Source organism: Haliotis rubra, unplaced genomic scaffold (assembly GCF_003918875.1).
Source record: "Haliotis rubra isolate DU_JTF1 unplaced genomic scaffold, ASM391887v1 Scf392, whole genome shotgun sequence".
Lineage (NCBI taxonomy): Eukaryota > Metazoa > Mollusca > Gastropoda > Lepetellida > Haliotidae > Haliotis > Haliotis rubra.
This window is the reverse complement of record NW_025767071.1, coordinates 61,058-327,281: the sequence shown is the minus strand read 5'-3', so window position 1 is coordinate 327,281 and position 266,224 is coordinate 61,058. Positions and strand designations below refer to the sequence as shown.

General features: G+C 41.4%; 3 protein-coding genes across 4 annotated transcripts; 1 reads left to right on the top strand and 2 right to left on the bottom strand.

The window, feature by feature from the left end:
• Window positions 1-37,525: 37,525 nt before the first annotated feature.
• On the bottom strand, window positions 37,526-78,959 carry LOC124286826 (60S ribosomal protein L35a-like). Its single transcript, XM_046723266.1, is given in 6 exon segments — window positions 37,526-37,589; window positions 42,731-42,826; window positions 42,828-42,882; window positions 68,249-68,401; window positions 70,336-70,395; window positions 78,873-78,959. Coding segments are annotated over 5 exon segments (378 nt in total). The 5' UTR covers window positions 70,386-70,395; window positions 78,873-78,959; the 3' UTR covers window positions 37,526-37,565.
• On the bottom strand, window positions 51,457-52,614 carry LOC124286825. The gene has a single exon (XM_046723265.1). It carries the CDS (start codon window positions 52,102-52,104, stop codon window positions 51,532-51,534), a length of 573 nt encoding a protein of 190 aa, XP_046579221.1. The 5' UTR covers window positions 52,105-52,614; the 3' UTR covers window positions 51,457-51,531.
• Window positions 78,960-79,079: 120 nt separating the features above from the next.
• Window positions 79,080-208,711, top strand: LOC124286823 (dynein regulatory complex protein 9-like). 2 transcript variants are annotated; one of them, XM_046723262.1, is made up of 10 exons: window positions 79,080-79,225; window positions 98,395-98,535; window positions 127,621-127,865; window positions 132,972-133,100; window positions 144,173-144,416; window positions 178,366-178,440; window positions 178,651-178,692; window positions 189,581-189,712; window positions 198,503-198,604; window positions 208,412-208,711. In XM_046723262.1, exons 2-10 carry the CDS (start codon window positions 98,395-98,397, stop codon window positions 208,523-208,525), a joined length of 1,224 nt encoding a protein of 407 aa, XP_046579218.1. In that variant the 5' UTR covers window positions 79,080-79,225; the 3' UTR covers window positions 208,526-208,711. The 2 variants fall into 2 exon arrangements, with proteins under 2 accessions (XP_046579218.1, XP_046579219.1); XM_046723263.1 differs by lacking the exon at window positions 178,651-178,692.
• The last annotated feature ends 57,513 nt before the right edge of the window (window positions 208,712-266,224 follow it).

The following is a 266,224-nucleotide window of genomic DNA, read 5'->3' as shown; positions in this document are numbered from 1 at the left end:
TAGAACCTGTTATCGCACTATCCAAGTATTACTTTCTCAATTACTTTCCAACCACCAGAGAAATACAAATTCCAGGTGTGATTTTGCCCAATTTCGCTGGTGGTGACAAAGTCACCAAGGTTTCGTTGGAGTATTTAAATGAGCAGCTGTCGATGTCGTTAACACTGCAGCACAGCCACCCAATCATGATCAATTACAAGTTTAGGGTATGCTGCGTCGATGGATTGATTCCACACCTCGAGAATATCATCACATTGTTCGAGCGGGGAGAAAAAAAGAAGTGAAATAACGCATAACTTTTTAAGGGTGTCCGCTAAATTTGTAACACCTGATCAAAAACGGATTCAGATCAAAATCTTCCTTAGTGTTAAAATCAACATGCTCAGTGTTAAACGTCCTGTCGATGCACATATAATTTATGATTATCTTATAGGACTGTTTGACACGTACTGGGACGACCTCACCGTCAAACCTCCTCCACCCGATTTGCTAACATCTGCTTGAATTTTGCTAGAATTTTGCTGAGCTAGCTCACTGTATAAGCCACCGGTTGGTCTGTTTTCAATGAAAGTTTGGCATGTTTTGTTTTGGTTAACGATTTTCTCACGCATTCTCGCTTGATTTTGGTAGGAATCCCATCGTTTTCTCATAGTCATTCCTCGAAAGAATCCCTATCCTTGCAGTGAAATAAGGCGACCAATCGCGTCTGTTCTCTGAGGTCTTTTAGGACCGAGTTAAACATTTGCGTCAGGACCCAAACACTATGTTTCATGTTACGACACGAGAAGGCTAAAAAAGGTAACATGTCTCTCTTTTTGATGATGTCATTATTAGCACTGCAATCGTCTAGGATAAACAGCGTCAATTCTCCTTTAAACTTGTTGTGAAAGGCTTTTAACCAGTCCTGCAAACACATTCCAGGATCGATTTTGTGTACCTCAGAGTCGTTCATCACCCAGGATCTTTCTGTGTACGTTTAAATGACGCGTAACGTAGGGCAAAGAATCACGATATGACCCAAAACGTCCCGATAATAACCTTCCAGCATATAAACGTTTTTTCCGCAACCCGTTGGGGGAGCTCAATATATGGCTTGCACGAATCTTCTGTCTTGCACATTGAGTTGCGCATCCATAATCATGTACAGATATAAGTTTAATTTACTGGCGGTTTGAGCCTTCTTTGATTTGAATCGTGATTACCTCGCTCCCGTTTTCTATACATGGACCGCTGCAGTCCATGATCATTGTCCATGGATCGCAACTACAGCATGTATTTACTCGCCAAACAATCCTTGATCTTTGACAACCACGTTGATTTCTGGTAGACACATAATTGCCAGTAATTTTTGTATATCATCCCGTTGTTGGTAGGCCCTCATACATTGGCTAAAGAGTTGAGTGGGCGCCCTCGATGATCACTTCCACTTTGGTAATCTCGGGGTTGCAATATGTTTTGTTTTCTCTTTGAAACAGTATTAATTCTTCCACCGTAAGGATCAAAATCCCCTTCATTGTTCGAACCGGCACGTTCACACTGATATTCCACAACATATTGCTTTTATTCCTGAAGATTTTTCGATGGCACAGAACTCAATTGTACAAGATGGATATCTTTCCCAAATACTGGTTGCGAATTGGTCTGGCCAGTTCTGTAACCGTGACCATGTCGAAAACTCCAACGAAATGTTGTCGATGGTATGTATAGCTACCTATTTCTGCTATAAATGCCTTTGCTAAATTCGTTCAAGGTGAGTTCATATTCCAGCCTATTGCCCAGCGTGGCCTGGTAAAACAGCATATATCCTTCTAGTAGTTCGAGGTCGAGCGGAATGCAAAATCGGATCCCGAATGCATTGGCTATAACCTTATGACCCTTCTTCATAGTGGTGAGTTCATCCTGTGTAAAAGCATAGCGCACATGCAACCTAGTTGATGCACAAGCTTTCACTGGACAAATGCCTTGATATTCCGTGTTTTTCTGTTCGCTCGTGGTTCTTCAGAGGTCCATATAACTGAAAAACACATTGCTGTCGTTGATGCTCAGCAATTCGTTCCCACAGATTTTAATCATGGTTTACTTGATGATGGCTCGACCGATGTTCGTCACGAGTTCCCTTTTATCATCCTCTGAATCCAAACTGATCTGGAAAGCCAGGCGAACAGTCCTGGGTAATATGACGCCGTATCGCTGAAAAATCATGTAACTTGCAAGACGAAAGATCGTCCTGATTAGAAGCAGGTTCCACCAACAGAGAAGCGCTTCGATCCCAAATCAGTCGAGTGCGGGAAAACATAGACAGAGTTTTAAACGAAGACACCATGTTGGCCGAAATGCTTAAAACCTTATTCAGAGAACAGGGGATAACCATTGCCAGTACTTTAACCGTGCTGGGGTTTATTATATTGAATTTAGACGTTTCTCTGACCGGTGGTGGCGGTGGTACCACTACAAGCCCAACACCCAGCGACAGGAAAGGTGTGAAAGAATGGATAAAAAACATTTAAAATCTCTAGGGGAAGCCCTCGCAAAACTGACCGGAAAAGGTCTGAAAGCCCTTCCAGGTGTCCTCAGTAGCATTGTTTCCTCATTCTTAGGATTCTCATCGAAAACGGTCAAGTAGTTGTGTCAAAACTTGTGGGCGTTTGTGGTCACCGTGGCAGGTCTATTGTACGTCGCCGCTAAGGAATGTTTAACCAAATAAGACACAAACCGACTGCGATCCCACTGACCAAGAGCGCTGTTTTACGATCTATATGTTGCAGATTTTTTACCACCATGCGTGCCAATGGGTTGAACGCTTGGCTCCGGTGGTAATGTGGTTTTCACTATTCCCATTTCACCGGTATGTGATGCGACGTGACTCACGTTAATATCGGGATTAACTCCTAGTATCTGATTGTCGGCCGCAATGATGATTTTGTTATTGTACCCCACCACTTTATTCCTCATTCTGAGCCATGTACAACCCTACGTCGAAAACATAATTGACTTTAGAACGGGCATTTTGCAACGTTTCTTGATAATGCTTGATGGCAGTTGGTAAATCCACCAGAGATGCTATGGAATTCTCAACGTTTGACACAAATAATCATAAATTCCCCACAAATATGTTCGTACACACGGCGATCTTACGGGTTATCGATCATACTTCACGCCGCATCTTGTGGTAGAGCTGCACCTATTTCCTTCAAAATTCGTCTCATCTGATAATAAACATGAAACAGTGTGACCGCTTTAGTAAGTTTGTCCATTCCATAGTCGAGTGTCACGCCCAATCCCGTCGTCAAACACCATAGGGTAAAATTGAGTTGGTTTTGCCAAAACTGCATCGAGTTATTTTCCACCACCTTAGCACTATGGACGGTCACGATATATTTTTAAAAAATATTGATAAAAAAGACTCGTTTCGTCCACATCCACCACAATTTCCATATTCGTTAACACATCACTCATACTGAATTTATATTGTTGTGGCTTGTATGTCTTTAACATGTTCGTTACGCTCCCAGGAATCAAGAATAATTGTGAATCCGTTCAACTGCTTCACGTGATCGATAATACGTCGGGGAAACTCGAAGTCGCTCTCTGCAATATCACATATTACCCACAATGGACGAATATCAATTGTGATAAAAACAACAAGAGGCTATTCATCGTTGGAAACCGCCACACTATATCCGACAGTTATTATAACGTTTTTTGTATGCTGAACGAGGAATTATTTACACCCATTGGAGCCAGTCTCAAACTAATCGAATCAAATGCACATCAAAGGAGTTGTATCTGTTTAGTACTAAGATTGGTTAAGTCCACAAAGGGGTCTGAAACAGCCGACTCGAATGTTTTAACTGCCAAATAACATTGCTGATAAAATGGAGATATCGTCCCTGAGTGAGGGATACGTAACGACAGAAAAGCAGGACAATTGTGACGCAAGGACATACCTAACCAATACTTTGCAAAATAGGTCCATTTTGCTGAACTACCCGTCAAGAGCTTTTGCATATGTTTTAACAGTAAAGCCTGTAATTTTGACTTGATATGAATTACACCAAGGCCACCATCCAAAACAGATTTATATAAAATGGAGCGCAGAATTGGTTCAGCTGTGGACTTCCAAATGAATCGAAATGTCTATCTTTGAAAAAGATTGGCGTAATGATTTGAAACTGGGGCTACTGCTCCGCAGTACCACAGTTTAGCTAGGCCTAAATTGTTGCACAGTATTGTTTTGCCAAATATAGATAAAAATCGCCCACTGCACATTTTCCATACAGTACGAAATTCTGAAACTAGTGGATGAAACTGATCATCCTCATTGACCCCATTGCCTATGATAATTCCAACAATTTTTGACTGTTCAATCTAGGAAATACCGAAAGGATGGTCCGACCTTGTTTTCCATTTACCAAGAAACATTCCTTTTATTTTAGCCATATTTAATTTAGAGCCAGACGCTTTGCCAAATATCCCATATAGATTCAAAACCCTAGCCCATCATCAGCATATGCAGATATTTTTGCTGAATCATCAGTACCTGGTAGTTGCACTTCTATTGACTGATTTTGACGAATGTTATGTAACAGAACCCACATCCTTGCTTGACAGACCACGTGACCGGAAAAGACCGAGAAATGTGTTGGTTACCTATAATTGCACTGGATAAGTCAGTGTACAGAATTTTGACCCACTTTTTAAAATCTGGACCAAACCCAAACACGTCCAATACTTTAAACAAAAACTCGTGGGAGACTCTATCAAAAGCCTTTTCTTGATTCCAAACTAATGAAAGCACAAGGGAAATTATTCTGCTCCACATAATCCAACACATTACGTAGTAAATGGCAATTATCTTGAATAGATCGACCAGGGACGGCACATGTTTGGTCTTAATGAACAACATCACCAATAACTTTGCCTAAACGTGTGCATAAAACCTTTGAAATAATTTTGACATCAACATTTAATAATGAAATTGGGCGCCAGTTATAAACATTATTAAAATTATTTGCATCTTTGCATAATTATGAGAGTAATGAAAGAAGCTATTGAAGAGCTAGGTAAACGCCCTTCAGTGAAACACAAATGTACAAGACGAAGAAGCACATCACCAAGAACATTAAACAGAAACAAATAAAACTCCTTGGTAAGCCTGTCCGAACCTGGTGACTTGCTACTGCCCAAGAGCATTTAGAATTTCTGTCTTTGTTATTTCACCTTCCTGTAAACTAGAACGTTCCAAATGCAATTTAGGTAGATCAGTAAGGAAGTCTTTACATATTTCCTCATCACCTGATTTCCATCCCCCCAATTCTATCTAATTTAGTATTTCATACACAATTAAAATCCCCTCCTAATATTATTAATCTATTTGTACCAAGAACTTTGAAATATTTTGAAAAAATTCCACCCCTTTCTGAAGAATTATTGGGAGCATATACATTTATTATTCTAAATCTAGATCCATTAATACTTCCATCTATAACTACATACCTCCCATCCACATCTAACTTATATTGATCTAAAGAAAAATTAACTGTACATTTGATGATTAAACCCACCCCTCTACTATACTAAGCAGCAAAAGAATAGTCAGTTTGGAATTCGCATAAACGTATAACTGTAAACTCATTTAATGTTTTGATTGTATAGTTTTGACAACATCTCCAACTTTACCTGAGCAAAGACATTCCTTCCCAAACTCAGAATTGAACCCAGGAAATGGTCTCAAAAACGCAACCTGACCTCGGAGACGGTACAGTGTTTTTCATGCAACTCATGGTGCACGTGCTGTTCACAAGGACCAGCCCTATAAAATGTACCCCAAACCGTATTGAAACATTCACATTACAACGTCAGCAGGATGCCGCGACTCACAACAGTCCAGGGGAACCAGGCGTTAGGAAGACTTGAAGCTGGCCGCACTGCACAAGCCGTTGCCAATCACTGCCAGGTCAACGTTCAGACCATCTACAGGCTGCATCAACGTTTCCGGGCCACCAACACCACAAATGATCGTCCCCGTACTGGCAGAACAAGGGTTACCACAAGACGACAAGACCGCCATGTTGTGCAACAACATGTAGAATCCCCAGCAGGCACATCAACGTTGTTTCAACGTTGAGAATAGGTTGGTCCTCAACGTTGAAATTAGATTGAAAATAGGTTGTATATGAAAGTTTTTTAGACGTAGATGTCTGACGTGGAATCAACGTTGAAGTTTGACCTATTATCAACGTTGAAAAAAGGTTGTATATGAAAGTTTTTTAGACGTAGATATCCGACGTGGAATCAACGTTGAAGTTTGACATATTATTAACGTTGAAAAAAGGTTGTATATGAAAGTTTTTTAGACGTAGATATCCGACGTGGAATCAACGTTGAAGTCTGACATATTATTAACGTTGAAAATGGGTTGTTCCGTTGTTGTATATGAAAGTTTTTTAGACGTAGATATTCGACGTGGAATCAACGTTGAATGTTGACATATTATTAACGTGTTGTGTCTGGGAGGTAATACGCTTTCCTGTAAATAGACTCGCACTTCATCTTTAAACTACACTAAAGTAGCACCAAACTCATGCATCCAGCTAAAATACCCAAAAAGCTACCTGCAATAAACAGTGTTCAAACATAAAATTGCAGTAAAAATATTTACCTGATAAAACACTTGGTAAAAATTCCACATTCAATATAATGTTCATTTAAATTTTATGTCAGTTGGACGTATAATTCCAGTAAGAAGAAAAGAGTATTCCAAATTAAGAAAAACTATTTACTGTTGTATTGTTATCTTGAAAAGGTGGAAATTGTCCCGAGAAGACATTTTGTCTGAATTTCAGCTATTAGACAGACCCCTGAATAAACACAATGCAATTACTTTCACCATGAAAGGGATCCAAGATGAACAGGAACTATACCTGAAGACAGCACATAAAACCAGTCACTTTTTATGAAATCTTTATGAACACAAACGCACACAGAGAAACGTGGTTTAAAGCATAATGTAAAACATCACACATGACATAGTCTGTAGGTGATCTCTGTTGTGATAATAACACAATATCATCTGCATATAGCATTAAACTGACATACAGCTTCTCTTCTTTCTGCCACTCCCTGCCTGGCGGTCAGGTGGATACTTCAGAAACGTTCCTAACTTTTTCTTGAAATTTGCTTCGGATGCATTCCCATCTCATTCCCATGAGATAGGACACATTCTGAAATTTTATATTTAAATACATGAATAATTTTATATGGAAGATATATTGTCTTAAATGATTCAAGTATTTGTTTAATCAATCACTTGAAAGGTTCATTTCACTGCTGTAACTTGCCATGTGAACATATGAACAGCATCAATACAAAATGTGACGAAAAATGTAAACAATTTATATTTTCAACTAAAGGAATGGAAGTTTTCTTAAACATTTTCAAAGAAAATCCTCAATTGCAAGTTGATTATTCAATTAGACTATGAATTAGGATGAATTAGACGATGCTTTACTGTCATATATTATTTGCTATGGTCATGATGCAAATGCTGCATTTGGTAATTAAATTACCAGAGATGATTGAATACAACCTTGTATTCTTAAAAGAAAACTTGCCGTTCTGCCCATCAACATTCATTCTTGACATCAAATTGTTTGACATTGTCCTGCAAAACAGTGGAAGATTGTTGTTATTCTGTCAGATTTAGTTTTCTTTAGAGATTCTCGGAAACGATTATTTCAAATTAAATAGGAGTTGTACTGATGTAGCAATTTTGCTAACAGGAGTCATAAATTGTAACAAAAGCCATTTTACATTAAATGATAAGAAAACAAAATGGGTGGTGGTTCACAGGTCAAAGAACAAGTCTATTGTGGGAGCTCTTCCAACACCATTTATTCCCAAACACAAGGAAGTATGGATCATGGAGTGATGAAAACAATAATGAGCTCTCATAAGTATACAATATATTCCCTATTATCTACTCTGAACTCTGTCTCTCTTTGTCATTTGTACACTCATAAAACTCAGATAAATAACTTCTTCATAATTCAGAAATGTTTACACTTAATCTCTTATAGGAACGCTTAGAAAATCTCTCATATAATGAATTATGTGGGCCTATAATATCTGCGACGTCATAACTATGCTTCTCTGAATCATGAACAATAAAATAATGAGATTAAACAGTTAAACTCTACACTGCCAGAAATAATCTATCATACCCTGAATAATAAGACACTGAATAACATCTCTTACAACTCCAATCTACACTCAAAAAGACTTAAATGTAGTCGTAAACAAACATCGCTGGCACACGCAAATTCTTGGAAACAGTGTATCTCTGACTCTCAATTCCAAGAAATGGAAGTCCTACCCTATTTGACCAAAGGGGTGACAGGTGGGCAAAACATATTGAAATGTAGGTCATACACTGAAAATAACTCTGATTTAAAACACTACAAATATACACCTTCTCTCTAATATACTCGATAGATGATCTTGACAAGGGAACATGTACATAAAATGCTGATATCTAACAATACCTGTACTTTAAATAATGGACTCTTCCAAATCTCAGCATGTTTCACTGCATTAAATGCAAAATAATGAAAAACCTACACTTTGACAATAATGAAGAAACATCATATTCAAATTCTACAGCTGACCAAATACCTGAAGAGTGTGTCTCCCAGCAATAAACATCTATATATCTCTATAAATTTATGACTTCTGTCCTCTCGCGTGCTTTCTCGCATCCAGCGAAAAACAATATGGCGACAAGCAAGGGAGTGCTCATTAAACTAAACATCTCCGGGAGAAATCATTGTCAAATTATTCTCTTACATGATCAACCTTTGTGGTGGATATACTGGAAAAAAGTGAAATGTTTAAAACTTGTTACCTTAGCATTGCTCCTTTTATGTGATCCACAAAATTGATGCCACCCAGTCTTCGAAGATGAGATTTCTGCAAATTCCATTAAAATTATATCTTATTTCATAATTAAATGTTCCTTACTAAATTTCTTCTTTTGTATGTAACATTTTAACCTTTAAGAGACATGAATCATCACATCCCTTCCAAACAAGTGTAAGAATGAAAGTCTGTGAGTGCAGTTTTGTTAATTGTCCCATCAAAGAATCATTAGTGAAGTTACACATTTTGTAAATAAATAAAAGTTCAAATAAATTATATGCAATTTCATCCTTAACAAAGACTTGCACAAGACATTTTGATGTGAATTTTCGTTGCATGATCTGAGAAAGATTTCCTTTCGCCATTCTCCACCCCCCACCCCCATCCCCCAAAATAATATGAATATGTCGACAGGGTTCAGAGCGTGCTCAATGCATAATTTACGGATAGACTTATTCAAACGAACAAATGTTCATAATAATGTGATGCAATATAAAATGTTGATAACTTCTAATCGACTTTGTATAGCTGCTCTTAGGGACCGTTCATAATGTATGCCTTGGGCGTGATGATGATTTTTATGAAGAAGCATGTACAATGTGAATGACCCTCCCCTCCCACCGTAAAGTGTATGTACGAAATAAGTGACGCCCCACCCTGCATGTCATGTACAATATCTATGACGCCCTCTCCCCTTCCCATAATTTCTGGGGCGGTGGGGTAGCCTAGTGGTTAAAGCGTTCGCTCGTCACGCCGAAGACCCGGGTTCGATTCCCCACATGGGCACAATGTGTTAAGCCCATTTCTGGTGTCCCCCGCCGTGATATTGCTGGAATATTGCTAAAAGCGGCGTAAAACTAAACTCAGTCAGTCAGTCCCATAATTTCTAAGCATCATATTAAACATAGTGCGTGTGTACAAAAATGCTGACCCCCCTGAGCTCCCCTGAACAAAATGGGTGACACCCCACCCCACCCCACCCCTTACAATCATCACCCCCACCCGCAGCCATATAATTATGAATGGTCCCTTATATTGATGTACTTCATTGATTATTTGAAAATGTATATTTGCAAAATTCAAATCAGGTGATGGGTACGAAAGGAAATCTTATTCGATTATATAATAAAATGCCAAATATATGCATGCAAATATATTGAAAAATAACAAAACAAGTTCATGGAAAACACGGGCTTCCACTAAATTTTGAGAAACATGTACGTGACATACCGGTACCCTTGTGAGATAAAACATGAGCCCTAATTCGGAGTTTCTTGCTACATTGACCTGCTAGATTTAAACAACATTCCTACGTTTTCATTCTTCATGAAGGACATACTTACCAAATAAACAACAGCATGACATGAAGATGTTGGAAATAGAACGATATTGCGTTGAACTTCGCCAAAGTAAACTGACAACGATCAGCTGCCTTTGCGCGCGCGATAATTGTGCGCATGTCCGGATATGGCCAAACGAGGCAATCTGGCATGTGTTTGAAAGCAAATTGTCGGGAATTATACAATTTTGACAGTTTTGCGGGAAAATATCAAATGTAATGCAATTCGGATAACTGATGACTTTATACCTAAAATCATTGATGTTTTCATTTTCAATTGCGATTTACGTAATATTTCCGTCCGTTGATCGATGCACAATCAATCAATATATAAGATTATATGTGTCACTAGCTCGATCTTGATCTTTTATGAAATTAATGTTCCGAAATGATAGTTGCTAAGTTGGATACCTATTACCAATATGAATTATGTATCAAATTTGCCAAGGAAACAATTAGTTGACATTTTGTTGGTTCCTTACGTTGAAACAACGTTGACAACTAAACGAATCTCGACTAACTTTCTTTGGTCGCATGATAAACGTTGAATCAACGTTTATAAAAGGTTGATCAAGCAAACAACCAAAATTCAACGTTGATTCAACGTTGTGTGCCCGCTGGGTCCCTTCATGCCGGTATCCGAAACAGCACGCCAGACAGTGGGAACACACGGAAAACCAATCAGTACTGATACAGTACGCCGACATCTTAACAGGGGGAACCTCCATTGCCGTAGACCGTACCGTGGACCTATCCTCACCCCTCGTCATCGTCGTAAACGTCTACAGTTTGCCCTACAACACCCAAACTGGCGATACAGGCAATGGAGAACTGTTCTGTCCACAGATGAGAGTCGGCACTGCGTATCAACTGCAGATGGCAGAACAAGAATATGGCGACGACGTGGCCACCGTTACTCAGACCAATGTGTTATGGAAAGAGACTCATGGGGAGGTGCAAGCATCATGGTATGGAGAGGAATAGGCCTGAACCAGAGAGTGGGTCCTGTGGTGTTCCAGAACCTTGGTCCAGGCAGAGGAGGTGGCATCACAGGAGGGCGCTACATCGACCAAGCTGTCAGACCCCACGTCATACCACATTTTGCACGTCACCGGAACAACAGTTTCAAGTATAACGCCCAGGTCCATACTGCCAGAGCTACACCGGACTTCCTACAGCAGAACGGTGTCAACATTATGCAGTGGCCAGCCTTAAGTCCTGATTAAAAAGCCAATTGAACATCTTTGGGATGAAATTCAGAGGAGACTGAATAATGTCATACAAAGGCCGAACACAGCCGATTTATTGCGACAGGCTTTTCTCAGAGTGTGGTTCCAGGTGCCAATGGCCTTCATCAATCAATTGGTGCACTTCATGCATAGATGCTGTGCTGCAGTTATTGTCGCTCGTGGTGGTCACACTAGATACTGAAGTCAAGAGTCCGAATGGACTGCAAACGTTCATGGTATGTCTTTAAATTGTTCATTGATGTGTCAAGATATTGTACACAAAAACATTTTATGATCCGCTTATTACCATTTCGTATGTCCATTTCTGTAATGATTTGATTACAGTGCCTATCTAATTTTGAATTCGTACTGACGTTGTTTTTGCTGCTGAGTATATCATTCTCACAAAAGACAATAAGCACTTCCCATTAAGTTTTAAATCAAAGCGCTGAACAATACTTATGTTACACCCATGGGTCTCTTGAATAAAAAGAAAGTCATTACCAGTATTAAACCTGTGAGACAGTGTTAATTTTATCAGTATTACCTAAAAGTCCATTGCAGTTTATAGATGCAAAGTTAAAACATGGCGATTGTGTTTGTGACTATAAACTAAAGGCAAATACATATTTATACAGACATAAATACAAATCAGACTCCCTACAGAGGGAAAATTTGTTGTTTTCGCTATTCTATTATTCATAGTTCGTGGGCAGTTCCGAGTCGTTTTGGTGTAGTTGCTTGAAGCACTCGTAGTGGTTGGTTTGTTTTATTAAGGGCGACGTGGGCCAATAAGAGGCATATTTGCGCCCAACACATTGACTTGATTTAATAAACAATCATACATAATTTCATTGCCAAAAGGAATCGTTTAGCTAAGATAAAAGAAACGACAACACTATTAATTTGGATAGATGTATACATATATGGAATAACCTCTGCTTCGTGTTACGGATTAAAAACCTTAAGTAATCACTTCCATTTCTGAAACATGAAATACTCATTCAATAAAAAAGCAGTAGGTTCAGATGACAGAGTGTTAAAATGATTTAAAACCACAGAACTAAATCTGTCTAAGCCATTCGAGAGCCTGTCTAGATTACATCATATTTTCCAGATGACGAGACAAAATCTAAAACTGCCCGTTGCACAGACCCATACATGATATTGGGGCCCAAAACTGTTTCTAATGAGAATACATCATCAACCTCAAGTACAGCGCTTCTGAGATTTTGTCTTATGTTGTTATGCCCAGGGCATGTAATTAGATAATGTTCGATGTTTTCAGGCGTCTCCAAATTGCAATGGCCACATTTAGAAGAGACCGTCTTATCTATAATACTCCTGTAGGCATTTAGCCCACAGTGTCCAAGTCTTAGACGTGAAAGAATAACCTCATCACGCCTTTTACGACGACGAATTTTATGACCAGATTTTAGTGATGGTCTAAGTTTGTACATATGTCGGCCGGTAGTACCTGTATCCCACAACTGTTGCCAACTCCTTGTAACAGATTTCGATAAAACATTTTCATAATCTTTAGGGATTGGTTGAAATTTAAATAAATCAACTTCAGGAAACTGTAACCCGGATTTGGCCAAATTATCTGCAATCTCATTCCCATGTATTCCAACATGTGCTGGGACCCACACAATGTCGCATGCAACGTACTTCATGTTTAAAGATGTATCCAACTTTAATATCTCATGAACAATGTCATCTCTAGATCCATTTGCACCAGCTTCTATAGCTTTGATTGCTGCCATGGAATCTGTAAAGATAATTGCTTCATGGTCACGTTCATCAACCCATCTCAATGCTTGCAAAATGGACAAAAGTTCAGCTGCAAAAACAGAAAGATAATCAGGGAATCTGAACACCTTAGCGATCGATAAATTGGGCATCCAAAAAGCCCCAGCAGTACGATTATTGGATGGTTCTTACGATGCATCAGTGTATATATGTGTGAAATTAGAATAATTTTCAGACAGAAAGTCTTGAGGTATCACTTTTATTATGTTTTGGTCCATTCTCTTATTCACGATTAAATTGAGTTCAGAATTCAATCCAGGCTTCAGCAGAAGCCACGGAGGTGTGACAGGCGGAGCAGAAGGATCAACTGGGTTACAGTTGTAAATACCATGTTGATCAGCTAATCACTGAATATTCAAGCCAAAGGGTAATTTGCCATGAGTCCAGTCACACATGACATATTCCACACAGTCATTAACAATCTCAGTGACTGCATGGTGTTTGTTCTTGGTTTTCATTTTCAAGAAATATTTCAAAGATACCTGTTGTCTTCGAAGGTGAAGGGGCATTTCTGAACACTCAACTTGAAGAGCTGAGGTTGGAGTTGTACAATATGCACCAGTGCATATTCTCAAAGCTTTAGACTGAATTCTATCAAGCTTATTAAGATGACATTTAGCCGCCGACATATACACCTGACAACCATAGTCAAGTCTGGACAAGATAAGGGCCTTGTACAGCAATAACATAGTTGACTTATCAGCGCCCCACTTTGTTTTTGAAATACACTTTAATAGATTGATGATCTTGTTACATGTGTTATACAAATGGAAGCACTCGTAATTTATGTGCCAGGGATTACTTCCCCTGGCTTCAATTTCTTAATGACGCTTCTTGGTGAGGTTCGCTGCTGTTCAGCAAGTAAGCAGCTTCCCCCACCGCAGAACACGAAACATGGGTGCTTGCTAGAGGGGTGCTGTGGTGAAGATGCTCTTTTACTTCTCTTGGGAGTGGCACTGCACTCCCTTCTTATGGAATGTGGAACCATGGTTTTAGGAGGAGGTAAAGATGGTTCCATTACCTCAGCCACAGCAATATCACCTTCCTGAGAAAATGATTCCCGGGCCTCTTGTTCAACTTGATCAGCCCATCCCAATCCTACAGGATAATCGTTCTGTTCACTCTCTTTCCCGCTCTCGTCCTCCTCTCTTACCTCCCCTTCTTTCTGACCTCGGTCTTCCCTAGCTACTGTGATAAGTGTACTGTCCTCACTGTAACTTTCCTGCTCACATTTCTCCTCACTGACTACCTGAGCAAAGGAACTAGCAGGTATGCCAGCATTTCTGCTGCCTGCTCTCTTGTTGGGACACCTACTCCTCAGATGACCAATCAAATTAGAGTTGAACCATATATACTAGGCACATAAAGAAACTGTGCATACAAAAATTTAAAATCTAAATTTATCAAACCTGTGTAGACACATAAGGATTTAAACTCAGAGATTAGTGACATGTATCCAACATGCATGCACGTGCCACGTTCCGTGACGTCAGTGGGTTCGTCCTTGAGACGAGCAATACGTTGTTGCACGTGCATTCCGGGAAAGAGAAACAGAGCAAATGAATGCCACACAATACTGTCACTTCGGAAAGCTCAACCCCTGCCCTTGCGATCGTTCAAAAAATTAAACGGCTATTGAAACGCATAGCATGCCAAGGCTCACGTCTGCACAACGTCATGAGGCCATTGGGATGGTCCGTGGGGGAATGTCTCAACGACAAGTGGTTGCACATTTCCACTGCCACCGGAACACCATTTCTGCACTGGCGAGACGCTACCAGAACACAAATGACGTCATCGATCGGCCACGTTCTGGACGTCCACGTGTAACAACGCCAAGACAGGACATATGGATAAGGGTGACGCATTTTCGCCACAGGTTTCAGACTGCAGTGATGACTGCCCGAACCATCCCAGGACTTCGCCGTATCAACCCCAACACAGTTCAACAACGTTTATGTCATCACGGGATCAGACCACGCCGTCCCGCCATACGGCCTATCCTGACACAACGTCTTCGACAAGCTCGCCGAATGTGGTGCCGAAATCATGTCCGCAGACCCTTGTTTTGGTGGAGAAATGTTGTTTTTACAGATGAGTCGAGGTTTAACATTTCCCATAGTGATGGACGTCAACGTGCCTATAGACGCGTGGGAGAACGTTATGCACAGGCCTGTGTCTTGGAGAGGAATCGCTTTGGTGGTGGTTCCGTGATGATTTGGGGTGGAATAACAGCACGCCAAAGAACTCCTTTGGTGATTGTTCAGGGCAGCGTAACTGGTGTGGGCTACAGGGATCAGATTCTTCGACCTGTGGCAATTCCTTTTTTGCAACGTCATGGCCCTGGGTTAACATTCCAACAGGACAATGCCCGCCCTCACACGGCAAGGGTTGCTATGGATTTCTTGCAACACCACAACGTTGACTTACTGCCTTGGCCTGCAAATTCACCGGATCTCTCCCCGATAGAGCATGTTTGGGACGAGATGGATCGACGTCTACGCCGTCTTCCTCATCCGCCAGATAACGTCCTTGCCCTTGCAACAGAACTTGAGAGAATCTGGCGTGACATCCCACAAGCCTCCCTTGCACGTTTGATAGGCTCTATGCGTCGTCGATGCACTGCTGTTCTCAATGCCGATGGTGGACATACCCGTTATTGAGCTTGTGACATGGTTGTTTGACCCCTGTCCCGCTTTCGGACTCGTGACGTCATTGTGGTTGCCTTTTCAGTTGAAATTCTCCCGACTTGTTATGGTCTCATGATCCCTCCATTAAAGTTTATATGTACCTTTGACATTGTTATCGTACTTATCAACTGGGATAATATTTTGACAATGCACAGTTTCTTTATGTGGCTAGTATAGGTAGTCTGCCTGCTGTTGATATCAGCATTGCCATCTTTTTACCCATCTTCACAATGTATGGTTATTAAGTTGTAGCTGTGCATAGCGCACACCAGGCTCAATCTTATAGTTGTCTAAAATTTCTGTGTGCCTTCTTACATCTAGCACTTTTCCATAGTCTAAGAAGTGTACTAAATGTTGATTTGAGATTGTTCCATGAAGCCAATTGACCTTGAGTTCAATTATTTGTCGTCCGTATGGTGGTATACATATTTCTCTCCATGGACACATACACCCTTTCTGTGGGGCGGCGGGTAGTCTAGTGGTTAAAGCGTTGGCTCGTCACGCCGAAGAACCGGGTTCGAATCCCCACATGGGTACAATGAGTGAAGCCCATTTCTGGTGTCCCCGCCGTGGTGGAATATTGCTAAAATCAGTGTAAAACCATACTCACTCACTCATTTGAAAAAAGAAAATGTCAGAGCACAAAATTCAAAAGCACCAAATTTGTTATTCACACATTCTCGATAATGTCAAGGGTATACGTTCCGATCACTCTCCACTATACCCTGGATACATCCACGGCTTGGCCCAATGATTTTATTACCTCCCTTGGCTGGCGTTTTATCCAATCAGGTGTCAACGCTGGGAAGTTGAGCGGACCAATTACAAATCACTTTCGCTTCTTAAATTATCTAACCGTTTAAACTTGGCAACACAGTTGATGCAGAGGTACACAGAAAGAGGTAGAAGGAGTTCTTTTATATATTTTTTGAAAGTTTCAGATCAATTTTTCGGTATTACTTCCTCAAAAATCTGAGTGGCACTGCGAACAAACCTTCGCGACTGCGACCGCTGTCTTCGTTGACACTGGCAAGCTCAGATGTAAAGGCGGCTTAGCTGATTGGCTACTGTGAGAATGCGGAGGTAATCAAATCATTGGGCCAAGCGGTGGATGCATCCAGGGTATAGTGGAGAGTGATCGTAACGTATACCCTGGAGATTATCGAGGATATTATTCACATTACACAGTTTATGAAAATTTATGAAACAGATCAACTTGCCTCAGGTAAATAACAATCAGATGCCCTCTGACGCGGAAAAACAGATCTTTCAGATTTGTTGCATCATAATGTGAATCCCTTGCAGTCGAAAAGCCCATACATTCAAGCAGAATATGCTTGATGGTGAACACCTCATCGCAAGAGACACACATGGGAGGTCCATCCCCATCCGCAGATATAGTTTGGCATGAAAGGCATGTGGACCCGGTTTTTGTAAATATCTCTTCATCCAATGACCCAATCGATCTCAAACTGTGCAAGTGGATGTTTTGTCAGACAACCTAATCACATTGTAAATCACCGATTTTATGCATTTGTATTCAAGAATCTGTCTATGTAACTGTCAACAAAATAAACAGCAGAACGCAGACTGCTTGCAGAGGGAGGGAGCCAATGACCTGTAACAGCGGCAGTGTTGGGTCATAAAGGTCAACGTTCGTCAATGTAGGTCAGCTATGCACGTGACAGGTATGAAGAGGTGTCACAGGTCGTGAATAGTGTAAGGTGGGTGCCAACTGTTAACCATCATACGGAGTTTGTTTCTCTGAGTTGTTCAACATTAACCACAAAACCCATTAGTGAGAATTATTCTGTAGGTTAAAATCTTAAAATTTGTAATGTTAATGTCATATTTTGTTTATGCAGTACCTAAGTGGAAATGCATTTAAAGAACACAGAAAGTATATTTACACTAAATCATTAATCGGACCACCTATGGTTAGAACTCTACAACTGTTAAAGCCCCGTTCCCTCGGACACAAGCACACACAATCATGCACACTCATTGAAGAAAAGATAGAATGAAGACAAAAGTGTTATGTTTTGATGTCGTTCTTATTCCAAATTAAGCAATGCATTTCTAATAGCTTTGAGCATATAGATAGTTAATATTTATATTTTCATGATAATTTAATGTGAAATGAGTGTTTCATGTTACACTATAAGTCGTTGGAATTAGTCAGTGCTGTCATTGTTAAAAGAAGTTATATTACTTGGGGCATATCTGGCTGGATACTCTTATTATCTGTAAATATAATAACAGAATTAAACTTCATCAAGTTCACTCCTACCACAGAGGAGTCATCAGTGTCCAGACGAATGACAACTGGATTAACTGTTTGCTCCTTCAAGCCATCTTTGAGCCAGTACTCTTTCTCCACCTTCTTGACATGTTCAACACATGCATGACAGCGTGCAATGTCAATGTCACATATAGCAGTGTTGACAATGTGCTTGACATCATTCAACTTGAATGATTGATTTTTCTGGGCCACTGTACTTTTAAGGTCTCCCAAGATAAGTTCGATTGGGTTGAGATCACAGTGGTACGGTGGTAATCTCAAGACCTTATGGCCGTGTTGGCGTAGCATGTTGTCAATGTTGTTTAATGCAGCGTTGTTCAAGGGAAGGTTCGTTGGCCTCCGCATATAGACTGTCTACCGGAGAGGTCCTAAAAGCTCCCAGGCAGAGCCTCTGGCCTTGGTGGTGGATAGAATCTAATTTTTCTAAATTGCTTTTGCAGGCTCCACCATAGATAATGGAGCCGTAATCTAGTTTAGAGCGAACCAATGATCTGTACAAGTGAAGGAGGGTATTCTGATCCCCTCCCCACTCTGTATTTGAAACGATTTGAGCAAGTCAAGAGCCTTCAAGCACTTTGTTTTCAAATATTTTATGTGTGGCAAAAATGTCAAGTGACGGTCGAATCATTCTCTTGCCACAGAGATTACTTATCATATCTTCCTACGAACCTCTGTTCTAATACGGCCAAATTTCAAGGTTATCGTAAAATCCCCTAGCGGCAAAAAATAGCTACACAAATTATCTCCCTTCTTTCTATCCAATCAGAACACGTGTTACATCGACTTAGATCGAACTGGACTAATGCAAGTAAATATGGGGCCACAAATATCCCTCCTCTGCCGGGGACATATGTTAATGTGACACACAAGACATTTGATAGCTAGCTTGTCCGTTGTCAACGAGGGCGATGGAGACGCCATTGATCCGCCATTACACGACTGAGTTCTGTCTAGAAGAAACGTTTGCGCATCGCGCAGGTGAAGAGGTTCTAGTTTTCCCGAAGCACACGGAAATTACCGAGGCCTTGCGATTGATCACATTTGAAACAACGTCGCTGATTGCACAACTAAATCTGATTGCAACAAATCACGAATCCTGAACACTCGCACCATGAAAGGGCTGTATTAGAACAGAGGTTCGTAGGAAGATATGACAAGTAACCTCTGTGGGAAGAGAATGCGGTCGAATATGAGTCCCAGGAATTTGGCCTCTTCTACTATGTTGATGGGAGTACCATCAAAAGATAGGTCCGGATCCTTGTGTGGTTTGTGTTTACAACAAACGTGAATACAATTTGTTTTGGATTTTGAAAACTTACAACCATTTTCATTGGCCCATTTTTGAATTTTGTTAAGGCAGAGTTACCTTTCTATTGCATGCATGTTCTTACCACGACATTTAATATTGAAATCATCCACAAAAAGGGACCCAGCAACACAACTATTAAAAACGTTAGCGAGGCTGTTAATGTTGATGCTAAAAACGGTGACAGACAGGATGCAGCCTTGAGTGGGTGAGTGAGTTTAGTTTTACGCCGCACTCAGCAATATGCTAGCTATATGGCGGCGGTCTGTAAATAATCGAGTCTGGAACAGACAATCCAGTGATCAACAGCATGAGCAGCGATCTGCGCAATGGGGAACCGATGACATGTGCCAACCAAGTCAGCGAGCCTGACCACCAGATCCCGTTAGTCGACTTTTACGACAAGCATAGTCGCCCTTTATGATAAGAATGGTTTGCTGATGACCTATTCTACCCCGGATCTTCACGGGTCTGCTGCCTTGAGGGACCCCTGATCTTGGTTGAAATATTCAGACAATATGGAACCCACCCGTACTTGAAATTATCTGTTGTTTAAAAACTGAGATATGTACCGAGGTAATCTTCCCCTCAATCCAAATTCATGCAAATATTTGCAGTTGAAAAAGATAGATACAGTATGTTGTTTGTTGACAATGGAATTTTTAATAAATGATCCCAGACGCACCAGACGGTCAACGGTTCTTTCGGAAACCACATTGGAGATCACTAAGGAGTTTATTGGTCTGCAAATACAAGATTACTCGATTGTTGACCATGCGCTCCATGGTTTTACAAACACAGCTAGTTAGTAATATAGGACGGTAGTTTGAGGGATCAGCATGGTCCCAGCCAAGCTTTGGTATAGGGATGATAATAGCATTGTGCCACGGAGGAGGAAAGTTTACGGTTGTCCAAATGTCATCAAATATATTGAGTAGGGTTTCCAAACTTGAATCAGGGAGGTGTTCCATAAGCTGATAATGAATATCATCAGCTCCTGTCGCAGTGTCGTGGGCCTGCCCCAGGGCAGTACGTAATTCATGGAGACAGAAAGTTTCCTTGTAATCCTCTCCATTATTTGAGTTAAAATTGACTGATTTCTTTTCTCAAAGTTTTGCCAAGTTTGTTTGCAATTTCAAATTTATTTGTTAATAGTGTAACCGGGAGCTACTCTCTCCAGTTTAATTTAATAATAATAATAATTTTTTTATTGTTATTTAATGTTATATAATTTAATGTGTGTGAATGCAGTAATATGTATGAATTTATAAATTGTGTGTTAACTGAGTATTTAACTGTAAAGCAAAGTTGTACGTGAGAACCGGGAGCGCAGATAGTAACGGATTACAGATATTAATTGGATGTCCAAGGCTGGGTGACATCGGCCAGTATAACAAGTTGTAATTCAGTTTTGGGGCCACGGTCAGAGGGAGAATACAACTCGGACCATGTCACAGTGGACAAGGGGTGATGTAGCAGGGGATTAATAGAGCTAAGTGATAGTGGCAACACTGTACAAGCCTTGTTCCCTGTCACTATTACAGGGGCTTATAGTCTATCAAAGTTTAATAATTAGGTATAGCATATGACATCTAAAAGACAGTCCAGCAAAACAGTCATGTTCTGGGCTTCTGATTTGATGGATTATGGACTTTGATGTAGGAAAGGTTGGGGATAAAACTAAGGGGAAAAGTTAGGTTCGGGGAGACGGTTTGCGGGACTAACGATAAGTGGTCAGAGGTCGCTGCGCTCCCTGACATTCAGGATTACTTACAGCACGCTTGCTAAGTACCTGAATTGTTAAGTCTATAACCGTTGATACTAAATAAAAATACACTAGACGATCCACGAAGTTTTGACTTTGATTGTTCCTGCTTGTCGTCCACCTGCGAGAAGTCCCAAATTAAAGAACCAGGTTACAATAGTGAGTCACCATCTTTGAGAGGGCGAACACCAGATTTTGATCCTTTGCCCTTAATCTTTTGAATCATGTTGCACACCTTGCACATTGGTGTGCGGGAGTTGATTTTGGACACATATTTCCTCCATGACCGGCCTTTAGTTTGCTTAAAGGTACGTCTTGCCCTGGCATTTGTCATTTTAACGGCATTTAGGTAATGCACAGGAGGATATTTTTCCGCCTTCTTCCTATTTTTTTCTAGCTTGTATTAGAGGCAAGAATCATGGATCGGTCTCCATATTAGGGAACCCGAATTGGCGACATGAGTCACCCCTCCCCCATCGGTCAACGACATGAGTCACCCCTCCCCCATCGGTCAAGAATCCGATGGGGGGAGACATAACCCTGGCGAAAGACACAAACTGACCACAGGGACCTACGCCAAACATGGAATCGGGGGAAAGCCGGATACGGGCAAGGAATGTCAGCTATGTCAATTAATGGATGGTATAAATGATTGTGAACCAGCAGTGCTGGGCAGTTCGGACTGAAACTCAGAGTTCAGAGCCACCCCTTGTAACTAGACCAGAATAAATCGTGTGGACCCCAAGACGGACTTGTGTGCTGATTAGAGTCATATCCCCCAGAGAATCAACCTACTGAGGCGGATATATTGGTGGAGCCAAGATCCCAGTGCCTCTCAAGCTACAAGAACTGAGGTTAGTTTGACTATTTTTCTACATTCACTTCGTCCAGCAACGATTCTATTCTGGCTCTGTGTAAAAACTCTCAAACACCTAATAACTGGTATCAACTCTATAACCACAATCTTGTCAGTGCTTGCAAAACCAAGGGCTGTTGACTCACTTAACGTGAGATCTTTCTAATGAACGTTCAGCTGAGCAATAGCACCATCAGGACACTGAGCTCATCATCTCTAAACAGTGTATTTCAGCAGTGTCAAAATTCATTGTTACAAGCTGTGCCTGCCATTCAACATATCGACGGCCAAGATCTAGGTTCCCTGCTCCCAGCCAACGGGAACCATTGCTCCTAACGACGTCAGGAACCATCACAACCTTGACGACACCCACCTAGATCCCACAGTTCCAGCCTCTTGTTACCAACACCAGTGTCCCTACACCAACAGTGCAAGACCACCCAAGCCTGCTACAGGACATAGTGCCAAGTGCCAATTGTGAAAGGACTGTGCTACACCACTCTCCACGTTGGTGAGCATCTGTTTTTTGTTATTGGTGATTTTGTGCATGGTAAATTGTTTCCTACTGTTGTCACATTTCTCCCACCATCCATTACAAAATGTCTTTCTATAAACTAAAGCCTTTAAATGCTGAAGATCGCCTACCACTGCTTAGTCCGGAAATAGTATATCAGAGTACTCCCGCTACCAATCCCCACCAGCCTATCACTCCTATAAATCGTTCGTCCCTCTCCCGCGACCCCTTCTCACCTAATTGGGTCACATTCGATGAAACTGGGCCGGACACACCTTTATCATCCCAGGCCATTAGGAAACCTCCCCAGGCCTCACCGCTAGTTACAGATTCCTTAGTACCAATTTTCACCCCCTCTCTCCTCGAACCCCCTCCTCGCCCATTCCCCGGTACTCCTCCCGTCCAGAAGTCCCAGTCCGATGCCTTGGCGACCGTATCAAGGGCAATTAATTGTTCCCGCCTTCCCCTGCCGATGTACGATGGGAAAGATCCCATAGCAGCAACTGCTTGGATTCGCCGCTATGAGAAATTTGCATCTGCCCAAAACTATTGTGACGATGACCACCGTGACATCTTCCCACTGTATTTAATGGGCATGGCAGCAGAATGGTACGAAGGTACCAAGAATACTGCATTAATGTCATGGTCGGAGCTACGAGCGGCCTTCCTGCGTCGTTATTCCCCGTCCTCCATTAGCCTCCTTACCCGACAAAATGCCCTTTTAGACCGTAAACAGAGGGTGGGCGAACAATTCTCGACTTTTCTCCAATCTATTCGACATGAAGCGGAGTTGTTACACAGAAATGATGACCCGTACATAATGGATCTCATAATCCGTAATGCCTTGCCCCATATCCGCCAGTTCATTCTTACACATCCCCATACTTCATAAGACCAAGTGATAGAGAGCGCTGAGATCTCAGATGCGACATCTGGGTTGTCTGACGCCAAATCTTATCAGCTAATGTCAGCAATTACTGAACTTACCGTAAAGGTTAATGCTCTCCAATCCCCCCACATGAATGCCGTGACCTCTGACCACGAGTCTGTACCATATGACCCACACTTGTACCAAATACAGTACACAACCGGTCATTCAAAGGGTTATGGTAGGTATGCCGACCAAAATATCCAGTGTCAAAATTCATTTCGGCCACGCCCAATACTCCATAACAAGGAACGTCCTTCACTCCCAGGCCCTGATACCGAGCCTCCATTTCCCAAACAGTTCCGGTGTAGAGCTTGCGGATACTTCCACACATCTCCCCAAGAATGTAGGGCCCAATATCTCCGTTGTTACAAATGCAACAAGCAAGGCCATCTTATCCGTATGTGCCCTAGTCAGACACAATATAGACAATGATGCCAGATGAATGCTGTGCCTGAGACACAGCAGAAACCTCCTACTCCTCTTATATCCAAAACTCTAAATAACATTAATCCAGCACACAGCACAGTGGCAGTTACCATCAGTAACACCCCATTTAAGGCCCTTGTAGATACTGGTGCAACCGCAAGTTGTATTGGCCTTTGGGGTCTGATAAATTCCCCCTTACGCCCAGTGGTTCTGCCCAATTAGCTGGTCCAGATGGTAGAACGCTTAATGTGCCTGGGTCAGCAGATTTAGTCGTGCACATTGCCAATCTTAAACTATCCCATAAGTTCTATGTAGTGGAAGATCTACAACAGGACATCTTGCTTGGCCTTGACTTCCTCAAACAACATTCAGCTTCAGTTGACTATTTCAATAACAAACTTTGTCTTTACCACGGTTTAGCCGAAGCCCCATTCCTTAGCCCGCCAGCAGATCATATCTTAGCCAGATGCCCCACACATGTCTGTATTCCTCCTCGATCAGAGCTGTATTTGCAATTAGACATCCCAATTAACACCCCGACAGGCTCCCCATGTATGCTGCAGCCACTCTGTACTTTGACCCAAACTCATCAGGTCATAGGTATACATTGTGTAGTGAGATGTGTCGACTCTCAGGTCCCTTATAGGTTACTCAACCCAACCAACTCTACAATTACCTTGCCAGCAAACGCACCTGTTGCTATGTTTGAGTCACTTGAGCCGAACTTTGACTTGGGTCCACTTAGAGATACCTCATCTGAACAGTTAAAGACAATCAATCGTGTATCTTTGACTGACACCCAAACTTCTACTGACTTGACGCAGCAAGCATTGGAACTAGACATTGACCTTTCCTCAGCTGATTTATCTTCCGAACAGAAACAGACTTTGTTAGCCTTCATTGGCCGACACCGTGACTGTTTTGCTAAGGACATCAGTGAACTAGGCAGGACTCACATGTTCTCTCATTCTATCGACACTGGGGATAGCCATCCTGTTCGTCAACGCCCCTACCCAGTACATCCCAAACATAGACAGGCAATGGACACACACATGAAGAACATGTTAGACAATGACATAATTGAGCCTTCCTTTTCCCAATGGTCTGCCCCTGTCCTATTAGTTAAAAAGAAATCTGGCGAGACACGCTTTTGCATCGACTTCCGAGAATTGAACAAATTATCTCGGGTGCAGCACTATCCTATAGGGAATATTGATGAATCATTAATGTCACTGGGAAATAGTCATCCTCAGATTTTCTCATCACTTGACATGATGAGCGGGTATCATCAGATTCCCATGTCCCCGGACAGCCGGGAGAAAAACTGCCTTTATTGCCCCTGGTCATGGACAGTTCCATTTCAAAGTCATGCCCTTTGGACTGGTCAATGCACCTACTTGTTTTTCCTTCATTATGTCCTCCATATTCTCAGGAATGTCCTACAAATATGTCTTAACATATTTGGACGACCTGTTGATTCACAGTGCGTCCTTTGATGAACACCTTCAACATCTAGAAGCAGTGTTCAACAAATTTCGGGAGGCTGGGCTAAAACTCAACCCATCAAAATGCCGATTTGCCGTGAAAGAGATCCCTTATCTCGGCCATGTTATCTCCAAACAGGGAGTTTCTACTGACCCCATGAAGGTGGAGAGTGTCAAAACTTACCCTCGCCCTACAAACGTTAATGAACTACGAGCATTCCTTGGCCTTACGTCATATTATCGTAAATTCATTAAAGGTTATGCTACGATAGCTACTCCCCCTCACGCCTTACTGCACAAAAATGTCCCTTTCACATGGACCGGCACGTCTGAAAAAGCATCCCTGGAGTTAAAACAAAGCCTTATCTCTTCCCCAGTACTGGTGTACCCTGACTTCAATAAGCCCTTCATCCTAGCATGCGATGCCTGTGACAGCAGCATAGGCTGGGTACTATCCCAGATTGACGATAACCAACAGGAACACCCTGTAGCTTTTGGTGGCAAAAGCCTCAATAAAGCACAGAAACTGTACCCAGTCACTCAAAAGGAGTGCTTGGCTATTGTCGAGGGGATTAAACATTTCAAATCCTATTTGGCATACAACAAATTCACAGTCATTACTGACAATTCGGCTTTACAATTCCTGAAGTCAATCAAGGATGCAACAGGAAAGTTAGGTCGCTGGTCTCTCCTGCTGAGCCAGTATGATTTTGACATTCGTTATGTCCCCGGCCCTCAACATGGCAATGCTGATGGCATGAGTAGACAGTCCTATGCGGCTGCAGTCCCCTATGATGATGAAAGCAATCTGGGGATACATACCATTAACACGCCGGATGCTGATCCAATGACTGATGAGGAAACGCCAGTCGACCCCCACCAAACCCCTTTCGATTATTGCAAAGCAGTCGGCATCGGGAGAACAACTAGCTGAATGACAACAGCTAGATGAAGCATTTGCAGACATCATCAGTTATCTCACTGATAAGGTACTCCCGGATGATGACAAAGCAGCCCGCCGTGTGGTACTACAAGCCCCTGATTACGTCATGGACGAGGGTTTACTGATCCACCATTACACTCCACAGGACCAGCTTGCTCTCTACCTATTTCTCTCCATGAAGTACTCCTTTTGCCGTTTCAAACCTGCACAACCTATTGCCTCAAACAGCTTACTTCCTGGAGCAGAGGCAGCCTTACGAGCCTCAAACCACTTGTCTGAACCTTGTTTCAGATTTTCTTCATCATCTTCATCATCAGGTAGAAATGCATACGATCTGCAGTATTTGAGAGGCATTAAGTGTTGACATGGCCATATATATTGGTTAAAAGACGATCCAATTTCCATGATCCTTTCCCTCAAGTCATCATTCCTCTTGTTGAGGTCTCGCAGTTATAATAATAGCGCCGTCAACATGCTGATTGCATATGCAAACCGTGACTTGGTGTAGTCTTCCTCTCCTTGCTTCTTTAATTTCTCAAGGGAATACATTTTCCTTTTGATAACACCATCAAGCTCCATCTTCTTCTTGGAAAGAATTGTTGAGGCATTTTTAAGGTTTGTGGAAAAATCTTCTGGTTGGGCTAGCTTGGTCAAACAAAGAAGGTCAGCCTTGTGATTTTCTTGCAATTTTTCTACTGACTCTCCATTTGGTTCATGTCCAAGCAAATTGACATCACCTTTGTCATTTTTTAATCCAGGGGCCAGTTTTTTACCATCAAATGCCAGACAAACACTTGTCTGATGATGTTTTTCTTTGACTCTTTCTACAATTTCACTGCTGATACCTGGTGCAATTTGTCTTGGCCAGTTTCCTCCATATGGATCAAATGATTTCAGCACTTCTTCTGATGGAATGGCAAGAATCATATCAGATTCTTTCCCTGAAAGATGTCCAGGTTTGGATTGTCCTGACAAAATGCTCCCTGTCATCTTCCATCCCGAAAGTGCTTTAATTGGCGCACCCCCGAATTTGTCAATGAAGGACTTCCAAAACAATTTACTCTTCTCAGAAAATCTCACTTCTGTAAGAGACTGTGATGAAATGGCATTGATGGTGTCCAAAAATAAATCAAAAGTTAAACTTTCCAAATCAAATTTGTCATTGCAGATAATTACCATTAACTTCAACACTATGTCAGCTTTTCCATTTTCAGCCAGTTTTTGGGAACAACTTTTTAGAAGCTTTCTTACTGATTCTTCCTCATTTTCCCCTTGGTCATTTACATCATTGACAGTACCACATTTGGGACACACATAGCCTTGTTCCAAGTCACCATGAGAGTGAATAGAAATGTCTGACACAAAACTAATTTCAAGTGTAGATTTTCTGCACCCAGCACACAATGACACCCCATCATGCGTTCTGTCACAAACCAGAGAAGTATCAATGGAAACACTTGTGCCTTCTTCACATTCTCTTGTATTATTCACTGGGGAAGCTGTTGGAAATAAGACTCTTCCTCCTATCCTTCTGGGTGTACTGTGCACAGGACGAACTCTTTTCTTATCCAAACTGGACTGTACTGGTGGAGCTTTCCTCTTTGAGCCAGGGGTTGATTTCATTATCTAGAATAAATACACAAAACATTAACAATTTCTGTGTCAGTATGAAAATACACATCATCATTTTTACTAATTGCTTCAACGTGGTCACTAAATTTAGTTTCATAACAATATCATGCCCATATCACTTTATATTGGTAATTTTACCATTCACTTATTTTAACTGCTTAGATAATTATTTTACTAAGTAAAGTAATTAACAACAGCTCCATAGACTTGCCTTTGAAATGGCTTAGTCTCTATTCGCCCACATCCCTAATTGCCCACATCCCAATTGGCCCACAAAAACATCAGAGGTTAATTAGGGTCAGACAATGCACCCCTACTCTCATAATGGGGTGTCCTGACAAGGGGGGGATTAGTCTAAAATCACATACATCTCTGAGTTACTTGACAAAGTGCTCTTGTTTCAGTGTTGTGGTAGTTATACAGGATGGAGAAGGAAACTTAGAGAAGATTTAAAGTATATTTCAATTTTGTCTAAATAAAGTAGAGAGTATTATTAATTAATGTATCTACTAATCGGAAATAACTTCTCCCTTTCAATTTAGTAACTCACTGCAACCCTATAAGTATGGTAGTTTGCAAAGTATGGGCAGTCGCAATGGCTAACCTACAGAAAGCAGAGTTCACGCTTGTCGCAGAGAGGAGGAAAACAGGTTCTACACGGAGGTCAGCAAGCATCGACTGCACGTTGACAGACAGGTAGCCACTCACTGGAAGTGTATCATCGACAAGTGCAAGGGTAGATGCAGCACCATTGGGGATCACATCACTTCAGTATCAGAACACAACCATCCCTCCACTAGTGAATGAAGAAGAGAGTCGACTTCTCACCAGACTTAGACAACGCTGCTCAAGAAGAGATCAAGCCTGTCCAGCAAATCTACAAAGAAGAGACCCAGAACCTAGACGAAGAAGCTGCTGCTACTGTTGCTTCCTTCTACAGTATCAAGTCTGGACTCTACCGGCCAGCGTGCTGCTGTTCTTCCACCAGTCCCACGCACTGCGTGTTGATGTAGACCTCACAGGTACCTTTTAAGTATTAACTTATCTACTGATATTTGCATAATGCTCAATTGATTTCTTGACAGTGTACTTCATTCATTCATTCATTCATCAAAAACAACGCCTAACACACTTTGCTTGTTTTAAGGTTCCTGGACTGAGACAACAGACGGACAACAGTTCCTGGTTGTAGACAGCGAAGATGAAGACAGGATCCTGATCTTCAGTACCGCGAGAGATGCTGGACATCCTCGCCAATGCAGAAACCATCTACATGGACGGAACATTTTTGTGTGTCCCAGCCTGTGGCAACAAGTCTACATTGTGCACTGCCTTGTGGATGGACAGATGTTCCCAGTCGCCTTCTCCTGCTGCCAAGCAAGTCTTCAGTCATAGGTATGACACAAGTTGATCATTATGTAATCCCTAACCAATATGTTGTTTTAAAACTGTGGGCGAGATGGGATGTGGGCGAATAGAGAACAAGCTTTGAAATACACTCTCAATGTGTGAAGTCAAACCCCAAATATTGTGAAATGTATGTGAAAATACATCTTTCTTAATTCAAAACTTAACCAAAACCGAGTGTTAGGCCTAATCAAAGTCACTCCCAAATAAAAACTGCCTACGAAATCTTGTGGAGACTTTGCCAGCAGCCATCATGTTCAGTTGAGGCGATACTGAGCCAGCGAGATAACGAACATAATAGGAAACACACTATAGTCAAAATAAGTACCGAAAGCGGGCCTACACTTCACTAAAAGTTGCAAATGATGTATTTTCTAGACTCTAAGTTCGTAGACTGGACACTACAACCCCAAAAAGCCCAATGACTATATCATAAAATAGAAAACTGTCTACTTTCTCAGTGACAACACAGGTCAAACGACCCGCCGAATTCAACAATGTCACCGCCTGCATACTTTCACGAACCATATTCTAATAATCTGTCGACTAACATGACACGTAGTCGCGAGTCAAACAAATATGGATAGTCATAGAATTAACAAGTCAACATGAGTTGCTAAAATAACATTTTGTTTATGAGTTATACAAGAAAAAACTTACCTTGACAGCATTAGCGATGTGGCGTGTTTTGCTTCCGCTTGGGTTACTGCGCATGCGCAGTCGGCGTGATGCACTTCGAGTCTTTCGGAACGCGTCCTCGATTCTTTAAAGTTGCAGATCGTCGTATTTTTATGCAGTTTCTATGCTTTCTATTCCGCATCGCTATGTTTGTATGCACATTCGCGTCTTAATGTGTACATTTCTATGCTTTTCCTCGCAATTCGGTTTTTTCTTTGGTAGGCCTGATGTACAGCTTTGTAAAGATGTGGGTTGGTTCATGTACTGACTGCCAAGCGGCAAAACGGTATCTCCATTACCGCCCGGCACCACTGAGTCCACTGCCCTTTGTTGACGTTTTTGACCGCCGGTCAATTGACCTCATTGGCAAACTCACCAAAACCGGGGAGGGGTATCAGTACGTACTAGTATGTGTTGATTCAGCATCACGCTGGTGCGAGGCATTCCCGCTCAAATCAAAAGTTAGCAAGGAAGTTGCATCTGTGCTATTCGACAACATCATTTGCAGATACTCATGTCCTCGAGCGATCCTCACGGACAGAGGCAAAGAGATGACATCTCACCTGATGACAGAACTATGTCATATACTGGGAGTGAAACGCCTCAAAACTTCTCCATTTCATGCTCAGTGTAACGCTGCAGTAGAACGCATGAACGCTGTGATCTCACAGTCAATCAGAGCATATTGTGAGGACGCTAAGGAGGCATGGCCCTACATTCTCCCTAGCATAATGGCTGGCTATCGGTTAAGTCCCGCCTTTAATTCTACTGGGTATTCCCCTTATTTCATGTTGTTCGGGCGAGAGCCTCGCATGCCCATAGACAACATCCTACAACCAATCCCGGAAAAACTCCCTCGTCAAACTCGGACGGACCTTAGGGAACTACTGGACAATCTGGAAATGGCTCGAAACATTGCCAAACAGAATGTCCAGGCAGCCCAAGATTCTTACAAAGCAAGGTATGACAAAAAGGCCCAAACTCCCACCTTCACTGTGGGTCAGAAAGTATGGTTAAAGAAAGGAAACCTTAAGGCCCACCTCAGTCGCAAATTACAACGACAATGGGATGGACCGTGCTATATTGTATTTGCCTATGAAACGCCCAACTACCTGCTGAGGCAATGCCTAACAAACAAACCCCTCAAAGCACCGATTCATGCAAATCGCTTAAGGCCATACGTGGGTGAGGACAGCCGCCCCCACTTGATCTAGCAACCCAAACTGACCCCCACGGAGACAACGACGCTGATTTACATCACGACAGTGCCTCCACCAATGTCCCAACCAGTTCCCAACAAAGCCACACAAACCTAGACAAGCCAAATCCCATTCCCCAAAATAGCAGTTGGGACCCCGAGGATGATATTCCACCGGCTGTCCTACAGAGGAGATGGAATACCCCAAACCAAATCTCACCCGTCAGTGACTCTGTGGACCAGACACCCTTTATTGAACAAGTGTTGTCGTCGAAACGCATAGGCGGCATTCAACACTTCAAGGTACAATATGTGGGCTACCCCACCCCACAGTGGGTCTCCCAGCCACAAATACCCACATTTATTGTTGAGGACTACTGTGCAAGATGCACACTGAAGAGCAAACAAAAACAACAACAACAGAAAGCTAACAAGAATTCCCCAGTTACAAAATAATGTGACCCAGTCCCACAAATCAGAAATCAACATGTGCTCTCTATACATTGTTCGTCGGTATCAGTACATCACACACCACATGATTGTCCTTCCTTACAACACAAACAATGCGTGATCAACAAACGGATAGTTCTCCATATCACACCCTCGAGGTACCCACATTGATAACCCATTAGAAGTGGGTTACTACTTATGATGCATCACGCATATAATAGGATACATGCAATAGTTCGGTCATCACCTGTGTAGATGCCTTGTTTGTTTGGGTGTTGTTTTGGTTTTTTTAAATTATTTTTGTTTACTCATGTATGAAAGACTTGAAGAATGGAAGGGCTGTGCAGTGCTGATATTTGGTGTCAACTGTGGAGAAACAGGTACAGGACAACCCTCAGACGAAAGAGCCATCACGCTATTGTCTGTGGGCCCTGGAGTGACACCAGGTGTTTGTGAGTAGTAGTGAAATGATGTAGAGTGAGGTGTCAACTGTGCAGAAACAGGTACAGGACAACCCGCAGACAAAAGAGCCATCACGCCATTGTCTGTGGGCCCTGGAGAGACACCAGGTGTTTGTCGTTACGCGACAGGGCAGCTGATGGATTCCACCGTCTACCCGTCTCTTGATCACGGACGGGTCCACAGGCGTGCTCGATACCCATGGGACGGGGGGATAGAGCAATCATTCCCCCTCCCACAAGTCCCGGTAGTAGTTAAAGGGCCAGCCGACCCGAGGGAACTGTTGAAGTAATTGTGAGAAGACGTCTTGGGGCTATGTAGGTATAATTATGTGGAGAACGTGTGTATCAGCACAGCCGAAAGATGTGTGAATGTTCCATGGTTCATTAAGAATTTATTTATTGAATTTTTTTTTTTCTAATGAATTTCACCATAATGTCATAATAAAATAATTACTGGAATGGATGGAGAGTAGTTTACCAGTGGGTTACCAAATGACCTTTATCTTTACACAGGATGATGACCGACATACTTTCCTGTGCCTGGTTGCCGTTGGTCATTTTGACCAGTTCAGTCCACGGACAGGATCTTGACCGTCTACACTACGGGGTACTATTCTCCGAGAGAGGGAAACTCACAACGTATGACGAGTCATGGACACACACATTCGCCTTACACCTACCACAGCCGTACTTGAAAGGCATGTCTTACCATATACCTGCCTGCACGAACCACCGTAACGCTACATGTAGAAACACGCACTTTCATCTTAGCACTATACTCAGCTTGGTTAGTTCTATCCACAAACGCGCCAATGCTGACCTAGTAAACACCATTAAACTGATCAAGGATCTTATCCCGGACACTCCCGAGATCAAATCCAGATCACGTAAAACACGTAGTCTCTTGCCTTGGCTGGGACAATTAGCCAAGGGGGCTTTTGGACTTGCCACAGAACGCGATCTCAAAATAGTTATTGCTGAAAACATACACGCACGTGACATAGGGTTCAATGTTTCTCAACACCAAATGGCCTCATACATGACAAAAACAAACCAACGTTTTGACAACATCATCAAGCTTATTAAAAGTAACCAGAAAGAAATAGTTCAAACAGGTATAGTTACTCTTCAAGAGGTCAAGTGGTATGAAAGATTTTTCACATTTTTACTAATAGTGGGCCGAGAAAACCAGCTAGCGTCAATAGTTCATTCTCATTCTCAGTCTCTGCTGGCAGGTATTCTCCAACTGTTAAGGGGTCGCTTGTCCCCTAATATCGTACCTTTACACACCTTATCCACAACTATTTCCTCCATTCAAGAAAAATTGGCCCAAAACTACCCTGCATTCAAACTCCGATACACCGACGCCACCATGTATTACACTGACGTCGACGTCAACTTGGCCCGCCATAACGACATGATATTTGTGACCTTACTAGTGCCTATAGTGTCTGACAGTACTGTACTGTGCGTTTACAGGACATCGACGTTCTCACTTCCGACTCACGTGGCATCCCCTCACGCAACTATAGTCCGTAATGTGGCTCCATACATTGCCATCTCCAGGGAAAGTGAGAAGTATGTAGAACTTCAGGTTGAACAATACGAAGCGTGTAGTGGACAGTCACACATTCACTGTGATATACTGCCACCAGAATCCTCGTTCGCTTCAACGAGTTGTACACTCGCCCTATTCCTTATCGACATCGATTTGGTACATAGGTTATGTGACTGTCATTTTTTACCAAATGGCACTAAACCAGACATTTTGAACTTAGGTCGGGTAAAGTCGTTTTACAAAACGTACCTGATATCAAGTATATAAATGTGGAGGAGAGGTTAAGACCCACAAAGGGATGTAGTTTGTGTCAAAGAAGGATTAACCGATACTCGCCCTATACATGTATTGTTCATGCTCACTACACGCAAGCAGGTGTGCTATCTTGGGTGAAAAGACTATTCCCCACGTCTTAATGACTGCAGTAGCCATAATAATGTCACCCAAATTGAATATCCAGTAAACATTGGGCTTGTTACGCCATTTCTTCGATACAGATCAAATCCAAAAAATCGTTATGTTAGAAGTTGTGTCCATCCCAGTAGAAAGTAGATCATTGTTAGCTCAGGAACCGGTTTAAAAACATGTTTGGCAAATGGCAACAAGCAAAGGCAGACCAAATTATCTATACTGATCCTTCCGACCCACTATTTCTAAATTCCTTGAGCGGAGAGTCCGATACATTTAGTTGGACCAACCCTTTCACGTATCTCAATATGGCAATGTGGGGAATATTGATTCTATTTGGATTTATACTATTTACTATGAATCGAAGAATTGGTCACCTGAGGGTCCAACTATTAGCCCGAGGTATCACTGCGGTCACAGTATCAACCACGTCAGATATACTCGTCTGGACTCCCTCCACCCCTGCCAGCCCCACCCCCTCCATACTTGACCGTATTCAACCTTATCTCAAATTAGAAATTGTTTTCCTCATATTGATGTTCCTTGTTGTCCTATCGCTGAGTTTGTATGTGTATAAACTTAAAACAAAGGTTGCGTCCATACTATATATATCAGCTTTTCTTCAGGCACGGAGTCCGTTTGTGTGAAAGTGGCTGAGATTAATGCACCACCCCTTGCTCTGTCCCTCTCACACCAGGACTATTCGCCTTCATCTGTGGTCATTAATGACTCTTACAGGTTGTTCGCTGATCAACTCACGATTACTTGGCCAGGGAACAACTTATCAGTCGTTAATTGTGTCTCAACAACGCGTCTATCTCTCCCTCCCCATCTCACCATAGCGAAACTAGCAGCCAGGAAACTAAACGAATAATTAAGTCCAATTATATAACTAACTTGTACTTAGTCCATTACTCCGTCAGTGCACTCGACAGGACTACCCAACCAGACCCACCACCAAGTTATCCATATCGACTGTACCCTTCTATCGACTCTTAACGGTTGTCACTACACACTATAGCAGTGGTATGCGTGGATGGCACTAACAAGTACGGGAAATACTGCTCATAATCGTTGAGAGTGTTCATTGATATATTGTAACGTTGCCACACTTTCTGTATCGTATCAACGAAGCCAATGGCTACATCCAGGTGTTTGTTGTTGGTTTGGGGTTGTTTTTGTTTTTTTTGTCCATTCTCATTTATAATAAGGTAGTCAACATCATGTTGACAATATTGTCCATTATAAATTAGTCATTTGTACTTTGTGTACTGTCAGTATGTACTTTTGTACTACAATCCTGTATATGTCTGTATTTATATGTACATGTATATAAAATGGTCCTCACGCGAATTATTGTAACTTGCCATGAATTTAAGTCAAGTACTCTATGTCCATCTATAAATGACAAATTGAAATACCAACATATTTGTAGACAATATTATACATAGCTGACAGGCCTGCCATATCACACCTGCTTTCCCATCCGGACGCGTGGACGCGTCCTTAAATATTGGGGGGGGATATCAGAGGCAAGAATCATGGATCGGTCTCCATATTAGGGAACCCGAATTGGCGACATGAGTCACCCCTCCCCCATCAGTCAACGACATGAGTCACCCCTCCCCCATCGGTCAAGAATCCGATGGGGGGAGACATAACCCTGGCGAAAGACACAAACTGACCACAGGGACCTACACCAAACATGGAATCGGGGAAAGCCGGATACAGGCAAGGAATGTCAGCTATGTCAATTAATGGATGGTATAAATGATTGTGAACCAGAGAATCAACCTACTGATGCTGATACCTGTTTGCAGTTTGTATCAAACCATGGTTTTGCGTATGTGCGGGTTTCCAGAGGACTTAGGAATGGTTTTGTCTCCAATGGCATTTAGGATGTCTGAAAATAGTTCCATGGGATCAGGAACATTCCTGAAATTTTCAGGTTTAAGTTAGTAATATACACAATGGAGATTCTGCATCAGGTCCGCTTATGGCGTTATTTATGGCTAATTAAGTTTCCAGCGGGCCCCCTTACAAACGGTGGTTGTTGCGGGGACATCAAATGATGTCCCGGGATGAAAGAGAATTTTTTTAATTACTAATCCACACTTAAATTTTCTATTTAGAAAGATGATATTAATAGAGGCATAATGAAAAATGAATCAACAAGAGAAAACAAAACAGTCTGCTTTGGCCCTTGAGTGGTTGAGACAGTGAAGGAATAGCTGAAGATCATATCGGCCGAAAATATATCAGTCATAGCAGGAAAAACGATAGACAATATAGGTTGGTTATTTGTCAGGGGCGGCAGATGTCAGATAATATGGTTTTATTAATTAGTTTACCTTAATTTGTTGAATAAGTATGTTATAAGAGCAGTTTATTCAACATGTTTGTTCATGGGGGTGTTCTATATGAGTAGTGATAACTTATGCATAATCCTTTTCATAAGGAAAGGGTTTGTTGCCAACAGGATGGCACAAATCAAAGTTGACAGACATGTTCAACAAATGGCTTTGGCATATCAGGTTCATGCACAACTTATTTGATAGAGCATACACAAAACAGGACATTAGATTATGTTCTATCTTTAGAATAAATGCAGGGACCAGGTTATGGTGTAACAGTCTTTTTGAGGCATCATAACATTGCTGTACTGCCATGGATGTTTGTTTCCCTAGATTTCTTGCCCACCAGACCATGTCTGTGTTAAGACAGAAAGAAGTCTATGGACAGGATACAACTGGTAATTCTAGTCCAGCTGGGGCAATCCTTGGCTTATATTACGAACATCATCCCCCATGTTGTACCAGATCATCTTGTGTTTTTCAACGCACTGCCACTGCTTGCCATATCAGTGGACACAGTGATCACACTACCCCAGTTACAGTGTGTCACTATATCTCCTGTCACCAGAGATGGGTTTTCTCAATGAACTTCTTGCCATGAACAATGACTGGTGGAATAAAAGGGGTCAATAAAAGTGGCTAAAAGAAATGAGACAGTATGGTTTTCAGACTTCACATGATCAACCAGAATGAAATTGGTGTCATAAAAAGATCATTCATGACAAATTTCAGCTTGTGCTGGCCTTCAGGTGTTTAAGATGATCAAGAGACTCGCCTGAGGCATGACAGGAGCTGCACATTCCTTCAGAATAATTAAGAAAATATAAAAAATTACACTTCACACTGAAAACAAAAAGACAACCTGCTTCATGTTCGACGTTTTTTAATGCCTTCATTTACATTTTCTCATATTCTGGAAGGGTACAGCATCTGAAACAAATAAAGTGAACATTTGAAAAAGACAACAGGTTGACATTAACAACCCATCCACACCCACCCACAACCACTTGATGAGATAGCTCCCCTGATCAAGGAATGATTTCATTCACAACATTTTATTTGCTCAGACCATCAATGGTGGTACATCATAAAACATATTTTTTCATTTTATTACAATAAAATTGTAAGATGCCTTGTGTTTTGTTGCAGTGTTATTCATTATGGAACAGAATTGAATTTGTGTAACATCGTTCTGGTTAAGATTCAGTGTGCTAGTTACAATATTTAGATTCAGACAAGGCATGTCTAAAAATGTGAATGGAATCCAGATTATTCCTGTCCAGTATGACCTGGAGAGCTGGAGAAACTTCAGGAAGGTATTTATAGTGTAGAAGGAAAGCTAACTATTGCCTACACCATCGCACATACCAAGAAAACCAGCAAATGTGGGAAGATAACTTTTCACCCTCGGCTCTTGGCCTATTTGGAAGCTTGACAACTGTTGTGCACTCAACATACATACATGAATGTTTAACGATCATTTATAAGATGAATGATTAAAGGGATAAATGTATTTTTACCTCTATTGGTTTTAAAACGCGGTAATAAATATCTCCTTCCAGAAGGAGTGAGTGAGTCTAGTTTTACGCCTCACTCAGCAATATTCCAGCTATATGGCGGCGGTCTGTATATTACCGAGTCTGGACCAGACAATCCAGTGATCAACAGCATGAGCATCGATCCGCGCAATTGGGAACTGATGACATGTGTCAACCAAGTCAGCGAGCCTGACCACCAGATCCCGTTAGTCGCCTTTTACGACAAGCATAGTCGCCTTTTGTGGCAAGCATGGGTTGCTGAAGACCTATTCTACCCCGGATCTTCACGGTTCCCTTCCAGAAGGAAGCATGACAAATTCACTGGATCAGACAAAATTTTCAAAGCTTATTTCAAAACTCTTTATTCACAAAGATATGACAGATTGTTAATCACCTGCTGTTTTACCCGCTATTTAAACAACTTCTTCCAAACATATCTCTAATAAGCTACTATTAACACCTGTTTGAGCTATGCCTTGACAACATTGGTTCTTTAGCAGTATTTCTAAATTTGAGATTCAGTCTTTACACTGCATTATCTATTCACAAAAGCTAAAATCACATTTTACCAAATATAAATATTTAGTTATGCACATTCCTTTGATTATTTGTTTGCTCCAGGGATTTTTTTAAGAAGTCAGATCGTCTAAGAAAGTTATACTTGTATCTGTTTCTTTTACCATATATGACTGGAGACGTGCCAAAATTTGAGGACCAGAAAAAGAATTCTGTCGAGAGGGGTAGGCCTATGTAAAATGTCAAAATCAGAGTGGTAAAACAGTAAAATTTAAACTTTGTATTTGAGTGCATAGAATACAGATATTAGCACAGGGATTTACATGACGCGAATTCCTGCGTCCTATACGCATCAAAATTTATTAGCACATCCACAGGGACACAGAAAAAGTCAAAAATCTACTGGTAAAATTTCAATCAAGTAACAATAAGTTATCAAAGAGTTTGCTAATAGCCGGGTTATGATATCATTTGCAATTCAACAAGAAGACAAAGTCATCAATATCCCTCGCAATGGCAAAATACTCTTCAGGATTATGTCTACGAGTTAAGATTATGTCAAATATTTAGGTGTGTATATAGAAAAGTGTCAGGAGAGTATTGAAAGGTTCTGCTCCAGAAAGGAGCACCATCACCAATTTCAGTCTATGTCAAACTTGTTGCCATGGAAATGCCAAAAACATTTTATTCAGAAATCCAAAACTACCAAAAGGCACCAGTACACCACCAGATCTATGTATGTGCCAAGTTTGGTGAAGAAACATTGAACGGTTTTAGAGTTCTGCTCCGGAAAGACAAATGTGCACGGACGGACGGATGCATGCACGCACGCACGGACGGAGTCCATTTTAATACGTCCCGCAAAACGCGTTGCGGGGGATAATTACTGTCACAATTAATGTGATGATCATGATACAGGATACAATAAAAGTATTAGTAATGAAAATGAAGTGTCTGGGACCCTCATTTGTTGTCCAGGACCCCTGAAAATTAAGAGTATGAGTCCCAGGGACCCTCAAAAACAGGACTCCAGGTAAATCCCTGTTAGCAGTAAAATTATGACAGAAAGATAATATATTTAAGTAATACAATACACAGTCTATAAAAGTGTAAACTAAATGCAAAGTCTGATTTAATTAGTACATGTATAGCGTGTTAATGAAAAAAAAAACGATACAAAGGTAAACTAAAATAACTCAGGTTCTCCATTATAGCGGCCATCAAAAGTTGAGTTGAGGTGACAAAACAGAGATGTAATTTCACTCACATAGGATAGCACGGGAAAAAAAAAATGAAAATAGTAATTTAGATGTAATTTTGGCCACTTTAATACATAATTTTGTTGCTTTTATCTTACTTTTCAAGTCATTAATTTTTTGGTTTGAAACATCTTTATTTTGCGAACTGACAATTTCGAAATGGACCCATTGACAAATTATGTGTTAGAAAATAACAGTAACATCACAGAATTTAAATCCGTCGATAAAATTTGATGAATTGAAATGTATTACATGTTTTCTGTCATCATGAAAAGTGATAAATTTATTAAATGAATCATATGAACAGAAGGTTCCTAAAATATATACATAATTTTGATTTGACTATGGCCTGGCTGGTTATTCAGTGTCAGGGGACACATGTCATGGTTAGTCATCCAGGCAGCGGTATTAAATGGGCAGGGCTTCAGATAATTTTTCAACAGGAGTACGTACTCCTTATTTGTTCAATATGGGAGTACTGGAAAATCTTAAGTGTACATTTAGAGTACTGAATGGAATTTAATGGAGTTTCTTTCATATATGCACCACAACATTGCTAGTCTTGTGTAAACAGGTCAATGAACAATAAAATAATATCTTTTCAGATAAATACGTCTGTAAATGATTCTAAGACCGTACCACCATTGCTGTGGTGCGTACAATGCTGTCCGGTAATTCCGCGCACCTAAGCACATCGATTGCAACACGGCAACTAACGCCTTTTTTGTGGTTTGCGTGACTAAACATGCTGGTATGCATCATATTTACCTAGAAACATAAGTTTTATTGACGACAAAAAGATTCTAACGTTGCATAATGCCCAACTCTTTCAACACCAGTCAACCAGAGGCATTTACTGCCATGACACCGAGTTCCCAGAGACTCTGAGGTCATAGATGAAGCCTATGTTTATGAAGGAAATTATAAGCTTGTAAAACGTTATTGCTACTACATCCCATACACCATTTAAAAGATCTAATCCTACTGTTGATAAATATGAAGTTTATTTTTATAATGTCATTCAAATAATACAACTACAACTTAAATAAAATTAATTTTGAATGAAAATGCAAGCTTACATTTATAACGTCCAGATAAACCACGAAAGAAGCAAAACCTATGGCGATTTGTTTCCATTTGTGACATGTCATAACATGCCCGTGCCTTTTTCTTTTATATTTTCATTTTTACGTCATCAGAAAATTATTATAAAAAGATTTCTTAAATAATATGTATGGTCGCCCTATTTCCCGATATCTGTGGCTTTCCGCCGGGTAACATGACATAACAACGGAAAATACCTCCGTTTTCGAAGCGTCGTATGAAGAACATGGGAGGCGAATCGTTTGATGTCGGGTATCGTTCGAAAGCTCTGAACATCAACAACATCACTGAACCCTTGCCAAGAGTATTTTCACTGTTGTAAGAAGCGATTTTATTGGATAAAAATTGGTTTCTAATGACGCTTTTTCGCTTCAGTCTGCTATAAGGGTCGTGATTGGTCAAAATCAGACACGTGACCTAAGGCAGCCAATCATATTACGGCAATGGATATCGTCCTCATAAACGAAAACTTTAGATTTAGATGAAAGTTTTGGGTAAAATAATGCTATTTTGAACATATTAAGCAAGAAATCGCTACCTATACGTAAATTATGTAACTTATTGGACGTATCGTGCTAGGTTATGACCTGTGACAAAAATGCTTCATGTATATATTTTCGCATTAAACATCGTGTCCGAGCGTGAAGATTGAGGCAGCGAGAGCCGAGATGTCACTTGTCAGTGACTTGACTTACATTACATGATCGCACAAAAAGATGGAAATAATAATTTTATATGTACGTTTGACAACTTTTATGAATGTTATTGTTGATTTTATTCATTAGTTAATTCAATTTATTTAATGAATTCCTCGAAACATCGTTACTTTGCTCTTTGACAATGTTATTGTGGACCCGCTGCCGAAGCATGTGTCCGAGAATCGTTGTTTTCAAAAACTTTGCGAAAAATAGTTTATAATTTTAATTTGGCTGATAATATATGATAAATTGAAATTTAATAAGTGTTTTCAGACATTGTGAAATGTGATAGATTTAATATATGAATCACAAGTCAGGTAGGTTCCTAAAATTATGTCTCATTTTGACGTGACTACTGCCTGGCCGATTAATCGGCCTCCGGTGTCTGGGGACTCATAACGTTGTGGCCGCTTAAGCGGCCTGCGGTGTTGAATGGGTTAAGGTTGACCTTACCAGCATTCTGACAACATCGCATGCTGTCCGGTGATTCTGCGCAGTAACTGATGCGCATAACATCCAGTTGGAGATCCGAAGTATGGAAGCGTATTAGGGCCAGATTATTTTCAAAAATCACTTCATCAATGTAAGGAAGAGTGTTTCATATTAAATCCAAATATGAATAATGAAGAAAATCGTTTAAAAGTCTGAAGAAAACGAATTTTCATAAAACTGTCAATTTATCTGTCAATTACTTACCTTTAGTGATTAAAAGCCAGTCCCTTATAGAAATGTCCCGATTTCAAGCGTAAATGTGGTAGCAGACAATGTTTACCTTTGATATGGAAGTACGCTATTGCAGCTACGCAGAATTACCGGACGTGCGGAATTACCAGACTCGCTTGTATCTGCTACGCTTTCTAAATTATTTCCTACCATATCGTGCATATTTTTATCTGTACATGCGCCGATACGGCCCTTATCTGGTGCCCTGATGGGTTAACATGTGTTACACATACCACTCTTACTCTTTTGCCCATGGCTTTTGAGGGCAAATTCTTCCTGAACTGTGCACGAACAGCACCACTGTTTCCATGGGACCGAGTAATTTTCCCCCCAGATGACACGAATCTTGTTAGGTCTTGTTGGCTGAGCAGGACAGGCAGTTTTGCTGTAAACAAATAAAACAACCAAGATAAATGTTGGCGCTTTGGTTAATTTCCGTTTGTTCTGAACTGTTGAACATGTCAAACATGTGACATCTCACTCATCCTGCTCATTAGTGTTGGGAATCTACCTCTAAAACCATAATCGATGTCTTCTGTCGATCAATTATCGATAAATTATCAACTACAAGTATGGATTTATGTACACAAGACCAGCTGGATGAGACAACTGCTACAAGATTGCTTGTAATTAAGATCTGTCATATGACACGAGATCGTAACCCATTCTTCTTAGAAATGGATTAAACACTTTGACCAAAGGATATTGAAAATCAATGAGTGAGTGAGTTTTGGTTTTACGCCGCTTTTAGCATTATTCCAGCAACATCACGGCAGGGGACACCAGAAATGGGCTTAACACATTGTACCCATGTGGGGAATCGAACCCGGGTCTTTGGCGTGACGAGCGAACACCTTAACCACTAGGCTACCCCACCGCCCCTTGAAAATCAAACAAACCTGTACAGGTTTATGATTCTTTGAAGAAAGTCCTCCTTGGGGTACATATAAGCATTAAAATGTCCATTATGAAATCCTACAATAGTTGTAACAATATTTTAATAAAAAATATTTACAAAACAAAAAACTCGTTTTTCTCTTGTGAGACCACCCCTACAGGGCCCCCCACAGCCAAGAGCAGGTAACTATCGTCATCAACCTCGTACCTCACTTTTCATGCTGAAAGTGATCAGACAGAATGTCGTAAGGCGGGTGGCCGTACCCCAAGAAGGACTTCCTTCAAAGAATCAGAAACCTCTACAGGTTTGTTCGATTCTTTTTCAGAAGTCCTCCTTGGGGTACATATAAGCATAAGACAGAATCCCTTAGATATTGAGTCGGGAGTGGCATTCTGTCTGACAAAACTAAACCCATTCTCCAATGGAATCCCCCACCGATCTGAGATAGCAAAACACACTTACCGAGCCACCTGACCGCCGATGTCATTCAGGCTGGGGGTGTGGTTTAGGACAGGGAGTAGAAATGCCAGGCTCATACGCTGACTGGCTTTGAAGCATATCAATCAACCCCACCTCCCAACCAACAATTTGGAAGAGTATGGGGGGACTCGACAACAATTCCCAGTAAAATACACCCAGCCAGCGAAGCGTGATGGGAAAGAAATTACGAGTGAAGCGGGTACAACACCGTAAAAGCCAATTTGAAGTGCGGGAAAAATACCACCACCAAATACCATAACCGATAAAAGGAGGAATGACTTAACCCAACACCAGGAAGTGCAGAATGATGTAATCTCAAGAGCTCAAACGGCTAGAGAGTTACAACTCCGCCAACTGTGTGGAGAACAGTCTGGCCAAACTGAGCACACGGACGTGAGCGTTTTTCCAGCTGATAGGTATCCAGTGTTCACGAATGGTGTTTCAAAGTAACAGGACATTGGGTCCTGTAAGTTTAAGATGTCTGTCTGACCCATTGAAAATTCACAGGCCCCATGGAATAAAATTAAACACACATTTCAGATTTAACATTTCTTATAATTGGCATTGAAATTATTAACAAACATAAGAAAAAATAAGATAAAATAAACAGCAAACAAGTGTCACATGTCACATATAACAACTTCAGTCAAAGTCATTGTGAAATATACAGTCGGACACTGGGGCAGGTGGGTTGTAGACTTCTATCGAACCGTTGGCGAATCTGCCGGATATGTCAGAGGGTCAGACACTATTCGCGAACACTGGGTATCAATGAACGCGCTCTGATGGCTCTAAACAGCCTCTTAGCAGATCTCCACAATGGGCAGTGCCGCGGCATACGCCTTTGAGCCTGCAAACCTAGGGCTACAAGAGTCTGGCAACCTAATGCTGACCCTATCCCTATTCCAACTTAACATGTGGAGAGAGAGCCGACAAATCGATAAAGAGGACTGGACCATCCAGGACTCAAGAACGAGTGACAAGTCCCACGGGGGACTCACTTCGAGAATCCCTCTGCCGACATACCAGCGCGCACAACAGGCCCATCTGCCCCCACACTGAACTGGGAGGGAGAGGGAAAGAAAAACACCAGAAATGGGTTTCACGCATGGTACCCATGTGGGGAATAGAACCCAGGTCTTAAGCGTGACAAGCTGTAACCACTAGGCTATCCCACAGTCCCTAGGAGAGCATATGGCAAACTGGTCTCACCAGAGCAGAGACTGCCACGCCTCCTGCAGGAGAGACGGAGACATCATACTGCCCTGCCTCAGGTCATCACCGTCTGCTTGTCTATCTATAGACGAACCACACGGCTTCAAACCTGGTCCACAAAGTGGTCGAATACCAGCCTGGCTGCTCTCAATTTCAGCACATTGATGTGCAGGCTCCCCTCGTTCTCTGGCCGAATGCCTAAGACCCAGCTTGTGAGGGAGGCATCCGTTTGACTCTAGATCGATGGGGGAACCCCCTGGGTAGATTCCTAGCGTCTGTCCACTTTAAGTGAGTAACTAACCACTCTGAATGTGGAAATTGCTCTCGCAAATCTCTGAGTGAGACCATAGCTGTGCTTATGCCTGCTGTAAACGTCGCATCCTCAGACGAGCACGTCAGATAATGACCAATGTCGCCATGTTGCCTACCAACTGGAGCCATGTCCATGTCAAGGCCATGGGGAACTCAGATTGCAAAGCAACCCTCCTGAACTGTGGTAAGGCTGTTTGAATACGGGGATACCACGCTACGGCGTGTCTCGAATTTCTCTCCCAGAAAACCAATCTGTGTAGACATCAGTTCTGATTTCTTGAGATTGATTATCCAAACCCGCTTGGTGAGAATACTTACCATTGAAAGTATTGTGTGGCAAGCCCTCTGAGTAGCCAGTCATCTAGATACAGTGACAACACTGTGCCCGGGCAAACTGCGTTGTAATCACATGAGTTTGGTGAACACGCTTGGTGATGCCAAAGGGCAGCACACAAACATGTTCACACTTCCCGTCGAAGGTGAGGTGAGCTGAAATTGGGTTTACCGTCGTGCTTGAGAATATTTCGCTCATATGATGACGTGCATGCGTGTGTATGTGTATGTGTATGTGTGTGAAGCTGGTTGTATAGTGCTAGCCCACTGAGATACCATGCCGCAGTGAAGCATGAATACCCCACTCAGACACATTATACTGACTCCGAGCCGACCAGTCCTTGTTGTACCCATTAATGCCGAGCGCCAGGCAGGGACCAACAAGTACCATATTTTAACGTCTTTTGGTATGACGTGGTCGGGGATCGAACCCGCGACCTTCCGCTCTCTGGGCGGACGCTCTAACCACTACACCGCGGAGGTGGTTTCCCGTCAAAGAGAAAAAACCTGACGTATTTCCTGACCTCGGAGTGTCTGTTTCGTAACCAGCAAAGACTGAGCATAAGGCAGTCGGAGTCAGACCTGATAGCATTATGAGCCAGATACGAGTGGACATCCGTCAGTTGCCACACAGGTCGGGCGTATGACGTGTCATCTGGTGGGCAGTGACATGAGTGCCTGTTGCGTAACCAGCGAAAACTGAGCAACAGGCATGCAGCGAGAGTCGGCGCTCATCCTTGCCTAGCTGAAACTAAAGTACTGTCGGAAATGCTAGAAAAATGCTTTTTAGCCTTAATACTTTGATAAAGGTGATAAATGTACTATGTTGTCAATATATCAACTCGCCTATAGTGTACCTAATTTTTATTTCAATCGATTTAACATTCCCATGCATTTAAAGGGCAGTTTACAGGAGAGAATGTGGTACCAAAACAACAACTTAAGATTTTTTCAGAGTTCAACAACAGATATCTGAAATAGTCTTTACATTTATGCTAATAATACAGGCGGTGTAAAAATATGAATTAACATCTTTCTTTAACAAATAAATGTTGAATGTTTGTGTTACTTTACTTAATTATCGTTTCTTTATTGAAGAAATATTAATATAAATGTTAAGTCTTGATAAAAAAGTTTCCCGTCATGCATGCACATCTTTATTACAGCGTCCACTATGGCCAACTATTTGCAGTCAATTGTTGCAAAGGTTTATAAGTTTTTTGTGCTTGAAAAAGACAGAGGTAAACCTTTCATTAGTTTAGAAAGGGTTTATTACAGAACTTGTAGAGCTGTTGGTATGTCTTACCCACAAGTTTACAATAATTATAAACAAACCAGACAAGACAGGGACCGTCTCAAAAGCAAAACCGGAACGTAAAACCATCCTTGACAACTTTGACAAGGGAGTACTTAGACGGGCGGTCTACAAACTTTATGAGAAGAATATATCTATTCTAAAAAAGCTACACCAGTGACTTCGTTAAATCTTTGGCCAATGTTCAAAACTAGAATAAATTGACCGAATTACATCCATATTTTTGCAATGAAATATACTGTTGACATGCAAAACATTTATTAAAACGTTGCACATTTCTACAATCAATCGATTAGATAACACAAGTGATAAGAATCTTTCCAATGTACAGTGATTCGTACGTTTCTTTCAAAACAAACACACATACACAAATGATCCCTTACATAACCAATATGTATACTATACGTACACATATTCAACATTTCGAAGAAAACATCTATTGAGATGACCTCTTCCCCGAGCGTGTGCTCAGGTGTCAATTTCACCTGTCGATACCGTGCATGCTGATGACGTAACGCAGACAGTTAATGTTTGTATCAAATAAGGTCCCACTACCCGTCATTTTTCTAAGTTTTTGGTATTTTCATCAGTAAAAACACATTTTAGGGCATGTCTCAAAATGTATTCCCTCGGTCTACATTAGGTAGATGTTTCTTAAAGTGATATTTGTTATTTATGTAACTGTAATACCTCTGAATTTTAAATATTAGTCAAAAAGCATTTTTCTAGCGTTTACGACAGTACTTTAGGAAGAGCCCCGACCATATAGAAGCAGTCAATTACCGGTGTTTGTGTGGTGTGTGTGTGTGTGTGTGTTTCTATTTTTGTGGTTCCGTACAACCCCTCCTCCCCCATCAAGTACCAGCGATTGAGCTCTGGGAGGTCAAATCGTGTCCGAATACTTTAAGACAAGAGGGAAAACCATCTCACCCAAGCGAATGTTAGATGTGGAGCTGGGTGTCAGCCACCTTACTCCGGAGCAAACGCTTCACCATGAAGACGGAACTCCGCGGGGTCGGGGCTGACAGAAGGGACGACCACCTGAGGCAGAACGGTGGCGACCTAATGCGCACGTGCTTCAGGGACGAAACGAGCAGAAACCCAGACAGGGCACCAGGCGAACTTTGGTCAAGACCTGAGGCTCCGGAAACCTGTGCCGGCCTGAAGCAGAGGCCAGGCCGACATGAGGTCCCCCAGTCAATCCATCACCGGAGCCCAAGCTCAGATCAGAGTGCCCAGGGGAAGGAGCGATCCCCGAGCCTTGGCTCGGACCGCATCCAACCCCCACAGATGCGTCCGATCCACCCTTGGTGCTGAGCTCCTGGTGGACCCCAGACATCGCACTGTCTATCAAGGATTTCACAGATGACATCTGTTGCTGCAACAAATTTGACAAAGGATCAAAGGTTAATACAGGTGCATCGACATGATGGAGGTGCAGGGGAGGCTGAGACCGGAGCAGACTCAACCACCTAAGACAACTAACTCCCTGCCTCTTTGGAGGCACAGGTGGAAAAAGAAAAACTCCTCTTACGTTAGGAAGATTTCTTAGACGGGCTTCAACCTACACCTGCAGCAAGTTGGCAAAAAACACCAATATGTATGCCTGTTTATTTGCGCCTTTGGTGTAAAAGCTAGATGGATAGTGCACCCCTGATCAGGATGCGCTTCCTCTGCAAAACAACTCAAACACACCAGCACAGGGGGTATTTGACTGTACATGAAAACCGGATGTTGCACCTTTGCAACAACCCATTTTCCACTGTACAGTTATTACGGGACAACCCAGGCTTCACGTTCACGGTTAGTTTAAGGTATTCCCCACCTTTAACAAATGAAACATTTTAAATGTGAGAATATAACATCTTTCTCCACATACTGGGAATCAGATAATAATGAGAACGTTTCTATTCTTGTCATCAATGTCTATTTCAAGCGGCACCCATACCGAAGCTAACATAGTGATCGCGACAAAAAGCTTGTTTTACTCCTGATATTACCCAAGTGATGACCACAAGGTGCTTGTGTTCACTTTTATAAGAAACTAAGTCTTATTCAAAGTTCTGTGTGAAGTTTTAATGCTTATTTCTTTACATTTAGCAAGAAACATGGCAAAATATGGACTGTACGCTCTGATGGTTGTTGCACCAATACTGTACTAGGAGTTGCAGGAAATAAATGTGACAATATATGGGGAGTTGGTATGATAATGACGCATGTATTTTAACAAATTCCTGTTACAATGGGTTTTCTTGAATTTTCAGGCTAAATGCATACATTTCTCCTATTACTGATGGCGACTTTCCATTGCTATGATTGTACTCCTGTTTCAGACTTTGAGACTATATTATTTGTCATTCCTTTGACACTCATCCAACAAATATGTCAAAGGTCCGACAACGAATTGTGGATTGTAGCACTGGTAAAATCAAACTTCAGTCCAAAAACTTTCAAAACATTGTGCCAGCTGATCTGATGAAAAATAACCAGACATGTATTCTGATCGCGAGTTGCTCTCAGTAAAAAAAAAATCGAGATATTAATCCACCCAGTGGAAGTACCATGTACTTCACACGAAACGTTGTCTGACGAATCTGTCAGTTATTAATCAAACAACGTTTCAGTTATTACTAACACTGATGGTACACATAAGATTGAATATGATGATGACTGATAAAAGAAATCAACAAATTATTACCAAGCATTATTCAAACTATGTGGGAGAATGGACATACTGAATCATGGATCCTGTTTGATAGACTTCTTAGTGAGAAAAACAAATGCCTAAGGATAACATAACTTATCTGTTATTTGAAGATGTTGTTGAATTTTTTTTACCACAGAGATACGCTACAAGGACGAAGTCAAACAAGTCTGGAAGATGGGCCAAAAGTTGTTTCACGGGAAATTTCTTCGTTTCAAGGGTGGACTCAAACTCACTGAATTTAATTGTTATGAGAAACCTTCGAGTGTATTCATGTGAAACTATTCTTCATTGTCTAATATTCAATGTGTGATTGTGACATCAAGAATCATTTCAACGAATATTGTTTTAAAAATTCTAAAATATATGAATGATGAATGGGCGAACAGCGGATAGAACCTGTGAAATTCTCCAAAACATACGCGAATACCTGCGCTCAAAATTTATATTCTGGTTTATCGAAGTATAAACCTGCATGGAGGTCAAATTCGAGAAAATTGCGTCATTTTCAATATTTTGGTATATTGAAACATGATCATAGGTTTTTGTTTAGAAGATAGCCTGTAAAAATATTCTGTCTGTTCACACACTGCCCGAACTTCGGTCAGTTTTCCCTTTGTCATTGGTACGTATATGGGTCATTTTCAAAATTGGTAGGATTTTAAATTCATTATAACAGTAAAATCAAACTCCTGAAAATTGATTTAGTTTTACTTCAAATGAAATCTCAAATACTTAATTATTCAATAACACAAACATGCAGGCTCAAATTTACTAATTGGCCTTTTAATTGATACATAAGTAATTAATAGGGTGAGGGAAAGTCCTGACCTTTACCATTTCTTAATCAGAATAAGGATTTTGAAATATAATTCATAAAAATCTTTTAAAGATGGCATACACAGCTTTTACACCGACTTAATCAAACTTGAAGGTAAAAACTATTATCATAAATCTTGAAAGAGTTATTTTGTATCTTTCATTTATTTACCACAAAATAATTGCATTTTTCTAAAACATTATTATGCATATAGCTTTCAACAGGTAAAACTGTCTAAAATAAACATCAGCTACTAAGCCCAGGACATCTTTTGATGACACCAGCATAAAGAGGAGTGTTTCATGTATTATCATGAATTAATTAGTCAGTGTTGCATCCAGGAATTTGAGATTAAGGGGGACATCCCCCTTAACTGTTACAAAAGAGGGGGACCTCACACCAAACAGGGGGATCACATATTGACTACAGATAGGTATTTACTATAATGCTGATGCTGTCACAACAATGCTTAACTATTCAGAGTTTTCTTACCTAGCATTTTGGCTCAAAACTTGCGAAATATTTGTCGCTCTTTCTTGGCTTTCCATACTGCAATAGCCGCATCAAAGGGGAATTCCTTTGAGCTGGGCCCCTCAATTTGGATTGTCATTAATTGATTCACTTTGTCTGGATCAAGTCTGTTTCTACTGCTAGTGTGAATAATGTTCTGGCAACTAAAGCCCCTCTCACAGTCCGCAGTCTGAAGAGGAATGTGTAAGCCAAGTTTAGCAAGTTTCACAAGATTGGGGAACTGATGTCCATGGTATGACTTAATAAGCTTCCACAATGTATTCAGATGGTCCCTGGGATATATTTGCTCAAGAACAAGAGGTTTCACTAACGACCATTCTGCCCTTGTGTCATCAGTATTAATCAGTGCCTTGCTGACATTACTAGCTCCTGTTTGGTCCTGGCCATAATGTTCAATCAGAACATCCAATTCTTCATTTCCAAATGTCAGTAATTCTCCCTTGATAAGAATGATAATGGTCTCAGACCTAGGGCTTGAAATGAAGTGGCAACCTTGAGTTCCTTCTTAGGAAATCTTCTGTCGAGTTGGTCCTTGGGAGATTTAAGGAAGGAAGTTCTTGTGCTTCCAAACGATTTTTGTGCTTCTCTGATGTTTTCTTCATTTGACACAGTGACTTTTACTCCTTGAACTGTGACCTGTTTCATTTTGACATCCTTCTTCATGTGAGATGTGTGAAGTAACTGCTGATAGTAGCTCTTACTACTCAATGCCTGGTCTACTGCAGAAAAGATACCATCAATAGCTGGCCTAACAGATGATATATCAAGGTCTTGCTTCTGCATTGTCATGCTAAGGGCAGCTAAAGAGGGGATGATGTCCATCATCAGATACATGCAGCATACAAACTTGTAATCTGTTATGTTCTCAAATAAACCTTTTGTTCTGCTGCTGTCTGCCTTGTGTGACTGGAAATACTTGCACAGTGCTTTCCATGATCTGCAAATAGCATTTAGTGAGTTGTAGAAGCTCATCCATCTTATTTCATGTACCTCTCTCATCTTAACCTCAGGTGATTCAAGAATGCGTTGAATTTCTTTCAGTTCTTCTGTTCTGGCTGTAGATTTCGAGAAATAATAGTAAAGGTCTGTCAACACCTTTTGAAAAGTATCTTTAATATATACCACACTATCTGCAGCTTTAGAAGTGGCTTAGTTCAATCTGTGAGCCATGCAGTGTACAGACACACAATGTGGAGCCTCCTTCTTGATCCTTGTAGCAACCCCTTTCTCTTTTCCAGTCATTAAACTTGCTCCATCTGATCCAAATCCAATCACTTTCTTCCACTCTACACCCCGTCCAGTTAGAAATTCACCTAATCTTTTAAACAACACTTCCCCGGTCACACTCACATCAGAAAGTTTCACATTTCCAATAAAGTGTGTACTGCACTGCAAACTGTCAGACACTGTCTTACAATATACCACAAGTTTCTTTTGAACAGAAATGTCTGTGCTCTCATCTATCATAATGGAAATGAACTCACTTTCTGTAATTTCTTCATCAATTCTCTTCTGCACACACTTGAATAAATTCATCAGCTGCTGCATGTGAGGAATATGTAGCATTTTCACCAACTCTCAAGTCACTCAAATCAACACCATTTTCCTCCTGTAATTGCAATAAACCAGGATAGTTCATTATTGCAATGTTTTGTGTAGCAATGTAATAAGCTGTCCTCATTGCGATCACTAATGACTTTTCTTTGGCAATTATTTTTCTGTGGGCGTGTTTTTTCAGCCTGAATAAAATTCTGTCTACACAAACTGTCTTGTACTGCTTCTAAATGTTGCTTAGATTCTGCGTGCCTTGTAAGTGTACTGGTTCTGAAATTTGTACATCCCTCTCTGCTTGTAAATGGATTTTTTTTACCACTGTGCATGCATGACGTACATATCATGCCACCTTTGCTGTCTGTGTCCAACCACGTATACTTATTCTTCCACGAATCTTGAAATGTTGCATCAATTTTGCGTTTCTTCACTGCAGAAATTTCAATTTCTGTGCACTTTTCAAGTTCAGTATCATGCAAAGTTGCCTCTTCTGTAGTAATCGTATCACCAGTGACACGTTCCCCATCGGTTTCATTCCTACTAGGTCCCACAGCATCATCACCGCTAACAGACTTGGCTCTATTTCGTTGAACTTCTGACTGACTGACTGACTGACTGAGTTTGGTTTTACGCCGCTTTTAGCAATATTCCAGCAACATCACGGCGGGGGACACCAGAAATGGGCTTCACACATTGTGCCCATGTGGGGATTCGAACCCGGGTCTTCGGCGTGACGAGCCAACGCTTTAACCATTAGGCTACCCCACCGCCCCCGTTGAACTTCTGAGCCAATATTAACACGTTTCGTTGTTCGTTTTTCTAAGACACTAAAGAAGTCACAAAGTATTTTGGTTTTCCTACCGTCAGTCATGTTTGCGAACTTTTTCAACATAAACACGAGTTGCTTATCATAAATTCCAGACAGTATTCTTGAACATGACAGCTTCGAGTGTCAGCCAATCAAATTGGCCGTATTAGCTTACAGTGATTAACAAGCGATGCCATTGGATGAAACAATACATTTTTTTAACCCGGAAGAAACAGTTTCAGATTGCAAAGCAGATGTAATAGTTGACACGGCACCGGTTTATAAATTACGTTTTAACTCCTGACAGCGAATATCTTTACAGCATAAACGTGAGCCTCGTTGATGCTTACTATCCACAATTACGATAGGTTATTTTAACATCGCGAGGCTGTCAGACTTTCTAGATACCAGTGATTTTCGAGATGAATTCTGATGCAGTGATCGGAAAATTATAGTAGCTGAAACTGTTATTTTATCAAGAGAAATATATTCTAGCATTGTGCATTGCAGCTTTTGCTCTGTCAATGTAAAATATTCATAATCATAACTAAGGTTATATGTGACAGCACTTGGGTGTAATGTTCGCGCTGCTATCCCGTTCTGACGTATACCCTTGGTGTGCCAGGTTATTTTTAGTTTGACACGAGGTCGTGGTATTTTCGACCAATCATCAAGCGAAAGAAATTACGAACGTTGCCGAGCTGCTTAATATGCAGCACCGGATTGGCTGAAGTAAACCTACGGACTATACCGTACATTAATGTATGCAAAACCGAAAATAGATATGGGTCAAGAAACCGCTTTGGGTATTTGACATGAAAAGAGAGAGAATAATGAAACTGGTTTGGTTTAACAAATGGAAGAATTATCAACATGATTCGCGGTCTTGTATATATGTACCAAAGACACTTTTGATTTGCGATGTGTAAATACGTCCTCGAGACCCAGACATGTTACCCAGGTGCTCGAGTTGACAATATGATAGGTACGTGGCCATTTATATTACGCGACAGGTCGCGCATCTGTTTTCATTTTTTGCGGGAGATGTACGTTATTGGGGGGAATCACGCAGTCGCTCGGCCTGGATGCAACACTGTAACAGCAGTCAATTAACACCAGTAACGGTTAGGACAATAGTGGTAACAGTTTGACAGGAATGTTACGGGCTGGACATAAACCTTAAAAATTTAATTCAACATAGAAACAGGTAACATGAAAGGAAAAAATGATATCATTTACTTCAATTGCTAACCCTATTTTGGACTGACTGAGTTTGGTTTTACGCCGCTTTTAGCAATATTCCAGCAACATCACGGCGGGGGACACCAGAAATGGGCTTCACACATTGTGCCCATGTGGGGATTCGAACCCGGGTCTTCGGCGTGACGAGCCAACGCTTTAACCATTAGGCTACCCCACCGCCCCCGTTGAACTTCTGAGCCAATATTAACACGTTTCGTTGTTCGTTTTTCTAAGACACTAAAGAAGTCACAAAGTATTTTGGTTTTCCTACCGTCAGTCATGTTTGCGAACTTTTTTCAACATAAACACGAAGTTGCTTATCATAAATTCCAGACAGTATTCTTGAACATGACAGCTTGGAGTGTGTCAGCCAATCAAATTGGCCGTATTAGCTTACAGTGATTAACAAGCGATGCCATTGGATGAAACAATACATTTTTTAACCCGAAGAAACAGTTTCAGATTGCAAAGCAGATGTAATAGTTGACACGGCACCGGTTTATAAATTACGCTTTAACTCCTGACAGCTTAATATCTTTACAGCATAAACGTGAGCCTCGTTGATGCTTACTATCCACAATTACGATAGGTTATTTTAACATCGCGAGGCTGTCAGACTTTCTAGATACCAGTGATTTTCGAGATGAATTCTGATGCAGTGATCGGAAAATTATAGTAGCTGAAACTGTTATTTTATCAGGAGAAATATATTCTAGCATTGTGCATTGCAGCTTTTGCTCTGTCAATGTAAAATATTCATAATCATAACTAAGGTTATATGTGACAGCACTTGGGTGTAATGTTCGCGCTGCTATCCCGTTCTGACGTATACCCTTGGTGTGCCAGGTTATTTTTAGTTTGACACGAGGTCGTGGTATTTTCGACCAATCATCAAGCGAAAGAAATTACGAACGTTGCCGAGCTGCTTAATATGCAGCACCGGATTGGCTGAAGTAAACCTACGGACTATACCGTACATTAATGTATGCAAAACCGAAAATAGATATGGGTCAAGAAACCGCTTTGGGTATTTGACATGAAAAGAGAGAGAATAATGAAACTGGTTTGGTTTAACAAATGGAAGAATTATCAACATGATTCGCGGTCTTGTATATATGTACCAAAGACACTTTTGATTTGCGATGTGTAAATACGTCCTCGAGACCCAGACATGTTACCCATGTGCGCGAGTTGACAATATGATAGGTACGTGGCCATTTATATTGCGCGACAGGTCGCGCATCTGTTTTCATTTTTTGCGGGAGATGTACGTTATTGGGGGGAATCACGCAGTCGTGCGGCCTGGATGCAACACTGTAACAGCAGTCAATTAACACCAGTAACGGTTAGGACAATAGTGGTAACAGTTTGACAGGAATGGTAACGGGCTGGACATAAACCTTAAAAATTTAATTCAACATAGAAACAGGTAACATGAAAGGAAAAAATGATATCATTTACTTCAATTGCTAACCCTATTTTGGACTGACTGAGTTTGGTTTTACGCCCCTTTTAGCAATATTCCAGCAACATCACGGCGGGGGACACCAGAAATGGGCTTCACACATTGTGCCCATGTGGGGATTCGAACCCGGGTCTTCGGCATGACGAGCCAACGCTTTAACCATTAGGCTACCCCCCCGCCCCCCTATTTTGGAGAGACAGTGAAATGTGTATTAGAAATTGTAACTTGTAACAAATGTGACATGTTTTCTTCCATGCTGTGGTAAAGTTTGGACATTTGTTATATCAATATGAAACTTGTGAATGAATTTAGGCTTTTGAATAAAAACAAATGGTAGCTTCTTAAGAAAAGAAAAACACACCTGTCTAGGTTGAAAATCACTTATAATCTAAAGAAGAGTGCATTTGTGGAACGAAAATTGAATGAATAGTAACGGTTGTGACATTATTGGTAACGGTCAGGACATCAGTGTAACAAACAAATGTTATCCCTCTAAAAAGTTGCAAAAGATTAAATTCTGAAAGATACTGCAACAACTATGATACTGTACACATGGTCATGCTACACAGGCCACTGCATAGATATCATTTTGCTGTTGATATTATGGTGCAATATTAGTCTCCACGAAATATACTTCTTTCATTCACTCGGATACCTTTAGTTTTTGTTAATCGTGAGATGGTAACACATATTTATCAAATACAAAGGTTTGGCCAACATATTAGCACCTAGCAAATATTCAAAGTAAATGGTAGCCTTACATATCTCACAGTTAAAGTTCAAACAGTTTACACCCAAAAAATCTTTAAAGGTTGGAATACTGAAAGTTGTTTACCATTACTACATTTTGTCCAAACTGTTACCATAGATGTCCTAACCGTTACCTTTAATTTATAAAGACTATAGATCTTATAGAAATTAGAAACTTAACATATTAAATTCGTTTTGGTTTTTTATTATTTAAAGCAGATAGATAAGTAAACAGAAAATTATTATCACACCATGGAACATATTCTTTAAAATAGAAATTCATTAAAGATATGTCCAGACCGTTACTATTATTTGTCCAAACCGTTATTAGAGACTGTTTTTTATGCTACTACATCAAAACTCCTTTGAACAGTAAAATTCCATGCTTAAACTTATCTTAACCCTAAAAGTAATTATAAATTTGTTATATTTCAAATATTAATGAACAACTTTTTGAAATACAAATCATTTTGTCCAGACTGTTACAAAGACTGTCCAAACAGTTACTTTGCAGAATGGTAACGGTTTGGATAGTAACGGTCAAGACAATTTGTAAGTAAATCTAAAATAAAAAAAATGAATGATCCCTAAAAGATTTCAAAGGACATGCCTTCCACCTTTTCCATTTCTGGGCAACATATCCATTGAAATTTAAAAAAACAAAGATATATTTGACACAAAATACATTGGTAATGGTCTGGACAATTAAGGTTGACACATAACATTTATACTTATTTGATGGTATCAATTTTCTGCAAAATGTGTTGAATTTCATTATTTCATCTGCTGTCACATGCACAGGGGCTAGCTCAAGCAGACACAGGAAGTTGAATTACAATCCAGCTCCAGGGGGAAGTTATTGCAGGAATTTCATACACTGGTAACAGTCAGGACACAAAATCACAGGACAAGCATGTTACAATTTGTAGAAAAAACCTTTTTTAAGTTAAAACAAAATTAAATGCAGTTTGAGTATGCTTGATCAATCCTAATTGGCATAATATGAATTAGTTTGTTTATTTGCATTTATATTTACATTATTTGTGAACATTGATATTAGGACCGTCACCTCCGGACAGAGCAAATCTGCCAATTTTAACCCTAAAATGTGCCTAAATATAAATTTCAAAATGACAAGACTAATGATATACAACATTTACTGACTAGTAAACATCTAAATATGTTTTCTAGCACAAAAGAATCCTTTTAAGTTAACAGAGGTTTTTTTTATTTGGAACGGACAGAAAATCCTACCAATTTTGAAAATGACCCATATAACAGTAAAACAGCTTATATACCGGTAGGCATATCCACTGCAGCGACATGAACATAAAGCAGTTTACTTAAGCTATCACAGATACATGATATGTATATGCACAGGTGTTCATTGTGCATGTTGTTCTCATGATAATCTAGCGAGGATCGCCATTTAAAGCTTTTATTACATGTATGGTACCTCTACATTCTACTATCATGGTAGCATCTTGTGTTCATTAATGAAATCCTGACAGATATCACATTCCCTGGTGTCATCCTTAAATTACCCGAACAGGTCTTGCGATCATGCGCAAGATCTGTATTTGACAAGTACGCTTTCTTACAACTTGGACACTTCTCTGGTACATGATGTTGATTTAAAATTACACGAGATTTGTAACTCCACAGTTTATTGAATTTCTTATTACATACAACAAATTCAAATCTCCATATGTTCTCGTGGATGCTCTCAGAAGTGAAATTTCAAACCATACTTAGGTTTGAAGCTCCGCCCGCATCCATCGCATAGGAGCGTCGTAGTTTCATTTTTAATAGGGATACTTGTGACGAATCTAACGAAAGGCAAGACTCGTCTAGAAGCTCAACATCCATTTCTGAAAAGAATTTAAGCCTTGCAGTACACAATACCCTTTAATGCAAACGGGTATTTAGCATTTGGACAAGACATACTTCACACATAAACGTGCATGTTAACTTGAGTATAGCACGATTTATTTTCCTAAAAGATTGTTCAAAACATAACGTATGGCGTACATGTGATGTAATTAGTCAAAAAGTTGTCGGATGACTGAATCTTAACCATGTGCATAGCTATGACTTCAAATTTGCCTGCAAAAGTTCACAAATATCCACCCGGAACTCATAAAATGAAAATTATTTATGATACACCAAATAAACATGCAAGTCTTTGAGAAATGACCTTTTACGAATACCTATCACAGGACTCAGTCACTCTGTAAAGGCGCAACTACCTGTACAGTCACAGTATGTGACAGTAGCAGCGACCCTTTAGTGTACAGTGTAGTTTAAGTCTAAACAAGGGCTTGAAACATTCACAACACATGCATTGGGCATTTATATACAATGGAAACCGCCTAAGTAAAGACCGCTTGACTAAACAGACCTGATAAGTAAACACTTTTCTTTGGTCCCAGCAAATTTCTTCATTAATTATCACTATTAGAGTCCAGTTAACTAAACTCGGATAAGTAAACAATACCGCTTAACTAAACGTCTTCTCATGGTCCCTGGAAGTAAATTACTTAACAAAAGAGACTGGATAACTAAATTAGCGATCACCACATAATCTGACATGAGGGGCACGTGTCAGTCTCCAGTTAAACAAAAATTCTACTTACAGCTCGCTGGCGTCAAGCAGTTGACAGTACACTGACAACTGGAGGCCAGCCCTGATAAGTTGTTCATTGTTACATATGTATACATATACATGGATAAGGTTGCCATTTGCAGGTTTTTTATAAGTTTGGATAAGTAAAATACCTGATAAGTAAACAATTTTGGCGAGTCCCTTGAAATTTTACTTATCAGGTTTCCACTGTATAATAAAATCTGCATTATGCCTGCATAGAAAAGGTCTAATTGTATGATATAAACCATCTATATCACTGTGATTGACAGATTTCGATATTTTTTTCGTAAGGCACGATATCATGATCTGAAAGGCGACAGTAAATCATCCCAATAAAGAGGATGAATGAATTTCACATCATAAATATAGTAGTAAAGGGTACAAGAAAGCTTCATCTGTCGACACAAACTTTAAGCCCTTTCTATTCAAAATATTGTCTGTAATTACCGTGAACGTGAAGCCTGGGTTGTCCCGTAAAAACTGTACAATGGAAAATGGGTTGTTGCAGAGGTGCAACATCCTGTTTTCATGTACAGTCGAATACCCCGCGACCAGGTGGCAGTAACAAACATTACAAATAATGCAGTGTTGGAGCAGCAACAAACAGAACCATGCCATTTTACCAGCAGGTAGCTGTTGACATGGAATGCATATATACACAAGCAAACAGCAAAAAATACAGCGCACGGGCAATATTAAAGGCTAATAGCCAAAGCAATTTAATCCGGTAAACACGCTAACATGTAAAGAAGAATAAGAGCTACGCTATATAGCCTGCATATAGAGAATGAGAAAACCAAAGGTGATACAAAACGACCACAATTACGAACTCACTCAAGACAAAGACAAGACCAAGACAAGACAAGACAAAAACGAATTTGTTGTTTTGTGAATATTTTTTATTAAAATATTGTTACAACTGTCGTAGTATTTTAAAATACATTTTAATGCTTATATGTACCCCAAGGAGGATTTCTTCTGAAAAAGAATCTTGGTGCATTTGACAACAAAACCGAATTTAGTTCATACTATTTACAGTTAAACGATACGGACGTCAATTATTTGTGTGTGTGAAAATTGAGAAAGTTGAACTCAAGATCTACATGTAGACTTCGATGCAAAAATCAGAATAGAACAGTTATAGATCTAAGAGTAGATGTGACAAGTTTCAATAAAGCTATCCATTTCCCACCTTGTTCGTGAATTCAATAAGAATTAAGCCTTTCGCAAATACAAACAAAATTCTGAAAGCGAACACATTTCAGGGAAAGCAGGCATTTTGTTGACAGTCTGCCCAGCCAATCAACCGCTTGTTACGATCATGTGATATATTTCTCAGGAGTATATGTTGTTTTTTAAAGCCACTTTTTCATAACATACTACATTTACGAAACCTTCATCAATGCATGCATATTTGAACATGTAACTAAAAATGGGTCTAAATAATATATGCATCCACGCTAAAACTGTTATTACACTGCAAGCCACTACCTGCACAAGATGAAAACGACTGCTCCCCCAACAAGCTATAAATAGACTTGACTTCCTGGTATTACGGACACGATGACAAGCCTACTAGGAGGTATTTACCAATCTTGCGTGTACACACCAATCGTTTATGTTATTCTTGAAGATAGTGTACAGTGGAATTTTTTTAAATTGATAATCGGAATTTGATTGTCAAACGATCAATAAACTGATTATTTGATCGATTGGTGCACCACTACTGCTCATAGTTTTAACTTTGGAAACAATTACTTTCCGGGTAATATTTCATAATAGGGAATCAAACGTTAACCATAATTGTTTTAAATGAAACAAAACGAGTTAATATCAGTGTTACAAACTAATTTTTCTTGGTAGCTTAAAAGTAAGCGTGAAAGCATTATTGTTTTCGATCCAATCATGCAAGGGTAAACCCCTCAAATAATGATGTAATTTATGCTTATTCAAACCGGTTCTCATCTTGTCCAAATGCAAAAGATGTGCATAATGAACAGTGCACAAATATGTAAAAAGATTCGCAAATTCCTCCTCATGCCATATTTGATACTGAAATCTGCAAACTTAGAATAAAAACATGTAATTTTTGAGTAAAATTGATATTTTATACTTATCCTGACTCATGCTCTTTGCTTGTCCCCTTCCTCTTGCGAACATAGTGGAACACTTGTATCTCCTTAATTGAAGCTCCCTTCAATGTAAAATCACTAATTGGTACTCACCCAAGAGTTACCTCCCCTGTCGTAGCTGCTGAACAGGTGTCGCCACCCTCTGGCCTCATGCTTCACTCTCTCCTGATTTTGCGAGCCCAACACTTGAATTTACAGGGAAATCCAAAGTGTTATGTGGGGAGGATGGAGGGAGTTACTCATGAGTCAGGATAAGTATAAAATATCAATTTTACTCAAAAATTACATATTTTTCCTTATCCTGACTCATGCTCTTTTGCTTGTAGAATCCACCGGAGAGGTGGTGGGTAAAACAGAATACTTTGGATTATAATTAGTGATTTAAATAAGTGATATTGTAATAACCCCTTCGGGAACTTCATAAGGCATTGAGACTTAGGATATTTCCTTTATAATAAGCCATAGATATATATTACTATAAGTGGGGTATTACATTACTAATATACTGATATACCAATATATATATAAAATGCTACTCTAATAGAGAAGCTGTACACTGAATATAAACTCAGTATGAGCTTAAGGTTGAATAACCTAAGCTAAATATATACATAGCCCTAGAACTCCGTGGAGTTATAGCTAATTAATATATGCATAATATACATAATAATCTCGTGGGGGTGAATATTAACGCCTACGAGGGACTGTCAGTTGCTGAGCGAGGACCAAAGGACCGAAATGGTGAATGCCAGAGACGTCCTCGGTGGTGATATCTCTCAGATAGTGATTAGCAAACACCATGTTAGATTTCCAGAAGCATCCTTCCATAATTGTATTTAATGAACAGTTACCGTGAAGGGCTGAGGGTGGAGGCCAATGCCCTGATTTCATGTGGATTTGATGCTGTTGAGGGTCCAGTCCTGCTGCCTTATAGGCTGCCAGAGAATGACAGTTCTTATCCATATAGATATGGTGGTACGAGACTTCTGTCTGATTTGTAGGCTTATAACGGATGAACAATCTTCTGAGCGATCTTCGCCTTGTTTTGGAAATCGACGTGAAATAGATTATGAGAGCTCGTACTGGGCATAGAGATAAGTCCAATGTATCTTGAGATCCGAGAATCGAGGATAGCGCAGGGACGGAAATAACCTGTCTGGTTGACCTGGTAGTTGATTTTGGCGATGAAATCCCATCTTAATCCCAGGTGCGCTGTGTTTTGATTGTCATCAAACTGTATCCTCTCATAATCTAGAGCGTGAATTTCAGATATTCTGGCTGCCGTGGGCTAGCTTATAACAGGAAAACTGTTTTCTGTGAGAGAAATTCAAAAGTTGTCGATTCCAATGGTTCATAATCCTCACTTGTGAGGTGTTGTAACACTACATTCAGATCCCAAGCTGGGCGTGGAACTTCCGCTTTGGTCCTCCAATCGAAAGCACGTAGTAAGGCCAGTAACTCTGGTGTTTTTGTCAATTTAACACCCGCTCTCATAGAAATCACAGAACTAAGCTGCAAGATATGTTGACAATGTCGAGCCTTTTAAATGTTTGTTTTGCCGTAAGTAACACAAATAGTCTGCCACTTGAGGATGCGTGAGCATCTCTTGCTGTAAAACCCTTGTTTGCTGCATAATTTTCAAACTTTGCCACTTGTCATCGCATTGCCACGCTGCTGAGTATCGTAAGGCGCGTGACCGCTTTTCCCCTGGTAGAATATCCTCTCTTGTTTAAACACATTTTAATACAGTCCATAATGCGAAGTTTGAATACTTCTGGGTTTCTGTGCACCTGTTTGGTGTGTGGATGTATTAACAGGTTTGAGCTTTGGGTAGCTCTAGTGCCGGGTTGACCGATTTCTTGTATTAGAGCTGAAAACACGCTCTGGCCGGCCAGTAGGGCTGACCAAAATGAGTTGTAGGCTCTGTGTTTGGCTGATTTTCTGTAATACTTGAGGTATTATTGCTGGGGCGGAAACGCTGCACGCATTGAGGCCTTCCCATGATATGCTTAGAGCCCCGCTGCCCATGCTTGTGGGTCTGGCACTGGTGACACGTAATGTCGGTAGTTGATTGTTGAACCTTGTGGCTTAATAGATCTACTAGCGGCGCCCTATTTGCTTGATTATCTGTGCAAATATCTCTGTATTGAGCATCCATTCTGTCGGGCGACGGTAGATGTGGCCGAGAGAGTGCGCCTGCTAGTATATTCCTGGCTCCGGAATGTGGCATGCTTTGACATGTAGATTTAGATCTTGGATTAATTCAACAGTTGAAAGGTTAAAGTCAAAAGGTTCGGGCGATCTCGCTGAGCCTTGCCTGTTCACATAAAACGCCACTGTCGAAGTTGTCGGTATGTATCATCAGGTGCGCATTCTGTAGAATGTTGCTCCAATGTCTTATGGCGCTGATTACAGCTTTCATCTCTAATGCTTATGTGGAGTTTGCTTTCTAGCTGATTCCATAACCCTGATGCCGTCCGTTGGTGAGATGAGCTCCCCAACCTTGGAGCCACGCTGCCTACATATAGATGGGTTTTGAATTCCTGCTCTGCTAAACAAATCCCTTCGCAGACATTCGATTTCTTTGTCCACCATAGTAGATGAGGTCTGAGATGTTCCGTAGACTGAATGGTTGTAGGTCGCCGAGATGTGTGTTGATGAAGACCTGTAAGGGACGAACTGTAATCTGCCTATGACTGTCAAGTCTTGGGCTGATGTTAGAAGACCTAGTAAGCTCTGCCATTGTCGGCGTGGTAGCGGAGAGAGTAGAGCTGGTGGAATGATCTGTTGGATCTTGAGCCAACGGTCTTCTGGTACCACTATACGGGTTGAGATTGGTGATAAATCGAATGCCTAGGAATTGCAGATCTTGGCGATGGTACTAGGTCCGACTTGTGTAAGTTTACTAACCATCCCAGCTGTGTTAGTAGCTTTATGATGTAGTTTAACTGTAGTTTGAGATGCTGTGGATCTTGATCTACTTGTATCCCGTCAGTCGAGGAAGAACGCGACTGGCGTAGCCCTTTGACGATGTAGATAGGTGACAATCGGTTTCGCTATCCCTCGCGGAATAACCATGGGGCTGATGCTATTCAATGGGAGTACTTTCCACTGGTAATGTAACCCGCCTAGCGTAAACCGTAGGTATTTCCTGGATTCGGGATGTATAGGGATGTGCAGATAAGCATCTTGTAGATCTATACTGCCCATGTAGTCCATGGGGTGAATCATGTGCCGTAACTGCGGTAGATGTATCATGCTGAACCTGGGTGGTCTGCTTAGATAAGTCTTGTTGAAGAAGCTCATGTTGTAAATGAGTCTGTATTTCTCCTTGGAGTTTTTCTTGGGTACTAGGAAAACTGGGGAGTAGAAACCTGGTTCGATGTTTCCTTGCTCTATTACTTCTATGGCCTGCTTGGTTAGGAGTAATGTAACAGCCTCTTTAACTTTAGTAGTTGCTGTGCCTGTACCTCGAACTTGTGAGGGTTGACTGTTAGTGGAGGCTTGGCCTGTAGTGGGATACTGAAACTGCTGAAAGAATGTTGGAGACATAGGTGTCTTGAAGTATTCCCCAGTTTTCCCAGTGTAGTTGGAGACGCCCACCCACTTGTGACGGTTGTACTGGAACGGCTGGGGTGGAAGACTCCAGTCGCTCCAAACCTGTCTTTCAGCGCTTATAGTTGCGGAACCTCTGGGTGTCCTGCCTCTTCCTGACCCTCCTCTATAGTTGCCATATGGGCTTAATTTAAAAGAATCTCTTCCCCTGAACTGGCAATCTTCCTGTCTCTTGCTCTTTGTAGGCCCGTGAATTTAGATCTCCCTGAGTATCTTTGTGAAGTCTGTCGAATGACACTGGCTAGCGGTCCATCGATTTAATCATCAGGACTTCTCTGGAATCCTTGGTGACTTCCTTGGAGACTCTGTCTATTCCTCCGCCAAAGATGGATGGGGAAGACCACGGGCTGTATATAGTGGAGCTGTAAAGTTCTCACCCCAGTTGCAGGAAGCTAGGAGGCCTTGACGACGAGCTAAGGTCAGTGCTGCTGAGACAGACGGAGATGATCTGTTAAGAACTGCTGGTCCTTCTTTGCATCAGTAGGGCCGAAAAAATCATTCTATCATCTTCAGAGGTCGTGTTCAAATCTGGTGATAAGTGTCTCATTTATTGTTCTAGATCTATTTAGACCAAAGAACATACCTCGGCCATGGTTTCTATCTGAACCAATTTTCGATCATCAATCTTGTAGTACTTGTTCTTGGCATCGGAGATCAGCTTGTAGTTCTCATCGATGTCTTGGCGCTTTGAAGAAGGGGTCCATATTATGCGGAGAACTTCTTGGCGCGGAAATTTGGCAGATGTGGCGCCTGAACCTTCGTGGCTTTGTTAAATGCTGTATCTAGGTTCTGTGGCACCACCGCTAATCGGGTCGATTGGGGTAGTGTAATAGCATCTGCATCGCCTTCTTTCATCAGATAAGTCTGCTCTCGAATTGCCACTCTTGGAAGGTGATGAGAGATCTAGATTATTGACCATCCAATATCTTATCTCTGCATCTGAGAAAATAATTCCTCCATCATCTTCCATTCCATCATCATAAATGAGAGGTTGTTGCTCTTCTGATGTAGGGCTGTGTGGCTCTATCTCTATATCGCTTGACGCTTGTGGAGATCTAGTTGTAGGCTTATGTGCAGACCTGTGAGGTGATCGACGCGGTGATGTAATGCGGAGATCGGGCGCAGGATCGGGCGAGGCGATCGCCTTGGTGATCTACATCGATAGGTTGATCTTCTTGGCGCACCTATGAGGGGACTGATGGTAGCTTCGCCGGCTCTTGTGTAGTCCCTCGATGTCCTTTTAGATGATGACGATCTGGGTTCAGGTGTCCTTCGCGAACGCTTCGCTTCTTCGCTCAAGGCCCGGTCCTGGGGAACGGTGATATGACCTTCGCGAAGGCTTCCGCGGTGGTCTGATGATCAGATTCCGTGATCTGAGTATGACGCCGGCGAAGGTGATGATCTTTCCCGCTTCGCCGGCCTTCGGGCTGTACATCTGGGTCCTTCGTCGAGGTGGTCTGTGACTTCCTTCGCTGGGCTGCATCGCCGCGGGCTGCTACGCTGACAGGGGGTGCCTCTGGGGTGCTGTTCACGCTGGAGCCTTCGCCGGGCTCGACCCTGGGATGGCTGCTTCTCCAGTCTGTAGTGGCCTTCCATCATGATCATGATCTGCTTCATAAGATCGCCTGGGATGATCTGCGACGAGTAGATGGTGCCCTCTCTGCGGTGCTAGCGGTGGGGCCCTCAGCCATCTCGCCTGACATCAGTGTAGAGGCATCAGGCTGCATGGTGATCTCTGCTGAAGTCACTGTCGCTGTCACTGGTCGCTTCTTGTATGCATGTCGGGTCGGGTATGATGATAGGCTGGTCATCGTAGAGGCCCAATTCTGCTGCTGGAACGATCTCGGCTGAGAAAGTTCTCGATGACTTCGTGATTTCCCTTTGAGGATGACGCTGCCCTGGGGTACGAAGTCTGCGCTGAGAAGACGCTGAGGCCCTCTTGGACTTTGTCTGCATGGCGACGGGATGTCTGGGGAGGCCGGTCGCTTCTTAGAGGTGACGGACTGCATCCCACGCCCCTCTTCCGATGGGGTCTCAAGCAGAACACCAGACGGGAGGGGATCGCCGACAGCAGCTGACTGGATGGGCAATCCGGCATCGGCCATGTCTACACCTAGTTTGCGCGGACCTATCTGCAACACGCCTCAAGACGCAAAGATGGTATTTATTAAAGGCAGAATTGGTTAAATTAATGCAGTAACTGCAACGTGAATCAAACGCATTGACAAGGCGTAGTACAACTAGGGCATACTACATGCGATCCGCAGAGCGAAAAACGTAATCTACAAATAGTACAGTTTTTCATCAACGTAAAACTAGCTGAACAATCACTTAACTCACGGAATAAACAGTAGAAATAATGATTAATTATCAATGCAAATAACTGAAGGATACTAGCTATACCTTTATAGTAAACTATAATAGGTAACTAACTAAGAAAACCAAAGGATATAGTGTGTAAGGAGACACAGGCGCTCTCACATCCTGCTCACTGGGCTAAGAAGGAGAGAGTGAAGCATGAGGCCAGAGGGTGGCGACACCTGTTCCCGCTACTACGGCAGGGGAGGTAACTCTTGGGTGAGTACCAATTAGTGATTTTACATTGAAGGGAGCTTCAATTAAGGAGATACAAGTGTTCCACTATGTTCGCAAGAGGAAGGGGACAAGCAAAAGAGCATGAGTCAGGATAAGCAAGTCTGGACAAATCAATCCAGTGATCAACAGCATGAGCATCGATCTGCGCAATGAACACTTTCTGTCATTTCTGTGAAAAAACAATCACTTTGCAAAATCGTCAAAATCTCAATCTTTCCCTCTCAAGTATACAATAATGAACAATTTTCCCTGAAGGGATTGAGTGCAATGTAATAAGAGATTATGGCAACCTCTGCACAAGCCCAATGCTTATTGATTAGGTATTTCTTATAACTTACTTCCTTGCACGGTACACATAGGCACATCTCTTGCCAAGGTAGAATTCAGTTTCTTCTTTGGTGGTGACACCATCAATTCTCAAGAGCGATGTATTTTCATGTTGGTTCCTCAAACCTCTTTTGTAACCAGTAAATACTGCCTTGCAATAGAGTCTGAAAATGACAATATCTGTACTGAGAATAATTTATGTAGCATGAAGTCAACACCGTTTCAACAACTCATTGTTCCAAGTCACTGGAGCTCACTTGGTACTTTAGGTACACATTAATTGCATGAAGTCTTCAATTCAATAAAGTACTTTCTTCATGTATATTGTATTAATTGTTTTCAGTATATTGAACAAAAAATCATAAAATGTCAGTATTAATTAATGTAACATGTAATATTTCATTATGAGAATGAACAGTTTTTCTTCACAAACAATGTATTTCTATGGAAGAAGATAATGAAAAGGTCTGAGATATCTTCCAGATTCCAATTATCAGTGTGCATAACTCTGGTATGTCCTTCAAAGCAATTGTTTGGGAAATGGCTGTCCACTGCCAAAGGAGTGCTAGTCCAACTCTAGAAGGGTTATCAAACATCCTAAAAAGAGCGATTATCATCAACAAGCACTTTTGCCTTGGCATTTACCACAGCAACACTGGAATCTGTTCAATATCTTTGAAAGTTGGAAGCAGCTTTGTGTACCAAGAATTGAGGCAGTTTCCACTATAACAGATACGAAGGAAAAGGGCTATGTGACCGTTGGTATTGGAAGTTATAAAAGTATGTGGAGGGGACAACACATTCCCATGCTCCCAAGTTACAAATAAATAATTTTGTCTCATCACATACACACCATGTTGCCTGATCAACTCTATGGCTCCATACCTTTTGCAGGCATCATGTTAAGCCCAAACAGATGATTTGTGTATTGTGTCATAACTATTGAGGAATGGAAATTGTCCTTATTGAGCTTTTTTGTAGTCAAGACATGATCTTACATAAAAAAACATGCAGCTTTACCAACGTACTATGCATGCACACCACTGATGTTAGCCAAAACATACAACTTTATAAAAATTACCAGAGGTGCTTAACATTTTTCCAGGTGTATATTTGACAAAAATCAATGATTACTATCAGATTCGACAAACTTAGAAGTATCAGGAATAAGTTTGATGGGTCCAGTGGATCATTTCTACCCCAGATCTTCATGGGTCTGTTTATATGAAGCAAATGGATGCTAGACAAGCAAGTCCATGAAATGATCTCAAAGACTTTTAGTCAAGAGAGCTAAACATGTATTGTTTAATAAGCTGTGATAATAAGAGCTATTCTCTCAGACTAAAACTGACCTTAACACCAGTGAACCATATACAGGATGACATCCTGTACAATCTATTATGGTCAAAGTCCACACCATCACTGAGTCAACACAGTCAGGCTTTGCTATGGTCCATGTAGACAGTGCTCAAGAGCACATCACGACTAACAAACGACTATCAAAATCAAGAAGGTATCTTGATTTGTCATTGAAATATTAGTTATTCTACTGATGCAAATGCCCCAGATGCTATGCTGCTGTTCCATTCTGTTCTTTGAGTTAGGCAGTCATGTTAATGCCATTCATTGGCAAAGATTTGTATTCCTGAAGCTGTGGATGTTAAAATTTATGATGGTGTGAATGTATCCCTATAACAGTCTAATCAGATGAGTTATAATCTTGAAATTCCACTGACCTAATCATATCTATTGAATAATTGACCTGTTTTGTCTTGCTTATCTTGTCAAAATGACATCATGATCTGTCACGAAACTCCTCATGAACCTCTTTTCAGGAATTCTGCAAGCACGTAATTGTGTCTGATACACTTGGGTACATGAAACCAAGAAGTATTCTTTGAGAATTTTATTGAAAGTCACCACTATGTTTACACTCTCCAAGAAATGATCATGTCACACCCTTTATGTTTCTTCCACAAGAATACAATTCATGAAAGGTATCTTCCACAAGAGTAGTGACAACATGACCATGCCAAAAAACTACTATTGTGGAAGGACCTGATCCATGAAACACTGGTACAACATTCAATGAACTCACCTGCCTGCCTTCTTGTGTGGGGCAGAAGTCTTGGACGCAGTATCAGCCATAATGTACAGCCTGTGAAAACAAAAAGCAAAATCATGTGAATGCTTTCCCATGACACATTTTGACTGTTCAACATGTTATTTTGGGACACTAGAATTTAATACTCAATTTCAAGTACTTGAGAAAGAGAATAAGATCCTTCACTGCCATTGTGAAAGAACACAAATTATTTTATACCAAAATGTATTTCCAGTGTGATACCCATAACCTTTAACTTATAAACAATATGCCTCCTTTACCAAATAAAAGTACCCTGCCTTTAGGTGATCAGGAACCTTATGCATTTCCAGGAACCTTATGCATTTATGCCATTACTTGAAACTGAATTATAAGCTCTACTTGCTACAATACAATGGATACCTGCAATTCCATGCTTATAACCTCAGTCTAATTTCTTGTATGAGGTTAAAATCAACCAATGGCACTGAGAACTACTGACAAGTATAGCTGATGTACTTCCCTACTATATTTACACTAAACCATCACTTTTGGCATTGGAGAGATATTTCAAACACAGCACAGTTCAGAGTTCCATGTCTCTAGCTGTCGCCATGAGCTTTCACAAACATATCCCCTAAAGAAAAGGCACAGGTTCAGTATTTACAGCTCCTTTAAGAATAACCATTACATTGGCCACAACATTCGATGTAGTTGGCCTAATACCAAATAATTAAATTGTCCCACCCTAGGGATGTGGAAAAAGCTAGATTACCACAAACAAACATGTTTGTTATACACTGCATCAGTGAAAGTCAATCAAGATGAAAGACTGTTATTACCTCAAAATTTTTGGTCTATTTATAAAATGTATTTTATTTAATTTTTGAAGGTTATAACAATCTAAATAAGAGTCATCAGAAGATGACATATCCCTCCGGCCCCCACATTTTTGAAAGAACAAATCATCTGACAGTTACTTATAGTAGTGGTGGGAATCGGTTGAATTTTCATAATTGATTATCGGTTGCAATCGGACTGTTCCATCCGATCAATGATTGATTGTACAATCGGTTACACTGATTAAGAATTAAATATTTTGTACAACTTGTGCAATTCACAGGTAACCATTTGAACTCTTTTACAATACTGCAATACTGTATATTTGTCATTTTTTGCATCATGTTATAATAGTGAGCATCAAAATGAAATATGTCAGCTTTTGTGGTTTGTTTCTGTGAAAAACGTGACTTGAGGGTGCATCTACAAGAACTTAAAAACTCCTGAATATAATATTTTTCATAAGTTTTAATTGCACAAAATCACAAGCAACTAAAGTCTACATTGATCAACAAAAACATGTGTACAAAAATATATATATTGACAGACTACCAAGATATAGAAAAGATGACTGTTCAGTTCACTCAGATTTTACATAATCACAACAAATCCTCAAAATTTTTTCCAAAATTTGACCCACTTTTTACACTAATGTACCATATTTTACCGTGGATAAGCCGAATTTTTAGGACCAAAAATGGCAGTCTGCAGAAGGGGGTCGGCTTATCTATGGGTTACACTTTTTTCAGAGGATAAGAAAATGACATCGTATCCCTTTACATGAACAGACAGACAAGAGAAGACAACTTTGTCAGTGAAGATATCAAACTTGCAATTAAGTGAGTGAGTGAGTTTAGTTTTACGCCGCACCCAGCAATATTCCAGCTATATGGCGGCAGTCTGTAAATAATTCGAGTCTGGACCAGACAATCCAGTGCATGAGCATGATCTGTGCAATTGTGAACCGATGATGTGTCAACCAAACCAGCAGGCCTGACCAATCGATCCCGTTAGTCGCCTCTTACGACATGCATGGGTTACTGAAGGTACATTCTAACCCGGACCTTCACGGGTCATTTGCAATTAAATATCACTAGACAAGATTTACCTTTTCAGTTCTACTCTGTTTTGCTAGGCATTGTACTATATGCTTGAATAAAGATTACCAGTGTATTTGTCTTGTATGTAAAGCCCGAAATAGCAATCAGCCGTGCACGCTTCCCAGTGATCTAGTTAAAAGATACCCAATAATATAACGGGATGAATTCTGCCACAGTGATCGGTAAAACAAAATATCTAAAACACTATTATATTACCAAAAGAAATATATCCTAGCATTGTGTAATATTTATAACAGGTTTTGCTTAATAAATGTAAAATATGTATAAACAAGAAGACAAAGTCATCAATATCCCCCGCAATGGCAAAATACTCTTCATGATTATGTCTACGAGTTATGATTATGTCAAATATTTAGGTGTGTATATAGAAAAGTGGAAGGAGAGTATTGAAAGGTTTTTAAAGTTCTGCTCCAGAAAGCAGCACTATCACCAAATTTCAGGCTAAGTCAAACTTGTTGCCATGGAAATGCCAAAAATATTTTATTCAGAATTCCAAAACTACCAAAAGGCACTAGTACACCACCAGATCTATCTATGTGCCAAGTTTGGTGAAGAAATAGTAAACAGTTTTAGATTTCAGCTCCGGAAAAAGAGCACTACCACAATTTCAGGCTAAGTCAAACTTGTTGCCATAGAAACGCCAAAAATATTTAATTCAGAATTCCAAAACTACCAAAAGGCACCAGTACACCACCAGATCCATGTATGTGCCAAGTTTGGTTAAGAAATATTGAACGCTTTTAGAGTTCTGCTCCGGAAAAGACAAATGTGCACGGACGGACGCACGGACGGAGTCCATTTTATATCCCCCAAACGCGTTGCGGGGGATAACAATACTGAAGTTATACGGACCCTCACAAACATGGTAAGCAAAAGTTGTACACGCATGGAATTAGGTGAAATACATATGCCAGATTGTTGTGATTGCCAGTTACAATAAATATGACATTTAGCAAAACAAAATATGTATGTGTATCCATTTTCTGTGAACTACACTTCATTTCGAGACGCGAGTAGACGCAATATGATTTTGGTTTCTGTGAATAATGTGGATAGAAGTTATAATTATCAGTAACTGCCAGTTGTCTTGTGGTCTGAGCTGGGTATTCATTAGTTTTTCTAAGAATTATTAGCGACAATCGATTTTGAAATTTTGCAATCGATTGTCGCATCAGAACACCACTAACTTAAAGTCCAGCTTGATTTTTTTTAGACTAAGTCCAAATCGTTTCATGGAAACTGGGAAAATATCAATGCCAAAAATATGTAAATAGCAAAAGGCACCACTTTAGGTTCTTTTTGATATGTCTACCAAAATTCTGCAGAAAAATATTGAACGGCTTTTGAGTTATGCTCCGGAAACGAAGCCCACCACTCCCTTTAAGTCTAAGTCCAAAATGTTTCCATAGAAACCGAGAAAAATAAAAATGACAAAAATCTGCCAAATAGCAAAAGGTACCACTTTGGGATCTGCCTCACATATCTGCCAAGTTTTGCTGAAAGATATTAAGAAGTTTTCGCGTTGTGCTCCGGAAACAAAACCTACCCCTTCCTTTTGAGACTAAGTCTGAATTGTTTCCATGGAAACAGAGAAAATAATAAATCACAAAAATCTGCAAATAGCAAAAGGCACCACTTGAGGATCTGTTTGATATATCTACCAAGTTTAGTTGAAATAGATTGAACGGTTCTTGAGTTATACTCCGGAAACGAAGCCCACCCTCCCTTTTGGAATTAAGTCCGAATCATTTCCATGGAAACCAAGAAAATAATAAATCACAAATATCTGCAAATAGCAAAAGGCACCACTTCAAGATCTGACTCACATATCTGCCAAGTTTTGCTGAAAGATATTGAGAAGTTTTCGAGTTGTGATCCGCAAACGAAGCCCAACCCTCACTTTTGGGACTAAGTCCGAATAGTTTCCATGGAAACCGGGAAAAATAAAAATGCCAAAAATCTGTAAATAGCAAAAGGCACAACTTTAGGATCTGTTTGATATATCTACCAAGTTTTGTTGAAAAATATTAAACGGTTCTTGAGTTATGCTCCGGAAACGAAGCCCACCCCTCACTTTTGGGACTAAGTCCAAATCATTTCCATGGAAACCAAGAAAAATAAAAATGCCAAAAATCTGTAAATAGCAAAAGGCACAACTTTAGGATCTGTTTGATATATCTACCAAGTTTTGTTGAAAAATATTGAACGGTTCTTGAGTTATGCTCTGGAAACGAAGCCCACCCCTAACTTTTGGGACTAAGTCCGAATCATTTCCATGGAAACCAAGAAAAATAAAAATGCCAAAAATCTGTAAATAGCAAAAGGCACAACTTTAGGATCTGTTTGATATATCTACCAAGATTTGTTGAAAAATATTGAACGGTTCTTGAGTTATGCTCCGGAAACGAAGCCCACCCTTCTTTAAGACTAAGTCCAAAACGTTTCCATGGAAACCGAGAAAAATAAAAATGACAATAATCTGTAAACTGCAAAAAGCACCACCTTAGGTTATGTTTGACATATCTACCAACTTTTGTTGAAAAATATCGAACGGTCTTTGAGTTATGCTCTGGAAACTAAATGATTACGGACGGACGAGGCGACGACTATATCCCACCACATTACATGCCGGTGGGATAATAAAAGCACCATACTCTGGTAAATTATAATGCTTGTTTTTCATTATATAACGCTTGTCATCCATTTTCCTATGGATTCACTCATTAAAGATCACATATACTCTGGGGGGTACAAATACATAAATCATTTATTGGCATCGTTATAAATGAAACCCCATCATTAAAAATACTCATTTTGACATTGAATTTACTTAAATCAACCTTTATGACAAGAGTGCACAATTCTCTCCCGTGAACGAAATTTCAATCAATCAGAGGGCGCGTCTCCTGACGTAAAGTGAGGTATGCATAGGAGGGGCACAGGAATTTCCGGGGGTAAATTATCTTGTTTACAAGTAAGTCTAAACCTGAAATCGTGACGATTGTTGTGAAAAATGAAAGCTTTATGTTTTCACAATCTACTGTCATTTAATCTTGTCACCTGCTTTGCCTAGCTTCCGAGTTACAACTTGTGTTCATAGTCGATTCTGCCAAAATTGCTTGTCATAATGGTTACCAGTTGACGAGGTCTGGCTTTTGTTCCCCAATTTACTCGGGTGTTAAACCATTTATGTCAAGTGATTTAAATATGGTTCATTCAGTGGATTGGCATTTCAGTACAAAGACTGATATGTCCGGAAGTAATTCAGACTGCGACAATCTTTCCATTCAATCTTCAGAGATGCCAACCCTATTTTGGGCCTAAGTGTAATATTGAAGGTCAACAAGAAGACAAAGTCATCAATATCCCCCGCAATGGCAAAATACTCTTCATGAATTATGTCAAATATTTAGGTGTGTATATAGAAAAGTGGAAGGAGAGTATTGAAAGGTTTTTGCTCCAGAAAGGAGCACTATCACCAATTTCAGTCTATGTCAAACGTGTTGCCATGGAAACGCCAAAAATATTTTATTCAGAATTCCAAAACTACCAAAAGGCACCAGTACACCACCAGACCAATCTATGTGCCAAGTTTGGTAAAGAAATAGAGAACGGTTTTAGAGTTCAGCTCCGGAAAAGTGTACTAACACCAATTTCAGGCTAAGTCAAACTTGTTGCCATGGAAACGCCAAAAATATTTTATTCAGAATTCCAAAACTACCAAAAGGCACCAGTACACCACCAGATCTATCTATGTGCCAAGTTTGGTTAAGAAATAGTGAACAGTTATAAAGTTCAGCTCAGGAAAAGTGTACTACCACCAATTTCAGGCTAAGTCAAAACTTGTTGCCACGGAAATGCCAAAAATATTTTATTCAGAATTCCAAAACTACCAAAAGGTACCAGTACACCACCAGATCTATCTATGTGCCAAGTTTGGTAAAGAAATAGTGAATGGTTTTAGAGTTCTGCTCCGGAAAAGAGCATAACCACAATTTCAGTTAAGTCAAACTTGTTGCCATGGAAATGCCAAAAATATTTTATTCAGAATTCCAAAACTGCCAAAAGGCACCAGTACACCACCAGACCAATCTATGTGCCAAGTTTGGTGAAGAAATAGTGAACGGTTTTAGAGTTCTGCTCCGGAAAAGACAAATGTGCACGGACGGACGGAGTCCATTTTAATACCCCCCTGCAAAACGCGTTGCGGGGGGATAAAAAAACAAGTTTATTTAGAATACAGCACCACAAATTTTAACAAGAGTCATCAGAAGATAACATATCCCCCCGGCCCCCACATCTTTGAAAGAACAAATCATCTGACAGTTACATAAAAGTCCAGCTTGATTTTAGACTAAGTGCAAATCGTTCCATGGAAATCATGAAAAAAATAAATGACAAAAATCTGCAAACAGCAAAAGACACCACTTCAAGATCTGATTCACATATCTGCCAAGTTTTGCTGAAAGATATTAAGAAGTTTTCCAGTAGTTGTATACCGCGGATACGCAATTTTTTGCAAGCACCAGTTTGAAATATTTTTCTTTTTTCACTAATATGCTCATATTTATTTGTATTACGGGGTGCTGACGTGTTATGTTTTGTGTATCATTGTATTTTGTATTTTTTAAATTTAGTAAGAATATGTTACACCGGTCAATATTATATATATTCGATTATTCGCAATTTTGGTCAATGTAATTATTTAAATTCTGTAAATATATTTTATATTTCGGTTTCTAAGTAACTCTTAAGTCTAAATGATTTACCAATGTGAACTGACATACATATATATATTTTTTTCATTCAGTAATTTGCACCATTACATAGAAACGTTTTTTTATTAGTACTTTATTTTTCGAAGTGGTAAAAATGCATTATACTGGACACGTCAGTCATGTTTGTGCCGGTTTGGTCAATGCATTCTATTTATTAAGATTATTTCAAGGGGTTAGGTACGTTAGGGTTAGGGACCTAATCCAATATAGTAGGTACATGTCTGGTGTAATATGCGAGTACCATTTGTTGTTTTTCCTTTTGCATTTTAATACTGCCGGTTCGGTCAATGCATTCTATTGATTAGGATTATTTCAAGGGGTTAGGGTTAGGGTTAGGGCTGAGGGTTTAGGGTTAGGGACCTAATCCAATATAGTTGGTCCGGTGTAATACGTGAGTACCATTTGTTGGTTTTCCTTTTTGCATTTTAATACTATTTTTTCACATAAAAACGGGAAACCAAAAACGTCGCAAATACACTATGAAATGGTTTAATGTAGAATTTTAGGCTGATGGAAATTGGCCTGAAATTTGCACTCAAGCCTCTTTCAACGCAACATAAATTTTGTTCAGTAATGCCCACCCTCGTGCCGTCACTACACATGCTCATGTCCCCCTCGTTCCTTAGTGCGATTCACATTATCCTTACAGTGTTCCCTACATCACTTTACTGTCACAAAATCACTGATTTATATAAAAGCGTGTCATTCATGCATGCACCGTGAAATCTACGTCTGACGCCCTGACGTTAACAACCCTTTTCAGTTTGAGGCATATCGGCTCATTCCACGCCACACGTTATTTTGCAGATTACAGAATGGGACGAGTGTGCCAAATGGCATCGGATCCATTCGGCACATTGTCCGTAGATTAAAATCATGAGACACCAAGTCTACCCATAACCTTCGTAATTGTCCATGACCTATTCGACTCTTTCAGTTCATTTCCGCGACGTCACAGGAATGACTCGATAAATTTGTACATTGTGTAACAGTGTGGACGTAGCTCAGTCGGCTAGCTGTTGAGCTAACAATCCGGTCGTGGGTTCGCATCAGACGGGTTCTCACTAACTGGTTGCTTGTCTTAATGACACGTGACCTACGGCAGAGATCGTCCTCGCGAGAAGTTGTGGTGTGGTTCCAACTAATTTTTAATAATGGTAGGGGAATGTCACATGACAAAACATTCAATTCCTAAAATAACATGAACTATTCACGATTTAGGCCACAAGTTCACCAGCGGGCAACATTCTACAAATAGTCCTGTTTTCGATCAAGTGATGACCAGGCTCATTTGTTTGCCATTTAAATATAGTTGGATCTAGAGCTGCAAGGAGAACATGGTTTACGAGATTCTCCTATTTCTCAGACCTTTTTACGACAACATGTGTGATGTCTCAAGTGACCTGTGACCTACGATACATAAGCTGTGTCACTGAAGTTTCTCAACCATCGACCATCCATGCATTTTGTGACTCGGAAATCCGAACCATAAGAAATTTAGTTGTGGGATGCAAAACATTGACGTCATACTACACTTGAAATATGACAAACAAAGAAGTTGTGGGATTCCATGAGATATAGTAGTCGGGGTATTTTTCGAACTCCAATGGACTCCCGATCAGAAATATCTTCCATTTCTCTTTTACCATCTGACAATCCATCAATGATCGTTTCACGCATGAGGCATCAGCTCAAGAAGGTACCGTAATGAATAAATACATGTTTCCAAGGAAACGTCCGTTTCAACATAAACTACGATGAAATTGACTAAAACAGAATTTATTGACATTATATTCGACTCTCAAATACTCACCTCACACACACACACCGAGAAACAGCGGAAAAGGAAGTGGGAGACGGTTCGGGCCAAATTAAATATGTTATATCAGAAAATAATAAATTAAGCTTTTCTTTTTAACATACAATATTCTGATACACATTATCCACTTTAAAACAACTCTGCTTGAAATAATTGTTTCGCATTTTAAATATCCAAACAAGGGTTCGACTGCGATACTACAGTGGAAACACTTCCTGTTATTCGTTGGCAACGGTAAACATTCTGCAATATAACACGAGGCAGTTCATGTAAATGAATTGATCCCTCGTGTGACATGAACTGAGGCAGTAACACTGGAGCAGACTGAGGACTCAACATAGTTCAAGGTAATATATCTTCTCTTTAAAGTATATTTTAGATTGATGGTACACGATGATTTGCTGTTGTTGTATAAATTGTTCATCACTCATTAATACCCTTGCGATATATAACTTCGATCACATAAGCAATAAGCTAACATTCGCGGAAATCTAACTGATAAATACCATTCACGGGTATCTTACCTTCATATAGGTTTATTCAAGGTTTCAATGTCCAAAATTGATAGTAATTCATTGTGCGAATATCGCACGGCGTGCCCGCCATTGTCGATGTCAAAACAGTGTTGCTGGAAGTGATGTCACATAACTTCGATCATCTGATTTGCTGGGCTGCAGCGGATAAGAAAGTATGGAAGGCTCTTGTCGTCAGAATTATCAATCACAACGTCCACAGTTATTTCAAGTTAATTAAAATTGTGAAATAACAAGTTTTCCAACAGAACGGCAAATAAGTGATGAAAAGTCACAAATTTACATACATGTTTGAACACTGAGAAAATAGTCACTCATCGATCTCGTCGTGACAGGGGCACCAAAATTCTGAGTGTCACCCCAGAGAACGAATTGGGGTACAGTAACGAAGATGTACCCAGTGTTGACACGCAGGGTGACATCAGTAGATTTCAGAGCAGACTTCTTAGCACTGGTTTTAGTTTTGGAAATGCTGACCCTCTTCTTTGGTGCTGGCTTATCAGTTTTGTGGGAAATGATCTTTTCCAAAACGCTGTCTTCTGTAATCGCCTTTCCCCCGACCACTGCGCTCAGAACTTTTCTTTTTTTAGTTGGCAAAGATTTCTTTGAGAGAACATTTTCATTGTCTTTGAAGAATTCCTCTGCATTTGTCTCATCTCGTTACCTAGATCCCTGCTTGTTGATTCCACTGACTTCATTGGGAGACATCCCAGAATCACTAACTGGCGATTTATAAACAGTAGACGGCACAAAGTTGATCGTAGCTGTTGCCGATTTGTCAAAGGAATATATACCACACTTCCTAAATGAAGACTGCAAATTTGCTGGTGTTAGTGCGAGATTATATGCTCTACAACCCAGTTCACACACAGATGCATGGTCCCGCATATGTTTGTTATTAATCTTGGCAAAGGGTCCAAAGCAGCCAACATCCATAGGTTGTAATACATGGGATGTATGTGCCAGCAATACAAACAGGATTATGTGATTATCACGTGCCCAGTTGATCAGAGGAAGAGATACGTGTGACTTATGGCCATCATATAGTACAAGTAGTGGATAATCTGCAGAGGCGCGACAGCATGTTTCAAGAAATGGTCCTGTAGGTACTGCTGGAAAATCTCGCTGTTTGACCAACCAGAATCACTAACAGTGCCGGTTGATCCAGGTGTACATCCTGTCATCAGTTCATCGCGCATCCGTTGCCCTTTGAAGACAAAGTATGGTGGAATGGATTGTCCAGAAGCACTCCCTCAACCAATAACGGTTGTTGTACTTGATCGAGAGGATACAACTGCAACTGGTGTAGACTGGCTGGATGAAATGACTGATGGAGGAGAGTGGTTCTCGACAAGACCTTTCTCGTCAACATTGTAGACACGATGAGGGCTGTTCTTCAAGTTATATTTATTCATAATGTGTCCAAGCTCATCGAAGTAATATGTTACAGTTTCTTCAGATTCTGCTTTCGCCCGCTGTAGTTCTAGTGAACGTGGTTTCTTCACACGTAGGTCAGGCCATCTCTTCATGAAACTGTAAAACCACTGAAGTGATAGAGGCTTGTCGTCATTTGACTTCTTTCCCAGATGAATGGCAAGATCTGTAGCTAGAGTGGTAACTTCAGCTCGAGTGTACCCATATCCTAAGTTGGCCATAGCATCAATATGTGACACCAATCCCTTTTCTTCTTCCATAGACAAAAGTGGGTCCCGTCCAACTGTACAACAGTCAATCGAAATCTTGCCACTTATACGATCATGGAGTGTTGCAAAGGGAACGGAGAATGTACCGGCAGCTTTCCTGATAGCCATGCTATCCAAAATGACAGTGTAGGCCATATCAAGTGCTTCAGACAAATATTGCCTATATTGACTTCTCCCAGTCTTTTCTCCATCAAGCAGAACCTATAAAATAAAATTATACCAACCTGCATTCCTTTATTACTCTCATGAAACGTACGAAATTTATGTAAAAAGAGGATAAGAGATGGCCCTTCTGGGCTTCCATAGTTTTAAAATTCGGCAAGAGCTGCCGGACCCAGGTCACGTGACTTTTATAGTGACAAGGTAAACAAAGCAGACGATGGGTCTCACGAAGATATACTTCATGTCATTACGTAATTATTTGCATTTTATATGGGTCTAAAAAGTTACATTAGTGATCTATGATTGGTTATGTATAACTTGTAGTATATTTGCAATAACTTATGTTGGTTAACTTGACACGAAGCATATTTCGGTCCAGGTAAAAACAATCGGTGTCGGCAGAAGATCAAAGCGCCAGGTAATGTCATATCTCGTCTGGTACCGCGAGAATACCGTGCACCTAAGCACATCGATCGCAACACGGCAACTAAGGTCTCTAATTTTTTGTGGTTTACCTGACTTAACATGCTGGTATACATCATATTTACCTAGAAATATAAGTTTTATTGACTATGAGATTCTAATGTTGCATTATGCCATACTGTTGACCTTACCGGCGTTCTGACGACATCGCTTGCTGTCCGGTAATGCTGCGCAGTAACTGATGCGCATAACATCCAGTTGGAGATCCGAAGTATGGAAGCGTGTTAGGGCCAGATTATTTTCAAAAATCACTTCATCAATGTAAGGAAGAGTGTTTCATATTAAATCCAATTATGAATAATGAAGAAAAAGGTTTAAAAGTCTGAAGAAAACGAATTTTCATAAAACTGTCAATTTATCTGTCAATTACTGTTATTTACTTACCTTTAGTGATTAAAAGCCAGTCCCTTATAGAAATGTCCCGATTTCAAGCGTAAATATGGTAGCAGACAATGTTTACCTCGATACGGAAGTACACTATTACAGCTGCGCAGAATTACCAGACGCACGGAATTAGCGGACTCGCTTGTATAGTTGACTGATGTTTAATCATCATTTCTGTCTCAAATAATGTGACACACAATCGCAACTCGTTCAGTTTGATCGTGGCTATCCCGATTGCCTCATTTTACCCGAAAATTGAAGCAGCATTGTATCATCACTGTATTGCTATTTTCTTACTATGGCACGCGGTACAAGTAAATGACACTGTCAAACGTTTACTTAGACAAGTAACGAATCTAAATAGTTTTAATGTTAAAAATAATTCAGGAATTTCATTAAGATTAGTTATATCATCATGTTATTAACCAAAACATCTGAAACTTCTATTCATTTGGATACAAGGTAACAATAACATAACAAAATACTTTTTTGCCACCTTAAAACATGACATACAATTTGCTGCCATGTGCAAGGTGAAGTTGCATAAAACGTCACTTTCTGTTATAGTTTTAGGACGGAAATTATGCAAATGACCTTATTGTTGTTGCAGGATTACTCTTGACGAAGAAGTTTTGATTCTTGCAAGATGCAATGGCGGTAGGGGTCATACTAGCTTCAAAATATTCCAGAAGTTACTGCAAAGCTGAATGCTTCAATATTTCTAAGATTAGACATGATATTCCAATGAAATAAATGACTTTTTCAAGAGTGATGAATATTTTTTTAACGTAATTTGCATATGTAAACAGTTTTCAAGTGCCATGATAATAGAGAGCCTGCAATAATAAAGAGTTCCAGTGTGTATGTATGTATCCCCCGATGATGTCACAATGTACGCCCAAGGAGAAGGAATATAACTCAGCTACACTTTTACTGATCCAATGAAAGCCAGCTCACATGGCTGGAAATCTTTGTGGATAAGAACACTATATTTTTGTACTATTTGGTTCCACCTGAGGAACCAAACTATTTCAACACAGCAATCAACATTGAAACCGTATAATTTTTAGTATCATCACAAGTCATAAGAAATAATGAAATAGTCTTTCATTAAAAAAGAAGTGATAGCAAAAGGATCGCCCGAGCCAAAGGATCAATCACCCTGACATATGTTGCATCCTTATAAAAGAGCACTAGCCTTAACATCAAGTGAAATTATGAAAACTCTTGCATTATTTGATCAGAGGTTTGATTTCTTCCACCATGTTAGTTCCCGATTTTGAAAGTAACCGTCAATGAATATGTCAGCCACCAGAAATAGTTACGCCAGCCCCAGCTTTCACCAAGTTTGAGGACTATTTTGGATTCTATGCCAAACAACAAACTGATAAGACTAAAATAAAACTGTTCAAAAAGTGATTTAGATATGCATCACGCCATATGTAAACTAGATACGCTTATAGAGGTACGGTAAATTTTGCGAATTTCATAAAGATGTGTTTAGTCTCGCACCCGGATTCCTTATTCTCGCTGTTCAGCAATTTGTCCCGACATACAGCGGCTATCGCCTTTGGTGTACTTGATTAATACTGTTAAAGATAATTCCACTTTATCTCCCTTTCCAGTATGAACAATCTTTAAGAAATACAGTTTGCTCCACCCCCATGTATGGTGTAATAAAGTACAGTTTTGCCCTGAACTATTATAGTTAAAGTTTGGGGATGCTCTACATGGGGGGAAGAGTGAATTGTATTTTTTTTCTAAGATGCCAAATTTAATACTTACTGACAATTAATCTAAGGCACAAAACAAATAGAAAAACAACAGTGTCGGTGACCTAAGTTAGCAATCCTTCTTCAGGGCTAACTGACATGTTGTTCTACTGACGTGTCTGCCCCCTACATTAAGACTGATGTTACCAAGAAACAAGTGACAAACAGTTTGAAGACGGTTTGCGTTCAGGTTAAATATCTTCACTTCATTATTTAAATTAAATCTGAGATTATCATATACCATATGAGGCCAGATGGCTTTGTCAGCGAACATTGTTGTTTCGCTGTGTAATTGTGATTCGAGTTGAGACATCTTTATCCGTTGAAAAAAGTTAAACATTCTTTTTCCAACATTGATGTAATCCGAGTGCAGTATACGTAACTGCAAACCAAGAAACAGGGTGCTACGGAGTAGGTGTACTGTAGGAGACTGTGCTATGACAACTGACCTGCATCGTTGCATCTGTTACCATGGGTACGAGGGGCAGACGAGAATGACATAGTGACATCAATACAGTGTAACATAATGCAAAAAGTGTACTTTAATGTGGATAAAGTATTGTTGGCGCCTTTGATCTTTTAGCAAAGCATCTTAGAATCACTAATGAATAGTTATAATCCACTTTAAATTAAAGTTTAAATGTGGCAATATGATATATAAACAATGATTATTGATCAAACAAAATTATAACATTATCAATAAAATAATAGGCAAACATTGTAGTATTTAAAAACACTACTATTCAGCTCTTATCAGAACATCATAACTGATTAATTATTAAGCAACTAAACATCATTGTCAACATACAAATTCACTGGAACACAATTGGTACTGATCATGTTATCTGACTCGCAGGTGGTTATGATACACTTCAAGATCAAGTTTTATTCATGTCAACAGCTTGAAGAATCAGTGCTTGAGTGTCAGGAATTTCAGAGCTGTTTGCTGCTGGTTTTTCACAATCCTGTTTTGGCATGTAATTCAGGTCTGTCTACTGACACATCTTGTTTTTCTGATGCTGTCAGCACCAAGCCAGGCATGCTTGGATGGTTACATCGAAATAGAACTGAACTTGAATTGAAGCATGGTACTTTTTTCTTTTGTATGTACATTACATAAGAGAAAGATATAAATAATATTTAGAATTTCTAAACAATATATGCTGTAATAAGATTGCCATTATTTTAGTGTCAAATAATCAAAAATAAGTTTAAAATCAAAATTAAATATCACCTGTCATTAGTGAAAATTTATAGATGTCAAGAAATCTTGGTGAGGAACTTTCACAAAGGAATGATCAGTAGTTCCAAGTCATGAATGCTCAATTTCTCAAATTACCTCCAGCCTCTCACCCCTCCCCCCACACAAACACACATTATATCACCTTTAACCCCTGGGTGCCACAGGGACATATATGTCCTTCCCCTTCAACCCTCAATTTGAAGTCCAATAAAAATGAAAATATCCTCGCACACAAATACACTTCACAGTTTCGAATTCTGCGGGAAATTCCCTGTTACTTGATTCAATCCACTATTATTTTAGACAAAGCTCAAGTGCTGAAAATGACCTTTCAAAATAGGCTTCATCGAAAATGTCGCCATTTTTGACACAGTAAAGCGTTATTTGTTGTATGTTTTGAAATATGAAAATCGGATAATTACTGGGAGTATTGTGTTTCAAAAATACAGTTTTACATGAAATCGCTAATGATAATTCTGAAACGTTGCCGATAAAACTAGAATCGGTTGGGATGTTTTCGAAAATACACTTACATGAACGCCGTAGAGCTCTTTCCGCCATATTGGATAGTATTTACAAAATCACGTTTCGCGAAGGCCGGTATTGAGACGCCTATCACATCGCTCGAAAGACTGCTCTTGTTTGAAATGTAAGCAAAGAGAAATTCCGATTTTACACTGCTTAGCATCTTCTGAAATTTTCCAACATTCAAACGTCTATTCATTGCTTGCAATGGCTCAATACCTTTGGAATATGCATGGAAAGAGTATCACAGCAAGAAATAGGAAATTATAAATAGATTCAATGCAATGATTTGATAATTCATAAGAAATTGTCAAAGTTTCCGTGTAGCGTGATGCCATGACTGACGCAAAATCATGCAGAACGACAGCTGTAATTATTGGCATTTTTTTACTTCTTCTCTTACTTACAGTGAAAATGAAAAACCATAACAATACACAGATAGTCAGAATCATTCTGATTACTTACATGTCATATTTATGTACAAACGATCCCTGAATCAATCAATCAACTCTTCGTCCTCGCAAAATCCTGTGTATCCTTGTCAGCAAAGCCGCCATTTTGTAAGAAATAGGTCATCGGTAGTGATGTCATACATCAACATTGTTGTACATATTATGCAACTTCTTTGAGGTGAAGGTCGGTTGAACAAGAGTAAACACAATCGCCCAATCCTTCCGATTACGCTGTCAGTACAGTGATAAATCTACAAATTCAACTGCCTGAGTCCCGGGACTCACTGAGCTGAATAACTATGAGTCCCTCAGAACTTTTATGAGTCCTTAACAAAAATTAATGCCACAAATATTATTCAAACTGGTTTATTGTTACTATAGGTTGCACAGGTGAGTCTGACCGGTCTGGGATATTTCACAGAACAGAGCTGGTAGTACCTAAATCGTAACAAATGGAGACTCTTCCATTTTAACTTGTAGTTCATACCCTATCACATCAGACACAGATGTTAACAGATCACTGGCAGTGGTTGGAGAATCATAGTTGAGTTTACCTTCCTTGAGAATTTCAATGTCTTCGTTTTCAAATTCATATAAAAAGTCAACAAAACGTTTAAACTTGTCAGTGGGATGTTTTCACAAGCTAACCAATGAACAGATTTCATCAAGGCGACAGCTGCTTTGTCTTGTTTTTCATACATACGTGCAGTTGCAACCTGGAAATCATCACAAAGTTTTGGAGCCTGAACGGACAGTTTATTATCCCTATGATGAGATGTCTGGTCGAAGTTATATTTTAAAAATTTCTGCATTTAGCATCTTGTGTCATACCATTTTCAGTACATAGTTTACAAAATATTAAATCACCTTCCCTGTCATAAGTCAGCCATAACCGATGAGTATTCAGCTAACCTGACTGAAATGCCCTAACTTTGTGTTTTCTGTCTGTCAGTATCTATCAGGCGGCATGTCGACTGCTATATTATAAAAATAACAGCAGGGCTCTACATGACCTTTGACAAGCAAATGTTTTCTTTTACTAGAAAAAAAAGAAAGTTACTAGCCAGACCCATGTTATTTCACTGTAATATTTTGTGAATAAAGTTCTACAATTCCAACCAAAGTTTTGTTTTATTTCTTCACTCTGTTCAGTGATTCAAAAACAAATTACATCAAAAGAAATATGCCAACTGGAAGCCACTTTAACAAGTATGAACACAAATAGTAACTGTCTTATTTTAACTATTAACATTGAACGAATTATATCATAAATGTCATCATATTTATAAATGAAATGATTCATTTATATGATTTCTTTTCCAGGACTTGAGATTCAGAAACTTAAACAGCAGAATGACATTCTATTTCAGCAGAACTTTAACCCTGTCAAATGTCACTTTCACTTTCAAATTACATGCAGATAGATTTAACAGTTGTTCAGCTACTGACTAAAGCTTCCTGCTTTTCTCTAACTGGTACTGAGAGCTCAGATTTTGTCTTCACACTGTGGATTCAGAGTCACAATGTTCATTGACCAATCAGTTTGTCTTGAAAAACCTCATTTGCATATCGCTTACCTCCCTTAGCGTGTTTGTGTCTACAGAGTGTAAAAACTAGGTTAGTAGTTTTGCACATGCTTGAGCAATGAATGTTGGGATCTCATTTGCATACCGCTTACCTCCCTTGGCGTGACCTAGATGTCTATTTTTGGAAACGCGGAAATGAACTTAATATCATGACGAATGAAAGCTGCGATCGTTTTAAAAATACTGTGTACTTATTAGCTCACGTCAATTATTTGAGAATGGAAGTTAATCTACGAAGATTTAGCCATGTATACTTTGATATTGCCTCTCCACAAAAATATAATAATTTTGCGTTTAGTTCAGATACTTTTTCATGAAACTGACTTCAGTATCTACATTTAACCTTGTTCAATATCATATCATACGTTCATATAGGGTTTACGGTGTTTTATTCTTTTGAAAGTTTTTGATTGTTTGAATAATATTTACATAAGAAATTGACACATTTAGTGCAGTTCACCATATTCTAAACCTTTACACAAGTGTTAGAAGATCAAACGTAACCATAACTGCAACTACTTAAGTTCCTATGATGTACACTATTCAATGCATTTGGACTAATATTGCAGTTTCATATGAACAGGTTAATGAACGGCGATTTAATTCAACCATATAAGTAAAACTGATAATATTTAATGAAAATGATTTATATATGTTATGAAATGTATATGCACACATACAAATAAGGAATGGCCTTGTTCATTGCATATTTTTGTGTCGTTTTATAGACAAAGCAAGGATGAATAATGATTGGCCAGGTGTGCGTTTGTCGGAAACGTTTCATGATTCACTATATTTGTTTTCGATAATATAATCAATTCATATTCGATTAAAAAATATTGAGATGACAGGATATCAAACTCTAACTATATTTATACGAAAATTGTTTAAAAATATGTAAACCATGTCATGTCTTAATTTGGACAAATCTTACATCCATATTCTAATATATAGATTTTTCCATATCCTGATTCATGCTTAATTGCTTGTCTCCTTCTTCTGGCGAACTGTAGTGGAACACTTGAATCCCCCTTTTGAAGTTCCCTTAAAAAAAGCGTACGTAAAATCACTCACCCCAATAGTCTCCCTTTACCTTCTCTTTTGGCGCCAAAAGTTGGTTACATGATAAGCCATGCTTGTCACTCTCTCCTTCTTCGCCCTAGTGGACGGTTGTGAGAGTGCCTGGGTCCCCTATACAGCATCCTTTGAATTTTAGGCTTTTATACTAAATTAAGCTGTATAAGGGCTTTAGCAAGGATTTACCAGCAATATGGTTTGAATTTTTTTCTTAATTTGTCCATTTTTCACGTTGCTGACAACATGTTTCAACTTTTTTACATTTCATGAAGACTTGCATTTTTTGCAGGTTTCGATTGTCAGCTGCTGATCCGCATTCTTTATGTCCTAACTGCACTCCTATATGTTCTTCCAGCTTTCGCTCTAAATTTTGTCAGCATTTATCTCCAATTGAATTTGGTAATTATTTATATTCTGTTCATAGACGTGCCAAGGACAGGTTGAGACGACAATTGCAAGTCATGTCTCAACAGGGTGAATGCGTAAATTACCGTGGGTTGTTGTCTGCCAAGGTACATCGTTCCATTGAGCTGCCGGTGGCGTCTTCAGAGCTGAGGAATGGGAATTCCCGGCCCCAGGAAGAGATCGTCATCGGTTCAACAACCCTCGTCGCAGTCTAAGAAGACTAGGACATCGTCTGCTGTTAAGACTAAGCCGTCTTCAGACAAGTCTGCAGTCAAGTCGTCCATGGGGGCAACGAAGAAGTCAAGGTCCTTCGCCGCAGATATCAACCCATCGGGTGGAAGCAGACGTTTACGATGAGCCGCGATCCTCATTCCTGAACGCAGTCAGACTTCTTATCCACGCAGACTGCAGATACCAGAGAGGACAGGCAGTCCTTAGATGACACCTCAGCACTGTCAGATGCGGTGTCATCGGTACAACAACACCAGTTATCAGTGCAGACCTTCAACCCAGGCATCTTTATGCAGCAGTTTACCCAGCAGATGATGGACCTGATGGAACGGAGGTTCGCACAGGAGAAGGCTGCAGAGTAGCAGACGACGAATCTGCAAGGAGGACGAGCAATGTCTTCACTTCATCGGGATGAGGGAAGCAACCTGTGTGAAGGAAGCGTTCGTGAAGGGAACGTTCATGAAGGAGGCAGCACTCGTGACGGCACTCGCGACGGCACTCGCGAAGGCATTCGCGGAGGAACCACTCGTGAAGACACTCATGGAGACAACAGTCGAGAAGACAGCATCCGCGAAGGCATTCGCGAAGGAAGAAACAATTATGAAGAGGCTCCTGCAATAGAAGAGGAGCATTCGCGAAGGCATCGCAGATCATCCTCATCCTCAGACTCAGACAATCATCGGAGACCTGCGCGAACGTCCAATAGAAGAGAGTATACACCTTCGCGAAGGCATAAAGCTCAGGATTCAAGGGAGGATCTTTACAGGGACAGATCACCTTCGCGCAGGTCTTCAGGAAGGTCTTCATGGTCGTCACCACGCAGATACAGATCACCTAATGCATCTCCAGGAAGGCACTGGTGCCTTCGCGCAGGCTTACACATAGATCTCCACCTAGAGATCAGGACCAACGGCAACGATCTTCAGAACAAGACACATCTAAACCTGAAGATGATGGGGGAATTATTTTCTCCGATACAAAGATTAAATCCTGCATGGCTAATGGTTTAGAGCTTGCATCACCAACTAAAGAGAATAATGAAGCATACACATACATGATGTCTAACGACGATTTTGATATGCTGACTCTTCCACCCATAGACCCTGTGTTGGATGTCCCAGACAAACTCAGCTCAGCCTTCAGGAAGGCAACGAAGTATCAAAGTCAAAGTATGCCACCTTTTAATGCCAAGAAATTTTCACTACAGCACATGGAACCATTCATGAAGGCCCCAGAAGTAGATGAAAACTATAAACTCATCAATGACGCCTGCATCAGGACTTATAAAGTGGAGGACAAGAAGCTAGCGCAACTAGACACAACCACTAGATGTACTTTCTTTGGATTAGCCAGATCAAGAGCCATCAACAAAACCCTGATTGCGAAGTTTGCACACTCAACATCTGAAGAAGATCGGATGATCTACTCAGCCTTACTGACCGAAAGGAAAGACCAACAGTTCATGTCAGAACATTTAGCATCTACATCGGCGGGATTAATGCTACTAAGAAGACAAGATCTACTATCATCTTGTAAATTGAGTGAGAAGTTCACCAAACCGTTATTCAGAGCTCCATTGGCAGCAACGAATATCTTCGCAGGGGAGATTGAGGACGTGGCAAAAGAAGTTATGAAGGAGTCCAGAGAAGTCATGATGATCAAGTCCATCGATACACTGGCCAGCGTTATCAGACAGATATTGCAGCGCTACTCTGGCAAATCTAAGTTTGCATGAATTCAGAGAGCTAGAGACAAGAAATATGGCACTTCCAAAGGATATAAGGATTCTTTTCGTTGCTCCACCGGAGCTCCCAGAGGTAACCCCGGAAGAGGCAGAGGATTCAGAGGTGCCAGGAACTTTAGACGTTGATGGACAGGGTCGGAACGACTGGAGTCTTCCACCCCCCCAAGCCGTTCCCATACAACCCTCACCAGTGGGTGGACGCCTACAACATTACTGGAAGAATTGGGGAATTCTGCAAGACGAGTATGTATCCCAGATACTACACAGAGGATACAAGATAGAACTACAAGCAGTTCCACCTTTAACAAGCACTCCTCAGATGTACAACTATGCTGCCGATCAGAAGGAGAAATTACTCGATGCTATTACAACTCTACTCGACAAGAAGGCAGTCGAAGAAATAAAAATCGTCACAGCTGGTTTTTACTCCCAAATTTTTCTAGTTCCAAAGAAAAATTCCAAGGAAAAGTTCTGACTGATTTACAACATGAAGAAATTAAACCAGGATTATCTAAGAAGGCCCGCAAGATTCAAAATGGTACATCTTCCACAACTCACATCCCAATACATCAGGACTCAAGGAGATACCTCCGATTCCTATTCAACGGACGTCACTACCATTGGAAGGTACTACCGTTTGGAATATGGTCGCCCTCCCCTGGTTGTTTACTCGAGTGACAAAGCCCATCATCAGTTACCTACATCATCAAGGTCTACGCAGTGCGTTTTACCTAGACGACGGGATTCAAGCTTATCAAGATCCCAATCAACTCAGACAGCAACTGACATTTACAATCAGGCTACTCATTCAACTAGGATGGTTAGTAAATCATCTCAAATCGGAATTGGAACCTACACAGGATCTACAATGCCTAGGAATACGAATCGTCACTTCAACGAATCGATTATTAGTTCCGGAGGAACGTTGGACCAAGATACAACTGATGACATCACAAGCACTACTCTCTCCATTACCACTACAAGAGTGGCAGAGTCTACTCGGTCTCCTCACGTCAGCGCAAGACATGACACGCAGAGGCAGATTACTTTTGCGCCCACTACAAGTGTTTGTGAACGATCATCTAGACCCTCTGGATCCTTTCATCCTACCGAACGAACTGGAACCATACCTATTATGGTGGGCACGGAAGTCGAATGTCTGCGCAGGAACCTACTTATCAGAGCTGGAATCCAACACCCATCTCTACGCAGATGCGTCCCTTCAAGGATGGGGAGCTCACTTAAACAACAAATTGGCATCGGGGAAGTGGTCGAATCAGGAACAAAAACTACACATCAACATGCTAGAGTTGAAAGCAGTTATAAACGCCTTACTACACTGGTCCAGCATACTAAGGAACGCTCAACTGATGATCCACACGGACAACTCCACAGTGGCGTTTTACATGAACAAACAAGGGTCAACAAGATCAAGGAGCATGTTGGACCTCAGCTTTCAACTATTCAGCATAGTAGACAACCTGAACATCGACATAAAAGCATCACACATTCCCGGAGCCAGAAATGTGATAGCAGACGCCCTATCCCGTCCAATGAATCCATCACCGACGGAGTGGATGTTACATCCAGAGGCGTTCAGGGACATCATTCGGACAGTAGGATCCCCACTGGTAGATTTGTTCGCAACCAAGTTCAACAAACAACTACCAACTTTCATCTCTCCGGTTCCAGAACCTCAAGCATGAGCAACAGATGCTCTAAGCATATCTTGGGAAGGACTAAACGCGTTCCCTCCACCAGCGTTAATACCGAAGGTATTACAGAAAATCAAGGTGACAAACAAGTTACAACTGATTTTGGTCGCGCGTTATTGGCCATTGAGAGAGTGGTTCCCCAACCTCATACAAGATCTAGGAAAAAGTGGCTTCCAAAGTGGCCAAATCTACTGATTCATCCACAAACCAAGCAAGCACACAGAAACCCAACAATGTTTCAGCTACACGTATGGAGCGTATCACGACTTGCTTGAAGAAAAGAGGATATTCCACCAGAGCGGCCAAAGCAGTAACTTTAGCCCTACGTAGATCAACCCGTAACTTGTATGATGACAAGTGGCAAAGTTTTGAGAAATATGCACGGAATAAAGGCTTCACTGCGATGGAAGCAACACATCCTCAAGTGGCGGAATACCTTTGTCATCTCAGACAGACAAAACGATTAAAGGGATCTACACTCTCTTCATACTTAGCGGCCTTGAGCACAGTTATCACGATGAAAACGGGTATAAAACTGACCAAAGTACCAGAGATACTGGCACTACTACGCTCCTTCAAGTTGGAAGACCAACAAAGGAAATTCTAGGCGCCCGCTTGGGATCTCAATGTGGTTTTGCAGCATCTTACCGGCGAAGATTATGAACCACTAGAAAGAACATCATATAAGAAATTAACTCATAAAAACACTGTTTCTCGTAGCCCTAGCAACAGCGGCAAGGATGTCAGAAATTCATGCTCTAGACTTCGAAAGAACAAGATTTGACACGCATCGTGACACAGTACATCTGGGATTAAGATGGGATTTTATAGCAAAGAATCAACTGCCCGGTCAACCAGACAGACAATTCCATATCCCAGCACTTTCGTCAATATTAGGACTATAGGATACTCAAGATCTATCCTTATGTCCAGTCAGAGCTTTGAAAATATACCTACAAAGGTCGAAATTGAGGAGATGAAAATTCAAGCACCTTTTCATCCCTCTATCTACGGAGACACCTACAGAAGTCTCACGTACGACTATATCAATATGGATGAGAGCCGTCATATTGAAAGCCTTTAAAGCAGCAGGACTTGATCCTCCACGAGCATCCAATCCTCATGAAGTCAGAGCACTGGCATCAACACTATAGTTTGGCATGAAATGCATGTGGACCCGTTTTTTTTTAAATATCTCTTCATCCAATGACCCAATCGATCTCAAACTGTGCAAGTGGATGTTTTGTCAGACTACCTAATCACATTGTAAATCACCGATTTTATGCATTTGTATTCAAGAATCTGTCTATGTATCTGTCAACAAAATAAACAGCAGAACGCAGACTGCTTGCAGAGGGAGGGAGCCAATGACCTGTAACAGCGGCAGTGTTGGGTCATAAAGGTCAACGTTCGTCAATGTAGGTCAGCTATGCACGTGACAGGTATGAAGAGGTGTCACAGGTCGTGAATAGGGTAAGGTGGGTGCCAACTGTTAACCATCATACGGAGTTTGTTTCTCTGAGTTGTTCAACATTAACCACAAAACCCATTAGTGAGAATTATTCTGTAGGTTAAAATCTTAAAATTTGTAATGTTAATGTCATATTTTGTTTATGCAGTACCTAAGTGGAAATGCATTTAAAGAACACAGAAAGTATATTTACACTAAATCATTAATCGGACCACCTATGGTTAGAACTCAACAACTCTTAAAGCCCCGTTCCCTCGGACACAAGCACACACAATCATGCACACTTATTGAAGAAAAGATAGAATGAAGACAAAAGTGTTATGTTTTGATGTCGTTCATATTCCAAATTAAGCAATGCATTTCTAATAGCTTTGAGCATATAGATAGTTAATATTTATATTTTCATGATAATTTTATGTGAAATGAGTGTTTCATGTTACACTATAAGTCGTTGGAATTAGTCAGTGTTGTCATTGTTAAAAGAGGTTATATTGCTTTGAGCATATCTGGCTGGATACTCTTATTATCTGTAAATATAATAACAGAATTAAACTTCATCAAGTTCACTCCATTCTTCCACAGAGGAGTCATCAGTGTCCAGACGAATGACAACTGGATTAACTGTTTGCTCCTTCAAGCCATCTTTGAGCCAGTACTCTTTCTCCACCTTCTTGACATGTTCAACTCATGCATGCCAGCGTGCAATGTCAATGTCACATAGCAGTGTTGACAATGTGCTTGACATCATTCAACTTGAATGATTGATTTTTCTGGGCCACTGTACTTTTAAGGTCTCCCCAGATAAGTTCGATTGGGTTGAGATCACAGTGGTACGGTGGTAATCTCAAGACCTTATGGCCGTGTTGGCGTAGCATGTTGTCAATGTTATATGTGGGTGGAGGTTTGTTAGGTCTAATCAAGGAGTACAACTGTGGTTTAGTGGCCTTAATTGAAAATTGTATATTGTTATTTGTTAGCCATTAGTGCATATCTGACTTCTTTGTATTGGAAGTTGGGCACCTATTGTTTGGATCTCGAACACTGTGATAGGGAGCATTGTCCATGACAACAAGACTTTTGTAAGGCAGAGCTGGCAACAATTGTTCCTCAACATATTGTGTGAAAACTGTGCTCTTTGACCGAAATACCAAATCACACCCAGGTAGGAATCCATAGTGGGAACCAGCACGAAGAACGATTAAACATTCACCTTTGCCTGTTGGTATTTTCTTACCATCACTGGGATCAGTGGGTAGCCACTGTCTGGCAGCAGTATGGTTTGCATTGACCCAGGTCTCATCCAGATATATGGGTTCGAACCCATCCTCTCTTGCCTGCTTAATTTCTCTCAGATAGTTACACCTTATTTTCACAATATCAGATCTCTCACACATTACAAGTTTCTGGTTTGCTATCCAAATTTGAGCAGTAGTTTGCTTAGCATAAACCTAGAAACATTAATGTAGTGATCCTCTGCAAGGATGTGTTTTAACGTTCTTGTGGACAGGTGTTCATTTCTAGCAAATAGCCGGCGAATGACATCTCTGATGGCCCTGATGTCAAAAGAATCTAACTTTGGATGCCTCCCTTTTTGTACAAAGTTTTGTTTATTGGTTGTTGGTTTAGTTTTCACAATTTTTAGCACGATGTTCTTTTTCATGCCAAGAGAAAAAGTTGTACGTTTCATGTAATCCGACACTTTATAAATCGGTTTGCTACGTTTGCTCTCTTTTTAAAAAAAATTCAACACATTTCTAATCAAACGTTTAGCATCATCTGAATAAGCTTTCATGATGACAGCTAGAAGTAGTCAATGTGAATGATCCAAACGGTCTATCACTGTGCAGTGCACAGGTAACTATCATGAACTGCACATGCATTTACCTTTATGACCCAACACTGCCGCTGTTACAGGTCATTGGCTCCCTCCCTCTGCAAGCAGTCTGCGTTCTGCTGTTTATTTTGTTGACAGATACATAGACAGATTCTTGAATACAAATGCATAAAATCGGTGATTTACAATGTGATTAGGTAGTCTGACAAAACATCCACTTGCACAGTTTGAGATCGATTGGGTCATTGGATGAAGAGATATTTAAAAAAAAACGGGTCCACATGCATTTCATGCCAAACTATAGCTCTGCATGGAAACTGCTCCATCTCGACAATAATGGAGGGCTGCCTTTGGAGATCGGAGACGGTGTTTGCCAACCACTACCTCAGAGACATGGCTACAGAGGACGTCTCCGGCATCCACCAGTTTGGGCCCCTTGTTGTAGCACAACAATTGACGGTACTTCAAAGGCGCTGACATAAATCTCACCCTTTTGTCACGTGACTTGTAAAAGCCAACACTCAACAGAGTTAGGGTTTTAAAGTCCATGCGCACGTCTAGCACAGGCTAGCATGAGTGATAGACCCTGTACTTGTAAGGACTTACTTGTACATGAAGTAGGGTCGCTTCTCCACTTGATGCAAGCATCAAGAGATGGAGTTGCATAAATCCATACTGAATGTCAGGAGAAGATATTCCAGGATAAATCTGACAAGTTGTGGTCACCCCACTCATCAGAGGAAGCTGGAAGAAAGGACAAATGCCATTAGAAGTTCCCAAGGGGGGTATAAGGACGTAAATCAGCAGAGAATCCAGAGTGGCTTGACCCACCACCGGTTCCGTCGGATTCTACAAGCAATTAAGCATGAGTCAGGATAAGGAAAAATATGTAATTTTCTGAATATATAATTGATATTTTATACTTATCCTGACTCATGAGGTCAGCCCTCCCAACCTCCCCTCATGGCACTCTGGTTTTCCCTGCAAATCCAAGTGTCGGGCTCGAATATACAGAGAGAGTGACAAGCATGGCTGATCATGTGACCAACTTTTGGTGCCAAAAGAGAAGGTAAAGGGAGACTATTGGGGTGAGTGATTTTACGCCCGCTTTTTTGAAGGGAGCTTCAAAAGGGGGATTCAAGTGTTCCACTATAGTTCGCCAGAAGAAGGAGACAAGCAATTAAGCATGAGTCAGGATAAGTATAAAATATCAATTTCATGCAAAATGCATCGAACAAGCAATGGCGTCAACTAAAATGTTGTGTTATTTTCAGCAATTTCAGATATGGCTACTACTCTGGTAATAACAATGCAAAATTAGTCAAAATACATCCACACAAACAGGAGAATATCGGAATCTAAGAAATAACTTATATATCAGATAGGGCCATCCAAATCACTATTTTGTGCTTTCACATGTTGTATCTGCTCACATTGGGGAACTTTGAATTAGAATAGTGTGGTTCACTGTGAACAAAAAATAACGAAAATATAGTGTCCGTATCTACAACAAATTCTCTCCATGTGATCTGAATTACATTGACCTAGTGTTAAGCATAATGGAGTTATGCCTCCTTATCATTATACGTATATGACCTCTCTGTCGTTGTTTGGGGTCATACAAGAAAATCCATTTTTGACATTTATTGCGAGTCATTTTTAATGTTGAGCGTATAACATTATGGGTAAACACATAAACACAATTCATATACACTTATGTCGTTCAGATATCAGGCTGTATTTTCTTCGCTCACACTTTCCGTAAAGATGCCAAATTTAAAGATTCGTAGCACAGTGCTTTTATAAGTGCACGATAAAAAGCGGAGAAATTTACTGTTTTTTAACGCATAACAACAAATTGAACAAAATTTAGCAAGGTCTATTTCTCAAACCACCGCGGTAGTTGCACTTATATTTATACCAACGGATAGGAAATTTAATATTCTACATTTCTGTGTAATTTTATAGCCGTACATAGATCCAGGACCATGTGAGCGCAATTCTTGCACAACGTTCACTTTTCAAACTGTATGAAAATGTGCGCCTGACAAAAAACTCGTCATCCAGGGGTTTAAATGTATATTTATACCTATTTCTGATAGTTCTTTTATTTCTGATAATCAATACATGTAATTTGAATATATATTGCATGTCACTTGTTCAAACTATGACCTAATGATTTTTGCATTTGTTTAGATGAATGGAACAGCTTCTCCAATGTTGGGTGGAGTGAGTGCTATTCATGTTGCCACTGTATTAGAGGACTGTGTGGATCAGCTTGCTGTCCTTGGACGTATTATGCCAGCATCTTATGAACTCAGACCTGATGTTAATGAAGTGAGTACAAATAAAGGTGAAGGATTATGATAATAGTAGGGTATTGTGTAAATTATTCAGCACAAGAATTTCTACTGCCATTAAGATGATCGTTTGTGAAAACCATCCTCGAAACAGTGTCATGAATGTACAGACATGAGCATTTATCAAGCACAACACACCATTTTTTATATGATCAGTTTGAAAACACGACATGTTGTCGTAGATGGTTTTTAAACCAAATTCTAGATTTAGAATGGTAACTGTAACATATTTCACTCCTTTTTAAACAGAACCAAAACTGAAATTGAAATTTGGTGACAATTTACTTGCAGTTTGAGAGGAATACACAAATCATGAATATCAGCAATGCTGGAAGGTATTGTCACCATAACTATGCCAGCAATCTGATTGTCACACAGTTCACAAATAACGATTGTTGTGATTTTATGACCCACCACACACTGGTGACCACATTGGTGCCTGGTCTCCACCTCATACTTGCAATCAAGTGTTGAATTCTCAGCATTGGAATGTTCTGCCATTCCTCATGGTGTGCCAGGTCAATTCCTGCAGATTTTGAACAGTATAATCTCAGGCTCCAACTTGACCAATATAGTAATGACTGTCAGCAATTTACCAGCTCATGGCTAGACAAATGCACGTCCCTGACTTCCGGGGTCCCCATTGTTACCTCCTCTCTTGCTTGTGGAAGTTGCTCCAACAGGGACAGGATGGTTTGCCAGTGGAGTAGCTCACTATTCTCACCAATGTTGACTACTGCCAAAGGATGTAGAGTATTTATATGCATGGTTTTTACTTCCTCTAGCATCTCATCATGCGACTTTACACAACGTACACACACTGTTCTTTTTCCGCTTGGTGGATCCCCTCCGGGCGACTGGACTGGTTCGGACAGTTTTGTCCTCGTAATTGAGCCCAGATTCGTCATAGTCGGGAATAAAGTGTTTCTCTTCTATGACAGCTAAAAGATACAAATATAAATCACTTCCACCACTTAAACCTAATTTACATACATATTAATTATAAGCCATATTAACTCACGTGATCAAAATTATGCCCATGACATACACACTTACCACCAGAATTATATACAATTTGAAAAGATACTCATCTCTGGATTATTAGATAGTCCTTCATCCAGAACGGTCTTTTACGAACTCTCTTCTCATGCCCAACGGTTGCTGAACCCTCCCCATTTTTCGTAATAGTCCCGTCAACAGATACATCACTCTACTCTGTCTCGGTATCCGGCTGACCATTTGCTTCCCCTACCTGGTTAGTTGTTACTCTTTGATCCAATGCATGACGTAACCTTTTAAGCCACACAGGAACTGTGCGATCATGACACATCTTCATCCAGTCATGATGCAGGACAAATGTCTTCTTCCGACCCCCGAGTCGGTAAAGTGCAGGAGAAAGGCAGTCAGTGACCAAATAAGGACCTTTCCATGGAGACTTTAGTTTCTCAATGATTCCAACTTTAGTAGATGAATCCAGCACGTAGGCAAGATCTCCTGTCTTGAAAGATCGTTGATTTAGTTTGATGTCATAAGCTCTCTTCTGACGATGTTGGACACTTCCTATTTTCTTTTTTGCTAGTTGGTGCACTTCCCTGAGAGTTTTGTCCAGATGGCAGATATAAGAGTTCTGATCCTGGTCCTGTTTGTTCACCTCCATCAAGCCAAACATGATGTCAAAAGGAAGCAAAATTTCCCTTCCAAGCATAAGCTTATTTGGGGTGAATCCAAGTTTGTCGACTCTTGGTTGCTCGCACAGCTTCTGCCTCCCAGTTGTGCTGCTTACCATCAGTGAAGCATCTAATTTTCTGTAGAATGATTCTATTATAGCGTTCGACTTGTCCGTTTGAGCTTGGGTGGTAGGGAGTCGTTCTGTTTTTTGTTATTTCCAACAGTGCACATACAGCTGCAAACAGGTTACCATCAAAATTTCTTCCTTGCTCCGTGTGTATCAGTAGATGGGCAACCAAAGTGGGATATAAAACCATCCACAGCAGTCCTTGCAATGGTTTCAGCACTCTGAACAAGGAGAGGGATACGATCTAACCACTTAGTAAATATATCAATGATCATCAGAATATACTTGTTTCCTGCTGTTGTTTCTGGCAACGGACCAATTATATCAATGTGAACATGCTCCATCAGTGTGCCCACATGATACTGACCCAGAGATGCTTTATCCTTTACATTAACCCCCTTATTTTGATTACAGGTAGGACAAGACACGACATACTGATCACACTCTGAAGACATACCTGGCCAGTAAAATCTTTGTTTTAAACCTAGCACTGTTTTTTCAACCTCAGGTGTCCTGCCTATTTTTTATCATGACATTGCTATAGAACATCCAAAACTAATGCCCTCGAAAACCACCAGCAACCACTGAGTTGAAGTAAGTTTTTCTCACTTATCCCAGAGAACCCCACTAGCTAGCAATAACCACGGGTAGGGAACCTTGTTACAGTGAGAGTGGAGTCTTTGTGATTTTTGTGATGGAAACTTTGCGATATGTGACAGAGTCTTTGGACTGAGATGAGTTTTGACGAGACAAAATTGTAATTATAGCTTTACTTTCTGGTATTTTAGGTTATAATTTTCCATATTACCACATAATGTTATCTAACACAATTGTAATTCATTGGGGCAAGTCAAGATTTTGCATAGATAATGACAATGAAGGAATTTTCCGTTACACCAATTTCGTAATCACGAAGTTTCTGTGATATTAAACAGTGTAACCTGAAGAAGTTGTGCATGAAATGTAACAAACTTCACCTCACCATACTACATGATGCAAACGATCACATCAAAGAGAGTTTCCAGCATACCAAAGTCAAGCAACTTTTTGTGGATCAGCCAACCAATCCAGCAAGCATCATACTGAAAATAGTACCAGTCATTCTGCATGGTCCTACCTGCAGTTTTCAGACTTATGCTATTCTCGATGATGAGTCCATGAGAACAATGATTATTTTGTCTACAGCAAATCAGCTTGAGTTATTGAGGACACCAGCCAGCATTCTTCTGTCTACAATCTGGCGTGGAAATTTTGACTGCCATGTTCATTCTGTGAGTTTTGACATTTCCCTACTTGATCAGCCAAATGAGAGATTCACAATCCGAGATGCGTTTACTTCTGACCATATTGCCCTGTCTGAATACTCCTATGATGTTGATTCCCTTCAAATAGAGTACCCTCATCTCCAAGGTTCAGCCCTTCCCGACATACACAATGTATGTCCAACCATTCTAATTGGCTCTGATAATGCCAACCTCATTCTTCCAGTTGAGCTGGTCAAGTTTGGCCCTCCAGGCACACCGGTCGCAGTGCGTACCAAGTTTGGATTGGCAGTACAGGGACCCACTCAGTTGCCAGTCAGTAACGCCCATACTACTTGTTTTCTCACAAGCCTGCCCAGGGACAGTGAGAAATTGATGCATCATGTTGAGAACCTGTGGAAAATGGACACATAACCCTATTCAAGCAAGCAGGTCATTAGGTCAAAGGGGAACAAACAGGCCTCGTCTATCCTGGATAGTGAAACTGTCAGACGGAACAACGCTGCTACCCTTCATGAAGGCAAAGACGTTGTGATATCAAGCCTGAAACGAACAGAAAAAACACCATTTGAGCAAACCAGAATTGTCCACAATTCACAACAATGAGATCCAGAAACTTGTCAATATCAACTATGTCAGAGCGATCAGCAAGGATGAAGCAAATAAATTTAAGGAATCATGGTTCATTCCACATCACATTGTGGAACATAATGGGAAATATCGTCTCGTTTTCAATTGTTCTTATGAGTACAAGGGAGAAAATCTTAACAAGCAAATGATACCAGGCCCCACACTTGGATCTTCTCTACTGGGTGTGTTGTTGAGATTCCGAAGAAACAAGGTTGCTATCTCAGGTGACATAAAAGCTATGTTTCACCAAGTTCCACTCCTGCCTAAAGTCCAGCCATTACTGAGATTCATTTGGCGACACATGAATACTGACATTGAACCTACCATATACCAGTGGCAAGTTTTGCCATTCGGTACCACTTGCAGTCCGTGTTGTGCAACATACGCACTGCTGAAGCACGCCATCACTGCACAAGAACAATTCCCAGAAGTCACCAGGTGTGTGAAGGAAGCCTTTTATGTCGACAACTGTCTTGACAGTTTAACAGATCCAGTGAAAGCAAAAGAACCCAAGTGTTAGCTGACCTGCCTGGCGAGGCGAAATCAACCTCTTTCGAACTCTGGTCGACCCTGAATCAGGATGATGCAGATGAAGCTGCTCTTGGCCTCAGTTGGAAGTGTGACTGATTCACTGTCCTACAAATATCAATCTGTCTCCTATGACACACTGAACATGAAGGCTGTATATCAAGTACTTGCCACCTAATATGATCCCATTGGATACCTGACACCATTCACTGCCCGTGCCAAGGTATTGATCCAAGACATGTGGAAATCCAAGAGAACCTGCGTAGATGAGATCAGCAATGGAGAACTTCGAGAAAAATTCACACAATGGGAATCGGAGCTTAGCAGAATCTCTGAAGTTCACATGCCACGCTGCTATGTACCTCCTGCTTTTGATACCACTGAAACCCACCAACAGCTACATGTCTTCTGCAATGCGTCAGAACGAGTTTATGGCTAGGTAGCTTACCTCAAAACTGTGAACAAAAATGATGATGCCTGCCTGAGCTTTGTAGCTGCACGGAGCCGTGTTGCTCCTATGAAGCAGATCTCAATGCCAAGACTGGAGCTGTGTGCAGTTCTGACCGGAGCCCAACTTGCTGATACCTTAAGCAAGAACCTGAGCCTACCTATCAGTGATATCTACCTCTGGAATGATTCTACAACAGTTCTCAAATGGTTACAGTCTGACTCCTGCCACTATAAGGTGTACGTTGGTACTCGTGTCACCGAGATCCAGTCATTGACTCCAGTTGACAATTGGTCCTATCACAAGAGGAAAATTCCTACATGAACTGTGCGTTGATTCCAGATGGAGAAGTGGTCCGTTTTTCCTCCTTCGTCCCTTTACCGCCTCCGTGGTGTAGTGGTTTGAGCGTCCGCCCGGAGAGCAGAAGGTTGCGGGTTCAATCCCCGAACGGCGTCATACCAAATGACGTTAAAATATGGTACTTGTTGGTCCCTGCCTGGTGCTCGGCCTTAATGGGTACAACAAGGACTGGTCGGCTCGGAGTCAGTATAATGTGTCTGAGTGGGCTATTCATGCTTCACTGCGGCATGGTATCAGTGGGCTAGCACTATACAACCAGCTTAAGTCTGGGCTAGTACAAGCAGCCGCACATACACATACACACACATGCACGTCGTCATATGAACGCAATATTCTCAAGCACAACGTTAAACCAAATTTCACCTCACCTCACCTCTCACCTTGGTCCCTCTGATCAGTGGCCCTCATATCCTCCTACGTCAAGTGATAAAATTACCATGAAGTCTGAAACAGAACTGAGAAAGACAGTTGTGTGTCAAGTAAGAGTTGTGAACCTACCAGGCATTTCAAAGCACTCTACACTTGAGTCATTAGTCCAAGCAACTGCACATTGCCTTGATGGGGCGGCTGTTGATACCACACAAGTCACAGTAGACTGTATGAAACTTGCCGAAACTGTGCTATTACATAAGGTAGAGGAAGAGAGTTTTCCACAGGAACTAGTAGCACTGAGGTCAGGAAAGTCTATTCTCTCAACAAGGAGGTTGATAGAATTAGCACCAGAGTATGATACGGAGAATGATATCATCAGAGTAGGGGGGCAGACTGAGGCTAGCAGAAGAAATACAGGAAAATGCCAAGCATCCAGTTGTGTTAGACCCAGATATCACAATCACAAAGCTTATAATCAAGGACTTTAATGATAGACTTCACCATTATGGGCCTGAAAGACTACTTGCAGAACTACGCAGAAAGGTGAGGATCCTTCGAGGTCGAGAAGCAGTCTGGAAGCACCAAAGGAAGTGCATGGAATGCCAGAAGCTACGAGCAAGCCCAAAGTTGCCCAAGATGGCAGATTTGCCAATAGCGAGATTTCGCCTATGTAAGCCAGCCTTTTTCTCTCCACTGGAGTTGACTGCTTTGGGCCTATGAGGATAAAACTGTGTCGTCAACAGGATAAAAGATGGGGAGTAATCTTTAAATGTATGGCAGTGATGGCAGTGAGAAGATTCATCGCACATCATGGTAAAGCATATGAGCTACTCTCAGACTGTGGCACAAACTTTAAAGGTGGAGAGAGCGAACTTCACAATGCATTCACTGCAATGAATCCTGAGATTACCAGCCAGCTGTCCTCACAGAGAATCCAATTTCGGTACAACCTGCCATATCCTCCACATTTCGGGGGCGTGTGGGAGCGGGAGATTAGGTCAGTGAAACAGGGACTGTATGCCACATTAGGGGAGCAAACTGTCACAGAAACCTGTGCTTAGAACAGTCCTTGCAGAAATCCTGAACTCAAAACCTCTAGGCTACGTGTCGAGTGATATAGCTGATGTTGACCCTGTCACCCCCAGTTCACTCTCGCTTGGAAGATGTGATGCGTCCCTCCCTCAGGTAGTTTATCCTGAAGATGAATTGCTTGGGAAGAAGCGCTGGAGGCATAGTCAGGTACTTGCAGATCAGTTCTGGAAGACGTTCATACGTAGATATCTGCCATCACTACAGTCTCGTGGTAAATGATAGAAAGATCAGGACAATGTGAAAGAGGGTGATGTAGTTATGATCATTGGCCCCCAGCAGATACGTGCCAAGTGGTTAGTAGGACGAGTCACTGACGCGTTCTGTGGTTCAGACAGGAGAGTGCGCTCTGCCAGCATCAGAGTAGGGAAACAAGGCTATCTGAGACCAGTATCCAGATTGGTAAAGCTGCCAGATCAGGACAATGAGTGACCGAAATGCTGAAAGACTATCAGTGTTGAGATGACTTCGTAATAATGTCAAGATGACATACGTGACTAAAGAGTTTTCTTTTTTTTTTCAAGAATCAGCTCAGATACTAAAAGTTGAAATTTTCAGTTGTCTTTTGATTCAAAATGAAAGACTTGTAGTTTGATATTAAGAATTTCTTCGTCTATTATTTCAAATTTTGTGACAAAATTTGGGAGCAGCTATTAAAGAGAAGTAATTTGTGGATCCAATTCCGCTCCATGATACCCTTTCATAATCCACCCAGTAACTGTAGGGAATATTACCCTTGAATCCGACTTTTGTATCTGATGCCATGTGAGCTGTACAACATGTGCTCTTGAGTGAGGGTGTGTGTGACACCTTGATGCCATGAAGCTGTATTTGATAACCTGAACCTATGAATTAAACTCATGAAACCAGAACCAGCATTTACTATAATTCACTCCAACTGTCTATTGTACCTATCCTTGGCCTTAATTTCACTTTTGTTGAAAGTAATCTCTTTCTGCATAGGGTCAACCACATTGTTTAATTGCTCCAACTGCTGTATCACATGTGCTAATTCATTGTCCTGACATTGTGTTTCCACACACTGCTCCGAGTTTGGCATTACAAAAGAAATGAGATTTTGTTCTATCAAAGAGTCCCAAATAGAAGTAGGTATGTCATGGATTTGTCTAGCCATATCTACAGTAAGAAATCCCCCACACAATTCACTCTCATGGACAATAGCCCTCTCCCGACCTGAACCAATACTTTTCAGAAGTTGTAGCTGCCCAACATCGGCAGTATTTACATTCAGAGGCATAGCCGTGGTTGAAAACCCTACCAACGAATCCTAGAAACTAAAAAAATAGTATTAACCAGAGCAAAAAATATCCTGCTTATTTCCCTAAACTAAGTACCTTCTTTATCAACTACAATATTTCTAAGGCTAATAATCTGAACAAGTTTCATAAATTGAAAAGAACACAAAGAAAAGGCTAGTAGTCTTATTGGGTAAACTACAGTATGATACGCACATGCGTTTCATGACTCGCGGCATCCTCACAGCAATTTCTAAACCACATAGCTAGTCAAATTGCGACAAAAATATGCGAGGGAAGTATTAACTTTACTCACTGAGTTCAATGGGATTCATGCGGGCAAATGGGGTCAAGCAGTGTCATCCATATTTGATGACTGGCATACAAATGGTATTCATATAAATGCTAAAAAAACATTCCCAATAGTAAAGATTAAAGAGTGGTCTACTCTCAATATTTTATGTGTTAGTGTATTCTTATGTAAATGATCAAATCATTGCATCAACAAAAAAATGTAAGTGTGTCCCCTTGCCTACCATCATAGCATGAAATATATATGATGAGCCCGTCTGTCAGCAAATGATATATATACAACTGTATACCTAGAATTCCATGATATAGTATGTGATGTTCAATTAGCGTAGGCATTTGATCAAACTTCCATAAAACAAGCATAATAAATAGTAATAACACCACGACCACCAACACCACCAATACCACCAACACCGACAATAATGATAATTCCAATAATGATGATAATAATAGGCCCATATACAGGCTTAGAAGAATTCCAGCTATGAAACCTGATCTTGTCCTTTTTGATAAAGCCAATGAATTTATTTATATCATTGAATTTTCTGTCCCTTTTGACAGCAATGTGATTGGCAAGATTCAGGAAAAGCATACTTAATATGTGGACCTGGCCTTTGAAATGTCTTGCTTGCATCCCAAGTACACTGTCGTCAGGCTCCCCATTGTTCTTGGTGCCCTTGGTTTGGTACCTTCTGATCTCTTGGCACACATAAGGAGAGTGTCCAGATTCTCCACCAGAAGCACAGCCTTTCTGATACTCTGGGTAATTTGGAGCACTGTTTAACATATATGCGAGTATGATACATTGGTTTTGAGGTAGCCATGAGAAAGAGCTGTGAAAATTGGTCTGACGGATCCTAAAAGTTTGCATGTTTCTACTCTGTCCCAGTTTGAACTTGGCCTGTCAAATGAGAATGGTTAAGGATGTAATGTATGTTACTATTATAATATCAAAGTAAACAAAATATATCCAAATTCAACTAGCATGATAATTATATATATACTACCCAACAAAAGTTTAGACTCACTAGTGTAAATGTTGCAACTTACTTCAGTCAACTGTTCTAAACTGGATTTTGCAAAATATTCATTCAGTTTAAAAGGTACTGTTTACACATGAACTAATGTATTGTAAAACAAATTCGTAACATTGAAAAGATTATTGTCATGAGTTCAGTAAATGATGAAAATCAGTGAAAATTGGCGAATTCTTAACAAAACTTCACACTAAAACGCAGCTGTTCACATGAATGATATTTACACGTGCTTTTTGGCGAATTGATGTATGACCCTCGTTCAATTCATCTACATAAGGTTTGCAGTTGGTTCTCCCAAGTTAGTTGAGAAATTCATCTTCGATATAACCATATATATATGCATAACATATAGTGAGTGCTTTAGGTGAGTCTAAAGTTTTGATGGGTAGTATACATTAATGGTCTTATCACGATATCAACATTTTGTGTTCAATCCATAACAAGTTTGGACAGATATGGGGAAATTGTTTACAGAAAGAAATGTACAGTGAAACCTGTCTAAACCGGCACCCTACAGACCGAAATGAAATGCCAGTTTAGACAGGGTGTCAGATTAGACAGTGACTATCATTTTCCAACATGGCTGCCATTTACACACATCAATCTCTTTATCTCTATAATAGGTAATCCTGCAAGCGATTCACCGCACAATCACTACTTCCTGATTATCTAGCATGCCAAGAGGATTAATTAGTGTATTGGAAATACCCATGTCGGTTTAGATAGTGTTAATTACAGTTAAAATTGCTTGTTGGGACCGGAAAGTCGTGCTGGAATACTGAATAGAGAGGTGCCGGATTAGACAATGTTTTAATTATCATATTATCATTGTAAAATGGCGGGACCAAAATTTTATGCCGTTTTACATAGTGTGCCAGATTAGACAGGTGCTGGTGTTGGCAGGTTTTACTGTATGTTACTGAAATGTATGATACCAGTACATTTGGAATTTTTATTCCAATGTTATCCAGGTCAGTACGACTTTTGCATACGTCACTATTTTGACCCACCACGTGCCATAGAGTCCTGAGGCAGCAGAACTATGAATGAAAATCTTCAGTATCTCTCAAAACATGATCAAATAACGAGTGAAACTTGTACCAATATGTTCCTTTGTCTCATAGAATGTAAGGGAAACATAGAAACCTTTTTGTTTATATAATCCATTCCCCTGGGGGCCAATTTACTTCTGTATCTTGGTTGTGGCTGATTGTGAATTATGGTTGACAAACTATGCATGTAAACTGATAGAGAAATGTACGTTACACCTGGTAACGTACATTTCACCATTTAAAGAATACACCTTTTTATTATCTTTAATGTTATTAAATGCTTTTGACTTTTAACTGGTATGCCGAATGGATTAAGCAGATCTGTCCATGCATTTATCATTTTATGTCTTGAAATGAAATGAAAACAATTTTACTAAAAGCCATTGATTTTTAGGCTATTTGAATGTTGTAAATCACTTACCATAGCTACTGATACTTGCATAATCATGCCATGTTGTTGGTGTGACTGTTTGTATGTTGCATATAAACGTAACTCTAGATACCTAGAGCGTATCTGGGGTAAAACATGAGAATACGTGAGATGGTAACGTACATTTCAAATGTGCTTCAAGTAGATGGAGATGATAATGAAGTGGAAATATCCTTCTTGGGAAAAGTGAGTGGGTGAGTGAGTTGGGTTTTACCCAGCTTTTTGCAATATTCCAGCAATAGCACAGCAGGGGACATCAGAAATAGGCTTGGCACATTGTACCCATATGGGGAATTGAACCTGGGTCTTCAGACAGACAGACAATACTTTATTACCTTAAAAGGAATTCGTTTTGGTTCACAGAGCTTGACAAAAATGAATAACAACATAAAATATCACATTACTAAAAACATAAAAAGAGATAAATATGTGCTTAAATAGAAATAAATGAATAAGATGAAAACTGGACATTCAACATTTGTTTAAAATTGCAATACTTTGATGTTTGAGCTCGTTTAGTCTTGGTGATTGGCACTGTCTGGTGGCGGCCGAAAAGGTAAAAGCTTATTCACTAGATTTAAAAAATGTGTTGTGTCATTAATGATTTTTTCAGTCGTTGAAAGTACTTGCCGCTCATAGAGAAGTGAAAGATTATCGAAAGTGACCCCGGCTATATTTACTAGCTGTATTTACAATTTTGTTAAGTTTTGATTTGTTTTTGACTAAAAGAGACTCGAACCAGCACTGAGAAGAAAAGGTGAGTATACTCTGAATAAAAGTGGTATAAAACAACATCATAACAGATTGGGAAACGTTAAAAGATCGCAGTTTGCACATTAGATGGAGGCGTTGTTGACATTTACTATACAGGGCATCTGTGTTGGTGTTCTACGTTAACCTGCTATCAATAAAAGTTCCATGGTACTTGTACTCAGTGACTGTCTCAATTGGTTCATCATTAATGGACAAAGATGGTACTGTTCAGTGTTGGGGAGTTAGTTGTGAAATCAATGCAGAGTTCTTTTGTCTTTTTCACATTTAAAATATAATGATTCTCAGTACACCATGATGTTAAATTCTTTACATTATCTCTGTATCGTTGTTCTGATTCATAATCATACATCTGACCAACAATGGCTGCATCATCAGCAAACTTCACATTTATACAGTTATTTTCTACGCTAGTGCAGTCATTGGTGTATAGAGTGAACAAAACTGGTGACATAACACAACCTTGCGTCGCTCCTGTATATATTACCTTCATGTCCGATACACTGTCGTTAACTTTCACACACTGAAATCTTGCATGGAAGAAAACTCTGATCCATCGAATCAGTTGTGAATTCACTCCCATAGTTTGCAGCTTTCTTACCATGATGTGACAAGCGAATACTTTATCCTCTAGGCTACCCCACCGCCCCTTTTTGGAGAGGAAAATGCAGATTTTTGAGTGGTCAAAACGTGATGATGTCACATGGATTCTGATGTCTTATGCAGGATAGGTGAACCTGTTCCTGTAGTCAAATTTCAAAGAATGCTGAAATTGGATGCCGTTGAAAAGTGTTAGATTTGTTTGTAGTTAAATATTTCAAATAATTGAAAGTGTGTTTGCTTGTTTCTCAGTCAAACCTTACTGTTGGTATGGAGTATAACAATTCATAAAGCCATAATCAGATTTTAAAATGTGCAGTACGAATTAGAGTCACGGCAGGATGATGTAGTATCAAACATGGATGTAAGAGATGTATGTTATGAATTTACCGATTTGAAAATATTATTTAGGTTGCTAGAAACAATTTATGTAGATTTTACGTCATCTTAATTTGTTCTGTCTGTTGAAGTGAAATAGGTAGTATTTGTCTGAGAATTCATAATGTCAAAACTTTGACACAAAGGCAGAAATGTTTGTTACATTTCATGTGTATGTTAATGGAACCCATTTAAGAAACGAACACATCTGAATACTTCATTTTGAAATAATTGCAAAGATTATAGTTTAAGTTTCGACTTCTAAAAATGTTCTTGTCTCCAAATATTTGTATTTAATGAATATCACACAAACCAAATGATGTAGTTTGAAATTACATGGACATGGTTCTGGGCTGAAAAGATATTTGACCTTTGAAGATCTTGACTGGAACTCTTCTTTGATATTCATGACAGTTATTTGGGTTTTTTTATCACCAGAATATTCTCCACTATGGCAAGGAAGAAGAAAAGATATCTTTAATACCTCTGTTTAAAACTAATCAGTGTATTGGAGAATCACTTTCACCATAACATACATTACTTAGCTACATTTTTGAAACTCGAAGCATTACTTTAAGTCGCAAATTAGTTTGTTTAAAACAAAGATTACTTGACAACTTTTGTTGTATTTTATGTACCTAATACTCCACTCTGAAATAAACTTTTAGTTAATGTGTATACATTAACTTTATTTTTCAAGGTTTGATATGGTCAAATGAGCCCATTTATTGAGAATGAGTGTTTAGGACTGCTTGGGAAAAGACGAGATACTATCCCCTCTTTGAGCAGAACTCTTGATTATCCAAACAGGCAACTATGTCCCATAACAGCTATGAGATATGACTATAATAGACTGACACCGATTTAATATGTTTCAGCTATTGTATTCTCAAACTTGGCCTGAAACTTTTAAGGCTAGTTAGCCCATGTTTGAGACTTACGAAAGCGCTAACCCATACTTAAGACGACCCCCTTCTACAGACTGCGTTTTGGTCCTCAAAATTCGGCTTATAGACGGTAATATGCGGTATTTCACACACAGGTCCAAGGCCAGGTATAAAGGTCCTTGGTACAATGCAAATAATAGCAAACATATAAAAATATCCAAGATTAATGCAGTTGGGCCTTCATGGTATGAAGGTTCATGCTCCTATCGCAAGAAAAAAAATGGTGATTTCCAAAAATTTCCAATTTGGAAATATCGTATTTCCAACAATTTCCAAAACTGGAAATATCATATTTCCAAGGCATGGAATCTTTTGGAAATTTAGGAAGGATTTTACTACCACTTCTTTCAATTTCTCCTCAACCCAAGGATCCCCATGAGTGTATAGACTATTTCACGCATCTTTTGTTCTGTTCGAGTTCTTATTGTTGATATACATAATGCATCTTGCATGTGACATATTTATTTATGAGAACTGCAGGAATAGGACGTGTTTTGATATTATCCATTTGTGCTTTATATTAATGCAATTGCATCTGACGCGTGAAGAGATACATTTTTGAAAGTTGGGATCATGTTTAAAGTAAGTGTTTTCTATTCGCCATCCTATGCGATCGTCTGGGAACCAATTCTATATAATAGTATAACTTCACTCATCTGCATCCCTCTTGTTCTAAGTGTCAAAAATTGATATTGACTGTCATATTTGCCCCCTGGTATGGCTAGCATTTTCTAAAATACTATTTTAAGTGTATGTTTTACTGTTATCCCACACAGCCTTCACTAGTACTAGTAGTAGAGGGAATGATTTTGGTTCAGTTATTACATGGCTGTTCTCCATACATCTCCATAGTCCCCATACATCTCCATGTATCTAGAACAGCAATAATTAACAATGTTGTTTTACTGTAAGGTATATTAGGTGCCATGTTATGGCAAGTCTTCACTTTATCGCAGGATGGCAAATGCTTTGGTGAACGTTCAGTTTGTTCCAAATGGTCGAGGTGGTAGAAGTTTAGTGTATCAGGGATATAAGTTTCGGAATTATGACTAGCAAGCGTGATACAACACATTGGAGATGCTGCTATCCTTCTTGTTGAGCAACAATTAACACCAGAGACGACTTGGTCTTCCTTCCTGCTTGAAGATGGTCTTTTTCTCTCTGTAGTCTATCATTAAGTTCCCTGTATTTTCGTTTTCTGGGTCATTTTTGTATGCTGAACATAAAAATACAAATGATAGTCCACTTGTGTCTTTCTTGGCTTGGTCATCTCCTCAGTCAGCCCCCATCATTGTCTTGCTAATTAACATGGTCTGGTGATCCTTTAATCCCTAAATAAACAACTTGCCCGACTGGCAAAAGAGGAACACCCCGCAAAAACACCCCAAATGAATTCCTTCTTTAATAAATTATATTGTAACTAATTAATTTGGTCATTTACAATAAAAGGTGACTAAATGTTTAATACATTATTCACTTTAGATCATGTTGAATAATTTCTAGAGAAATCAGCACACAAGTTCATATCACAGATGATTCCAGAGACAAATAGTTTATGAGATTCTAGTTTATGAAAAGCATTAAAGGGCCACTGATCCAGAGTGATTAATGTTTCTCGCCAACAGTCTAATTACGAAACCTAGCTGCAAACTGGTCAGCCCCTGCTCCCTCGACCGTGACGGGCGCGGGGACTGGGCTACTGTCCACCTTGGCATGATGTCTTCAAACTAATCAGTGGGACATTAGGAAGGGTGGATGCCCATCAGATGCCGTTATTTGAAACTATCCCCAGTAGTTCTTGTCTGATTGTAATAAAATATCCCAGCAGTGCAGGTTTTTTCAGATTTTCAAATATTTGGATGTGACTGATCCAATTTGATCCTATTTCTGTGTTTTTTACCTCAATATTTAATCATGTAAAAATATGTTGTCTATTATGTATGCTATGATATCAAAAACACACATTTGATATATATGAATCCATAAACTAAACAACCTCACTTTGCCATTGCAAAATAAATCTGAAATTTTACTTAGGTACATAGGTATATACAGTTTTTAACTAAGTACACAGCAAATGTTTATATATATATTTCTTATGCAACAATGAAGTTCTGTTCGTAACCTCAAAACAGTGTCGGCCCATAATTTTTTTCATTTTTTTTTTCAGGCAATCAAACTTGCATACAATACAGCGATTACTACTCTCTTGCTGTAACCCTTGTTTGGTGGTAAACCTACACATATGTTATTTGTCATCATTCACTTGATGGTCAGTTAATGAATATATAAAAGGTATAATTAGTGATAACACCACTCAGATTACCTGACAAAGGTTCCCATTTGGCATTTCTTGTGTCTGGAGTAAATATATATCATTATAAATTGAGGTCTGATGTGGCAAATGTATCACATCTTATGTAATATACGCATGGAAGTGCAGTAAGAGGAATTATCAGCTGAGTTACAAAACAAACATCGATCAAAGGATTAACCGATAACACGCTGATTGATTAATTGCTTTTATCCTGCACAGAGGATTTGTCAAAAGGTAGTGTTTATGTATGTCGTTAAGTGCCTGTGTGAAAACAACGTCCTTCCTTCAAAGCATTAACCGCCAATACATTGATTGATTGCTCATTATTGGCTAACTAAATTATTTTTTTAAAGAATGGCGGACATCATGCAATTAGTTGCCAGGTGTGCTACAGTACAACCAGAAATTATTGAGAATTTAAAGATTGTAAATTCTTATTTTTTTCACTCATTACTCACATATTAAATGTGATTTGAGCAGAACATAACTCCAGATTCAAAGACAGGTGAATCGTTAGTATTTTGTCAAGTCATCATGGGCAGCAATGCAGGCTTCAATGCGGCTGGGCATCCTACTGATCAAAGAAGTTAGAGAGTCGTGGTCCATGCTGTCCCAAAATCGGACCACCTCTTCTTTCATTTCAGCAATATTTGTCAGATATTTCTTATTGACACTTTCCTTCATAAGTCCCCAAACATTTTCTATTGGATTTAGGTCAGGGCTATAGCTTGGCCAATCTAATAATGTCATATTTTGGGTCCGAAACCAGGCCTGTGAATGCTTTGAATGATGTTTTGGGTCGTTGTCCTGCTGGAAAGTAAAAAAAATGTCCATGGAACACGTGAGCAGATGGAAGTAAATGTCCCACAAGACTATCTGTGTACTGCTCACTGTTGGTTTAAACATATTTTATTCTATTCAAGAAGAATGAAAAGGATTGGCAAACAAGCCTAAATGGCTTATATTTAATGCCGCTCCATAATACATGTGAAGGTTCACATTTGTGCCATAATGTTGTACATATTTATAGTGGTTATATCAAGTTATCTCTGAATAATAACAATCATGGATATCAACAATTTATCTTGGTTTTGTTTTGTGGCCAGTTGATACAAATAAAAAAATAAGAGAAGCTACAAAACTTTATGAATCAAAACGTTTTGATGTAATAATGAATTGATGGACTGACCGTAGAATATCCATATTCGTCTGATAAGATACTGAGTTATTGCCATTTAGCACATCCCGCAGGGAGAAACCTTTCACATAGAAATACGATTCGTATCGAATGGTATTATATTTAGGACACATGAAAATAGTGGAATACATCCTCATAATCTTGTGAGCAGGAACAAGAAGCAGGGATGATACGTTCTACGTCTCGCCAAAGTTATTGATTAATCTACTAATCTACTAATCTCTAACAAAGTGCTAGAGTTTTGGGTGACCTTCGTAGGGTCAGTAATAAGTTGAAATAGGTCATACATGATTTGAAAATTATGTATCTTATTATTACTTGGGGTGTTGGCATGGCAGATTTAAGAAGATCGTTGAAAAGGCCCTCCAAATGATAGTTGAGATATATTTCACATAATATGTTTCATCTTGTGATGATTAATTGTGGCAACACCAAATATATTATGTCATGAAAATGTCAAATATCAGTTTAGGCTTATTTCATTTCTTTACCCCTTCAACTTTTCGTATCAACCTTATGCCTGTTAAAACATTAACTGGCCTTTGTTCGAGATCACCAGGTCTTGGGGGTAATCACCCTATGTTTTTACAATTCTGCTTCATGGGAACTAACCGTAGTAGAATACATTCTCCAATTAACACCTGTCACAAGGGAGAGGCCATTTGAGTTTGTGCTAAATAACGGTGTTATGCAATTGGCATATTCACGAAAATCTCATGAACTTGTCAATAGAAAATTGGTTGTGTTGTCCAAACATGTGCGGATTGAAGCAAATACTCAAATGAATTCCCTTTTTACTGAATCATAAGTGTATCTAGATTAATTTGATCATTTACAAGAAGTACGTTACAGATCATTATAGATCAAGAGAAATCAGCCCACAAGCTCACAGATAATTCCAGAGACAAATATACATTTTAAAGATTCCAGTTTAGACAAGACATTAATTTCATAATAAGCCAGCCAATAGACTTTATGTTAATATCCCAGTAACAGTTATTTTGAAGGGTCAAGTCTAGATGATTGTGATTATCTATGTCTTGAATTATCACACCGCTCATTGTAAGGTCAGGTTGGATGCTTCTGTTAAGTTTTCTACTAAACCGTAAAATAGGTTTGTCGCTGTGGTGACAATTATATACGTTTGAAAATGTTAAAACCTGCAATGAGAACACAACGCCACGCCAATAGCAACTGCATGCTTGTTTGATAGGTATTCTTGTCGATGCATAGAGAAGGGTTCCCATATTCATTCTTGTATCATTATCGAGATAAAGGGTAGGTTAGACATTTGGGTCAAGGTAAAAATCGTTTGATGTTTTGACAACGGTGTTGTTTTAAGGGATTCTACAAGATGAAAAAACGTGTTCACTCAAGGAAAGAAATAAGACATGTACAGTGAAGCCTCGTTAATCCGGACGGTTGCGTTTCTCAGCAAATTCGTCCGGATTGCGAATAGTCCGGACTACTGAATCAAGACCCAGGTTGCTTCCCTTACTATTACAAAAACGACACGAATCTGGATAAAACAAATAAGCATTTAATCTAAAGCTTATTGAATTCATCACATCAATAATTTTACCGAGTGACATCCGCATGTTGATCCGACGTGTCTAATCACGTCCTTCCTCAGCACAGGTGAGGTAATGTCTAACAAGCGATCTATTGTAGTATGCCTTGAATGTCCGAATTATTCCTGCTTCCATCGGTTGAATATGATATGCGGTATTTGGTCACATTTCGCAAAGTTAGCGAAGCACACTTGTGACTTGTTGCGTCACAGCGTTGTCATAAAGCAAAATCACTTTAAGTCCACGTGACCGCATCTGTCTGTCAAAGTACATTAACCAATCACAAAACAGCTCACTTATCATCCACGCCTTTGTATTGTGGTGTCAATCAAAGTGTAAATGTACAGCATCTTCAGTCGGGAGCTTTTACAGTCTTATTAAAACAACAACCCAGTTGGCCAGATTATTAAGTAAACATCGCCGGGAGGTGTTGTTACGGTTCGTGAACACGACTTACAGCGTCCGGACTGTGAAGCAATTTACTGTTTATTTTACTGATTGGTGACAGCTACTTACCGTCCGGTTCCGGAAACCGAATTTCCGGATTATCGAGGCAAATTATCTAGGCATAGATTGGTAACAAGCTAAAATCGTCCGGGAGACGAGACATCCGGATTATCGGAGTCCGGACTAACGGGGCTTCACTGTATACCAGACTACCAGTATGAGATTGAATCCATGTTAGTGAGTTCACACAGTCACTTTGATTTATAAATTAGTTCACTCAATTCATAAGTTGTGAGTTATTCATTTTCTTGCAGAAACTTGCTATAAGAATTTTGGAAATGACAGTTTTTTCACCATTATTTCCACAAATTCAGTTATGGTAAATGCACAGTTAGACTAGAAGTTTCTTCCTACTTTTCGTGGTTGAAGATATCTATGTGTAAATGGTTACCGGTATATGTTCATTCTGAACAAGAGAGAAGGAGAGAATCTATCTCATGGAGATGCAGTCAGAAAGACTGCAGAGCAACAGTCTCAACATTGAACATTGACATAATGTCTAAAATCCTGGAGACCACAACCACGGACCAGTACACAACGAAGTCAAGGAAAATCAAATCTCAAATAGATTGTAACAAAAATAACGAATATTTAAAAAAGAACGGTAAGAAGTATTCCTAACGTTATGTTAAAGGTCACATGCAACATAAAACACAACTTTGCAGATTCTGATACCTTTCGGTATGGACTTACCGAAACAAATCATCAAAAATGCTAATTCAACATATAAAGTATAAAAAAACCGTGATGAAAAAACCGCGCGAAATCGGAGTTCAAATGATTCCCTAATTTTCCCCAAGCGCTTTGGGGAAAAGTGGTTTCAACAGCTGGGCTGCGCTCATAGCTCATGCCCAGTGAAACAGGTTCGCGGAGCGGGTTGTCCAGTGAATACTCGGTGAAGGCTTTGGTGTGAGCTAAATTTTTTTAATGTTTTGTTGATATTTCACAGGCGCGAGCTTTTTATGTTATACCAGTAGATTACTGATTTAACTGTTTATATAATTTCATTTGTCTATTTCACCACACGTTCTTCTTACCGAGTCACTTTCTCAGTTCGATACTGAGCGATGTCATTATTTAGCGTTGACAGAATATCTAACTGTGACACAGATATGTCGTTGTCACAGACAAAACTCATGGGTAACAGCCTGATATTGTTGCTATAACTTTAGTCTGTTTTAATTTTAATATTTGCATTTTGTTTTTATTTATATGTTATCGCATTCAACAGAATCATTTTTTTTGCCGTGAAGTGTTATGAGACAGACAACATACACTAGGTCGCACTCAGGGTGTGTGTGTGTGTTGTGTGTGTGTGAAATATGATACTCGTTGGCAATCTATAAAATGTCTAGATATTACAATCATGTTATAAATTCACTAAGTATATGCATTCTATTAAGTTTCAAAATGCATACAAATATGATAGTAAAACTAATTAGGATTATAAGACAAAATATGAAGACGCACGTTGACTAGTATCTACATACTGGTGAGTGGACGTGAACCACGTGAATGTAGCAAGAAATTTATTGTGCAGTATTTCTTTCTCGGAAGCGAGGTTGTGGTGGAAGTGACAATAATATTGTAAGTAGTGTTATATTGACCCCCACCTCGCTTCCGAGGAAGAAATCGTTATGTTACAAGTTGTGTCATGCCAAATCCTGTTGGCCATGATTCAAATACATATTTAACTACGAGTAGAAAGTAGTTTTGATTTTCTAACTTGATGAAAACAAACCATAATCTCATTAATTCTTCAACAGACTTTAGCCCGTGATGTTACGATTATTAAAAATGGCAGCGCCCTGTCGCGAACATCCGCCAGTCTGAGAATAAATGCTATTTAGGTTTGTTTTCACCGAGTTACAAAATCAAAACTACCTTTCTACTGGTAGTAAAATATGTATTTGATTGATGTCCAATAGGATTTTGCATGACTTATCTTATAGCATAACAATTTCTCTCGTGGAAGCGAGGTGGGGGTCAATATAACATTACTTACTATATTATTGTCACTTCCTCCACAACCTCGCTTCCGAGAAAGAAATCGTTATGCTTCAAGTTGTGCCATGGAAAATCTTTTTGGTCATCAATCATATATATATTGTACTACAACTAGTAAGTAGTTTTGATTCTTTAACTTCCGCAAAGCGATCTGAACACATTTAAGATATCGTTCCAAGCTTCCACAACGCTCGCTTAGCACTCACAAACATAACCCATTTAGCTCAAACTACGGGGTCCGGTGGAAATTAGTGCATTGTGACACCATCACTCGACCCCCTAGGAGGGCAACGCAATGATTCGTTTTGCTTTGAGTAAGTTTCGTTGTTCAGACCATCCTTTAATGTTGGAATATGGGCGAAAAGTAAATATAAAACAACATGAGCGATCCTGCCCTCTGTGTTGGCATTACACGTTGGCAATCTATAAAATGTCTAGATATTACAATCATGTTATAAATTCACTAAGTATATGCATTCTATTAAGTTTCAAAATGCATACAAATATGATAGGAAAACTAATTAGGATTATAAGACAAAATATATATACGTACATTGACTTCGTTTTTTCAGTCCTAACATTTTTTACCACTGGCAGATGGTTAAACTTAAAATGTTTTCATTTGTTATCAAAATAATGCCATTTAATTCAGATTGACTAGTAGTGAACCCAAGCTCACTACTCTCCCCAAGACTCCCCATGTACTTAGTTAGCCTTACTTTCAAGACAATGCTATTATATCAGGCTTCTCACCAAATTCAAGGTCAAATTATTTCTCAAATCAAATTCTACATTCATTTACATTAACATTTTTATGAAGTCAACATTACTATGAAATGAAAATGTTACATCAAAATCAGCATTTTTATCCAAGTGAATATTTTTTTAAGAAAAAAGAAACCAAATTATTCATCAAAGTCTACATAATTTTACAACAAAATCAACATAAGATTATCGAGTAAAAAGATTTCATCTTTGGTGATCAGTCTATACTTATACTATCAATTGCGGATGAGGGTGGCGCAGCAGAGGTAACGAACCAGTCATGAATACTGGGATATCATCCGGGTACTCACTGGAGAAAAACAATAACAAAAGCAACAACCAGTCCACGGACATTGCTCTGGATCAGTGGCCCTTTAAATTCCAAAATAAGCAAGCCAATCTGATCTCTAATGCTCATGAATTATTACCACTTATATGACAATAGTTTGAGAAGGTGTCGGCTCAGGAAGCCGACCTTTAGATTTTCATAAGGCTCAGGACGTCGACAAGCGGTACGCCTTGAAGTTTGGGTGTTATTTTAGCACATGGCTAATCTCATGTGACCTGTTATTCCAAGGCTGGTGGTTGATGGAAGTGAACACATAGCACACGGAAGCCGAACGCGTCAAAACATGATCAAATCATTCACAATGATGAACATATTTAACTACATGGGGATATATTATGAGAAGCAAGAAAGTGTACATTCGATTTCGAAATGGCTAATGCTCAACTTGAACATAAGTTTATTCCCACATCTCGTTGGTGCAATATGCCGGAGGCCAAAGACAACCCACGAAGAAGAAATACAGAGAAATACGTCGTCTCCAAGAACTGAGACACCAGTTTCAAAGTGGAAAATTATCTGTTAGACAGTTTCCTGATTCAGCGTCTCTTCTTATACATCTTTAATAAATTTATAATGTACTTGTATGAATGTGTATGTATATTTAAAATTTTGTAATATTTTGTAATATTTCGTAATATTATGTAATATGACGGTAGTGTCCCATTTTTGACAGCGTCTTGGTCACTGATCCATTATGGTGTGAAGTTTCGCTGTCAAAACTGGGATAACTAGCTGTACCATTTAAGGGTAATTATGTGAATGCAATCAACTGAGAGAAGTACAGAACAAGTAACATTCCTGAACTCTGATACCGCTTGGGGTGATTGGTGGGCAGAAACAGATGAAGAGACGTTGTGTTGAAAATGCTTCAGCAACTTTGTACCAACTTGGTGTGGAATACATGACATGGCGTTATGGCGTCATATCTTTCTGCCTGTGGCAGTGTGCTGGCTGACAAAGCTGCTCAGTGATTGACTTTGAAGTGATTGACTTTCAAGAATAGACTGTTTTAGTTTTAGTCTTTTTTTGTTTTAGTCTTATCAAAAACAATGATTGACTATCCGAAGCTTCTGTTACAGTAGCTCCCACAATCACTGGCTAATCAGTGATTAATTAACGTGTATGAGCCGTGGACTCAAAATTGGGACGACCGGTAAGCTCACTGTCAAAATTGGGACAACTTGCAAGATTAATTACAGAAGTGTGAAATTTCACTGTCAAATTTGGGACTGTCAGAATCAGGCATTAACTAATATAACTAGTTGTAATTACTGTAAAATGTAGCATGTTGTAACATGGTTAAATAAAATATGTCTATGTAGTCTCCCGTTACCACTCGTGGCTTACGCCTTTTATATATTTTATGTGTTTTATGTTTTAATGTACATATGCTAAGTGAACTGAGACTGAAAAAAACACACTATAGGCATATATTTGGCTCCGTTTCTCATTAGGTGTGCTCTCATCAGCATAATCCGGATTATCCTCTTATAACAACTCGCGAAGGAACTTATATTTGTTTAGAAAATGTTAAAACCTGCATTGAGAACACAACGCCAATCGTAATCCAATGCTTGTTTGATCAGCATTCTTGATTTACTCCCACTTTGCCAGTAGTTAATCAGACTACAGTTAACGAATATCAGATTATAATTAACACCCTAATTAGCAAGGTCATGTCTGGCTGGTTATTGCCAGTTTCTGATGTGTCCTCTCACCAAGCCAGATTCTGTCAAACAGGTCTCTCACATAGCCAGAGTGGGATCTGGCTGACCAGGGTTAGTATTTTGATAAAGCATGTCCAGATGAGCCCTATAGTCTGTATCACTAAAATGATCAATTAGTGAGATTCATGAATTTTGTATTGAGACACATTTGGATGGTATTATTTGAATTTCTTTACATTTTTCATATTACGTGTTCTCAGTTTGTAAGATGAGTTAAATTTATATTAAAGTGAGATACATTGATAGGGTATTATTTGAATTTCTTTACATTTTACAGAGCATGTAAATAAAAATATGCTTGGTGCAAAAGATGTAGTGTATTAAGAAAATTATGAGAATTGGTGGCTGAAAATGTTAACAAATGATTCTTCTTTGGCTGTAATATTACACACATGGACACCACATATATCGAGTGCAAGTATCCACTTCTGAATACCAGCCTAATCATTGAGTGCTAGTAACCACTTCTAAATCCTAGCCTATTCACAAAGTCAACAATCGGTTCTAAAGTCATGTTTTTTTGCTGCTTGTTAAGAACCAGTTCTTAAGTCAAGCCTATTTATGTATGTAAGCATCCACTTTTTAACAGTGATAAACAGTGCCAATACCACTAAACACGTGTACGAGAAGGTAACATTTTAACTGTTACACTTACAAATTCCATTCACATATGTATTGCTGTATGGACCAATTGTCTAGTGACACTGGGCGGTAGGACAGCCTAGTGGACACGAAATTGTGCAGAACTGTGGATTGAGAAATAGCTAAATTTTACATTGTCGTATTAGACTGGGATGCAGCAACTTGGACACTGCATTATCTAATCTTTGAAGGACTGTTGTAATATGTATTAGTTTGGGGAACGACATTAATATAGGGCAAACACTGTTTGTCAATCCCACTGTACACTACTAGTGGTACAAGAATAAATATTGTTTAAACTATACACACACTTGCATACATCTTCAATCGTGTGGCATTGTAGATATACACTATAGCCCTAGAACAAAGGCTCACGCTTCAGTGGCTAATGCTAATTACCTGGCTCGCATCTTTCACCTATCCACAGTGCAATGTTGTCTTAAAGATCACATATACTCTAGGGGGGTACAAATACATAAATCACTAACTGGCATTGCTATAAATGAAACTACTCACTTCGATCTTTAATCAACTTAAATCAACCTTTTTGACAACAGTGCACAATTTTCACCCATGAACGAAATTTCAACCAATCAGAGAGGGGCGTCTCTGTGACGTCATATGAGGAATAGATATGAGGGCCGATGCAGAATTCATCTACATTTCAGGGGGGTAAATTATCTTGTTTACAGGTTTGTATAAACCTGAAATCGTGACAACTGTTGTGGAAAATGAAAGCTATATGTTCTCACAATCTACTGTCATATAAGTTTGTCTCCTGCTTTGCCTAGTTTCCGAGTTACAACTTGTTTTCATAGATGATTCTGTCAAAATCGCTTGGTGTCGTTATGTCTTATTTGTATAATGACTGATCCAAATTGATCCCATTTCTGTGTTTTTTCACCTCGATATTTAATCGTGTCATGTACAAATATGACATCTATTATGTATGATATTAAAAATTGACATTTGATTTATTTGAATCGGTAAACTAAACAACCCTGTTTTGCCTTTGCTAGAAAAATCTGAAATTTCACTTAGGTAAATAGGTACATACAGTTTTAGCACACAGCAAATGCTTATATGTATTTCTTATGCAGCAATGAAGTTCTGTTTGTGTTTTCAAAACAGTGTCGGCCCATAAGTTTTCACATGCAATACAGCAATTAATACTCCCTCGTTGTAACCCGTGTTAGGTGGTATAAACCTTCACATGTTATTTGTCATCATTCACTTGATGGTCAGTTAATGAATTTATAACAGGTATAATTAGTGGTAACACCACTTAGATTACCCGACAAAGGTTCCCATTTGGCATTTTTTGCGTCTGGAGTAAATATTCAACATTATAAACATCGATCAAGGATTAACCGATATCATGCTGATTGATTAATTACTTTTATCTTACACAGCGGATTTGTCAAAAGGTAGTGTTTATGTATGTAGGTTTACTATTCTATACTGAATACACTCTGTCGTGTCTGTGTCTGCGTAAAAACAACGTCCTTCTTTCAAAGCATTAACCGCCAATACATTGATTGATTGCTCATTATTGGCTAACTAAATTCCCGTTTTAAGAATGGCGGACATTATGCAATCAGTTGCCAGGTGTGCTATCTTGGGTGACCAATGAGACTATACACCAATGTGACATACCTGAAACGATATATCAGTTTTTTTTATACTAGATTGTTAAAAGACACATTACTTGGAACAACTGCAGATGAATGGCATATCACTCGTTTTTGTGGATATTGATGGATACATTCCTCGAACAAGGTAATAGCCTGACATTGTTCCTATAAAATCAATCTGTTTTAATTTTAATATTTGCATTTTGTTTTTATTCATTTGTCGTAGCATGCAACAGAATCGTTGTTTTAAGCCAGTGAAGTGTAATGAGACATACACTAGAGTGTGTGCGAATTATGATTCACATTGGCAAACTATAAAATGTCTAGATATTACAGTCCTTTTATAAATGCACTATAAGTATCAGCAGATCGTCTGCTTTTTATTTAGTTTCAAAATGCATACAAGTATGATAATAAACTAATTAGGATTATAAGACCAAATATAAAGCCGTACATTGACTAGTATCTACATACTGATGAGTGCACGTTAACCATGTGAATGTAGCAAGAAATTTGTCGCGCAGTATTGTCACTTCGACCCCCCACCTCTCTTCCTTGGAAGAAATCGTTATGTTATAAGTTGTGTCATGCAAAATGCTTTTGGTTACGATTCAAATACATATTTAACTACGAGTGGAAAGTAGTTTTGATTTTCTAACTTGATGAAAACAAACCATAATCTCATAAAACCTCAACAGCAAAATCAGACAGCAAATCAGCCCTCTCCAAACACCAACAGAAATTCCCTACCCATCAAATCCAGTTTGACAAATTTGAAATCCTATCAACCAAGAATCAGGACTTCACAAAAGAAAACTCTTGGAAGCCATCGAAATCCGTCGCCACAAACCTTTGATCAACAGAGACCAAGGATACTACATACCATCGACCTATGAAGAACTAATCAAACTATAGACTCTATAAGCATCCAATCAGCTTGTTATTACAACTTAATCCCCCTTGTTTATTGGCTTCGTTCCCAGCTTCATATGTTGTTCTTAGTCTCCTACTGGCCTCTCATAATTATGTACCAGTTGTTATTCAATTACATGTTGTTGTTAATGTTAATCTGCTGTTGTCAAAACATACTGTGTATATATATTCCTCTACATCTGGTTGTATCCACTTTTATCTTGATAACGATGTAAGAATCTACATCGAAACGTGGCTCTATGCAATAAATAAGAAGTTGTCATCCATAAAGTTGTATGTTTCATTTTTGAGTCACCAACTTCTAGAATGCCCATCAAACAATCTCATTCCGAATTCGTGTAATCCTATTTCAGGTACTAAGAAATACTGAATTTTTACATATTAGATATAAATCTATCAGTACCAGTTTGATGTGTCTGGTCATGAGTTAACTAACATAATGATTATATATTTATTGTCATTACATGTGTCATTAAGCATCATTTATGCCATTATAATGTTCTATGATCCATTTCATCATACAGCATTTATTTCATTCAATGTTTTGAGTCTCACATGATGACATGAGAAATGTTACTGTTCCAGTTCAGTTCGTTCTTCAAGTGTTCCATCCAAAATAGTCATTATGGTTAGAAACAGCCTGATTTTAATACCTATCAAGCTAGATGTTATATATGAGTGCATGCACACACAGTCACACAAAACATACGTAATTTGTGAATTCTGTTCAGACGAAAAAGAAATATCTAATTTGATAAGAAACACTAAATAAATTATCTTCCCTCATTCTGAGAGAAGCATGGCATTATTCGTTAATTTTTAAATAAATTTATCTGCATAAAAGAAGGGATTATAAAAAATCTGAAACAAACTTCTGTATACTACCATTTCACCAGCATTGTGACATTGACCATGGAATAATGTTAATTTCAGTCTGATTTTAATGTCATAATTATGCGAGGTTCCTCATCCACACATTCATACAAATTGACACAAAACAATATGCAACCAACCAAATTCAATGCAATACAACTTTCACCGCCTGTGCATACCACACTGTTGAAGAATCTCTCAGGTGTGTTAGAGCGATAATCACATCGCGACATGTTTAACAAACCTACAGCTCAGCAGATTTAAATAACTTACCTTGTTAATAAGCAAAGCAAGATTTATGGATGTCAATGTCTTTATTGTGAATAACACGACGTTTCGGAGCGTATGCCTGCTCCTTCATCAGGTAAAAATCAGGTCACAATACAGAAGTTGACATCCATAAATCTTGCTTTTGTTATGCATTCAACTTCTAAATGCCCTTCAAAGATGTAACTTACTTCCACAGGCTTCTTTGAGAGGCATAGAAACTTGGGTGTATTCTCTTTTTGCCTGCACTTTACTTGGCTATAAGCGGATTCGGGTTAACAGTCCAGTGCCTGCACAATTATAGTCTGTTCAAGTAGTGACCAAGGTCACTAGCCGACCACACTGAACACAGTTCATAATGATTAGTCAACTTAGTCATTAAAAGTAATCAAATATGACATGATCGAGGCATGGGGTTATAAAACTGCAAAATCTGGTGGGATTGTGAATGTGATTATTGTGTCATATGAAACAAACAATACACTTGTATGTATTTATGTATAATGCACAGTGCACAAAAGTATATATTTCCTGGTTTAACATTTAACGCTTAATTATGTATTTGCTGATTTAAACTTTCATCATATTTGTCAGACAATTCATTTTTGTATATTTGTATACATGCAATATTGTGTATGCATATGATGTTACATGTAATATCAGTAAAATTAAAAATGTCACCAATGATTTTCAAATAACTCATACTCGTATATTTACTATTGCTATATGCAATAAACTGAAAATCTTTGGAAATCTCATATTTCCAAAACTGGAAATTTTTGGAAATGTCTTGGAAACATCATCTTTCCAAAATTGGAAATGTCTTGGAAACATCATCTTTCCAAGACATTTCCAAGCTTGTAAGTGTGGACTTTTTTTCCAGTGATGAAATGACACACAGTCAATTTTTAATTATTTGTAGTACTGTTACATAGATATTTATGTGTTGACTTGAGATGATAATGTAAATGTTTTGATTGGACCTGTATGACATTTTTCTTTAAGATGGTGAGAGAAGAGGTCAGTCAGTTGGTAGAAGGCCAGCGAGATCTGGAAAATAAGTACCAGTCTGTGCTTGTCAGAAAATTGGAGCTGAAACACACAACAAAGAATGCTGGAAAGTTGGCAGAGGTTGAGGAAGATGTTCTTAGCACAGGCAGAGATCTCAAGAACAGCCTGCATACATTTGGAAGAACTTTGCGGCAAAACCCTGTGACTGGAGATAATATTGCTAAAGTTCAAGATGATAGGTAAATGAATAATATGGCAAGCATAAATCTAAGTATCACGATAGAGTGCTTACAAAAAGTGTTCCAGAGGCCAAAGTGAGCCCATATTTTGGTCTCTTTGTTGTTTTTCAACATCTACTTCCATGGTACAACTAAATTTATTACCTACGAGGGTGAAAATATCGGGGTTCATATTTCCATACGATGCCCTGGGGCAAAATATCACTTTGTCATGGTGACGTGATGTCATGAACAATGCTATGACGCCATGTTTCTTTTGTGATGTTGTGTTCTACATGCGGCTAATGCGGGTAGCCAGCCTATGTTTGAAAGTCGATTTGGGTATATTTTCCTCAACTTGATGACTTCTGTACTAAACAGAATATTATATTTGTGCCCATATCAGACTATGTTTACGACACTTGTGCCTAAAGATCGGTATATACCTTGCTCTCGCTCAGGAAATACCACCATTTAGGCACTCATGTCGTAAACATAGTATGACATGGGCAATCATAAAATATCCTCTATTTATGAAGCAATATCAGTGTGATTGATTATTTTACTCAATACCTCTTTCCTGCAAGATCTGAAAAAAGCCCTAATCACCACTCTGCATCGAAGCTTTCTAATTGTTGGTATATGCATGCAAAACATTGAGAGCCACATATCTTAAAGCAAACACTGGCAGCTCTGAATAGAATATTACAAACACATCCATGTTGAGGACAATGGACATCCTGGTTTTTCTGAACAACATGGCATCTTCACCCTAAAGGAGTCTATCAAGGAATTATTGTTTTTCATGATTTTTTTCTTTACTTAAGATAAAAACAAATCCAAACTGAGAAGCTTAAGAAATGAATACAGACTGATTTTACAAGCTTACATGTGACTGACTGAATACTTCATACACATATTATTTGCACGGCCATTTGGAGTTTGTGGGAGGTACAGAAGTGAGTGATATTTATGTAAAAAGTTAAAATTTTGCAATTTTTACATATCCTGGCTCATGCTGTTTGCTTCTATCTACCTTAACCTGAGATATTTTGGAACTTACTGTGTTGTGTTCCCAAAGAACAGCAAAAACATCTCACCCAAACGTACCCCTCAATTTGCGCACCAGACCCATGTGACCAAGATGGTGACTTGTCACTCTCTCCTTTTTCGCCCAATGGGCTAATTTTTGTGTGTGTTTAATCCATACTATCCTACCAAAATTATAGGGAGTTTTCGACAATTTGAGGCATGGATTATCTTTTTAGGCCTTGTATTTATCATATCTTTTTTTTCAGTTTGATTATTGTTTAAGTTCATTTTTCAACTTAATTATGACCATCATTTGCTTCATGAAAATTTGCTCTATATGTAAACACAGTGTATCAGATTGTAACCTCATCCCATCTGTTCAACGGGTACCTGAGTATTGTAACAGAGATAGTAAATGTAGTTTCTGTGCCATGATAACAAACTTGCTGGCTTATGTATTTGGTGTGCAAAGAAAGAAAAGGGCCAAAAAGTGTGGGAAATCTCAAGGTCATCATCCCAGTTGTCATCTTCTTCTACAAGGAAGATTATCGATTGTGGGAGGGGGGATATAGCTCTGAGCTCCATCCTTGGATTAAGGGAGAACAAAGCAATCAGTAGAGGCAGGATAAGTATACAACAGTACTAGTAATAATAGTACATTTTTATCCAACCAATGATGATGACACCAACAATCATAAAATAAGTCATAAACATTTAGGATTAACACTCCAAAGCAATTGCACGTGAAATGATCACACTAATGATATTGTACATAAAGTTCGCCCTATGATCAGTTTTCTGCGGAGTTTTAAATAACGATTATCATGTGAAAACTTTATAATGAATCCAAATTTCAGTCCTTGCAAGATAGAAGGTTCTGCCAGAAGTTAACTTTTTTCTTTAAGATGTACAACAAGCACTTCCCAAAATATCTTTGTGACCTGATCCCAAACTCCGTATCCGGAACTACAGGCTATAACTTAAGAAATAACTCTGAAATACAAGGAATTTACAGTCGAATTGCCTCTTATGCCAAATCCTTTTTTACCTGCCAAAATAGATTTATGGAATGCCCTACCAAATTCCAAAGCGTCATGCAGTCTCACAGAATTTAAGAACTTAATTGCAAAAACCGAAAGTAAGATTTACTTTGACCTTAATTATGGCACTCGTCTTTGCCAAATCATTCACTGCTGCCTCAGGCTCGGATGTAGCGACCTAAACGCCGATAAGTATAACAGACATTTAATAGACAGCCCATGTTGTTCTTATGGATATCAGAGTGAAAACGCCCTACACTATTTCCTCATTTGCGGTAACTATACTCAGATAAGATTTAATATATATTTTTACACTACCGGATATAACCTGGATACTATTTTAAATGGAAACAAAGAATTTACTCCTTGTGTTAACCAGAAAATAGTTGAATCCGTCCACAATTATATCATCAAGACACAATGATTCAAATTTTCTCAGGAAAATAATTAAATTTACCCAACAACTTTCTCATGATTAATTTCTACAATGGCTTGTTAGACACACACAACTGTAACTCTCTAACTTATGACTACTTAGAGAATAGTTGTATTTGATGTAATCTCTATATATTTATATATATTTAAAAATATTATATTTATGCAATAGTCAATATCGATGACGTAAAATCCTCCATTTCATGTTGTATTATATGTTGCATGGGAGCTGTGTTAACATAAGCAGTAATGCTTGTTCACCAATCCCAATTCACTTTCATGAATAAAAATATGTTTAAACCATGATGACACCAGAATTAATTGTTTCGTACCTCCCCTGATGAAGTTTATTATATCAACTGTCATCCACTGTAAACATTGTAAATATAAACATACATTTCCAACATCTCATTTGAAACTGCTATGAAGTGGATATTTTCAATGGCTTTAAAACAAACTTGTGGTATAGTTTAAAGAAAAGTTACACTCGATATTGTAATTTGATTAATTTTTGTCTTGTTCTTACTTTTCATTATGACCTTTGACTCCTGCTAAACATTTCAGCATAAAAAAATTGGTTTCAGTGTTATGTTGTCAGATTCTTTTTTCAGATCATCTTGAAATTGATCACGAGGATGTGTGCACTTTCTTATGCACTTTAATTCTAAATAAAATACCAAATGAAATACAGTAATTAGCAGTATCTGATATATAATGATGGTATGTTTCACCTTGAGGAAGTTTAATTTCAGTTGGAAAAGTTAAGAATTGATGTCTGAAAATATGCTTTGTCAAGTTGAAATATGCATGCCATGACTGACATCTATTTTACAACAACAAACAGTTAACTGGCATGCATATTGGCATATACAGGGATAAACCAACCCCGCGTCCCGCGTCTCTGACGCAATAAATTCTGACAGGACTCATATTTTTTTTACATGTGTGATGAAACACTAATGTTTTGTTTTTGTGGAGAGGCAATATCAAAGTATATATGGCTAAATCTTCGTAGATTAACTTCCATTCTCAAATAATTGACGTGAGCTAATAAGTACACAGTATTTTTAAAACGATCGCAGCTTTCATTCGTCATGATATTAAGTTCATTTCCGCGTTTCCAAAAATAGACATCTAGGTCACGCCAAGGGAGGTAAGCGGTATGCAAATGAGATCCCAACATTCATTGCCTGAGCATGTGCAAAACTACTAACCTAGTTTTTACACTCTATAAATAGACACAAACACGCTAAGGGAGGTAAGCGATATGCAAATGAGGTTTTTCAAGACAAACTGATTGGTCAATGAACATTGTGACTCTGAATCCACAGTGTGAAGACAAAATCTGAGCTCTCAGTACCAGTTAGAGAAAAGCAGGAAGCTTTAGTCAGTAGCTGAACAACTGTTAAATCTATCTGCATGTAATTTGAAAGTGAAAGTGACATTTGACAGGGTTAAAGTTCTGCTGAAATAGAATGTCATTCTGCTGTTTAAGTTTCTGAATCTCAAGTCCTGGAAAAGAAATCATATAAATGAATCATTTCATTTATAAATATGATGACATTTATGATATAATTCGTTCAATGTTAATAGTTAAAATAAGACAGTTACTATTTGTGTTCATACTTGTTAAAGTGGCTTCCAGTTGGCATATTTCTTTTGATGTAATTTGTTTTTTGAATCACTGAACAGAGTGAAGAAATAAAACAAAACTTTGGTTGGAATTGTAGAACTTTATTCACAAAATATTACAGTGAAATAACATGGGTCTGGCTAGTAACTTTCTTTTTTTTCTAGTAAAAGAAAACATTTGCTTGTCAAAGGTCATGTAGAGCCCTGCTGTTATTTTTATAATATAGCAGTCGACATGCCGCCCAGATAGATACTGACAGAAAACACAAAGTTAGGGCATTTCAGTCAGGTTAGCTGAATACTCATCGGTTATGGCTGACTTATGACAGGGAAGGTGATTTAATATTTTGTAAACTATGTACTGAAAATGGTATGACACAAGATGCTAAATGCAGAAATTTTTTAAAATATAACTTCGACCAGACATCTCATCATAGGGATAATAAACTGTCCGTTCAGGCTCCAAAACTTTGTGATGATTTCCAGGTTGCAACTGCACGTATGTATGAAAAACAAGACAAAGCAGCTGTCGCCTTGATGAAATCTGTTCATTGGTTAGCTTGTGAAAACATCCCACTGACAAGTTTAAACGTTTTGTTGACTTTTTATATGAATTTGAAAACGAAGACATTGAAATTCTCAAGGAAGGTAAACTCAACTATGATTCTCCAACCACTGCCAGTGATCTGTTAACATCTGTGTCTGATGTGATAGGGTATGAACTACAAGTTAAAATGGAAGAGTATCCATTTGTTACGATTTAGGTACTACCAGCTCTGTTCTGTGGTATATCCCAGACCGGTCAGACTCACCTGTACCTATAGTAACAATAAACCAGTTTGAATAATATTTGTTGCATTAATTTTTGTTAGGGACTCATAAAAGTTCTGAGGGACTCATAGTTATTCAGCTCAGTGAGTCCCGGGACTCAGGCAGTTGAATTTGTAGATTTATCACTGCATATATAGAATGCCCATCTTGTTTCCAGGGATTTTGTCCAATGTGTAATGGTGAACACTATGGACGAGCTAATCCACAACTGCAGTTTCCAGGCCCTCCTTGATGCAGTGCATTCAGAAAAACAGAGAAAAGCATCATTACAGAACACAATACAGAAGTGAGTAATGACAGTAACAAATGAGTGTAACTAACAATTAACAATATTTTAAAAACTTATCCTATCTCACATTATGCACTTTCTCTTGTATTTATGACAAGAGAGAGGAAAACGACATGAAATAAATGTTAAAATATCCAGCCTGAATACACCCCAGCTCCATCTTGTGTACTACTACTAGGCAGTCACAGGTAGCTCATGCAATACATGCAGACATGCTCCGGTTGATCATGTGACTCCAGCTATATTCATTCTCTTATTTGTCGCATGAGAGTGAAGATGCCCTGTCTTTGAAGATTATTTTTTTACTAATGCCGACTGTTGTCCCAGTTATTTGTCTATCCTAGAGGATTGTAGTATGGGAAAGGATGATGCAGCTCATCAAAAGATAGAGGTATGAGGTAGATGTAAACTCTCCTTTTCTTCATTTGACCCCCACTCTTTGTGCATGGATTGTATTGGTGTTTGCTCCATGCATAAATGTTACTCAGCTTGTAGCTTTTACAATCTACAAGAAGGCTAGCTCCAGACATTCAAAGGAGGGATTATGAACAACATATTGAAGAATTTGAACTGTCTTCATCTAAGACATCTAAAAAAAAAAGGAAGAAGGTGTACGGATCCTCTAGATCACCAACCAATGCTAACAATGAGATTTTCTTGACACCTCTTCTGATGCATACCTGTATGAGAATTTATGATGTCTTTTATGAACTCTGTTCATGACTTTTGATCCTCCGATGCCAGTCATGTCCATACCCGTAGTGGTAGAGGTAGTGGTCCTTCGAAGATAACTGATCTATGCCGTAGTTCCTCTACTTGTGACAACTCTTTGTCTCCTGTTCAGTTGTCACTGCCTTAGATGCCTCCATTAGATTCTACTACAATCCTGCTGGCATCTTCAACCTCTGCGCTCCAATCGATAATTTCTGTAATGATCACTCGGTCTTCTGCGCTTTTAACTTATCCTCCTCCATCCATTCTATCATCTGTTGTTCACCTTGCCTTCAGCTTATGTGTTACACACACACACACACACACACACACACAATCAGGTGAATGTGGGAATCTTAGGACTAATTTACATCTTAGATAGGGCGATTGATCCTTTGTCTCGGGCGATCCTTTTGCTATCTCTTCTTTTTTATTGAAAGACTATTTCATTATTTCTTATAACTTGTGATGATACTAAACATTATACGCTGTGTTGAAATAGTTTGGTTCCTCAGGTGGAACGAAATAGTAGAAGAATATATTGTTGTTATCAACAAAGATTTCCAGCCATGTGACTTCACTTTAATGGGTTGTTGACGGATGACGATTCGTCTACATGAGAAACCACCATCCATAGCATCAGTCCCTTATCAACTCTGATTTGGATCATGGACCAACTTAGTCTTCCTAAGAGCTCCTCCTCTGCTGACTTGGCTATATTTATGCTATGAAGTATAAGGATCTCAGTGGTATTACTTTGCCTTCTAGACCCATCATGTTTGAGCTTTCATCTTCAATAAATACTGTTTTTGGTGAACTTAAGAGTGTCCAAGATTTGTATGTTCATGGGTTTGACTGCTTGATTGTTTCACCTCAACTGGATATGGACATTCAGACACTCTGCTGAAGCAAAACCATACATACTTTCTAGTGGAAGATAGAGAACTGATTGATTGATCTAGATGTAGCCATCCACTGAACACTGCCAGAATTCAATATGATCCTGTCTGTGTCAGAAACTATAGCTATGTTGATTACTCATACCTTGTTGCAGGACCAAGGACACATTCAACAGGCTATATCACTTATCCATGAGCACTTGTAGATTGTCTTGTATGAAGTCTCTCATTTCTTCGGTTATCTCAGTGATTTGATGCAGAGGTCCTCTTCATTGCTCAAGCTAGGATGGGCCTTTTTCATCAACCAATGTCCAGCAAGTTCTTATTCAATGATGTAGTGTTTGCCAGGGCAGAGTTCCTCACATGTACAGACAAGAGACATGTCTTGACAGTCCCATACTTTATTCCTGACTACCCCATACAGGCCATGCCGCTTCCAGTCACCCAGATAATACTAATGGCACAACTTATTATCACCAATACACTACAAATGAGGCAATCCACACAGTCTCTCATAAGGTGGAGAAAGACACTCAGTTTCAAATTTCCATTGAGCTTCTGAAACTCCAAAAGATCATGTGCTTTCCTTGCTGTTATCATCCTGCACATTATGTACCTCAGAAATGTGATCTTTATGACTCTTTTCATGGCTCCAGGGGATGTGGTAGACATTTCAGCAAGTCTTCAACTTCTTTTCAGGATTGAAAAACCCCCCAATCCAGCCAGCGGACTTGTCTTCCAAGCAATGACTCCCTGAACTTTGCTCACAACTAGCACCCTCTGCCCCCAGTTGTCTTGATCTACCCATCATATGTAGGCAAAGAATAGGGATCTTTGCTCAGAATTGGACTTTGCTGGATTACTCTTACATTGTCAGCCTTTTGCCAAAAGGTTGTTGTCTGCCAAATGTGGAATTGCCTCCCCTGATCCTGGACCTGGCCCATTGTCAGACCCAGCTGACAGCGTCACAGAGAGCCTCTTGTAAGTTATTGCAGAAATTAGCAATAGAGTTGTTCGGTCCCACACCTGACACCCCTGGCTTTTATTCTGCAATCTTTCTCATTCCAAAGAAGGGCAAGTTGTAAATGATCTTCAACATGGAGATCTCCAGGAAGCGTATCTTCATGGCTGATCTTCCCAGGTCATCGCAAGTGTCCTTTGCTTCATCTTCCATTGAGTACACTACTAGTGGAGGGTCCTCCAATTTGGCATTTCTGTGGCCCTGTGGCTATTTAGCCACATCACATCACTCATTTTCAAGTCCAAGATGGTTCTGACCTAGTGACTTGAATTTATCAGTGATGTATTTGACACATAGCTAGGCAAGAAGTTTATTTCCACACACAGACGGAAGAACAAGTTACAGCATCAAGTCCATTGACGCTGTCTCATGGTTCAACAATCTCAATTTGAAGGTGTTAATCCTAATTGTCTTCCATTGGTTCAGCATCCTGCGATTGTCTCCCAGATGATAAAGCTGGATCTTTTGAGATCTTTTGATTAATCTGCCTTATGATCTTGACCCCACAAGTACACCTGTATGCGACAAGCTTCAAAAGCAATTAGCCAGGTTTGGATATTCAATTCCGGACACCCTCACTTGGGATCACGGTGCTCCAACGATATTCTGTGAAGGAATGAATGCTTATGCATTCCCTCTCCTCCAGGTCTCCTCCCTCGGGTCATTCTCATACCAAGTCACCAAGCAAATATTCACAAAGAACTTAGTTAAGCACCCCCTGACATATCACATGATTGAATGAGCCCCGATTTTAGCATATCTGGGACATGATTGGTCGTCGTGTGCAGCGAAGGGATCCTCCTGTACAGAACCTTACCCAACTGGAAGCTGATTTACATGAAGAATGGCATAGACTGCCCCTTCAGAGGATCAGGAGGCTGACAGGGGGTATGAGGAGGAGTATGCTGGCTGCCATACAGTCACATGGAGGTTACACTCGGTATTGACCATGAATCATGTAATACACGCAAAATGACATTTTGAATGTTCACATTCACCATTGAACATTCCAGGGAGATACTTGTACAGACATGGTTTTGTATGAAAATCATTGGTTTTTTATAAATTGAGCAATTAACATTATAAAATCAACATGGATTCCAATCATTTTGTCGTTTTTTATGAGTCAAAGGATCATACGGGTCAGAATAACCACGAGAAGTTTTATGAATGTGTTAAAAACCTATCATTGCAAAAATACAGTGGGAGCTTAATTAAGTTCTTTGTGTATATGTCCTTATGGGCAGCAAGGTCTTGGAATGTCAACCTCAAAAACCTTGCCGATCCAGACCCACTGGCCCTACTCTTAACAGATGACCTCTTGATCCATCCTCACCCTGATCATCTTCATTAATCACCTCAGATACTACGTCTTCATGTTTGGCACATCTGCAGAAAAATTTGCAATTGCCAAATGGTATTCAAAGAGAGTTGCAAAGACGATCGCTGCAGCTTATTGCACTTCTAATCTTTACTTTTGATCACAAATGGAAGTGTTTTGAGTCTCACTGCATAGCACATTGCATTGTTTCCCCTACTAATCCCCCTGGCATCGGACTTGAGACACTTAGCCTCAGCTGATTATGACTTTCACAGTTAGACTGATCTTCCTGGTAGACTCTACGCTATTACAGCGTTGTCTTCCAGAGGAGGTATCACATACCACCAGCAAGTGTCCGCTCATTTCCATAATGGAGGCAGTCTTTGCAGTTGTCTGTGGTCATCGCTGTATGCAATAAACAAAAAGTTGTTATCTGTAAAGTCATATGCTTTACTATTTACTCACCAACTTCTGGAATGCTGACCAAACAATCAAATGCTTTGTGTATTCAAGAATAAAGCATGTCAATTTTGAACTGACATGTCAATATTCGTCAAGGATTGTCTTCACTCAATGTTCAGCTGGGGTGTCGATGTACAACCAACTCTTGGTCACAGGCTGGATATCATTAATGACTCTAGAGGCCTAGTACAACGGCACTGAAGAGATTCACGCATACTCCCAAACCGCTGCTCATGCAAGCAATCACATAAGTGGAGTATGATTTCTGAATCTGCTTAGAGCATGCTTCAAAGTGTTCTACATTTATATTGAGAAATCCTAAACCCAACAGAATATGTTATCCAAGTGTTATTCAAGCTGTCCTTGTCTCTCGGATCAGCATTTGTCCTTAGACAAATGATACGGTTTGAAATCACATAACTCAGGTCTGCCCACTTCCTTGGAGTTTGTGTTGAGTAAAGCTATTGGGTTCTATAAAGCAATCGATCTCACCTTATAGATTCCCACCTATGCAGATTGCAGGAACTGTTCGGCCCCAAGACATGGAAGATAGGTGGAAGTCACATGCTTAACCTGTATGCATTGCATGAGGAACGAATTCCTTTTAAGGTAATAAAGTAATGTCTGTCTGTCTGTCTGTCTGTCTGTTTGTCTGTCTGTCTGTGACTGCCCAGATGGAGATGGAATGTGTTTTAAGAGGCTGAAAACTTCACTCCAAGTTGTTTCCAATCCATTATCATAACAACAAGAGGAAGTGAATATGAGATAAGTATTTACCAATATACAATCTATAGTTAAATTTTCAAATTGATGTATATATAGTAATATGTCAAGGAAATGTAAGCGTTTAGTTTTGGAAAATATACTGCAACAATACTGTTCAAGCTGATTTGTTTCTTCTGTAGGTCTTGGTAAATACTGAGGGAATTGTTAAAGTTTTTTTCCAGAGTATTGCAAGAAGTAATAGATTCATCCTGTATTTCAAATTTGAAATTTGTATTCTTCAACTGACTTTTAGCAACAGACAGAACATTCTTAAATAAAGCCATAGCAAACTTAATGCTTCTCAACCAGTGACATGGTTGACATCCAGATTTCTTTAGGGTTTAGGATTTCTCTGTATAAATGTAGTAATCACAAAAGATGTTAAAGCCGATTTCCCCTCACCACATCTTTTTCTCTAAAGATTTTGTCTTATTACATGTTCTATTCACAACACAGAGAATTTAAATCGGAAACTGTTCATCAATATTCAAGCCCTTATCAAATTGTACTATGGAATTTGCCAAAGACAGTTATTTCTCATGTGCCCACCATTGGCGTTGATGCAGGCTTGACAAAGACAACGCATATGTGACACCAAGCGATTGAAGAAAGCTTGGGGAATGTTGTTCCATGCTTGTCCCAATTCAGCTAACATCCATGGTTGATTCTAGGTTTAACATAATTGTGCATCCATTTCATCCCAAGCGTACTCGATAGGGGCCAGGTGGCCAGGGGAGTACCGGAATGTTATGTTGTCTCAGGAAATCTGTCACAGCACGAGCGACATGTGGACAGGCAGTATCTTGTTGAAGTGCGAAGTTAATGTCCTTTAATGAAAGGCTGGACATGAGGCCCAATGACCTCATTCCTGTATCGCAGACCTGTCAGATTGCAATTGATAATAACAAGTTGTGTCCGACCATGAGATGTGATGATTGCCCATACCATAATGCTTCTACCAAACTGTCGACGTTGAACAACGCACAGATCACCATACCGTTCACCTTGCTGTCTGTACACCCTTGCCCAGCTATCTGAGCTGTCATCTCAACAAAACACTATCCCAGTCTTGTCTCCGGTACCGTAGATGCTGTCTGCACCAGGCAAGACATGCCTGTCAGTGACGTGGGTTCAAAATTGGATGTATTGCAGGCAGTCCTGGCCGAATGTTGTTCTCCCTCCATACAGACCTAGAACTGATTGGACTTAAGCCAGGAGTGGTCTGAGCAGTCAAACTGGCAGTATAGAATCGATTCCTTGGAAGGGTCAGCCACATGTGGTTGTCTTGCTGACATGGTGTCATGCATCAGAGGCAAATCTCTTCTGTTCCCATTCTGTTAATAATGTCTCCATATAGGTGAGATCAAGTTTCGATTGACACCAAAATGTCTGGCCACTTCATTTTGGGACATTCCAGTCTCCAGCTTATCCACAGCATGGTAACGCTGATTTTCTGTAAGCCGTGGCTGTAAAATGTCATCAGGGGCAGTGTTATGACTGCCAGCGCTGAAGAGCCAATCCTGAGATTCAAAAGATGGCTGATCTACTCCTCTGGAGTAGACTGTTTTAGGCCAATGAACACCAAAATTGGCCGCTGAAGAGAGAAACGATTCGGAGCGATCTTCAAGTATCTGACAACCAGAGCCATTAATTTCGATCTGCTGGAATCTATGGACATGGATGTATTCCTGATGGCTTTTCGTTGTTTCATCTCCAGAAACCCATGAAATCCTGTCTAATATATATGGTGGCGGTCTGTAAATTATCGAGTCTGGACCAGACAATCCAGGGATCAACAGTATGAACATCAATCTACACAACTGGGATACGATGACATGTGTCAACCCAGTCAGCGAGCCTGACCACTCGATCCTGTTAGTCGCCTCGTACGACAAGCATGGGTTACTGAAGACCAATTCAAACCCGGACCTTCATGGGTCTACAGAGAAGTCATCAATCAAAAATGGATCCATCTGAAGGGCCTCAACTGAAAGTCACCTTTCCACTCCAATGGTTTAAAGTGAAGTGCTATATATGGACAAGAATTCAGTAGAATTGTTCACCAATCACTGAAAGTGTTTCGACTTGCTCCCTCTCATCTAGTAGTATAGGGAATGATAGTTTCGGCTCAGGTCCCTACTAAGTCTTAATTTTATTAATTAAGGCTCCATCAATGATGAAAAAATGGAGCCTGGGTGACTGAGAGCATAATTGATATACACTGAAATTGTTTAGCAAAATGTCCGCTGTGGTCACAATCCCACATGGGAGAAAGAAATTGTAGATAGATGCGATGGGCATTCCAATCCATGAATCCAATCCTGGCCGAGTGTCTATCCAAACAGCAGATCGAATTCAAATTCAATCCACCATATGCTCCACATTTCGGTGATACCTGGGATCGAGAAATTAGATCTGCGAAACATGGACTTTGTACTGTTCTAGGTTTTATACAGTGATGTTTCCGATGTCGACCCAATTACTCTCTTCTCACTGCTAATTGGGAGGGCAGATCCATCCCATCCTTATGTGGTCTACCGTGCTGATCAGAGACTAGGGAAGAGCTGGGGGCGACACTACCAAACTGTAGCTGATCAGTACTGGAAGACGTTTATCATGTTCTACTTGCCCAGTCTGCAACTGAGAGATAAGTGGTACAAAGATGGACTTGACCTCAAAGTTGGAGACCCTGTCCTGATCGCTGATAGCCAACAGGTCCCGAGGACAGTAGCCTGTTGGAAGGATTTTTTAAGTCTGCCCGAGCCCTGATTGCAGAATCCGGTCTGTTGTCGTACGAGTATCTAGGGGTGACAAGTACCACAGATCAGTGACCAAGCTGGTGCTGCTCCCAGAATTGCCATGAGTGATGTAATTTCTTAGGCTGTCCTAAAATGTCAGGAATAATCCTAGAGTTTCAGGGATAATTATAAACCCTAGTTCGTTTTAATGTTCCTGTTCCATTTTTATGTCCATTACCCAGATAGCAAAGGTGTGTTGGGCCAATGTTGGTATATGGTTGGTTGGTTGGCCAACAGTTTGACAACATTGGCCCAACGTTATCTTAATGACTTAAAAGTAACGGTGGCTTTTGACACGTTGGTCCAACAGTGGGCCAACATTTGAAAAACTCTGCCTATGTTCCCTGATCTTACATCTATTTTTTTACAAAGTTGGGCCACCGTTGGCCCAACATTGTGAATAAAAGAGTGAGCACACGGCCATTTTTAGCCATGTTTTCTTATAAAGATTTTGATGAAAGTTGAAATAATTACACAGACAAAAAGAAAGAATCCATTTCCCTGTTTTTTTAACTATGATGCAGTGAATATTACAGCATTGTTTTCTCCAAATTGAATACCAAACTTGTCATCATTGATAGCTTTACCTGATATTCAAAGAGCAGACGACACTACATTTCTGGAGGCCTTCAACTGGTAAATATGCTTTGTTATTTCTGTGATACTGAATTGCGAATATATTGTGAAATAATTAATTAAAATCATCATTTAGGCTAAAGAAACTGACACATACCGTACTGAAAGGCAATTGATTGAGTAGATAAAAGATTTAATTGACTCTTTTCTGTAGTTAGCCTGTTTTAACCACTTTGATAAATCTCATTTCATTTTAAATTATTTAAATTTATTGTGTTTACTTTATTAACATTATGTGTTTGTCAGTTACACTCCTGTTTCCATATACAACTCTCTCTATTATTCATCTTTACAACCAATAATTGCTAAACATCATCATATCAGATATATGTGTCACAGTTATAGTAGTTACACATCATATCCAAATAAAACATTGTTTGAACAGCATTCTAGAAGTTGGTCAGTCAAAAATGAAACATACAACTCTATGGATAACAACTTTTTGTTTATTGTATAGAGCGACGTTTCGATGTAGATTCTTACACCGTTATCAAGCTAAAAGTGACTACAACCAAATGATGAGAAGTATATATACATGTACATAGTATGTTTTGTCAAATAAACGTAATTGGGAGCGGCCAGTTGGGGACTAAGAACAACAAATGGATCTAGTGATGAAACCAATTAACAAGGGAGGGGGGTGGGGTGTTAGGTTGTAACAACCTGATAGGGTGATTTGATAGAGTCTATAGTTTGATTAGTTCTTCATATCCCAATGGTATGTAGTATCCTTGGTCTCTATTGATCAAAGGTTTGTGGCGGCTGATTTTGATGGCTTCCAAAAGTTTTCTTTTTGTGCCGTCCTGATTCTTGGTGGATAAGATTTCGAATTTGTCAAACCAGCCCCCTAAAACTAAGTTTGGCATCATCTCAACCCTGACCAAGCACGCTAAGAACATTGCTCCAGCAGCCATGACCTAGAACATGAGCGGAACCACCTACAACATGTCTTCATGAGCCTCAACCAGTAACCCACCAACTCATAGTCTGTTTGATTTCACTTGAGACCAATGAATTGCTCACTAACACAAAATCAAATAATTGCAACAAAACCAAATTTTGCAGTCACATGAAAACGACAGACCAATGAAGAACTAATCAAACTATAGACTCTATCAAAGCACCCTATCAGCTTGTTGGTACAACTGAATCCCCCCTCCCCCGGTTTATTGGGTTCATCACCATTCCATTTGTTGTTCTTAGTCCCCATCTGGCCTCTCCCAATAATGTACCAGTTGTTATTCAATTACATGTTGTTGTTAATGTCAATCTGCTAATTGTCAAAACATACTACGCATATATACTTCTCATCATTTGGTTTTAGCTTGATAACAGTGTAAGAATCTACATCCGAACGTCACTCTGTGCAATAAACAAGAAGTTTTCAATCATTAAGTTGTACATGGTATGTTTCAAATAAAACATAAGGCCAAATACTATGTCCTTTTACGATTGATATCCGACAGTATCATGAAATTTTTGGGTTGTTTTTTTTCAGGAGCAGTTCGAAAAAACTGTCAGCGGCGACAGCCAAAAGACCTAAAACAAGAATATTTTCAAGAAATACAATAATGTTCAAATAACAATGAAAAAAAGAATTAAATAGTTCACTTGATTAACTTGTTGTGTTGTTTATATATGTTTCTGATTGCAGAGGTCAGGAAAGAGCTAAATGTTGAAATACAGTTGTGCCAACATAAGGCCAACTAAATCACATCGTTGGGCCAAGTATGGGCCATGGTTTAGTACAAAGGTCAAGAAAGAGCTAAATGTTGAAACATGGTGGTGCCAACATAAGGCCAACCAAATCACTACGTTGGGCCAACTATGGACCATGGTTTTGTGTGAATTTTCATTCGTTGGCCCAACAATTAGCCAACATGATGGGCCACTGTGGAGCCGATGAGCATATCCAAGTGGGCCCATCGTCAGTTTGACAACAATGGGCCAACCAAACCGTTGATTATGGGCCAACTATGGGCCAACATATCAATGCTATCTGGGTACTAGTCCTACTTTCTTATTGTTGTGATTCCATGCCGTTCCACTGAACCATGTGCTCTGATCCGTGATTCCGAGTGTGAACCTTGTTAGATGAACTGTGTGTGAAAGTGTCACAATTTAACAGCTGTCAGAATGAATCAAATCAAATAGTGACTTCTATTCAAGACGTTCATTTTCATTTTGAGTATTCATTCATGAATTACTTTTATAGATAAAGCACAACATTTTAAAAATACCCAAAAGCATATGTATGCACATAACATGTCAGGGTTTTATTTGACAATTACTGTCACTGGTTAAATTCAAACATGGGAACATAATTCTGTTTTGAAGTATTGAAGTTCAAATTGAAATAGAAAGTAACCGCCCTACACCACATATTAACTGATCTGATACTAAAGCTAAAATGTATGTAACATTTTTAACTACTCAATTTCAATGGTGTGATCCAGAGAGGAAAATGGTCGGAAACGGGTCCGTCAACTCCACAAGCAGCTGATTGATGTTAAGAAAGAAAAAGAAATGGAGATGCAACAGAGAAATGAGATGATTGCACATCTTAAGGATCAGCTGCAGGAAATGAAGGCTAAGACCAACATGGAAGGAAAGTACATCAAGAAGTGTGCTGAAGTTGCTGTCACACAGACACAGAAAAGGTGCTTTCTGTCAGAGAAGGAAATGAAAGATGAGATAGAGGTAAATGTTGCTTTCAGAATGAAGTTTATATGGATGCAAATGTTTGGGAATGCTCAGGTACTCATGTTTAAAGATAGAAAACAGCAGGACACCAAGGTACAGTAATATCCTGTCATATGATATCTTTATTCAGGAGTTAAGGAGAAATGATGAGACTTTCGATCAGGGTCAAAAACTGATTGCATACATGTTCTACATTTCCCTTGTTACAGCCATCATATCAACTGACAATGACCCAAAATGTGAAACTCATCTCATCTCACACTATGCATTATTTCCTTCTTCTTTGAGTATGGAACTAAGAGAGGCCTCAGAACTAAGTTTCCAGCTTCAATTGGGGGATAACTGTACTGTGTTTGACGAATTTGGGACGTATACCGGTGGTTATATAGCCGCAAATTTAGTTATATTGGCGACGCGTAAACAGCGAAACAGCGTTACCCCAATAGTGTAGGGATACATTCAAAGGTTTCGGTGAATCGGTTTTCAAATTGCGACCGTATATGCTGATTATACGGTCGGAAATTTATAGCATTGACCAATCAGAACTCGTGTTACATACTAAGTTGAATTAGAATGCAAAATAACTCACCTGAACACTTCCCACATCACCATGATCATCACTGAAACAATTGGTCACATTCCATTGCAGTGTCATGCAATTTGTCCCTGTGTGACTATATCACATGACAAACTCTGCCTCATCAATTTCTTTTTCATCACCAATGTCTTGAGACATGTCCTGAACTTGTAAGGTATTTTTTCTTCTTCTTTTTTTATCATTACCGTATATTACAGTAGGTAAGCCGAGGTCCTAACTTGACCTTTAAAATCAGAGTATCAAAATGGTATGTTCCATAAATAAGCCGACCTATGAACCTTCGCTCATCTTTCCGTCATGATCAGTCGTCGGAAATAGAGTGTCAACAAATCCATATTGAATTACACAAGTTAATCCTGTTGTTATACTATCTCATAATCAAACATGTTCTTTGCATATATGGAATTATGTTTGCAATTATAGTTTATTAACTTTACTCGAAATGTCAAAAAAGAATGTTTATATTAACTGCAGTGAAATCATGTGTTACTTACGCCTCGAAATGAAGTGTAGTTGACAGAAAATGGTGCGAAACCTCATCAGTGACAGGTCAAATCATGCGTAAAAACTATCCGGCAATACACCAAAGTGCTGTTGCATAACCTTAGTCATGATAATAAATATTTTACAGTTATAGAGCAAAACCTGCAATTGAAATAACAATATGCTAGAATATATTTCTCTTGGTAAAACAATAGTTTCAGATACTATATTTTTCAGATCATTGCATCAGAATTCATCTCATTGTATTATTGGGTATGTTTTACCTAAATCACCAGTAGATCTCGAGGAAACATGCACAGCTGATTGCTATTTCCGGCTCTGTATATGAGACAAATACTCACGGTAATCCTAATTTAAGACAATGCCTAGCAAAACCAATTTAGAACTGAAAAGCTAAATAATCTTGTCTGGTGATGTTTAATTGCAAACTTGATGTCTTTACTGACAAAGTCGTCTTCTCTTGTTCGTTCATGCGAGAAAAGTTTGACGGAAGTGTAAGCTGTAGATAAACCAGCCCCCTTCTACAGACTGCTTTTTTTTGGTCCTAAAAATTTAACTTGTCTACAGTAATATACAGTATTCATATTTTCTTTTTCAACACCCTAGTTGTGGATAAATGCCTGTGTCAAAAGAAGTGCAGCCACATTTTTTCTGTGGCATATTCTCACTCCTTATGTCGTGACTGCCACAACCAGAGATGTGCACAGAGCTCACATTTATCAGAGGAAGAATTTCATAATTATGTGTGCATAAGTGTTATAACCGCACCAAAGACCAGCAATTCAATTTGACTTCGGGTGACAAGGATCATGGTCTATCAAAGCAAAGGGAGTTCCACTTACAGATGTTCAGTCATCTGTTTCTGTAATGGATTAACACAAACCATATATCATCCCGTCTACCTTGGTGGAAGACGGTATTGTCTCGGATACTTTTCTCACCAAAGATATTTTCAGCAAAATCTCATTACCATGTCCTGTGCCTATCCAATGGACAATGCCCCCGCAGACTGTGACTTCACTCCGAAACACATACAGTTTTGTCTAAAGATACCGAAAAGTGAGTGAGTGAGTGAGTTTAGTTTTACGCTGCACTTAGCAATATTCCAGCTATACTAGGCACATAAAGAAACTGTGCATACAAAAATTTAAAATCTAAATTTATCAATCCTGTGTAGACACATAAGGATTTAAACTCAGAGATTAGTGACATGTATCCAACATGCATGCACGTGCCACGCTCCGTGACGTCAGTGGGTTCGTCCTTGAGACGTGCAATATGTTGTTGCACGTGTATTCCGGGAAAGAGAAACAGAGCAAATGAATGCCACACAATACTGTCACTTTGGAAAGCTCAACCGCTGCCCTTGCGATCGTTCAAAAAATTAAACGGCTATTGAAACGCATGGCATGCCAAGGCTCACGTCTGCACAACGTCATGAGGCCATTGGGATGGTCCATGGGGGAATGTCTCAACGACAAGTGGCTGCACATTTCCACTGCCACCGGAACACCATTTCTGCACTGGCGAGACGCTACCAGAACACAAATGACGTCATCAATCGGCCACGTTCTGGACGTCCACGTGTAACTACGCCAAGACAGGACAGATGGATAAGGGTGACCCATCTTCGCTACAGGTGTCAGACTGCAGTGATGACTGCCCGAACCATCCCAGGACTTCGCCGTATCCACCCCAACACAGTTTGACAACGTTTACGTCATCACGGGATCAGACCACGCCGTCCCGCCATACGGCCTATTCTGACACAATGTCATCGACAAGCTCGCCGAATGTGGTGCCGAAATCATGTCCGCAGACCCTTGTTTTGGTGGAGAAATGTTGTTTTTACAGATGAGTCCAGGTTTAACATTTCCCATAGTGATGGACGTCAATGTGCCTGATTTGGGGTGGAATAACAGCATGCCAAAGAACTCCTTTGGTGATTGTTCAGGGCAGCGTAACTGGTGTGGGCTACAGGGATCAGATTCTTCGACCTGTGGCAATTCCTTTTCTGCAACATCATGGCCCTGGGTTAACATTCCAACAGGACAATGCCCGCCCTCACACGGCAAGGGTTGCTATGGATTTCTTGCAACACCAGAACGTTGACTTACTGCCTTGGCCTGATCACCGTGTTTGGGTCGAGATGGATCGACGTCTACGCCGTCTTCCTCATCCGCCAGATAACGTCCTTGCCCTTACAACAGAACTAGAGAGAATCTGGCGTGACATCCCACAAGCCTTCCTTTCACGTTTGATAGGCTCTATGCCTCGTCGATGCACTGCTGTTCTCAATGCCGATGGTGGACATACCCGTTATTGAGCTTGTGACATGGTTGTTTGACCCCTGTCCCGCTTGTGGACTCGTGACGTCATTGTGATTGACTTTTCAATTTAAATTCTCTCGACTTGTTATGGTCTCATGATCCCTCCATTAAAGTTTATATGTACCTTTGACATTGTTATCGTACTTATCAACTGGGTTACTATTTTGACAATGCACAGTTTCTTTATGTGGCTAATATATATGGTGGCGGTCTGTAAATTATCGAGTCTGGACCAGACAATCCAGGGATCAACAGTATGAACATCAATCTACACAACTGGGATACGATGACATGTGTCAACCCAGTCAGCGAGCCTGACCACCCGATCCCGTTAGTCGCCTCGTACGACAAGCATGGGTTACTGAAGACCAATTCAAACCCGGACCTTCATGGGTCTACAGAGAAGTCATCAATCAACAATGGATCCATCTGAAGGGCATCGACCCTCAACTGAAAGTCACCTTTCCACTCCAATGGTTTAAACTGAAGTGAAGAGCTATATATGGACAAGAATTCAGTAGAACTGTTCACCAATCACTGAAAGTGTTTTACCTTGCTCCCTCTCGTCTAGTAGTATAGGGAATGATAGTTTCGGCTCAGGTCCCTACTAAGTCATAATTTTATTAATTAAGGCTCCATCAATGATGAAAAAATGGAGCCTGGGTGACTGAGAGCATCATTGATATACAGTGAAATTGTTTAGCAAAATGTCCGCTGTGGTTACATCCCACAAGTGAGAAAGAAATTGAAGATTGTGGGATTGCTTCCAACTGAATGCTCTCGATAACCTTACTATCGTTTCAGGAAATCTTTAGAGGCCAGACTGGATACGAACTCGCAATCGCACAGTTGCTCGGCTGCACAATGCAAGCTGTATTTTCCCAGCATTTTAGCGGACCGAGCCACCACGGCTCCTGTGGTATGGTTAATTGATTTTCCTGGTCTATGACCAGTTCGAGGTTGAGCAATCTAAAGATAGAGCGTTGGGTGAGTCACTGCAGGTGTTGTGTGTCTGTCATCTTGCGTGCTGAGCTGTCTGTCTGCGATTTCCGATTTCATTTTAATGGCGTCGGATGTTTTTTGCTGGTGAGACAAGTGATTTCGTGATTGATGACTGACACCACTTGAGGTAGCCGTGTGACCCATTTGGTGGCCTGCGATTTGTTGGTTTTATTCCCAATCATCTCGTGCGCATACTGATGTCCAAATAAACGCTCGGCTAAAGTCCTGTTGAATCTCTCGACTATGGCTTGGCTGGGATGAGCTCCGACCACATCCGCGCCTGATTTGGACGTCATGCTTGGCCAGTAGTTGTGACACAGCGCCCATGAACTCGCGTCCGGGATCGACTTGCAGCTCGGTGGGCCAGGTCAGTGGACTGAGCTTGCATATGCGCTCGTGTGAGCGCGACCCACTTGGGTCCAATCTTTCGCGGTTAAGGGCTCGGCGTCTTTGTAGCGACTGGTGACATATACTACGGTCAAGGCGTACTTGTAGGTTTTGCGTCTCACCCTATCGTGCGGTAGAAACAGGAGGTCGGCTTGTTGCACGCGATTGGGCCTCGACACGTCAAATTTTCTTCTCCGTACGTAGCGCGGCGCCAGCAGGTAGATTCGCCACAGGGTTTGTTTTTCCAACCATGCTTTGGCAACGTCTTGTGATACTCTCATGGCACCCACGTCTTTCCAGTATCTGCGCAGGCTGTAATAAATGTTTTCAAATTTTTGGGACCTCTGTAAATCACCGGCAAGTCCGTTTTGCCATCACATTGCACCACCACGTACCTGAACCTGCAACCTTCGTGCTCTTGCGTTTTGTGAGTGAACTGATTCTGGGGATGGAGCGACGGTGTTGGCATTTTTGATGAGGGCTTCGAAATCGGCGTAAATCACGCACGGCACCAGCATTTGTTTGTTGTGGTTGACGAATTTGAGAATGTTGTTGTTTTCGTTGGGCATGTTGATTCGGACGGCCGTCTGTCCCATGCCTCGGCAATCTTCCTGGTGCGGTTCCAGCAGGTCGGTGTGCGTGAAGCCCTGCAGGCATTGTTCGCAAAAGTGTTTATTTCCGACATGTTTCGTTTGGTCGTGCAACTGTCTGCTCAGACTTTTGATCGCCACCCGAAACCCAAGTGCGTGTAGCGTTCCAGAGATTCTTGTATTATTTTTTTGTATGGACTAATCGATGGACTCAGTTTGAGCCGTGACTGCCTCTGAAGTAAGGCTCGACATGCTCGGAGACGCTGTCCGTCTGCTGTTTATCAAGAGACATTTGCACCGTGACTTGAAATTTAAGTCCTTGTAGATCGTCCAGTTCCTGGCTGAGTTTGCTGGCGATCAGTGGTTTGATGTCGTCAACGTCAATGTTTTTGTCAACGGTCATCAGCCAGCCTCTCAGATACTTAGCTATCGCGTGCTTCGTTGGCACGAATTGTAGTTCGACAACTTTGTGTTCCTCCAGCAGTTCATCGAGCTCGACTTTCCTCATGCGAGAATAACCTCTCAGCCCATGTTCCATCGCTTGGAGTTTGACATATTTCATGTCGAGTAATCTCAACAGCTGAGGTTTCCTTAAGCGAGAGTAACCGATCACTCTTCTTTTTTTTGCAATCGTTTTCAGTTCTCGAACAGTAATCATTGTTGCTATATCAATGTGTGACAACTTTTTACTAAATGAAAAATAAATTATTATATTCAGATGCGAAGTCAAATCTCTAATAGATTGATTTCGCTATATTCAGATGCGAAGTCAAATCTCTAATAGACTGATTTTTTTAATTCAGATGCGAAGTCAAATCTCTAATGGACAGACTCGCTATAACCACATGCGAAATCACATCTGTAATTGTTTGAATTTGGGAAATTTTCATTGTGTAATTATGGTCAGCCTACTTGACGAGTTAAAAAAATAATGAAGCGCACATAAAATTTCTTTTAAATTTCTATTTGAAGAAGTTGGTTATGTTCGTTGAGATAATCTCTTTTTTGTTAAGTGGATGAGATGAACTCAGACCACGTCCGCACCATGGGCTTTGCAACGACGATACTGACATTTCACGCCTACGCTGCATACTTCACACGTGTAATTCACGAAACTTTTTCGGATGGATATCATGTGTATGCCGCAATATTCGGTGGTGCATTTCCTGCCACAGGGTTCGTTTTTTCCGAGAAGCATGTACTTGCAATTATGCGGTGTACGTTTCTTCATCTTTTTATACATATAAATATATATATTTGTTTAATCTAATTGTTTTGCGATTAACACAGTCGCGGCTAGACCCAGCGCAACTAAGATCAGCTCCTGGTCCTTCTGTTCTGGGGAAGGCGTGTAATACTGAGAAAGTGTGGGTTCAGCCCGTGGGTTCGAGTCGTATTTTTTCGCGTACTCGGCTTGAGCGGCCTGCAGTTTCTCCATTGCTAAATTGTGGTGTTTTCGTTCGATGTTCGTAATTTTGAGAAGAGATAATTGCTGCCGTAAAAGGCGAGGGCGTTGACTAAAGATGCCGATCATCATAGCGATATTATTCTATATGTGTATATTACTTTAAAATATTTTCTGGTATAATTCCTTGTTTCATGAGAATGTCCTTGGTGGCCATAGCCATCCCTAAGTCCATGATGAGCAAGCCCATGTCCTGCACGTTGAAATCGACTTTGATATGCATCGTTAACAAATGTTTTTCCTTCAGACATTGTGTGTGTATATAAAATAATTATACCCCCGCTATAGCGTTCATTCCGTCCGTCTGTCCATCCCGAAACTTTGTCCGGAGCATAACTCTTAAAGTTTACATGCTAGGTTCACCAAACTTCACGCACACATGTTAATCATTACCCAGTGATGTGCCTTTTGCTATTTTAATTTTTTTTCAGAATTTTGTTTTATTGCTGTTTCCATGGAAACACGACTTAGTGCCAGATGTGTTTGATGGTTTTGTCCGGAGCATATCTCTTAAAGTTTACATGCTAGGTTCACCAAACTTCACACACATGTTAATCATTACCCATTGATGTGCCTTTTGCTATTTTAAATCTTTTTCAGAATTTTGTTTTATTGCTGTTTCATGGAAACACGACTTAGTGCCAAATGTGTTTGATGGTTTTGTCCAGAGCATATCTCTTAAAGTTTACATGCTAGGTTCACCAAACTTCACACACATGTTAATCATTACCCAGTGATGTGCCTTTTGCTATTTTAATTTTTTTTTTTCAGAATTTGTTTTATTGCTGTTTCCATGGAAACACGACTTAGTGCCAAATGTGTTTGATGGTTTTGTCCAGAGCATATCTCTTAAAGTTTACATGCTAGGTTCACCAAACTTCACACACATGTTAATCGTTACCCATTGATGTGCCTTTTGCTATTTTAATTTTTTTTCAGAATTTTGTTTTATTGCTGTTTCCATGGAAACACGACTTAGTGCCAAATGTGTTTGATGGTTTTGTCCAGAGCATATCTCTTAAAGTTTACATGCTAGGTTCACCAAACTTCACACACATGTTAATCATTACCCATTGATGTGCCTTTGGCTATTTAAATTTTTTTCAGAATTTTGTTTTATTGCTGTTTCCATGGAAACACGACTTAGTGCCAAATGTGTTTGATGGTTTTGTCCAGAGCATATCTCTTAAAGTTTACATGCTAGGTTCACCAAACTTCACACACATGTTAATCATTACCCATTGATGTGCCTTTGGCAATTTTAATTTTTTTCCAGAATTATGTTTTATTGCTGTTTCCATGGAAACACGACTTAGTGCCAAATGTGTTTGATGGTTTTGTCCAGAGCATATCTCTTAAAGTTTACATGCTAGGTTCACCAAACTTCACACACATGTTAATCATTACCCATTGATGTGCCTTTTGCTATTTTAATTTTTTTTCAGAATTTGTTTTGTTGTTGTTTCCATGGAAACAAGACTTAGTGCCAAATGTGTTTGATGGTTACCTGGCCACAGCATATCATCGAAACTATACATGCTAGGTTCACCAAACTTAATACACAAGTTAATCATGACCCACAGATATGCCATGTGCTAAAAAATAACAATCTTCATCTACATCCACTTTATTGTGTGCAACAAGTTCAATTGTATGTCAGGTTTCCACGGAAAACACAAAAAAATAATGTTTCCATAAATCATTACTGTAATCAGTACATGGCAAAAGTATTATCTAACATGTATATAAAGTTTAGTAGAGTCAAGAAGAAAGTCTTGTGAGCTGCTGATACTTGTCACTATATATATATCAATATCAGTCATTTCCATGTCCCAAAGTGGGAAGGGGGGGTATGTGAGCTGTGCTCACTTCTACACTTGTTCTTTTATATATTTCTAGCATAACATGTGGATTTACTTCTAATTGTGGTTGCGTCTGCGTTGGTTTTGGTTGTTGTTGCTTACATAGCATAACAGTGACCACGCTTAATACTGTTGCCACAGCAGCTGCAGCAATCCACGGAGTGAAATACGTATTATTTTTGTGGTGCTTGGCTAAACCACCCTTTTGTACTGGCAGCGACTTTTTTAGGATTCTTGGTGACTCGTATCGGTGTTGCCTCCTCCTGCGTCGTCTTCATCGTTGTTTCCTCCTGTCCTGTTACCGGAGCCAAAAACATGCCGTATCTGTGGTACAGCACACAGCTGACGGCGGTCAACGCGTGTTCGATGAACAGATCTTTCTCGAGAGCTTCCCATGGGTAAAATCAGTGTTCCGGCGGAATGGGAAGGAAGTATGCCGCTATGCTGGTGTACATCTGAGTCATGGCCGAACCTATGGTTTTCGTCATTTCGGCGCCGAGTCTGGACTCGTATCTTATGAATTTGATAGGGAGTATGGTCTCCGCCCAGGTATTCTTTGGCTTTACCGCCGACCGCGAGCACCACCAGTCTCTTTCGCTTGTCGCTGTTTATTATCATCATCATCATCCATTTGTTCGAGCAGTGTTTGCCCTCCATCCAATAATGTAACAAACAATTTTCTAAATCTAAATACATAAAATCTGACGCACGCGAAACACAACGAGATGAAAGTCAAGTTACACACAAACGAGAATTTCAAAACTCGCCATTGTTTTAATATAAGTTTATTTAACTTTTTAAAGTCAGCCAATCAGGTGGTACTGGTTTTGTATAAGTAATGTTCGTAGGATTTCGTCAGCCAATCAGGTGTAAGCTCTATCTAAACTCGGCTATGTTTGTTGCTTTGGTCCTAAAAATAACCTGGTCGAGAAGCTCGCCAGGCTTTTATGCACTGAATAATAACACAAAGACATTACCTATAGGTGATCTGAACTAAGCTGGTGGTAAACTGACTGGTTGCTGTGTCTGGCAGACTAGATATTTAGAGTTTTGGTGTTCAAATCCTGCTGGGGTATTTTTCACACTGATAAAAAATTTCAAGCATTTTGCTAAGCAGTTGCTAAACATTTGCTAAGCTAAAACACTTGATAAGCTACGGGTTGGTATGTTTTTAGGATGAGTTTAGCGTGTTTTGTTTCGGCTAACAATTTCTTGACTCGTTCTCATTGGGAATCACATCGTTTTCTTGCAAGCATTCCTTGAACCCCTGTCCTAGCAGTGAAGTATAGTGACCCATCGTGACTGTTCCCGTAAGTCTTTCAGCACTGAGTTGAATTTCTGCGTCAGCAGCCAAACGCTGTGTTTCATGTGTCGGACCAACAAGGCCAGGTACGACAGCATGTCTCTTTTTTTCATGATTTCCTTGTTGGCGCTGCAGTCGTCCAGGATGAACAGCGTTGATTCTCCTATAAAACTTGTCGTGGTAAGCGAGCAACCAGTCCTGCAGATGGATTTCTGGATCGATTTTGTGCACGTCCTGGTCCGTTGTCACCCACGCTCTCTCCGTGTACATTTTGTTGACATGTAAAGTAGGGCAAATAATGATGTGATCGAACACGTCCCGATAATAACCTTCCAGCATGTCCAGCTGGTGGTGTGCTTGATGGCCGGTAGTTTTTTATCCCCCGCAACACGTTTTGCGGGTGGTATAAAAATTGTCTTTTCCGGAGCAGAACTCAAAAAACGTTCAATATTTCTTCACCAAAATTGACACATAGATTGGTCTGGTGGTGTACTGGTTCCTTTTTGGTAGTTTTGGATTTCTGAATAAAATATTCTTGGCATTTCCATGGCAACAAGTTTGACATAGACTGACATTGGTGATAGTGCTCCTTTCTGGAGCAGAACTTTAAAAACCTTTCAATACTCTCCTTCCACTTTTCTATATACACACCTAGATATTTGACATAATCATAACTCGTAGACATAATCATGAAGAGTATTTTGCCATTGCGGGGGGATATTGATGACTTTGTCTTCTTGTTTTATTTCATCCCACTGCTGGTAAGCTCGCATGCCTTGGCTGAATAGCTGGTCGGGCAAGCCCTCGATGGTCACTTCCACTTTCATGATCTCGGGGTTCCAAGTACATTGGCTTCATCTTTCAAACGGACGGTATTCTGCCACGGGAATGATCAAGATGCCTTTCATCGATCTTTCTGACGATCGTCCGGTGCCGCAGCACGCTATCGTACAGGATGGACAGCTTTCCCGAGTACTGGTTGCGAATCTGCCAGGCCAGCTCTGGGCTCGTGACCATGTCGACAACAGCTGACCTCGGTGCCATCTGGTGTACTGAGAACTTTGCAGTAGTAGTTGAATGTGAGTTCGTTATCCAGCCGGTCGCCCAGCGTGGCCTGGTAATAGGGCATGTGCCCCTCAAGTCGAGTGGTATGCAAAACTGGTTTCTGTATGCTTCGGCGATGGCTTTGTCCCCTGCTGGTAGTGAATTGAGCTCGTCATGCGTGTAAGCTTTTCCCACACGTAAGTGATTCACATTGCAGCCAGCCCAACAAAGTCCTTGATACACCATGTCATTGCGTTTGTTCACAGTTCTCCAGAGGTCCATGTAACAGTAAAACACATCACCTACGTCAATGCTCAGCACCTCGTTCCCGCTGATTTTGATGGTGGTTTTCTTGCTGATGTTCTCGACCCAGGTTGCGCACAATCTTGCGTTTGTCGTTCGTGGACTCCAAAGTGATCTGAAAAGCCAGTCAAGCCGTCCTGGGGACAATGACGTCATTCGCGCCCAGGTTGGGGAATCGAACCAGCAGCGTTTGGTTTTGATTGATCGTGCACGGATTGTTGGTGATGTTCACCGACTGATGCACGACTTTAACGCCGAGCGGCTCTCTCAATCTTCGGAAGGATCTAGCTTTCTTCCGTATTGCCACATTGTTATATTGAAAATATATATTATAAGCTTAATATAAAAAAAAAGTGGCCAAAGGCGATTTCGAAATGGATGATTTCAACGGCCAGCCTCTGCTAGACGATGACGACGCAGCAGACACCTCGTTCATGGGCAACACTGTGAGCAACGAACTTTTAAAGCAGACTGTGGATGATTATGATGATGCTTTAAAGCAAGGTAGAAATTATGTCAAACCATTGGAGCAAGACTATCCGAAGTTTAAAATCGATAATGAAGGGATGCTGCGATTGAAAGCCCATCCGGTGGTCGATCTCATGAACAAACACACGAGAAAACCGCTCGCCCTGTCGACACTAGCCAGTCGCCGTGGTGGTAGTCAACTGATCCGCAACGAAGTAAACCTGCGATATTACGGCGGTGCACAGCCCAAACTTCCCCGGAAGGTCGTCCAAGATCTGCAAAACGTAAGGACCGAACTCGGTGCTGCCGGAGACGATCCGAGAGACATGCCCCAATGTGCCAAATAAGCATCAAATGAAATCGGAAAAATATTTACCAAGTACTGGAACGAACCCTTGCCCGGTTTCGAATTTCCAGTTAGATGAAGCCTTGAAAAATTGTTTTGCGGACAACTTGTCTACAACATGGGTAAACTGAACAAACGCACATTGCTCTTGAGAAAAGAAAACTCGTCCAGGTACAGAACAACAAGGCCACGTAAAACATCATCGAGAAAAGATTGCGCGACCTGGAAGACGAGAGACGGACCTGATTGGAAGCTGCTTCCTCCAACTGGGAAGCCCTTCGATCACAAATCAGCCGCGTGCGTGAAACCATCTACCGAGTCTTGAACGGGGACACCACGTTGGCCAACAGGAACTCTGTTCCGGAAACAAGGGATCACCATCGCCAGCGTTCTGACGACGCTCGACTTCATCATATCGACCTTGGTCGTATCATACCACATTTGCTCCGTTTACGTGCGGGTGAACGTGAATGCCTACACCAGTCTGCAGGGAGTTGACATGACCGTGGAAGACACGATATCGCTCACTATAATTTTCCTACCCGACAACATACAGCTCATGGGCTTGAAGTGCACGTCTGAGAAATTATATGAAAACCAATTGAAAACCATTTCATAATTTATGTATATATGATGAACCACCACCCCAGCGTAACGCTTGTCGATCTCGGGGGACACGCAGGGATTCGATCTGCCCGGCAAGGAAAACACCTTGTACGCCATGCACTTACAAAACGACGTGTACGGGCGAGTGTCGCTGACAGATTTCAAAGAGCCGGATATTACCGTACAAGTTTTACGAATACCGGGTCACACGGGCAACATGCTTGCCCCCACCAACATGGATGCGGTATTAATAGCCAGCATACCCGATTACCAACTGTATTTTTTCAACGAGGATAATAGCATTACACTCATAATAGAAGTGTATCTCACAAACACTCCCCCTCGAATGATTTATTACTTTTGAATGGGCTGTCAATAGGCTGGGATGACAGAAACACGCATTGACGCTGTCATATCATCGTGCAGCTGGGATTAACACCCGTCACAAACATCAATGGGGTCCATGTTTTTATAACAGGGCCCATTCATCTCGAGACTATTTACCTGCACGAAAACCTTAACTTTATCTACCTCAAATACATCAATCGGATATTAACGGAAAACCAATTAAATATTATTTTATTAAAACATATATAGGGTGGGACTGTACCCAGTTGAGGATGAAGTATCAAAAACACTGTAAACCATAGACGGGTTTTCGTTTGGGACAATTATGAAACATCAAACAACAACTAGAAAAAGAGCGTGATGTACGAACAGCAGTACAGAAAAAATATCATAGGGCTGTCAATTCCGTGGACGGTGCCGACACCACCCTGATGGGATTAGGCGTGGCAAGTGTCGGGTTGTTATCCACCATCGTAGCCGCACCCGTAGTGCTAGGCATTGAAATAACAGCTGGAGTGGCAGGGTTGGTGGGATTGGCTCTTTAGTTCATATCTCACAGATTGCAAAGTAAAACATTGAAACACAACGAAATTAGAATTCTAGCCGAAGCGAAGTTAAACATTATAGACGATCATATTTCCACCGCGCTCACGGACAGTAAAATCTCCAAGAAAGAGTTTTGTTTTGTGCTTTCAGAACTCACAAAATACCACAGAATGAAATAAGAGATTCAACTCGTAAAAGCACTGTCATCAGCGAAGAGGAGAAAAAAAAGTTCATACAACAAGGGAAGCAACAGGTCCGGCAAGCCTTCCTTATGAAAACCAAACAAATTATAGAAGGAGATTCACAATAAATTGTTTCCTCGATGTTGACATAGCATAGCCAACCTGGCAGCTCAGCCAGCGAGATGGCTACAGCTGAATAGCCAGCTGAGAGAGACACACTGCAGGCAGGGGACTCACCCAACAATCTATTTTTAGATCGCTGACCTGTGAACTAGTGATAGACCAAGTAGTATATACAATGGGGGTACGAAATCACTTTCAACAAAAGCCTCTGCAAAGCCTTATTTCACAAATAAGGCTATTGTCAGGCCCTTAGATCTCGCCCCCATTACCCCTACTATAAAAAAGTTTGAGACGCCAGCGGGATACGAACTCCACATGTATACCTCACAGCCGCGCCACTCAACCGACTGAGCTACCGGGAACATGGCTGAAGTGTGTCGGTTTAACGGGTCTATCCTGTGATAGCGAACTAGCACTTTCCTGATCATGTGACATGTCGTGTTGACAGGATACTATATTGGGATTACTTGGAAAGTGTTAAATATTTTGCTTGGGGGGTAACATTGTGCCGTACGGTATGACTAATAATTCCTGTCTAACAAACCCTCTCCCTGGCCCATCTCTCAAGTTGTACAAGTTCGGCTCGTCGGCTTTCATGTCCACTTTATCTATGTTGTAAGTTTTGACTGACCATATCGGATCGGTGGCTCGCTTACGGCTATCACCCTCGTGTTCCCCAGGCTGGTATAGATACCTCACTAGGGCCCTATCTGGTATCTGTTTCTCTTTCCGACGCAATGGAGCAGCCGACTCTGCTACTATTGATTTTAGTTTGATAGCGTCGGCTGGTTTCTTGCCGGTGAGACGGGTGGCTTCATGGTTGATGGCTGACACCACCTGAGGTAGCCGCGCTACCCATTCAGTCGATCGTTTCCCCGGGTTGGCCATCTCTCTCGCGATACTGATGGTCGAATAAGCTACCAGCCAAAGTCCTATTGAATCTCTCAACTATGGCTTGGCTGCGCGATGGGCTCCTGCCGTACACGCCTGACCTTTGTATCGTGTTTTGTCTAACAGGTCTGACACGACACCCATGAACTCCCGCCCGGGTCAACTTGCAGCTCTGTTGGCCACGTCAGCGGACTGCGCTTGTATATGCGTTCGAATCCTCTGGCTACCTGGGCCGAATCTTTCGCGGTCAAGGGTTCGGCTTCCTTGTAGCGACTGGCCTCATTCACGACGGTTAAGGCATACTTGTACCTCTTGTCATGGGGTAGGAATAGGAGGTCGGCCTGGTGAACGCTATTGGGTATGTTAATACCGAACTTCCTTCTAGGCACGTAGCGTGGTGCCGGTAAATAGATCTGCCACAGGGCTTGTTTTTCAAGCCACGCTTTGGCCTCCTCCGGGGGTACTCGTGCCATTTTAGCCAGCTTGTGTACGGCGCTAGCTCCTTTCCAGTACCCACGCGGGCTGAAGTAAATAGCCTCAACCTTTCTCTGGTTCCATGACATGTCGCCCCGACAGGGTATCCTGTTTATATATACACCTATGTTCTTGGTTCAATTTTCTCATGCCTGTACGCGTACATGTTTATCCCATCAATAGCTATCCAACGTTTAGTGTCCATCGGCGATAGGGGCGTCTTGTTTATAGTCAGTCCGTATATCCTATGCCCATCACTTCTAAGCATGTTCATTTTATGCCTGAAGGTACGGGTCTTGAACAGGGCTTCCTTGAATCTGGCGTGTTTGATGTGTTGTTTCACCACGTACTTCTTAACACCCTTAGCCTTCCGGATCTCACCATTGTCGGCCTTCAGGATGGAGTACATCTTAGGCCTCATACCTATGTACTCAGCTATGGGCGTGCCAGCACACTCGTCCTTCATCTTACCTAGGACCTTTTTATTTACCGTGCTGTGTATGGCATGGTCCTTGGGGTAGTCGCTGGTGTCATACAAATTGAGGCGTTTTTTCATGTCCTCGTACACGTCCTCGGTTCGAATCTCCATCAGCAGGGAAACCGTGTCAGTGTACAGCACTTCACACCTGTCGTCGTACTGTTTCTTCAGCTCGTTGTAGTAAAAGTCGTACATCAGGTGTTTGGATAAATCGAGGATGCTCATCCCCACGTAAACAGGCCGGTTGAATTTTATGTGGCTTTTCTTCATGTGTAGGGCAACTAGGTCATCGGTGAATATCTTGCTACGGTTGAATGCCGGACTGGCTATCAGTCTCCTGAGCTTGTCTTCCTCATTCGACCGAACCAGCTTCACAGTCACAGCTTCCTCAGGTTCTCCATAGTCTTACCAAACACCGAAGTTGTTCATGAGCTTGTAGAGGTTTTTCTCAAAGTCACTGGTGGCCAGCTTTCGGAGGTCTGTGTTCATTCTGATGTAGTAGCTCCATCCAGGGGCTCTGGTTGAACACGAGCACCCTGTGTATTTTGGTCAGCCTCATACCCAACGACAGGTACAGCTGTAGGTTGCGATAGTGAACGATGTACTTGGTCTTATTCATTAAGTTGGGCACGAGTTTTTCAACGCTCTGCCACCCGCCCACCTAACAAGTTATGTTGGTACTCAGACATCCAGTCTGGGTTAACCCTCATACGTTCGGGGCCAGGGGTAGCTGTTGTGTGATGTGTGTAATGCCTTGGGGTATTCCAAGTCAACCTCGAGGATATAACCTTTGTTCGAATCTGGTGCGATGCTCATAACATCAACCTCGTGCGATGCCCATTCGAATCCCCCTGTGGGTAGATACTGGCTCATGGCCCAACCGTACAGGTTGTTGGCGTCGAGGTAGAGAATATGATTGGTTGGCTTGCTCGGTCGTAGCCCTTCACGTATTGATTATTTGCTTTCATCGTTTGGTTGCCATGGAAATCCCGCCTCGCAAGCCTTTCTCAATGAATAGGTGCATGTCGTAATCTGTGAGCAATTCCAACTTAACTCCGGTCTTTTTCAGCAAGGCATCCCACGACAGACCTGGGCTGGTGTAATACCACTCAGGGTCGAGTTTATACTGCTTGAAACATGTCCGCCTAAACGTCTCAAACACGTCGGCTAACAGCAGTACATCTGTCCTCAAGTATAGGTCGTGATAGTCACCCAGATTCTTACAGCCCAGTTTATTCCATACGTTAATAGCGTGTGAGTCATCGTCTTGGGATATTGCCGAGTCGGTCAGATTGCTGTAAAATTCTCTGATGGGGGGATAGTCTGGTCTCGGCGAACTTGGCCCGACCATCCATGTACTCATAGGGGTACACACCCTTCCTCATCAGCAGGGGTCTAGCCTCGGCGTCTGTGTATCGATCGGTAATAGGGAAGGTATCGTTGGCCTTGACCAGACTTGCCATCGATTTTTGCGATGGCCTGCATGATCAAGTGAGAGTCGTACCCTCTCAAGTTGTGAAAGACCACGGGGATGTTTATTGTCTTGGGGTTGATTCTGAGCTTGAGGTTACACGTGCTGTGAGTGGCGCCTCTATACTTACTGGTTATGTGGCAGTGATCTCTCACCGAATCACCGTTAAGTGGTGAGTCACACACGTGACAATTAGTGCTACAGGCATGAGCTAGCCGGTCGGCTTGGGTCATATGCATGGGAGCGACTGCATACAGTGCATTCCTAATAATTTTTTCTTCCTCCTGCAAACACTTAAGAAACTCTTCAGCCGCGTCGGGACCCCTATACACTACGGGAGCTTTCGTTTCCCCCATCACATCGGACGACAACGTATCCAAACCCACAAGCCTCATGCTCCTGTATTTTCTGTGTGGTTGGGGTCCCCCCAATATCAACAGGTTTGACCAAGGCTTCAAAGTCGGCGTATATAACATAAGGCACAGACATTTGGTTCTTGTGGTTGCCGAATATTGTCACCTTCCTTAGGCATGTCGACTCGCATGGCCGTCTGCCCCACACCTTGGCAATCCTCCCGGTGGGATTCTAATAAATCAGCTCATGTGAAGCCATGTAGGCACCGTTCGCAGAAGTGGCTCTTTTCTCTGTGTGCCGATTGGTCATACAACAGCCTGCTAAAGTGTTTTATCCACGCGTAATGGTACTTGTCACCTCGCTGGATCATGAATATATTGATAATGCGGCGACCCAACACTGGGCTGACCCTGTGCACTATTGTTGTGTTACCTTCGTGCCCAAAGACGTTTATAGCTATGTTATTCTGTTTTTCTATTTTAGTGATCTGAGATATGGGGGTGGGTTCATCTATACCATCCCAGTTGAGCCCATCGTCTTGGGGATAACTAGAAGGCCTGTTCGAATTAGTGTCAGCTGGAAACAAGGCTGACCTGATAGCTAACCTCAGGCAATCGTCTCCACTATTCTTGACGTTGACCATGGCCTGTTTTTTCTTATAGTAGGGGGGCAAGTCTAGGTATGACCCGCCTCTGAACGGCACGTAGTTAGCTATGTCTAGATAGACATTATCGATTTTATCTACAGCCCACCCGGACCCCAAGTGTGTGTAGCGTTCTAGGTATTCTCGTATCTGCTGAAAACTGGTATCAATTGATGCGTCTATGGTCTCTGTATGCGTGACGATTTCTTGTTTACCTCGGAAGTAAGGCTGAACATACTCAGTGACCCCATTCCCCGCCTGCTTATCGAGTGACATTTTCACTGTGATCTCTAACTTGATACTTCCCAGATTGTTTAGTTCCTGGTTTACTTTATCAGCTATCAGAGGCTTGATATCTGTGATGTCTATGTTCCTATCAACATGCATGCGCCAGCCTCTCAAATAGTTGCCTACAGCTCGCTCAGTGGGTATGAACTGTAGGTCAATAGCTCTATTCTGCCGTAATAGTTCTACAAGCTGTGGTTTCCTCATACGGGAATATCCGCCTTACCCCAAATTGCGTACTTCGGCTTTTAATTGTTTTACAGTAGGAGGTTTTGCTACGGGGTCATGTGATAACAATGCGACTAACCCGGCTCTCCCCAGGTTGGAATAACCCGTGAGCCCAAGCTGTTTTGCTTGGACTTTTAATTGTTTTACCGTAGGAGGGACTTGCAGGCCTAATAGCCGCAACAAGGCTGATTTCCTCATCCTAGAGTAACCAATCACACCCCTCTGGCTCGCGATCTGCTTGAGTTCACTAACAGTAGTCATAGTTGCGTACACACCTAGGTATATCAATCTCTAATTGGGCCGCCGGCAAGGGAGGTAACTCCTCCAATCTTGATAAAAAATATAGTGAGGCGCTCATAAAATCAGAGGGTTATATCCTCTCCATCACCCCAATCAGCTATACTTAGATGGGCCGTTTCGATCCAGTACTTACACTGGGGGATATAGTATTCCTTGAAGTTGATGAGATGATGTCTGACTACGTTCGCCCCGTGAGCTTTGCATAGGCAGTAGTGCCCTTTAACCCCTATGCCACACACAGAACACGTGTAGTTAGGGCTTCCCATGTGGAAACAACAGTACCCCTAAGTCCTGCATCTCCTACCACAGGCTTCTTTCTTCCCCATAAGTATGTATTGGCATATGTACGGAGCAGGTCTCATCTTTAGCATACTTATATGAGTATTTAGTCTAATTGTTTTGCAACCAACGCAGTCGCTGCTATACCCAGCGCGATAAAGACCAGTTCCCGGTCCATTTGCCCCTTGGATGGTGTGTAGTACTGAGCGAGTGTGGGCTTATGTAGGGGTTCCAGCTGTTTACCTGTTAGTAGGTAGTATTCTCTCGCTGCGTCGCCAACATCGTGGAATGTTTTAACGGCATGGCTCTCACGCCTGAGTTGTTCGTTAATGTAATCGATCCTCTGGAGACGTTTTTTAGCGTATTCGGATTGTGCCGCTTGTAATTTCTCAACAGCAAGGTCGTGGTCGCTTCTCTCTGCTTGTATCTCAGCCGCGTGACTCTCGTAGTTTCGAGAAGAGGAAATTACTCACGGAAAATGCCAGGGCATTTACTAACGCCCGCCAACCATCATGGCGATCGTGAGCCATCCTATATTTACTTCATAATATTTTCAGGTAGTATCCCTTGTTTTACTAGGATGTCCTTTGTGGCCATCGCCATACCAAGGTTCATTATGAGCATACCCATATCCTGCAGGTTGAAATCTAGCTTGATAGTCGGTTGTTTAAGCACCATTTTGGTCAACCGAAAGCGCATCTCTACGGCTAGACTGGCTACCACGGTGGCGTGGTATGCGTGGTTGACAAACGCTTTCCCCTCAGACATTATGTATATGATATAAAAATATATATTTTATAACATGATATGTGGGTTGACCTCTAATTGCGGGGGTTTCTCCGGGGGATCCCTGTGTCGTGTATATAACCATGAGAGAGCCACGGCAGCAGTTACGCCTACAACCAACAAGAGTCGAGTCGGGTTCACCGTGATACTTTTATGTTGGTGACACCACCTTTTTTTACCGGCAGCTACTCTCTTAGGATTCTTCTGCCTGGTGACTGTAGGGAGTTGGGTTCACCTCCCTGGGGGTCTCCCCCAGTTGTGGGGTCTCCTCCTGTGCAGTATCCATCTATACTATTATTATTATTTTTCCCCTCCTTAAATTGGCAATGCTTTGCCGTGATAATCGCCGCCGTCACCGGGGCTAAAAACATACCGTATTTGTGGTACAACACGCAGCTGATAGAGCTCAAGGCGTGTTCAATAAAAGGGTCTTTCTCAAGGGCCTCCCACAGGTAAAGTCGGCGCTCCGGGGGGATGGGAAGGAAGTATGACGCAATACCAGTGTATATCTTGGTCATAGCCGATCCTATAGTTTTCGCTATTTCTGCCCCGAAGTCTAACCTCGTGATCTAGCGTACAGCTTATCGATTTCTTCGGCTGACATTTTGTGCATTTTATCGGGAGTGTATTCCCCAAAGTAATGTTTGGCTTTGCCACCAACAGCCAACGCCACCAGTCTCTCTCGCTTATCATCGTCCCCTCGCTTATCATCGTCCCCTGGCACCAACAGTTGTTCGAGCAGTTCATCACACTCCATCTTATAATGTAACAAGCAAGTTTTAGTTTTAACTATATAATATACGGTGTAGGCGAAACACAGAGAAATGAAGGTTAAGTTGCACACAACGAACACTTCAAAAACAACCATAACTATAACTATAACTGATAAGTGCTAAACGCTAAGCATTTGCTAAGCATTGCTAAGCATTTGCTAAGCATTTGCTAAGCATTGCTAAGCTAAAACACCCTATAGGCCACGGGTTGGTCGGTCTTGAGCACGAGCTTAGCATGTTTAGTTTCAGCGAGCTGTTTCTTCACAAGTTCCCTATCATGTTTGCTCATCACATCGTTCTCTCTCAAACACTCCTCGAACGAATCCCTGTCCTTGCAGTGGAATAAGGCCACCCATCGCGTCTGCTCCCTGAGGTCTTTCAACACCGAGTTGAACTTCTGCGTTAGTACCCAGACGCTGTGCTTTGCGTGCGGCCGGAGAAGGCCAGGTACGATAGCATGTCTCTCTTTTTTGTTATCTCGCGATTAGCGCTGCAGTCGTCCAGTATGAACAGCGTCGACTCCCCTTTAAATTTGTTCTGATAAGCGTTCAACCAGTCCTGCAGACGTGTCCCCGGGTCGACTCTGTGTACGTCCGGGTCCGTCATCACCCAAGGTCTTTCCGTGTACGTTCTATTCATGCTCAGAGTAGGGCACATGATAACGATGTTATCGAACACATCCCTGTAGTACCCCTCCAACATATCCAACACGAAAACGGTCTTCCCACAGCCAGTCTGCCCACACACTATGGCGCAGTGTGGGTCGCGGGGCAAATCAGTAGGCAGTGGCCTAGTAGATGGCTTGCCTCCATCAGTAGATGGCTTGCACAAATCTCCCATTGTCTATATTAAGTTGCGCGTCCATAATCACGTACAGATATAATTTCAACTTGCCAGCGGATTGAGCCTTTTTGGTAATCTGGATTGTTATCCCCTCGCTGCCGTTGTCGATCGCGGGCGACCGCTACCGCAGTTTTTATCGTCCATCCGTGGATCGCGATGTCCAACCACAGCTGCACTTGGTGGTCAGGTACTTCGCCGATCTTCACGGAGGATAGCCCCAAGTCTTTGGTTATGTATGGGTGTTGTTTGATGGCTGGTAGCTTATTTATCTCATCCCACTGCTGGTATGCCCTCATACCATGACTGAACAGCTGGTTGGGCACGCCCTCGATGGTCACTTCCACCTTTTCAATCTCGGGGTTGAAAATTTCTCGCTGTCCCTCGAACGCTCGTAATCCTCCACGGGACGACAAGGATACCTTTCATCAATCGCGCCGGCACGTTCAGGTTGATATCCCACACAGTGTCGCTCTTATCCCGCACGACAGATCTATGTCTCAGTATGCGATCGTACAGGATGGCCACCTTCCCCGAGTACTGGCTTCGAACCTGCCTGGCCAGCTCCTGGCTAGTGACCATGTCGAACTCCAGAGAGATGTTGTCTATGGTGTAACTGGCCTCATCACCGCTCGGGCGACGCGCACTACTTTGCTGTAGTCGTTAAACGTGAGCTCGTATTCAAGCCTATCACCCAGCTCGGCCTGGTAAAACGGCGCGTGTTCCGTAAGCAACTCGGAGTCAAGCGGCACGCAGAACCTGTTCCCGTACGCTTGGGCAATGGCCTTTTCACCGTCCGTGATCTTGTCTAACTGGTCTTGCGTGAAGCCGTATCCCACGCGCAACCGGGTCGATTTGCTGATACCTTGGTACACGTCATTGACGCGTTCTCCCTCGCTTTTCCATAGGTCCCCGTAGCAGTGAAACACGTCGCTGTCATCGATGCTCAGCACCTCGTTACCGCTGATCTTGATGGTGGTTTTCTTGATGATGGCTCGACCTACGTTCCGCACTAGCTCGCGTTTGTCGTTGTCGGAGGTCAACGTGAGGTTGAACGTCAGTCGAACCGTGCCTGGTACGATAAGGTCATTCTCGCCAAGGTTTGGGAATCTAACCAGCAGCGTTTGGTTCTGGTCTATCCTGCTGGGATTGTTGGTGATGGTCACCGACTGGCACATGGCTCTGACGCCTAGAGGCTCTCTTGATCTTCGAAACAGATCTAGCTTCCTGCCATACATTGTTATATAAATGAAATATTTAAGTCTTAATATTAAATAATGGCTGAAGGCGGTCATGAGGACATACCTATGGATGATATGTGATATGATAGTGCCCAGGCATTCGACGAGGAGGAAACCTCGTTCACGCAAGGCAACGAACTCGTGAAGCTCGATGGCTTAAAAGGGGATAAAAATTACGTCGAGCCGTGGGGGCGAGACTATTCCAAGTTTTTTGTCGATAGCAAGGGCACGCTGCGACTGAGGGATCGCCCGGAGATCGATCTCATGAATAAGCGCACGAGAGAACCGCTTGCCTTATCAACACTCGGCAGTCGCCATGGGGGTGGCTTTATCCGCGATGAACTAGGCTTCATAGATTACGGTGGCGCACAGCCTAAGCTTTCCCCGGAGGCCGTTCAAGATCTGCAAGACGTCATTGGTGCCCCATCGGATCAAGACATGACTGATAACATTGAAAAGCTGTTGGCCACCTACCATAACAAACCCTTACCCGGGTTCGAATTTACCGTTCGGGAACTGCGGGGGCAGGACAAGGCCATGCAAACCATTCGCGGACATCTCGTGAACAACACGGCCAAACTGGACGCGATAGACGAGCACATCGCCCATGAAAAGGTGAAACGGAGGACGAGTCTCTGAAAGCCACCATCGAGGAACGAATACGTAATTTGGAAGAGGAAAGGAAGACCCGGCTGGAAACGGCATCCTCCTTCCAAGACCAGCTTCGATCCCAGATCAGCCGTGACGCTGAAACCGCTTGATCGAAGTCCTCTACCAGGACACCACGTTAGCTGACAGGATCCGAATCCTGTTCCGGGGGCAAGGCATCACCATCGCCAGCATTCTTACGGCATTGGGCTTCATCATATCAACCCTGGTCGTGTCATTGACAGGGGGTACTGCTGGCGGCAGTGGCACACCAAGTGGGCGTACCCCCACTGGTGGCGGGGGCGTCAAAGCCTGGATAAAAAAAATTGGGGAAGCCCTGGCTAAACTGGCTGGTAAGGCCGCCGAATCCCTGCCCGGCATCCTGGGTAGCATCGTCTCGTGGCTGCTGAGCGCTCTGGCTAAAACTGCCACGTGGCTCAGTCAAAACCTGTGGGCAGCCATCGTCGCTGCGGCGGGTTTGGTATACGTAGCGGCTAAGGAATTTTTAACCAAATGAGACCGGCAGCGACCCCACCAACCACCAGGGCTGTTTTAGGGTCGATGTGCTGCTGCAGGTGTGTGTGTGACCCCACAGGGGGTGTTGGTTGACTCCGGGGATGGCGCCACTATACCCGTTTCACCGGTCGTGGGTGGTGGGACGTGGGGGACGTTGACATCGGGGTTAACGCCCAACTTTTGGCCCGCCGTGACTATGACTATTTCGTTGTTGTAACCCACCACTTTTTTTACTCTCAGTTGCATATCGCCCGGAGCCATGTACAGTCCCACGTCGAAGACGTAGTCGACTTTCGACCTGGCATATTCCAACACGTCTTGGTAGCGTTTGATGGCACTCGGGAGATCAACTTGAGCATTTATCATTGATAGCATCCTCAACGTTAACAACGAACTGTTTCTGAGCGTCGTAAGCAGTCCCCTTACCGAGGATGTTGGAACACGCTTATGCCTGCGCGCTCCAACAGCCTACACGCGTCGCGTCAATCGAAGTCGCTCAACCTGATTACACTGGCACGAGTAAACCCTCTCGACGTGTCCAACATGAACTTTTTCCAGTCATCCGCTGCCCCCTGCTCGAACCTCCAGACTCGGTAATCCTTGCTGTTGTCGAAAGCCATGTAACGGTCATCCCACTCGTTTGTTGTGATATGATACGACTTGTAACCCCAATCTTTCAGCAGCTGTTTGCTCGCTTCCGCGATAGGCATATTGTGAACGATGGGGACACCCAACCCGTAGTTCGGTCCCGGCAACCGCCAATCCGTCTTCGGGTTTAGTTCAAATTCGTTGCAAATACGTTCGTAGGCCCGTCTATCGTACTGGTTGTTTACTGCGTTCCATGCCTTGTCCTGTGGGAGCGGGGCGCTGATCTCATTGAGGATACGTCTAATCTGGTAGTACACGTGGAACGTGAACACAGACTGACTCAGCGGTCCACGCCGAGTGTCGGTCAATGTCACACCACACCCCGTTGTAGCGCACCACACGGCGAAGTTGAGTTGATTCTGCCAGAACTGCATCAGTTTGTTGAACCAAGCATGAACTACCTTAGCGTTAGTCACCGAAAACCTATACAGGCCGAACACATCTAAAAGCTGGGTGTTGAAATACATCCCATCAGCGACCGCTATCTTCATGGGTGAGAAATCTACGTCCAGTTTAGGGTAAAACACTCCCGGGGAGTACATTTTAAAACTATTATATAATGAGTTTATGTACTCTAACATGTACATAACGCTGCCAGGAATAACGAGCCGCGAGGCCGTTCAGCTGACGCACGCGATCGATAACACGTCGGGTCAACTCGAAGTCGCACTCTGCAATATCACCTACCTACCGCAATGGACTAACATCAACGCCAGCAACAATAAGCTGTTTGTCAGTGGGGCTCGCAGCCACATAACTGACGGCTACTACAGCGTGTGCTCGCTAAGCGACGAGGTCTTCAAGCCCCTGGGAGCCGAACTCAAGATGAACGACTCAAACGGCACAGTGGTGTTAATCAACAACGGAAGAAACTCCTTGAGGCTCGGTCGACCATTGGCGAGGACACTCAGTATGTCACCTGACGAGATAAAACCAACAACTACCCGACCTAGTACCGTACCGAGAGCTGTACATTCATCTCGGTCAGCTGAGCACAACGTACAACATTCAAGGGGGTCACCCTTCCACTATACTGAGAGCAGTTCCGGTGAAAACGGAGAAATACAACGACGGTAGAACCGAGTCGTTTTCACCGCGGCAGTATAAGAGGTTAACTCGAGGCAACATCCCTGAGCTGATAATATCGGTGTTAGATATAAATCATAATCCCATGAATATAGGATACCTCAGCATAACGCTTCACATAAAATGACCAGCGCACAAGGGCCCGGGTTGAAAAAATGCATCAATGTGGGGATCTCCGACCTCGGGGACACACGCTGATTCGACGCTCCCGGAGTAGATGGTAAATTGTACGCCTTGCAACTGAAAAACAACATTTACAAACCCATTGAAGTCCCCTCCGGTGGAGCCCTAGGTGATATAGTAGATACCTCAAGAGCGGTTGTCAACACTCGGTACACCCTAGTCAACACCGGTGATGATAAATGGATAATATACCCATCATTCGGGGGCAAACTGTTCGACTTAGACGATGTTGAGAGCACTACCGTCGCCCGAAACAACCCATATACGTTCGTCTTCACCGAAGATGACAAGTGGGTGTTGTTACCCGATAAAGACAACTGGTTTCTCAATATTAGGCTCGGCTCCCCCTACGTGTTCACGGATAACAAAGACAACTACCTAAACAAAGTCGTGAACAACGGAACCCTGCTCGTGGCTTACGTCCCGACTCAGAGACGTAGCGTAATCATCAGCCCAGTCGCCAGTATGGCAGCCCACAGGCTATCGAGTAAACCGGGACTGCAAGACGTGACATTGCAGTTGGTGTCTGAATTTGCTGGTGTGGCCAACATCCTGGCGAGCCTACCGGGTAACGCCACTCTGATCATCAAAGTATACCTAGGGGAACCATCGCGGGATGATGTCGAAATCGTGAAGGGGATCAAACTCCGGTGGGTGAAACAACACCAGTATCACGTTTGCGCCGTTTACGTGCGGGTAGGTGTCGACTCCAAAACCAGTCTGCAGGGAGTCACCGTGATCGTGGAAGACACGATATCACTAACCAAGATCTTCCTACCCGACAACATACACTTCATGGGGGTGAAGTTAACCCCTGAACTATTATCAGAAAACCAGTTGGAAATTATCTCGTAATAGTATTATAGCAATGTCTTGGCTTCACCCCAACATCGCGCTTAACGATATAGGAGACTTAGAAGGGTTCGATGCTACCACCCTGCCCCACGCCGCCTGCACCCTGTACTATGACGGCTACGTGTATAGGCCGATGCCTATGGTAGACTTCAAGGAACCCAAATGGTTGATCAACGTGACCCTCACCGCACCTTACATCTCTTTAAACGAACGTGGATATGTCACCGAAATTAGGAACAACGGCTTCATGCTCACGTCTTTCATTCCAAGTTATGATGGGGTGATAGTTTCTCGAGTACATGGGGGGAAAGGCAACAAGTTAGTTTCATCCGTGGAGTCAGAGCTAAGGGCCGACTCCCCCGATACCATGACTATGGAACCAGGCTCCACACTCATCATAGACATCTCGCTTAATCCCAGTATTGATCCCACTTTAAGCCTACAAGTTTTACCCGGGGTGACACTACATCGACACAAGCGCCGCAACACTGTGTTGCTGCATCGCCATACGATTAAACTACCAACGGACATTGATGACACCCTGAATAGCAGGGCTGGATGTTAGCATAGACCAGATGGCACCTATTGACTTTTCCCGTATCTTCCTAAACAGGAATCTAAACCTTTTAGGCCTCAAGTACATTGATAAGCTATTAACTGAAGCTCAATTAAAAAATATTTCACCAAATATATTATAGGCACACAGAATGGGTCTGTACCCAGTCGTAGAGGAAGTCGCTAAGACACTGGAAACCGTAGACGGGTTCCGCTTGAGACAGTTATGTGATGTAAAACGCCAACTAGAACAAGACCGCGACACTCGGAAAGCACTATGTAAGAAGTACCATAGAGCTTTCAATATCGTGGATGGAGCTGATACTGCCCTTATGACAACCAGCATGGGGCTAGGGGCGGCAGGTGTTGGGTTGTTAGCTACCATCGTGGCTACACCCGTAGTGCTAGGTATCGAAGTAACAGCTGGGGTGGCAGGGGTGTTAGGGTTGGTGCTTAAGTTTGCATCCCGCAGACTGCATCGTGAAGGCATTGAAACACGACGAGATCAGGGTTCTGGCGGCTAAAGCTGAACACGGTAAGCGACCGTATTTCAGCGGCACTCACTGACAACAAGATCTCAGAGGAGGAATTTTGTTCAATTCTATCTGAACTCACAAAATATAACAAAATGAAACAAGAGATTCGATCCAAGTCTCGTAAGTCTGCTATCAGTGAGGACGAGAAAAAAAAAGTACATAGAACAAGGGGTGAAAAAAGCCCAGCAAGCCTTTATTACGAACACCAAAGAGATCATAGGCGATTCACATTAAACTGTTTCATCGAGGTCAACGTGACATAGCGCCTCGTGGAGCTATTATAGAGCAATCCCAGTATAGACCCGTTAAACCGACACACTTCAGCCATGTCCCCGTTAGCTCAGTCGGTTGAGTGGCTCGGCTGTGAGGTATACATGTGGAGTTCGTATCCCGCTGGCGTCTCAAACTTTTTTATAGTAGGGGTAATGGGGGCGAGATCTAAGGGCCTGACAAAAGCCTTATTTGTGAAATAAGGCTTTGCAGAGGCTTTTGTTGAAAATGATTTCTTACCCCCATTGTATATACTACTGACCAGGGCCCACTTGCACAGATCAATCTTAGTTACAATCAATCTTAGGGCCTTACAATCAACTTTACAATCACCATACAATTGCCCTAATCCACTTGCACAAAGCCGATCTTAGAGCGATTGTAAGATGGCGTGTATTTAAGATCGCGATCTTAGTTAAGATCGAACTCTTCAACGGTGGTGGTACGAATTTCTTAAACTCGACTCCCGTCTACAGTTGTCTCAAAGTGCGCATAGCATGCTGCGCAAATAAAAAGTGATACTGGTCCCAGCACACAATACATACCTCCCTGAATCGCACCTTGCAGAATTTTCATGAAAAAGTCCCAGAAATCTTAGAAGGAACCGATTACGTGGACGATAGCATATATTTTTCTACATTCTAACTGTCTTGATTTATGAACTGAGAATGTGATATTGCAACCACAGAAATACCTACCCATGTTTTATGAAAATACTGAAATACGAAAAAAATACATGAATAAATTTGGATCTAGATTTAGTGACTTAATTATGGAACTTAAAATAACAAATATAAACAGTATTTCCTTATGATATAACACCTAAATGTATGATTTGCCAATGGTTGTCAATGAGACGTTGTTTAATACGCAGCTTTTGGGGAGGGGAGGGTAAAATCCTAAATATAACCTAGAATAAAATACAATAAAACAATGGCTACAGAAGTGTTGTAAAGAATGCTTGGCAGGAAATATACGTGCATTAAATAACATTTCAAGAGAGTAGTTATTAAATACGATTCACAGTATATTAATTATTTAACCCTATTGCGTTGATTAATATTTTTCTTAAAGTGAAATTCTTTTGAAACAGAAAATTTTAATACCCCATCATGTGTATATCCCTATTTGATGACTACTTGTATATATTTAAATTGCATAATCAAATTTAGATTTATGGATGAGAAAGAAACTTGATTTTGCACGTTAACTTGTATCTAATTGTAGATTACTTTAATGATAAACTAAGACAAAATCACTCCATGACCGAAAAGAAATATCAGTATGTTGAACTCTGCAATTGGGCATGAGAGACTGTAATGCAACGGCATATGCCAAGGAAACCACTCCCATCTTGGCGATAAAGTAAAATTATCTGCTCTTGAGTTAATGAAAAGGTCACGGCCATTGTTAATCGCACGCGGACACCATTCGCTATTATCCTTTCCTTGATTATCAAGAAGGTATGTTGTTTCACACTTATTCCAACATTGAATCGGGTGGGAATAGTACTATGTGGTATCGACTCGATAGTTATGTGTTTCACTACAGTAAATAAAAATGTATCCGACGTTAAATCAGTTGTGCATTCTCCGTGTTGTTGAAATGTCGAGGCGAACCACACAGTTTCATGCAATATAAATGCAATCTCCAAACGTAAAGCTGATTATTTGCGTGAAACAGACACTAATTTGAATGCCATTTCTAAAATGATCTAAGCTCCTTACAATTGGTCCGGACCAATTGTAAGTTTCGATTTGTAACTTACAATAATCTTAGCCTACAATTGCTTTGTGCAAGTAGATGGCGATTGTAACCGAAGCCTAAGATCGCGATCTTAAGGATTTACAATAATTGTAGCTCTAAGATCGTTCTGTGCAAGTGGGCCCAGGAAAATCAATTACCCATACCAAAGGAGCCTTGGTGGCTCGATCCGCTAAACTGCTGGGAAAATACAGCTTGCTTTGTGCAGCAGAGCAACTCTGCGATTGCGAGTTCGTATCCCGCCTGGCCTCTAAAGATTTCCTGAAAGGATAGTAAGGTTATCGAGAGCACGCAGTTGCATGCAAGCCCACAAGGGAGGAAGCTTGCACATCGCATCTATCTACAATTTCTTTCTCCCCTGTGGGATTGTGACTACAGCAGACATTTTGCTAAAATAAATTCAGTGTATATCAATGATGCTCTCAATCGCCAAGGCTCCATTTTTTCATCATTGATGGAGTCTTAATTTATAAAATTATGACTTATTAGGGACCTGAGCCCTATACTACTTGTCTTCTCAATAAGGCAGACAGAGCTGACAACGTGCACACACTTCCAAGTCAGATTGGCATCCACAATCTGCATGACCTCACAATCAAATTGACCGCCTCCGTGGTGTAGTGGGTAGAGCGTCCGCCCGGAGAGCGGAAGGTCGCGGGTTTGATCCCCGACCGTGTCATACCAAAAGACGTTAAAATATGGTACTTGTTGGACCCTGCCTGGCTCTCGGCATTACTTGGTACAACAAGGACTGGCCAGCTCGGAGTCAGTATAATGTGTCTGAGTGGGGTATTCATGTGTATCTCAGTATCTCAGTGGGCTAGCACTATAAAACCAGCTTAAGTCTGGGCTAGTACAAGCAGCCGCATATACACATATACACGCATGCACGTCATCATATGAGCAATCTCCAAATGGATCACCAGCGACAGTTGTATCAACTTCACATCAACAGAATCATTCTACATGTATGCATCATTTGTATTGGCGACATCCAAAAACTTCAGATCGATGGTCTGCAGACATGTACGTCCAAAGGTTCATTTACATTCGGATTTGATTTACCCATGTCGTGATGAAAAGGACATTGAATTCTAAAGTAAGACAGTGTCAAGAAATGGAAACACCACGAAAGTCTGTAACCTATCAGGTACTCAATCATCCAATTTAATCAGGATTTATCAGAATGTAGCTGAATTTTACTCTTGAAAGTATCACTTTGGGAAATAATTTGGGACTGTTCATCAGCTGGACAATTTAAAATGAGCATATCGTTCAGATGTCTTCCACTGAGGTGTTTTTTACCAGCAATCATGAAGGCTAAATCTACATTCAGTTGGTACACTACGGACTTGAAGTGTGATGGCTATGGCTGCTTAAACAGTGAAATCTGGGTTTGCTCTAAACGATAGTTTTGAAACAACTAAAATCACTCTTCACACAGACACCATCGTTTGACACTATAATGATATCATTATTTTGTGAACCATTCAGAGATAACATCTCATGAGTCACCGTTTTAAAAATATTGTGGACAGTTTATATAACCAGGATTTCCAGTTGACTACTTGTGAAGATCCGGGTTAGAATTGATCTTCAGTAAACCATGCTTGTCGTAAGTGGCGACAAAAGGGAGCGGGTGGTCAGGCTTGCTCACTTGGTTATTCCAATTGCGTAGATCAATGCTCATGCTGTTGATCACTGGATTGTCTGGTCCAGACTCGATTATTTATAGCTGGAATTTTGCTGAGTGCTGTGTAAAACTAAACTCACTCACTCCAGTTGAAAGTTGCAGAAAATTGAAACTCCATCTTATTAGTGATTTTATGTTTGCAGCAATTCATAGGATATCTTATTCATTTTTAGATGATAGGGACCATCAAGTTTCAAATTTACTGGCCAAGGTCATATTTAACCAATCATTATCCATGATATGCAGGAGAAAGGAAACACTGACACTCTAACTACATTTTCGATTCTCAACAGAAATTTTCTCATTGTTCACTATACATTGTGCATGAGTAGGTGTACTCTCCATGGCATTGCCTTTTGTATGTGCGAGGTGTTAAGAAACTTCTTTCGTGTGCTTAACGAATCATCAACTCTTTTTAATTCTCTGACACCTTGGTAGTAGTTTCACGTCATAGTACAAGTTAGTTTTTTCATGTTATAATTGCATCATAATACAGGTGTTTTAGGAAGCTCTTTTCTTCAGTAGACTAGTTTATCCCCATCCATATGCAATAAGTGCTTACAGATTATGGTCTTAAGGGATCCTCACTGCTTGTTTGAGTGAGTATGGTTTTACTCTACATTTAGTAAAATTCCAGCAATATCATGGCAGGGGATACCAGTAATGAGTAATGGGCTTCACTGGTTGTAGAGCTGAAGAGCTGTTACATCTCTCAGCCTTTTACGCTGCTAGACTGCACAGGAAACAAGACATCAAGTGTAGATAATGCTGCTGTTTATGGACACATGTTCTGCATGATTAGAAGGAAGAGGTGCTGCCCTTGCTGCTGACACTTCAAGCATATCTTTTTCAACAGTTATCCCATCCGTCTCCATACCGTTAACCACAGCATGTGCAAATTCAAGACAACTGATCCATGCTAGAATTCCATTTGAATTCTGGCCACAGTTATATTATGAGAGGCAAAGGGACTCATTTGACTTGGCCAACACCATTACATTTACCCAATAGATTTCATATCAGGTGGGGATGACCTCAAAATTGTAATCAAGGTTGGTTATTCTAAAAAAAATTCCAATATTGTAGAAAATCATAATATTTCACTGGGAAAAACATCTTCAAATGCTTTTCATGTTTGTTTGTTTTTCAAATATCACTTAACCTTAGCTTTGATCTTGTGGCCACAGAAAAAAACCATCACAATACTAACCTTCATCCCAGAACCAGGGATGAGTAATACAGAATATTCTCACCAACCTCTTTTTCCCATTGGATAACATTGGTTTGGGAAACATGTCAGGTTATCAAGATCATCATATCTCAACAAGATGTGTCTGTCCTGCATTAGCTGGCATCAGACCTTTCTCCAAGGAAAGGCTTTATCCATAATTTGTATGGGCATGCACAATCAGCAGATATTTGAAAGGATAAAGGGTTTTTCTATCTTGCACGCGAGAGAGCTTATACACATACAACTAATCATGTATAGTTGACTGTGATGAGAACTTCTGTTAAAAAGAAGTAAAGAAGATTTAGTTAACATGTGATCACAGCTAAAATACAGGGTTATGTCAGTGATGTAATAGAATTAGATTCCAGAGAATTATTAACAGTGATAACTTGTGGTTTATGTATGTGGTTTTCAAAACTTTCATTCTCAGACTTCTGCAAAGTTTTGTCCTGAGAATGGTGGTTGGTCACTGTTCTTATTTTACAACGTTTTTATCATTACTAAGATTACTATCTCAGCAAACAACATTGTTAATCAGATAACAAAAAGATTTGAGACTTCATCCCTAACAGACAATTAAAGTGTCATATTCCACAGTAAAGAATCTTAATACTGCACCATTAACTCAAAACACCATTTACTCTTATTATAAAAGTATGAAGCACACAGACATGTGAAGTATCAAATGATACATTTGTATCATACATAGTATCAAATGACTCTTAACATTGCGTCATCACAAAACTCACAATATTTTTTCTTATATGGTTTTGTTGACATTGAAACTGATGACTACATATCCATTGAACTTCAGTGCTGCGACTGATTTTTTGTTTGTTTATTGTGTTATGGACATGAACCAAAGTGCAAAATTTATTCTTATCTCTACTTTCATGTCATGTTTATTACAGAAATTACAGCGACAAATAGATGAGGAGACTAGAGCAAATGCAGAGATAGAATCTTATTTGAGGACCCACCATGCGGTGAGTAATTTATCATTATAACAGTTGCTCTATGCCTGATACATGTCAGAAGACATTCTGGTATCAGCAGCAGGTCTGACCAACAATGCAATAGGTTTGAAGCAAGCAAGTCTTTGCTTCAAATAGATGTGAAATTTCAACTAATCACAGAAAGTAACTGCTGTTTTTTTTTGAGGATGAATTCATGTCATATTCTCCTTTTTGTTGTAGTCTCAACATATCATAGGACCAGATGGAAGAGTCATTTCTATGGTAGATGCATGAAAATACAGCCAAATGTCTTGTCACAAATCCACTTCAAACATGTTGTACGCTGTTGTTTTCACATTCTTGTCTGTGGTTGCTGAGAGTTTATTGAAGCAGTAGAAATTATTATGAAAGCACAAGAGTCATCCTTTGGGCAGGTGTCCTCCCATTGTACAGACAGGCAGTTCGCAGACACCTTAAAACAACAACATTTGCGGTTCAATGAACAGATTAGCTTCTACCAGTTACCTACACATTATAATGGAATAATCCAAATAAAAACACAAGAAATTTGCGACTCTGTTGCATCATTTAAATCTTGTATCCATGTGAAAGAAAGATGTGCACCTAATTATTATTCATATGGAATAAGAAAGTTCAATGTTTTGCACACAAGATTAAGATATATGATGAGTACACTTAGTAATGATTTATTTTTAAAAAATATAAAGAAATGACGCATCATGTCAATGTGGCCATGGATGTGAGAATGTTTTTCATAGCTTCATTTAATCACAACAAAGTTCTCTTTACACACAGTCAAACTTCTCAATAATGAACCTGTTTCAAGCTCACTCAACTCGTCTCACTACACAGTGGACTGTTCCATTATACCCGTAGGTGTTACCCTAATTAACCTTCTTGTTCAGTGTCAATCGGTTGTCTGTCAAATGGGTGTCTGTCAATTGGGAGATAACCCTTGGGCAGGACTGCAATCTGATAAGGATGTGAGTGACATATATATAAGGTAATAGACTTGGTGCATATCTGACTGACTGAGTTTAGTTTTACGCCGCTTTAGCAATATTCCAGCAATATCATGGCGGGAGACACCAGAAATGGGCTTCACACATTGTGCCCATGTGGGGAATCGAACCCAGGTCTTCGGCGTGACGAGCCAACGCTTTAACCACTAGGCTACCCCACCGCCCCTTTTGGTGCATATCTTCCTCAGTATAAGGTCCTAGTGAAGGTCAGTCTTAAAGTGGCACTGATCCAGAGCAATTTATGTTTCATACCAACAATCTAATTACGTCAGGTGGTGTGTCCCTGCTCCCTCGGCTGTGATGGACATGTAGACTGGGAAGCTGTCCACCTTGGCAGAATTTCTTCAACTTAAACAATGGGACAATAAGAATGGTGGATACCCATCAGATGCCGTTGTGTGCAAATATCCCCCGTAGTTCTTGTCTGATTGTGATAAAGTATCCCATCAGGATTTTTCAGATTTTCTGATGCATCATGTAACAATGTGATGTCTGTTGACCTATGATATTAATAACACACATTTGATTTATTTAAATCTGTAATCTAAATCAACCCTACTTTCCAATTGCTAGAAAAAATAGGAAAATTTCCTCAGGTAAATAGGTTTAATAATAATAATAATAATGTATTTATAAAGCGCCTAATATCCACCATAGTGATGCTCAGTGGTGCTGTGACAATTTTGGGGAAGGAAATAGTTCATATAACTTTACAGAAAGGCAGCAGTGACTAGATGGGTCTTTAGCAGAGATTTAAAAGTTTCTTTCGATGAAGTGTTCCTGATTTCCTTTGGAAGAGAGTCCCACAGTTTAGGGCTGGCAAAGGAGAAGGCTCGGTCAGACAATTGGTTTGGAGATATGTGTTGAGTGAGGAAAGAGTCAGAGGAGGATTGGAGACTTCGCTGAGGTACATACACAGAGACGATATGTTTGAGATAGTCGGGAAAGTTATCATTGTAGAGGCAGTCATGAGTAAGAATGAGGATTTTGAAGGTAATTCTTGCAGAGATGTGGAGCCAGTGTAGAGACTGTAGTACTGGGCTGATATGGTCATGACAATGAGTGTGGGTGATACATCTGGCAGCAGAATTTTGGATTCTTTGTAGTTTCTGGAGTGATTTAGTAGAGAGGTTGGCATATAGTGAATTACAGTAGTCGAGTTTGGAAGTGACAAGACAGTGCATCAGAAGTTTACAAGTGTCAGTATCAAGGTAGTAGCAGACTTTGCTGATATTATGGATGTTGTAGTAGCAAGCTCTACTGATGGAGGTGATGTGTGCATCCATGTACATGTTGGAATTGAGGATGACACCAAGATTCCTGGCACTTTCTGATGGTAGGATGTCTGTGTCACCAATACGAAGTGAAGGTTTATAGGTATTGTCCCTCCGTCCGTCCATCCGTACATAATCATTTTGAACATAACTCGAAAACCGTTCAATATTTTTCAACAAAACTTGGTAGATATATCAAACAGAACCTTAAGTGGTGCCTTTTGCTGTTTACAGATTTTTGTCATTTTTATTTTTCTTGGTATCCGTGGAAGCACTTTAGACTTACCAGTACTCTCAAAAGGGAGTGGTGGGCTTCGTTTCCAGAGCACAACTCGAAAACTTCTTAACATCTTTCAGCAAAACTTGGCAGGTATGTGAGGCAGATCCCAAAGTGGTGCCTTTTGCTATTTGCATATTTTTGGCATTTTTATTTTTCCCAGTTTCCATGGAAATGATTCGGACTTATTCTCAAAAGGGAGAGGTGGGCTTCGTTTCCGGAGCACAACTCAAAAACCGATCAATATTTTTCAGCAAAATTGGTAGTTATATCAAACAGAACCTAAAGAGGTACCTTTTGCTATTTGTAGATTTTTGGCATTTTTATTTTACCCGGTTTCCATGGAAACAATTTGGACTTAGTCTCAAAAGGGAGGGGTGGGTTTCGTTTCCGGAACACAACTCAAAAACTGTTCAATATCTTGTCAGTGGATGTCCTTCTTTGGCACAAACAGCATATCTTAAATGACATGATGGCATGGCTCGTTGATTTTACTACTGTCTCCGTCATACCTGTGGCTTTGACTCCGAGGTCCATCCATGGTACGACCCTGAACATGTCCAGGGCGTCATTGAAATTGAAGCTTTCAAAGTTCTGTTGAATAGGCCTATATTCAGCCTCAGAAGAATTCCAGAAAACAAACCTGATCTTGTACTTTTTGATAAAGCCAATGAATTTATTTATATCATTGAATTTTCTGTCCCTTTTGACAGCAATGTGATTGGCAAGATTCAGAAAAAGCATGCTAAATATGCGGACCTTGCCTTTGAAATGTCTCGCTTGCATCCCAAAGACACTGTCGTCAGGCCCCCCATTGTTCTCGGTGCCCTTGGTTAGGTACCTTCTGATCTCTTGGCGCAGATCAGGAAAGTGCCCCAGTTCTCCACCGAGAGCACAGCCCTTCTGACACTCTGGGTAATGCAGATAGCTGCAGTGTTAGGGAGTCTACATATTCTCCGGAAAGTTCTTGGTGGGTTCAACTAGGCAGCATTTCCTGAGAGAAGTCCCATTTGCTGTCTGGGCTGCGTGTAGAGGGGCCAAGGGCCCTGATCTGATGATGAGCCTTACGAGCCTAACTGTGCCAAGATCACCCGAACCCTCTCTGCTGCATTTTTCATCTTAATCTGTAAACCATAATAATAATAATAATATTTACAGTTTTTATCTTTAGTACACAGCAAATGCTTATATGTAGTTTCTTCTACAACAATGAAGTTCTGTTTGTGTCCTCAAAACAGCATTGACTTTTTTTAGGCAATTAAAATTGCATACAATAAGCAATTACTACTCCCTTGCTGTAACCCATGTTTTTTGGTATAAACCAACACCTGTTTATTTGTCACCATTCACTTGATGGTCAGTTAATGAATTTAATGAGTTAACTGGTAGTCTAGACTGCGGACTTTGTGTACCCCACTGAAATGTGTAAATTGGCACGGCTCAAACGGCTGAAAGCTATGATTACACAATGCCACAGTTCTAAATGGTGTTTAGATTAAACTGCCATTTAGACTACCAGTTGTCTGACTTCCATTTTTGTCGCCAAGCAGGTAAGGCGGCTGACTTTGTGTGCTGGCGATTTGGTGCCTGACTCTGAGGGGGTGTGGGTTCGAATCCCGTATGGGACTCAACCCACCAAAAAGTACTAGAATTTGTACTTTACTAAGAAAGTGTAATCCCAAATATAACATATGTTGCATGCAAATAGTTGTCAGGTGTGCTACTTTGGTTGACCAATGGAGCTATACACCAATGTGCAAAACCTGAAACAGTCACGTAATCAGTTCATAAACTATCACTAGCTATTATGTTATATACCTTTTCATATTAGACTGTTAAATGATGCATGACTGCTGCACATGGATGGCATATCATTCCTTTATGTGGACCCGGAGAGAGGAAGGTCGCGGGTTCGATCCCCAACCGCGTCATACCAAAAGACGTTGAAATATGGTACTTGTTGGTCCACGCCTGCCGCTCGGCATGACTTGGTACAACAAGGACTGGTCGGCTCGGAGTCAGTATAATGTGTCTAAGTGGGGTATTCATGCTTCACTGCGGCATGGTATCTCAGTGAGCTAGCACTATAAAACCAGCTTAAGTCTGGGCTAGTACAAGCAGCCGCACATACACATACACACGCATGCACGTCGTCATATGAGCGAAATATTCTCTAGCACGACATTAACCCCATTTCACCTCACCTCACCTTTATGTGGATATATATGGATACGTTCCTTGAACAAGGTAATATTATTCAATTCTAATATTTGTATTTTATTTGTATTCATTTGTTGTACCATTCAGCAGAATTATTCTGCTCCATTTTTTTCACCGTGAAATTTGATGAGACAGACAACATATACTAGGTCGCACTTTGCGCATGTGTGTGAAATGTGATTAACATTTGCAATCTATAAAATGTCTAGATATTATAGTCATGCTATAAATTCACTTAAACAGATCATGAACTTTTTATGAAGTTCAAAAATGCATAAAAATATAATTAATTCATCAGGATTATAAGACAAAAATAAAAAAAAGACATACATTGACTTCAGGGGTTTTTTCAGTCCTAACATTTTGTATCACTGGCAGATGAAGGTAAACTTCAAATTGTCATAATATTTAAGATGGAAATATCATGAGTGAAAAAGATTTCATCTTTGTTGATCAATGTAAGGATATACATATTATACTTATACTACCAATTTCACTTGCGGGTGGCGCAGCAGAGATCACAACCCAGTCAAGAATTCTGGGATATCAGCCGAGTAGTATCGGTTGAAAAACAATAACAAAACCCACAACCAGTCCCGGGGAATTGCTCTGGATCAGTGTCCCTTTAAAGTATTGTTTGCCATTTTCACCTTACTGCCCTGTTATGCATGTAGTGGTTATATTCTTTGAATACACATTCAATCTTTTGATGTCAGGAGTAGGTTGACCTACTTTCACTGATCAGCATTTCATTTGTTAAAAATACTCAGTGCTTGGATTTCTTGTGAATATCAGATTACATTATATCACCTTTATAGACCAAGGAAATCATTTGGACACTACAGGTATGGTCAAGCATTAAAGTCATGCACAACATTTGAGTAAGGCCAATGTTACATTGAGGGTAACTCATAATATAATTCTTACAACGTTTACCTCTATTACATCACTGACATAAATCCTGTATTTGTGGCTGCAGTCACACTAAAAATAAACTACCAATTTTCAGTGGAAGTCCTCTTCTATGTCGACTATATGTACCCACATAGCACCTTTAGTCTACAGCTACTTTATACTTTTGTGCACAAATGCGGAAAAACATGCATGTCTTTCCTGCATGTGCTTAGGGTAATTTCATGGTTCCTCATCTCAAATATCCCTCCACATCAATGTTCTATGATTTCTTAAAAGGAAACAAACCTATAAGTTTTAGTTGTCCAGCTGGCACAATTTTAATTAGACCATGTTATCACAAGTTCCAGAAGAATTTCCATTAGTCCCAATTTTTAAATAAAACCAATTTATTGTGTACTTCAACGTTTTGTGTGTGAAAAAGTATTGCAAATGTGAAAGCAAAAATATTTGTAAAAAATACCAGACAAACAGAAATGGAAAGTAACTGAAAGTGATGTCAGTCAGAAACAGATCATGGGTTAGAACAGAACCAGCAGTGACGTAATAAAGATGTACAGGAAAGTGATGACATCATAGAACTGGAAGTGATGCCACAGGTCCAGATATGATGGAATAATGTTGTCCTGAGTCAAAGTAACTTTGAATCAGAAGCCAGTTGGGGGCATTGTGATAAAGACTTGAGTCTTTTATGTGGTTCTTTGACTTCATTAGAGGACATCATTTTAAGAAACTCAGTAATTTAACAGTAATTCACAGAAGGCATCAGATATTATCTCATTATTCATACAGATCTTCAAGCCAAATTGCATGGGAGATTAATGAAGTAACAGTAGGAATATATTCCAAAATATTCCTCATAATAAAGAAGAAGTAAATAAATTATCACCTTTAATGTGTATAACTTCTAAATGCCATTCAAATAATTCATGAAATAGTCAGTTTGCTAAATGAAAGAAGAGGATTGCCTTCTTTGTATACTGAACGTCCTATTATTAGAGGTGTATTAGAGCAAGCATCCACCTTTTCAATGAGAAATTTTCAAACGTGATAAATTTGAGAGTAAAGGTCATTAAACTATAACTGTGTATAAGTTTCTTATTAGGTACCTTTCATGAGAGTTCTGTATTAAAGGGGTACTTATCTCATAGGGGTGGGTATTGCAGAGAAATTTCATATTGCGATGCAAAAGCATATATTGTCTGAACCGGTTATATTGCACAGCCTTATTATCTCAAGCAATTCCACATGACTGGTTGTTGATTTTGTTATTGTTTTTATCCCATGGGTCCCAGATGATATCCTATAATTCTTGACTGGTTTGTCAACCCTGCTACACCAGCTGTAAGTGCAATTGATAGTATAAGGGCATATCCCAACATTGATCAACAAAGATGAAATACAGATTCCTCTTGGAATTGGGAGATGAAGTCATCTTTGTGACTCCATAATAGTTCAGTTATTTTTACACACCAGCAGCAAAATATGTCCATCTGGTTTATAATGGTAACAATCAAACATTTTGGAGTTTAATCTCATCTCTCATTGACTTAAGGTGTTAGGATAGAAACAAAAACTGTCAGCGTTAGACTGCCAGACTGAAGCCATGGATCAGCGCCCCATTAAAGGTATCTTGTATTCTGAAAGTGAATTTAACTGAATCTGATAATGTAGCGTTAGGCTTTCTGTTGTAAAGTTGTCTTGTGTTAAACTTGTGTTTTCCCAAACCAAAGGTAACATACTAAAGGAATTATATGTTATTTCATATTTGTGTTTTTAGCTAGAGACATATGACATTCTATATCAAAGTTGACCTGCATTGGGTTTGTGTTGACCCAATCTGGAATTAATTACTTTAAACTGAAATACTTATTACATGTACTTTGTTATTTAGGTAGCTAGATGTCACCCCCACCACCACCCCCACCCCCACCCCACGGGGCCTTCAGGACAGTGTTGGAATTGTGTTCTGTTTTGTTTTGCATGTAATGTAAACACTCTTCTAGTTTGTAGCTGCATGCATGTAGATAAAGTGAATATATGCGAGGACAGTTTTGTAACATTGACTAATACATATAACCACAGCATTAATACATCACATCTTTGTATGACAGAATTAACCTGTGCTCTGACTGAGTATGGCATCAGACGTTGTAAAGTGTATCTTTAAGAGGGGGGCATTTATGAAGAACAATACTAGCTATGTTTAGGGGCTGTATTTCAACCAAATACACAACACTGCTGGATGATACTGCAGGATGATACTGCAGGAATCAGAGTGACTAGGTATTCCTGGAATGAAGTGATCATTACAAAGTGTTCAGCACACTGGGTTCCAAGCCTGTGACGTCTGATCAGTAATACCCATGTTCATAGTCTTATCACCATTTTGAAGAAAATCATTACTGATTTTGTTGTGTGATAATCCACTCGCCCACACTCGCATGACCCCATTTTCTGAGTTGTTGATGTTTTCTTCATTTTGCGGTCAGTGGTCAAACCTTCAAATTGATGTAATAGATTGATAGGTCCATGGCTTTTAATTCAGATTACTACCCCTATCATAAGGTTTCTTTACAGCCATATTTACAAAACCCTATCTTGAACTTATTCGAAATTGCTCTCCTATCTTGGGTTTCTGGTGCATGCTGACAACCATTGCCTGTATATCGACCAGGTTTCTCAGCACCTCCAGAGAATTGATATAAGAGCAATTATCATAAATGTGCATTACCAGCCAAACAGGTCACAAGGCACCTGTACATTTCTCACAATCTGAGCTAAATAGGGAGCTAAAAGTTACAACCACTAAAAACTCTACATGAACTCATGGATCTCAAATTTCAAACTAAGAGACAACTCTGTCTGGTTCTTTGTTGGGCCTACACTGGAGGCTATAACATTATAATGTCATGCCCTAGAATCCCCCTCATGTTATCCAATCAAGAAGTTACCTGTACACAGACAGATGAAGGTCAGGGTACTGACACTGACGATGTCACAGTCCAAGTGAAGTGCTCGAACCCTGGCTGTGAGATGCATATCAACTGTCTGTATTCCAAGCAATCAAAGAATGAGAACAACCACTCTTGAATATTGATTGCTGCAGGCAATGCCATGGTGCTGGCTAATATATGACATAAAAAATGTTCGGGGTATATAGTTAACCCAAGTCAACTTTGGGGTTGACCTTTTCAATATCATATAAGACTGTGGATTTCACATTAAGACAAAATAATAGAGCAGTAACAAAAAATGTACTTTGTTTCTTGAATCATTGTATCTCATGCTGAGTTAGTATGATACAAAAAAAAGTAGGGACTTTCAATATAAATGTTAAGACAGGTCGCCAGAGGAATGATCACCAGAGTAAAATCACAAAACTAGATAATCAATTATCAACGTTGACACCTATGGTACTTGGATTGTAAAAATAGCCGAAGGTCTTGTGTGATGTTTTCAGATGAATCCTGAATCACTCTGGACTTTCTGCATATGCATTGACTTGTCTGGGGATATTTGCAAGCATCAACATTAGGCAGCATGATAAGTTCAGGGGTGCATCTGTTATGATATTGACTGGATCACTGTGACTGACAGAATGCCACTGCATATCATCCATGGGAAGGGCAGTGGAAAGTACTATTGAGACAACGCATTGGCAACAATAACCATTATACACCATTATGGTCCATGATTGTCTTTCAAGACTGCCTCCAGCAACAAAACATCCCCAGAATGCGATGACCTGCCATGAATCATGACTTTTCCCACTTAGACCATGAACATGATTGGGAGACCGAATGGGGGCAGCCACTGCATGAAGAGTGGACAAGACTCTCTCATAATGTCATTGGGAGACTGATGCCTCATATGTATGAATGCTCGACCAATCATGGGATTGGTCGAGCATTCATTGACCCTTTATTGATAGACTTACTCAATGTTCATATTTTATACCCCTGACCCAGAGAGGTCGGGGGTACCAGGTGTATAGTTATACCAATGAATTCTGTCCACCCATCTGTCCATCTGAAACATTTTGTTCAACCAAGTTTCAACCAAACACTATCGGTTATATTTTGTTTTTAAATTTGGGAAATACATTTATGGTCTGAAAAAGAGGTGCTGTGCAAATTCTGATTTTGATATTAAAAGTGTTTGAAGAATTACAGCAATTCCTCAAATTTGAAATTAGAGTGTTTGTCAACCAGCTTCTTTGTCTAAAGGAGAAGTGCAGTACAATGTGTAGTTCTGATTTTCTGATTTTTGCAAGAGTCAGTTCACTCATGGGTAATTTTGTTCAAACAATAACTTTAACACATTTACAAAGATTGTTTTCAATTTGGGAATCTCCTTCTATAACTATAGGAGAGTTGCAGTGCAAAGTTAGTTTTATGATGATATTTTTAACTCATCATCAAGAATTATCACAATTTACATCTCTTGAACCATGCCTCATTTGTTCAACCAAAAACTTTACAATCATTAATATTGGATTGTTTTCAGATTTGGGTAATGACTTCTTTGTTAATAGGAAAGGTGCATTGCAAAGTCTGTTACAGATAGTTTTATTTTTCCATAAGAATAATCATAATAAATTTTAAATTCCCATGGCAAATTTGTACAACAAATAACTATTTGATGGACTGTTTTCAAATTTGGGGAACAACCACAATGCCTATGGCATAGGTGTCCCCAATTCAGTACATGTATCTGTAAATTGTGAAATAGTGTCACAGATCATTTATTCTTTTATGATATTTTGGGAGTACCTGCATGTATTTTTCCCTTTCAGCTGTTCTTATTTAACTCTCAACACACTCATACCTAATGCCACCGCACCTACTGGCTCCTAGTTTGAGCCGTTTTTGGCGAGCAGAATATATTTGTATATATATGTTTTAGCATTCAAAAGTTTTCCCTGTTAAATCTCCATCAGCAAAATCACCATTCATGTGAAAGCTAACACTTACTTTCCAAATACTTAAAGAAAACATGTTTCAGCTTGTTAACTATATTCACACCTTGGTTGTTTGAGCCTCACAATACACTGCCAACATGTTCTGTTGATTTTTAAGTTTCAGCTAGTTCTTTTCTCTTGTCCACCAATACCCTCATAACTCTTTGTATTTCTGTAATCATCTGCTAATGTCCACTATTTTGCTGGGAGAGTATATCAGTATTTACTCTTCATCAACAAATTTGTAACAAGTTGATCAGCCTGTTTGCTGCAAGCTGACCCTCAGTATGTAACTCAAAATGGAAAAGATGTGTGTGAAATGACAAGCAACTGAAGTAAAATGAAACTGTATGACATCATGATATCAGTTCAGTTGATTTGTATGAGCTGAGATCAGATCTAAATTTGTCAGTAATGCTAGTATCCTGCAGAGGTGCCTTGAGGTTGTGGCTGCTTCTATAAGTATATCATTTTCCTTCAGGATCTGTCAAAGAAGGTGGAGGTGTGGATGGAGAAGTATGAGACTGATGTTGAGGACAAACAAAGGGAGCTGGACATTCTGAAGGCTTCCAAGGCCAAAGACCTTGAGAGACTCCAGGACCTGACAAAACTGGTACTTAATGATTATGCAAACGAATTAGTATATTGTTTTTTCAGGACAAAATACAGGTTTGCATGGTTTAAGTTTCAATTAGCTCTTCATTGAATACAAAGTAGGTGTATCTCCATTCTATCCTAACAGGGACCCGTGGAGATCCGGGGTAAAATTGGTCTTCAGCAACCTATGCTTGTCTTAAAAGTGATCGAGTTGGTCAGAGTGAGTGTAGTTTTACGCCGCACTCAGCAATATTCCAGCTATATGGCAGCGGTCTGTAAATAATCGAGTCTGGACCAGACAATCCAGTGATCAACAGCATGAGCATCGATCTGCACAATTGGGAACTGATGACATATGACAACCAAGTCAGCGAGTCTGACCACCCGATCCCGTTAGTCGCCTCTTACGACAAGCATGGGTTACTGAAGGTACATTCTAACCCGGACCTTCAGGGGTAGTTGGTCAGACAAGCGACTTGGTCATCATCATACCCCAATTGTGTATAGCAATGATCATATCAACCACTTGATTGTCTGGTCCAGACACAAATATTTATGTTCTTAATGTTCAAGTTAGCACTGATGTTGTGACAAGACTTCCCTGATTCAGCATGACATCATGTATATTCAGAAAGTCTACGTCTTGCCTTGTCAAAGAAAGTTAATTTTTGTTACTGTCATTTTATGAATCAGTTAAGAAAACTGTGGTGCACATACTGCAGTGATGAAATTTATAGCCCAATGTGCTTAGCATCTTCACAGCACATGAACATTGACACATAGCTTTTGAGAAATTGTGTGAAGCACTTGTTTTGCATGTGCATTCCAGTATGCAAGGGTATGATCGTCTGTTTGGACCAAAATTTAATAATTGCCCTTGGAGTCAGGTGGTGCTTATCTAATGCTCATGTGTATATGTGATTGAATTGTAAGTTTGCTGGAGGCGATGAGGTAGCGTCCGCTCATCATATCACATGGGTACAGTGTGTGAAGCCCATTTCTGGTGTCGCCCATGTGATATTGCTGGAATATTGCTAAAAACGGCATTAAATCATACTCACTCACTTATGTTTGTTGTCCTTATACTTTAGTATGACCAGAAATTATTGAGAATTTTAGGAATATGTTAATTTTTCTTATCCTGACTCATGCTCTTTTGCTTGTCTCCTTCCTCTTGCGAACGTTAGTGGTACACTTGTATCTCCTATTGAAGCTCCCTTCAATAAAGACAGACGTAAAATCCCTACTCACCACGAGTTATCTGTGTGGCTGTTTTGGCGGGAAAGCGGCGCCACCGTACTCCCATGCTTCACTCTCTCCTTCTTCGCCCTGTGGGCAGGTTGTGAGAGCGCCTGTGTCTCCTATACGGCACTATATCCTTTAATTACTTAGTTATTCTCCTCTATTTTACTTTTATAGAGGTTTAGTTAGTATTCTTCAACAATATGGTTTGATATTTAATCGTATTTAGCACTGTTTATTCACGGAATTGTCCGTGTTTGTTCAGTTGTTTATATTTCATGAAAACCTATTTTCGTTGTAGGTTTAGGTTCGCTGCTGCAAACCCGCATTGACTGCCCTTGCTGCACAACAACATGTACTTCCAGCTATAGCTGTAATCTTTATCAGCATTTAACAGAAATTCAATTTAATAAATAATTTTTCTCTGTACTTAGACGTACTACCGACAAATCAAGGTGATTTTACAAGTCATGGATAAACTGGCTGAGTCCCTCACGAGCTGTCTACTGCTGTCAGATGACTTACTACCATCAAGTGACCTGCCGGAGGTGTCTTCGGAGGATGGGCGTGGGATGTTGTCCGCCATTACTTCGAAGATGTTGGCTTCTACATCGATCAACCCCTCAACGCAGACGTAGAAGAAGAAGCCATTCTCTACGCAGAATGAAGCCTCACACCCCTACGACGCCTAGCAGCTCTACGGGGACTCCTGCGCAGACTACAGGGACCTTTCGGCAGACATCGTCCCGATGGCAGTGAGATGACTTCATGATGAGCCGCTGCTGATCATCTCAGAGATACAGCACGCAGTCCAAGGGCGGCAGATGAGCGATCCCTGGACCATATCGCTATCAACGCAGAGAGGGCAGCTCTACAATCATCGCAGACGATGAAAAAGAAGCCATCCTCTACCCAGAGAAGGCTACACACCCCTCAGATGACGACCAACTCTACGGGGACGTCTGCGCAGACTACAAGGACTTTCTCTGCCGAGATTGTCCCGATGACGGAAAGAGGACTCTATGATGAGCCGCCGCTCATCATCCCCGAGATACATCACCAGTAGAAGCGGGCCTCAGCAACGGTAACATCAGCGCAGTTGTCTACGCAGTCCGAAGTATCTACACTGACGGCAGATGAGAGATCCCTGGGCCATATCGTCAACACTGGACCTTCGCGAAGGTTCCAACGCAGACGATGCTTCAGAGAGGCCATCCAGCTACGGGACGACCGGGAACAGATCTACGCTATAGGTCGTCAACCAGCCTGCGCGAAGGACGACACGCCTATCCCCAGATGCCGAATCAGATGATCAGCATTCGCAAAGGCACTCGCGAAGGACGACACGCCTATCCCTAGATGCCGAATCAGATGATCAGCATTCGCGAAGGACGACACACCCATCCCCAGATGCAGAATCAGATGATCAGCATTCGTGAAGGCACTCGCGAAGGACTTCGGTCACAGCCTCAAAGACATCTTCAACATCGCATAGATCGTCGAGGGATTCACCGAAGCATTCGCGAACCAAGAGCGCTCACCTGCGCGCAGGTCTCCCCGCAGGTCGCCTTACAGACGGCTCCTCTCCACGCCGATCTACACGCAGGTCTCCGCGCAGGTCTTGACGCAGGTCTCCACACAGGTCGTCACACAGGTCTCCACGCAGATCCCCAGCGAAGCAGAGACGCCGCAGTACTTAGCTTCTCAACAGAACGCTACATGTCGTCACCAAGCCTGCGCGAAGGCATTCGCACAGGCCATCTACAACGCAGAGACGTCGCAGTACTTAGCATCTTAACAGAACGCTACATGTCGTCTACAACTTGCGCGAAGGACGGCGCTATCTTCAGAGACCGTCAACAGATGATGAGCCTAATAAAGGATCTTCAGGCCGACTACCTACATCAAGGGCATCAACGACGCCTCGCAGATCATCACGGGAATCACCATTTCGGAATATATTGTCAGGAAGGCAATCCTGGACTACGAGACGATTACCTACACGCAAGGCGCCATACAGTCACACCACGCCGACCACCATGCAGATCGCTACGCAGATCTTCAAGGTTATTCAACCAGGACACGAGGGCGACTGGACCTAGGGTCACCCTAGAAGGGAAAGATCTTTGTCGGCACACAGACTGAAGGGCATGTCATAAAGTTCAAGAGGGGTACTCTTGTCCGAATTCATCAGTGGCACGGATCTTCAGACTGAATCCAGGACGGGTTTCACATAGATTGATCTATCTACTTTAGAAGACTCATGGCCTTCCATACAGATCTGCAGATATTCTCACTGGCGTGGTTCAACAGCAGCCTTGCTAAGGCTAGGTAACTACATACTCATCAACGATTCCCTGAGTAGAATTTCCAACAAAGTTCAGCATTAATTCTACAATTACGACGCTTCATTGAGATAGATGTATGCAGGCTACAAGAGCAGCACTGACAACGTGCAAGAATTCAGCTGATCATCTGTATAAAGGGCGACGACATTATCTTCAGAACTGAAGTAACAGTCACAGCAGCCAAGAAAACAGCCTACCTACATCGGTATTACGCGGCGAAATATTTCGCGCGTTTACCATTCAACCCTCGATACACGTGGTCACTCGTGTAACTCCGGAAGGCTACGGACAAGACCAAGAGGTGATCAGATATCAACGGCAGCACTAGATTCTACAAGGCCCTTTTTTCCTGCTACACCGGTGACGTCACAGCGCGGCAAGCCAAAGGAATCAAAATGCTTTATTTTGATTGGACCACGAGAGACAACGCCCTGCGCAGAGGTCGGCCGTAGTTCACAGGTCAAGAAGTGGGTTACAAGTGACAACAACCTGTCAGCGAGAGAGGAAGGCCTCAATTACAGTCCAGTTAGGCGGGACCTACGTGATTTGGCTGTCTTCACGAGGTTAGAGACCTTCCCTGTCATCATTGCAGACGATTCATCAGACGAATTGCAGCAACATACGTTGGACAGGCTTTGGGTGACGGCAGCCAGACGACTTTATATAGACTTCACACCGATGGCAGTCACGGAGCTGGACATCGCTTCATTTCCCTTACGGACACGGCAAGGGTTTCTAGATCGTAGGATATAGATACAAGTCCTTGTATCTCAAGCACTACTCTCTCCCGTTATTACTACGAAGTGGCAGAGTCTGTTGGTTCTTCTCACGTCAGCACAAGACATGACATGCAGAGGAAGTCTACCACTACACCCACTACAGGTCTTCGTGAATGTATGACTGGACGATCCGGACCCCTTCGGACTCCCGGACAGATTAATTCCATATCTAATATGGTGGACTCAGAGATCGGAGGGTCGCAGTCGCACCTATTTAGCAGAGCCGGAGTTTAAGACGCATCTCTATGTGGACGCATCTCTCCAAGACTGGGGAGCACACCTCGACAACGATGTGTCAGCTGGGATATAGACCATAGCAGAGAAGATCTGCACTTCCACATGCTGGGAATGAAAGCAGTGACAAACGCCATACTCCACTGGACCAGCATTTTGAAGAATGCTTATCTTACGGTACATACAGTCACCTCCTCAGTGGCGTTCTACATCCACAGAAGGATCAACAAGGTCGGCGAACCTTCTGGACCTCTGCTTTCCACTGACCAGCATAACAGTCAACCTGAATGTCCACATCAGAGCATGCCACATTCTAAGAGCCAAGAATGTGATAGCAGATGCACTATCCTCTCCAACGCAGCCATTCTCAACAGACTGGATGCTACATCCAGAGATCTTCAAACAGATCATACGAGAGATGGGAGCACCATTAATAGACCTCTTCGCCACAAGGGTCAACTGATAACGTTCATCTCACCAATACCAGATCCACGGGCATGGGCAACGGACACGCTAAGCATCTCCTGGCAAGGACTAAACGCTTACGTGTTTCCACCACCAGCTCTAATACCGAGGGTGTTGCAGAAAATCAGTCAGACGAGAGACCTACAACTACTTGAGGCGCGCCTTACTGGCCAGCGAGAATATGGTTCCCTATTCTCATACAAGACCTAGGACTGCCTCAACTGCAACTACCAGATTGGACGAATCTACTAGTACATCCTCACACAAAGCAGGCGCATGGCAACCCAGAGGTGTTCCGGCTACACGTGTGGACTGTATCAAGGCAGGCTTGAACAAGAGAGGATATTCCGCCAGGGCAGCGAAAGCAGTCACACTAGCTCTACGCAAGTCTACACGCAACTTGTACGACGACAAGTGGTGACACTTCGAGACATACGCTTCGAGGACCGGCTTCACAGCCATGAAAGTGACACATCCTCAAGTGGCGGACTACCTTTGTCACCTAGACAAACGAAGCGGTTAAAAGGGTCAACACTCGCAACATACCTAGCGGCATTGAGCTTAGTTATCACCATGAGGACGAGTGCAACTGACGAAAGTACCAGAGTTACTGGCCTTACTACACCCTGTTTATTGGAGGACCAACAACAGAGATTTAAAGCTCCGGCGTGAGACCTCAACGTAGTTCTACGACATCTCACTAGTGACATTTACGAACCATTACAGAGAACATCATTCGAGTTCTTGACGCAGAAGACGCTGTTCCTGATAACTTTAGCAACAGCAGCAAGGATGTCGGAAATCCATGCTCTGGACTTCGAGAGAACACGATTTGATGGAAATCAAAACATCGTGCATATGGGACTGAGATGGGACTTCATAGCAAGAATCAACTGCCAGGTCATCCAGACAGACAGTTCCACGTCCCAACACTATCATCATTCCTTGGCCCACAGGATACGCAGGACCTATCCTTGTGGCCAGTGAGAGCATTGCAAGTCTACCTACAAGATCTAGGTCCAGGAGACGGAAATTCAAGCGTCTTTTCGTCCCGATATCGACAGCAACACAGACGGAGGTCTTCCGCACTAAGATATCAAGCTGGATCAGAACTGTCATACTACGGGCCTACAAAGCAGCAGGATTTGATCCTCCAACCCACATGAAGTTAGAGCTCTGGCATCAACGCTCACTCTACATGGGAATCGCTCTATCAGGACAGATAATGGAGGGCTGCTTCTGGAAATGGGACATGGTGTTTGCCAACCACTACCTGAGGGACATCGCCACCGAGGACGGCTCTGGCATTCACCATTTCGGCCCACTTGTTGTAGCACAACAATTGACAGTCCCACAAAGGCGCTGAGACGGAGTCTCGCCCTTTTATCACATGACTTGCAAAAGCCTACACTCAGGAGAGTTCAGCTTTAGAGTCTATATGCACGTCTAGGACAGACTAGCATAAGTGATATGACCCAGTACTTGTAAAGACATACTCGTACAGGAAAGGGTCGCTTTTCCACTTGATGCTCGCATCAAGAGATGGAGTTGCAAAATCCACATGAAATGTTAACAGAAGCAAGGACCAAAAGTTAACAATTGTGGTCCCCCCATCAGAGAAAGCTGGAAGTGAAGGGTTACAGCAGCAGCAGAGCCTAGCAGTAACAGAAGTGCTACCAGGAAGTTCCCATAGGGGGGTATGCAAGACTTAAATCACTACATGAAATCCAGAAGTAGCTTGACCCACCGCCAAATCCGTCGGATTCTACAAGCAAAAGAGCATGAGTCAGGATAAGGAAAAATATGTAATTTTCTGAATAAAATTGATATTTTATACTTATCCTGACTCATGAGGTAAGCCCTCCCAACCTCCCCGCTAGACACTTTGGATTTCCCTGTAAATTAAAGTGTCGGGATCATAATTGGGAGAGAGTGAAGCATGGGAGTACGGTGGCGCCGCTTTCCCGACAAAACGGCCACACAGATAACTTGTGGTGAGTAGGGATTTTACGTCTGTCTTTATTGAAGGGAACTTCAATAGGAGATACAAGTGTTCCACTAACGTTCGCAAGAGGAAGGAGACAAGCAAAAGAGCATGAGTCAGGATAAGTATAAAATATCAATTTTATTCAGAAAATTACATAATTGGATTTCTAGTATAAACAACCATGACCAGCTGTCATGTGCTTGGTTTCATTCAAGAGAGACAACTCCGTTAATCCTTTTTCATTAGTTTGTGAAGAGTTATCCCCCTTTGTTTACTTGCTAGCAGACGACATTTTCAGTGATCCTCAGTATGGATGATTTAGAGAAGATGAAGTTGATTTTAAAGTATTATAACAAGGACATCAGATCAGCTAAAGTGATTTCAAGTAGGACAGGCATCCCTTTGTCCACTGTTTATCGTGTTTTGAAAAATATTGCAAATGGATATGACTTTGAGCACCAGGGAAGCGCAGGTAGACCCAGAAAATTGACTGTCGGTGACAGGAGGCGGCTTGGTATTCTTGTTTCTAAAAACAAACGAAGGAGTTTAGAAAACTTAAGGCTGGATATGATTGATAGAGCTACTGTGGCTGTCTGTAAGGAGACAATTATGCAATGGGTTGGCAGAAAAGTCGAGGAATTCCATCACCGACCATGAAACCTGAACAAAAGGAGCGAAGGTTGAACTGGTGCTTACAGCATAGAAATTTTAACTGGGACAATGTGATTTTCTCAGATGAAAGTTCTGTGTGGCTGTTTCTTAATACACTGAAATTCTGGACCAAACAAACTGAAAAACCTTTGTATCAGCACCCAAAGTACAGTCCGAAATTTAACGTGTGGGGTGGCATATCTGTGTTAGGGGCAACGCCCCTCTGTGTATTTGAAGGGAATATGAACAGTGAGCGGTACACAGATATTCTCGAGGGATATTTACTTCCATCTGCTCATGTGTTCTATGGAAATCTTTGGATTTTCCAGCAGGATAATGACCCAAAACATCGTTCAAAGCATTCACAGGCCTGGTTTCGGACCCAAAATATGACATTATTAGATTGGCCAAGCTATAGCCCTGACCTAAATCCAATAGAAACTGTTTGGGGACTTATGAAGGAAAGTGTCAATAAGAAAAATCTGACAAATATTGCTGAAATGAAAGAAGAGGTGGTCCGATATTGAGACAGCATGGACCACGACTTTCTAACTTCTTTGATGAGTAGTATGCCCCGCCGCATTGAAGCCTGCATTGCTGCCCATGGTGACTTGACAAAATACTAACTGTTCACCTGTCTTTGAATCTGGAGTTATGTTCTGCTAATATTCACATTTAATACGTGAGTAATGAGTGCATTTTTTTAAAAATTTACAATCTTTAAATTCTCAATCATTTCTGGTTGTACTGTAGTTGGGGCTACCAGGCTATTCATATAGAATTTATGAAGCATATCATGCTAGGGTTGGCTGTTTCAACAATTTAGAGACATATTAATTTTATGATTTTCATTTCAGGATTGTTGGCTAATTAATCCATGAGCAGGAGGTCCTAGTCAATACTTGACGATAATAGTGGTGACAACAGATATGTAGTTCTCGTGATGTTGACCTTTGTTTCATTATGTCTGTAATCTTGAACATATTATGTCCCAAGATTTCATGTTTGAAATATATCCTAACCTATCAAATGTTTAGATGTAAATTAAAAGAATGTTACTTCCTGCACCCAAAATCTGGTTATGCTTTGTTTTGTTTCAGTACAAAGAATATGAACAAGTGGTTGTGGAGGATCGTATTGCCAAGGAAAAAGAAAGACGGAGAGCAGAGCAGGACAATATTGAGCTTAAGGCTTCCATAAGAGTAAGAAATATGATGTTTTCATTTTGACAAATGAATCTTTCCTTAGGCCATAACATATTTTTCATAAGGATTTCAACTTTTAGAAGTAAAACACACGTTTAAATCATGATTTTGTTTCAAGGGAGTATATCAACAGAAACTCCAACATTGATCACAGACAAAATAGCAGACTTTAAACATTACTGCCACACTGAAAAAAACATTTACCCATTGGATAGCCATTTTGGGGCATTTCAGTATACACCTATTCTGACGAAATGTGCACCAAGTGATAACAAATTTAGGTTCTTTTTTTTTAAATAAGTCATTTTATTGTTAGAACATCATTTATTGTTCACAAAATTAAAACTATCAAATGACAGATGTAAAGGAGAAAATGAAGATCGCCAATCATGATTGGGTACAATGATTGGGTAAACTAATTTGCATAAATTGATCATCAAACGTACTATACATGCGATTTTGTAACTAAGTGTTACTGGAAATATATTTCACATAAGTTTATCTGTATTATATTGTGATTAACAACAAAATTTGGCCATTACACAAATTGAATATCAATCTTGTAATCTACGTTACTGTAACACTACCATATCTATATAGAAACATAGAAAACATACTGGTGAAATGTTGCTGTGCTATTACACAGAGTTACATTAAAAGATACAAAAGTGATTAACTGTTTCTTGTTATATTCATTATCTAAAGTACAGACAGTACAGAAGCACACTGAAAATTCATCCAAACTGTAATCATGTTACCTGCTTAGTTTGATGTAGAATATCAACAATGATAAGCCAATTAAAAGTAAATAATCATTTAATGTACAGAAGAGTTCATGCTATAACTTTAGATCTGTCTTACCTGTGTAGCCCTGATAGTGTGTGATGAACTGTAAAGTCTCACTGGACAGTCACGCACATTTCAATCACGCCACTGAACAATAGTCTGTCATGACATGTGCTTTTGGCGCTTGGATGACTGTGCCAAAATTACTTCTGGAACCAGTGGACGGTCAGTGCCAATGGTACGTAACTAGTGTGTGCATACCGCAAATAAATGATGCTCCTTTCGAAATGAGTTCACGTAGATTACACAGACATCCTTTTGCACCCATCAAACGTTTAAAGTGTAAAGGAAGAGCATCTCCTTCACTTAGTTATTACTTCTAAATAGGTCCATTCATTTTAAAACCCTTTTAGTGATGCTGGATGTACAGTTTTTATCATATGGTGGTCACGTAGATTACATCCTTAAAAAAATCTCTACAACTTAAAACCTGTTAAGCATCATGGTGAGAAATCGGCTGAAATTTAGTAGTTGTTTGATTGATATTGTATTATCCCAATATAAAACTGAAAATAAGGCATACTATCTGATGAATTCATAATTTTTAAAATAATAATATTGTCATTTCCATGGGGTAACGTGGATTACTCGTTTATGGAGACATCATTTTAAGCATAAATTCTAAAACAATTAAACCATGTGAAGCTATGTTCTGCATAAGGACGATAGGCACAATACCTTAAGTCGAAAATGTAATCTGTTTTGTTCACACAAGATGAATATTTACTTTGAAATATTCACTCAAAATGTTATACTATCATTGGAGACATGCACGTTTTGGTGATTTTGACTAACTTTTTACCCAGAGTCACACACATTAACAACAGATCATTAACAATTTCTATGCCTCAGATACCTACCAAGCCTGTCGTATAATATAAATGGCAGACGGGCTGTGGGAAGACCGTTTTCGTGCTGGATATGTTGGAGGGGTACTACCGGGATGTGTTCGATAACATCGTTATCATGTGCCCTACTTTGCAAATGAATAGAACGTACACGGAAAGACCTTGGGTGATGACAGACCCGGACGTACACAGAGTCGACCCGGGGACACGTCTGCAGGACTGGTTGAAAGCTTATCACGGGAAATTTAAAGGGGAGTCGACGCTGTTCATACTGGATGACTGCAACGCTAATCGTGAGATAACAAAAAAGAGAGACATGCTATCGTACCTGGCCCTCTCCGGCCGGCACGCAAAACACAGCGTCTGGGTACTAACGCAGAAGTTCAAGTCGGTGTTTAAAGACCTCAGGGAGCAGACGCGATGGGTGGCCTTATTTCACTGCAAGGACAGGGATTCGTTCGAGGAGTGTTTGAGAGAGAACGATGTGATGAGCAAACATGATAGGGAACGTGTGAAGAAACAGCTCGCTGAAACTCAACATGCTAAGCTAGTGCTCAAGACCGACCAACCCGTGGCCTATAGGGTGTTTTAGCTTAGCAATGCTTAGCAAAGCTTGGCAATGCTTAGCAAATGCTAAGTAAAACTTAGCGTTTAGTAGCTATGACTTTTTTTTAAGTGTTCGTCGTGTGCAACTTAACCTTCATTTCGCTGTGTTTCACCTGCATCGGGTATTATATTATTAAAACTAAAACTTGCTTATTACATTATAAGATGGAGTGTGATGAATTGCTAGAACAACTGTTGGTGCCACAGTCGCCACAGGTGAGTGACGACAAGCGAGAGAGACTGGTGGCGTTGGCTGTTGGTGGCAAAGCCAAACATTACTTTGGGGACTACACTCCCGATAAAATTCACAAAATGTCAACCGAAGAAATCTATAAGCTGTACGCTAGATACGAGGCTAGACTCGGAGCCGAGATGACAAAGACTATAGGATCGGCTATGAACCAGATATACACTGGTATTGCGTCGTACTTCCTTCCCATTCCCCAGGAACGTCGACTTTACCTGTGGGAGGCCCTTGAGAAAGACCCTTTTATTGAACACGCCTTGAGCTCTATCAGCTGCGTGCTGTACCACAAATACTGTATGTTTTAGCCCCGGTGATGGCAGCGATTATCACGGCAAAGCATTGCCAATTTAAGGAGGGGAAAAATAATAATAATAATATACAAGATGGATGCTGCCCAAGAAATGACACAGGAGGAGACCCCACCCCAAATGGGGGAACCCCAGACCCCTTCAGAGGAAACCCCCACGTTGGGGGAACCCCAACTGGAGGTGACCCCTACAGTCACCAGGCAGAAGAACCCTAAGAGAGTAGCTGCCGGTAAAAAAAAGGTGGTCTAACCAACATAAAAGTAACACATGGAGCCGGGCTCCACTCCTGTTGATTGCAGGCGCAACTGCTGTCGTGGCTATCTCATGGTTATATAACAAACAACCACCCAGGGAGCCCCAGGAGGAACCCCCACAATTAGAGGTCAACCCACATATCATGTTATAAATATATATTTTTTATAATATACATAATGTCTGAGGGGAAAACGTTTGTCAACGACGCATACCACGCCACCGTGGTCGCCAGTCTAGCTGTAGGGTACGCTAGGTTGACCAAAATGGTGCTTAAACAACCGACTATCAAGCTAGATTTCAACCTGCAGGATATGGGTATGCTCATAATGAACCTGGGTATGGCGATGGCCACCAAGGACATCCTAGTAAAACAAGGCATCCTGCCGGAAAATATTTTGAAGTAAATGTAATTATATATAGGATGGCTCACGATCGCCATGATGGTCGTGCGGGCATTTGTAAACGCCCTGGCATTTTCGGGAGTAATTTCCTCTTCTCGAAACTAAAGGGAGTCACACGCGGCTGAGATTCAGGCAGAGCGTGAGCGGCATGACCTGGCGGTGGAGAAATTACAAGCAGCGCAATCTGAGTACGCGAAAAAACGTCTCCAGAGGATCGATTACATTAACGAACAACTCAGGCGTGAGAACCATGCCGTTAAAACATTCCACGATGTCGACGACGCAGCGAGAGAATACTACCTACTAACAGGTAAACAGCTAGAACAACTCCCTCCTAAGCCCACACTCGCTCAGTACTACACACCATCCCCGGGGCAAATGGACCGGGAACTGGTCTTTATCGCGCTGGGTCTAGCAGCGACTGCGTTGGTTGCAAAACAATTAGACTAAGTACTCATATGGGTATGCCAAAGATGAGACCTGCTCTGTACCGATGCGAATACATACTTATGGGGAAGACAGAAGCCTGTGGTAGAAACTGCAGGACTGAGGGGTACTGTTGTTTCCACATGGGAAGCCCGAACTACACGTGTTCTGTGTGTGGAATCGGGGTGAAAGGGCACTACTGCCTATGCAAAGCTCACGGAGCAAACGTAGTCAGACATCATCTCATCTACGAGAATAAAAAGGACTACATAAAAGAACGTAGGCGCCTCCTCAGGATAGCAGTGTAGTACCCCAATTAAAGACTGGGCACACCTAGGTATAACAATGTTTGTGGAAATTGAGCCCAGGGAAAGTCGTTGCCTGAGAAGCTGGAAGATGGATGTGGGGGAAAGTATAGATATCAGTGTCCTCAAACCCATGATTGTTAGCGAACTATATAAGGGGTGTTCGTTTACAATCATGGTGAAAGTAGGGTTTGATGTGCCGTGGGCTGGGCACACTTGGAATTACTTTGATAGTGGCCGAGTAGATGTGCATGGGGGGATAGATATACTTGTTGGCGACTCGTTGCAGGTAATACAAAACACCCTACTATGCTGCGCATGTTCCGGGTGGGTTGAGGGTATAATCGATAAGGTCGACAGTCTGGTCAAGGCCAACAATACCTTCCCCATCACTGATCGATATACCGACGCCGAGACTCGACCCCTGCTGATGAGGAAGGGTGTGTACCCCTACGAGTACATGGATGGCTGGGCCAAGTTCGCCGAGACCCGACTACCCCCCATCAGAGAATTTTACAGCAATCTGACCGACTCGACAATATCCCAAGACGATTACTCACACGCGATTAACGTATGGAATAAACTGGGCTGTAACAATCTGGGTGACTATCACGACCTGTACTTGAGGACAGATGTACTGCTGCTAGCCAATGTGTTTGAGACGTTTAGGCGGACATGTTTCAAGCAGTATAAACTCGACCCTGCATGGTATTACACCAGCCCAGGTCTGTCGTGGGATGCCTTGCTGAAAAAGACCGGAGTTAAGTTGGAATTGCTCACCGATTACGACATGCACCTATTCATTGAGAAAGGCTTGCGAGGCGGGATTTCCATGGCAACCAAACAATACGCAAAAGCCAGTAATCAATACGTGAAGGGCTACGACCCGAGAAAGCCAACCAATCATATTCTCTACCTCGACGCCAACAACCTGTATGGCTGGGCCATGAGCCAGTATCTACCCACAGGGGAATTCAAACGGGCATCGCACGAGATCGTCCGGGTATCGTCCGATTTCGATGTTATGAGCATCGCACCAGATTCGAACAAAGGTTATATCCTCAAGGTTAACTTGGAATACCCCAAGGCATTACACACATCACACAACAGCTACCCCCTGGCCCCCGAACGTATGAAGGTTAACCCAGACTGGATGTCTGAGTACCAACATAACTTGTTAGGTGGGCGGGTGGCAGACGTTGAAAAACTCGTGCCCAACTTAATGAATAAGACCAAGTACATCGTTCACTATCGCAACCTACAGCTGTACCTGTCTTTGGGTATGAGGCTGACCAAAATACACAGGGTGCTCGTGTTCAACCAGAGCCCCTGGATGGAGCCATACATCAGAATGAACACGGACCTGCGAAAGCTTGCCACCAGTGACTTTGAGAAAAATCTCTACAAGCTCATGAACAACTCGGTGTTTGGTAAGACTATGGAGAACCTGAGGAAACGCGTGACCGTGAAGCTGGTTCGATCGAATGAGGAAGACAAGCTCAGGAGACTGATAGCCAACCCGGCATTCAACCGGAGCAAGATATTCACCGACGACCTGGTTGCCCTACACATGAAGAAAAGCAACATCAAATTCAACTGGCCTGTTTACGTGGGGATGAGCATCCTCGATTTATCCAAACACCTGATGTACGACTTTTACTACAACGAACTCAAGAAACAGTACGGCAACAGGTGTGAAGTGCTGTACACTGACACGGATTCCCTGCTGATGGGGATTCGAACCGAGGACGTGTATGAGGACATGAAAAAACGCCTCGATTTGTATGACACCAGCGACTATCCCAAGGACCATGCCATACACAGCACGGTAAATAAAAAGGTCCTCGGTAAGATGAAGGACGAGTGTGCTGGCACGCCCATAGCCGAGTACATAGGTTTGAGGCCTAAGATGTACTCCATCCTGAAGGCCGACAATGGTGAGATCCGGAAGGCGAAGGGTGTTAAGAAGTATGTGGTGAAACAACACATCAAACACGCCAGATTCAAGGAAGCCCTGTTCAAGACCCGTACCTTTAGACATAAAATGAACACACTTAGAAGTGATGGGCATAGGATATACGGACTGACGATAAACAAGACGTCCCTGTCGCCGATGGACACTAAACTTTGGATAGCTATTGATGGGATAAACACGTACGCGTACGAGCATGAGAAAATTGAACCAAGAACATAGATGTATATAGGCGACATGTCACGGAACCAGAGAAAGTTTGAGGCTATTTACTACAGCCCGCGTGGGTACTGGAAAGGAGCTAGCGCTGTACATAAGCTGGCTAAAATGGCGCGAGTACCCCCAAACGAGGCCAAAGCGTGGCTTGAAAAACAAGCCCTGTGGCAGATCTATTTACCGGCACCACGCTACGTGCCTAGAAGGAAGTTCGGTATTAACATACCCAATAGCGTTCACCAGGCCGACCTCTTATTCCTACCCCACGACAAGAGGTACAAGTATGCCTTAACCGTCGTGGACGTGTCCAGTCGCTACAAGGAAGCCGAACCCTTGACCGTGAAAGACTCGGCCCAGGTAGCCCGCGGATTCGAATGCATATACAAGCGCAGTCTGCTGACGTGGCCCACAGAGCTGCAAGTTGACCCTGGGCGGGAGTTCATGGGTGCCGTGTCACACCTGCTAGACAAACACGATACCAAGGTCAGGCGTGGCACGGCCGGAGCCCATCGCAGCCAAGCCATAGTTGAGAGATTCAATAGGACTTTGGCTGAGCGCTTATTCGGGTATCAGTATGCGAGAGAGATAGCCAACCCGGGGAAACGATCGACTGAATGGTTAACGCAGTTACCTCAGGTGGTGTCGGCCATCAACCATGAAGCCACACGGCTCACTGGCAAGAAGCCGGCCGACGCTATCAAACTAAAATCAATAGTGGCTGAGTCGGCTGCGCCATTGCGTTGGAAGGAGATACAGATACCAGATAGGGCCCTAGTGAGGTACCTATACCAGCCGGGGGAACACGAGGGTGATAGTCGTAAGCGAGCCACCGATCCGATATGGTCAGTCAAAACTTATAACATAGATAAAGTGGACATCAAAGCCGACAAGCCGAACTTGTACTACTTGAGAGATGGGCCAGGGAGAGGTTTCGTTAGAGAGGAATTATTGATCATACCGTACGGTACAATGTTACCTCCTGCCAACGTGGCATAGCGGCACAATAGTGCCACGTGGAGCCGGGGAGTTAACTGGGGGTTCAAAAGTAGTAGATACAATGGTGGCGAGATCTAAGGGCCTAACAAAAGCTTTATTTGTGAAATAAGGCTTTGCAGAGGCTTTTGTTGGACTTGATCCCGGACTATCATTATAACCCCACTGGATGCCGAGGTTTTTTTCAGGCACACTTTTTCATGAGGGTCGAAAAGTGTACGTTGTGTAAGAATTGCGCTCACGTGGTCCTGGATCTACCAACGGCTGTAAAATTACACAGAAATGTAGAATATTAAATTTCCTATCCGATGGTACAGATTCAAGTGCAAATACTTTGGCGATGTAAAAAATAGGCACTGTCCGAAATTTTGTTATGCGTTAAAAATCAGTAAATTTCTCTGCTTTTAATCGTGCACCAATAAAGGCACTGTGCGATGACTTTTTTTAATTTGGCATCTTTACAGAAAGTGAGTGAACAAAATACTGCCTGATGTCTGAACGACATAAGCATATATGAAATTGGTTTGTGTGCTTATGTATAAAAGACGCACAATAAATGTTGAAAATGTATTTTCTTGTATGACGTCAAACAACGACAGAGAGGTCATGCACATATAAAAATAAGGTGGGATAACTCTGCTATGCTTAACACTTGGTCATTGTAACTCAGACCACTTGGACAGAATTTGCTGTGACGCTATATTTTCGTGATGTTTTGTTCATGGTGAACCAAACTATTCCAATACAAAGATCTCAATGTGACCAAATACATTTTGGTGGTATCACATTTTATATGAAAAGATGGCATCGTATTACATGAGAAAGCATGTAATAGCGATTTGAATGGCCGTCTCCAATATGTAAATAAGTTCTTAGATTCCCTTATTCTTTTGTTTGTGTAGATGTATTTTGACTAATTTTGCACCATAATTAACAGAGTACTAGCCAGATCTTTAAATGGAATGAAATTACTGAAAAAAATACAACAATTTAGTTGATGTCATGGCTTGTTTTATGTATTTCGGGACGTCAGGAAAAGACAAAATTGGTATGTTGATTAGTATGTATCTCTCCCAGTTTCAATTAATTGTATAAAAGGCCATTTAAATAATGTCCTGAATAGATCAATGATTAGACAGTTTGACGGTGTATCTTAATATGCACAACACGCACACCTGTTTGGCATGAATTTAAAGTAGATGAAAAAGAATATTTCACAACACCTGAAGATATTTTTTTAAAGCATGAATGTTATTTTGAAACACAAATTTTGTCACGCCCATTTCCGCGCACCTGTTGTTGAGACCGATGTCTGTAAACGTTGTTGCGTCGGACAAAGTGAAAAGAAATACCAAACTAGCATCAACATGTCTCACAATTATATGTTACTCATATCAAGTGATGTTCCTAATATCAGCAAAAGTTCAAATAAGAGATACTGAGAAACTTGCATGTGCAGTGTTGATGAACTACTGTTTCCGGGTCATGGGATCATACAGGGTCAAATAGGTTCCGTGATGTGTCAATTACATAGTCAAAAACACAATGGGTTTTTTTCCTATGAGCTACGATTAATCATTCTAAATAGTGATTCGCATTAAATTTGGGTTTGCTAGACAAAATATCTAAAATTTTACTGTTAATATTCAATAACAATATATTTTTAGCAGACAACCCCTATCTGTGACATCACATCTGGTGACCTTTGCACTGACAAGAAAGCAGAAGTTAGATTTCGTGATCTTAATTTTCGTTTTTCTCTCGTCATATTCAACTGAAAATGATAATTGAAACACTTGTAGAATGAGAAGTTCTTCCACTTTTGCCAGGGCTTACACATGAAAGTCCTGTAAAATATGTTCTTATCAAAATAGCAACATTTTATGTTGGAGTCGGACGAAGTGCGCCATGTAACACCAGTGCAACAACGGATTTATGTGGGTTAGTGTCGAAAATAATGAGCCATAACACTTGAAATTAGGACTCGTGAATATTCATAAATCATGTATTATATCCTGCAAATTTCGTGACATGACACGTTGGAATAAATGTTATCATGCCATTTGAATAAAATATGTGATGACATCGAAAATACGATGTCTTTTAGCAGCATTTAGAAGTTGTATATAGATCTCTAAGATATTTCTTTACGGATGTAAACTTACAGATCCCTTCATCAGGTGAACTGACAGTTGAGGGGAATCTTTTAGCTGATAACGATGTAAGAATCTACATCGAAACATCGCTTTATGCAATAAGTAAGAAGTTGTCATCCATAAAGTTGTATGTTTCATTTGTAGAACTCCATCAGTCGTGTGGGGAAGAATTAATGTAATGATCAGGATGAGGTGAAAGCAAGAAAATATATTTTGTGTTTGCAGTTGCAAGCCTGGTGGCGGGGCATTATGGTGCGCAAAGGATTTGGTCCTTACAGTAAAAAGAAGAAGAAAGGAAAGAAAGGCAAAAAGGGCAAGAAGGGCAAGAAGAAGAAGTAGCATGTTGTAATCATAATAACAGTTTTAAGACACATGTGCAGATGTTCTTAAGGAAGCAGTAATTTCTAATTGATGCAATTTGGTTAAACTTTATTTACTGGATCATTTCAGATGTTTATTTAAAGAACTCAAATTCAAGATGTAATTCATGATTTTAAATATCAATAAAGGTGATTCTGCTGGTAATTTTGTTTATTCAATGTTTGCAAATGTAGTGATATGGCATAAATATGGAACAGATCATTCTCTTGTATAATGGTCATTTTTTTTAGTTAGAAAAAGTGATACATTTCTTCGACATTTTTCATACATTAGACATATTCCAGGCATTACATTGAATGCATAATATCCAGAGATAAGTAAGGCACACAGTTTATATTATGTGTTAACTTATTTCTTTCATCTGATTACATACAATAAAGTGTTTAGGATTGAAGCTCAAGGGTCAACATATGTTATATTTTGAGTTACACTTTCTCAGTAAAGTACAGATTCTAGTTCTTTTGATAGGTTGAGTCCCAACCGGGATTTGAACCCACACTCTCAGAGTTAGGCATCTGGTTGCCAGCACACAAAGTCAGCCATCTAACCCACTCAGCCAGTACAACAATGGAAGTTGGATAACTGGTAGCCTAAATCACATACTTTTTGTACCCTTCTAAGTGGTTATATGTAACATGTTATTATATGGAATATACTTTCTCAGTTAAGTACAGATTTTAGTACTTTTGTGAGGTTGAGTCCCAACTGGGTATCAAACCTACCTGTACACACTCAAGAGTTAGGCACCAAATCGCCAGCAGACAAAGTCAGCCATGTAATCCCAAACATAACATATGTTACATTTGGCCACTTTCTAAATGGCATTGTGTATTCACATGAAGGTCAACCTTGAAATCAAAAGGTGCAGAAGAAAATCATGAAATAACAACATGAGATGGATGGACAGTCAACAAATTATATTGAAATGCATAGGGTTAGGTTAACAATCATAACAGATAATACAATGGATCAAAATTTGGTGAAGCTGTAACATATATAGAATAAGAGCTTTGATACCAAAGTCACAGAATGTCTCACAGTTGAATGTCTTGATTGAGAAACATGCCCCATTCTTGAATCCAGGAAAACTGCTGCTCTCTGTATCTGTAATAGTGTCTTCTATGTCATGCTTTTGTGTTTTCCCAGCCAGCCTTCCCTAAAATACTGCCATTTTTGCTCTGAAATAATATGAAATTGCTCCACAATGGCTTGGTTGTGTTGCACCTCATTTTCACCAAACCATATTAGAACTTTATGTTTTGTGGACACTACTGTATAAATACTGATGAATGGATTTATTTCACCAAAACAGACACTGACAAAATTGGTTCTGTACCCTAAACTCACCAAATTCTGATGAATGTGTAGCAGGGCTTTTATTAACATTGCCCCAAAAGTAAGCTCAATCACAATTCATTTCATCATGCATTATAAACATCATTTTATGTTAAACATTCACACCAACAGTGCAGCAAAACCATAATTTTAGCAGTGCATCGACGGCTCTGGATGGAAAGCATGCATTTCACTCTGAGGTATCCTTTATATAGGTTTGTGTAAAAAACAGTTCAGGATTGACGCTATAGGAGGTGCACACGCCACTCAAACGATGCCTAGGCTAACGACAGAGGGGAATGGCCATTGGAAAGTTGCTCGGATGTAGCTCTGCAACCACTGTAGCTAGACAATTAGAGAAAGTTGGTACAGAAAGTTTGTACAACTATGGAAAGGACACTTGTGCTAACTTTCCAGATGGTCATCTTATCAAAAGAAGACAGACAGACGGAGTTACTGTTGAGCAGTTGGACAAATATGCCCATGATGTGTTTCATTTATTCCACTTTATTGAAGGAGGACTACCTGCACATGCCCTACAGACAAAAGTGTTCAGCCGTGCTAACATCAGACACCTCTCCATTACAAGCAGTGAAGTGGAACAGGAAGAAGACACACAGAGCAGACACAGGAACACCAGTACCAACATTGACAAACACATAGGTGAGAACGATAAATTCAGCCTGTTGCTAAGTAAGCCATTATGCTCCAACTGAAGCAATGTATATCACAAAATAACGACGTCACAATTCAGAGATTCGCCAATATTGAAAAGAAACTAAATAATGAACTTTCACGTAAAAGTAAAATCATAGAAGATAAATACCAGCAAATACAAGACTTAACACAAAGGTTAGAGATTCAGAAGATACAGCTGGTTTTCCATACTTAAAGCTGCACACCAAAGCAAGTTTGGGCACTTTCGGTCTTAATGCACCAAACTCCCAGTTACTTATATCAGATGGCACTTCAACACACGTAGGTGTCTTGCAAACTTTCATCATAATTATTTCCATCTTAGCTTCAAATGCAGTCAGACGACTTTTTATGGTACCTTTGTATTACGTTCAGTTTGTGGGGAAATAATTTCCAGGAAATCCGAGTTTTTGTTTGACTTATTTCTGTTTTATGCTGTACAATCTAGCCTTTCGTCCATGAAACAGGGGAGGTAATCCATGAATCATTATGTTGATATCACCGTAACATATACAATGTTTCGAAGTCCTTATCGTGTGCAACCTGACCTCACTGTGTTTCGCGTGCCTCGGGTATTATATTATTAGAATTAAAAATCGCTTGTTACATTATAGGATGGAATGCAACGACCTGCTCGAACAACTGCTGGTGGAGGGTGATAAGCGAGAGGAACTGGGCGGCGAAGACAAGCGAGAGAAACTGGTAGCACTGGCGGTCGGTGGCAAAGCCAAACAATACTTTGGGGGGGATCTATACCCCTGATAAATTCCAGAAACTACCCGCCGATGAGGTCGATAAGCTGTACGCGAGATATGAGTCCTGGCTCGGGGCCGAGATAACAAAAACTATAGGGTCGACCATGACGCAGATCTACACTGGTTTGGTGTCGTACTTCCTTCCAATTCGCTCGGAACGTCGGCTTTACCTGTGAGAGGACCTCCAGAAGGACCCTTTTATCGAACACGCTTTGAGCGCCATCAGCTGCATGCTGTACCACAAATACTGCATGTTCTTAGCCCCGGTGATGGCGGTGATAATCACGGCAAAGCATTGTCAATTTAAAGAGGGGAACAATAATAGTAATAGTATACAAGATGGATGCTGCCCAGCAGGAAGTGACTCCGACCCCAACACAGGAGCAGGGGGAGGAAACCCCGACACCGACACAAGTCACTAAGCAGAAGAACCCTAAGAGAGTCGCTGCCAGTAGAAAAGGGGGCCTAGCCAAGCGCCATAGTAACTATACTTTGTGGGTTGCAGGCGCAGCTGCTGCGGCTCTCTCATTATTCATGCTATATCGTACATCCCCAAAGCCACCCTCACCCCCGCAACCCCAATTAGAGGTCAACCCCCATATTATGTTATAATTAAATATATATCTTATATACATCAGTTGAGTTGGGTTTTGCGTCACATCGGCATTATTCCAGCCATATATAGTGACGAGAACAAGTTGAAAGTACATACACGGAAGGAGTTTTATTTCAAAAACATATATGCATTACATTGTCATTTAAAAGCAGAAAAAGTTATAGCGTCAAATTTAAAGGCAGGTAATGTGTTAGTCACATTTCACAGTTACAATTTATGATAGTTACATTTCACAGTTACAATTTATTATATAGATCAACTTCCCTCAGGTAGTTCACTATCAGATGAGCGCTCACGCGGGAGAACAGATCTTTTAGACTTGTTGCATCATAATGTGAGTCCCTTGCAGACGATAAGTCCACGCATTCAAGCAGAATATGCTTGATGGTGAAAACCTCATCGCAAGAGACACACATGGGGGGTCCATCCCCATCCGTTTTCAGCAGATAGTCATGAGTAAATCGACTGTGGCCAATACGACATCGTCGTAAAATTACCTGATCACATCTTGACTGACAACCCAAGTAGGTATAACCAATTGTTGGCCAATTCATACAGTTTATTTCTTCCTACTTGAGTGTCCCATCGTTTTTGCATGAGGTCCCGAGTATAGCTTTTGATAGTGGGTTTGAAATCACTGTACAGGATCAGCAGTGGAGATAAGGGCTTGTCAAGAGCTGCTTTTGCTGCAGCATCGGCTTTTGTGTTACCTGCTATGCTGACATGACCCGGCAACCAGCAGTGGACGATGTCACATTGGCCAGTAGAGAGGTCGTTGTAAAGTTCCAAAATGTCCAGAATGATTGGGTGACTTGAAGTAACATTTTGAAGTGCTTGAAGGCAAGATAATGAATCTGTGAAAACGATGAAGTTTTTGGAATGATTCTGCCATTTAATATAGGTCAAAGCTGAAAAGATAGCTTTGGCCTCGGCAGTGAAATGGAACTGTTGTCGGGAATCCTAGAGGAGACAGTTTTAGATCCAATGACTGTAGCACTGGCAACTTGGCCCTCATCCTTGGATCCGTCTGTGAAAATGGATCTATGGGTGTCATACTTGGAACGTAACTGGATGTATTCCTGCTGGAACACCAAGGGATTTGTTTCAGACTTTTTGAATTTAGTGAGGGTAAGATCGACCTGTGGTTTCACCATCTGCCAGGGTGGTGAAGACAGGAGTCGGTAAGGTGCTATGCTATTGAGATCAATTTTAGCTACAGATATGTGTGGTTGAATTCTGATTCCAAGTGGTGGAACCAGGCTTGGCAGTTTAGGAAACAAGTTTTCATAGAGAGGGTTGAAAACACAATTGTATGCTGGATTGGACTGATTTGAACGTAGTTTAGTGATATACTGCAGTGAAAGTTTAATGCGGCGCTGTTCAAGGGAAGGTTCATCAGCCTCTGCATATAGACTGTCTACCGGAGAGGTCCTAAAAGCTGCTAGGCAGAGCCTCAGGCCTTGGTGGTGAATAGAATCTAATTTTTCTAAATTGCTTTTGCAGGCTCCACCATAAACAATGGAGCCGTAGTCTAGTTTAGAGCAAACCAAAGAACTGTACAAGTGAAGGAGGGTAGTCTGATCCCCTCCCCACTCTGTATTTGAAACGACTTTTAGTAAGTCCAGAGCCTTCAAGCACTTGGTTTTCAAATATTTTATGTGTGGCAAGAATGTCAGGTGGCAGTCGAATATGAGTCCCAGGAATTTGGCCTTTTCTACTGCCTTGATGGGAGTATCATCTGAAGATAGGTCTGGATCCTTGTGTGGTCTGTATTTACGACAAAAGTGAATACGATTTGTTTTGGATTTTGAAAACTTAAAGCCATTTTCATTGTCCCATTTTTGGATTTTGTGAAGGCAGAGTTGTAGCTGCCTTTCTATTGCGTGCATGTTCTTACCACGACATGAAATATTGAAATCGTCCACGAAAAGGGACCCATCAACACAACTGTTCAGGACGTTAGTGAGGCTGTTAATTTTGATGCTAAAAAGGGTGACAGACAGGATGCTGCCTTGAGGGACGCCCTGATCTTGGTGGAAATAATCCAACAATGTGGAACCTACCCGTACTTGAAATTGTCTGTTGTTTAAAAACTGAGATATGAACTGAGGTAATCGGCCCCTCAATCCAAATTCATGTAAATCTTTTAGGATACCATGTTTCCAAGTTGTAGCATATGCTTTATCTAAATCGAAGAAGATAGATACAGTATGTTGTTTGTTGACGATGGATTTTTTTATGAAAGATTCCAGACGCACCAGATGGTCAATGGTACTTTTTTTTTTTTCAGAAACCACATTGGAGGTCACTAAGGAGGTTTTTGGTCTCCAGGTACCAGATTAATCGATTGTTGACCATGCGCTCCATGGTTTTACAAACACAGCTAGTTAGTGATATAGGACGGTAGTTTGAGGGATCGGTATGATCCCGGCCAGGTTTTGGTATAGGGATGATAATGGTGTTGTGCCACGAAGGAGGAAAGTGGCTGGTTGTCCAAATGTCATCAAATATATTAGAGTAGAGTTTCCAAACTTGAATCAGGAAGGAGTTTCAGAAGCTGATAATGAATATCATCAGCTCCTGCTGTAGTGTCGTGAGCCGACAGGGCAGTACGTAGTTCATGGAGAGAAAACGTTTCATTGTAATCCTCACCATTATCAGAGTTAAAATTGACAGATTTCTTTTCTTGTTGGATTTGGTATTTCTGGAACTTGCGGTTATAGTTTGACGAGGAGGAGTTGTTTGCCAAAGTTTGTTTGCTATTTCAACTTTATTGGTTAAAAGGGAGTCACCATCTTTGAGATGGTGAACGCCAGATTTGGATCCTTTGCTCTTAATCTTTTGAATCATGTTCCACACCTTGGACATGGGTGTGCGGGAGTTGATTTTGGACACAGATTTCCTCCATGACCGGCGTGTAGTTTGTTTTAATGAACGTCTTGCCCTGGCATTTGTCATTTTAACGGCATTCAGGTTATGCACAGTAGGATGTTGACGGAAGTATTTTTCCGCCTCCTTCCTATTTTTCCTAGCTTGTTTGCAGTTTGTATCAAACCATGGTTTGCGTATGTGCAGGTTTGCCGAGGACTTAGGAATGGTTTCGTCTCCAATAGTATTTAAGATATCAGAAAATAGTTCCATGGGATCAGGAACATTCCTGAAGTTGTCTGGTATAAGCTTTTCAGAGCAGAGAGTTTGGAATAATGGCCAATTGGCCTTAGTAACACTCCATCTTGTTGAAGGTGGTTCATCCGCGGGAGTGATAGGAGTAAGAATAGTTGGTAAGTGGTCGCTTCCACAAAGGTCATCGTGGACCGACCATTCAAACTTGTTTAAGAGATTAGAATCCGTAAGTGATAGATCAAGTGCAGAGTATGTTCGAGTGGCAGGATGGAGATAGGTGTTTGATCCATCGTTGAAGATGCATAGATCATTATTGGAGAGAAAATCTTCAAGGACCTTTCCCTTATTATTGGTATCAGTACTCCCCCATAGAGGGTTATGGCCGTTCAGGTCGCCCATGATTATGCAGGGCTTTGGGAGTTGATTATACAAGTTCTGAATATCTGATAGGTGGACAGTTGAGGAGGAAGGAAGATAGAGTGAGCATAGTGTAAACCCTATGTTCAAAGTTTGTAGGTTGGTGTTAAGTGGAACAGGGCTATGGAGGATGCCCTGCCTCACCAGGATAGAAGTGCCTCCTGTAGTGTTTACACCGGGAGGAGAAAAGGAGTGGTAGGAACTGTACTGACGGATGTCAAATTATCAATCCTTTTTAGGTAGGTTTCTTGGAGACAAAACGCGGATGGTTTGAAGTCTTGAATCAATAACTGAAATTCATTATAATTATTCTTAAGTCCTCTGCAATTCCATTGGATCATGTTTTGTGGATTCATGGTGCTTCCACTTGTGACATGTCACGTGAACGTGAGGTAGCATTTGATGAACTCCTATTGGTGTCAGGTGGAGATGGAGTTACCTCCATTACCTCCTTTATTTTTTTATTAAGGTTGGAGGAGTTACCTCCCTTGCCGGTGGCCAAATTAGAGATTGTATACACCTGAGTATAACAATGTCTACTGTCCGAGAGCTCAGGCAGATTGTGAGAGAACGAGGTGTAGTGGGTTACTCTCGATTGAGGAAACCCCAGCTGTTTAGCTTACTCGACATACAACCCCCTCCAACGGTGAAACAACTCAAACTCCAAGCTAAGCAGCTGGGGCTGGTGAGTTATTCCCGCCTGGGGAAAGCCGGGCTAGTTTACACTGTTTCACACCCCCGTACAACGACCCCCCACGGTGAAACAACTCAAACTCCAAGCGAAAGAGCTGGGGCTGGCGGGTTATTCCCGTATGAGGAAGGCCGAGCTTGTCGAACTGTTGCACCAGCACAGAGTCATCGCTCTACAGTTTGTGTGCACTGAATGCGCTGTAGGTAACTATCTGAGAGGCTGGCGCATGCATTTAGACAAGAATATATACATTGCCGACGTCAAGCCTCTGATCGCTGACAGGGCGGTGGAGTAGCCTAATGGTTAAAGCGTTGGCTCGTCACGCCGAAGACCCGGGTTCGAATCCCCACATGGGCACAATGTGTGAAGCCCATTTCTGGTGTCCCCCGCCGTGATGTTGCTGGAATATTGCTTAAAGCGGCGTAAAACCAAACTCAGTCAGTCAGTCAGTCTGATCGCTGACAAAGTCAATGAGGAACTGAACGACCTGGGAAGTCTCAAGTTTCAAATCACGGCAAGATGTCGCTCGATAAGCAGCAGACGGACGGTGCCATTGAATATGTTCAGCCTTACTTCCGGGGTAAACAAGAGGTCGCGACTCAAGCTGAGACGGTAGACGAGTCCATCAACACCTCGCTTCAGCAGATACGAGAGTACCTGGAACGCTACATGCACAGGGGGTCCGGGTGGGCCGTGGACAAGATCGATAAGGTCTATCTAGACATAGCTAACTACGTACCGTTCAGAGGCGGATCGTACCTAGACTTACCCCCCTACTACAAGAAAAAACAAGCCATAGTCAACGTCAAGAACAGAGGGGACGATTGCATGAGGGTAGCTATCAGGTCGAGAAGCAGAACCCCATAGCCATCAACGTCTTTGGACACGAAGGCAACAAAACGATCGTGCACAGGATCAGCCCAATGGAGGGTCGCCGCTTGTCAATATATTCATGATTCAGCAAGGTGACAAGTACAACTACGAGTTTATAAAACACTTCAGTAGGCTGTTGTACGACCAATCGAAATACAGAGAGAAAAAACACTTCTGCAAACGGTGCCTGCAAGGCTTCCCCCAGGCCGACCTGCTGGAATCACACCGGGAGGATTGCCTAGGTGTGGGGCAGATGGCCATACGAATCGACATGCCCAAGGAAGGCGGCAATACCCTAAAATTCGACAACCACAAGAACCAGATGCCCGTACCTTACATCATCTACGCTGACTTCGAAGCCCTCGTCAAACACGTTGATATCGAGCCGTCCACCAACAGCACGAGGCCTGTGGGTTCGGGTACGTGGTCGTCCGATGCGATGGACAAACGAACGCTCCAGTGGTGTACAGAGGTCCCGACACGGCTGAACTATTTCTCACGTACTTGCAACAGGAAGAGAAAACTATCAGGAAAAGGCTGGGTACCGCCGCTCCCATGAGTATGACCCAAGCCGACCGGCGAGCTCACGGCTGCAGCGCTCGTTACCACGTGTGCGAAGGTCCGCTGAACGGAGATTCGGTGAGAGATCACTGCCACATCACCGGCGAGTACAGAGGCGCCGCTCACAGCGCATGCAACCTCAAGCTCAGGATCAACCCCAAAACAATCAACATCCCCGTGGTCTTCCACAACTTGAGAGGGTACGACTCTCACTTGATCATGCAGGCCATCGCGAGGGTCGACGGCAACCTGACGTGCATCCCCAACAACATGGAGAGATACATCTGTTTCTCCCTGAACGGCCTGAGGTTCATAGACTCAGTTCAGTTCCTGCTGTCATCTCTCGACAGGTTGGTCAAGGCCAACGATACCTTCCCCATCACCGATCGATACACCGACGCCGAGACTCGACCCCTGCTCATGAGGAAGGGTGTTTACCCCTACGAGTACATGGACAGCTGGGCCAAGTTCGCTGAGACCCGACTACCCCCCATCGACCGGTTTTACAGCAACCTGACCGACTCGGCCATCACCCAGTACGATTACGACCACGCCCAGAATGTGTGGGAGAACCTGGGCTGCAGGAACCTGGGTGATTACCACGACCTGTACTTGAGTACGGACGTACTCCTGCTGGCTGACGTGTTCGAGACGTTCAGAAAGACGTGTTTTAAGCAGTATCACCTCGATCCCGCATGGTACTACACCAGCCCCAGTCTCTCTTGGGATGCCTTACTGAAGAAAACCGGAGTTAAGCTGTAACTCCTCACCGATTACAACATGCACCTGTTCATCGAGAAAGGCTTGCGAGGTGGGATCTCCATGGCCTCCAAACGCTACGCGAAAGCCAACAATCTATACGTGAAGGGCTACGACTCTAGCAAACCCACCAGCCACATCCTCTACCTCGACGTCAACAACCTGTACTGCTTGGCCATGAGCCAGTATCTACCAACCGGGGGATTCGAGTGGGTGCCTGAGATAGACGTCATGAGCATACCGCCGGATTAGGGGGCAGGTTTCATACTCGAAGTGGACTTGGAGTGACCAGCAGTATTACACAAGTCACACAACAGCTACCCTCTGGCTCCAGAACGTTTGACGGTGGACCCGGACTGGATGTCTGACTACCAACCGAGGGTAGGGGGTAATAAGCCGGCCAACGTTGAAAAACTCGTACCCAACTTGATGGCCAAACCCAAGAACATTGTTCACTATCCCAACCTGCAGCTGAACCTGTCGCTGGGTATGAGGCTGACTAAAACCCATAGGGTGCTCGAGTTCAACCAAAGCCCCTGGATGGAGCCCTACATCAGAATGAACACGGACCTGCGAAAGCTTGCCACCAGTGACTTCGAGAAGAACCTCTACAAGCTCATGAACAACTCGGTGTTCGGTAAGACGATGGAGAACCTGAGGAAATGCGTGTCCGTGAAGCTGGTCTGGTTGAAAGAGGAAGACAAGCTCAGGAGACTGATAGCCAGCCCGGCATTCAACCGGAGCAAGATATTCACCAACGATCTGGTGGCCCTGCACATGAGGAAGAGCCACATCAAGTTGAAACGGCCCGTCTACATTGGGATGAGCATCCTTAACCTCTCCAAGCACCTGATATACGACTTCTACTACAACGAGCTCAAGAAGCAGTACGGCGACAGGTGCGAGGTGCTGTACACGGACAGGGACTCCCTGCTGATGGAGATTCGAACCGAAGACATGTACGAGGACATGGCAAAACACATCCATTTGTACAACACCAGCGACTACCCAAAGGGCCATGCCATACACAGCACGGTTAACAAAAAGGTCCTCGGTAAGATGAAGGACGAGTGTGCCGGCACGTCGATCGCCGAGTACATAGGCTTGAGGCCCAAGATGTACTCCATCCTGAAGGCCGACAATAGCGAGATCCGGAAAGCGAAGGGGGTCAAGAAGTATGTGGTGAAACAACACATCAAACACGCCAGGTTCAAGGAGGCCCTGTTCAGGACCCGCACCTTCAAGCATCAGATGAACACACTGCGAAGCGAAGGACACAGGTTATACGGACTGACGATAAACAAGACGTCCCTGTCGCAGATGGACACGAAGCGTTGGATAGCCATCGACGGGATCAACACATACGCGTATGGGCGCGAAAGATTGAACTATAAATAGACGTATGTATACGATGTCACAGAACCAGAGAAAGTTTGAGGCTATATACTACAGCCCGCGTGGGTACTGGAAAGGAGCAAGCGCCATACATAAGCTTGCCAAAATGGCGAGAGTATCCCCGGACGAGGCCAAAGCGTGGCTGGAGAAACAAGCCCTGTGGTAGATCTACCTACCGGCACCACACTACGTACCTAGAAGAAAGTTTGGTGTGCCGATGCCAGGCCGACCTCCTGTTCCTACCCCACGAAAAGAGTTACAAGTATGCCCTAACTGTCGTTGACGTGGCCAGCCGCTACAAAGAAGCCGAGCCCTTAACAGCGAAAGATTCGACCCAGGTAGCTCACGCGTTCGAACGCATATACAAGTGCAGTCCGCTGACATGGCCCACGGAGCTGCAAGTCGACCCCGGACAGGAATTCATGGGTGTCGTATCACAACTGCTAGCCAAGCACGGCGTCAAGGTCAGGCGTGGCGCGGCCGGGGCTCATTGCAGCCAAGCCATAGTCGAGAGGTTCAATCGGACTTTGGCCGAGCGCTTATTCGGACATCAGTATGCGAGAGAGATGGTCAACGCAGAAAAACAATCGACGGAATGGGTAGCACGGCTCCCTCGAGTGGTGTCGGCTATCAACCACGAGGCCACTCGTCTCACCAGCAAGAAACCGGCCGACAATATCAAACTGAAATCAGTGACGGCCGAACCGGCTGCACTATCGCGTGGGAAGGAGAAACAGATACCTGACAGGGCCCTAGTGAGAAACGACATGGTCGGTCAAGACTTACAGCATAGATAAAGTGGACATCAAGGCCGACGAGGCGAACTTGTACTACTTGAAAGACCCCTTGTACCCCTTGAATTTCTTATGGTAAGCCTTCAGCCAGTCCCGCAGGCGTGTACCCGGGTCGACCCTGTGCACGTCCGGGTCCGTCATCACCCAAGGTCTTCCCGTGTACGTCTTGTTCATATGCAGTAGGGCACATGATAACTATGTTGTCGAACACGTCCAGGTAGTACCCCTCCAGCATATCCAGAAAACGGTCTTCCCACAGCCCGTCTGCCCGCACACTTTTTGGCACAGTGTGGGTCGCGGGGTAGATCAATAGATGGCTTGGATGAATCTCCCATTGCCTATATTAAGCTGCGCATCCATAATCATGTACAGATATAACTTCAACTTGCCCGCGGGTTGAGCCTTCTTGGCAATCTGGACAGTTATCCCCTCGCTGCCCTTGTCGATGCGGCGTCCACAGCCGTGCAACCGATTGGCGTCCGTTATCTCATCCCACTGCTGAACAGCTGGTAGGGCACGCCCTCGATGGTCACTTCTACCTTCGTGATCTCGGGGTCCCTTCAGAACGGCTCGTAATCCTCCACTGGGACGATCAATATGCCGTTCATCGATCGCGCCGGCATGTTTAGATTGATGTTCCATAGTGTGTTGCTCTTGTCGCGTATGATCGTTCTATGCTGCAGGACCCGGTCGTACAGGATGGCCACCTTCCCCGAGTACTGGTTTCGAACCTGCCAGGCCAGCTCCGGGCTAGTGACCATGTCGAACTCCAGAGAGATGTTGTCGATGGTGTAACTGGCCTCATCACTGTTCGGCATACTCATGACTTTGCTGTAGTCGTTGAACGTGAGCTCGTCTTCAAGCCAATCACCCAGCGCGGCCTGGTAAAACGATGCATGCCCAGTGAGCAACTCGAAGTCGAGCAGCACGCAGAACCTGTTCCCGTACGCTTCGGTCATGGCCTTTTCACCCGCCGGGAGCTTGTCTAGCTGGTCTTGCGTGAACCCGTACCCTATGTGCAACCGGGTCGACTTACTGATGCCTTAACTGGGCAACTTAACTGGTGTTGGCTACAAGGATCAGATTCTTTGACCTGTGGCAATTCCTTTTCTGCAACGTCATGGCCCTGAGTTAACATTCCAACAGGACAATGCGCCCGCCCTCATACGGCAAGGGTTGCTATGGATTTCTTGCAACACCACAACGTTGACTTACTGCCTTGGCCTGCAAATTCACCAGATCTCTCCCTGATAGAGCATGTTTGGGACGAGATGGATCGACGTCTACGCCGTCTTCCTCATCCCCCAGATAACGTCCTTGACCTTGCAACAGAACTTGAGATAATCTGGCGTGACATCCCACAAGCCTTCCTTGCACGTTTGATAGGCTCTATGCATCGTCAATGCACTGCTGTTCTCAATGCTGATGGTGGACATACCCGTTATTGAGCTTGTGACATGGTCGTTTGACCCCTGTCCCGCTTGTGGACTCGTGACGTCATTGTGATTGACTTTTCAATTGAAATTCTCCCGACTTGTTATGGTCTCATGATCCCTCCATTAAAGTTTATATGTACCTTTGACATTGTTATCGTACTTATCAACTGGGAAAATATTTTGACAATGCACAGTTTCTTTATGTGGCTAGTATATGTACGTGACACTTCCAGGGATAACGAGCGGTGAGTCCGTTCCACTGATGCACACGATCGATAACACGTCGGGTCACCTCGAAGTCACACTCTGCGATATGACCTACCTGCCGCGGTGGACCAACATCAACGACAGCAACAACAAGCTGTTCGTCAGTGGCGTCCACAACTACATAACCAACGGCTACTACAGCGTGTGCTCGCTAAGCCCGTGGGAGCCGAACTCAAGATGAACAACTCAAACGGCACAGTGGTGTCAACCAACAATGGAATAAACCCCCTTGAGGCTCGGCCGACCATTGGCGAGGACACTTGGGCTGCCGCCAGACGAGAGAAAACCCATAACCACCGTCATGGGTACGAAGTTACCCGACCTAGTCCCATACCACGAGCTGTGCATTCATCTCAATCAGCTGAGCACGACAGACAACATTCAAGTCGAACGCCCTTCCACACTGCTGAGAGCCGTACCGGTGAAGACAGATAAGTACAATGACGGCAGAACCGAGTCGTTTCATGGCGGCAGTACAAGAGGTTAACTCGGGGCACATCACGGAGTTGGTAATATCAGTGTTAGATATAAAGCATAATCCTGTGAATATAGGCTACCTCAGCATAACGCTGCACATACAATAATGACTATCGCAGAAGGGCTCGCGACGGCTGTGAGGGCCAAAGAATGCGCCAATGTAGGGATCTCCGACCTTGGAGACACACGCGGGTTCGACGACCCCCGGAGTAGAGGGTAGACTGTATGCCTTGCAGCTTAAAAACAGCATTTACAAACGCGTTGAAGTCCCCCTCCAGCGGTAGAAGCCTAGGTGATATAGTCGATACATCAGGAGTATGGCAGCCCACATGCTGTCGAGCAAGCCCTGGGCGCAAAACGTGGGGTTGCAGGTGGTGTCTGAATTTGAAGGCATGGTCAACATCCTGGAAGGCCTACCGGCGAATTCCACGCTGGTCATCCAAGTCTGCCTAAGTGAACCATCGCAGCGCTAAGTCGAAATCGTGAAGGGGATCAAACTCCGGTGGGTCAAACAACATCAGTATCACGTTTGCACTGTTTACGTGCGGGTGGGTGTCGACTCCCACACCAGTCTGCAGGGGGTCATTGTGACCGTGGAAGACACGATATCACTCACCAAGATATTCCTACCCGACAACATACTGACGTCGCAGATTTAAAAGGTTGTATCTGCAGATCTGCAATTTTTTAAACTTCTGAGATAATCAAGAAAATCTGTTTTAAACACGTACTTCTTGAGATGATGATTTGAAGTTTTTCATATCAGCAAAGCCGTAAGGAAGGAGTATCTTAATACTATGTACCTTAGTGTATGTCCATTTTGAGATGAATTATTCACTTTTTAATGTTTAATTACTTTCTTCTTCTGACATTTGTCTTGAAGTTCGCCCAATGAATGGTCGTAAGTGACACATGCTGCCTTTTGATACTTTGTAGAAATCTACGCTAAGGCTGTAAGTGGCACTTACGTCCTTTCAGGTGACCAAGGTAATCTACCCTATATGCATAGATACGACCAGATTTGCATTCCTGTTTGCACGCCATATTGGGGGATCTCTGTGCAGGACTTTTAATGATGTAATTGGAAATAAATCTCTTCTCTGATAGGTTTTAAATATTGTAAAGCTTATTTGATGAACGGAAGGCATGTTTGCTGATGTTTTGCAAACCTATCATGAAAAACAAATTCCAGGTTAGTATTTGCAGGCATCTTTACTCAACTGAGCAACATCAATCTATAACATCAATTACTTAAAAATAGAGCAATCACAACTGAACATAATTGCATGATTACGAGAAGACTTCCCAACCTCAATATCCATGAGCAAGAAAATATCCTAAATGCTTTTTTCTTCTGGAATATACCTAGTCATGTGCAAACTGATACTCAGTTAAGGAAACTGAATAAACTAGCCATGGTTATGGTTTCCCTCACACCAATTAAATCTAGTTACACGATTTTCTGTTCAAATAACGGTAAACTCTTTCAAACATTAAACGAATGATTAAAGAACAGCACTTCAACAACATATTTCCTGAGAAACAGAACTTATTTCAACAACTTATTTCAAATATCTGAATCAGAGCACTCTTCTTCGTCTGGCTCGGGAAGTCTGTCTTTGCTGTGGTCACCATATGCCAGTGATGTGTAGAAATGCCTGCAATTATCTGGAATAAGGCCTTTGGAACACAAGTTTGACAAATCTCTGTACTTGGCATCCCTTATAGGTATGGCTGCAGAATACAAAGGTCGAAATTCAACACCTTTGAGGGATTTAGCACGTTGTCCAGTTGCATGTCTGATATTGGTTCTGTTGATTGAGAAAGAGCGGTATTCATCTCCAAAATCATATTTGAAGAAACAATTCTCAGGTTCATCCTTTCTGTACTGAAATGAGTGAATCCTTGTCCACTCAACTTTGGTTCCATCAGTGGCTCTGTTTCTGTTTGTCACCAGAGTATCAACAATAGATTGGAAGTTGTAGACACTCCTGCAGTCAACCTCAATCACTTTGTAAAGAGGAGGTTTTTGCTTTGCATTTCGAACAGCAGCCATCCATTCCATTGGGGTGTACAATTCTGCATAGTTTGTGTACCTCTCTATTGTTGCATGTACAGAGTCCCCTTCCATTTGTGAATGTCCTCTTTCAAAGTAATTATGTGTTATCATCTTGATTGGAAGATTTGCAACTGAAAGCAAACACATTGTTGAAAACTGAATGTTTCTTTGTTGGCTAGTGCAACTGTCTGAGTAGTAGATAAGTTCGTCCACAGGTCCCAAGGTTTTGTTATAGTCAAACAGATAAGAAGCAATCTCGCAACTTCCTCTTTTAGTTTAATCCCACATGTAGCAGTTAACATTGTGCGTCACCATGTCAGGGACAGATAAGTTATAAGTTGCAAGTTTCCTACTGTAAAAAAACTCGGAAACTGTAGATTTGGGAGTGATGAGAACTTTCTGCAAATCAAAATTTACTACTTTTATTGCACTGTTGGATTTTGCCCTTGTCTTATCAGCTTCCTTTAAGGTTCGTGCTTGCATTTTACGAGTGTGATCCTCCATTTTGGGTTTGTTGATCAATTTGTCTTCTTGACACATGTTTTGGTATGAGAGACAAAACACGCAATTATCCTTTTTTGGGTACATGGAAACCTAGGTTGAATTGAGTTCTGAATATCGAGCTGTATATGTGCTGCTTGACGGGAAGGTGATTGTTTATTTTGCATTCTTCTCTATACAGTCTGTACATTTTTGAAATTGAGAGATCCTTTGAAAGATATTGCCTTTGCGAAGTTAGCCTGCAATAGTGAGAGTCTACTTTAGGAAAAGACATTATGTGATCCCGATCTCGACTGCGTTCTACCTGTGGAATTTGGTCTTCGGACTCCTCTTCCCTCTTTGGTCAACAGAGTGAATATTGTTCCTTTTCATAATCGTGTAATACACGGTCTTTTCACCTATGCCTAAAGCTGATAGGAAAAATGCCTTGCACACTTGCAGCATGTTTGTGTCAGATGGGAGATGGTACTCATACGTCTGGCTACGTCTTGAAGCAGACCCTTTTTTCGTACGTCTGTTTTCTCAGTTGCCTTTACATGACGTTTCAAAAAGTCACGTCTTTCATAAGATAATTTCAAATAGGATGAGAAAACATGATGTCTGTCATCATCTTTGAATGTTCTGCAGAAATATTTGCATTTACATGGACATTGTTTGCATTCTCTCATTGGGACTCTTTTTCCTCGTGTATTTGTGTACTCCTTGTGTACTTCGTTTTCTTTTCCGTTCATTTGATTTCCATATTTCAGGGTTGCGAGTACGACTTCTTGACATCCGTGGCTGCTGCTTATCACTATCTTCATTGCCTAGTTGTGGTCCCCCGTCATCCCGTTTTTTTCTGTGTTTTCGGAAGTTACTTGTGACAAAACTTGATTTGTATTGGTTTTGGATGTCTTTTGGCATTTACGCTTCAGTTATTCTTTCAGATTTGTGTCACTGTCATCCGTAGAATCAGATAAAGAATCTGGTAGTCTGTACTCATCACTAGATGATTCATACTCTTCCTGTGAATATGAGTCACTGATATCCTGGAGTGATTTCATTTTACAAATGCCGGTTGTGTACCCTTCTGTTGTGTTATCAAACAATGATAGCAAAGTGGGTTTGCTGGAAAGAGTTGTTTGATCACAAGTACTAGACTCGAGAAGATCGGAATTGAAACTTATGTCTTCAGGTGTTGATGTACCGCTGCATAACTCCATGGAACTCCATGAAAATTTTTTGGATACCCATCATTGTTGGATGTAAATAGAGCATTGGACAACAGGTGACTCAGGGGTATGTCATCATCTGAGTCAAACTGGATGTCAACATTATTTGAGGTTAGCTTCATCAGTGTACAATGACTGATAGAAGCGTTATCTCTATCACCATATGACCGAAGATTGACATCGTTTGAGGAAACTTCTATGACATGTGAAACTGGGATCTGATTGATGTCAACTGTCAACGGATTGGTTTTCATCAAGTCACTCTTTGATGTAGATGTCTGACTATGGCTTGAAAGACTGGAGTAATTGTGAATTTGCAGATTGTCCAATGGTAGAGAATGCTGATCCACTTCTCACCTCATGGGGGTGAAGTGCATTCCTGAACTACTATTAGAAAGACAGTTGGAAACTATCTTGTTATAGTAGTATAGTAATGACCAGTCATCAGCCCAACGTCACGCTTTGCGACCTAGGAGACACTGAGGGGTTCGATTGGTACGGCGAGGAAGACACCTTGCACGTCCAACACTTAAAAGACAACGTGTATAGGCACGTGTCCCTGACAGACTTTAAAGAGCCCGAATGGTTGATCAACATGACCCTCACCGCCCCTTACATCTCTTTAAAGGAGCATAGACATGTCACCTAAGTTAGGAACAATGGTATCTTAATCGGGTCCTTCACTTCGGGTATTGGGGTAGAAACTCGTCTAATGCCAGATCACACGGGTAACATGATAAGCACGCACGGTGGTGCAGAGTTAAGGTTTGACGTACCCGATTCCCAATTGGACCTTACTATGAAACCGTACTCCACACTAGTCATAGAAGTCCATCTAGGACACACTCCTGATGATATGGTACAACAACTTTTACCTGGGGTGACAATACACTGGGGCATCATAAGCGCTTGTCGGCGTTGCCGTATCATCATACAACAAGGCCGGGCACATCCACCAATGCTGATATAACCCAAAGTAAGCCTCCGGGGGGTTCATGTAAGCGCAGATTTACCTATTAAACTCTCACCTATTTCCCTGGGCATGAACCTAGGCCTTATAAGCCTCGAATATATTGAACAACCAATAAGGGATACACAATTAAAAGATATCTCATAGAATATATTATATGCACACAGGATGGGCCTGTACCGAGTCGTAGAAGAAGTAGCGAAGACACTGGAAACTGTAGGCGGGTTCCGATTGAGACAGTTATGCGACATAAAACGCCAACTAGAACAAGACCGCAACAGATGGACAGCGTTATGCAAGAAGTACCAAAGGGCTTTCAATGTCGTGGATGGGGTTGATACTGCCCTTATGACAACCAGCATGGGACTAGGGGCGGTAGGTGTCGGGTTGTTGGCCACCATCGTAGCCGCACCCATAGTGCTAGGCATCGAAATAACAGCTGGGGTGTCAGGGTCGGCGTTTTTTTTGTTTAAGTTTGCATCCCGCAGACTGCATCGTAAAGCGTTGAATCACGACGAGATCAAGGTTATGGCCGAAGCAAAGCTGAACACGGTAAGCGACCACATCTCCACCGCACTCACTGACAGTAAAGTCTCCGAGGAGGAATTTCGTTTGGTCGTCTCTGAACTCACCAAGTACCACGAGATGAAGCAAGAGATCCGGTCAATGTCTCGTAAGACTGCCTTCAGCGAATACGAGAAAAAAAAGTGCATAGAACAAGGGGTACAACAATCTTGGCAAGCCTTCATCACGAAGACCAAAGAGATCATAGGCGATTCACATTAAACAGTTTCATTGAGGTCAACATGATGTAGGTTGGCCAGGAGGTGTTGGTTCGCGGTCATAGTGGCCAGGAAGTTGGTTGGGGGATTCAAAAGTGGTATATACACTGGGGGAAGAGATCGGGGCCTGATAAAGGCTTTATCTATGAAATAAAGCTTTACAGAGGCCTTTGGCAAAAGTGATCTCGTACCCCTGTTGTATATACTACTAAGGAAGAGGAGGCCTTGTTGACAACTGTCAATAAGTTCAGGAAGTGTTTCCCTTTTCCGGACAACGAGGATTTTAAGGACTTTTCCATTGAACTTTCGGAAGTAACTCTGTTAGGGGATGACACATTCGTCACCACTCGCCCCTTTCCGTAACCTGCAAGAAGACTCGTCCCCTTCTCGATGCTAGTTATGTGCGAAAATACGACAAACCAAACAGAACGCGCGTAAATGACTGCGGTGCTTTGGTAAAAATAATCCCGAGTACTTAAATCGTTTATGGCATTATGTCATTGTTTAAAAAATCATGAAAAATATATTTCGTCATATTGAAAGTACAAAGAACTTAGCTAACACAATTTTGCTGCCTATTATGGTGTTTTTGATAAGAATCATCGATTGACGGCGAGAGATTCAAATACACGCACGTGCGTTTGTTGACATAACGGCTCTCATGGGTCTAACTGAGGGTGTTTCTGACGATCTTGCGGGCTTGCTATGGACATTGTACGTGCGCTTCCAACAATTTTAGGAAATGTAATTATAAATCGCTACGAGTTTCAAAACAATAATATTATATCTGTATGTAACTAATCAACTGTAATCTTTAACATTGGGCATATATTTCAATTCTCTGAGAAAATTTTAGTCTGACCTTCATATATTTTTCAGCGAATTCAGTTAAAAGTCCACTTGTGGTATGACAGCAAGGTTACACGTATGTTCAGTTTGAGAAATGTTATAAAGTCATTTTTTGAGTTTCTGCTTTGGGATTTAATGTAGCGGGGTTTTTTTTACAAATTGTATTTGCATATTCGATTAACAAATCCCATTTGTGTTTATTAAACCCTTTTCAGAAATATAATTGGAAATATAAAGGGAATATCTGGTAATAATTACGTCAGAATATGTCTTTAACAAATATGTTGTTGCTTTTTTTAAGTTGTACCAAGGAGGTTTAATTGTTTAGAATAAATAGCAAAAACAAAAACAGCAATACAATGTATGAGTACTTCGGTGATATTAAGTACCATTGGAATCAAACAGGAGTAGAGTTGTCGTTCCTGTTTGAAGTAGTTCTGATATTCCTACGCCAATATGAAATCCTTCCAGAGGGGCACGAGTCGCTATTCGGCTTGTCCCGGAATAACACGAGTTGGTCACGAATGGGGATGACACTATCCCTCCTCGGAATATCGTCAAGCACTCATAAAACCTCAAATATCTGATACTAATTTTCATTCTTCTTAAAATTTAACTGTTAATACTATCACCTCACTCCTAAAATATCTTCTTTTAAATATGAGGTGATAGTAACTGCACTGTCTGCGCATGTCAATATTACTAGCTTGTGAATAAATTTAAGAAAACAAAAAGAAAATTAAGTATGGAGGACTAGCATTGAGCCATCTTCCTTCATAAATAGAAGGACAAGTCGTCTTTCAAATTGCAGATCCGAATTTTCACTCTGTTATGATTCATGGATTACCTCCCCTGTTTCATGGACGAAAGCGTCGATTTCACAGTATAAAATAGAAAGAAGTCAAACAAAAACTCGAATTTCCTGGAAATTATTTTTTCACAAACTGAACGTAATACAAAGGTACCATAAAAAGTCGTCTGATTGCATTTTGAAGCTAAGATGGAAATAAGTCAGATGAAAGTTTGCAAGACACCTACGTGTGTTGAAGTGCCATCTGATATAAGTACCTGGGAGTCCATCTGATATAAGTACCTGGGAGTAATATTTTGGTGCATTAAGTCCAAAAGTGCCCAAACTTGCTTTGGTTTGCAAATTTAAGTATGGAGACTAGCATTAAGCCATCTCCCTTCATAAATAGAAGCACAAGTCGTCTTTCAAATTGCAGACACGAATTTTCACTCCGTTATGATTCATGGATTACCTCCCCTGTTTGATGGACGAAAGCCTCGATTTCACATCATAAAAAAGAAATAAGTCAAACAAAGACTGGAATTTACTGGAAATTATTTTTCCACAAACTGAACGTAATACAACGGTACCGTAAAAAGTCGTCTGACTGCATTTTGAAGCTAAGATGGAATTAATTAAGCTGAAAGTTCGCAAGACACATACATGTGTTGAAGCGCCATCTGACATAAGTACCTGGGGGTAATATTTTGGTGCATTAAGTCCAAAAGTGCCCAAACTTGCTTCGGGTTGCAAATTTAAGTATGGAGTATTCATAAACAAGGTGGTTAGAACAAATCTTCTATCTTGTTGCGTATCTGTGCCAGAGTTGTGTCTTATTTGGATTCCTGGAGTATTCTACTGTGAAGGTGACTTTTGTTCTTGTGTGTCTTTCAGTGATTTTCTGACGCTTCATTCACTTTTTGCAGGTCTACGGGTGGGTGCTGATGCCACTGGCATCAGAAGACTTAAAAAAGTCACACCCCACACTACCATCATGGGAGAAGCCTTTGCCACTGTCGTTGGACCAGTGCCAGCGAGGTATTTTGAGCACGACCTGGTGAGGAATATCATCAAGATCTGTACCAAGTCCAGATGTACGGAAGAGAGCCTTATTCAGGTACTGTCCACTCATATTGCTCACCTTACGATGAAGGATGTAAAAGGAATATGGAAGTCAAAGGACTACAGTGAATACTTTATCACGTTTAAACACTCCCACCCAGTTGGAATCCTTGATAGCATTCGTGAGTTCATTCATGGTGAAGATACTTTTACATGCTGACCTTATGACAGACAGGTGATACACTTGAGAGTGCACTGGCTGCACGGCACTATTTCAAACCAGTACTTAATAGACTTCTTTTCTGATTATGGCAAGGTGTTGAATGTGCACAGAGAAACTTAAGTGCAAGATGGCGAGGAGATTTTCACAGGAGTAAGGAGAGTCATTCTTCAGATGCATTAATACCATAAAGAACTCCCTTATATCGTTAAAATGGGCCAAAAGATGTCTATGCTCATCACTACTTCTGGAAGGTTGCCCACCTGCTTTAGATGCAGCACTATAGGACATATTAGGAAAAATTGTCATAAACAGTTCAATAACAATGTGTATGCTCAGGGTGTGACTATGCAGGATGTGTGGGAAGAGAGAGCCCAATTGGAAAGGGATGCCCAGAAACGGAAAGAAAGAGAGAGTGATATGATTGAATCTGAAAGTGAGAGTACTTCTCAGAGACGTGATACTTATGATAAGAGTATGAGTGAGATTTGAAACGAGATGGAGTCTGATATGGTTAAAGCCAGTTGGCTTGATCAGGTCGAGGCGGAGTCTCAGCAGTCACAGCATTCCCAAAGTGACCTTTCCCAAGAGGGAGATGATGCTATAAAAGCAATGGGTCCCCCTACTGCGCCTGTGAGGGGTAGACCAGCTAAGCCTAAAGGGAAAGGTAAAAGACCTTCTTCACAGTCACCAGGGAAATCTCATCTTAGTCCAGGGTTAAAAGCATTGGGAGCCCTGACAGACTCTCAGAGGAGATCCCCATCAGCAGCTTCAAAGAAACAAAAACCAGGGGAAGTAATTGAGGAAGCTCCTTCATAATTTATGTTTGATCATGTTCCTGACCCTAACGAACTTTGAAATGCCCATGGACTGCGAATATCGAATAATGGACAAACAAAATCTCTCCCTCTTAAGGAAGTTTTTCATTTGTTATTGTTATATACATTTGGTTAGCATGATTTAATACACAAACAACAACTCATGTATAATTTTACAACTCTGAATTGTAATGTTCTATTGGCTGAATCAGCCAATAGAACATTACAATTCAGAGTTGTAAAATTATACAATAAGGTAAACATTTTATCACACAAGTTTAACGCAGGCATTGACTTTCTATTTCTACAAGAAACCCATGTCTATAATATTGTAATTGCTAAATGTTTTGGGGTTAAATTTAATGGCAAAGCTTATTGGTCGTTTGGAAATATTTTTAGCAGAGGGGTAGCAATAATAATAAATAGTAGGGTTACTTTCACTTTGGATCATTTTGTTTTGGATATAGATGGGAGATATTTAGTTATAGATGGTAGTGTCAATTGAGTTAGGATAAGATTATTAAACATATATGCGCCTAATAAGTATTCAAATGGGGTCGTTTTCTTTCAGGATATAGCCAAATATTTAGTAACAAATAGATTGTTACTTATGGGAGGCGATTTCAATTGTGTAACAAATATAAGATTAGACAAAATGGGGGGCAACATAGATAACAATCAGGTGGGTTCAAATATTTTAAGACAAAGGGTTTCTGACTTTTCTATTACTGATATATTCCGTTCTTTATTTCCAGATTTGGTGGTGGTGTCTTGGCGTCACAGCAAAAATAACTTAGTTTCCATTCTTGCGGAAACCTAATGGATACTGGGTAATGTAGGTTTCCGCTAGGTTTCAGTATCCGGAAACAGACAATGCGAGTTTCCGCATAGTTTACAAAAGTGAAACTAACAAATCTAGGCTTCCGTCAGATTTCTACAACTGAAACTGTCTTTATGAGTTTCCATTTAGTTACAGGTCGCTGAAACATTCATAGCAAAATGACTTAGTTTCCGTTGTTGCGGAAACCTATTGGATACTGGGTAATGTAGGTTTCAGCTAGGTTTCTGTACCCTGAAAATGACAAGTCTGTTGGTTTCAGCTTAGATGAATGGCAAACTTAGCTTTGTGCTGTTTCATTAGGGGACTATATTTATTTACTGTTACACTTGCAAAATAATTTCTATATACAGAATCCAGCTAGGGTCCATGCAGGGAGCAAAAGCAATAGCCCATTTTTATACTGTACTGTTAAAGTGTTTATGGTTATATGCTAGTTTTTAGTGTACATTTGTGATAGACTAGTTATTTTACTGTCCTTCGCAGACAGGTAAGTATATAAGTTTGTTTTTTATATAATGCACACATTTACAAATTTAAATTTACGAGGTTAGTTTCAGCGACTGGAAACTACAGGAAACCAACAAAGTTAGTTTCCAGAAATGGAAATTTACAGTAAAGTATCATGGGTAGTTTCCATTGCATAAAGCAGCTGGAAACCATCATTGATGGGAACGTGAATGAAACGAACGTAGAGGAAATTACTCCATATATACCAGTATATACAGCATATATCTAGAAACCTACATTAACCTACGCTAAACTGTCTATGTATTCCATGTATATAAGTTTCAGTTTAGTGATCTCAGTGTTTTTGTACACCAGAATTCAAATAAAAGATACAGTCACATGAAACAAGATTAATTTCAAGAAAAGTTAAACCATATTAAACCTGTTACACTTGCAAAATAATTTCTATATACAGAATCCAGCTAGGGTCCATGCAGGGAGCAAAAGCAATAGCCCATTTTTATACTGTACTGTTAAAGTGTTTATGGTTATATGCTAGTTTTTAGTGTACATTTGTGATAGACTAGTTATTTTACTGTCTTTCGCAGACAGGTAAGTATATAAGTTTGTTTTTTATATAATGCACACATATACAAATTTAAATTTACGAGGTTAGTTTCAGCGACTGGAAACTACAGGAAACCAACAAAGTTAGTTTCCAGAAATGGAAATTTACAGTAAAGTATCATGGGTAGTTTCCATTGCATAAAGCAGCTGGAAACCATCATTGATGGGAACGTGAATGAAACGAACGTAGAGGAAATTACTCCATATATACCAGTATATACAGCATATATCTAGAAACCTACATTAACCTACGCTAAACTGTCTATGTATTCCATGTATATAAGTTTCAGTTTAGTGATCTCAGTGTTTTTGTACACCAGAATTCAAATAAAAGATACTGTCACATGAAACAAGATTAATTTCAGAAAAAGTTAAACCATATTACAGAAACTTAAGATTCTACTTTGTCTCCTTTACGTTTTGTTAGGTACACTCACAGATGCCTTAAACTTATAAATTACTGAAGAACCGGTAAGGCTCCATTAGGTTTCAGTTACCCATTGGCTTTCCATTTGTAATTTCTCTCAAAGTGATACATACTAATACAACTAACTGGGAGTGGTTATACACATTACACATAACTTTACTAAAAAGGACAATAGTTTCGTAAATGTTCAATAAAGAACATAATACAGGCTACAACAAATTATACAGTAGACTTATAGACATAAAATATTTTTTAGTTTAACTTCATCTGCCAGTGGTGAAAAATGTTAGGATTGAAAGAAAATGAAGTCAATGAACGTTTTGCCTTTTAATTATAGCATTATCATTATTGATCCTTTATCATATTTATAAGCACTTTGGAACCTCATAAATTTATCACTTTTATTATGGCAAAACAGCAGTTTCATGTGTAAAGTAAAAGTTCATTCCGACTTCTAGAGGCGGAAGATATCTCTGTATGGATGGTACGCTTTAGAGAAATGCTACATCTTGGATGTCCTGGGTATGTTGTAGAGTCTCAGCTGTCTCCACTGTCTATAATATAGTCACCAAACATCCTGACATACGTAACCACGAACGTGTCAACAATGATATAAAGGTATTATTTATAAATATCCGCTGTGACAATAAATACAATATATAACATAAATATGTTTTACAATACCACTGATGATTTGTCTGCAGGCAGAATAAGTGTACTTGCGTTCGCAGACGCAGTTTCATACTTAATGAAACTGCAGTGTAGACTGGATGTGTACTATGTAGATGTATTATGAAATTGTTTTATCATTATGATGATTAAAATAATTTGTGCTAAGATGTCATTTTAATGAATGTTATTGTTGTTGCCATATCATGAATATGTAAAATATTTTCTAAAATCTGGTATTTTCTACGGATATCACTTCGTTGTACAATTTATTTTGTTTTCAACTTGGGAATTTAGTGTTACCTGCATGCCTATCATCACAGATTATGTCCATTGTTCTCCAAGTGCGGTCACCCTGAAAATCCCTGTGTGCCACCCTTATTGTTGTTACAAACATCACTAATGTCTACCTCACGGTACTCTGCAGTATATGTTAGTAACTCTACAAACATAAACGCTATCTTTTGATGGGCCCTTTTGACAAAGACGTCGTGCAAGATAAAAGTAATAAATCAATTAGCGTGTTATCGGTTAATCCTTTCATCTGTGTTTGTTTTTTTAACTCAGCTGATAATTCCTTTTGCTGCACCTCCATGCATATATTACATAACATGTAGTACATAAGACCTTAATTTATAATGTTGAATATTTAGTGTAGACGTGAGAAATGCTAAATGGGAATCTTTGTCGGGTAATCTGAGTGATGTTACCACTAATTATACCTGTTATAAGTTCACTAAATGACCATCAAGTGAATGATGACAAATAAACGGGTGTAGGTTTATATCACCAAACACGGTCACAGCAAGGGAGAAGTAATCGTTGTATTGCATGCAATATTAATTGCCTACAAAATCTTAGGGAACTACGCTGTGTGGTTTTAAAATAATAGGTCATCAAACATCACATTGTTCTTGATATGATTAAATATAGAGGTAAAAAACACAGAAATAGGATCAAATTGGATCGGTCATATACGATCAACGCATCGGAAAATCTGAAAAAAGCTTACACTGCTGGACTACTTTATTACGGGAAATACATCCACCGTTCTTATTGTTTCATTGTTTAGGTTGACGAAATTCTATCATGGTGGACAGCTGCCCAGTCCCTGGGTCCGTCACGGTCGAAGTAGCAGGTGCTGCCCACCTGGCAGTCAGACCACGTACTAAAATTGTTGTCCCGAAACCGGAAGCGCTTGATTTGGAATGAATGAGTTGAGTTGGGTTGAGTTGAGTTGGCTTTTGCGTCACATCGGCATTATTCCAGCCATATAGTGACGAGAACAAGTTTGCATTAATAAACATTGTAAGTACATACTCGGAATGAGTTTTATTTAAAAAACATATCAAATTTAAAGGCAGGCAATTTGTTAGTCACATTTCACAGTTACAATTTAAGGTAGTTACATTTCACAGTTACAATTTATGGTACAGGGATCAACTTCCCTCAGGTAGTTCACTATCAGATGAGCGCTCACGCGGGAGAACAGATCTTTTAGGTTTGTTGCATCATAATGTGAGTCCCTTGCAGACGATAAGTCCACGCATTCAAGCAGAATATGCTTGATGGTGAAAACCTCATCGCAAGAGACACACATGGGGGGTCCATCCCCATCCGTTTTCAGCAGATAGTCATGAGTAAATCGACTGTGGCCAATACGACATCGTCGTAAAATTACCTGATCACATCTTGACTGACAACCCAAGTAGGTATAACCAATTGTTGGTTTCAGTTCATACAGTTTATTTCTTCCTACTTGAGTGTCCCATCGTTTTTGCATGAGGTCCCGAGTATAGCTTTTGATAGTGGGTTTGAAATCACTGTACAGGATCAGCAGTGGAGATGTCCAGAATGATTGGGTGACTCGAAGTAACATTTTGAAGTGCTTGAAGGCAAGATAATGAATCTGTGAAAACGATGAAGTTTTTGGAATGATTCTGCTGTTTAATATAGGTCAAAGCTGAAAAGATAGCTTTGGCCTCGGCAGTGAAAATGGAACTGTTGTCGGGAATCCCCGAGGACACAGTCTTAGATCCAATGACTGTAGCACTGGCAACTTGGCCCTCATCCTCGGATCCGTCTGTGAAAATGGATCTATGGGTGTCATACTTGGAACGTAACTGGATGTATTCCTGCTGGAACACCAAGGGATTTGTTTCAGACTTTTTGAATTTAGTGAGGGTAAGATCGACCTGTGGTTTCACCATCTGCCAGGGTGGTGAAGACAGGAGTCGGTAAGGTGCTATGCTATTGAGATCATTTTTAGCTGCTGATATGTGTGGTTGAATTCTGATTCCAAGTGGTGGAACCAGGCTTGGCAGTTTAGGAAACAAGTTTTCATAGAGAGGGTTGAAAACACAATTGTATGCTGGATTGGACTGATTCGAACGTAGTTTAGTGATATACTGCAGTGAAAGTTTAATGCGGCGTTGTTCAAGGGAAGGTTCGTTAGCCTCTGCATATAGACTGTCTACCGGAGAGGTCCTAAAAGCTCCCAGGCAGAGCCTCAGGCCTTGGTGGTGAATAGAATCTATTTTTTCTAGATTGCTTTTGCAGGCTCCACCATAAACAATGGAGCCGTAGTCTAGTTTAGAGCGAACCAAAGATCTGTACAAGTGAAGGAGGGTAATCTGATCCCCTCCCCACTCTGTATTTGAAACGACGTTTAGTAAGTCCAGAGCCTTCAAGCATTTGGTTTTCAAATATTTTATGGGTGGCAAGAATGTCAGGTGGCGGTCGAATATGAGTCCCAGGAATTTGGCCTCTTCTACTACCTTGATGGGAGTACCATCTGAAGATAGGTCTGGATCCTTGTGTGGTCTGTATTTACGACAAAAGTGAATACAATTTGTTTTGGATTTTGAAAACTTAAAGCCATTTTCATTGTCCCATTTTTGGATTTTGTTAAGGCAGAGTTGTAGCTGCCTTTCTATTGCGTGCATGTTCTTACCACGACATGAAATATTGAAATCGTCCACGAAAAGGGACCCATCAACACAACTGTTCAGGACGTTAGTGAGACTGTTAATTTTGATGCTAAAAAGGGTGACAGACAGGATGCTGCCTTGAGGGACGCCCTGATCTTGGTGGAAATAATCCAACAATGTGGAACCTACCCGTACTTGAAATTGTCTGTTGTTTAAAAACTGAGATATGAACTGAGGTAATCTGCCCCTCAATCCAAATTCATGTAAATCTTTTAAGATACCATGTTTCCATGTTGTATCGTATGCTTTTTCTAAATCGAAGAAGATAGATACAGTATGTTGTTTGTTGACGATGGATTTTTTTCTGAAAGATTCCAGACGCACCAGATGGTCAATGGTACTTCGGGTTTTTTTGGAAACCACATTGGAGGTCACAAAGGAGGTTATTGGTCTCGAGGTACCAGATTAATCGATTGTTGACCATGTGCTCCATGGTTTTACAAACACAGCTAGTTAGTGATATAGGACGGTAGTTTGAGGGATCGGTATGATCCCGGCCAGGTTTTGGTATAGGGATGATAATGGCGTTGTGCCACGAAGGAGGAAAGTGGCCGGTTGAGTAGAGTTTCCAAACTTGAATCAGGAAGGTGTTTCAGAAGCTGATAATGAATATCATCAGCTCCTGCTGTAGTGTCGTGAGCCTACCCCAGGGCAGTACGTAGTTCAATGGAGAGAAAACGTTTCATAGTAATCCTCACCGTTATCAGAGTTAAAATTGACAGATTTCTTTTCTTGTTGGGTTTGGTATTTCTGGAACTTGGGGTTATAGTTTAACGAGGAGGAGTGGTTTGCCAAAGTTTCACCAAGTTTGTTTGCTATTTCAACTTTATTGGTTAAAAGGGAGTCACCATCTTTGAGATGGCGAACACCAGATTTGGATCCTTTGCCCTCAATCTTTTGAATCATGTTCCACACCTTGGACATGGGTGTGCGGAGTTGATTTTGGACACAGATTTCCTCCATGACCGGCGTTTAGTTTGTTTAAATGTACGTCTTGCCCTGGCGTTTGTCATTTTAACGGCATTCAGGTTATGCACAGTAGGATGTTGACGGAAGTATTTTTCCGCCTTCTTCCTATTTTTCCTAGCTTGTTTGCAGTTTGTATCAAACCATGGTTTGCGTATGTGCGGTTTTGCAGAGGACTTAGGAATGGTTTCGTCTCCAATAGTATTTAAGATATCAGAAAATAGTTCCATGGGATCAGGAACATTCCTGAAGTTGTCTGGTATAAGCTTTTCAGAGCAGAGAGTTTGGAATAATGGCCAATTGGCCTTAGTAAAATTCCATCTTGTTGAAGGTGGTTCATCTGCGGGAGTGATAGGAGTAAGAATAGTTGGTAAGTGGTCGCTTCCACAAAGGTCATCGTGGACCGACCATTCAAACTCGTTTAAGAGATTAGAGTCCGTAAGTGATAGATCAAGTGCAGAGTATGTTCGAGTGGCAGGATGGAGATAGGTGTTTGATCCATCGTTGAAGATGCATAGATCATTATTGGAGAGAAAATCTTCAAGGACCTTTCCCTTATTATTGGTATCAGTACTCCCCCATAGAGGGTTATGGCCGTTCAGGTCGCCCATGATTATGCAGGGCTTTGGGAGTTGATTATACAAGTTCTGAATATCTGATAGGTGGACAGTTGAAGAGGGAGGAAGATAGAGTGAGCATAGTGTAAACCCTATGTTCAGAGTCATGCGGACAGCAACAGTTTGTAGGTTGGTGTTAAGTGGAACAGGGCTATGGAGGATGCCCTGCCTCACCAGGATAGAAGTGCCTCCTGTAGCTTTTACACCGGTGGAGGAGAAAAGGAGTGGTAGGAACTGTACCGACGGATGTCAAATTTATCAGTCCTTTTTAGGTAGGTTTCTTTGAGACAAACGCGGATGGTTTGCAGTCTTGAATCAATAACTGTAATTCGTTATAATTATTCTTAAGTCCTCTGCAATTCCATTGGATCATGTTTTGTGGATTCATGGTGCTTCCACTGGCAACATGTCACGTGAACGTGAAAAAGCGTTTGATGAACTCCTATTGGTGTCAGGTGGAGATGGAGTTACCTCCATATCCAGAGGGCCAAAGGAGTTATGGACCTCGACGGGGACCTCTGAAGGAGAGGTGGCCTTTGGTTTTGTGTTTGGCAGTTGCTCAAGCTGCTTTAGTCTCTCTAGCCTCTTTTTTTCTCTTTTTTTTTGCGCGCAGTTTCTGTTTCTGGTTTTGGCATTTGTTCTGGTGTTTGTGATTCAGAAGTTTTGACTTTTGGCGTTGGAGATGGAGTGGCTGAGATGGGCTGAGTTGTGTTGAGTTGAGTTGGCTGAGAAGACATGATCCATGTCAGGTCAGTCTGACATGAGATAGTTGCAGTAGTGATAGAAGGACGGGAGACAGCAGAAGAGTAAGTGATGGTTGAAGGGGCTGCAGTTAAACTTGCAACCCTCTTCTTACCTTCATGAAAGGAGATATTTTCTTTGTGCTTGATCTTTAGGATCTCGGATTCGCGTTGCCACACTGGACAAAACTTGGAAGAGGCCATGTGGTTACCACCGCAGTTTGTGCACTTCACTTCCTTAGTACAGTCGTTGCCCTCATGCTTGTCACCACAGTGGTAACAAACAGCAGAGGAACGACAGGACTTGGATCCATGTCCAAACTTTTGGCAGTTGTAGCACGGAGTGGATTGGGGACATACACCTCCACACCAATGCTACAATAACCAGCTCTAATCGAGTCAGGAATCTTTGCTCGTGCAAACGTAAAGAGATAGGTGTTTGTTGGTTGAACAACACCGTCCTTTTTGAAGGTGAATCGTTTTACGGCTGTGACGGATTGCTGAGAGAGTTCCTCGACAATTTGTTCTTCAGTCATGTCAGACAGGCATCGAGCTCTGTCCCGTACAATGCCTCTACACGAGTTAAGTGTTTTGTGTGCTGAGACAGCGACCTTGATATTGACAAATTCTTGTATTTTGAGGAGATTTAGTGATTGGTGTTTCCGGGTGCATTCTATCAGGAGAGAGCCAGATCTAAGCTTTGTAACATTGGCAACCTCTCCGCAGATACCAGCGATACCTTTGGAGATTGCAAAAGGGTTCAATTGCAAAGGTTGCTTGTCACAAGCCTCAATGATCAGGAAACGTGGCCAGTAGTCAGGTCGGAGGGGCGTTCTCTCGTCAGACGAGGAGTTGTCAGTATCCATGTGTCTTCGTTTTGAACCGGGGTATTGGGAAGCCATGTCGTAAGTAATGTGGTTCCGCATCCCCTCTCCCCACCCACCGTGGAGTGTCAACAAGGACGATCTTATATTGCAGCGGGCCTCCGAGCTGCAAAGACCGGGGATAAGGGGGTGTTATACTCCAGCGAATTTGACATGAAATGCTGTAGCTGCCTACCAGATTAAAGGTCAGGATGGTTCTGTCCATGACAATCAATTGGAGACGTACAGAAATCGGAGGTCAGCATCACCAGATTGGCCCATGAGCCACCGCCTTCTGTGCATGGGTCTGTTTTGGTTAATATTAGTTAACATTTTGAACATGGCCAAAAGTGTTATGTAATACCAAATTTTGTATAGACATTCCATGCACAGGGCAAGGCGTGACCCTCCGATTGGTAGAATCGGGCCTATTCTACCACCCGTCTAGGCAAAGTTAGGGTCGAAGTGGTGTGTTGGATTATTGAACACTATTGCCGGTTCCGTCATCCTCAACCACCAGACTCCCTTCCTCTGCCGACACAGGGATGCAACCCACGGCAAACGGGTTGCCCAATTTGGTCGCCTCTTACAACCAGCAATTGGGTGCTGTGGACTATTCGACCCCGGGTCCAAACGGGGCGAAGAGCCACTGGCGTTACCCAGCACCCACCACGAGGAGGTTGCTCTTCAAGGGTGCCTGGAATGAATGAGGCCCCGCGAGAAGTGACGAACATTGTAAAAACAAACAATTTACATAAACACATATTGCAGTTATCGGTGTTTTTCTAAACTTGTGAAGGGTAAGCAGACTATTGGCATGTTTACAATAGAAATGAAAAAAACACACTAATTGATTACCCATAAGTCTTTGTTTGAAATGCCGCCATCTTTGCTCAAACTTACACGCGCGAGATTGGAAAAAACTTCGTTGTTGTTTTGAAGTAAGTGTATGAGAGTAAGGTAGTAGAAATGGCAGTCTGTATACTTGCTATAGTTTTCTTGACACATGGCAACATACTTGACAATCGAAGCTTTGGAAACAAGGATCCGGGAACTTGAGCGATCTCAACGGAAACCCAGGACAGAGAAATTAGCAGTACCCCGTCATTGTCAGGTAGGTTTCAGATGAAATTCATTATTTCTTCTTATCATAGCAGTCAGTTTGCATCGAATTAAACGTTTTCGGTAGGAACCTTTATCTTATAGTAACGGTGCGCTCGCAGTTCGATTTCTCCCGCGGTTATTAATGTGGACATTGCATTTTGGTGTGAAATCTGTTAAAAAACAACATTATTGTTGATACCAGCTGAACATTCCGTTAAAATATAACCATAAGACAAGTATACCTTTGTGTTCCTGTACGTTGAGTCTGATATTTATTTAACTTGATTTTCTGCGGCAGCTTATTTTGTTGCTGGGCACAACCAACACCATAACCAAATATTTATTGTTCAGTCATTTTTCTGAGTGTAATTTTGTCTCAGTATTATTCTTCCTTGTCGGACTATTTCAATTATGTATCCAGCTATATTGGAACCGTGTACTGGAGCGGCGTTTATATAAGCCACTTGGCTTGTTCGCCTTTCCAGGTTATTGACGGAATAAAAATATATTTTAAGAAATGGTTATATCCAGCAAGGCAACAAATATAGATGAAACAAGTAGTTCATGATATTTCGGTGGAAAATATTACCAATCGACATATGTTCATGATCCAAATGTGTCTCTTTTTGTTTTAGGCTATTGTGAGAAGAATCATGGAAAAGTTCGTGGAGTCCCTTGAAAATCCATTTAAAGTTACTTATTTAAGGTAAAATAACTTACCCCAAGTTTTATTATTGCTCGACATCATAATCAATATATATGTTGGGTTTTATAAGATTAGAGACGTCATTAATGGAGACTAAAATTAAAATTGCCATCAACTCGTTTCTTGTTCACAATTGGGTAAATCGAGCATCTAATTATTTCACTGTCAGTTATCTAGTACTAGTAGTAGAATTGACATAGCATGCCATTATGTAGTGCATAATTGCTGCATAATCATGTCGATCATGTTAATAGAAAACTTCTCACACCCTCGCAGTAATGCATATACATGTAGTTGATATACCACAATTATTTATTACATGGTGAATATGATAATAATCAAACTAATGAACGTTTGTCGGATTGTAATAATCTATTATTGGACGAATGAAAATTAACTCATTTGCTTTTCTTAATAGAAACCTATTGGATAATCTGGAGGAGCAAGATGGACGATCGACGTCGGCAGATTACAGGAAAGGAAGTAAAACACAGGAAAGATGCTAAAAGAAACAAAAGAATCCGATCTGAAAGTTCCTGAAACTGGATTATATAATATCATTTGTACCGGTTTATACACTTCCTGACACCAGTTTAAGAGTCACTTAACTGACATGATGTGCTTCTTATTATCACATCGCTATATACCTGTAATAGAATAACTTTCCTTATCACATGTCATTACCCATCACCGTAATGTGCCATTATCTAATTAGAACAAGTGCCGCTCTCAAGAATAAATGTTGGACATAACTTTCGCAGTACAAGAATTCATTCCTCCTCCTCCCCCCCCCCCCCCGAAACTCCAACAGCGCCTGAAGAATCTAGCTGGACAGAGAAAAGAACACAGAAGGTGGCTGCAGTCCTAACCCCAGAATTGACATCGCCAGTGGTGTCTGACGCTCCAGAGGCAAAAATGAAGAACTTGCGACACCATCCAACAACATGTTTTCCAACCACCTAAAGGTCTTAGGGATAGGATGGAATGTCTAAATGTACATTCAATTATCTCCTGTAGCCACCCTGTTTAGGAAAAAACATCTAAATTTGTTGTTTCTGAGACTAAGATTAAAAAGAAATTAATGTCCCTCATATTAAAAAATGCCAGCCCCTCCATAATATTTATTTGAACAAACTACTACTTAGACAAAATTTCAATTCCATAGGGCCTGTGATGACACCATTCTCTCTCTCTCTCTGTGATTTGTGACAATGTTTAATTGTAACATTGAAACATAGGCATGATATGTTTATGATGAATAAAGAGAAATCGACTGACTGACTGATTTTGTATTTATTTATTTCTATGTCAATGTGGTGTTCAGGTAACTGTAGTTGAAATGAGTTTATTTTATATTTGAATGTATTATGAATAAAATATATGACATAATACATTCAAATATATAATACACTCATTTCAACTACAGTTAATATAGTTGAATAATCATAATTTAATATGGACATATCGTAATCACTGAATATTAATAATAGAAACCAAATGGAGCCATACAGATTCTGATTTACTGAAACTTATGGAACATGGTTAATGTGATTAATAGAAACGAAAATCACAGGGAATCATAATTGAACTAAGTAAATAAATGAAACCATCTGAAAGTAGAGGATAAGGGAAACCCAATGGAACCTCATAGGAATCTGCGTAACGGAAACTCACTGGAGCCACACAGGAATCTGGGTAACGGAAACGCACTCGAACCATACAGGAATCTGGGTAACGGAAACGCACTGGAGCCCTACAGGAAACTTGGTAACGGAAATGCACTGGAGCCTTACTGGAATCTGGGTAATTTGTAATTTTCCGTTTTCCGGAAACTTGAAGGAAATGTAGAGAAACAGTCCGGAAACCTAATGGAAACTTAAGTTTAAGTTATTTTTGCTGTGCGTAATGCTGCTGGTGTTGGTTCTAGACTTGATCGCTTTTACTTTTCTACATCCCTACTGTCCGCTGTATGCACTTCGACCATCCTCCCATGCTCATTTTCTGACCACGACTACGTTCAGGTAATGCTCAAGGATTTTGAAGGCATAAATTTTGGTGCTTCTTATTCGAAATGTAATAATTCAATTCTTGATTTGGGCTTTAAATCCTTTTTGGCTGGGTTTTGTAAACATAATATACCTCCTTTAGATCAGATAACTTTAGAATGGTGGGATAACTTCAAAATTCAAGTCAAAACATTTATCAACCTCAATTCTAAAATGCGTCAAAATTCTTTATTATCTCACCGAAAAGATTTGGAAAAACAGTATCTGAATTTATGTCATGCAGAATCTGTTAATCCTGGTCTGTACACCGATCAAATTAAGGAGACCAAAAAACAATTAAAGGATATGGAAACAGCGGAATTTAAAGGTCATTTGATTCGTTCTAAAGCAAGTGACCTTGAAAATAGGGAAAAACCTTCTAGTTATTTTTTGCGCAAGGAAGTAAAAAGAGGCAAAAAGAAATCAATATCTTCAATTTTGGACTCTTCGGGAAACTTAATTAAGTCCTCTCAAGGCATCATGGGTGTTTTTGTTGAGTTTTATTCTAATTTGTTTTCGGCTGAACCCATTGATGAAGAAATATGCAATGACTTCCTGAGTGATCTACCATGTTTTAGTTCGGAACGTTCAGAGCTACTAGAAGGTGAAATATCCAAAGCAGAAATTCTAAATGCTGTTAAAGAAATGTATAATAACAAGTCTCCAGGTTCGGACGGGCTTACCAAGGAGTTTTATTTGTTTACCTTTGATGTTCTTGGTGATGTCCTTCTACGTCTTGTGCGATTGTGTTTCTCTTCTGGGCAACTGCCTACTTCCTCTAAAAACTCTTATATTACTCTCATATGTAAGGATGTCAATAATGCTGAGAATGTACGTAATTGGCGCCCAATTTCCCTATTAAATGTTGATGTCAAAATTATTTCCAAAATTTTATGCACACGTTTGGGCAACGTTATTGGTGATGTAGTTCATCAAGATCAGACATGCGCTGTTCCAGGTCGATCTATCCAGGATAATTGCCATTTACAACGTAATGTGTTGGATTATGTGGAGCAGAAAAATCTCCCCTGTGCTTTAGTAAGTTTAGATCAGGAAACGGATTTTGATAGAGTCTCCCATGAATTTTTGTTTAAAGTATTGGACGCTTTTGGCTTTGGTCCATATTTCCAAAAATGAGTTAAAATTGTATATACTGACATATCCAGTTCTGTAATTGTTAATCAACACATTTCTCGGCCATTTCCGGTTACGAGGTCTGTCAGGCAAGGTTGTGGATTATCTCCCTCCTTGTACGTACTTTCACTGGAGCTTCTTCTTTATAAAATACGTCAAAATATCAGTCAATTAAAGGTGTACAGATCCCTGGTACTGATGATTCAGCAAAACTATCTGCATTTGCTGATGATGGGCTTGGATTTGGCACAACAGATGCTGCGATTCGGAAACTTTTGGACGTATACAATACGTTTGGCAGAGCATCTGGGTCAAAGTTAAATATGACCAAAACGAAAGGAATTTTTATTGGTAAATGGAAGTCTAGATCGGACCACCCTTTCGGTATTTCTTGGATTGACCAGTCAAAAGTTGTTGGAATTATTATTGGCAATAAGATCAATGATGATGATCAGTTTTACCCAGTGATACAAAAAATTCGTACTGTTTTAAAATTATGTAAAGGGCGTGTTGTTTCTATTTTCGGCAAAGCAGTACTGTGCAATACTTTAGGCCTTGCAACACTGTGGTACCGTGGAGCAGTATCCCCAGTTTCAAATCATTATGTCAATCTTTTCCAAAGAGAGACGTTTAGATATATTTGGCAGTGCAAGTCTGAACCTATTAGGTGCTCTGTTTTATATAAAGCTAAGCTGGAAGGGGGTTTGGATGTTATACATATTAAATCAAAATTACAAGCCTTCCAACTAAAACATGTTCAGAAACTCCTGAAAAACTGTTCAGCCAAATGGACGTATTTTGCAAAATACTGGTTTGGTATGTCCTTACGTCGTAACTGTCCTGCCTTTCTATCTCTGCGTATCTAGAGACGGTACCTTTATATTATCAGCAATGTTTTTCGGCACTAAAACAGTTTGAGTCCATCTTTTCTGACCCTTTGGTGGACATTGTCAATTTTAATTCTAAACAGTTTTATAACTGTCTGCTATCAAAAGTCACCGAAAACAGAATAGAAAGGTTATATCCACAAATTAATTTTAGACTTGTTTGGGAAAATCTTCATAATAAGTTTGTGGATTGTCTTCCAAAAAGTGTTAATTACCGTCTTGTCTATAATGCTCTCCCCCTGGGGTATATTCTTCATACCCGTGGTATGGCTGTCTCTCCCAACTGTGTTCTTTGTCGGTCTGCAATTGAAACTGCAGACCATCTTTTTGTATCCTGTTCATGTATTAATGTGTTGTGGGGTATCGTCTTTCCATGGTTACATATTCTCTCTTCAGGCCTAATATCAAAATCCTATGAAATCATTAAATTTGGACTGTGTCCGCAAATCCCAAATCAATCAAACTATGCTGTCTGTGTGTATTTGGTATCATTGGCAAAATATTGTATTTGGTGGGTACGAAATGTAAATAAATTCGAACACAAGCAGCTAAATGGAGACGATATTGTCTTACGTTTCTTGTCACTCCTAAAAACGTGTATAAGGGTCGACTTCTTTCGTCTATCTAGATCTTCGTCTGCTAACTTCTGGCTCTCAACTAACATATTCTGCTCAATAAATCAAGGTGCCTTGCAATTGTTATTGTGATAAATGTTTTAATTTACTTTTATCTATTTATACATATATGTACATTATATTAAATGTTTAAATATAGTAATAAATATACATGCAATGTATGAATTGTACACCATATGATATGACCCCATGATTGACCCCATATGCCAAAACATATTAACCATATTCTAACATTAAATCTGTTGTCCATTACATAAGCACTCATTTAATTTTATCAATGTAAATATGTGCTTCAATAGTAATTATGTTGTTTTCAAAGATTCATTATGTTGGTTTTATTACAAAATTGTAACATACTGCTGTTATAGCCTTCAATTGTAAATATGTTGTTGTTTGTGTTTCAAGCTCTCATAAAATATTACATCATTTGCCTTCTTTAGTTTCAACATGTTAGCACCACTACTCCGAACACTGTGATAACGTTTTTATATTAGGAGTAGTGGCAGAAACTGCTGTCAAATTGTGTATAATTATTGTAAACGAACAAATTTTATGAAAAAAAAAATAAAAAAATTTTTAGGTATAGAGGACTAGCATTGAACCATCTTCCTTCATAAATAGAAGGAAAAGTCGTCTTTCAAATTGCAGATCCGAATTTTCACTCCGTTATGATTTATGGATTACCTCCCCTGTTTCATGGACGCAAGCCTCGATTTCACAGTATAAAATAGAAATAAGTCAAACTAAAACTCTAATTTCCTGGAATTTGTTTTTCCACAAACTGAACGTAATACAAAGGTACCGTAAAAAGTTGTCTGACTCCATTTTGAAGCTAAGATGGAATTAATTAAGCTCAACGTTTGCAAGACACCTACGTGTGTTGAAGTGCCATCTGATATAAGTACCTGGGAGTAATATTTTGGTGCATTAAGTCCAAAAGTGCCCAAACTTGCTTTGGTTTGCAAATTTAAGTATGGAGGACAAGCATTGAGCAATCTTTCTTCATAAATACAAGGACAGGTCGTCTTTCAAATTGCGGACACGAATTTTTACTCCGTTATGATTCATGGATTACCTCCCCTGTTTTATGAATGCAAGCCTCGATTTCACAGCATAAAATAGAATAAGTCAAACAAAAACCTCGAATTTCCTGGAAATTATTTTTCACAACCTGAACGTAATGCAAAGGTCCCATAAAAAGTCGTCTGATTGCATTTTGTAGCAAGATGCAATTAATTAAGCTGAAAGTTTGCAAGACACCTACGTGTGTTGAAGTGCCATCTGATATAAGTACCTGGGAGTAATATTTTCGTGCATTAAGTCCAAAAGTGCCCGAACTTGCTTTGGTTTGCACATTTAAGTATTGAGGAATAGCATTAAGCCATCTTCCTTCATAAATACTAGGACAAGTCGTCTTTCAAATTGCTGGCCTGAATTTTCACTCGTTAGGATTCATGGATTACCTCCCCTGTTTCATGGACAAAAACCTCGATTTCACAGCATAAAATAGAAATAAGTCAAACAAAAACTCGAATTTCCTGGAAATTATTTTTCACGAACTGAACGTAACACAAAGGTCCAATAAAAAGTCGTCTTATTGCATTTTGAAGCTAACATGGAATTAGTTAAGCTGAAAGTTTGCAAGACACCAACGTGTGTTGAAGTGCCATCTGATATAAGTACCTGGGAGTAATATTTTAGTGCATTAAGTCCAAAAGTGCCCAAATTTACTTTGGTTTGCAAATTTAAGTATGGAGGGCTAGCATTGAGCCATCTTCCTTCATAAATAGAAGGAAAAGTCGTCTTCAAATTGCAGACACGAATGAGTGTATAGACTGAACTATTTCACGAATCTTTTGATCTGTTAGAGTTCTTATTATTGATATACATAATGTATCTTGCATGTGACATATTTATTCATGAAAACTGCAGGAATAAGCCGTATTTTCATATTATCCCTTTGTGTTTGATATCAATGCAACTGCGTCTCACGCGTGAAGTGATACATTTTTTAAAGTTGGGATTATGTTTAGAGTAAGTGTTTACTATTCGCCGTCCTATGCGACTAACTAGGAACCAATTCTATATATTAGTTTAACTTCACTCATCTGCATTCTTCTTGTTCTATGTGTCAAAAATTGATATTGACTGTTCTATTTACCGCTAGTATGGCGAGCGTTTTCCAAAGTCAAGTGTATGTTTTAGTTGTTATCCACAAAAGCGCAAATATGTTTAATTTTTTCCCTTCTCAATGTTCGTATGAATACAAATTCAATACACCTACGCTATAAGGACTATATAACAGTGTACAAGATATACTGACTGACTGAGTGTATTACATGCCATAAAAGCGAACCAGTGCCATGGCGTAATGGGGTATTCCCGTGAAGTAGGATTTTGTTATTACAGTATAATCTCGTTCATGTTGCGTCGGTGTTGTTATACGGGATTAAGACACTGGGTGCTATAAAATTCTGAACTTGTTTTGAAATATGATCGAATTTACTGAGTTAATTTACTGAGTTTAGCTGACTGAGATTATAATGATACTGATTCATGTGTTCACTCAACGTCTACGGGGATGATACGTTCTACGTCTCGCCAAAGTTATTGATTAATTTACTAATCTACTAATATCAAACAAAGTGCTAGAGTTTTGGGTGACCTTCGTAGGGTCAGTAATAAGTTAAAATAGTCATACATGATTTGAAAATTATGTATCTTATTATTACTTGGGGTGTTGGCATGGCAGATTTAAGAAGATCGTTGAAAAGGTCCTCCAAATGATAGTTGAGATATGTTTCACAAGGTATGTTTCATCTTGTGATGATTAATTGTAGCAACACAAAATATATTATGGTAAGTGATAGATCGAGAGCAGAGTATGATCCAGTGGCAGGATGGAGGTAGGTGTTTGATCCATCGTTGAAGATGCATACATCATTATTGGAGAGAAACTCTTCAAGGATCTTTCCCTTACTATTTGTATCATTACTCCCCCATAGGGGGGTTATGGCCGTTGAAGTCGCCCATGATTATGCAGGGCTTTGGGAGTTGATCGTATAAGTTCTGAAGATCTGATAGGCGGACAGTTGAGGTGGGAGGGAGATAGAGGGAACATAGTGTAAACCCTATGTTCAGAGTTATGCGGACAGCAACAGTTTGTAGGTTGGTGTTAAGTGGAACAGGGCTATGGAGGATGCCCTGCTTCACCAGGATAGAAGTGCCTCCTGTAGCTTTTACACCGGGAGGAGAAAAGGAGTGGTAGGAACTGTACCGACGGATGTCAAATTTATCGGTCCTTTTTTAGGTAGGTTTCTTGGAGACAAAACGCAGATGGTTTGAAGTCTTGAATCAATAACTGTAATTCATTATAATTATTCTTAAGTCCTCTGCAATTCCATTGGATCAAGTTTTGTGGATTCATGGTGCTTCCACTGGTGACATGTCACGTGAACGTGAGAAAGCGTTTGATGAACTCCTATTGGTGTCTGGTGGATCTACCAATCGGCTGGTCACACCTTGCCCTGTGCATGGAATGTCTATACAAAACGTGGTATTACATAACACTTTTGACCATGTTCAAAATGTTAACAAATATTCCACCAAAACAAACTAGCCTCGCAGACCCATGCACAGAAGGCGGTGGCTCATGGGCCAATCTGGTGATGCTGACCTCCGATTTCTGTACGTCTCCAATTGATTGTCATGGACAGAACCATCCTGACCTTTAATCTGGTAGGCAGCTACAGCATTTCATGTCAAATTCGCTGGAGTATAACACCCCCTTATCCCTGGTCTTTGCAGCTTGGAGACCCGCTGCAGTATAAGATCGTCCTTGTTGACACTCCACGGTGGGTGGGGAAAGGGGATGCTGAACCACATTACTAACGACATGGCTTCTCAATACCCCGGTTCAAAACGAAGACATATGGATGATGACAACTCCTCGTCTGACGAGAGTACGCCCCTCCGACCTGACTACTGGCCACGTTTCCTCATCATTGAGGCTTGTGACAAGCAACCTTTGCAATTGAACCCTTTTGCAATCTCCAAAGGTATCGCTGGTATCTGCGGAGAGGTTGCCAATGTTACAAAGCTTAGATCTGGCTCTCTCCTGATAGAATGTACCCGGAAACACCAATCCTTGAATCTCCTCAAAATAAAAGAATTTGTCAATATCAAGGTCGCTGTCTCAGCACACAAAACCCTTAACTCGTGTAGAGGCATTGTACGGGACAGAGCTCGATGCCTGTCTGACATGACTGAAGAACAAATTGTCAAGGAACTCTCTCAGCAATCCGTCACAGCCGTCAAACGATTCACCTTCAAAAAGGATGGTGTTGTTCAACCAACGAACACCTATCTCTTCACATTCGCGCGAGCAAACATCCCTGACTCGATTAAAGCTGGTTATTGTAGCATTGGTGTGGAGGTGTATGTCCCCAATCCACCTCCGGTGCTACAACTGCCAAAAAGTTTGGACATGGATCCAAGTCCTGTCGTTCCTCTGCTGTTTGTTATCGCTGTGGTGACAAGCATGAGGGCAACGACTGTACTAAGGAAGTGAAGTGCACAAACTGCGGTGGTAACCATATGGCCTCTTCCAAGTTCTGTCCAGTATGGAAACGCGAATCCGAGATACTAAAGATCAAGCACAAAGAAAATATCTCCTTTCAGGAAGCAAAGAAGAGGGTTGCAAGTTTAACTGCAGCCCCTTCAACCATCACCTACTCTTCTGCTGTCTCCCGTCCTACTATCACTACTGCAACCATCTCATGTCAGACCGACCTGACATGGATCATGTCTTCTCAACCAACTGAACTCAACACAACTGAGCCCATCTCAGCAACTCCACCTCCAACGCCCAAAGTCAAAACTTCTGAATCACAAACACCAGAGCAAATGCCAAAACCAGAGACAGAAACTGCGCGCAGAAAAAGGGAAAAAAAAAGAGGCTAGAGAGACTAAAGCAACTCGAACAACCGCCAAACACAAAACCAAAGGCCACCTCTCCCTCAGAGGCCCCCATCGAGGACTAGCATTGAGCCATCTTCCTTCATAAATACAAGGACAAGTCGTCTTTCAAATTTCCAGATCCTCATTTTCACTCCGTTATGATTCATGGATTACCTCCCCTGTTTGATGGACGAAAGCCTCGATTTCACAGCATAAAATAGAAATAAGTTAAGCTAAAACTCAAATTTCCTGGAAATTATTTTTTCACAAACTTATGGTAGCACAAAGGCCCCATAACAAGTCGTCTGACTGCATTTTGAAGCTAAGATGGAATTAATTAAGCTGAAAGTTTGCAAGACACGCACATGTGTTGAAGTGCCAAATGATATAAGTACCTGGGAGTAATATTTTGGCGCATTAAGTCCAAAAGTGCCCAAACTTGCTTTGGTTTTCCTAATTTAAGTATGGAGGACTAGCATTGAGCCATCTTCCTTCATAAATAGAAGGAACATTAGTAGTATATACAAAGATTGTCCGAGACCAAGTGCAACAAAAGCCTCTGTAAAGCTTTATTTCATTAATAAAGCTTTTGTCAGGCCCTTAGATCTCGCCCTCATTGTATATACTACTTTTGAACCCCCAGTTAACTTCCCGACCCCACGTGACACAATAGTGTCACTATGACCGCGAACTAGCACTTTCCTGATCACATGGCACTATTGTGATTACCCTATGTCGTGTTGACAGGAAACAGTTTAATGCGAGCTGGTTACAGGATACTATTGGGATTACTTGGTAAGTGTTAAGTATTTTTGCTTGGGGGGTAACATTGTGCCCTACGGTATGACTAATAATTCCTCTCTAATGAAACCTCTCCCTGGCCTATCTCTCAAGTAGTACAAGTTCAGCTCGTCGGCTTTCATGTCCACTTTATCTATGTTGTAAGTTTTGACTGACCATATCGGATTGGTGGCTGGTTTCCGAGTGTCCCCTTCGTGTTCCCCCGGCTAGTAGAGGTACCTAACGAGGGCCCTATCGGGTATCTGTTTCTCCTTCCCACGCGATGGTGCAGCCGACTCTGCCACTATTGATTTTAGTTTGATAGTGTCGACTGGTTTCTTGCCGGTGAGACGGGTGGTTTCGTGGTTGATGGCCGACACCACCTGAGGTAGCCGCACTACCCATTCAGTCGATTGTTTCCCCGGGTTGGCCATCTCTCTCGCATACTGATGCCCGAATAAGCGCTTGGCCAAAGTCCTATTGAATCCCTCGACTATGGCTTGGCTGCGATGAGCCCCAGCCATGCCACGCCTGACCTTGGTATCATGTTTGTCTAGCAGGTGTGACACGACACCCATGAACTCCCAACCGGGGTCGACTTGCAGGGCATACTTGTACCTCTTGTCATGGGGTAGGAACAGGAGGTCGGCCTGGTGAACGCTATTGGGTGCGGTAATACTGAACCTTCTTCAAGGCACGTAGCGTGGTGCCGGTAAATAGATCTGCCACAGGGCTTGTTTTTCAAGCCACGCTTTGGCCTCGTCCGGGGATACTCGCGCCATTTTAGCCAGCTTATGTACAGCGCTAGCTCCTTTCCAGTACCCACGAGGGCTGTAGTAAATAACCTCAAACTTTCTCTGGTTCCGTGACATCCCGACATATATACACCTATGTTCTTGGTTCAATTTTCTCATGCCCGTACGCGTACGTGTTGATCCCGTCGATGGCTATCCAATGCTTCGTGTCCATCGGCGACAGGGACGTCTTGTTTATCGTCAGTCCGTATATCCCGTGCCCGTCGCTTCTAAGCATGTTCATTTGATGCCTGAAGGTGCGAGTCTTGAACAGGGCTTCCTTGAATCTGGCGTGTTTGATGTGTTGTTTCACCACGTACTTCTTAACACTCTTCGCCTTCCGGATCTCACCGTTGTCAGCCTTCAGGATGGAGTACATCTTGGGTCTCAAGCCTATGTACTCGGCTATGGGCGTACAAGCACACTCGTCCTTCATCTTACCGAGGACCTTTTTATTTACCGTGCTGTGTATGGCATGGTCCTTGGGGTAGTCGCTGGTGTCATACAAATCGAGGCGTTTCTTCATGCCCTCGTACACGTCCTCGGTTCGAATCTCCATCAGCAGGGAATCCGTGTCCTTGTACAGCACTTCGCACCTGTCGCCATACTGCTTCTTGAGCTCGTTGTAGTAAAAGTCGTACATCAGGTGTTTGGATAAATCGAGGGTGCTCATCCCCACGTAAACAGGCCGGTTGAATTTTATGTGGCTTTTCTTCATGTGTAGGGCCACCAGATCGTGAATATCTTGCTCCGGTTGAATGCCGGGCTGGCTATCAGTCTCCTGAGCTTGTCTTCCTCATTCGACCGAACCAGCTTCATGGTCACGCATTTCCTCAGGTTCTCCATAGTCTTACCGAACACCGAGTTGTTCATGAGCTTGTAGAGATTTTTCTCAAAGTCACTGGTGGCCAGCTTTCGCATGTCCGTGCTCATTCTGATGTAGGGCTCCATCCAGGGGCTCTGGTTGAACACGAGCACCCTGTGTATTTTGGTCAGCCTCATACCCAACGACAGGTATAGCTGTAGGTTGCGATAGTAAACGATGTACTTGGTCTTATTCATTAAGTTGGGCACTAGTTTTTCAACGTCTGCCACCCGCCCACCTAGCAAGTTATGTTGGTATTCGGACATCCAGTCCGGGTTAACCTTCATACGTTCGGGGGCCAGGGGGTAGCTGTTGTGCGATGTGTGTAATGCCTCGGGGTATTCCAAGTCAACCTCAAGGATATAGCCTTTGTTCGAATCCGGCACGATGCTCATAACATCGATCTCGGGTGATGCCCATTCGAATCCCCCTGTGGGTAGATACTGGCTCATGGCCCAACCATACAGGTTGTTGGCGTCGAGGTAGAGAATATGATTGGTTGGCTTGCTCGGGTCGTAGCCCTTCACATATTGATTATGAGCTTTTGGGTAGCGTTTGGTAGCCATGGAAATCCCACCTCGCAAGCCTTTCTCAATGAATAGGTGCATGTCGTAATCGGTGAGCAATTCCAACTTAACTCCGGTCTTTTTTAGTAATGCATCCCACGACAGACCTGGGCTGGTGTAGTACCATGCAGCGTCGAGTTGATACTGCTTAAAACACGTCCTCCTAAACGTCTCAAACACGTCGGCTAGCAGGAGTACATCTGTCCTCAAGTACAGGTCGTGGTAGTCACCCAGATTCTTACAGCCCAGTTTATTCCATACATTAATCGCGTGCGAGTAATCGTCTTGGGTGATTGTCGAGTCAGTCAGGTTGCTGTAAAATGGTTGATGGGGGGTAGTCGGGTCTCGGCGAACTTGGCCCAGCCATCCATGTACTCGGAGGGGTACACACCCTTCCTCATCAGCAGGGGTCGAGTCTCGGCGTCAGTGTATCGGTTGGTGATGGGGAAGGTATCGTTGGCCTTGACCAGACTGTCGAGTGACGACAGGAGGAACTGAACCGAGTCAATGAACCTCAGGCCATTCAAGCTGAAGGAGATGTATCTCTCCATGTTGTTGGGGATGCACGTCAGGTTGCCGTCGACTTTCGTGATGGCCTGCATGATCAAGTGAGAGTCGTACCCTCTCAAGTTGTGGAAGACCACGGGGATGTTTATTGTCTTGGGGTTGATTCTGAGCTTGAGGTTACACACGCTGTGAGCGGCACCTCTATACTTACCGATGACGTGGCAGTGATCTCTCACCACGATGTTCAGCGGGTTATCACCGCCGTTCAGTGGTTTATCACATACATGACAGTGAGTGCTGCAGCCGTGAGCTAGCCGGTTGGCTTGAGTCATACGCATGGGAGCGACTGTATACAGCGCATTCCTGATAGTTTTCTCTTACTCCTTCAAACACTTTAGAAACTTTTCAGCCGCGTTGGGACCCCTGTACACTACGGGAGCTTTCGTTTCCCCATCACATCGGACGACCACATATCCAAACCCACAGGCCTCGTTCTCCTGTGTTTTTTGTGTGTTGGGGGTACCCCCAGCATCAACGGGTTTGACCAAGGCTTCGAAGTCGGCGTAGATGACGTAAGGCACGGACATCTGATTCTTGTGGTTGTTGAATTTTAAGATATTGGCGCCTTCCTTAGGCATGTCGACTCGTATGGCCGTCTGCCCCACACCTTGGCAATCCTCCGGGTGGGATTCCAGCAGGGTGGGTCGGCTGAAACTGTGCAGGCATCGTACACAAAAGTGTTTTTTCCCAATCTATTTCGACTGGTCGTGCAACAGCCTGCTGAGGTGTTTTATCCACATGTAGTGATACTTATCACCTCGCCAGATCATGAATATATTGATCGCCTCCCACACACACACACACTGGGTTGATCCTGTGCACGATCGTTTTGTTGCCTTTGTGTCCTAAGACGTTATAAGCTATATTATTCTGTTTTTCTACTTTAGTGATCTGGGATATGGGGGTGGGTTCATCTATACCATCCCAATTGAGCCCATCGTCTTGGGGATAGCTAGCTATAGAAAGCCTGTCCGAATGAGTGTCAGCTGGAAACAAGGCTGACCTGGTAGCTACCCTCAGGCAATCGTCTCCTCTATTCTTGATGTTGACCATGGCCTGTTTTGCTTTGTAGTAGGGGGGCAAGTCTAGGTACGACCCACCTGTGAATGGCACGTAGTTAACTATGTCTAGATAGACATCGATTTTATCGACGACCCACCCAGAACCCATGTGCGTGTAGCGTTCTAGGTATTCTTGTATCTGCTGAAAACTGATATCGATTGACTCGTCTATAGTCTCGGCATGAGTCACGACTTCTTGTTTACCTCGGAAGTAAGGCTGAACGTACTCAATGACCCCATTGGGGGTTCCCCCCTGCTGTTTATCGAGTGACATTTTCACTGTGATTTGAAACTTTATACTTCCCAAATTGTTTAGTTCCTCATTGACTTTATCGGCGATGTCTATGTTCCTATCAACATGCATGCGCCAGCCTCTCAGATAGTTACCTACAGCGCGCTCAGTGCACACGAACTGTAGATCAATAGCTTTATTCTGGCGTAATAGTTCGATTAGCTGTGGCTTCCTCATACGGGAATAACCTACTAACCCCAGCTCGCGGGCCTCCTGTTTGAGTTGTTTCACAGTGGGGGTCTTTGCTATGGGGTCTGTAATAATGCGACTAACCCGGCTTTCCCCAGGCGGGAATAACCCGTCAACCCAAGCTCTTTCACTCGGAGTTTTAGTTGTTTTACTGTGGGAGGGGCTTGTAGGCCGAGTAATCTCAACAACTCTGGTTTCCTCATTCGAGAGTAACCAACTACACCTCACTCTCTCACAATCTGCTTGAGCTCTCGAGTAGTAGACATTGTTATGCCAAAGTGTATACAATCTCTAATTGGGCCACCGGCAAGGGAGGTAACTCCTCCAACCCTCAAAAAATAATAAGGCGCCCATAAAATCCTTTAGTAAATATCTAGATAGACCTCATCGATTATACCCTCCCCCAGAACATGCGAGGGTGTTTTGTATTATTTCCAACGAGGTGTCAACAAACTCCTTTATATCCCCACATTGATACACATCTCCTTTCCCACCATCAAAGTAATTACAAGTCCCTGCTTTCACCATGATTGAAACTGCGAAGCCCTCCTCCTCCAGTGCCTTATAGAGTTCACCAACAATAATAGGTCTGAGGACACTGATATCTATACATCTACCTGTATCCATCTGCCAGCTTCTCAGGCAACGACTTTCCCCTGGGCTCAACTTCCACGAACATCATTATACCTAGGTGTACACAGTCTCTAATTGGGTCACTACACCTCCATGCTAAGGAGGCGTCTACATTCGTTTATGTAGGCATTTTTCTTGTCGTAGATAAGCTGGTGCCTGACTACGTTTGCCCCGTGGGCTTTACATAAACGGTAGTGACATTTCACTCCAATACCGCACACTGAACACGTGTAGTTCACAAAACATTTTCTATGAAAACAGCAATACCCCTCCATCCTACATTTCCTACCACAGGTCTCAGTCTTCCCCCTAAGTATGTACTGACACCGGTACGGGGCAGGTCTCATCTTTGGTATACTCATATGAGTACTTAGTCTAATTGTTTTGCAACCAACGCAGTCGCTGCTAGACCCAGCGCGATAAAGATCAATTCCCGGTCCTTTTGCCCCGGGGATGGTGTGTAGTACTGAGCGAGTGTGGGCTTAGGAGGGAGTGGTTCGGGCTGTTTGCCGGTTACAAGGAAGTATTCTCTCGCTGCGACTTCAACTCTATTGATTGTTTTAGCGGCAACCATCATGTTCTGCTTACCTATTATGTTGGTTAGACCACCTTTTTCTACCGGCGGCAACTCTCTTAGGGTTCTTCTTCCTGGTGACTGTAAGGGGAGGGAACCCCTCCCGGGGGGGTCTCCCCCAGTTGGGGTGGATTCTCCTCCGGGGGATGGAAACCCTCCTGGGGTGGATTCTCCGGTGGGGTTGTCTGAGCACCATCCATCTTGTATACTATTACTATTATTTTTCCCCTCCTTAAATTGACAATGCTTCGCCGTGATGATCGCCGCTGTCACCGGGGCTAAGAACATGCCATATTTGTGGTACAGCAGGCAGCTCACAGCGCTCAAAGTGTGTTGTATAAAGGGGTCCTTCTCGAGGTCCTCCCACAGGTAAAGCCGGCGTTCCGGGGGAATGGGGAGGGCATACGATGCCAAACCGGTGTAGATCTGCGTCATTGTCGAGCCTATAGTCTTCGTCATCTCAGCCCCGAGCTGGGACTCGTATCTCGCGTACAGCTTATCGACCTCATCAGTGGACACTTTCTGGATTTTATCAGGGGTATAGTCCCCAAAGTATTGTTTGGCTTTGCCGCCGACAGCCAGCACCATTAGTTGTTCGAGTAGGTCGTCGCACTCCATCCTATAATATACCAAGCGATTCTTTACTCTAATGATATAATAACCGATGCAGGCGAAACACATCATGATGAAGGTTAAATTACACACGATTAGCACTTCACAAACCAAAATTACTAAGCATTTGCTTAGCATTGCTTAGCTTTGCTTAGCTTTGCTTAGCATTGCTTAGCATTTACTTAACATCGCTAAGCTAAAACACCCCATAGGCCACGGGTTGGTCGGTCTTAAGCACTAGCTTAGCATGCTTAGTTTCAGTGAGCTGTTTCTTCTCGTTCTAGTTTTCTCATCACATCGTTCTCTCTCAAACACTCCTCGAACGAATCCCTGTCCTTGCAGTGGAATAAGGCCACCCATCGCATCTGCTCCCTGAGGTCTTTCAACACCGAGTTGAACTTCTGCGTTAGCACCCAGACGCTGTGCTTTGCGTGCCGGCTGGAGAAGGCCAGGTACGATAGCATGTCTCTCTTTTTTGTTATCTCTCGATTAGCGCTTCAGTCGTCCAGTATTAACAGCATCGGCTCCCCCTTGAATTTGTTGTGACAAGCCTTCAACAAGTCCTGCAGACTTTGTGTACGTTCGGGTTCGTCATCACCCAAGGTCTTTCCGTATACGTTCTATTCATGTGCAGAGTAGGGCACATGATAACAATGTTTTCAAACACATCCCGGTAGTACCCCTCCAACATATCCAGCACGAAAACGGTCTTCCCACAGCCCGTCTGTCCGCACACTATGGTGCAGTGTGGGTCGCGGGGTAGATCAATAGATGGCCGGCGGCCATCAGTAGATGGATTGCCGCCATGCAAATCAATAGATGGCTTGCACGAATCTCCCATTCTCTATATTAAGTTGCACGTCCATAATCACGTACAGATATAATTTCAACTTGCCAGCGGGTTGAGCCTTCTTAGTAATCTGGATTGTTATCCCCTCACTGCCGTTGTCTATGCGGCGACCGCTGCCGTGCAATTTATCGTCATCCGTGGATCGCATGTCCAACCATAGCGTGTACTTGGTGGTCAGGTATTCACTGATCTGCACGGAGGATAAGTCCAGGTCCTTGATGACGTGTTGGTGCCGGGTCGATAGTTTGGTTATCTCGTCCCACTGCTGATGTGCCCTCATACCGACGCTGAACAGCTGGTTGGGCACGCCCTCAATGGTCACTTCCACCTTTTTCAATCTCAGGGTTGAAAAACTTCTCGCTGTCCCTTCGGAACGGCTCGTAATCCTCCACGGGGACGATCAGGATACCTTTCATCGATCGTGCTGGCACGTTTAGGTTGATGTTCCACAGCATGTCACTCTTATCCCGTTTTGACCGCTCTAAGCCTCAGTACCCTATCGTACAGGATGGCCACCTTCCCCAAGTACTGGTTTCGAACCTGCCTTGCCAGCTCCGGGCTAGTGACCATGTCGAACTCCAGAGAGATGTTGTCGATGGCATAACTGGCTTCATCACCGTTCGGCGTACGCACTACTTTGCTGTAGTCGTTAAACCTGAGCTCGTATTCAAGCCTATCACCCAGCGCGTGTCCCGTGAGCAACTCAAAGTCGAGCGGCACGCAGAACCTGTTCCCGTACGCTTGGGCGATGGCCTTTTCACCCTCTGAGATCTTGTCTAGCTGGTCTTGCGTGAAGCCATAACCCCACGTGCAACCGAGTCAATTTGCTGATGCCTTGGTACACGTCATTGACGCGTTCTCCCTCGCTTTTCCATAGGTCCCCGTAGCAGTGAAACACGTCGCTGTCGTGGATGCTCAGCACCTCGTTACCGCTGAGCTTGATGGTGGTTTTCTTGATGATGGCTCGACCTACGTTCCGCACTGGCTCGCGTTTTTCGTTGGCGGAGGTCAACGTGAGGTTGAACGTCAGTCGAACCGTGCCTGGTACGATGAGGTCATTCTCACCCAGGTTGGGGAATCTAACCAGCAGCATTTGGTTCTGGTCTATCTTGCTGGGATTGTTGGTGATGGTCACCGACTGGCGCACGGCTCTGACGCCTAGAGGCTCTCTTGATCTTCGGAAAGGATATAGTTTCCTACCATACATTGTTATATAGATAAAATATAAAAGTTTAATATAAATAATGGCTGACGACATCGAAATTGATGATTTTGACGCTGGTGCATCCGTTGAGGTGGATTCCAGTGAAGCCACCTCGTTCATGGGTGGCACCTAGAGCGACGAACTTTTAAAAACAACCGTCAACGATTATTACAAGGGGTTAACACAGGATAAAAGTTACGCCAAGCCGTGGGGAAAAGAGTATTCCAAGTTTACCATCGATGACAAGGGCACGCTGTGATTGAAAGCTCTTCCGGAGATTAATCTCGTGAATAAGCGCACTTTGTCACTTTGTCTACTCTCACCGTGATGAATTAAACATGCGAGATTACGGTGGCGCACGGCCTAAGCTTCCCCCGAAGGTTGTCCAAGATCTACAAAACATCAGGGCCGAACTCAGCGGTGAAGGTGATATACCCCAACGTGCTAAAGAAACATCAGACAACATCGAAAAAATATTGACCACTTACCATGATAAACCCTTGCCGGGTTTCGAATTTCCCCTGAGGGAACTGTACGGTCTAGACGAAGCCTTGAAACGTGTACGCGGAGAACTCGTGAACAACATGGGGAAACTGAACGAAGTCGACGAGCACAGCGCTCGCGAGAAAATAAAACTCACCGAAACGGAGGACGATGATATGAAACGTCGTATCGAGGAGAGAATAAAAAACTTGGAAGACGAGAGACGGACTCGGTTGGGCTTCATCGTATCAACCCTGGTGGTGTCGCTGAGTGGGGGTACCCCCACACCCCCAAGTAGTGGCACACCAGGTGGTACACCCACTGGTGGCGTCAGAGACTGGATAAAAAAACACCTGAAATCCCTCGGGGAGGCCCTGGCTAAACTCGCTGGTAAGGCCGCCGAAGCCCTGCCCGGCATCCTGGGTAGCATCGTCTCGTGGCTGCTCAGCATGCTGGCTAAAACTGCCACGTGGCTCAGTCAAAACCAGTGGGCACCCATCGTCGCCGTGGTGGGCCTGGTGTATGTAGCGGGCTAAGGAATTTTTAACCAAATAAGCCCCACCCCGACCGCGACCCAGCCAACCACCAGCACTGTTTTACGGTCGATGTGCCGCTGATTGACCGCCTGCACGTGTGGGGGTTGGGGTTGTGGGGGTGTTGGTTGAACCCTGGGCTCCGGGGGTGGTACGACTATGCCTGTTTCACTCACGTTGATGCCTACATTGACACCCAACTTCTGGTCGGCCGTGGCTATGACTATTTCGTTGTTGTGACCCACCACTTTTTTTTTACTCTCAATTGCATATCGCTCGGAGCCATGTACAATCCCACGTCGAAGACGTAGTCGGGCGTATTCCAACACGTCTTGGTAGCGTCGGATAGCACTCGGGAGATCAAATGGAGCATTGATAGCATCCTCGACGTTGGACACGAACTGTTTCTGCGCGTCGTAAGCAGTCCCCTAACTGATAATACTGGAACGCGTTTGTGCCTGCGCACCTAACAGCCCCCACACGTACGTTCGAATCGAATCGTTCAAGCGTTCGGTGCCGGCACGAGTAAACCCTTTCGACGTGTCCAGCATGAACATTTTCCAATCGTCTGCGGGCCCCTGCTCGAACCTCCAGACTCGGTAATCCTTGCTGGTGTCGAAAGCCATGTAGCGGTCATCCAACTCGTTTGTTGTAATATGATACGACTTGTAACCCAAATCTTTCACCAGCTGTTTGCTGACTTCCGCGATGTGCTTATTGTGAGCGATGGGGATACCCAACCCATGGTTCGAGCCCGGCAAACGCCAGTCCGTCTTCGGGTCTAGTTCGAATTCATTGCAAACGCGTTCGTAGGCCCGTCTATCGTACTGGTTGTTTACTGCATCCCATGCTTTGTCCTGTGGGATCGGAGCACTGATCTCTTTGAGGATACACGTGACCTGGTAGTACACGTGGAACGTGAACACAGACTGACTCATCGGTCCCCGCCGAATGTCGGTTAATGTCAAGCCACACCCCGTTGTAGCACACCACACGGCGAAGTTGAGTTGATTCTGCCAGAACTGCATCGGGTTGTTGAACCAAGCGTGGACTACCTTAACGTTAGTCACCGAAAACCTATACCTGGCAAATACATCTATAAACTGGGCGTTGAAATACAACCCATCAGCGACCACGATCTTCATGTGTGGGAAATCTATGTCCAGTTTAGGGTAAAACACTCCCGGCTTGTACATTTTTAAAGTATTATATCATGGGTATATATACTCTAACATGTACATAACACTTCCAGGAATAACGAGCTGTGAGTTCGTTCAGCTGATGCACGCGATCGATAACACGTCAGGCCAACTCGAAGTCGCACTCTGCGATATCACCTACCTACCGCGATGGACCAACATCAACGCCAGCAACAAGCTGTTCGTCAGTGGCGCCCGCAACCAGATAATCGCCGGCTACTACAGCGTGTGCTTGCTAAGCGACGAGGTCTTCGAACCCTTGGGAGCCTAACTCAAGATAAACGACTCAAACGGCACAGTGGTGTTAACCAACAACGGAATAAACCCCGTGAGGCTCGGCCAACCATTGGCGAGGACACTCGGGATGTCACCTGATGAGATAAAACCCACAACTACCGTCACAGGCACGAAGTTACCCGACCTAGTACCGTACCGAGAGCTGTGCATCCATCTCAGTTAGTTGAGCACAGCGGACAACATTCAAGTTGGTCACCCTTCCACGATACTGAGATCCGTAACGGTGAAAACGGAGAAATACAACGACGGTAGAACCGAGTCTTTTTCACCCCGGCAGTACAAGAGGTTAACTCGGGGCACCATCCCTGAGTTGATAATATCAGTGTAAGATATAAAGCATAATCCTGTTAATATAGGATACCTCAGCATAACGCTGCACATAAGATGACTGCCGCACAAGGTCCCGGAAGGGTGAAGAGATGCGTCAATGTAGGGATCTCCGACCTCGGGGACACACACGGGTTCGACGCCCGAGGAATAGACGGTAAACTGTACGCTGTTCAACTTAAAAATAACATTTACAAACGCGTTGAAGTCCCCGCCGGGGGATCTGACAGTAACTTAAGTGATATCATCAATACCGAAGGAACGAACATCAACACTCGGTACGCCCTAGTCCGCAGTGATGATGATAGATGGATGTTATACCCAGCGTTCGTTGGCAGCAAACTGTTCGACCTAGGCGACGTCGAGGCCACGCCCGTTGCTTGAAACAAGCAGTATGCCGTCGTCTTCACCGACGACGATAAGTGGGTGTTGTTACCCTCTCGAGTCGATTGGTTTCTCAACATTAGGCTTGGCTCCCCCTACATGTTCACAGAAAACAAAGACACTTACCTAAACAAAGTCGTTAACAACGGAACCCTGCTCGTGGCTTACGTCCCGACGCAGAGGCGTAGCATAGTCATCAGCCCAGTCTCGAGTGCTACAGCCCACATGCTGTCGAACAAGCCCGGGGCGCAAAACGTGACATTGCAGTTGGTGTCTGAATTCAAAGGCGTGGTCAACATCCTGGAGAGTCTACCGGCGAACTCCACGCTGGTCCTCCAAGTCTACCTAGGTGAACCACAGCGCGAAGTCAAGGTCGTAAAGGGGATCAAACTCCGGTGGGAGAAACAAATGCAGTATCATACTTGCACTACTTACGTGCGGGTGGGTGTCGGCGCCTACACCAATCGGGGGCTTCGTGACCGTGACCGTGGAAGACACGATATCACTCACCAAGATCTTCTTACCCGACAACATACACTTTATGGGGATGAAGTGCACCCCTGAGAAATTATCGGAAAAACAATTGGAAACTATCTCGTAATAGTATTATAGCAATGTGCAATCGTCATCGGCCCAACGCCATGCTTAATGATCTAGGAGACACAGAGGGGTTCGATCAGCCTGGCGAGGATGCCGGCTTGTACGTCCTGCTATTAAGAGATGGCGTGTACATACGGCAGCCTCTAGCAGACTTTAAGGAGCCCGAATGGTTTATTAACATGACCCTCACCGCACCTTATATCTCTCGAAACGAACATAGACAGGTCACCAGAATTATGAACAACGGCATCTTACTCATGTCTTTCACTCCGAGTTATGGTGAGGTGTATGTTTCCCCAGAGCGCCAAGGCGGCGGCAACAGGTTAGTTTCAGTCGTGGAGTCAGAGTTAAAGGCCGATTCCCGCCAATTTGTGGGCCCTGGCTCCACACTCATTATAGAAGTCATGCTTATGGGCGTTATTAAGGATTCAGGCCTGCACCTTTTACCTTGGGTGATAATACATTGGGACACCGCACTAGCCCCCATACGTTGCCGTATCGTCATACAATGTGGGGAAAACCCACCGAGATTACTTCCACCCTCAATAGACCAGTCGGGGATTAGTATAGACCAGAAGTTACCTATTGACCTTTCCCGTATCTTCCTATACGCGAATATAAACCTTATAAGCTTCAAGTACGTTGAGCGACTATTAAATGAAGACCAATTAAAATATCTCTTGTAGTATATATTATATGCACACAGAATGGGGCTGTACCCTGTCGTAGAAGA

What these genes read in the sequence shown, in the direction of transcription:
- LOC124286825 (XM_046723265.1), bottom strand. Translation starts at nt 52,104, where the DNA reads ATGAGAGAGGTACATGAAATAAGATGGATGAGCTTCTACAACTCACTA.
- LOC124286823 (XM_046723262.1), top strand. Translation starts at nt 98,395, where the DNA reads ATGAATGGAACAGCTTCTCCAATGTTGGGTGGAGTGAGTGCTATTCAT. An exon ending in TTACAGAACACAATACAGAA is followed by an intron (nt 133,101 to 144,172) that starts GTGAGTAATGAC and finishes GGTGTGATCCAG; the next exon opens with AGAGGAAAATGGTCGGAAAC. An exon ending in ATTTGAGGACCCACCATGCG is followed by an intron (nt 178,441 to 178,650) that starts GTGAGTAATTTA and finishes TTTTTGTTGTAG; the next exon opens with TCTCAACATATCATAGGACC.